This window comes from Carettochelys insculpta, chromosome 4, assembly GCF_033958435.1.
Source record: "Carettochelys insculpta isolate YL-2023 chromosome 4, ASM3395843v1, whole genome shotgun sequence".
In the NCBI taxonomy this organism is placed as follows: Eukaryota; Metazoa; Chordata; order Testudines; family Carettochelyidae; genus Carettochelys; species Carettochelys insculpta.
In genome coordinates this window covers 112,147,253-112,354,266 of record NC_134140.1, presented here as the reverse complement: position 1 = coordinate 112,354,266, position 207,014 = coordinate 112,147,253, and the positions used below count along the sequence as shown (strand labels likewise).

At 43.8% G+C, this 207,014-nt stretch overlaps 4 protein-coding genes across 5 annotated transcripts; all 4 read right to left on the bottom strand.

Moving 5' to 3' along the window:
- Positions 1-1,743: 1,743 nt before the first annotated feature.
- SLC9B2 (solute carrier family 9 member B2) lies at positions 1,744-34,412 on the bottom strand. Its single transcript, XM_074993497.1, has 12 exons — positions 34,221-34,412; positions 30,629-30,732; positions 29,619-29,799; positions 26,620-26,790; positions 22,882-23,024; positions 20,731-20,858; positions 19,510-19,685; positions 16,570-16,676; positions 15,297-15,446; positions 14,064-14,172; positions 12,683-12,819; positions 1,744-9,927 (listed from the first exon to the last, which is right to left on the bottom strand). Exons 2-12 carry the CDS (start codon positions 30,719-30,721, stop codon positions 9,676-9,678), a joined length of 1,647 nt encoding a protein of 548 aa, XP_074849598.1. The 5' UTR covers positions 30,722-30,732; positions 34,221-34,412; the 3' UTR covers positions 1,744-9,675.
- Positions 34,413-40,392: 5,980 nt separating this feature from the next.
- Positions 40,393-73,069, bottom strand: BDH2 (3-hydroxybutyrate dehydrogenase 2). The gene is made up of 10 exons (XM_074991990.1): positions 73,022-73,069; positions 68,712-68,791; positions 65,872-65,950; positions 56,938-57,034; positions 55,221-55,329; positions 50,948-51,008; positions 48,162-48,275; positions 45,232-45,290; positions 42,489-42,581; positions 40,393-41,334 (listed from the first exon to the last, which is right to left on the bottom strand). Exons 2-10 carry the CDS (start codon positions 68,781-68,783, stop codon positions 41,281-41,283), a joined length of 738 nt encoding a protein of 245 aa, XP_074848091.1. The 5' UTR covers positions 68,784-68,791; positions 73,022-73,069; the 3' UTR covers positions 40,393-41,280.
- A 4,734-nt stretch (positions 73,070-77,803) lies between these two features.
- CENPE (centromere protein E) lies at positions 77,804-170,360 on the bottom strand. The gene is made up of 46 exons (XM_074991989.1): positions 170,305-170,360; positions 168,081-168,175; positions 166,668-166,757; positions 166,468-166,586; positions 164,456-164,575; positions 162,874-162,955; positions 162,045-162,112; positions 161,878-161,946; positions 159,826-159,877; positions 158,747-158,834; positions 158,343-158,469; positions 157,120-157,239; positions 154,997-155,155; positions 154,045-154,189; positions 152,934-153,031; positions 152,610-152,666; positions 152,362-152,529; positions 150,979-151,053; positions 150,629-150,751; positions 150,081-150,215; positions 149,082-149,259; positions 148,338-148,492; positions 146,018-146,332; positions 144,761-145,072; positions 144,429-144,587; positions 143,767-143,979; positions 131,106-131,264; positions 129,075-129,296; positions 126,584-126,742; positions 121,542-121,763; positions 117,541-117,687; positions 117,075-117,296; positions 110,133-110,279; positions 109,641-109,862; positions 106,935-107,132; positions 106,697-106,843; positions 101,204-101,416; positions 99,700-99,909; positions 98,296-98,505; positions 96,518-96,739; positions 95,694-95,897; positions 95,251-95,363; positions 82,516-82,613; positions 80,722-80,884; positions 80,001-80,260; positions 77,804-78,155 (listed from the first exon to the last, which is right to left on the bottom strand). Exons 1-46 carry the CDS (start codon positions 170,358-170,360, stop codon positions 78,058-78,060), a joined length of 7,014 nt encoding a protein of 2,337 aa, XP_074848090.1. The 3' UTR covers positions 77,804-78,057.
- A 2,619-nt stretch (positions 170,361-172,979) lies between these two features.
- Positions 172,980-188,192, bottom strand: LOC142012146 (radial spoke head protein 6 homolog A-like). 2 transcript variants are annotated; one of them, XM_074991987.1, is made up of 7 exons: positions 187,539-188,192; positions 184,244-184,478; positions 181,729-182,487; positions 176,834-176,975; positions 174,445-174,562; positions 173,684-173,924; positions 172,980-173,555 (listed from the first exon to the last, which is right to left on the bottom strand). In XM_074991987.1, exons 1-6 carry the CDS (start codon positions 188,141-188,143, stop codon positions 173,690-173,692), a joined length of 2,094 nt encoding a protein of 697 aa, XP_074848088.1. In that variant the 5' UTR covers positions 188,144-188,192; the 3' UTR covers positions 172,980-173,555; positions 173,684-173,689. The 2 variants fall into 2 exon arrangements, with proteins under 2 accessions (XP_074848088.1, XP_074848089.1); XM_074991988.1 differs by lacking the exon at positions 174,445-174,562.
- Positions 188,193-207,014: the final 18,822 nt, after the last annotated feature.

Genomic DNA, 207,014 nt, shown 5'->3' with positions numbered 1-207,014 from the left:
TGTCTCCTGCCATCCATCTCCCGCCTTCGACAAATGGCTAGTCACCATACCTTACCCCTTGCTAATAGCCATCTATGGACCTAACGTCCAAATATTTATTGAGCTCTTTTTAAACTCTGTTAGAGTCCTGGCCTTCACAGCATCCTCTGGCAAGCAGTTCCACAGGTTGACTGTGCGCTGTGTGAAGAAAAACTTTATTTTATTAGTTTTGAACCTGCTACCCATTAATTTCCTTTGGTGTCCTCTAGTTCTTATATTATGGGAACAAGTAAATAACTTTTCTGTATTCACTTTCTCCACACCATTTGTGATTTTATATACCTCTATCATATTGCCCCTCAGTCTCCTCTTTTCTAGACTGAAAAGTCCCAGTCTCTCTAGCCTCTCCTCATACGGGACCTGTTCCAAACCCTTAATAATTTTAGTTGCCCTTTTCTGAACCTTTTCTAATGCCAGTATATCTTTTCTGAGGTGAGACCACATCTGCACGCAGTACTCAAGATGTGGGCGTACCATAGTTTTATACAGGGAAAGAAAGATATTCTTTGTCTTACTTTCTATCCCTTTTAAATTATTCCTAACATCCTATTTGCTTTACTGACTGCTGCTGCACACTGGGTGGATGTTTTCAGAGAACTATCCACTATAATTCCAAGATCCCTTTCCTGATCTGTTGTAGCTAAATTTGCCCCCATCATATTGTATGTATAATTGGGGGTTATTTTTCCCAGTGTGCATTACCTTACTTACCCACATTAAATTTCATTTGCCATTTTGCTGCCCAATCACTCAGTTTGCTGAGATCTTCCATCCAAGACATGATCCATTATCTACACTCAGGCCCTAAGGTACAAACATAAATGTTCCAATTCCACCAGAGGCAAACCTACAAGATCTTTACCAAGCATTCTTAAAACAATTACCCACCTGAGGAAGTAAAGAAACAGATTGACAGAGCCAGAGGAGTATCCAGAAATCACCTACTTCATAATAGGATGAACAAGGAAAATAATAGACCACTTATCTATCACCCCCAACTTAAACTCCTCCAGTGCATCATTGACAACCTAAAACTTGTACAGTAAACTCTTGATTTAACGGACTAATGGGGGGAAGGGGTGTCCGCTATTCCCGAAAGTTGGTTAAATCTGAGAGAGTTTATTGCCTACTCACCCCCACCAGGCTTCCCCACTCCTCTGCTCCCTCCCACCCAAAAAAACCCCACAGAGCTGCTGCTGCTGGAAGAGCTGCTGGACTCTGCTCTGTGGCTGGGACCTTGCCACACATGGCAGCTCCTCCAGACTGTAGCAGCAAAAGTTTCCACTTTTTTTTTTTGGCGGGGGGAGGAGCGGGGAAAGAGAGTGATTTTACAGACCCCAGAGGACTTCAGGAACAACAGGGGAGACACTAAATTGAGGTCTGTAAAATAGAAAGTTTACTGTATTGAAACACGAGCCCTCACTCTCACAGACTTTGGGTGACAGGCCTGTCCTCACCTACAGACAGCCACCCAACCTGAAGACAATACTCACCAGCAGCCACACACTATACCACAGAAACACTATCACAGGACCCTGTCCCTGCAACGAAACTCATTGCCAACTCTGTCCATATATCTATACAACTGACATCATAGGACTTAAACACATTAGCCATGCCATCAGGAACTTGCACATCCACTAATGTGATACATGCCATCATCTGACATGCACAATGGACAAACAGGACAATCTCTTCGCAAAAGGGTGAATGGACATAAATCCAACATCAGGAACTGGAATACACAGACACCTATGGGGGAATACTTTGACATTCAATAATGGATTTAAAAGTAGCCATTCTTCCACCAAAGAAAGATTGCACAAGATTACAGAGGGAGACATCTGGATTAGAATTCATTTGCAAACCTGACACATTCAACCTACAACAGAACAGAGGTCTCTTATGCATTAAAGGGGCAATTTCCCCACCTTTGATATTTGCAGGAATGGGACACAGCCTATGTAATTTGCTTCATCAGTTGGTCCCATTAAGTGACAGGTAACCCCTTATTTTTCCTCCTTCCCACCATTCCTGCTCTATAAATCCTGGATTCTATTTTTCTCCTTTGTTTTCATCTGAAGAAGTGGGTGTTACCCACGAAAGCTCATGACTCAATACCTTTGTTAGTCTCTAAGGCGCTACAGGACTGTTTGTTATTTGTAAGCAGGCTGAGGAAGTCTATAATGAAGGGCTCAACAGTAGCCTGCCACCCAATAAAAAGCATAAGAAGTGTAGTTCGTTGCAGCCAAATCTCTACAACGCCACTTTCTTCTTTCTTTTGAAGATCAGTAAATGCTTCTCTGGCAATTTACTTTTTTTACAAAAAGACAGTACTGGGGCTGAATGTAGCTGTTCAGATGGTCAGAAGTGACTCCCCCTAGAGATGGATAAAGTAAGAAAGTTCAGAGAGGTATCTCAAAAGGTGCAGGTGATAAATGCAATTTATCAGATAGCTGTACAGTCTGTCTCAGATATCATCTCTACATAGGTCATGTGTGCACACTAGAAATTTCAGTAGCAATTCAACAGTAGTATTAAGAAACAGTCCTTTAGTTTTAAGTGCAAATCTTAATTATTGAATTAACTCTCCAGATTTGGCACAGTAAGCCTTCTGAGTAAGGACAATTCTACATGCTACAGATCCTTTAAAGTGAAATACGGAACTTGATTTTTGTCTCTTCACTTCCATGAGCACAGGTGTGAGTTGCTGAAAACACAACCACATTTCCTACTTTCCTCACTAAATACATCTAACAAACATTATAAACAACTTCCAAATAAAGTTTTAAGACTACTGCAATTTAAGACAATTCAGGTCCACACAAAACATAGCCATCAATTAAAAATCCGCAACATAGATACTACCCTTTATTAAAAAGCACAGCACCAATTCATCATTCTAAACAGTTAGAAATCAACTATTTCTAATAATTTCATTTCAAATGTGGTCAGAGTTAAGGTCACATTTTGTGGAAAAGAGGAAAGTGTTAGGAGGCAGTATGGATAAGGTGAATTGAGAATGTTTGTAGGCTGCATGGGGTAAAGGAAAACTTGACTAGGTCTTCTGGCTTTTATTATGGTTGTATTTATGTTTGGTGCACTCTATCAGTTTTAATATAATGTTATTGACTTGTGTTTATCATACATGTAGACAGACTCACACTACAGCACTTCAGAAAAGCACAATCTTTCTTTGTCAGAATTCCCCTCCCACAGACTTTTAAACTTAGTGTTAACAATGTAAATGCCTAGACATAAAATTGATTAAAACCCTACTGATATTAAAGGAAGTCCAAAGTCCCTGGGTACATCAAGGGTATACAGTATAGATACTATAAAAATAATTTGGTATTTTTGTAAAAGCAGGCATCTGAACACCAGTTCAAATACAAGTCCTTCATACTCAATTAAAAAAAGAATATAAAATGTTCTCTGCCCAAAAGATGATTTCATACCCCGCCTTGCAGTGGGGAAGCAGTACCCTAAACTGTTAGCTCGCCTGCCACTCTAAGGCCCAGTCTACGCTTACCTGAATATTGACATCTGCTACTCAATTTTAGGTATGCCAATTGTGTACCAAAAAAAAAAAAAAAAAAACAATTTAGCAGCTGTCAATATTTGTCCCTGTCCTCACTGCAGAATGCCAAGAGAAGTGTTCCTGCTGTCCACATCCCTTAATCTTTGAGGCTTGCAAGGAGTTCCAGGGTCAACATTGACCCTAGAATACGCTGTTTTGTGCGTGTGTGAAACAGCGCCCCGGAAGATTGAACCTAAGCGGTTGCTCTCCTACGGTGAGTGTAGACCCAGCCTAAAGTTTCCACTGGAAAGAGGTCCATAGAACAGCACATCAGGCACTATTTTACTGCAGCAGGCAATGTCACACACTGATTGAGGGCCTAGGCTGGTGGCAGGTTCAATAACATGGGCAGATTTTGACCTTAATTAGAAAGGATTGGTGGTTGGAAACTTGCTTCCAAACTGAGAAAATCTGTATTGTCCCTCCTCACCTAACAGGTCATTTTGGAAATCTGATCTGAATTAGAGCTTGTACCAAACATGTCAGGAAAACTGATGCAACAATAAGTAGCCTAGTGCTAATGAGCAAAGTACAGGGAAAAAAACCCCACATCTGGACTGTTTGCTTCCCCTGGTGAGAGATTTCTGAAGAAGAATCAAAGCATACATCTCCATGTGTTACTGCACTTCCTATTCACATGGGTCTTTTTAGAAAGGTAGGTTTCAAATAACCCAATGCTAACAATACATACCTTACTAGTAAAAACTGGGGGGGAAGAGAGACACTGATTCTTTCGTTTCCCATATCCCCAGGTGCATATGGTATCTACCAGTTTCCACCATTCATGCTGGTATTGTGCTGATCTGTTTGGGCTCAAATGCCATGCAGATGGCTCTGGCTTCTCTCTATTGTTCCCCATAATGTTTCTCTAGGTCAGCCTCTTTTTTGAAAAAGTCTCATTTCCATATAAGTACTTGCTGTGGCGGTCATGTCAGTTGTATCCGAAAAGCACATCCTATATACATCCATAAGGGCTTTCTTATCTTATTTGATGCTTTAGTTTGTTCTGCTGTAGGCAGCATTTCTGATTTTGCAAGAAACTCTTTCCAAAGGGCTCTGAAGAGCTTCTTCAAGCTTTTCCTTTGATCTTATCAATTACTTGATGTTACAATTCCCATTGTAGATCTCCATGACTCTGTTGCATGAAAGGGACAGCGCAACAGGGTTCACTAACTGCAAGGATGTCTCCTCCTGGTTGTTCTTGGCATTAGCTCGTTTTAGTTCTGATACCCACTTCCATTTGCATCCTGCCATCTCTCTCTCCGACTCAGGATGTCCTATCTTTGTGGCTTAGCCCTCCAGACAGGTCACTCTGTGTTTCCCCTCATCATCTGGGTATCAAAGAGTCTCCATCCACAATAACTTTTTTTCCTTCTGACTATGCCACCTCCCAGTGGCTGGTAGAGAAACCCAGGTTCTCCTTCTATAACAGGTTTCATCTTAGGGATCACCTGATTAGCTGCTAAGGCCTGCAGTGTTCTACCTTCCTGCCATTTTCCTTTCTCCACATCCCTAATGGATAGACCCTCCAGGACCTGGATCCTGTGGGGATTCCTCTCCCTAGGTTTCGTTCCTTCTCTAACATCCAAAGCATGGCTGCAGACTCTCTCACTGTGGCCCCCTGCCCTGCCTGCTTATTCTCACCTGAGCTCCATCATCAATCTTGGGTTACTTAGGCCACCTACTTCCCTTCAGCTGTGGCCTTTCTGCTTAACTACCCCTGCCCCACAGCTTCATTAAGACTTTTTCAGCTAGTGTGGGGTGAACACTGCATAACAGAGACATGGTGCCAGTGTTTTGTGCAAGAGCCAATCATGCTAGTTTCCACATCTGTTTATCATAGCTCATAGGGCTGGAAGGGACCTCAAGAGGTCATCAATCCAGCCCCCTGCTTCAAGCAGGATCAACCCCAACTACGTCATCCCAGCCATGACTATATCTAGACAGGACTTCAAAACCTCTAGGGATGGAGATTCCACCACCTCACTAGGCAACACATTCCAGGGCTTCACCACCCGCCTGGTGAAGTAGTTTTTCCTAATATCCAACCTATTCCTTTTCCTCTGTAACTTCAGACCATTACTTTTTGTTCTGCCATCTGTCACCACTGAGAACAGTTTCTATCTTTAGAGCTCCCCTTCAGGAAGTTGAAGGTTGCTATCAAATCGCCCCTCAGTCTTCTCTTCTGCAAACTAAATAAGCCCAAATCCCTCAGCCCTCCCCCCATATGTCATGTGCTCCAGTCCCTTAATCATTTTTGCTGCCCTCCACTGAACCTGCTCCAGCACATCCACATCCTTCCTATACCTGGGGGGTCCCAAAACTGGATGCAATACTCCATATGTGGCCTCACCAGTGCTGTATAGAGGGGAACAACTTCTCTAGATCTGCTCAAAATGCTTGTCCTAATGCGCCCCATATGCCGTTGGCCTTTTTGGCTACAAGGGCACGCTGTTTCCTCATACCCAGCCTTTCACCCACCATAATCCCTAGGTCCCTTTCCACTGTACTGCTGCTGAGCCAATTGGTCCCCAGCCTATAACAATGCTCGGGTTCTTCCGTCCTAAGTGCAGGACTCTACACTTCTCCTTGTTGAACTGCATCAGATTTCTTTTAGCCCAATCCTCCAATGTATCCAGATAACACTGGATCTAATCTCTACCCTCCAATGTATCTGTCTCTCCCTCTAGCTTGGTGTCATCTGCAAACTTGCTGAGAGAGTGCAATCCATTAAAGTTGCTTGTTGCTTTTGATATTAGTTGCTCTACATTTAGCATGGTGTCACCATGGCTTTGCAGTGGACTGTCTAGATACGTAAAACATACCTCTGCTCGTGGTCATCATTCTAAAAACCTAGGCTACGCTTAGTTGAATACAGACACTGCATGCTCAGCCTCTGTGGAAATAAACAGCAGTGCAGATGGTGAAGCACTGTCTAGGCAAGTAAACTGCCTTATGTGCCTGAACCCCCACTGTCTGTAACCCACACAGGGTTGTAATATGGCCCAAAGCAATGCCTTCCCATTTACATTGCTATTTTTAGTACACATTGAAACTCTCTAATCCGGAACTCCCTCATTCGGCAACACCTGTAATCCAGCATGAGTTTAGTTAGCCAGATGACAATTTATCATAGGTGCAACCAAGTTCCCTACAGTCCCATAAAGCTTGTTTATAGTCACTAGCCCTGGATCTCAGTGTTCTGTGCTGTTACTTAGCTGAAGTTTACCTCTAAATGTCTTCAAGAGCGCAGGAAGCAGTGGAAGTGTGAGTAATGCTGTTGGACAACATCGACCTCCTGTGGTCCAGCAAATTTTCTAGTTTCAAAGGTGCCGGACTAGAGAGGTTCAACCTGTATTCTCATGTCCCACTGCCAGAGCTGCACTTTACTGCAGTGAAAGGCTCCAGCAGTGGGAGGTTGCCGGAGCCTTTCCCCACTGTGTGTAATTATGTGTTGTGCCTGTATCCCACATGCTACCATATGTGTAGACCCAGCTAGAGCTTACTTCTGGGACACTGATAGTCATATATGTCTTCCCCTTGCTGAACAAACCAGCTTACTTTGCCATCTGCCAAACCCTCTGTGTGTGTGTGTGTGTGTTTTTGTTTTTGCATTAAGCACTGTGTAGAACTAAGCAGGACAACATCAGCATGAACAAGATCATCCAACAGCTCTTCATTTCCCCATAAAACTCGCTTGTTTCCTTTTGCAATTACTTTCCTCATGAGATAGTCAAGGACCAATGCAAATAACAACAACGACAGAATGCACCTTTACCTAACTCAAAGTGCAGCTAACTGTAAACTGATTGCATATTCAGCATTGTTACACAGATCACATATTAGTCTAATTGTCTGCACGGACTATGCAATAAATCTCCAAAGACTCTCTGTGTACGCTGTCCAAAGCCTTCTGGAAATCCACCAGTGGTTCTCAACCTTTTCAGCAACACAGCACACTTCAATAAAACAAAAATTCCACGGCACAGCTGCTTTTTTCAACTGAATCAATTGCTCATAAAATGTTACATTTACTATGATTATGGTCGTTCTAGAGAAGTTTGCAACATAGCAATGCATACAACAAGCTAAACAGGAATGAGACAGGATGTTGAGTAATCAAGTAACCGCTGAAAATTTCAGCAGTTACATGATTACTTGCCGGGGGCAAATCCAGAGAGCATGCTCCCCTCCCGCCAACCCATTGGAACTGGGACGCAGCATTTAAACAGCGTCCCAGGTCAAACGGGCTTCTGTCCTCCCTTCCCCCCTGCCACAGCAGAAGGGGGACATGCACTCCCCTTTTGGGCTGGGAAGCAGCATTTCAACTGCCACTCAGCACAATCAGGCTCCTGTGGGACTGGCATTTCACATCACGGTGTCTCTGCGAAGAACCACCCCGAAGGGAAATGGACAAATCCTGCACCAGCTGGGACTCAGGTAGCCTTCCTGCTTGAGCCCCAGCTGGCCCAGGGGTTAAGCTCCCTTCCAGCAGTGGCTCTCTGCAGAGCTGTGGTGAGGGGACATTGACAAAATTTCACAGCACAGTAGCATGTCATGGCACACAGGTTGAGAACTACTGACTGATATAATTTATCACACGAGGTGCTTGCCATTTCACACTAAATACAACAATGTGGTCTCAAATATATCCACCCTTCGTTACAAGGTTCTTCAGAGTAGCCTTTTGTCCAGCAGGGTAGAGAATGGGCATCTTCTGTTCCATGGTGTCAGTAGTGCTCTGTGACATTGCAGTGTCAGGGCCACCCATCATCTGAAACGGTGATGATTGCTATTGTTTGTTATTAACCCCCCAAGGAGAAACCACTGCTTGAAGATGAATGGCTGCTCTTCATTTTTTCACTAAATCAGCAGTTATCAATCATCCAGGCAAATTATCCATATTTCATGGATCATATGAGAGTGGGGGGAGAGTTACAGGCATTAACCCTCAGCACCTTTTTAAACAAGAATTTATTTTATCCTGACAGAATTGTAGGAATTCACATGCCAAAAGTCTCCTCTGATAGCTGTATTGCTCAGCCTGCTTAGGGCATCCCTTGAGTAGGTCACCAGGGACCATCAGCTGGGTCACACTTCATGGACTGAGAAACAGAGGTCAGCAGAATTTGTGACAGCTGAGACCCAGCAGGATCCACAGGCAGAAAGGAGTGACTCATCCTGCCCAGCTCCTGCACTGCCTGCAAGCTCTAGGCATGGGAAGTGGTGCTCCTAGAGGTGGTACAGCTGCCTTCAGAGCCTCCTGATGCAGCAGTGGTCTAGAACTGAGTTGTGTATGTGGGGAAGGAGCAGAAAATGAAACATCCCTAGCAGCAGCCACCTCAACCAACCTCTCCTGATAGGCCCCGCCCCCGGCCAGCCTCACCTACCAGCTCCAAACAGCTTTCCAGCAAGCAGCTCCCCCAATCCCCATAGCACCTACTCGCCACCCAAATCCTCATGCAGTTTCCTGCTGTGACTGAATCTCACAATCCTCTGCAGCTCCAAAGACTACAAGAGATTTCAAGGTGGACCACCACAAGAAAACACAAGTTTGGGGATTCCAGATGGGACAAGGTTGACATCCACCACCAAAACTGCAGAATTGTTCCATACGCTGTGCACAAGCTATGTAGTGCATGGTCCTTTAAATGGTTCTGGGGATGGGGTTCTTACCTCCTATTTCCCAGCCTCTGATCTCAACACAAGAAAGTTATTCCTGATACTCGCTCTAAATCTTCTGTTCAAATTTCATCTCATTACTTCCAGTTATACACCCTGAGCTGCTGTTCTCCCATGGTGTTTACGCCCACACTCTTCAGTTAACCATAATCCTGTCCTATCACTCATTCTCTAGGCAGCCTGCCTGCGTGCATTTCTTTCTTTTCATCTCTCCTTTTAAGGCTTTAGCAACAGTTAACAATACTTTGCAAAACATGGGGGCTGCTGTTTTAATAGGACCAGTAACTGATTTTTACCTATTTTGTTTTCCTTCTGAACAATACAGACATTGCATTTACTAAGTAACTAGTAGCAGCAATTGTGACACCAAGCTCTTATTTTCTTTCCTCAGCAGGCCCAACGATCTCTGCTTCTCCTCCTCCTCCAACGCCTTCCTCCTCTTCATCACTGGTTCTCTGTGCCTTCTGCAGAAGCCTAGGCCCTGCCAGGCCAATAACCAGTGCTCCTATGGGAGCTGTGATCAGGATCGCCAAGAATGCCACTGTTAGCACATCCATTCCATACTTCTCCAGCTGTTCATTCTGCTGCCCTCTGGCTGTATCTAAGGCCAGGGACCCTATCGCTGCCTACAGAGAAAGAAGAGCGTTGTTAAAGAAAACAACGAAACAGAAAATTAACTACTTGCATTTAAAGATGTAAATGAAGGGCCCAGTCCTACAATTGGAGTTATGCATGGGTCATGTGTGTGTGCCCAATCCATCGTTGGCCTGCATATATTTTTGTGGCCAGGGGGATGTCTGCTTTTTACCCAAAATGGTTATCTCAAATACTTCCAGCACCATAAGAGTGTGGTGCCATATACAACGTTAAGGGTAAATTTGTCTAAGAATGGCCTTTGTTTTTTGTTCTACTATAAGCTGCCTTTTCAGCTGAGTTTGCTCTTGTTGTTAGTCTACCATGAGAAGCACCGCTGAGCTGTCATGTTACTCCATTATTAGGGAAGGCCTAAAGAAAGAGAGAAGCTTAAATTTGCAAAAAAGTCTAGTGACTTTTACCTTTTTTGATGCCCAATTCGACCCTTTCAAGGAGTTTGACTTGCACTTGAGCACCCAAAATCACTAGTCATTTTTGAGATTTTATGCCATGGGTCTTGGAGAAGGTCTTAAAAAGTGCAAAACTCACGCTTGTCCCATCTCAGGGGATTGCAGGGCCCAGAAGCCAGGGCCTTCCAAAGAGACAGCTTTGCCCTCAGCTCCTGGGGGACTGTCAGCCCCGGCCTCTCCCAACAATGGTGTTCCCCAGAAGCTGAATGCTTGGGCAACCACTCAGGAGAGAGTCAGGTACAGCCCAGCTGATTGGCAGAGCACTCACCATTGGCCACAGCCAGTAGCATGTTTCTATTGGTGGTATACACGGCACATACCTTAGTGCATGTAACACAACTTATTCTGCACATGGATGGGAAAAAAATTAGAGGGAACATTACCTGAGGATCACACCTACCAGTTTCAATGGTTTTAAACAAGTGTTGCCCCTGCACAGAGCACATGGAAAACACTTTTGCCCAAACTAATTAACCACAGTACGTAAGATAGGCCTGTTACAACTAAACTGAAAGTTAGGCTCCTGACGTATTTTCTAGTCCAAACTGACATTTGACACATACTATTTTTACAGTTATGCGCTTTTCAGCTTAAGGCCACTGCTGTAGAACAGTTTGTTTTACCACCCAGAGTGGGTTCTATAGATGGCCAAACTTCCCTCATGGTATCCAAACCTCTCTGGAAGGTGCAGGAAGGGGAGGTGCAGCCCCATTTGAGAATCTGCTTCCTGGCTGCCTAGAAAGTTGCAGTGAAGCCTGAGCTTGGGGCCACATACACCTGTAGCACAGCTTTTCAGCTGCTTAGATGTGGTCCCTACATCCTTTCACTTTTCAAGTGCAGATGAAGGGGAGTGAAGGATGGAAAAGCAGCACTCACAGGAATCTAGTCCTGAGGGCTCCAGTACCATGTGTTCTACGAGGAAACCAGCAATAGGGTGGCAGAAAGTCACAGAAAATACCTAGAGGCTAAAGGAGAAAGGCTCCAAACAAACCTATAGAACAAGCACTCACTTTACTTTGCCATCTCTCTCCATCTCCTAGATCAGAAGTTCGGAAACAAGTGGTGGTGGAGGGGCCAGGCCAAGATTTGGGTAAGTGGTCAAGGGGCGCACCACTCTTTGGAGTGGTCTGGGATCTGCCTTGATCTATTTGCGAGGCTCACAAACCAGCCAAAGGGAGCTGATAAATTGTGCTCAACTCCCACTGAGGCCGGAATCAATGGCATGAGGGGACAGGAGTGCCAGATGTGTGCAGCAGACAGGAACAGCCCTTCCAATTAATCAACATCCTTCTTGTACTCCGGGCACCTGAACTGGACACAGTATTCCAGCAGTGGTCACGCTAGTGTCAAATATGTTAAAATAACCTCTCTCCTACTACACAAGACCCCCTGCGGCTACTAGGGTTGTTTTTGTATTTTATAAAGACAGTGGCTTTAAGTAGTAAGAAGCCCTTGCTGCTGTGTCTAAATTGTGCAACATAGTCTTACTGAATGTTTCATACAGGTGTCTGCCCTGGAGGACCACATAACATTTTCCAAACGTAAACAGCAAATAACCTCTTATTTAGCCATTCCTTTGATAGGCTTAAAAGCACTAATGAGGTCAGCTTCTGTCTGAATTTGATCTTGCAGAACATCACAAGATGCAGACTGCAGGAACTGAGGCCCCCCAGTTGATTTCAATGGGAGTTAGAGAATCTTTCAGGAGGCATCTGCCCTTCTTAGGTCTGGCCCACGATCACTGTGATGCAGGTAAGCATTACACAGATGGGGAAAGTGCTGCACACAGGTTTCGTGATTTGCTCAAGGTCACAAAATAAGACTGCAGCAAAACCAGACTGTGTGTAGCCCCAGTTCTAATCACTCGCTCACGATGCTGCTCCAGAATGAAGCTGAGGAATACAAGTGGAGTTTCTAATCCAACCAGTAGCCTCTGGCCTATTGACTACAGAGAGATGTTCTGTCTCTAGTTCCTTTGGTCTGTGGCTAGCTTATGAAGGGATGCACAAGTAGAGCCTGAAACTTCGATTCCCTCCAGGACACTGGAGAGGAAAGTTTTACACTCCCCTTTCAATATGGAAAACCAGAATTGACTATTTCATAGTCCCCCCACAGATCAGTTAATGGCCCTACCCCATTCTCTCACTTACACCAGCTCAAGCCAGGAATAGTTCTACTGAGGTCGATGAATTTAGACTGCCGTCAAATAGGTGTGAGAGGAGATTCAGGCCTGGTTGACCTGTACCATTCTGTCATTTCTCCTGTTGCCATACTCTACCTGGACAGTGGCTTTGGGGATCCACGCTAAGGAGACAAATATCTTCTCCTTGAAGTTAAAGCCAGCAAAAGACACCATCAGGAATGTAGCAGTGATTCGTACGATTAAGGCAATACCCAGTGTAGCAATACAAAGTCCTACAGCAGAGACAAAATCAACTTTTTGAAACCATGGGCACATCTGAGGAAGACTGAGCTTGTAAAACCACAGATGAGCCACATTTTTACATCAATTGTATTTAAAAATTAGAAAGAAAACAAGGAACAGAGCAGTGTTCCTTATAATCTGAGCACTTGGGCAGCCACCCTGGAGGGATTCTGGTGCCGCCCAACTGATTAGCAGAGTGCTCACAGCCAGCATCATGCTTTTCTATTGGTGGTGCACTTTTGCACATGCTTTGGTGCGTATAACAAAATTTATTACACCCAAGGATGGAAAAAATAGAGGAACACTGGTACAGACTTGGAGGCATTTTATAAACTACAGTTTTAGTGAATCGGTAATAATGTGGGTGTCTTCAGGTGCCGAGGGAACACTTTAGCCAACAGGACCAATGCAGCAGATAATGAAAGATATTATCTTGACAGAGCCATTACTACTTAAAACCCTTACGACCATGCACTTGTGCAAATGATGTTTTTAGCACCCAGGGCCCAATCTGGCACTGCTTTCTTCAGCGAAACTCCCACAGAAGTTGAGCATTTGGCTTGGGTAAGGAGCATCCAATTGCCTCACATTGATCGAAGAACCCAGACTTTATCAGAGCTTGAAAAGATGCTCAAATTCTGCCTACAACCTACCGCCAGCAAACCCAACCTGCTCTACAAGTATAATACTCAGAAGAGAGTATTTGCTGCATTATGTTCAGGGCAGGTAAAACAAAGAAAACAAACTATGTCGTAAACCAGTTGTTCTCAAACTTCTGCAGTCCAGGGAGCCCCATTCTGATTTACCTTTTTCTGCAGAACCGCCCCCAAAAACCACTCCTCCTGCTAAGCCCTGGCTCTGCCCCTAATCCATCGCTTCCCACAAAGCTCCACCCCCACCCCATCATGTCCCACCTGGCTCCACTCTGTCTGCCCCCTCTTTGCTCCTCCCCTTCCCTCCCACCGTCTGGTGCATGCTGCTGGACAGCTGCTCTCTGGTGTGCAGGGGCACTGAAAAGGAGGGGGGAGAAACTGAGGGGTGGGGAGGAAGAGAAGGAGGAGTTGATCAGTAGGGTGGTGGATCCTTTGGAGTATCCTCATGGATCCTCAGGGGCCAACAGACCCCTCTTTTAGAAATGCTGCCTTAAACCTACCTATAAGTCACCACCAATTCTTTTTGCAGGCTAGCTAGCAAGAACTCTAGTCAAAATTATTGGTCTTTCAAATAGTCTTACCAACGGTTTCAGGCCTGAGAGAAGAAACAGATATTTCTGCTCCAATTAAACCAAAAAGAAAGGGTTGAAAGATGTCCCATGCGATCGCAACAATTTTTTCCACAGCCACCTACAAGGAAAGGGTGCAATCTGTAAAGTTTCACAAGCTGCACCTTCTAGCCTCAACATTTGATTTTGTCACAAAATAAAATGAGTGCCTGAACTATTGCTCTGTGTCCATTTCTGTGTGTGTACTATTGCAAAATTAATATTTTTAAAAGGAGAAAAGCAGTGATGCTATGGGGTTGCCAAAATGCAGACGTAGCCCATTATGATTTTAAGGCAAAATTATTTTCGTAAAGTACCAATGAACTATGCCTGCACAGGCATTCATACATTACAGTACAGTACATCCACAGCAATTACCTTCCTCTTACTAAACGGAGTGAGTGAAAGTGGGTTTGTACTGTTCAGCCCTTTGCCTTGTACTTTCTCATGCAAAGGAGGGTTTCATAGCTAGAGGGACAGGGAAAAGACTTCATACTGGAAAGTAATTTGATGTGTCACTCAAGACTGTACATATTGTGCCAACACCAGGCTATTGTGCCTCTGCAGGGAGAAAAAAAATAAAAAAAATCTAGTCCCCTTTTCTTTACGTGTTTACACTTCCAGAGACTTATTTCTTCAACACAGCAAAAGAAGATACTGTATCTCAGTGAGCTTTTCTCCGTGTGTATGTTTGCCTTGTATAACTGCATCTAAACCTACCTGTACAGACACAAAATTGTTTTCAAAGTATGTGTCCCTGAGATGGAGAAGGTAAACACCAACAGATGGGATCACTTTTAAGGCAGATTAGCATTTATGCCCAAGTCTTTGCCCAGTGTATCCACTGAAGGATTACAGAATTATAGCTGAAGGGCTCTACAGGTATTATCCATTGCTCTCCCATGCACATTGCAAAAGCAACTACACATTTATCTGGCACCAATCTGCAGAAATACTCTACAAACAAAACTCTTTTTAAATGACCCAGGTAAGTGGAAACACTCTAAGAACTATATCTACCATGCACTAATAAGTTGGATGTAGCTTCTCACACAGGAGGAAAGGCATTGTCTTATATCCAGGTGACCCTCTTCCTGTCTTAAGAGGTTGTGGTCAACAGTCTCCAGACACCCAAGATCATACTCTAACCCTGTGTGTTTGAAGTGACTCCAGCTGGTTACAAGGCATGCGTATCTAAACATTCACCTTTTCACTGGACCATCCCATGCCTGCGATGAAGGCCAAGACCAATGTGCAGAGTCCTCCTGATCCGGGGAAACCAAAGTGCAAGCTGCCAAAAACAGCAAATATGGACAGGCCCAACACAAAGTATGCTCTCTTCCATACAAGTGATGCCTAGAACCAGGAAAAAGAATTTAAAAAAAAATTTTAATTTTTTTTAAATAGGAGAAAAAGTTTACTTACATGTAAGAAAAAAATGGAATCATAGCTCTGAGGGTGTTTTATTTTCTTTTTGCTTCTATACCTATGGAATTTTAATGTTCACTAGTTCCATTGTTCTATCCACCAGAAATCTTTGTGACTTTTGCACCATAGGAATTCTAAACATGAAGTTCTATACAAACAATCTTACTTAATAGCAACCACTGAATTAGCAGCATTTAATCATCTGGTTGTTTCTGCGATGGGTTTGTCACATTGATAATCAAGACGCAAAGGATGAAATCCTAGCCCAAGTCAAGTCAATGGGACTTTTGCCAAATATCCCCAAAGATACTGAGTACCTTCCTTGCCCTACTGAAATCAACTTCAATGGCAGAAGGAAGTTACCCAACATTTTTGGGGCTATTTTGTACTCTCATATTTCTCTAATCCAAAGGCATTATGCAAACCGTAAATAAATTTCTGTTCACTTACTGTCAGCACCAACTACACACAGGCTTGATGCAAATTTACCATAGAGTAATCTTAATTTTTATTGATGGTAACAAATACATAATGCTATTGAATGTTAAAATATTATTACTTGCATAACAAGCCAGCTAAACCCAGGAAAGTCAGTACTGCTGTTGCCACCTTCCTCTTTGTTCAGAATTTCTCTCTCATTGCAGGCAACTCATGTAAATGGGAATATTAGCGTGCACACTGATGTTTCCATTACTGGCTGAAACTGGGCCAGATTTGGTCCTGCTGAGAGGCAGAACTCCCAGTGACTTCAACAGGAGTAGGACTAGGGGCTCTGGGTCTAAACTCCCAGCACACCAGGGGATTATGAAATTGCACATCATTAACATGACAATAATAAGTAATCCATTTTAACAAATAATACAATTTCATGGGATTCACAACAGTAGGTGCTAAACACATACCATGCTCTATGAAGTCAGATCTACGCTCACTCTGAGTTAGGAAATGGCTTCTCCAGTTCTGCTAGTAAGTTTCTACTCTTAGCAGGAGATCTGCGTTAACCTCAGGGGGTATCTTTTCAGAAAAGTGTTTTTCATTTTTCTTTCTTTACCTGATCGCTACTTGGAAAATATTGAATAAAAAGTCCCAGAAGCCCACCAGCTGCTATGCCAACTGCAACTTCTAGCACCCCTCGGAGGATATTGTAAAGGGTGGAACCTGTTTGTGAACAGTAAAAGACAAGTGCTTAGACACATATATTTTACACACAAACTCTCTCCTACTATCCACATCTTTTCTGCAAGAGAAAACACAGAAAGATGTGATCTAGACGTTGGCCAAGAAATAAGGGGATTGGCCTCATGTTTCTCAATGATACTATGAAAGCTTCTGGTCTTCTGCACAGATAGGGGCAAAGGAACAAGAATTCAAGCGCTCAGATCCTACGCATGGAGATGGACAAATGTTGTGGTGCAGCTCCCTCTGCAAGATGGCAGATATTCATCTGCATTACAAATGGTCAAGACTTTGGTCTTTTCTGTGGAAGCAAGATCAATCCCCAGGAGAGCGCAGAGCTGAGGAGAAGGAGATGCTCAGAAATCAGTGTGGGAATTGACAGTGCCCACAACAGTACTGATTTCCTTTCCAAGAAAGAGATGAACGTGCAGACAGAGTGGAAAGAGTCCTTGGCAGTGTGGTTTCAGAGTGAGAAGTGCTGACGGAGGAAGGTGCAGAGGAGGAACAAGACAGAGAAGCAAGGTTCTCCAACAGCTGCCCCATGACATATTCTGAGGCTGCAAACCCCTCTCCACTTGGGGATAGTATCTGGAGAGCTAAGTGCATACTGAGAAGACACAGCCATTTTCCTCTTGTGGGGTTTTTTTTGGGCAGGGAAGAATTTCACTTACATGGTACGGAAGCCACAAGCGTGTCCTAAGAGAGATCAGTTACTCTGTGAAATACAAAATTATTAAAATGTCTAACTAGCAAACACTGCCACCAGACTGGCCTTTTGTTGATTTCTACTTACAAGTATTGATACAGTATTTCTGAGGCCAGGTCTACACTACAAAAGGAAGTCAGGCTAACTTAGGTCGGCTTACAGCTACTGCAGCCTGCATGCCTGCACTTTGCTCCTTGTGTGGCTGGTGCACATCCTCACCAGGGCTTGGACCCACTGTACTTTGTCAGTGTGAGGCATTGTGGGACGGTTCCTGAAAACCAGCAGCAGTCCACAGTAAACAACACAGCAGCTACATGGCCACTATATCCACCTAGCTAACTCCACCTTGACTCTATGTCACCTTGTGGAGGTGGAGTTATTAAGTTGGCACAGCATGGCACATGCATTGGTGGGAATGAAATATAAGTAAGTGCTCCCACAGTTGGGTGATATAAGCTCCCTTGTCTTACCTAACTCTGTAGTGTAGATCAGTGTTTCTAAATTTTTTTAAATAAGGTACCCCCTTTTTTAAAAAAAAATAGATAAGTAACCCCAGTACCCACAATTTTAAGACACACACATTTTTTCTATAATTTTAACACATTTGTTTAAACAACTTAATTGTAACTATGTGGTTGGAAGAAATTGCCTATAGGCAATAAACTTGCCATCATTCTTATGATTGTGCAAAGCGGATAAATAAAAAATATTAGATGAACATAAAATAAATTCAATGTTTTTAATTCAGAAAAAAGATTGAGAAACACTCAGTTAATGTACTCCCAGAAGAGCTCTGAGTACCCCCCGGGGTACACACACCCCTGGCTGAGACCCACTGGTATAGAGCATAACTTAATATTGACCTATTTTCCCCTTCAGTTATCCCTCCTCAAACGAACAAACCCCTTTCCTTGTTTCCATTTACATAGGCTGCCATCTAGAGTTGCATTAAAAAATTAGTTCAGTTCAAGGCATCTAAACTGGGTTCATCAAAAGCCCTTAGTGCTAACTTAACTCCACTCTCACTGAAGGGAGAGGCCTCCTACTGACTTTGATGGGAGCAGAATGAGGCTAATGCTGAGTGCTCAGAAATTCCCACCCCTAATTCATAGAAAAAGACTTCAAGTTTGTGTTCTAACCTTCTGCCCACCCGCAACTCATTTCTAGCTCACTCAGTCTCTGTCTCCAGCAGCTGGGACTGGGTGGAAGATGGCCCATTGTCACCTCCCCAGCCAGGCTCCCTCAAGCAGCTGTTGCGCTGCATGGAGCAGTGGCCCCGAACAGCTCTCAAGAAAAGGGGTTGGTCCCACCTGCTCCGCTGCCTACTGGACCCAGCTGCCAGGGGGCAGGTGCAGAAGGAGGCTAGAACCCTTCTCCCTCCCTCCCTCCCTCCCCAGCAGGACAATCTGGGACAGAGGAGTGCTTGACCCTGCATGCTGCCCCTTTGCGTCACCTCATGGACATTCAGTGGCTGCAAATGATGGCAGGTGGTAGGAGATTTCACAGCATGTGCCACAAATTACTGCTAGACAACAATCAGAGCTAGTCACTTCCAACACTTCACCCTGAAACTCTTCCCCTAACACCCTCAAAGAATGGCTTGCAGGGCACAGAGCTGGCTATACTAGGTGACACATTTTCTAGTGTTTAAATCAACTAAGACTTTTTCCCACCAATAGTAGTTGTAGTTACTCACATGACTGTCTATCTTTATGTGGACAGCAAGAAGGGAGTGCGGGAAAATGCAGGTGGAATTGCTTGTCACTCCTATTTGTTCAGATTAATGAAAATTATGGAGACGGAGAGTTTTCATAACCTGCTGAAGGTCACCAGTGAGTCACTGGCAGTGTTTGGAAAAGTATGCAGGCCTCCTAGATTCCAGCACATACTAATATGCTTTGCTGCATATTTGATTAGCATCAGACCCTTACTGAACAGATAGGCAGCCTTTTGCACATGGATAATTTCCATTATAATTGTTATCTGGGTCCCCAGAATATAAACTGAGCCTCTACAATTTATCACTAACTGGTCAAAACAGACTGCAGATTCCTTAAAATGGGTTAGCATTTGCCCATGATATTACCGTACGTGGCTTAGTAAGTGTACCTGTGGAGAAGGCCATGCCCAAGCATGTGTTGAAGCCAGTGATGGCCAAGATGTCATCAATGCTGCCAGCAGCCATTAGCAAGGTTGGGACACCCTTTTCAACACCATACCTTCCTGTTTGTAGGATCAGCATAGAGGGGACCACAACGGCAGGAGAGACAGCACCTAGGACAAAACTAAACCAAACAACTTCTTTCAACCCTTCTTAAAAACAGGATACTCAACTAGAATATCTGCCTTCTCTCTCTCTCTCTCTCTCTCTCACACACACACACACACACACCCTTCACAGCACCCCGATTTCCAAGCCACATCTGTGTAAAACCTGCAGTCTACTCTTGTCACCTGCCCAGAGGAGAGACATTAAAACAAGGGGCTTAAGGGAATCATATGAAAAGCACCTTCACGCATGAAGGATATTCTAGCACAAGCAGAGGACATATCAGAAACAAAGACCCTGTCTACACCATGTATTAAAGTTGATTCTAGACACACAATTCTAGCTACGGCAATTGCATAGCTAGAATTGACTTATCTACAATCAACTTCCCTGGCCACCCTCACAGACAGAGGCTGACAGGAGAAACTCCTGTTGATGCCCTTACACCTTGAGACACTGGGAAGCACAGGGGTCCACGGTCAACCCCGACAGTTCAATTTTGTGTGTTCCTACCAGATGCATAAAATTGAACCCTGGACAATTGACCCTCACCAGGTCAATCTTCCCTGTAGTGACACTTGATTTTAGTGGAACAGCTGTACTATAGGGGGTTCTTTAAGGGGACTTTCTGAACTCCAGTATTTCTCTATCTTAACAGTATACAATAACATTTCTTTTTGCTCTTATAGGCCCCCTGCATTCCTGACAACGCCCCATGGAGTCGATCACCCTGTTGTTCTTTTGTTTGTTAGCTCATCACCCTCAGGGCCCCATTTTGCAGCCATCCTCCCCGCCAGGCTGGTGCAGTGGGATTAGATTCCCTTTCCTGCCTCTGAACATCAAAACCAGCTATACAGCCAGGCGCAGCATTTTGCCATGGCAAGACACACAAACAACTGGTACTGAACTCATGTCTCGTACCTTTCTGTGCACTAATGAAGCACTGAGCTAGCTGGGGCATACCTTAGTTCAAGGGTGGATTCCCTAGCAGGGAGACAGGCAGTCTGAGCTAGTCTTAGGCCATTCTGAATTTTTATGGAGGAGTAAGGAAAGGAAATTACCCTAATATAAATCCCCATTGCCACGGCAAATGTAGGAGTAAGTGGGCCAAAACAGCAGCTGCACATGTCTCAGAGAGGCAGGGCCCAAAGGAAAGCCTTAAACAGACAGCTTTTAGCTTCTTCAGCGCCTGGAATATAAACATTTTTACACATTAGTAACAGAACCCTTCCATGTCATAAAGAGAAACCTCGCTAAAGCTCTGCTCTGGTTTATTACTGAAGTCCCAGTGTCACACAGTACAGTCTGTTGTACAAAGCTAGAACTTAGGCAGGCCTGCCCATGGGAGAGGTGGGAGTAGGCCAGCTGCCCCAGGGCCCAGCACACCTGGCTGTTGATACTGCAGCAGCAGCAGTGGCAGGACACCCAGGACCCATTTGCTGAAGCGGGTTTTTGCCCATGAAAGCTCACTGTCTTTGGTTCTCTGTGCCTTAAATACTGAGCCTGTTCTGGCCTGGCTGTGGTCGGAAGAAGTGGGTCTGTCCCACGAAAGCTCACCTAGTAAACCATTTCGCTAGTCTTTAAAGTGCTACTTGACTGCGTTTTGTTTTGATAGTGTGTGTAGACCCGCACGGCTCCCTCTCTGTTACTATCCAATAAATCTGTTAGTCTATAAGGTGCCACAGGAGTTCTTGTTTTTGCAGGGCCTTAAGACTGCTGCGGGAGTGCTGCACAACACAGTGCGGGCAGGACTGGGCTGGGGGGAGTTGCATGGCACTCTCTGGGCAGGGCTGCCTAGCGTCAGCCATGCCCCTTCTGGTTGATGCCCCACCCACTTCTAGGGTGTGGAGCAGGGGCCTCCAGGCCTTGCCCAGGAGCCCAGCAAGGTTCTTAGCCTCACTGGACTTAGGGGATTTAGTGGATCGAGCATATTTTTTTTTTATCATCTAGGCTGAGCTCTGGATGCCTTTGGTCTGAAAATGACCACATCACGGAGGGAAAAGAACTCAAATACTGAACAGGACAGCCCAACCCTGTGTAAAGATGCACCTAAACACAACATTTAAAAGCCCTCTTGGAAGTCTTGATACAGACTAGGATGCTACAATAGAAAACAGACATTGTAAAGAGTAACAAAAGAAATGTTGCAAACAGATTTTCTGAGACTTACTAGGAGTATCCTCAAGCAAGTCTAATGTCATGTCATTTTGGATACTTCCTATCCAGCCTTAACCTTAACTAGGAACAGTCTCTGAGTTTTGGTAGGCTGAGCTAACGTGTGCTAGTTACACGCGGCCTACATTTGACCTCTGTACAAGTGTAGATACAGGGCAGCATCTTGTAGGTTGATTTCAGTAGGTCAAGTTGTAAACTAGGCACACACCCCCTTCTTTCTTCCTTCCCTTGTTAGCACTGGCGTTAACAAGTTATGTAGTGGTTGGGGGAGGGTTCATAGAAATATCATGGGATTTATTATTTACCAGGACTGATGTCAGCTGTCTTTTAATCTAGGGCAACCGGACTTTACGCTTTATATCCTCACATAAAGTGCATAGTGATTCGAAAAAAAATATTTCTTGTAGGGTTTCCTTTCACCAGAGAGTCTTATCCCAATAGAGATTCTTTTCTCTCAAGGGTCCTGGAGTCCTGCATTGTTTATTTTACCTCTTTCTCCCTTTGAATATCTCAGCAAGACAACAATTTATGGAAAAATGGACTAAACATATGGAACAGTTTGCACTGCATGGCAAATCAAGAAAAAGGGCATTAATGGTGATGTTCAGTGCACATAAAGAATTTTATTTATTTAGTGAAAAATCACAAAATGGACTGCATACCAATCCTATGCATCTGGCTAACTGAATATATATATTTAGAGCTCCATAAAATTGCAGATAGCTGCTTTATATCTGCGGGTATCCGCATCCGTGGAAGTCAACATGGCTATACACAGCCCATTTTTGCAGATGCACATGTGGATACAAATTTTGTATCTGTACAGGTCTCTAAAGACATTCTTAACCTTCACTGATAAGAACAATATCTTACTGCATTTTTAACCACTGCTAATAGAAACAAGGCTATATAATGCAAAACTTATGAGATTTAAACAGTATCAATATACTGATTGAAAGCAAATAGTTGATCAAATATTTTGATGAAATTAATGGGTTGTTTGGATGTTCCTGAACCAGAAACATTAACTACTGTACCTTTGGATCAAGGCCAAGCCCAGCTCGAACCAAGATAATGGAAAGGGCAATATTTCTCAGCACTGCAGACCAGTTTGTTTTTATCTGGACTATGTCACTGATGAATGGGGTATTTCGGATGAGAAAACCAGCAAGCAGCATCCCTAAAAGGAAAGAAGGTAAGTGTTTCTCAAATGAGTCATTATTTCTCGAATGAGTTATTATTGTATTCCAGTAGCTTCTAGAGGGAAGTGAGAATTTTTTGTGATTTTTTTTTTTCCAGTGAGAAAATCAGGATCTGCTGTGCTGGGACAGGAACATGTCTCTGAAGAGTTAATGGTGTACTCAACAGATGCTACTGGACAACCTCAGAGGTTACAACTGAACTATCAGAGGAAGTAAGCAAAGAAGAAACTGAGCAGGAAATTCTGAGGCCATATCTACACTAGACACTGAAGTTGATTGTAGATACTCAGTTCTAGCTACAGCAAGGAGGAGGTCAATGGAGGAAACTTGCAATATCGAAGAGTACAGGTTTTAACTGTCAACCCACATAGCATAATTTCACGTGTTGCTACTAGGTACGCAAAATCAAATCTCAGAAGAACGACCCTGACCAGGTCACTCTTTCACACAGTGAAGACATACCCTGAGGGTAAACATTTTTGGAAATGATGTGGTTTGATTGATATCAAACTGGTGGTGAATTCAGCACAACTGGTGAAATGTTGGCTGATATGTTCCATATTAAATGTAAATTTGTTATTCACCATTTTTTCATACCCCGACTAGCAAAAGCTTTACCGACAAAAGTGCTAGTGTGGACGTAGCATTAGGCCTCCGAGTGAAGTAGCCAAACGTAGGCCATGTCAACACTACCACCTATGTTGCAAAACTTACGGTGCTCAGGAGAGTGGAAAACACACATCCCAAATGAGGTAAGTTTTGCCAGCACAAGTGGCAGTGTACACAGCTTTCCTGACAAAACTGCAACTGCTGCTCATGGGGTGGTTAAATTATGTCAATGACAGAGCTGCATCAGTACAGTTGTGCTGCTCTAAGGTCCATAGTGTAGCCCTAACTCTTGGGAAGTACTCCAAAGCCAGTAGCTTCCATTGTTTACAACCTAAATGGGAGTGACTGGCTGAACTCCTTGGAAAGTCTGGCCTAATAGATACATAAAACATGCAAAACCACCAATTTTTAAAATTCTTCAGAATGCAACATTCACATGGGGGAATGACAGTTGTTTGCTCCCATCTGCTATCTGAGCCGCTAGGAAGAGTTGATCTTTGCAAATATTTGTTTTGCAGCCTCCAGTTAAGTGGTTTTGCTACTAGAACTGGTATGTGAAAGGTATTTTTCAGCACAGGCCTGCACAGCCCTATCTCAGGGCCTGAACCTGCAAACGTTTTATTTTGACACAGAGCTTAATATTTATCTTATGAAATCTAAAATCATAATACTTTTTTTTTTGGTTAATACTATGCTCATGCTGCTCATGGACTGCAGCCTTGGCTATGGCTTTTATTTGACCTGGAACATTTCTACCTGGTAAGTACTATTTGTTTTTCTCCCCACGCCCTCTAGGAGAAACAAAGGCAGCATTGTGATTAATCTGACAATTACAGTGACCGATGGGCTGGAATACTTCCCTACAAGCTTTCTGCATTGCTTCTGCCATGTTAGGATCACAACCTGTATAAATATGGGTTTCATTGCCCTTTCTGAAGGCCATCTTTCTGGTTATTCACTCCTTTAATCTATGCAGGGTAGCACACAGAGACCCTCTCCCCTCATGCCCTTCACAGCATATAGAGGCTCTGCAACAGAAGACTTAGTAGCTGATTTGCTGGTGATTGCTCAACAGAGCCTCTCTGTAAACTTGAAAAAGTGGAAAGCCATCTGCTTTGAACTGAATTCCTTCTAAAAGGGGTAAAAGAGGGCAGGGAAATGGACTTGATGACCTCTCAAGGTCCCTGCCAGTTCTAGTGTTCTATGTCTGAAATCAAGGCAAGGATGCCCATGAGCGAATACAAGTGTTTGTATTTTTATCAGCACTTTTCATACTCACGCAAGGAACATTTAATATGCCCTCCTCCCTCCTTGAGAGCTACACTTTTTACCAATTTTCCTCAAATTGTCATGAAGACGGTTTAAATCATTTCATCGGGTATGTGCTAGCCTTCTCATGATTCTGTCCTTCAGCATTACCCACCTGACAAGTAGGTTTGTGCCCAAGTCATAAATCGGAGTAAAAGAGTAATTTACAAAAGTAAAAAGAATCAATGTGTTCAGAAACAGTAGCTCAAACTAGCTTTAAAAAGATTTTAACTTTGTCTGATTTTCTTTCCCACGTGAATCTGTTCCTGCTTATGAAACCAGATTCAAGTCATTTTGAAGTGTTTGTTCATTATGTATTATATTATATAAACAAAAAAAGTCCTAGTAGCATAGAAAACCTTTTGATCAATCCAAAAAGGAACATTTTGAGAATTTTTCTTTGTAGAGAATTTTGAAAGGTTTGGGTTTTGTTACAATTCAAAATGAAGGCTAATTCTAAAGTCATTCGTTGACGTGTTGAGTCATAGGTGGGTTAATCTGGGCCCAGGTCAGCAAGCACTGTGACAAGCTTGCGCAAGGAAGATAAAAAGGGGAAGAAACAGATTGCTCGGGAAGGAGAGATTCTTAAGGCTCTAGAAACTTCCTCTCTAAGCACTTTCATTGTCTGAACGAGATACACACACAACAGCTCAATAGTAATAATCCTTGCATTACTATACGATGGCGTAGAGGTGTGGGTCTTGATTACACCGCCAGAGATCCAACATTCAAACCCCAGGGCAGTCACAGTGGCAGGAACAAATGTTATACGGGTTCATCCCCTTAAATCCAGAATTCTTGCGTCAGGCAACGTAAGTCATCTGGCATAGCCAAGGATGTTGCAGAACCAGAGAGTCCTGGGACTGGGGCAGGATGTGCATCGGTGGGGCAGGGGCTGGCAGCCTGGCCCAGGCCAGAGCTGGAGCCCTCACCGGCCCTGCTGCAGCACCAAAGTGGGTGGGCTAAAGCCACTGCTGGAATGTGGGGTGGTGCCTGAGCCCCTGCTGGCACCACTGTGGGAGGAGAAAAGGGAACTGGGGAACAGAAGCCAACAGGTCCCAGTGGCTGGAGAGCCAGCGGTGAGTGCCGGGGCCCCAGTGGCTGGGTAGCAGCGGCCCTGGGGAGCTAGGAAGCTGGCAGGAAGCCAGCCAGGGAACCGCAGGGCTGGGAAGCCATGGGTCGGGAGCCAGCCAGGGAACTGTGGGACCAGGAAGCTGCAGGCTGGGAAACCATGGGACCGGGAACCACCAGGGAAATGCAAAGAAAGGGGAGACACCTGGGATACTGCGAGGCTGGCAGGGGAGCCTTGAGGGCATTGACCCCCCCTCATCTGGGAAAATCCCTCATCTGGGACTGCTCAGGTCTCGAGGGTGCCACATAAGGGAGGTGCAGCCTATAGTATAAGCATATTAAACCTTATGCTTTAGGGCTCAAAGCCAATCTCTCTTAGAGGTCCGAATGAGACTTGTATGGGCACAGATTACCTCACACCTGCTAACTGTGGGGTTCTTATTCCTTCCTCTGAAGTATTTGCTAATGACTGCTGTCAGAAGCAGAACACTGGACTACACAGACTGAGCCTGTACGGAATTGCTATATGCCAAAGCAAACCTATGCAAGAATAAAAAGAGAAAGAATCGATCATATGCTACTTACCAAGAAGGGGAGGCAAAGGAGGCAGTGTGGGTAATTTAATGAGCCCAAAAACTTTACCTCCAATGACAGCAAAAAAGAAGAGAAACAAAATTCCAAATATGTTCCCTCCTGGAAGACACTCACTGCCTGTGATGGACCAGACCACAGCCCAGACAAGAATCACTGTTGCAACTGGAACAAGACAAAACATGTTTTTAATCATCCCTAAGGAATGGCTTAGTTCAATTGAGATTTACATTTGTAAATGCTTTTTACATCAGAGGGTGAAGCATTTCCTGCTTATTTTTAGAAATAAACCATTTACTTTTCATGTCAGTTTAGCGCCAACACTCTTTGATGTCCTTTGAGCCGGAATTCTGATTTTGCTGGTGTTACAATTCTATGGTAAATTACAACTGCGTATGCACGGAACTTAGGATTCTTCATTTACCTTCCAGGAACTTACTAGTGTTTATTACCACACAACAAAAAGTTTTTTGCACTGATTTTCATTTTTCCCGGGTAACTATCGGGTCTTATTTTGGTGGACAAAAGACAGGGGGAAGAGCATTCAGTAGATTAACTGTAGTTTGCTACAGAACGCAAAACACAACACCAGCTCTGAGTTTAAGAACGCAAGATATCTCTAATCCCCAAATGAAACTTTTCACTGGAATGAACAGTTTACCACTGTAGACTTTGAACTGTTCACCTATAAATATTTGCATTTAGTAATTGTGCCACACCATTTGCAATGCATACACCCAACTTCATCTTTTTCTTCCGTTTTTATTTAATAACTTTTGCATACTTTGTGCTCTGAAATGTATTATGATACAGATTTTCATTTCCTTATCATTTTAGGTGCTAAATCTTTAAAGTGTTATCTACTAACAGCTTGAAACGCGTACATGGTGGGCACGCAATTCATCAGTATGTTCAGATGCACACACCCACCCACTTCGGAGCTTGCGTGCATGCATGTTTGTTTATTGTATCTTCTAGATTAACACATAGCCTTATTTCAACATGCAGATTTGCATATATTCAGGCTAACTGAATCCATCACAATACATGCATCTAATGTATTTTCCTAATAAGTTATTTTATATACTTGAATGATACAAAAGTAGTATGAAAACAAAAAAGAAAGCCCTACACCCTGAATTGTAGCTTTTTTAAAATCCAGAAATCTTTTGATAAATGTTTTAAACTGAAAATGAAGGGTCTCAACTGTACTGCAAGGCACTGACTGAGCTTCTGTCCCTTATACAGACAAGCACTTAAGCACGTGCTTAAACTTAAGCAGTTGACAAGTATCAGAGAGGTAGCCGTGTCAGTCTGTAGCTTTGAGAACAACAAGAGGTCTTGTGGCACCTTTTAGACTAACAGATATTTTGGAGCATAAGCTTTCGTGGGCAAAGACCCGCAAAGACCACGAAAGCTTACGCTCCAAAATATCTGTTAGTCTATAAGGTGCCACAAGACTTCATGTTAAGCAGTTGAGTAATCCATTCACCATGCATTGTGACTTCTTCAGCTGCTTGAGGAAATCTCCCACTGTATATTCTGGCACAGTTTATTGCTGTTAAGGACTAGCTCAAGTTTCATTTTGAAAGAATAAAAAAATTGCAGCTGGGTGGTTGAAACTATGAAAATAATCCCTAGCTAACAGGCATACACTAAGAGACGCCACACAGGAGAACACACAGCAAAGCATCTCCCCGATACATCAGTCAAGCAGGGGAAAATGCAGGTAATGTATAACCTAAAGGTATCTTGTTCTAGGTTCATCATTCTGGTCCAGCAATCATCTAGGGAGAAACAGCAAGGATAGCCAAAAATCAAAAGATGGAGGAAGAAAATAAAATCCATCCCTGCTCTTTTGTGTCATCTCCTCACAACCATACAGGAGAGTTACTGCATTTTAAATTTGGAGTTTCTTCTGCCTGTCTCAAGACTCAGGCAGGTGGAGGAGGGAGGCAGTGTGACAACAAACACACTAACCTTTCAATCCAGATCAGAGGATGGATGGGTCTCACATAGATAAGAGTGCCTTCACCTGGGCAGCTGTGCATGCTTGGCCAGCCAGCAGTCTTTATTTTACTGGGATTTCCACAACAGGCTAGCCTTTTAACTGAATGCGTCAATCCCCCTTTGGGCCAGGATCTTAGGCTTGCAAACCCTTAGGTATGTGGCGCTGGACTGACTAAGAGAAGGTTCTTCTGCAAACTAGTGTATTCATGACCTGATTTCAAAACAAGTCGTTTATTTGGCCAGAAATGTAATTATTTATAATCTTCTTTACAGTCCACTTGCAGATGAAAACACTCACATGGGGGCTAGGTCTACAGTACAGAACTTCTTTCGAAAGAGTGTGTCCACACAAAGAAAAGTGGGTCAAAAGAGTGATCTGCTCTTTCACGAGAGAGCATCCATACAGCTCTCGCTCTTTTGAAAGAACAGGCCAGGGATCAAAAAAATCAGGCTCCACGAGGACTGTGCTGTTGAAAAAAAGGGCCTGCGGAGCATCTACATGTTTTCTTTGGAAAGGGGGCACTCTTCCTGAAGCGGGAAAGGAAGACTGAGTTCGAAAGGAGCACCACATTCTTTCAAATTACTTTAGAAAGAACACTTTTTGTGCATAGATGCTCTGTGAGATCTTTCAAAAGAGCCCCCTTCTTTAGAATTTTTTTTCAAAAGAACTTGCTAGTGTACACGCAGCCAGGCTGAAGGGCTCATGCTTTTGATCAAACCATTAATACGAAGATAAGCCAGCCAGTAAGAAAAAAGACACTGGGTAGGGGTGGGAAGACACTAGAAATTCAAGTGTTCTACACCAAAATTCTTCCATTAGTGCACCTAAAGATTTAACTGACTGGCAAAAAAGAACAGTCCCTTTGTGTTTCTTCACTGTTTACAGAAAAGCTGTCAGCTATCTTATTGAGGAAGCTGAACGTTGGTATGTCTACTCTTATGTCAAAGAATTAAACATTTTGCATCCTCTGTTCCTTACGTACCTTTTGTCACGGATCGGGCAAGGAGGCCTTGAGGAGGACAAGCACATATTTGCCTCAGTTTTCTCGTAGGCTTTGATTCTGTCAGTGGTTCCTGAAGTTGCCTTGCAGAGTTGTGCAACAAAGCAGTTTCTTCTGTTTGTGCATGTCCATCTGTACCTTTGCGGTCCACGACAGTTACCTCCTGGGTTAAAAACAGTTGACCTTTCTCAGAAGCAGCATTGTATACATTTGCCATAAGCCACTTGATGACTAAGTTCATTCTAGCATTGCTAACTGGAGCACAGTTTAAGAGAGTTGTTTGTGGACCAGCGGTCCTGCCATACACAACTGCACAAGCCACCTGCCAGTCCCATATATAGTCACATAATATCTCTGTGGCAACTACAGCCATTTGTTACATGGAAAAACAACAACAGAATCGTAGGTTGTATCTTCAAGCTGTATTTTAATGCATTTTAGCAGCTGGAAACAAGAAAGAGGCAGCAGCTGCTGCGCACTGAACTGCCTGGGATCCACAATATAAGAACAGCAGCAGTAATCTTAACTTGTGTGGGTCTTTGTAATATTTAAACTGAGTCACCTGAGACTTCAAACTAAAGTCAGGACCCCTGATATCAGGCAGCTAAATCCACAAAGGAAACAATTTATAAAATAGGTCATAAACGTAAGAAAGGCCCAAACTGAAGGGTACAAGAGCCTCTTGTAAAACTAATTTCTTCCGATACGTTAATGAATCCAGAGAAAGGAGAGCTGCCCAGGGTAACCCTGTACCATGAGAGGCCTGAACACAGACACAAATGAAATTATAGTGAAAGCCGTGTTATCCGGCACCCAGATAACTAGCATGCTCAGTTAACCGGCATCTGTTGGGGCCAGCAGCAGCATGGCTGGCTGCCTTGCTGGAGGTGGAAAGAGCATGGCTGGCAGCCCTAGCTCAAATAACTGGCACATTTGATTTTTCGGCAATCCCTGTTCCCCAGGGAGGCTGAACAATAAAGCTTGTACTGTACCTGAGTTCTGTGGCTCATGGGAACTGTGCCATTTCCCACTTCTACAGACAGCTCTGGCTCTTCTCCCTCCTCCACAAAATCCTCTTTCACCATGTTGACCAAACCTACAATAAAAAAACAACAGGGGTTTGGAAGAATAAGCAGAAGCAAACCGGACTTTGTACTTCATCTGTTTCAAGACCTTTCCCTCCTAATGATATTTCTTTCTTTCCTCTTTGGTATAAACTAAAATTATGTTAGACATGGTTGAGGTTGCCAAAACAAGAACTCAGAAGTGGAAAGAGTCAGAACTAGGTTTGTCTGGGCAATCTTAAGTCCTCCTCCTTGAGTGCAAGATTCCAATAACTACTTTTTTCCCCCTTCATAGAAGCAATAGGAGGAAGAGAAACAGACTTTCCTGTGTCCTAGCTGGTTTCTAGTTCTGCATGAATCATGAACATATGATATAGGAGGCTCAGAGAGTTAACACAAAGCAACAAAAAATGTTCATTAATGCAAATGTACAAATGGTGTTTTCCCACTGCTTAAAGATTGGCCTAATTTAGGTTGCATTTCAAGGTGGCAGTGAAAAGAGCTTTTCCTATCAAGTTCCTACTCCAAACCACATCAGACATTTTTTTTTCTAAAAAGTCCTTAAGTATGCAACAAATCCTTTTGAATTAAGATCTCAAATCTCTCTAGATCTCTTTTATACTGCCTATGTGTTATCTGAGCCTCTCAGTAAAATGGCCACCTAATTATGAACAAAGCAGCCTTAATTTTCAGCAGCACTCATTTTATTAAGCGTGTCATCATCTGCACCTCTCAAAAAGAGCCGCCAGTCAATAGGCTGACACAGTTAACTTTTGGGCAGGTGGAACATTCCATTAGAACGTTCTCTCCTTCAAGCAAACAATGAAAACAAGGTACGGAGTCTCTGATAAGTGTAATGAGAATTCTCCCAGTGGTTTCCATGAACATGGACTGTTCAAAACAATCTTGTCCGCTCCCTTAGTTTCTGCTGGTACCTTGATACTTTCCCCCACTGACCACCATTCAACCCAAAGAGAAGCAGGTTGGAAGGTGTATATATATGCATCATTGTTGGAATGCAGCAGGTACCACCACCCCACTTCACGTCCTTAATCACTTGTGAAGAATCCCTGTTCAGATAAGCAGCATGCTTTCCCTTCTCAGAGCCTGAAGACACTCGCCCCCAGGGTCATCCAATCCCCAGCCGTCCTACAGAAGGAGACGACCAACTCAGGGCAGCATAAAGTTGTGCTGGTTTGCACTGTGGTTTTGGTATATAAGGTGGGAACGTGATGGACCTCTTCTAATGAAATGAGAGACCTATCATAAAACTCTGGTTCCCTCTTATCTCCCTCTCCGTGGGACAAAATCTCTTTCTACTAAGCCCTTAAACACAGATGTAATAATTAAAAAGCCCAATCCTGATCCCACTGAAGTTAGTGAGAGGCATGTATGAGAGCAAAATCCGGCTTTAATACACATTTACCCTATTTTCACTTATCGAAACCAATGGGCGTTCCACACGTATTTGAAGATAAGGTATGAATCAAGTTGTTTGCTAACGCTCTTTTCTAGAACACTGAAACTGTACACATGCTCTGCTAACTGGTACTTTCTGCACTTCAGCCCTTTGGGTGCGAGTGGCAGTTTCGACAATCTATTAGATTATCTTGATTGAATTTCTGCCTCAGTAGAAGTGCCACCCAACTGAAACCTCAGGCTGGACTGGAGTGCAGACCTCAAAGCCAAGAGCTGGCGTTCATGATACAGGGTTAGGAATGAGTTTGTAACTTGCAGAATTATCCATCCACTCCTCATCTGTAACACTGACAGACCTGCAAAGGGCTGACACGGTGAACAAATGCAGATTGTTTAATTTCAACACAAACATACTGTTTTAAACTAGACAAAGAGGAAACCTACTTTAACCTATTTCATTTTTTCTACCTCTGTTATACTTTCGTCATGCCAGTTTACCTTCATCAGAATTTCCAGATCTGAAGAAGTGGGTCTGTCCCACAGAACCTCATCACCTAATAAATTATTTTGTTAGTCTTTCAAGTGCTACTTGACTGCTTTTGTTTTGTGAACATATGAAGTAACACAGCTACCCCGCTACTACTTTAAAGGTGGCAAAGACATGCCTGAAAAATATATGCACCTTTTATGTGTTCTCAAATAAAACCACCTTTTTCACTCCATCTCTGTTTTCTTTTTCCTTTTATTTTCATATTAACCCCATCAAGCCATCTTGCTTTAGTCTAGGATGCCAGCTTCCTCCAGCATCAACATTTGTGCCATGTAGATCTGGGATGTCGTGATCTTTTAATAAAGCCACCCTCAGCATAGTTGTTTCTGTTTTGACTCTTAGCTATACTAGCCTCACTGAAGTCAATAGCAAAACTTCCATTGACTTAATCTGCGCTAGGATTTAATCCTCTATCTTTAATGTTCAATTACACACTATGAAGTAACAGCATTTTTGGAAACAGGTGAACACCACCAGTTCTTCCCCTCTTCGATAATTTGCATCACATTTTTTCAGTGATGGAATTTATTAATATGGCTATTTTTCCCTAAATCCAGATGCTACTTAAATGTTTTGAATTCAAAGAAAAACAAGATGTCAACAGAATTGTGACTAAGGTCTCAACCGAGCAAGGTGGTTTCTACACAGTGTTCTGTAGAAGCTGTGCAGTTGGGTAGCCACTCAAGAGAGATTCAAATGCTGCCCAGCTGATTAGCAACACACCCATGCTTAGGTTTGTGTTTCTACTTGTAGTACATTTGCACGTGCCTGTGTGCACACAGAAAAGTTATTCCACACATGGATGGAAAAATAAATCATGCACATGGGTGGAAAAGATTAGAGGGAACACATGCATGAGATCTGACTCCAAAGCAGCTCTGTGCAGGTTGCTGTATCAGGTCATCAGTTAATACTGGACAAGACTAACTACTTGCCCTTAATGGAGGACCGCAAGATAGATTCCAACAGACAGGAGATCACTCCACATCCACTCGGGACTGCATTACAAGGTGCCATGCTGCCAGCAGGCTCAGGGGAGAGGCCAGGGACTAATGGCACAAGGAGACTCCAAACTGGAACTGGGGCAGGGTGGACAGAGGTCCTCAGCCCCCCAGCCTCTCTCCAGCAGCCAGTTAATGAAAACAAGCTGCCCCCTCCCACCCCCCAGCACAAAGGCTCGAAGCCAAAGGAGGCTTCTGCAATTCAGCCCCAGCCTCGCCAGAGCAGGCAGCAGCCATGCACACCCTCGGGGCCCGTCCCACAGCACCACCCCGGGGATCCCGTCCCCTGGCCGGACACCCCCCGCAGCGTGCGGCTCTGGTGCTCAGCGCACACCCCCAGCACCGCAGACGGCAATGGCAAAGCCTGGGGGTTGCCCCGGACCACCTGTGCCTGGACACCGGCCGCACAGAGCGGGGATCAGAGAGCGCAACGCCGCAACAGGCAGCCGATCCAGGCCGGGCACGATCCGCAGCAGCTGCGCACGGGATCTCAGCGGCCCCTGGCCGCCCGCCCGCGCTATTAGCGGCCGCGCCAGAAGCGGACACCTACCTGGGAAGGCGCAAACGCTCTGCCGGCCACTGATCCCAGGCCGGCCGCGGATGGGCCCCGGCCGCGGCTCCTCCTCTCGGTGCCGGGCGGGACGGGAGTGTCTCGCCCCCCCGGCCCCCTGCAGGACACGCCGGGAGGTGGGGGCGGGGGCGGGGAGACGAGCCGGAGCTGCAGCCCCGGCGCCGCTGCCCCTTCCCGCGGCGGGGCGGAGCCGGCCGGCTAACGGGCCAGGAAGAGGCGGAGACGCGGCCCCGCCGCTGCCTCCCCCGCGACACGCACGTGCTGGTTCCTCTCAGCCCGAGAACCACGCGGCCCCCGCCCTGAGCCCGCTGCAGTGGCGGCACACGCACCCCCTACCCCGCACGGCCAGCTCGTGGGAGGGGCGCGCGAATCCCGCCAGCCAGGGTGGGGAGGCGGGAGGATGAAAGGGCGGGGGCGGGGGCTGGGCGTTTCCCCCGGCCCCCGGAGCGCGGCGCCCAGAACCTGCTGTGCACAGGGAGGGGGTGGGGCGGCAGCCTGCGGGGCTTCTGAAGGGCCCCCGGCCGGCCAGCCAACCCACCCACTCTCTCCGGCTTACTGTCCATAATCAGCGAACGGCTAAAAGCCGCGGAGGCTGTGTCTACACTTGCATTCCTCCTTCAAAAGAGGTGCGCGAATGAGGGGAATCAAAAATGCAAATTAGGTGCAGATTTGCATGTCTGGCGCCTCATTTGCATATTATTTTGAAAGCAGAAAACCAGTGTAGACACAGGAGTCTTTCGAAGATGGGGTTTACTTTCAGAAGAGCAGCATCTACATGGGTTTTCCTCTTTTGAAAGAAACTATTTCAAAATAAGAATGCAAATCTGCACCTCGTTTTCATTTTTGATTTTCCTTGTTTGCATACCTCTTTCGAAAGAGGAATGCAAGTGTAGACAAAGCCACAATGAACAAGCTGTATTGAAATAGCAAAGGAGGTTTGTGATCTCAGAACGTTGGGTAACTCCCCCCAGCATCCTCCAGGGCGGGCTGGTGCAGGAGTGACAGCCAGGAGGATTGTGGTACAAACACATGTAAGCTGTGTCTACACGTGCACGCTACTTCGAAGTAGCGGCACTAACTTCGAAATAGCGCCCATCGCGGCTACACGCGTCTGGCGCTATTTCGAAGTTAACTTCGACGTTAGGCGGCGAGACGTCAAAGTCGCTAACCTCATGAGGGGATCGGAATAGCGCCCTACTTCGACGTTCAACGTCGAAGTAGGGACCGTGTAGACGATCCGCGTCCCGCAACATCGAAATTGTGGGGTCCTCCATGGCAGCCATCAGCTGGGGGGTTGAGAGACGCTGTCTCTCCAGCCCGTGCGGGGCTCTATGGTCACCGTGTGCAGCAGCCTTTAGCCCAGGGCTTCTGGCTGCTGCTACTGCAGCGGGGAATTCATGCTGCATGCACAGGGTCTGCAACTCGTTGTCGGCTCTGCGTATCTTGTGCTGTTTAGTGCAAGTGTGTCTGGGAGGGGCCCTTTAAGGGAGCGGCTGGCTGTTGAGTCAGCCCTGTGACCCTGTCTGCAGCTGTGCCTGGCACCCTTATTTCGATGTGTGCTACTGTGGCGTGTAGACGTTCCCTCGCTGCGCCTATTTCGATGTGGTGCTGCGCAACGTCGATGTTGAACATCGACGTTGCCAGCCCTGGAGGATGTGTAGACGTTATTCATCGAAATAGCCTATTTCGATGTCACCACATCGAAATAGGCTACTTCGATGTAGGCTTCACGTGTAGACGTAGCCATAAAGTGCAAGGAAGTAGAATATGTAAAAAGCTTGCCTTCATCGTGCAGTACACCTATCATATTGCAAATCGCATGCACGCTATTCTTGCACTAGGGGTTACAAAAAGTAGGGCCTGTTATTAACAACCTGCTTGTACTCCCAGGCGTCACAGCTCCTGACTGCTTCAGTTTTTTTATCAAACTGGAAAAAATGGCTCTTCTTACTATTTTGGTTGCTCACCCTTGCCTGGGAGTGTCTCAACATCACCCAGCCATGTAGGAGACAAAGAGCTGGATAGCCCAGAGGCACAGTTTAAAATAAATGTTACCATGGGGCTGTTAGTCACTTTCATGGAAAAACATCAAGGGTGAGGGAAGATGTGACCTTCCTTCTTTTGCTCAAAGTTTTCCATGTCTGCTTAACACAGAACATTTTGATTCTTCAGTTTTGGGCCTAAACGTCTTCGTTTCCTTTACTGTAAGGTCAACATTTTCCAAGGGGTTGGGGGTGGGGATTGCTACACTATTCCACATAAATACAAACATCGCTCAGGTTCAGGGGCTGATGAATTTGGAACAGGCCTGCTCTCCTGTGACTGAGACCCCTATTAGAATCTCTAGCTTTCTTAATACATTTCAAATTAGGCGCTGGAGAGCTAGAAGAGTCTTGCACAGCTACGTTAAGGCAATGCAGCGGGGCTCAGAAGAGATGGATTAGGTTCAATTTCACAGCAGAGCTTGGAGCTGGTGCCACTACCAGCTTCTGATGTAACCACTCACTCTACCTCAGTTCATCATTGCTCAAATAGGGAGAAGATTAGTTCTCTACCTCACAGGAGTGCTGCCACAATAAACTCAACTGTATTCAGCCACAACACCCCTGCATGGTTTAAGATCACCTTAGGGCAGGGACAGACCGTAATTTTTGATGAGGGGCCACTCCAGCAATTTGGAAAGTGGTCAGGGTTGCCACAATATCAATGGAGGTGGTGGGCAGTCTGTGATGGAGACCAGATGCTGAAAAGAGCAGCACGTATCTGGAATGCAGGAGGGGGTACAGGTGTTTGGACTGTGGCCTAGGTCAGGAGGGGTGTTGTGGCCCAGGGCAAGGGAGCAGGGTGCAAGTCTTTGGGTTGGGAACCTAGAGCAAGAGGGGGTAGTGGCTTGGGGCAAGGTGCAGAGTCTGGGAGGGGTACACGTGCAGGAGAAGGGGCAGAGGCCTTTATAGGGGGCCAAGAGCAACAGAAGAGAATTGGAAGGGGAGGGGCATCAGTGGCGGGGAGACTTACCTGTGTGACTCCAAGGTGGCAGTACAGCAAGATCCTGAACCAGGCTTCCTGCTTGCTGCAGCCCCAGATAGTGGAAAACTGCTTCCTGCTCCATGCCACTCTCTGCCCCAGCTGTCATGGGGGAGGGGTCAGCTTCATGCACTGCCCTCCCCAACCCCAGCAAGATCTCTCAGCTCCTACTTGACAGAAACCGGCTAGTGGGACCCTCCCCCAGCATCTGAAGCAGGAAGCTGCCCAAAGCAGTGGTTGGGCTGCTTTGTGCCTGAGGTGGTCTGTAAGCTGGATCCAGTGGTCTAAGGGTTAAGACCCAAAGCATAGCAGATTTGTGTCAAACAGAAATACCCCCACAAACTTCAAATTTTTATTCTCAAATTGGGCAACATAAGCTTCTGCAATTCTGAATTCAAACAAGAAGCTCTCACCTCTCTCACAAAATATGCCATGACAGCCATCACAGCCCCAGGACTTTGGCCTTGATGAGAAATTCATAAGAGATGAAAACACTATTTTGCCGTATTGAACTTGCAACAGTTGGGTTCAGATCAGTCTACTCTAATCCAGTCAATTTGATCTATGCTAAATTTCTGCCCTAATTTTACCGAGCGTTCCTTAAGAAGTCCCTTTGATTGGAATTTAGGGTGTTGACAGATCTCCCTCCATGTCACTAATCTGTACACTATATGCACACAAGTCAATGGGGTTGTTTTGTGTTAAATATTTGAACATTTGCAGAGGATCTACCATGATTATAGAAAGGAGAACTCCCCCCAGATTGCCTATAAGCATTGCCTATTTCCTCAGTTAGATCAAAGAGCACATTAGTACAGTATTTCCCTTTGGCAGCCATTCCTACTTTAATGCACGACTTCCAGATTTTTAAGTCTCTTCCCACAAAATTCCAAGTCAAAACACTGATATTTTTGAGACAGTGATCTTAACACACTGCCAATGACAGGATCCAAGTCTTAGTGACTTTAAGCACTCTAACCTTAATATTTCTCCCCTTAAAATTTAAGTAAATGCAGTGCTTGAAAGAGATGCCATTTCAACATCCTCAGTACTGAATTCCTCTGATTTTAATTGGACATGCACCTTGCTCAGTACCTTTAAAAAAATCAGCTCTCTTATTTTGGCGTAGAAGTAAAGATTAAAGGGAGATTTAGGCAATTCCCCTGCCTCTCTCTCTTTCTGAGGCACACACCCTCCCACACGTTTCCCACTATAGATCTGTGCATGACCATGCTTTCTAGAGAGTACTTCTCTTTAATAGGTATAGAGTAACTATTCCTTAAGAAGTTACATTTATAGACATCCCCCAGCATTCGACACTAATAGTGTGAAAACATGGTAGTTTTTGTTTATTTTTTTACAATAATTCAGACTATTTATATTGTAAACTCTTTAGGGCACAGAGTACCTTTTTGTTCTATGTTAGTACTGCAGTTAGCACAATAAGATCATGGCCGATAACTAGTGCTTCTATATGCTATTCCTATGCAAATCATAATGAGTAAATCAGCTAACAATGGAATGACTTGTTTTTGGAATGTGACTGAACTGGCGGCTTTTAAGCACATTTTACCATGCATTTCACTGGCTTTTCGAAGCCTAGGACAGGGGTCGGCAACCAAAAATAGCAATAAGTGTCATTTTTTTCCCATTCAGTAAAAAACTCAATAATTCAAAAGCCGCAATGCATGTGAATACGAGATGGTCCTTAATAGCAAACCATACTTTTTGTAGCCCCTATTTTAAAAGAACAGCACACGCAGTGATTTGTAAAGTGATACATGTTTACTGCAGAACGTTCACAAACCTTTCACATATTGTATATCCTCACACTTTACGTGCATTTGTACCACTGTCTTCCTGACTTTCACTCCAAAACCTTCTCTCCCTGGAGGATACGAGGGGGTAGTTATCCAGTGTTTTGAGATCACATATAATGTGCTATTTAGATATGAGTTGTTCATTGTTGGGCTTTTAGATGTTTGCTGTTTATCGAAAACAATCAGGAGATTTTGTGGGTTTTTTTTTAAAATACACTTTGCAATTCTGGTGTCCAGAGCCACAAAGAAGTCCTTACAGAGCTGCATGCGGCTCCAGAGCCACAGGCTGCAGATGCCTGGCCTAGGAAGTTTCATACCAGGAAGTTCAGGCAAAAGAAAACTTAATTTTGGTATGGTATAGCCATTCCTTACACTTAATATCCCCATGATCAGTGACAGGATCAATTAATCCAAATTTTAGTCCTTGTACGACCCACTCACTGGTTTCTCTAAATTGTACAGCAGGGGACAGGATACAGGGAAGGTATAGAATGTTGTACCATGGGTACTAACATGTGCAAGCCCTTTTTCTAGAAACTGAGCAGCCTGGTCAGTGACCAAACAGTTTTGCTCTCTGCCTCTCTCTCACTTTGGTTCCAATAACTGTACGTTTGATGTAAGTAGTGGAGAAAATGTTTTATTGATGGCAAAATCACGTCATGAGTCTGTGTACTAGCACACTGCAGGACCACTGTCTTAATACTACATTGGGTCCAGTCCTATAAGTTCTGCTAGATGTAAAGTTTGTCCCACAGTCTCTCAGATATTTGAAATACATTTACTTTTCCTCACCGCTGTCTAACAAACTATGAGCTGCTTTCAGGGTCATAGAACATGTTATTAATTGTTGTGAAGTGGGAAAGGGAATAGATTTAAATCTTTGCAAAGGAAGAGGTAGGGTCTAGCATTTCATTTGTGAGAATGAACATGCCATTGAAGAAACAGGTGCCCAATACCTTCAGAGACACTGATTGGCACTGGATGTAATTCGGAGGTTTAATTCTACCCATTGCCACTGACTCTGGTTTGGGCTGCTGTTGCACAGTTCAGGTCCAGTTTAGCAGACTCAGAAGCAGTCTGTTTCCATTTCCTCCATTGCGCAAGGGTACTAGGAAATCCAAAGAGTGTTTGGGCAGATGTCAAGAGCAAGTGAAATAATCTTGTTCCACCTTAAACATCCAATTGCAGATCTCCTTGTGGCTGAGCTTTCACAAAATACAAACAGGCTTTATTCCTAGCATTCCATTACTGGCTAAGCATGCAAAAGGAAATCAGACAACGTAACTCAGAAAAAGAAGTATTGCATGTTTGAGCAAATATACTGAATTTTATTTGAAGGTTAAGCATTTTAGTAATTAAAGTGGTTCAAATTACATTAATAAACAAATGTGATTATCTCTTCGTTCTTTGTCTTTCTCACTATGAATTTTCCCTGAAAATTTCAACAGAAAGTGTCGTAAGTCACAAGCTCCAGCCTCCTTCAATGATAAGCGCATTGCCCGTCATGTAGGCAGACTGAAATCATAAACAGATTAACTCATTTATTACTAATAAAACAGAGGTAAATGCTAACAATTACTGGAGCTAGTTTAACAAGTGTATTTCTTCTATCTACAAAAGTCCTTAATCTCCACAAATACCAGGGTGTATCTGAAAATTTCAAGGATTAATAACCTTAATACCTTCAGAGACACTGATCAGCATTGGATATAATTTGGACGTTTAATTCTACCCATTGCCACTGACTCTGGTTTGAGCTGCTCTTGCACAGTTCAGGTCCAGTTTAGCAGACTCAGAAGCAGTCTGTTTCCATTTCTTCCATTGCGCAAGGCTACTAGGAAATCCAAAGAGTGTTTGGGCAGATGTCAAGAGCAAGTGAAATAATCTTGTTCCACCTTAAACATCCAATTGCAGATCTTCATGTGGCTGAGCTTCCACAAAGTGCAAACGAATGCAATGGGCTTTATTCCTAGCATTCCGTTACTGGCTAAGCATGCAAAAGGAAATCAGGCAACGTAATTCAGAAGAGTAGTATTGCATGTTTGAGCAAATATACTGAATTCTATTTGAAGGTTAAGCATTTTAGTAATTAAAATGGTGCAAATTACATTAATAAACAAATGTGATAATCTCTTGGTTCTTTGTCTTTCTCACTTTGAATTTTCACTGACAACTTCAACAGAAAGTTTTGTAAGTCACAGGCTCCAGCCTCCATCAATGATAAGCTCATTGCCCGTCATGTAGGCAGACTGAAATCATAAACAGATTAACTCATTTATTACTAATAAAACAGAGGTAAATGCTAACAATTACTGAAGCTAATTTAACAAATACATTTCCTCTATCTACAAAAGCCCTTAATCTCCACAAATACCACAGTGGCTCTGAAAATTTCAAGGATTAATAACCTTAAAAACTAAAGCCTTTTAGCTAGGACTGTGGGCTGTTGCAAAGTGCCAAATCATTGTCACACGGCTTTAGCACTTCTGCTCTCACAGATGGTAGGCACAAATGTGTCATGGAGGGACCACACAAATGCTCCCAAGGTGGAGTTATGACATCTAACCTGCAGCCATATCTCTTGGCACTGTGAGATCATTATTTTCATAGTCTAATCAGGGTCTGGCCTGGTTAATAAGTTTCGGAGAGACCAACAGGAAAAAAAACCTCCTACCTTGCCTGCAGTGGCTGTCAGCCTGCTATCCTGAAGCTATAGCTGTTCTTAGCTCTGTCTATCCTTCATGAAAGAGCTGTCTCACCCAAATGTTTAGTTGTTGCATAATGTATTCAGGTTACCAAGCCACTGACCCCATCATACCAAAGTTGGTGTCACTTGTGGTAGAAGCAAAGTTATTTTGTGGGGGCAATGGGAAGGGCCAGATTGCTCAGAATGCATGCAGCATCCAGAATATGATCCACAGTAAATGACTTAACTCTTCACTGTCACTGCCTGGAAATAATTCACTACTCATCTTTTGGGTTAGGCCAGGTCCACACCAGACCTTAAAGTCGACTGTAGAAATAGAATTCCAGCTACTGCAATCATGCAGCTGGAATCGACTTATCTACAGTTGACTCACTTGGTCGACCTCACTGAGGGAGGTTGATGAGAGAGTTTCTCCCATTGACCTCCCTCATTCCTTGAGAGATTGAGGAGAATAGGGGTTGACTGTCAACCCCAAATAGTTTGATTTCGTGCATCCCCACTAGGTGCGTGAAATTGCATTGGGTCAATCTTCTGGGTACTGAAGACATACCCAGAAAGTATGTCAGACTTCTATTACTGCAGTAATCTGTCTCCAAGACAACATAAGCAACTGCAAAATACTCTCTCTTTACTGGGAAGCCACAAGATAGAACGGGAGTCTGTAGTTCACTCCAGATTTTGTTACACAGCACTTACTTCATCAGAAGCCAGATACACAAAGAGCTGGGCCACTTCTTCAGCAGTCGCCATCCTTCCCATCTTCTGTCTAGCCAGAAAGTCTTTCAATGCCTAGAGATACCACAACATTCCATGCATCACCAACACACACTGACTGAAATACATAGACATGATTACTCTGTGCAACACAGAAAGCTATGGTCAGATGGCCACAAGCTCATAACATTACTGCGCAAGTAGTACACTTAATGCCCAAAGAAAAACATTGGTGGGGTGGCTTAGCCTTCTTCACAGGGATTAAAAAAAAAACAAAACCAAAAATGTCTAGTCCAGCTGACTGAGGCTCACAGGGATTTGATTCTGGGGCTGAAGAAAGACCATTATTCACCTTTTGTTAACCGCTGTTCTTTGAGAGGTGTTGTTCATGTTCATTTACAGCAGGGTGTATATATGGGAGCCAGAAGATTTTTGTCTAGCAGCAGCCCATTGGGTCGGCTTAGGCACCCCCTGCAGTGTCGCCAAAATGGCACCCGATATATAGCCCTGCTGACCTACCTCCTCCTCCCCCTCTCTTCCCTTTTGCCGGCTATTCCAACAGAAGGGAAAGGAGGCAGGGTATTGGCATGGACATGAACACCACATCTTGAGCATCAATAGTTACTAAAGTTGAGTAACAGTCTTTTCTTCTTTGAGTGCTTGTTTTTGTGCAATCCAGTTAGGGTGACTCAAAATCCTACTTTAGGGTACCCTACCAACAGCTGCATCACTTCTGGCTTGTTGGGTAATTGTATCACAACTGCAAATATGTATATAGAGAACCATGTGGCCACTCTGAATATCTTGTGAATTGGGACGTAAGTGAGAAACACAGTGGATGAAGTGTACACTTGTGTAAAATGTGTTGTGATGTCTGGAGAGGGAAATTTAGCCAGGTTGTAACACTGATGACTATAGGAGACAATCCAGTGGCATATTGACCTTTATCTGCTACTGCTGAATCTGAGAGATTGGTAGGTCTGCCTCAGAATCCATCTCTGACACAGATGATCAAAGTGGTGTGGTACAGGATGGTGCTGAGCACAGAGACTCCGGAGACCTGTATGAGGAGGTCTCATGTGTCATCTGCATCAATGACCATGTTGAGGAGACTGCGACTGGCCTGGAAGAGGGACTGTCTAGCTCCTTGATGGCACCAAGGGTCTGGCCATATTCTGTTCAACCCTTGGCAGGTCTGGTGCCATAGTTTGGATCAACTCCTGCACCGCTTCAGATGTCTATGGTGTAGATGGGAATTGAATATCTCAGTCCTGATAGTCCAGTGACTGACTACAGGACAAACTTGACTGAACCACTTGTGGGGTAGGAGGTGATGTCCCAAGCAGTGCCAAGGCTGGTTGTTGAGATGGCGGGTGGTGCCTTTGGGCAGATGCCTGCTTCCTACAAGGGCTATGCGACCAGCTTCTGTCATGCTTCTGTTTTGTCTGTGGCACCAGCGATGTAAAGCTGTGTCTGGGCTCCTTATGTTTGGTGCCGTGACTGTGCCAGTCTTCATCCAGTGCTGCATTGTGGGCTAACAGTGCTGAGGTGGTGTTTGTTGATGAGGCTGTGCTGACCAGCCCCACATCAGACTACAGGTAGACAGCAGACTCCATAATGCGGATTCTGAATCTCTGATCTCAGTCTTTAAGAGTCTGTGGTCAAAAACTTTTTCAAATTCTGCACCTTTCTTTCTGATGACCTTCACTGAAGTACTTTAGACACACTGTGGGAGGGTCACTTTTTGGCATAAGCTTACCTGGCAAATTCTAAACCCTGGGGACCGAAACATGTCCTGGCATGGGGAAAGGGAAGAAAACTTTTTTTAAACACTACAAGAACTAGGCTAACTACTATTATAACTAATAACCATATACAGAACAGCTGGTGGGACCACTTGTAAGCAAGAGCCAATGTTCCAGCTGCCATCACCAAATGTTAAGAAAGAACGAAGTGGGGGGTAAGGGAGTCAGCAAAGCTATGTATCAAGCGCCACTCCTGGGGGCACCATTGCTGACCTGATGGGTAGCTGCTAGGGAAAAAGTCTTATGGCTCCTGTGCATGCACATGCATACACACCCTGATTGGAATGCACAAGTACTCAAAAAGATTCTGTTGTGTAGACTTTTGGCCTTGGAGCCTGAGCACTGGGATGCTGTGAGCTCATGTCACTTGATCTGGGCCAGCCATGGCCATATCGTGGGTCTTCTAGAGTTGTGCAGCACTTAGTGGTCTAAGTTCTGGAACTGCAAAACACCTCAGTACCCTAGAAGCAGAGGTTTAGTTTCTAACAAGTTCAACTCAGCCATTTCTCCTTTTGCAACAGACAGAATTCTGTGCTGAAGGCTTGCAAGCAAGAACCTAAGACTTCAGATGAGCGTTTGCTGCCAAAATTACTCTCTCCTTCATTGCTGTGTAGTTTACTGCACATAGTTTGTTGCTGCTCTATGCCCAAAAAATGTGTATTATACGGGTGGTATAGATATAAGAATGTAACATCTGGGAAGGTTTCAAAATAAAATGCACCATGGTTTTCTTTAGCATAGTGTCATGGAAGGACCTGCAAATGCTACTTTGGGCACCAGGTGACAAACAGCTGAAGTATAATCACTGCTATTACTCGCTTTGAATGCTAAGAGCTTGGCAGAAATACTGTTCAGTTCTCCCCAAATCCCTTAGCTTGGCTGTGTTCATGCACAAATATAAATTAAAGTAGTCTGCTTACCCGTTCTGGATATGGGCTGGTTTGGATTCTCTCCTGTAGAGATGGAGTGTCAACAGTTCCTAAACAAACGTTTAGAAGTCAAAACAAATGTACCACCCCACTAAACATGAACAGGCAGGACAAAGGACTTCCTTTGTTCACTGCCACGACTGCATGAGACTTCATAATAAGATTGGGATAAAATTTTTTAACAGGCTCTAAATGACTTAGGATTCTAAATTCCACGGACTCTGAATGAGAGACAAACTCTGAAGTGGTTGAGTCATTCCTGAAAATGGAATTTAGGAGCCTAAATCATGAAGGTGCTTTTGAAAACATTACCCGCAGTTAACAAAAACCTGAGCAACATCCCTTCCCCAATATGTTTACAGTCTAAGCATGTGAGCTGAAATAGTGAAATGTCAAAAGTGCCTCACTGTTTATAGGATAGTGAGAAACAATTTTTAAACTGATACACATCTATACAAAGGGTACTAGATGATTTATCCTCATGAATTATTTTCGTGGCAGCTCACCTTAAGCAGCTTGACTGTACCAATCTATACCAGGGACCAGGGTGATGCTGCTTTTTTCGATGCCACTGAACATTCACAAATTAGAATACAAATCAATAGATCAAAAAGAGATTGTGGCATTCTCTTTCGGCTTAGAGAGATACTATAGTCATACAGCGTGGCCTTCTAGTTACCTATGCAGATATCCATCCATTCCAGTGAAGTGACTAGGCACCTACAAGAGCTGGAAGATCACTTTGAGCTGAGGGGGTGGAGAGGTTACCACTAGCTTCAGTTTTGCTTTTAATTGCAAAGAGTTTTAGAAATGGTTCTTGATTTATGAAGTATTTTATTTTTCCCCAGTGTTGGTGTGAGTGTGGAGGAATAGCAGGAAGCAAGAGGGAAAAATAAATCAGTGATGAAGAAGTTAGGGAATACTTGAAAGCCTCTCTGAGGGCATCTTCTTCCTTTATATTCTAGTCATATGCTTTATCTCTAGTCAGACATGACACATGGCTTGCACGAGAAGTGGGACAGATGAAAATGCTTAGTTCTGCCAGATTACAAGAAATCACGGCCAAGTCCAACTAACCCCAAGGCTGAGCTACTGGTCTAGAGATGAGAAAATTGATACCAATGTCCTGTATCATCACTTCCCCTTCCAGTAGAGCACATTAGAGTATTGAATAAACCCTCATTTTCTTTCTCTGCCAAAAAATGTCCTTGGAAAACAGGAGGAATGAAATATGGATGTTCTCCTCTATCATGGTGAAATCCCCCTTAACAAGGCTGCAGCAATGTGTGGAAAAATGTACCCAAAGCCACTTCTAGGAAGGTGCATTAAATGCAGAAATGATTTTTGGCACACACAGATTCTCCACTCTATTTTTTTAAACCCCCTTGAGGGCAATAAAGACCACAGTTTATTCAGTTTTATCTTGCTTTGTCCTGCATCAGGGATTTAACTGTGAAAGGAGCCATGTGTTCAGGAGAAAGATACAGTGCCAAACAAAACTTAAAGTAGAAGTAAACAGATGACCGTCCCTATTGAGATCTTTTACTGTAGCAGGACAACCTTTCTCCCTTGGCATCAAGAAAGTAAGTCATTTTGCTGAGCTGCTCAGGTACATAATTTGATGTGGATTTGTTGCTTCATGGAAACCTCACACATGCAGAGAGGAAAATATTTCACAGGATGTCCAATACTTGGTTTGATCAGTTAAAGTTACTTTAAAGGGAAAGCAGTCCTCCAACACCGCTTCATTCCTCTTTTCTATTGTCCCTCTCCCACAAAATACTGCTCCCTTCCCATTATGCTGACAAGGAGGAAGGACGAAGCACTTTCTTCAATCTGTGTTGGTTTCTTCAGTTGGCTGTAGAAGCACTTATGACCAATGTAACATGCTCCTCCCACACCTGGGACTGAACATTCTGTTTCCCCCGGGTTTCTAGATTCTGTTTATTCATTGTTGAAAGGTAGTATGGCTGGGAGGTGAAGAATGATGCAGAATTCCTGGCTTGCAAGGAGTAGTGCAGGTTTTATGATTTCTTATCAAGAGTTTCACCCCCAGTCCTGCATGAACAAACCCAGAAATTGAACAGCAAACTCAAATAGAAACCACACATTGTGCCTCTTTTCAAGAAAAGTACCAGAGCGGTAGCTGTGTTAGTCTGTAGCTTCGAGAACAACAAGAAGTCTTGTGGCACCTTATAGACTAACAGATATTTTGGAGCATAAGCTTTCATGGGCAAAGACCCGCTTCATCAGATGCATGAGTGGAGGGGGTGGCGTCAGATGGATATTTAAAGAGTCTTTCAACAACTTCTTGTTGTTTTCAAGATGAGAAGACATTGAATTGATTGCTGCTGCCATATTAACTTCACTACCCTCTCACTAGGCACGTCAACCTCACCTCATTGGATTTTACATCACTCAGGTTCAGAGTAGTATCCAGTTTTGTCTCATGATAGCAAGACATCAGGAATGAGGTAACTATACTTTCAGCATTCTTAATCAGCTACTGTAAGTGCTGCTTGCTCCCTCATCTCCCAATCTACTTCTCTAGTTGCAACTTTCACGTCCAGATAACAACTGGTACTAATAACTGGTAACCCTATACCCTGAAGATACACTGGGTGTACATAGGTGTGCTTTTATAGGTCACAGAAACTGGAATGCTATTGGAAAAGCAATTCTTCAATTAACATTTCAGGAAATTCCAGAAGTCTTAAATGTGATTTCTCCCTTGACTGTTGGTACCTTCAGCAGCTGTTGGAGGGTGGTTGGGCTTTTTTCAAGTTTTATTATCTACGAACAACCTCATACGACATCTGGAGCATTAAATAGGCCAGGTGGTATGCTACTAAAATAACACGGAAGACAAAAATATGTTTTGCAGTGTCAGCTACAAGTAAATGCTGCAAGAATTTACTTACCAGGACATATGCAGTTGCATCTGATGCCTTTTTCAATGAAGTCAGCAGCTATGGACTTGGTTAGGCCAATAACTGCGGCCTTTGAAGTGCTATAAACACATCGGTTTACAGTTCCTGAGGGAAAAGAAGAAGAGGCTATTGTTGGGGTAGTATGAAAATAAAAATCACAAACCCATGCCATCTCTTGAGAAAATGGTCATGTTCCATATGGATCTGCTTTTGGGCCCTAGAGTGTTCTAGATGGCATCTCCTTGAACAGAGGATGAATGACAAAGCTGGCTACAGTTCTGACTGCTACACAATGGCACCTACTTGAGTGCAGTCCAAAAAGCAGGATACAGCAATATATGAACCAAAAGCATAGAATGAAAATATCTGAGGCAGTAGCTTAAGACCGGTATTTCAAAACTGCATAAAGATTCATAAAGGAAAGGGAGCTATCTGCCCTTCACACACAACACTCTTGTGGGGTAGCCCTTATGCAGTTGGTACTAAGGAAGCAGTGAAAAGCAAGGCAAATTATATGTGCGCCGTGGTACTATTAAAAGAGGCAATACATTTCATCAGTCAAGGTTACTCGGGCAACCACCTTCATCTTTCCCCTCCCTCATTGTGCATATGTATGATGATATGCTGTTTAATTACATGACCACATACTGCTTGTCTTGCCACAGCACCCCAATCTCATTCATGGCAGAGTGATCACTGGATGGGCAGCTCGTCAAAATTCCCTTTATCCTGCTCTTTCAGACCAGTGGCTCCCTGCCTTATGTACCGTGTACCATGCAAACCCACACTGAACACAGAAAGATTCATTTCCTCATGGGCTTTTCTAGGGTGCTGCCATTGCAGCAACTTAGCTCTTAACAGGGATTAATAAATATTTCTTTTCAGAAAACCCCAGTGAAGTGATATCATCGTTTCTCCTCTGTAAAACACAGGGTAAGGCATCGAGATTAAAACCAAACTGTCTAGCTCAGGGGTCAGCAACCTTTGTGAAGCAGAGTGCTGAAATCTGCCCTTTTGACCTCTATGTACTTTCTGGGTGCCAGTGATATTTTTTACAGTCACTAACAGTCCTACTTACAACAGCTTAATTAATTCAGATGCAGAGCTCTACCATTTAGGAGGTGGTTGATAGCATTAGCTGGTCTTTCATTAGTCCATCGGCAGGACAGCTTTGAGGAAGCTCCCAGCTGCATGAAAATCGGCTTGCGTGCTGCAGGATGCTGACCCCCAGTCTAAAGTGTCACTTACATTTTGGGTGCCCAACTGGAGATGTCTAGGGGGCTGGTTTTTCAGAGTACTTGGCATTTTATGTTCAAAGAAGAGCTACCGGTGACCTCCGTTGCAGCTCTCAGCACTTATGCCAGTCAGGTGTCAAGCTGGAATGAGCAACACCGAGTGACTCCCTGTGCCAGCACTGTAAAGGAATCTGTGGCACAGATGGGGTAGAATCCAGCTCTCCGGGGCGGCACTCAGCACCCTAAGCCATTCTTCTGCTTCCTGTGATCCTCACCCTCATTCACTTCAACCTTCCAACTTGTGAAACAAATGAGGCAGGGACACTGCACACAACAGCCTCCTTTGCTGCACAGCCCTGTTTTATTCCCAGAACACTGTCCATCCTGTACACCAAATGAGGTGCAAGTCCTGTGAGCAAAATTGCCTGTGATCATCTAATTACAATGCTTATGTAAAAAGGAGCCAAGAGAAGGTTCCACTTGTGCGTCCAGTCCCATCACTCTTAAAACAGGCACTTTCAAAACTGGATTGACATACAGTAAACCCTCGAGAGGTGTGATTTCAATTTGCACTGAACTCCCATTAACACAAGTTAAGTGCAAGTCGAAACTGCCCCGGCGGGCACACAGCTGCTTGCAGTGTGGTTGTTCCCAGCTGGGAGAAAAGGCGCTGCAAGCCTCTGTGCGATAGGCTCCCCAGCCGGGAGAAGCCAGTGGCCATGTGGCTGCCCACCCCCCTCCTCTCAGCTGTCCACTCCCCCAGCCAGGGAACTTCTGGGGATCTCACCAACCCTCCCCACCAATTTACGCAAAATTTGATCTATGCAGAGGCTGCCCAGGATACAACCTCTGCGTTAACTGAGGGATTACTGTATTATTCTACAGCAGAGTTTCCCAAATGATGTTCTGCAGAACCCCAGGGTTCCGTGAAAATATGGGTTCCATGAGAATATCCTTCTGTGGCTCCCTGCCCCACCACCGCTGAAACAGTAGAACTAAATTAAATTGGTTTAATTGGCAGGGCAGCAGGAGGGATCTGGCTATTAAACCAACTGAATTTAGTTCAGTTATTTCAGCGGCAGCAGGGCAGGGAGCTGCATAGAGCCCCTTACTTGCCCTGCTACCTAAGTGGCCAGACTCCTCCAGTGGGCGTGGCTCAGCTCACCCTCACCAACACAACACCTCCACACCAGCCTTCCTTCCGCTGGGTGCATGTGACTGCCTGGCGTAGGTCCCTAGTCAGTGCCACGGACGGGTTAGTCCAGGGGGCCAGTTTGGGGCTGAGATGGGTTTATCCTGCAGATGGGGCGATGGATTTGGGGCTGAGAGGATTTAAGCCTGGGGATGGGGGGCAGGTTTGGTGCCGAGAAGGGCAGGGCCCGAGAATGAGGTGCTGCAAAATTCTTTTGAGTTTAAAAGGGTTCCATGGCCAAATAAAATAGGGAAACACTGTTCTATGGGTTCAGAATGTCAACCCAGGACACAGCCTAGGAATATCACAGGCATGCATATGACAACACAATCCTCTAAGAAGTCTGCTACCTTTAATGCTGGATGCCACAGAAGACATGTTGATAATGTTTCCAGATTTTTGTGCCAGCATCTACAAAGAAAGACAAATACATGATGAAGTCATTCAAACCAAAGCTATTCTGCGATAGGGGACCTGTTCTTCCATCCCTTCCTCACATTAAGTCTTCTATTCCACACGTAATTTCAGAAAGCAACAGGACTACTTCTGGGTCAAACTACTATCCCAAAGGGCAGTGTGCTTCACAGCTTTCAGTTAGTAACAGAAGCAGATCAGTCTCCAGGGTGTTAAACTTTGAGATAGTTCATTTGCAACAATACCACCTACTTTTTGCTCTGTACGCATGTAGCTCCTATTTACAAGTAATGATTTAAGCCTCAGAACTCTCCTTTGAGCTAGGTTAGTATTTTAGAGATGGTGAAACAAATGAACAGTGATTGCAAAAGGCACACAAAATCAGTGCCAGGGCTACACACAGAGCCCACTTTCCCCAAAAGACAATTAATACTACCGCATCCTTTCCGTCCTGTGTTTCATCTCACTGGGGAAGTCTTGGTTATTACACTGCAGTGAACTCTCTGCCAGCCAGTGTTAGGAATGATGTACAGTTACTGACCCAGCTGTACCTTTTTCACAACTAAAATGGCTCAGGGCAATTAGTAGCCACAACATAGGGATCTGCACAGTGGTTATTTCTTCTGTGGAATAGCTTTGATAAAAGCTGTGATCTAATTGGACAAATTTAATTGGAGGAAGAGGGTGAATTGTCTCCTACACACACCTGGGACAATAAAAGCATCTACAATTGCAAGATTCACTAGGATAGGGGCCCACTCAAAGTTGATATAAAAGAATAAAACTAAAGTTAAATATATTTCATTACATCTAGGCTGTGTCTACACGTGCACGCTACTTCGAAGTAGCGGCACTAACTTCGAAATAGCACCCGTCGCGGCTACACGCGTCGGGCGCTATTTCGAAGTTAACTTCGACGTTAGGCGGCGAGACGTCGAAGTTGCTAACCTCATGAGGGGATCGGAATAGCGCCCCACTTCGACGTTCAACGTCGAAGTAGGGACCGTGTAGACAATCCGCGTCCCGCAACGTCGAAATTGTGGGGTCCTCCATGGCAGCCATCAGCTGGGGGGTTGAGAGACGCTGTCTCTCCAGCCCGTGCGGGGCTCTATGGTCACCGTGTGCAGCAGCCTTTAGCCCAGGGCTTCTGGCTGCTGCTGCTGCAGCGGGGGATTCATGCTGCATGCACAGGGTCTGCAACTCGTTGTCGGCTCTGTGGATCTTGTGCTGTTTAGTGCAAGTGTGTCTGGGAGGGGCCCTTTAAGGGAGCGGCTGGCTGTTGAGTCTGCCCTGTGACCCTGTCTGCAGCTGTGGCCTGGCACCCTTATTTCGATGTGTGCTACTGTGGCGTGTAGACGTTCCCTCGCTGCGCCTATTTCGATGTGGTGCTGCGCAACGTCGATGTTGAACATCGACGTTGCCAGCCCTGGAGGACGTGTAGATGTTATTCATCGAAATAGCCTATTTCGATGTCGCCACATCAAAATAGGCTACTTCGATGTAGGCTTCACGTGTAGACGTAGCCCTACTGAGGTTTTAAATCCGAGGAGGGATGGCCTGAGAGTAAAGCGCTGGACTGAGACTTGGGAGAACTGGGTCCAATTCCTGGCTCTGCCACAGACTTACTTCTCAAACGCTGAGGACTGTAAATTCTTTCTCCCACACTTTGGCTACGTCTACACGTGAAGCCTACATCGAAGTAGCTTATTTTGATGTAGCAACATCAAAATAGGCTATTTCGATGAATAACGTCTACACGTCCTCCAGGGCTGGCAATGTCGATGTTCAACTTCGATGTTGGGCAGCACCACATCGAAATAGGCGCTGCGAGGGAACGTCTACACGCCAAAGTAGCACACATCGAAATAAGGGTGCCAGGCACAGCTGCAGACAGGGTCACAGGGCGGACTCAACAGCAAGCCGCTCCCTTAAAGGGCCCCTCCCAGACACAGTTGCACTAAACAACACAAGATCCACAGAGCCGACAACTGGTTGCAGACCCTGTGCCTGCAGCATGCATCCCCAGCTGCAGCAGCAGCAGCCAGAAGCCCTGGGCTAAGGGCTGCTGCCCACGGTACAATAGAGCCCCGCAGGGGCTGGAGAGAGAGCGTCTCTCAACCCCTCAGCTGATGGCCGCCATGGCGGACCCCACTATTTCGAAGTTGCGGGACGCGCAATGACTACATGGTCCCTACTTCGATGTTGAACGTCGAAGTAGGGCGCTATCCCCATCTCCTGATGAGGATAGCGACTTCGACGTCTCGCCGCCTAACGTCGAAGTTAACTTCGAAATAGCGCCCGACGCGTGTAGCCGCGACGGGCGCTATTTCGAAGTTAGTGCCGCTACTTCGAAGTAGCGTGCACGTGTAGACACGGCTTTTGTCTGTTTAACCCATGAACTCACTGGGATAGGGACTATCACTTACTACTTGTGCTGTGAATGCAAACACAGACCCGATCATGCTTTGGGACTGTAAGGCTACTGTAATAGTCTTCAATAACAATGTGGTTCTACTTGAAACAAAATGCGCCTCTTCACTCTTTCCAATCCATGAAGGAGGAGGAGAAACAAGCTTTGGGAGGCATCCAGACTCTGCGCCAGATGATTTGAGGGCAGAGGGGAAGAGCAGCAGGGGATTCTGTTTCGGACCCACTCCCTCAACGAGGCTGAAACTACATCCAGGAGCTCCATCATCTTCTCTGAAGATTTATCACCCACCCAATTGCTAGGAAGGTGATTAACAGTTTTCTGTGACCCTTCTCTTCCGGTTTGCGTGGTGAGGAAGACGACGGCAGGAGAGCCTTAGAAACTGGTCACTGCTGGTTCTGTTCATCCATGGGTAAGCTATTTACCTCCTTACCATTAGGCCATTGCCCTGGGTAAATTTAATACAATTGCCTCCATTTGTAACATTTGGTTTAGTTCAGTAAGCAAATAAGTACAAGAAATCCACATGCACGCAGCAGGGCATGTGCTTCTCTGCCAAAACACACACACCCGTCAGACATGTTCCAGCATTCATCTGTCCACACCTTGTTCCTCAGCATATTCCGGCGGTGGGCATATTCATTGCCAAATACACCTTTAAGCCAACTATTGATTGTATAATCTTCTAATATCCCAGTCGCTGCCCTCTGACTCACTGCTGTCTTTATAACTCCCCTGTCAGGTGCCCAACATGGACATGGCTACCAAGCTCCTCAACCCTCCCATCGTCTATTCAATTCCCATACTGTGCCCCCCAAGAAAAAGAAGGGCTGGAGTCTAGTTATAGACACCACCTGGTGAGTGTTTTACTGAGCAGTATCAGTTATTTTGTCGGTATACTGGTGTGTGCAACCAGCTGGTGGGCAGGAGAGTGAAAGGAGGTAGCTAGACAAATGAAGCAGGAATTCTCAAGCACTATGAGTACAACTACAAAGTCAAGTATTATGCAGCAATTATTTTGGGGAAGGGAGCCCAACTTAAGATGCCTCAAGGGCACATAAGCACCTCCCTGCCTTCAACATTCATCCCACGTTGGATACTCCAAATCGATAGCAAGTTATGACTATGCAGGCCATTTTAATTAGCACAATTGTCGCTGGAAGTAAGCGTTTGTAGAAACCAGGAAATGAAATTGTATTTCTGTATCATAACCACCACAGCGCACATCCTGTTCTCCTTGGTGACACCCATTCTCAGGCTACTGTGGCCTTCCGGTTTGATCCTAGGAAATACCTCAGCCTGTGGCCCAGGAATCCAGCCCAGAATGTGGTTATTACATCAGCCATACAGCATTTTATCTAGAACCAAGAGTACCATGATAGTCTTGTACAACTCATTAATGAGAAATAAGTGATACCCATTAGTCATCAAGTTATGATATAATTGCGCAGGTGAGCGAATTCACTAATAGGATGAATGCTGACTTATGTAAGTAGTGTGTTGTTCAATACCAGTGGTGACAACTCTGTAAGGTAACTTCCTGTCATGCGTCTGGGGAAGAAATCACAATTACATCTGAATTTTTCCCAGTATTTTTATAGAGGTGTTGTAGCCTTATTGCCAGTGGGCACATTGTCAAGTATTGCTTTACCATGTGCTTTTACTGCAATGCATTTGAATGGTTCAAAATACTAACTAAAACTGTGTAAACTCTCCTTCCACCCCCCATGCACACACTGCAATGTCTTTTACACTAAGAAGCATGGTAGACAGAACTTGACCTTTGGAAGGAATGTCTTGATCATTAGATACATGCTGCGGACATTGAGGTTCATAGTGAAGTTCCAGTCTGTATCCTCACACTCCAGAATGGTTCCATGATGGACAAAACTGGATCAAGTGCACAAAAAGCAACCAATTATTTTGTGTGTCCTACACATACGTTATATTTTTAGTCCTGCTTTTCTGTAGTAACTATCCCACCAGGCAAGAAAGGTTGGACAAGACTCTTTTCAGAGGTTATAATGCAAAGTTCAGATTGCACTAACTTCCTGGAATTAGAAGATGTAGTTCAAGATAGTCACAATAAGCCACTATACGCCTTGATAAAAATTTGGTAATACACAGAATTAGTCATTAAAAAGGGTGTCCTTGAAATGATTCGTTAAAATTATTGATCCAAATTAACATTTGAAAAATTTCAGTGAGCACTAATACAGGCTGAACCTCTCTAATCTGGCACTCTCTTGTCCAGCAACATCTGTAGTCCACCATGATTTTAGTAGGTAGATGTCTGCTTATCATGGGTGTGGCCAAGTTCCCTATGGTCCTATACAGTTTGTTTACAGACAGCAGACCTGGCTCTCAGTGGTCTGTGCTGTTATAATTTACCCCAAATGTCTTCTAAGAGCCCAGTAAGCAGTTCAAGGGTTGGTGATGCTGCTAGACGATACTGAATTCCTGTGGTTCAGCAAATTCTCATGTTCAGCACCAGTCTGGTTCTGAGGGTGCAGGATTAGAGAGGTTCAACCCCCTGAAGATATTTTTATTTAGATGTATCCATTTCAAGTTAAAAAAACCCTTTATGTAAGCTCTACAGCACTAGAGAAAATAGAAGCTTTTTCATCTACATATTCGGAGGTGGGGATGAAAGGTTCTTGTAAGAAAGCCCTGGAACCTCAAGACCTCTGTCTGAAGAGCAGGAATAACACAGACAGAATTAGAGTAAACCCTTGATTTAATGGAGTAATGGTGGGGAGGGATTCCACTATTCCCAAAATCTGTTAAATACAAGGGTTTTCTGCCCAGCTACCCCTGCCAGTCTCCCCCAGCCCCAGCCCCCTGTACTTCCCCTAAAACAAAACCAAGAAAACCCCTCCTACTCACCAGAGTCACCACTGCTGGAAGAGCTATGGGGCCCCACTGGACATGGCTTAAGGCACCACATGCGGCTTGAAAGACTGCTGCTGGAGCCGCCATGCACTTCTCCCACCAAGGGTGGGGCATGTACATGAGTGCTAGTCTGCCCGTGTATGTATCCCACCCCTGGTGGGAGGAGTTTGTGGCAGCTATGGTGGAGGAGGTTGCAGCTTCTCCAGGCTGCAGCAGTGGTAAGTCTCTTACCTTTTTATTTTTTTGGGCGGGGGGGGGTCGTGATTTTATGGATCCCAGCGGACTTCAGGAACAACAAGATGATGTCAGTTGTTCCCAAAGTGTGCTACATCAGGGTCTGTAAAAATCAAGGGTTTACTGCACAAACTTCCCCCAAGAGTCTGCCACCCATGGTGAGAAGTTAATGCTATCTCCAGAGCCATTGAGTCAATGGCTTGTCTACTTAGCTTACCCTCCAAGAGGCCAGTTGTGATGGAAGATTTTTGTTATGCAGATAAAAGAAAAAAATATTTGAAAAAAGGACAGGATATACATACAATCAAATGAAGAACCTTTGGGGAATAAACATTGTAAGAAGCAGAGAAATTAAACAATTAAGCTATTTACCCAGCAATGTTACAGAGGACATCAACCTTTTCAATGTCATTGGCCAGCTTTTCTATTTGTTCCCTGCTGGTGACATCCAGCAGACGTGTTTGAATGCCTGAAAAAACAAAAATGGTTTTGCTTTCCTTCTGTTTGTTAAAAAGTAATTTTCAGATGTGCTGTGCACCTGCAGTTCCCGCTGATATCGGCTGGAGTTTGCAGACGCTGAGCAGTTCTGACTACGGGTATGTCTTCACTGCCCAGATGATTGAATCGCTCACAGTTGATCTTCTGGGGTTTGATTTTGTGCACCTAGTGGGGATGCATGAAATCGAACGGTCAGAGATCAACAGTCGAGCCCTGTACTCTTCCATCTCATGAGATGTATGGGAGGCTGACAGGAGAGTTTCTCCTGCTGACCTCCCTCAGTGAGGATGGCCAGATAAGTCTATTGTAGATATGCAATTCCAGCTACAGCAGTTGCATAGCTGGAATCAACTTATCTACAATTGAATTCAAGGTCTAGTGTAGACCTGGCCTATCAGACCATAACATGTACACCTCTTTGGTAACATAGCCTTATACCCCCACCACATAAAAGCTATTCTGTTTGGCTAAATTGTCCCAATACTGAACTGCTATAAAAAGAAATTACTCACCTTCATGCAGTAACGATGATTCTTTGAGATGTGTTCCTGTGGGTGCTCCATCTTAGGTGTCAGGCTTGCCCTGGTGCTGCAGCTCGGAGATCTTGATAGCTGTTTTCAGAGGGACCGAGCACGTGAGGGCCCTGATGCGCTGTTTTGCACTCTATCACATGCATGGTCCAGTCTCAGACAGTTCCTCAAAACAGATTTGAATCTGAAACAGAAAAGCACAGAGAAGAATCTGAAGTGGGGAGGAAGGGTGAGTGGTGGACCATCCACACGGACATATCTTGAAGAATCATTGTTACTGCATAAAGGTAACTAATTTTTCTTCTTCAAGTGTCCCTGTGGGTGCTGCACCTTTGGTGACTGAGAAGCAGTGCTCCCCGCAAACAAACAAGGAGGCGGGTACTGGATTCAAGTTTTGTCCAGGACAGACAGCACCACTGTGGACAACGAGGTATCCTCAGTCAGTAGACAGCATAGTGCCTGACAAATGTGTCGTAGGATGCCCAGGTCTCCGCCCTGCAGACGTTGTGAATGGGGACTCCTCTGAAGAACGCCGTCGACACTGCCATCGCTCTGGTCGAGTGTGCCTTTAGTTGGCATGGTAAAGACGTGCCCCCACAGAGAGTAGCAAGTCATGATGCAGGACATGTTAAGGTTAGAGAGTCCCAGTGAAGATATTGCTTTGCCTTTAGAGCAACAGGCTATAGACACCGTTAGCCTCTCAGTCCTCCGAAAGCACTCGGCAGTGTCAGATCAGCAATGAGCCAGGCCGTGAGGTGAAGAGTGTAAGGTTGTGGGTGCACAATTGCCCCTTGATTCTGAGTCAACAGATCTATGGGACAAGGCAGGAGCTGTGGCATACGCAACGACATCCTGCGCAGGACAGGGAACCAGTGCTGATGCGCCCATGCAGGTGCTATTAGTATGAGCTTGTCTCTGTCCCTGTTGACTCTCTCCAGCACTCTGGGAATTAGCACTGTTGGGGGAAATGCGTAGAATAGTAGGCCCCTCCAACTGATCATGAGTGTGTCGCCTAGGGAGTTCAGCCCCAGACCTGCTCTGGAGCAGTATCATTTGCATTGATGATTTAGATGGGTAGCAAATGAGTCTATGACCAGGAATCTCCATCGTTGGAACACAGGGAGAAGAATGTCGCGGCAGATCACCGATTTGTAATCGGGTGTGAAGCATCTGCCCAAGGCATCTGCTTCATATTGTTGGAGCCTGGCAAGTACGAAGCTGCCAGAGTTATGTCCTTGGCACTGTCAAACCACTGTCAAATAGGTGAATCGCCTCTGCACAGAGAGACTGAGAGCGCACTCCTCCTTGGTGATTGATGTAGTAAATCGTAGCTATGTTGTCTTTAAGTATCTTGACAGGCATGTTGTGAATGCATGGCAGAAAATGCCTGCAGGCTTTGCACACCGCTCTGAGCTCCAATAGATTTATGTGGAGAGACATCTCTGTGGTGGATCATTGACCTTGTATGGACTGGCCTTTGAGGTGGGCTCCCCATCCCAGTAAGGAAGTATCCATCGTTATGAATGTGGTTGGCTGTGGCTGATGAAGCGGGATGCCTGCCAGTAGACTGTTTGATATTGTCCACCACCGCAAGACCTGGAGGACATTGTTTGGCACCATGATCCATTTGTGAAGATCATGATTTGTGGGTCTGTATACAGTCGAGATCCAATGCTGGATGCATCAAAACCACAGGCCTGAGTTTTGAACCACATAAGTTGTGGCAGCCATGTGCCTCATGAGTTGCAAACAAGCTATAATCTGCACCTTCAGGCTCACAGAGACTGCGTGGATGATATCTTGAATGGCATGATAACGCTGGAGCGGAAGGTATGCACAAGCAGTGACGGAGTCTAGCCTCGCACTGATAAACTATGCTTTGAGTGGGCTCCAGGGTCAATTTCTGTTAGTTTATGATGAGGCCCAAAGACAGAAAGGTGGCCTTCGTAACCCATATCATAGTGTCAACTTCTGTCTGAGATGCCCCTTTTGCAAGACAATTGTCCAGGTACGGGAAGATAATGACGTCCAGCTGTTGAAGGTACGCCACAACCACTGCGAGGGTCTTGGAGAATACCTTGGGAGCTGTGGCAAGGCCGAAGGGCAGGACACGCTACTGGAAATCTTTCTCGCCCATTACGAACGGTAGAAATGATCTGTGAGTGGGATGGATAGTTATATGAAAGTAGGCATCTTGTAGGTCGAGAGCCGCAAACCAATCCCTGTGATCTAGTGCAGGAATTTTGGAGGTCAATGTCACCATTTTGAAGCATTGTTTTCGGAGGTAGCAGTTTAAATTTCAAAGGTCCAGAATGGGCCTCCAACCCCCAGATTTCTTTTGGGTGAGGAAGTACCGTGAATAGAAGCCTCTCCCTCTGAACTTGTCTGGAACTGGTTCCACTGCTCCGATGGCAAGTAGGTGATCCACCTCTTGTTGAAGCATAATCTCATGAGAGGGGTCCCTGAAGAGGGACTGGATAGGTGAGGTGGTGGGTGGGAAGGCTCCAAGGAGGGATGACATAACCTGAAGACACTATTTCCAACACCCATTTGTCTGTTGCTACTCTGGACTATTGATTGAGATATGGTCTCAAGTGGTGCTGCAACAACTTCAGGGAAGGAGGCATGGCCATCGTCTTGATGCAAATGTGGCTTTTGACAACACCATCAAACTTGCTGCCTTGTTTGTGGCTGTTGTTGGCCACGAGACTGGTTGTCCCTACTCCTCAGTGGTGTCTGAGGAGTCCTGGCCTGATCATATTGCCTCAGCTGGTACTGCCCCTGGAACGGCTAGGAGTACCTCCTTTGATATGGCCCAAATGGCCTGTGTCTAAATGGTGGTGTGTACGTACCCAGAGTTCTGAGTGTAGTACACGAGTCCTTGCTGGAGTGTAGCACCATATCCATAGACTCGGCGAAATGTTTTTGTTTGTCAAAGGGCATGTCCTCCACTTTACTCCGGAGCTCTTTGGGGACGCCTGAAGTTTGAAGCCAAGATTCCCTCCTCATAACAATAGCCGTGGCCATAGATCAAACTGCCATGTTGGCCATGTCAAGGGCAATCTGGATGCTTGCCCTGGAAGCAGCATAGCCTTCCTGGACGATAGCTTTCAGCAATGGCTTCTTAGAGTCAGGTAAGTACTCCATTATCAAAGCTAGCTTGGAGTAATTGTCAAAGCTGTGGTTTGACAGATGTGCCGCATAATTGGCCATACATAACAGAAGCATAGAGGAAGAATAAATCTTGTGGCCAAAGAGGTCAAGCTGCTTAGAGTCCTTATTGGTCGGGCTGTACTGAAGTGCTTTAACTCTTTGCTGAGAGGACTCTACCACCAGCGAGTTCGGCTGAGGGTGGGTGAATAAGTAGTCCATACCCGCAGAAGGGACACAGTATTTCTTATCTACTTTTTTGTTAGTAGCAGGAGCAGAGGCTAGTGTCTGCCATATGTTGTCAGCTGCTTCCACAATGGCCTATCCCTAGAGGATAGCAATTATTGAGGAAACAGGGGGCCTCAGGTTCTTTAACAGGCCTTGTTTCTTCTCTTGGATTTCTGCCAGTTTAACACCTTGCGTGCTGTCAGCCCTATGGAATAAGTCCTGAAACCCCCCGAGATCATCGGGGGGAGGTGTATTGCCAGGAATAACAACCTCTTCAGGCGAAGATGAGGACAGATCAGTTGGCGATGACGGCCTAGGAGGAGAGTCTTAGGAGAAAAGTGGGTCTCCTCTTCCCCAGACTGAGGTGGCTGAGATGGAGGGAGCGGCTCTGATGGTGGTGGAGATACCGGAGATGGGCTGGGAGACCAGGACGCCACAGAGTACCTTTTTGGTGACTGACTCCCGTCATTCCTGCTCATCTCACTCTTGAAGATGTGTCTCATAGTCCTGGGATCTAGTACAGCAAGGATGGTGATGATGCCTTGCTGGCAAATAGCATCTGTATGGGGAGCAGTACCAATAGCCATGTCTGTGTGAAGAGTAAGACTGAGTGCCTGGATGAGGGAGGTGGCGATATGGAGGTGCGGCTACTCTGGCACTTCTGTGATTCGACCTTGTACAAGGAAGGAGATCACAGCTTTAGAAATAGTGACAGCGACATGGATCTGCGATGAGGTAACACAGGATGCAGGAACAGTATGGAATCGAATACCATCCCTGGGACATCTGTGAGGTAACAAAAACAAGTGATGACAACAAGCAGCGCAGTAAAGGCCCAGGAGTGTGCCAGTGCTTTGTCTTAGACTTAGCCTTAATGTGCTTAGGGTCTGCGTCTGCATTTTTAGCTAGGTCCTTAGCAGATGGTGAGACAGTCAGTGCCAGGGCTGTTGGTGCCAAAGAATCACAGCTGGGTGCCAGGACATTTGGTGCCAATGGAGTTGGTGCTGTGGGAGTCAGTGCCGTTGGCATTGGTGCTGTGCAGGTCGATGTCTTGGTCGGTGCTGGGGCCTCTGGTGCTGAACTTTGTGGCATGGAAGCTGTTGGTGCCGCCTTTGAATGGTCGAGAACCGATCTAGCACTCATTTCCGTTTTGTGCACTGGTGCCATTGGTGGAACTGTTTTCTTGGTCTTGGCCTTTTTCAACACACCAGAGACCATTTCAGCAGCTATCTCAGCCTCACTTGTCATACCTCTAGGTAAATTAGACAATGATCAAGTCAAGGAGGCTCTAGGACACATGCAAGGGTGCTTCAGCAAAGAGTGCTCTGTGCTTATGCTGGCTCAGCACTCTCAAGTGAAGGAGGCTGGAGGGCCTGTCAAACAGGATCATGCACAGATGCATTTCCTTGTCTCTCCGGGCCTGTGCAGTAAGCTTTGAACTATGTGGGCACTTCTGTGGAACATCTGAGGCGGGCATTGCCCCGAGGAAAAAGAGTCGCACTTCTTAAAACTGGCTGTTCCGGGCACGATTATCACAGTTCTTTCAAATGTAGACTGAATTACTTTAGTAAAGATAAGGAGTCCCTTCGCTCCACAGGGATTGTCAATGAAGCTTAGCTGATAGTTGACTTAACAAGCAACTTGGAAAATCCAACTTTAAACTTCAAACTTTAACGTACATGAAATAGAGAGTTTTTACAGTTTAACAAACCCGAAGAGGGGAGATAGAAGAAGAACGGTTGAGCTGAGGAGAAGGTAGAAATTCTCTCTGCAGCCGCTGGCGGTTGAGAGGAACTGGCTGAGACCGGGCTGCACACGTGATAGAAAGAGTGTGAAACGGCACGTTGGAGCCCATGCGTGCATGGGCCAGCTGAAAAACAGCTATCAAGATCTCCGCTGAGGCACCAGGGCAAGCCTGATCCCTAAGATGGAGCACCCACAGGGACGCTCCAAGAAGAACAGCAGTAGCAGGGAGAGCTATTCAAGAGCCAAGAAGGGAGTTAGAAAAGACCAGTGATTTTATTGCAAGAGACAAACCACTGCACAAGCAGGGGCACTGGTGTCTTCTCCAAAGGGGAGTATGTTGGACTTAGCTCCAGTTTCAGAGAACCTCAGTCCACCAAAGCACTCATCACCCTACTGAACTGCAACCATTGCAAGACTCAACCAGCCCTTAATGGCTGCTGGCAGCAGCCACAGTTCATTTACCTAGCAATCATGACTATAAGTCTGTGCAGGACGTAAAGACTACAGATTATAGCACATGCAGCATTTTGTTTGGAACCAAGGGGATTACATACATCCTGGTACACCTAATTAACGATGAGTAAGTGACCTGTGTAAGTCAGTAGTCACCTTGTTACGTGAAGAGGGCGGTGTCATAACCATGCTAAAGGGGAATAGAGGAAGTACACATGTCTCATTGCCACAGCTCTCAAGGCATGTACACGGTGTGGTGGGAAGATTGGTTACTTTTAAAAAAAAACTTGCGTGAGGCAATTCCAGTGTCTGGGCAGAATTAACCTATTCTAGCCAGAGACCTGGACAAAAATGTTTATCTTGGGGAAAAAAAATATCAATCTGTCTTCAGAGCTGAAGGGGTTGTCTGAGGTCCCGTGATTTAAAAGTCTCTCTCACATGCATAGGAAAACACAGTTGATTTCAAAATGGAGATCGCTGGGACTACCAAACATTTTACAGTAAAGCCAGGCCTTATGGTAGAAAGCACAGAGTGCCACCTGCTGGCAGAAATGCCAACAGCACGAAGAAATTAAATCCCCAAAATTCACAGCTGATCACCGCACTGTTTCGGTGCCCTCATACAACTAGCTCCTCCCATTGCATCACAAAGATTAATTTTCTGGGCACAGTGCTGAAAATGTTATTTTGTGGTTTTATCACCTGCACCTATTTACACCAAGTTTATTACCTACTGTGATTCTAGCCTGGTTGGAAGGAAAAATGCTGTTGGAAGATAACAAATAATTCTCCACTGGAAAAACCTGCATGTCCTGAAGCTAACCTGACAAATGCATATACTTGTTGTAAAACACCTCTGGTAACTTCTCTAGAAAACGGGTTAGCAAGAAAGCTGACTTCTTGACAGGCAGGCGGACTAACCATATATTAAGTTCAAACTTTGACATATTTTAATTTCAGTCTTCAAAAGGAAAAGTTGGAATTTAACAAATTATGTGTCTGAAGTGCCTTTTCCAAGGTTTAGATGGTAGGGACTGCATAGAACTTTGATCCACTTCCTGGTGTTCCTGCCAGCACAAGCAGCCTGATGTGTCAGACACGAAGTAGTTCTATTCCATTTGAGAATTCAAGATATTCTCAGAGGTTGAACTGGAACTTCCCCAGAAAACTGCAAGTCACCCAGAGGCTGTTCACAGTGAGCCTGGTTAACAGATTATTATTAGGCCGTTTCAGCTAAGTTCCCTCTAATTTTTGGTCACCTATGGATGGAGTAAATTTTGTTATGTGCACCAAGGAACATGCAGATGGGCACCACTAGTAGAAACATGCTGCCAGCTGTGGGCACTTTGCTCATCAGCTGGACAGCACCTGACTCTCCCTTGGTAGCTGCCCAACTACTCAGCTTAGAGGGAACACTGTTTCTCAGTGCCAGGCCGTGTCTACACTAGCCAAAAAACTTTGAAATGGCCATGCAAATGGCCATTTCGAAGTTTATTAATGAAGCGCTGAAATACATATTCAGCGCTTCATTAGCATGCAAGCGGCCGCGGCACTTCGAAATTGACACGGCTCGCCACCACGCGGCTCATCCAGACAGGGCTCCTTTTCAAAAGGACCCTGGCTACTTCAAAGTCCCCTTATTCCTATGAGCAGATGGGAATAAGGAGACTTCGAAGTAGTCGGGGTCCTTTCGAAAAGGAGCCCCGTCTGGACGAGCCGCGTCAATTTCGAAGTGCCACAGCCGCCCGCATGCTAATGAGGCAGTGAATATGTATTTCAGCGCTTCATTAGTAAACTTCGAAATGGCCATTTGCATGGCCGTTTCGAAGCTTTTGGCTAGTGTAGACGTAGCCTCAGAGATGTGTGCAAGGGCTACTGATCACTTTCAGTTGGTACTTTCATTCTGTTTCACTGAGTTTACAAGATAGATTTCACTCACAGTTTCTATGTCAGATATAAAAATAAACTTCTGATTTCCCCGCCTTGTGTCTAACTGAGGTATAATGATAAGTGGTTGTGATCATCAGTAGTGGAGATATACACCTATAAGAGGGGGTGATTTAGTGACAGTATAATTGACATTTAAAAGGTACACCAGTTCATGCTAGCGAATAACTATGTTGCCAATAACGCATTAGTTGATCAAACTGACATGCAGAGAAGTGTGCTTGATTCTTACGTACCTAATGAAGTGAGTTCTATCACTCAGAGGGTAGAAAGCCATGCTTTTAGCACTAACATCCCAAAGCTCAAGTCCCAGGACTGAGACACAAGGTAGCTAGACTTGTCCAGGCCACTGGCTGACTGACTGATGAAATGGGTCTGTCCCATGAAAGCTCATTGCCGAATAAATCATTTTGTTAGTCTTTAAAGTGCTACATTTCTGCTGTTTTGTTTTGTTGACAAGTCAGTGAAATGGATGCTACTGTGAGAATTGGCAGCAGTTACAGGAAACAGATGTATGGGGTTACCTGTGTGCTTGGTATCTCCTTTCAGAAATGAAGATTACATGGAATGCTGCCACTCAAACACAAAGCCTCTGCATTCTGCTCAAGCAGAGAAAAGACCAGGTGCCAACACGAAGGAGTAATTATCATTACAGTTGCTACAGCCCTTTTCTGCATTTGCCTCTGATGAAATTTCTACAATGGACTTATAAAATACACAGGAGTTGAACTTAGGTTTGTTGTAAAGCCTTTACCTGCATATTCATCCAGTTCTTGCAGCTTGGACTTATTGATGTCTGTAGCAATGACCTTTGCCCCTTCTTTTGCAAAAGCCTTAATACAAACAAAAGGAACCATTAACATTTAGAGATTATAAGTTTTACTGGTAAAAAAGGCTGCCTTCTCTTCTGACTTCCTTCTTGGACTGAAACAGGAGCTGACTGAAGCCAGCGAGTCTCTTACCGTGTGTGTGTGTACACGTGTGCGCGCATATGCACGCACATAGAGAAATTATTTTATAATTGGAGATACACATCTCTTAGAACTGGAAGGGACCTCAGGAGGTCATCTAGTCCAGTCCCCTGTGTGCATCTTCACCTGGCTAAATATCCAAGCACCCTGCTGCTAGCTGAGCTTATACATGCAAGAAGGGAACAGAACTTATGATGCTTATGCCCTAACCCAGGAACCCAATTAAAGCAGTGGGTTCTGCTACGTGAACCAGCACAAGAGTGAGACTGGTACATTGTCTTTAGTAAGGACAGCACCTATACCAGCCAGTACGTCACTAATGTGTTGGGTCTGGTCCTCAGCTGGGGAAAAATCAATGGAATACAAAGGACTTCAGTGGAGCTATGCCAGCTTGCGATATGTCCCACAGTTTATAGAAAATGAGTATTTTTACATAGTGTATCACAGCCAAAGAACTGAAGAGTACACTACTTCAGGGAACAACTTTTCTTAACTGTGCCACTCACTACATCCAACAGAATCAGATAGCTATTCCTATCTGAGAGACAGCCCTTTTACAAGGGAACCCTGATAATCACCCATGTCTATTGAGAGAAAACTACTTGTTCTACTTCTGCTATACAGCACACTCCTCTGCTGATCACAGGTGGCTTGAAATCTTGACTCTGAAGCAAGAAGCTCTATCCCCAATAAGTGGCAGTTAGGTATTCTCAGAAATTGTATATCTACAACTGTGGCCATGTAGCACTTTAAAGACTAACAGAATAATTCATTAAGTGATGAGCCCTCGTGGGACAGACACACTTCAGATCATTGCCGTACCAGAACAGACTGGTGTGGCTATGATCTGAAGAACTGGTCTGTCCCACAAAAGCTCATCACCTAATAACTTATTCTGTTAGTCTTAAGTGCTACATGACTGCTTTTTAGTTTTTGATAGAATACAGGCTAGCATGGTTATCCCTCAGTCGCTATACAGCTGAGGTGTTATCTTCAGAAGGTCAGCCATACCACCTCCCTTCAGTAGCTTGTTGCACATTTACAAAGCAAATTAATTAGAAAAGGAATCTGCTTTGCAAATTAGCTGTTCCTAGTGAATGGGTATTTTAAGGCAAATTACAGGATTAGCAGTCCTCAGTACCAAAGGCATTAGTAACTAACTGCCTGGCAAAGCCTGTGAAAATTCTGACAACTAGATACCTTGCATTGTATGGCTCATGCTAGCTTTGCTAGTCCCTGTCTATAGTTCACCACACATGAAGCCATCTGGGGAGAGTAGATCAGAAAAAAAAAAAAAAAAAGACATTTCAGGTAAAAAATACCCATAAATTCATTCTGCTTTTCAGAATAGCTTGGGCATCTTGTTTTCTCAATTCTCCACTGAACTTTTATTAAACAAAAATGTTCAAGTTGTGGGAAAAAATTCAATTGCAACCAAACCAAACATTGAAATGTCAGCAAGACAAGGAACCAAGAGAAACAAACTCATTTTTTCCATTTAGAATTTACCAATTCTTTCCCCCACTCATCTTAAATGTTTTCAGAAAAAAAAGATTTAAAAAAAATCCAACGCCAAACTTCAAGGTAAAAGATCTGACAAAAGTTTTTGATGTTGCTTTTGTGAACAGCTAGGGATCTGCATATTCCCGTCATCTCTTGTAAATCAACATAGGACATTCGGAATCAATGGGTATTGAGTTACATGAATTAACAAGTATCAGAGAGGTAGCCGTGTTAGTCTGTATCTTTGAGAACAGCAAGAAGTCCTGTGGCACCTTATAGCCTAACAGATATTCTGGAGCGTAAGCTTTCATGGGCAAAGACCTGCTTCATCAGATGCATCTAGTTACTAATGTGTCTGATGAAGCAGATCTTTGCCCACAAAAGCTTATGCTCCCAAATATCTGTTAGGCTATAAGGTGCCACAGGACTTCTTGTTGTTCTCGATGAATTACCAAGGTGCATCCCATTCTGCCTGGTTCTGTTACCACAGGGAACCCTGAGAGACTACTAATTTGTCTGACCTCAAAACTGGTACAAGACTAAATCTTGGGACATCATCTTCACAAAACAAAGCAGCAGAGCTGTTTGATGAAAGTCACTGATGGCCTTCCAGATAAACAACAGCTAAAGAGAACAACAAAATGTCTTGTGGCACCTTATAGACTAACAGATATTTTGGAACATAAGCTTTTGTGGGCAAAGACCTGCTTCATCAGATGTTCTCAAAGCTACAGACTAACACGGCTACCTCTCTGATACTTGTCAACAGCTAAAGCTCTCTTCAAAGCCAGAAGCAACTCATGACTTGAAGCCAACACCAGTATGTCCCTGTACCCTGGCCGTGAAGATCTTCCGGTGAAGTTATTTATAAAGCAGCAGGGAATTTTGACAGCATGACTCTTGAATGAATTTTTCCAGAATGAAACTAAAGCTCTCATGGTGTAGCAGGAACATAATTTCATGTGCTTCACATGGAAAAGTTGAAGGAGTTTGCTCTCATTTCATTTCCAGTTGGATAATAATGCGTAGTTCAGTATGGGTATCATTGGGCTAAAGCAAAATAGCAAAGCTAGCAAGGAACTAGGAAGAAGAAAAAGAAGAATGGATCTTTCAGACTTACTAGAGCAGTTGCTCTTCCAATCCCTTGTGCTGCTGCCGACAGCAGTATTACCTTTCCATCAAGCCGACCCATGGTGCATTCTGCAAGGATTCAAATTTTGTGACATATCTCAAAAGAGAAATGAGTTAACATGAGCTTTAGGGAATTGAAAACAGGTGCATTCAGTAACTGAACAGGTGACTCAGAGCATCTGACACCGAACAGAACTGGAGAGTGGCTTGCTCTTCCATAGGCTAAGAAAGTTTTCAATATGTCTATTTCACAGACTGGGCTATAAAATGAGAAACTTAACAAGGGCTTGGCTTATTCCTGTAGGCTGATCTGAGTCTCCAGTGCCCTTTAGCAGAGCATGATGTCATCATCAAAGTGCACGATGGGCTACAACACCAAGCAGTTGACCACTACAACAAATACAGACACCATCACGTGGGATGTGCAGTCAGCCTGAGCTGTGGATGGTTTCTCAAGAGACCCAGGATCTGAGATCAGAGTTGAAAACTGAGGGAGACAATCATGCCAGGCCTTCTAATTCTCTCCGCCATTTCAGGAGTGTCCCTTCAAGTAAGGGAAGTTGTTATAATACATCACAGGCATTTTATCATTAGTTAATGCTCATCAGCTCGGCAGATTCTGGGTGAGATTTGCAGGCCCAGTGCCTCTCAGAATTTACTAGGCATTAGGTATTCAAATTCCCATGGTAGCCTTAGAAGTAGATATGAATGAGATCAAGTGAGTGTACACACCTGGACTTCAGATTAATTTGATACTATCCTGAAAGGCAGAGAAGTGACAGGTTTTAGGGAGTTGCAGGCAGGCTACTTCAATTGAAGTAAATGTATAACAGATTATTAACTTTGAGGAGAATCCAAAACCCAGAAAAGCCTGATTTCTACTCATCTCGCAGATAGCTCATTTGATGCTGCAGGCAGAAAAAGCTCTAGTGCCCTCTGCTGCTGCCTGTACGTATCACAGGCAAAGAATCTCCAGGTAGTTGAGTTAGTTTGATCTGAAGAGACAATGGAGGAGTCCTGCGGCATCTTTAGGGACTAACAGATGTATTAGGGCATAAGCTTTTGTGGGTAAAACCCACTTTAACAGTGGAGTAGATATTACAGAGGCAGAGCATGGGTGGCGGCGATCAGAAGCAAAGCCTCCCCCCCCAGGTTTTAGCGCTCAACCTCTCTTTCGTACTCTTACCGTTTCTGAAGAGACTGGTGACTCATTCCCTGCTCCCTCCCCTGCTGCTCCCAAAGGTGATCTGTTAACTTAAAAGTGAAAAGCCTTCCAGATCTTTTAGCACAAAACCGAACCTCTAAGAGTCACTAAACGGTAATTAACCATTTAACAGGCATGTGCCAACCTGAATTTACTGACAAAACACAGTTGTGCATTTCTATGCCTAGCGGACCTTAGTTTAAAAATTGCTTTAAAAAAAAAGTCAAATCTCTAAAAGACACCCTTGCATAGATACTTCGATGCACAATCTGAATATTCAGCTTTAGCTTTAAATGCTTGGATCCTCAGACAGTTTGTCAGCAGAAGAGGTGGGCTAGGGAGGTTGCTTCTCCAAGCAGCAGCTTCACCCATGTCCTTGTCCTTGGCTGCTGCCTCTGCTCCTTATGTACCTGGGCCCATTCCAGGAGTACTGGCAGCTTGATAACCCAGCAGCTGTCTCTCAAACTAGAGCAAGTAGCCCAGGCCAAAGGGGAACTTCCAGAGGCTGGGCCTGGCTAAGACACCATCTCTCCTTTTAACTGTACCGTGCACTTTCCACCTAGCCTGAGCCCCTCACACCAGCTTCTACATCTCCAGACACAGGATGCTCCAAGCTGGGATGGGGAGGAGCTGTACTGTACATCCCAGGGAAGCATTCCACAGCCAAGCTCTGGGACCAGCAGTCAGGAGCAGCTCAGAGCTATTGCCACTCAAGGCACTTAGCTCCCTGCCAGGGAGCAGATTCCTCCCCAGCTTCCCCACACAGAGCACAAGGGCCTACTGGCCAGCTCCTACGCTAGCTTCCCTGAGCACACTAGCTCCTACGCTTCTGCTTCCCTGAGCACACTCTCCCCATGATACTCCAGTATCTCCCCTTTCCTGCCTCTGGCTTTCAGCCCAATACCCTCCCCTGCCCCCTACTTCTAACCTCCAGTATCTCCCCTGCTCTCTCCCACATAACCTTAAGTCCCCTTGACACCCTCTCCCTCCACATAGCTTCCTGTGTTGCTAGTTTAGCTGTTCTATGGCTAGCTACAGCAACGTCACCAGGAAGTCAACAGCTTTGATTAAAAGTCACAGTGATGTATTGAGGCAAACCTTGAATAAATCTCAAGCAGATTGATAAGGCTGCTCAGTTGAGCAGCAAAATGCTGAACTGGCAACACTGTCAGGCTGACGTAATGGGGGAGCAGGGCAGAGATTCTTCCTCTGCCTCGTGGTATGTGTGACCAGCACCTCCATGAGTTCTGGACTTCTCTGTTTAGGACCTCAGCACTGTTGCGTGGTGTGGCTGGGCTTATAGCTCTGAGTATGTAATGCCTGGAACTCTAACACTGGTCTTACACTTAAGTACATCTTTTGATGTTCTTAAAAATACCTCTGCCTCATGCCTCATGTTTTTAAAGCAAATTTTAAACTAAGATCTTGTAATTAACATGTTCTGAGTAATAGTTACTCATTGAAACCATTAAAGTGGTAATGAAGCCATTAACCAGGCATTTGCCAACCTAAGAGCTATATTATCTGTTTCTGAATTTACTGACAAAAACAGTTGCGTGTTGTGGTTGTGGTAACCAGTACCACAATGCACAGCTGTTTGTGTCAGCAAATTCAGAAATGGACAACTCATATCTCAGGTTGGCAGATGCCTGGTTAATGGCTTCAATGCTCTGGTAATAGGTCTGGCAGGCTGGAAGGCTTTTTCACTTAACTTACTAGATGCCCTTAGCAGGAAGGCTCACCAGGTGCAGCTGTCAGCTGCAAGAGCCTGCAGACAGGGTCTGAATAAGGGCAGGAAAAGTGAGTCAATGGGCACAGAGACCCAGGTGAGACAGACCCTTCCTTCTTATATCCACTGCCCACGGCAGCAGTGTGAGGAGCTAGTGCCTCTGCCATGTGTTATGGGCCAGCCTTTCTCCTTCCAGAGCAGGGAGACGCAGTCTGGCTGCGGTTCTGTGTTCCAGCTCTTTGCAAGAAGTACCAGCATGCTGTTCTGGAGTATCCCAGCGCAATTCAAACGTGGCTTCTGGCTCCCTGCCAACTCCAACCAGGCCCCCACCGTGCTCAAAAAATACGGCTAATGCACAGGGCTGGACCAACATGGCAATGAAGCATGCAGCCTGAACAGTGTGGTGGTGACTCAGCAGACCATAGACTCCTTTGGAACTAAACTGACAGTAGAGTCTGACATTTTACTTTTGATTCAGGCCAGATTTTACAACCTGTCTCCAGGCCCAAAGGCTGAATGCGCTTCGATACCGCCTCACCTATTTCCAGCCCAGCGCATTGGGTTTGGGGGGGCCCAATGCTTCGGGGGTCCTGGGAGATGAGCAGCAGTGAATGACCTGGCCCCAGCCTACCCCACGTCGCCCCAGCCTGCCAGCATGGCTCCCAGCGTTGCTTGAGGAAGGAGTGGGGAAACCAGAAAGAGGTGGGGCGGGGACTAGGAGTAGAGGCAGAGCTGGGTGGTCTGGGGCTGGGGCGGGCTGGGGCAGGGTGGCCTGAGGCTGGATCACTCACTGCTACCAGTTCCAGACCCCCTGCTACCCTCCCAGGTTACCCTGGGCCCTGCATCACCTTGATGCGGGGGGAGGGTCCCCAAGGCCGTTGCCCTGGTCCGTCCTATGGACGGGATAGCTCTGAAAATGTAAGCCCATAACATGGGTGAAGCCAGGCCCACATTCCTGAATATAGGTGGATCAGAGGCACCATGGGCCCATACAACCACCGGGGACCAGAGAGGCACAACTGGTAGTCACCCGTCAGCTCTGATGAGCCACCCCCCCATTCCCTCAGAGCCACGGATGGTGCGGTGCACAGCACTGCCACAGCATTTCAAACAGGCCTAAAACTTCAGCCACTGGCGGTGGCAGCTGGAGCTCTGGGCCCCAGGGCAAATACTCCCTTTGCCCCCACCCTGTCAGTGGGCCCAGCCCGATGTCCCTCACTGCCCTTGTTCCAACCACTCGTGAAACAAGAATGTGTAAGTGTGTAAAGGTACAGGTCAGTTGCTCAGTCTATCACAACCTTCCTGACTCTCTTTCTCCAGATGAAACTAAACAGGATGAAAGATGAGATAGAATAAAGCCACCCACCTTAGGATCTTCTCAGCAGAAGTCCAGGACCAACCACCTGACTGCCCGTTGAACAGGTCAAAGTTCAGGTTTTCAAATTGAATGTTGGATGTTGTAGTTCAGCTGGTGAATGGCTTTTCAAGACAGTACTTTTCCCTGATGAAAAGTTGAGGTGCTGCCATCTAGTGAGGTTTGAGATATAAAAACAAGTGATTGACATTCAAGAGATTCTTGGAAGCATTACCTGACAAGTTACTCTAGAGCAGCGTTTAAGCTTTTTGAGACCACAAAACACTGAAAACCAAACAATAGTATTTTTATGCAATTTTTATGAAAATTTTCTTCAAAAAATTTGTCAGACCAAAACAAAAAACACACACAACAAAAAGATAGCCAAGAACACCACACCCCAAACAGCAACATACACAGCAAAACCAAAATGTAATTTAATCAGGTATCACAGCAACGAAGTAATAACACTGTATCTGTTTTTAATAACACAAAATAGATACCACCAGTGTATTCTCCCAAATGCTCCCAGCATACTTGAGTTGTTCACAGAACACCAGTGTTCCACAGAACATAGTTTAAGAAACACTACTCTAAACAAAAGAAAACAAAAAATCCCAGCAAACCAAACCCTCAAAGAGCATGTTTTCCCCCCAATCATTTGTGTTGACTGTATAGCCCTCATCAGAAACCCAAAGAGAAAAGAATACACAATACATATGTAACAGAGAGAGAGCTGTGCTAGTCTATATACTATCAAAACAAAAAAGCAGTCCAGTAGCACTTTAAAGACTAACGAAATAATTTGTTAGGTGATGAGTTTTCATAGGACAGACCCATTTTTTCAGATCATAACCATACCAGAACAGACTCAATATTTATAGCCTTGATTACTATTTTCGGTTCTCTGTGCCTTAAATATTGAGTCTGTTCTGCTATGGCTGTGGTCTGAAGAAGTGGGTCTGTCCCATGAAAGCTCGTCACCTAATAAATTATTTTGTTAGTCTTTAAAGTGTAACTGGACTCCTTTTTGTTTTAATACATATGTAATAACGCTTTGTCAGCAAAACAACAGAATCAGATAGAGAAGATGCCTCCTGGATTCCCAGAGAGCCAGCAAGACAGAGTGACAAGCCCTGCTGGGAGGGCAGGAAGCACAACAGTGGGTGTTCCAGAAGTTTGTGAAGGAACGGATCCAGCTACAGCAGTTAATCCAGAATGTGACAAGCCCTCCTGTGCAGAAGGAGATGTTGCACTGGTGTTAGTGTGGGACTCTGGGGAATACACTTTGGGGATGATCCTTGGCGGTTCTGACTGATTTTCAAAGGAATTGGGACTGGTATGGGCTTGATTAAAGGATTACGGGCCCAACGTGAGCTCAAGGTGTTTACATGTCATTGAGCAAGCAGCAGGCTAAGAACTACAGTGTGTTAAAGGCTGCTATATTGGACCATATAGGCATGGCCACTGAAAGATACTAGAAGTAGTTTAGGAGAAACTGGTGGAGGTATGGAATAAGGCTGAGTGTTTGAGCAGAGTGGAATGCATGGGTGAATGGACAGTTGAGGCTGAGAGATCAAAATAGGGAACCAGGCCTGGAAAATGTGATGTTAATGCAGTTGATGCAGTGTCCTAGGTACCACTAAGACCGTGGTGAAGAGAAACCAGCAGAGACAATGGAAACAGTGGTAAAATTGGCAGAGGGATATGTTAAAATGGATTTTCAAAGTCAGGTGGCTGACAAGTGGGAAAAGAGGGAAAGATAAGATCCTCAAGCGTCCGACCTAGGAATGAGGCAGAAAAGGAAGGCAACTTTGTCTAGCTGGGATACAACCTATCAGCGTGGGAGAAAGGCCACACAGCAAAGTGGCCCATATATGGAATGTGCACTAAGAGAATATGGCGTTGGACTGTGGCGACGTGAAGCACTTACCAAAGATGCGGGTTCCTGATTCAACAGTCAGTGCTTGTATGGGATGCAGAGCCTCTGGAGTTTGCAATAAGTCTTACTCCATAGCAGACTAGAAGGAGCTCTGCCATCCTTGGGAATCGTTATGCTGTTGGGTGAGCCCCCTTGCATGGGTGATCACACAGGCATTACCTAAGTTGAAACTAGTTTGCAACCTCCATAATGGCCTTTTCATGTAGCTTTGTATGCACTATTTTCTAGTTGTTTTTTTAAAGCAAATTGCAGGGGAGTGAACAAACAAACCACAAATTCCAGCACATGGCGTCACATTGAGATGCAGTTCATCAGCAGGATTGGAACCATTACACCCTTCCCATTGACCTAAGGGAGTGACTGATATAGGTAGTAAATGGTCAGTCTTTGTGTGGATCAGCACTAGGCATGGAGTGGAAGGGAAGGACAGAGAGAGGGTGAGAGAATGTGTGAGTATTTCAGAGCCATTTATGGAAGCAGCAGAACAGCAAGACTCTAGTCAAATGGGGATTTCATTTGACTCTGGAGGGGAGCATTTAATAGCCTGTACAGATTCTTTTGCACAAGTACACCTCTTTCCTCTCCTGACCCCTTGTCCCAGGCTTATTCTCACTTAGCCAGTGCCGGTCACCATTCCTCAGGCTTCTGATCCCATTTCCAAAATCTTTGTGCAATTCCCCCTCCCCTATTTCACTCCATTGTTTCCAATCTTCCTTCCCAGCTCCTAGTCCCTGGTGCCCTGGCCAGTCAATCCAAATCTCACCCCTAGACTCTGGCAGGGCCCGTCCCAGTTCCTCTTCCCACTTCCTCAGCCAAAGTGTTTCTTTTCTCCCTCCCCAACTTGAGGTCTTCCACTCACCCTGCACTAACTCCTTGATCTTTTGAGATCCTTGTCCAATCCCAGTTAGACTCCCCCTCCCCCAGTTTAATTCCCTGTCCAACTCCTGGAACATCTAATCCCAGTTCCCTTCCTCCTGCACCTGGCTTCTCATCAGAAGCTGTATCTCCTCCCTCCTATACATTATCCTTGGTCAACTTTCCCAATCATTCTCTACTCCAATCTCTTCCTCTCCAGGCTCATCACAATCTATTCACCCTGTCTAGGAAGGTTCCACTCTTGTCCCTTCTGCACTGCGTGACTTACTGCCAGAGCCCAGAAGGGGGAGCATTGAAAGTACAGGATTGAGACATTCCCTGCTCTCAGCTCAGGCAGGACCTCCAAAAACAAGGAGCGTCCTAGTCAGCCCCAGCCTACCACATACACAGTACATGAAATCTTTGGAGAACTGAGTTGTGCTGCTGTAGCAAGTCTCTAAGGAGCACATGCAAAATGACCGAATTTGGGCACATTCTCATATGGATGGGAAAATGGCACATCACTGGCACACAGCCCACCACTGCCAAATCTCAACTATTTGCTTTAGAGCATAGGGATCACAAGGTTTTTGGGTTTTTTTTGTCAGGAAAAACCCATGGGTTGATGGAAGTGCTTGACCAGCAGGGGGCTGCCAATTATCTTTCCACCTTAGATCTCAACCAGGATTATTGGCAGATTCCCCTGATAAATGAAGCATGGAAAAAACATGAAGGTCCCAGGCCAACAACATGAAGGAAAATGAAGGCCCCAGGCCAGTAAAGCACAGACCCTGGGAAAGTGTGTTTTTCCCCCATGATAAAGCAGCAAGTGCATCAGATTCCTTGGCCTCGCAATCTTGGACTGACGATTCATCCCAGCATTTGCTGCCATTTCAGTGTCCCTAACTGACCTGGTGAAGACCAATGCTAAAGAAGTCCTGTGTCAGTGGATGGCAAAAAGGCCTCCCAGGAACCGAATGGGAGGTTGAGCTTGGAATCCCTATGTACAGATCTGTTCTTCAGCCAGGAGTTCTTGTTTCAGAGAGGTGTCTCAGACTTGGGTCTCCATGTACTGTTGTCCCAGAGCACCAGAGGGGAGGAGCACCCTACCATATACCTCAACAGGAAACTGTTTCCATGGGAGACATCATACTCAGTTGACAAAAAGGAAGCCCACCCAGTGAAACAGTCTGTGGATGCTCCAAGCTATTATCTGTGGTGGAACTCCTTCAAACTGGTGAATGACCATGGCCTGTTACGGTGGCTGAACCCCATGAAACCCCAGACTTATGAAAGATACCTCTTGCTAAAGCCCTACAGTTTTGAAATCCTTTACTGGGCAAAGAAAGACAGTAAGACTACCTATTTCTTTTCTGGAGAGGTGACGGGGAATGGCAGAATTTACTAAATAGCACCCCACTGTAGATGGGAGGGTGCATGGCAAGGGTATATGAACTCCTTAACTTGCAGTAGATGAGATTTCCAATCACTCAGTTGTGACCAAGTAGGCAGGAACCCCCTGCCGCTTTCCACTCCCCTCCCCTCCCTCTACCCACAATTACAAAGGGTAACAAGAAATGGCAACCGTTAGCTTTGTTGCCTACCACAAATTACCAAGTCTAGTTTGACTGTCTGCATATAGCAATCTTTATTGAAAAAAGGTAAAAATTACTCTGACCAGCTTCAACTGTGCACTGCCAAAATGAAGCAGAAACATATTTTTTAAACGCAGCCTTGATTGTGAGATCATAAATAGAATGTTGTTACATAGTGGTAAACTGGTTTAAAGACGTTAAATGAGAACATCGTTCTCGTGTCCTAGAAAAGTCAAGATATAAAATGGAGTAACACTGAACACTAGAACAAAAAATAAAAAACAGCAGAAAAACTTGTCTCAACTTTTTTGTGGGAGGTTGTTTTAGGAGTCAGAGTAGAAAGTTTAATATTGAAAAGTTTCACAGTAGAGATTCTCTGATTTGCAAGCCATTCCAGTTTTCAGCTCCTCTTCAGCTGGCTGGCTTCTTTACCTTTGCTATCGCAAGAGGAGCTATGCAGAACTCTTATAGTGACGCTACCAGCAGGATTCAGGCAATGCTATCTTTTGCAGTCATTTTTATATTCCAAAACATTATTTGCTTAGTTCTTGCTCCAAGGAAGCATCTTCCTGCTGGCTAGAGTTAAGACATACTGGCTATTCCTGTAGCACATATCTTCCTTAATCCATTAGCAAGGACAGTGAACTGAGGACATTTCACTGGGTTGTGCAGTCAGGTGCTTTATCTTTTTCTGATGTTCCACACCAGCGCTTAAAGGAATCTTCCACACATGCTGTTCCTGCAGGTTGTATGTCTATATAAAAGAAGAGAAAGACTCACAACTTGCTCTGTTTACACATACTGGGGTACAAATGCTTTGTTTGGACTAGATGTTTAGAAGGGTTTCAAAAGACTGAGGTAGACCACCTGAGCCACCCGCTACATTTAAATCCTAACCTAGACCAGGCCCTTCTTTGAGCTCAGCAGTTGGCCTGGGACGTGGAATTCTGAAGGGAGCTCAGACACTGGGAGATTTGCTGGTAGAAGCGGCAGCAACAATTTAGGTGGCACTCACTGAAAAGCAGTGACAATGTCAAAACTTGCTCCAGTGAAGTATCAGTTTAACACACTGCTGGGGAGTACTGATGACTTTTCAGACAGCTAAGAGTGCTGGTAATGGTGCTGTTAGCGCTTAATACAGGCCACCAATACAGTAAACCCTCAATTTAACAGACTAATGGGGGGAGGGGCATCCATTAAAACAGAAAGTAAGCTAAATATGAGGGTTTACTGCCCACCCATCCACGCCAGGCTCGCCCAGCACCAGTCTCTCTCCCCTCCCCCTAAAAGCCAGGGATTACAGAGGCCACAACAGCTGGAGTTGCTTGAGGAGCTGCTAGACCCCACTGCCTAACTGGAGCTTTTCTGCTGCCTGTGGCTGGGACCCCACCACACGGCTGCAGCTGCCCTGCTGTGCGTGGTTGGAGCTGACACACCCTGCCACACAGCTGGTGGAGCTGCCCCCGGAGGTGCCGTGTGCTCCTCCCACCGGATGCGAGGCACACATGCAAGTGGCATCTGCCTGTTGTATGGGCCTCATCCCTGGCAGGAGGAGCATGTGGCAGCTCGAGGTGGCAGTGGTACGGGCTGCCATGGAGTGTTCAGTCACGACAGACCATGGCAGCTGGAAGTGACAACCTGTTAAGTCCCTTATTTTTTTGGGGGAAGGTGGGCTTTAGGATTTTACAGGCCCCAGTTAAGCAGGCTGCGGGAACACCTAGGGGGAGCGGGGGAGGGGAGGACCTGGCGGACATCCGTTGTTTCCAAAGGCCGATCAATTGGGGTCAGTAAAAATCGTGGGTTTACTGTAATGGCTTTTTTCCACAATAGGTGGCTAGGCAAAGAAAGCCACTATTGGCAGACCAGGGTGGCACAGACAGGCAGGAAAGAAGAGCAGAGCAAAGGAGGATAGGAGGAACGAGAAAGGTTTGGAGAGGGAGACATTGCCCAGGCTCCCCTCTTTGCAGCTGGAGGTGGACAGTACAGTGGCTTGGGTGCAAAACTTGCTCTTAAAGATAAAAGGTTAGTCCTTGGAGACAGAAATATGCTTAATACTGCCTCTGGAATCACAGGGTTAAATGAACTTGTGGCTCTCACTCCACTGTTCTTATCCAGTCCTTGAATTCCTTAGCGCTAGTAAGAAAAGAAGAAGGCCAGTTTATGAAAACTTTTGAGATGTTGGCACTTTTTGTTCTGAAACAGATTTGGTTTTTTTGTGGGGGAGGGGATAGGAGAACAACAAGGGAGCAACACACCAAACAAACAAGTGAGCTAATATCCCAATTGCTCTGAAGATCCAGATGGAAGTGCCTTAACCATTGAGTTATTGGTATTCTCAGTATGGGTAAGGGTGTCAAAGATCCACCTTGAACCTGAGAAGTCAGTCTAGCCAAAGGTTAACAAACTCAGGTGTTCAAGAAATGAACAATTTACAACAAATACCATTTAGCTCTGCAAGCGGCTCTTCCAGCAGCATGCACCTAGCCATATGAGTAAACTGGAGTAGTCCCGACATTAACCTCTCAGAGGTTTGGTTACCCAATCCTTTACTATTCCACTAAATAGATGTTCCTAACAAAAACAGTACTGCATCACGCACCTGGAAGTATGCCTAAGCTTGAGTTATCAAAGAAATTTGGACCAGTCAGAGGAGGTATATTTTGCGAATCCAGAGGCAAAATTTCTTCAGATATATGTTCCTTGGAAGGAGAAGGCATTTTCTCTTTAAGTGAATGAGGCGCTGCCTTCCTTGGAGATCTCTGTGACATCTCCTGAGAGGTTTCTCTAGAGGACTGTGCTTTCATTTTCAGTGCTCTCTCTTTCCATTTTATAAGTTCCTCTTTCAGCTGAAGCTCATTGCTTAAAAAGGAGAAAATGATGAGTGTAAACTGCTGCAAACCTATAGGTTTTCTAAATTTTAAATTAAGCCAAAACTTTGATAATTGTAAAAGGCAAGTCCTGCATCCAAAGAAGATGAGTACTATGAGGAAGCTGGACCAGAGAGTGCCAGTTTTCAGAGCTGTAACCTGCATTAAGAAAGGAAGCCATCTCCTTTCCTAATGCATAAGGAGAGACTGAATAGGTTACCTGTCACCACTGGTGGTGTCCCAATTCAACCACTGATGTGTGAAAGTCTTAAGTCCCAAGTCACAAAGAATACAGTTTATCAAAACAAAATGGATCTTTCAAATTTTCTCATTTCTAGGATTGCCCCCAAAATATGAACTCTTAACTGAGTTAGATTACACATCAAATAGTAGTATAGCAATATATGTAGTTAATATCAGAAATTTGACTGATGATCAGCTTTTTAAACTTACCTTGCTAGAAGGTCGTTTTGCTTCTTCAACTGCAGGATTTCCTTCTGTAATTTAGCTTGTTCAGATTTTAAAATGAGCACGTGTGTGCTTTGAACAATGCCACTGCCGCCACCATATGTCAGGGGCACATGGGATTCCTGAGGAACATCTTTTCCTGATATTACTGGAGATAATGTTATATGAATCTATATCAGAAACTATTTATTATATCTTGGGCAATAAAAAAATCAAATAGAGTTGACCTTTAGAAAGTAAATGGAAGTGCTCTATGACTAGAAAATTATAATAAAATTCCCTTTTGGGGGTAAGTGTTCCCAGTAATCAATACAGTTACAACAGCTTTAACCTTTCTATACAGGAATCACAGATTATCAGTAGCCTAGTATGAAACTCAAATGGTTTTCTAGTAAATCAGATGATCTAGTAAATTTAACTGACAAATCTAAAATACAATAATGTACTAGGTATGGTTAGATGAGATAACCGTAATTGGGGCCCTACCAAATTCATAATCTATTTTAATCAATTTCAAGACCATAAGATTTTAAAAATTGCAAGTTTCATGGTTTCATTGTAGGGATTCTAACCATGAAGGGAGTTGTCAGAGGGTTGCAAATTTATTGTGGGAGGGTTGCAATACTGCTACCATGTAGTTCTGTGTTCCCACTGGCAGCCGTGCTACTTTCAGACCCTAGTGGCAGGCAAGCAGGGACGACTGGCTGGAAGCCCAGCTCTCAAGGCAAAGCTGCTGTTTCCAGAGCTGGGCCCTCAATCGACAGCCGCCACTCGCCAGCCACCAAGCTTTGAAGGTAGTAGCACACATGTAAGGATAGTTCCCCTGCTACTTCTCTGCTGCTGCAACATCCATTGCTCAGTGGTTGCCTACCTCTGAAGGTATTGAAGAAATAAGGGTGGTAATACAACCCTGCAATGCCCCCACTTTCAGAAAAGCTGATCTCCCCTGTGAAATCTGTATTGTAAAAGATTAAAAAGCACACAAAAGACAAGATCTCTTGGTCAGTGATGTGTTTTTTATGGCCATGAATTTGGTAGGGCCCTAACCATAATACTCGGTGCATAGGTTTATTCATCAATACATCTCAAAGCACTTTAAAAGAAAAGAATTATTTCCCCTTTACAGGTGGGCAAGTTTAAGTCTGAGCAAATCAATTTCTCTCTTTAAAGTACTCCAGTGAACGGGACCAAAAACAGAAGCCAGGCCTTTCAAATTACAGCCCAGTGCTCTACCTACTAGACCACACTGCCTCACATCTTGACACAGCACACACTATAAAAAATCATCTCAAACAGTGTACCACTCTGTCCAGGAATGGTTAATCTAAGTGGTGGGACAATTATAGAAATAGCCATACATGTCCTTCAGATATGACGAGCAGAAATAAAGGGGTCTTCAATTTCACACCTCATCACTACTGCAGTCACATACAGAAGAAGTGGGTCTGACCCACAAAAGCTCATTACCTAAGAAATTTGTTAGTCATTAAGGCGCTACAGAATTGCTTGTTATTTGTGAAGCTACACACTACAGACTAACTGGGCTCCTCCGGAGCTAAATTACTGTGATTTCCACAGTTAACAATGGGGTGTGACAAGCTTTTAATCAACCAGATAGTTCGCTACTCCTCACCTCCCATCTGTCTCAAAGAAAGTCTTGTCCCTCCCTTTGCCCACTGTGAAACAAAAAGACCAACATTTTCCTGTCTATTGTCCTATGTATAACCCACAGCCACAATTCTGTTTTGTTTATGCAGATATTGCGTATTTTATATTTACTCGTAACATCCTGATCTTGTTGTGCTCTTCTGAGTTCTTCTTTTAATTTTCTTAACTGTTCCTCTTTGTGATCTGCAATAGCTTCTGTATTTGCAATTCTGTATAAGGAAAAAGAGGAAGCCACTATTTTCGCAGTTTTTCCAAGGTCTTTCTACAACATTTCACTTATTTGTCTGTTCTTAGCCAAAATGAGAAATTAAGTAGATTCAGATATACTGATAAATCAGCAAAACATCAGCTCAGGAAAAAAACTACCCACAGTGACCTGTTTCCTTAACTGGTGTTCTTTGAGGCTTGTTGCTCATGTCCATTCAATGGAAGCGAGTGTGCTTGTCACCACATGCATCAGTGCCAGAACCCTCAACAGTATCTATAGAGGAAAACTCTACCCCCACAGCAGGGGTCAGCAACCCCCCACAGCACGTGCACCAAGAGAGGCAGGCAAGCCATTTCTCATTGGTATATGTGGCGCAGCTGAGCCTCTGCTGGGAGTAGGTCCGTTTGGGACTCAAGCTGGGGAGGGGTGCTGGGGAATATGGGGCCCAGCTCAGCAGGTTCACAACTGATTACTGACCATGAGTGGGCCTGGCCAAGCCCCTGCCCAGAGGGGGAGGTGTACCCACTGGGCTCAAGGGGGCGGAGCACTAGGGGATATGGGGCCCAGCTTGGCAGCTGGTTATTGGCTGCGGGGTTGGGGCCTGACCAACCTCTTCCACTTGCTGCCTCAGCCCCGTGGCCCTCCTGCCCTTGGGGAAGTGGTCAGGGCCAGCCATGCTGGGAGGGAGGGCTCCCGGCTTAGTGGCTCTTAACTCTTGCCTTGCTGCGGCAGGCAGCTCATGGAAGGCCTCGTGGTCTAGGGCAAGGAGGGAGACAGAGAAGATGAGCTGCTCCTGGCCCAGGTGACAGTAGGAGCAGGGCACAAAATGCACATGTGACTCAAGTGGAAGTTATGTGAGGTCTGGGAAGCTTCTGTCCCACCACCTGGACTCCGCCCCTCGTGCTGCCCCAGGTGGCTCTTTAACCCTTGACTTGCCTTGCCGTGATGGGAAGCTCCAGGTAGGTGACAGCTCCTGGGGTGTGAAGGGAGACAGAGAAGATGTGCTGCTCCTGGCCTGGACCAAGCAGCAGTAGAAGCAGGGCATGAAGCCCATCCAGCCCTCTGCCTGCAGGGGATCGGGGCTCAGACTCCTGCTTCCCCCACAAAGGAAAGTGGGGAGCACCCTCTGCCCCCAGAGGGAGAATGGCAGCAGAGGGGAGAAAAGCAGCAGGTCCCTCAGAGGAAAAAGGGCAGGGCAGTGTGCCCCAAGCACAAGGGGAGGAGACCCAGCAGGTTGCCCAAGAGGTGATCGTATGCTGGCCAAACCCAGTCACTGAGAGGAGATGTGACAGGGGCAGCAACTTCTCCTGCCCCAGCATGTGCTGGTCCTACCTGCAGCAATCCTCAGGGTAACTAGTGTCCCTCACTACCAGGAAGGAGGAAAGGGCCTGGCTCTAACCAACATTGCTCTGGCCTTGTGAGAGAGGGCAACCTACATCCACCCAGAGACTTCTGCAGCACAGAAACATCTTGCCTTGTTTGTTATTCCCTTAAAGAGTAAGTTTCCCCAGTGTCCAAACAGTAAAGCTCTGCATCTTTATTAATGAAGCTGTTGAAAGTAGGGCTGTTGGTGACTTTAAAAGTATTGCCGGCACTCAGAATGTACACAGAGGTCAAAAGGTTAAATTTTGGCACTCTGCCTTGGAGAGGTTGCTGACTCCTGCCCTAGAGCATCATGCCCATGCTGTGCTATATAAGGCTCTGCCGATCCCTCTCCATCCTCAGTTCCTTCTTGTTGGAAACTTCAAGAGTGGGAAAGAAGGGCAGGATGCTGAATGGTCATGAGCAACACATCCCAAAGAGCATTTATGGAAACAGGTAACTTCTTTCTTCCTCAAGTGCCGGCTCACGTTTATTCAATATAGGTGACTATAAGCAGTACCCTTGGAGGCAGGTAGGAGTTTAAGGAAATGCAGATTGCTACACAGCTCTGCTGAACCCAGCCTCATGCCCAACCTGCTGTATGATGGCATAGTGGGTCATGCACATATAAACTGATAACCACATGGGAGCCTGGCAGATGTTCTGAATAGGGATGACAACCAGGAAGGCTGCCAAAGAAACTGGAATCCTAGTTGATTGTGCTCTCACTAGTGGTAGTGGCTGGGCTCCTGCTAACTCAGTACGTCCAAGTGCAAGTGGATATACAGTTAGAGATTCTCTGCGAGGACCCCGGGAGAAACTTTATCCTTTTGGCAGATGTGAAGAAGAGTGAGAATGACTTACAAAAGGAGTGTGTCTAAGGTAAAAAGCAAGAGCTGTCCTCACATCTAGGATGTGGAGGAGCCTTTTCTTACTGGTCTTATGTGGTTTCTGGCAGAAGACAAGGAGATAGCTGTATTGATTCAAGCTGAATGTGGAAACAATTTTTGGGAGAAAGGTGGGGTGAGGCCATAGCTACAACTTGCCCTGATGGAAAAACAGTATAAGATGGCTCCAATGTCATTTGTCAAACTCACCTAGCCCACATTAATGCTACAAAAGAAACTTATTTTCCATCACAAGAGTGAAAGGGAGCGTGAGAACCTGGGCTCAAATGGTGAGCCAGTAAGCCTGAAAAGGACTTTGTTAAGGTTGCATTGGGGAACAGGAGATCAAACCTGAGAAGGAGCCTCTTGAGGCTCTTTAAGAACTTGATGGTCATGACATGGAAGAACACCGACTGAACCTTGGATCAGTGGCTAGAAGGGTGAGATTTGCAACATGTATCTGGTTAAAGGCTTCTGAGGACTTGCTTAACTTTATTTCAGGAGAATCACTCCTCCAGCTTCATAAAGCGCAGCAATGCTAAGTCTGGGGTACAAATGACTACCATGATCCCAGGACAGTAGGCCTAGTTGAAATGGCAGGGGCCGTGGTCAGAACGCTGCCAGGCTCAGAGTGCTGAATCAGTATTGGCATGCCCACATCAGGGCAATGAGGATGACCTGAGCCTTGTCCAGCTTGACCTTTAGTGGGACCCTACTGAAGAGGGGAATTGGTGTGGGAGACAAAGAATAGCCCCCACCCCCAATGGTAGGAAGAAGGAATCAGAGGAATCCTTTGGGCTCAACACTCGCCTGGAGCAGGAACTATAGCACTTCCTCTTATGTCTTGTAGTGAACAGATCCACTTGAGGAGTGCCTCGCCTCTGGAAGAGAATGACAGTCACCTCTAGCTGGAGAGCCCACTCATCAGGATGAGAAGTATGCCTAGAAAAATCTTGATCTGGAAGTATGCATCCTTGAGATCAAGGGTGGCATACCAATGTCCTGGATCCAGAGAAGGGGAAGATGGAGGCCATGGGACCATGAAGAACCTGAACTTCACCAGGTAGTGATTTAGGTCTTGAAGGTCCAAGATGGGCCCAAGGTTGCCCCTGGCCTTGAGGATTAAAACAAAAAGCAGCAATAAAACCCTGGGTTCCTGTAACGAGGTGGAACCTCCTCTGTTGCAGCTATTTGCAGCAGCCCCTTGACTTCTTGCATGAGTAGATTTTGAGAGGGATTTCTGAAGACAGACAGGGTGGAGATTAGTTGCAGGGTATAGGTATAGGTCTGCTGCACTATGTTGAGGACCCACTGGTCTGTATTCATAGAATGCCAGGCAGGAAGGAAGGAGCATAAACAGTGGGTAAATAAGAAATAGGATAGATCTAAAAACCTGAGTGGTACATTGCCCTCAGGTACACCTTCAAAAACAGGTATTTGTCCACAGGCTTAGAACAGGCAGGGCCTGCTTGGGAAGGAGGCTGGGATTGTTTACCTGGACTCCTCTTATAGTCCTTGTATTGCTCTCTGCCACCTACTGGCAGGAATGGAAACCTTGGGGCTGAGGAGGACGAACTTTTTGAATGCAGATCCAGGGATGTATAAGTCTAAAATCTTTAGGTCTGCACAAGTCTTTCAGCCAATGGAGCTCTGAATTGGTCTGCTTGGTGAAGGATGCCTACTACTACTACTACTACTACTGGTAAAGGAGAGATCTTGAATTGAATACTGAGCCTCAATACTTCAAGAGCCACAATGCATGTGAATATGAGACAGTCCTTAATAAATAATGTCAGAGTTTTAAACTAATTTTAGGACAAAGTCTAACCCCATGATGCCAGAAGATATTTTTGCACAGAGGACTTCGCTCCGCATTTACTCCACGTTTTTAAAGACATTTGTAGAATTCGGCCTCTAAACATAAAATTGTGTCTATAACTATGCTTACTAGTCCTGTAATAATTGGCAGCAAATAGTGTTTCCCAAGCACTAGATGATTCAGTTAGCTAACAGAACTTATTTTCTTGGAGTTGGTTCAAATCACTAAGAGCTGTTCAGTGGCAGGGTTATGGCTGCATAATCATATGGCCATTTCTCCTAAGGAGACCAGGGACAGGCTTGCTGCCTACTTGAATTGTGTCAGGGAGATTTCAGTGATCACTGATCCATTGACTGGTGACACTGTCCTATAAAAGAACATAACAGAGTGCACTGCCTTAGATACTGACATTGATGCTCTGCATGCATATCCTGCCAGCATTCCCAAGGCGAGTGTCTCTGCTCTGCACCCTCCCCCAGTCAGGCAACAGCAGCAAACAATTGCTGCTTTGCAGAACCAGCACACAGTGTCCAGAGCGCGGAGTGGGGACAGTGTACTGCCACATGCCCAGATAGCCTAAAGCAGAATGGCAGAGATACTGCCAGGCCGGGTCACATGGAGGCATGAGTCAGCACACTGCTGCTGGGGACAGAGCATAACAGCAAAGGGGAGGGCATTCAGGAGCAGGAAAAGCAACCAGAGAAGTGGGGGCAGGGGAAGAGACACCTAAAGTTCTCTGTACTTATCTGGAGCAGGACCTCACTCACTGCAGCCCCTGCCCCATGCTTCACTTGAACCCAGATGGCACAGCAATAGATGCAGCTCTCACCCCCACCACAACTCCTGACCTGGCCAGATGAGAGACGGGGGGAGGAGGGAAAGTTGAGTGCTGGCCAGGCTGGAGATAGATGCTATTGTTTCAGCAGTGGCAGGGCAGGGTCATTAGTGTGTCTGGAGCTGCAGAGGGGTCAGTGTCAGGAGCTGCAAATGACTCCTTAAAGAGCTGCATGAGGCTTTGGAGCTGCAGCTGGCCAACTCCTGCCCTAAGAGGAGCAGCCAAGATGCCCTATGTATGGAGACAGCAGTTGCCATGATATGAGCCACAGGATCTGCCATGTCAGATGCTGCCTGGACTGCTGCTCTAGCTGATGTGGCATACTTGTTGGCAAGCATTCAGACCTCCTTTTTAAAAGTCTCAGGGAGGGTGTGTTCGAATTTGGTCATCACCTGACATTTATATCATAGCAGGTTACCAGGGATCTGTGATTTGCCACAAAGAATTGGAGGATAAAGAAAGAGTGTCACAGAGTCTTTATGATTTGGGGTGGTACTCAGTCAGTCCCCACACTTCTGGTGGTTCACCACTGGCACAACAAGGGAACTAGGGGCTGGATGAGCATATAAAGAAAGGTTACTCACCGTAGTAACGGTGGTTCTTCGAGATGTGTCCCCGTGGGTGCTCCACATTAGGTGTCGGGCTCGCCCGGCGCCGCAGATCGGATCTTCCAAGCAGTTTCTGCCGGACCGCGCATGCGCCGGTGTGCGCCGCTCCCCCGCGCGCTCCCGGCCATGTGCGCGATCCGGTCCCCGCCAGTTCCTTGACCAACCGCCTCGGATGCTCCTGCAAAACACTAAACAGAGATCCGGAGCGGGGAGGATGGGCGGGTAGTGGAGCACCCACGGGGACACATCTCGAAGAACCACCGTTACTACGGTGAGTAACCTTTCTTTCTTCTTCGAGTGTCCCCGTGGGTGCTCCACATTAGGTGACTACCCAGCAGTAACCCAAGATAGGAGGTGGGTAATCGGATTATGTGCAGCTTGTCCCCGAGAGGACCGCTGCCAAGAGACGGGTATCCTCTTGGAATACCCTGTGAAGGGCGTAATGTTTGGCGAAGGTGTCACAGGATGACCAGGTCGCCACTCTGCAAATGTCTTTTAGCGCAACGCCCTTGAAAAAAGACTGTTGATGCTGCCACCGCCCTAGTGGAATGAGCCCTGGGCGTGGCCAGTAAAGGAGTCTTTTTGAGTTTGTAGCACATTTTTATGCAAGATACGATGTGCTTAGAGATTCTCTGCGAAGAGAGACATTCTCCTTTTGATTTGGGAGCGATAGAGACTAGGAGCCTATCCGTTCTCCGGAAGGACTTGGTCCTGTCCATATAGAAAGCTAGCGCCTGCTCACGTCCAGGAGGTGTAGGCGCACCTCTTTGTTAGAGTTATGAGGCTTTGGATAAACAAGGGTAAACAATAGGTTCGTTAGTATGAAACTCAGAAAGAAACTTTAGGAACAAAGGCTGGATGCAGCCGTATGGTTACCGCCTCCTTGGAAAAACAGCGCAGGGCGGCGTTGCCATAACTGCCTCAAGCTCGCTCACCCTGAGAGCTGACGTGATTGCGAGAAGAAAGGTCGTCTTCATCATAAGGAGGCGGAGGGAAACCGTGGCCAAAGGCTCAAACGGTGGTCCCCTTTTCGCATTAAGCACCAGGTCCGAGTTCCACAGAGGTGGAAGCGGTTTCTGAGGGGGGTATAGGCTTACCAGCCCTTTGAAGAACCTGGTAACCATGGGATGGGCGAACACCGTGTGCCCTTCCTCTTCGTGTCTGAACACCAAAATGGCGGCCAGGTGGACCTGAAACGAGGATAGCGAGAGTCCTCCTCTCTTGAGGTCCAGTAAATACTCTAATATCACAGCCATAGGCACCGAAAGGGGGCTAGCTGTTTGGTAGAACACCATGCCGTAAAGCGAGTCCATTTCTGCTTGAAGGTCTTCCTGGTGGAAGTCCTCCTGCTACTTTCTAGGACTTGCTGCACTTCCTCCGTACATGTGCTCTCTAGGGAGCTGAGCCATGGATTAACCACGTTTGTAGTCGCAGGCTTTGGGGGTGCGGATGCACTATGGACCCCTGGGCTTGCGTGAGCAGATCCCGCGCCACCGGAGGGGACCTCAGTGGCCGGTCCGACATGCGCAGGAATAGGGGGAACCATTGCTGTCGATCCCACGTTGGGACTATCGGGATCATTCAGGTTCCTTCCCTCCTGGCTTTCTGCAACACTTTGTGGATGAGCACTGTGGGAGGGAAAGCGTAAAGCAGGGGGCCCCTCCATGAGATCGCGAAGGCATCCCTCAGGGACCCCCGTCCCAGTCCTGCCCTGGAGCAGAATTGTGGGCACTTCTTGTTGTGCTGAGTAGCAAACAGGGTCTATCTGGGGAAAAACCCCATGCGTGGAAAAATCGGTTGCAGCAGATCGGGACGGATCTGCCACTCGTGCGTGAGTGCGAAACGCCTGCTCAGCTGGTCTGCCTTCACATTGCGAGCGCCTGGTAAGTACGAGGCTTTCAAGGTTACATTGTTGGCGATGCAGCAGTTCCACAACCGGACTGCTTCTACACATAAGGCACGGGACCGAGCTCCTCCTTGCCGATTTATATAAAACATGGTGGAGGTATCGTCTGTACCGATCCCGACTACCTTGCCTTTCAGTTGGTCTCGAAAGTGTCTGCAGGCGTTGAACACTGCTTTGAGCTCCAGTATATTTGTGTGCAGTGACTGCTCCATAGAGGACCACAGCCCTTGCGTCACCTCTTCGCCCATGTGTGCTCCCCACCCTATGAGGGGGGCATCTGTAGTAAGAAAAACCAATACGTGTGGTTGGTGGAAGGGTACCCTTGTTAGCAGGTTCTCTGGGTTTACCCACCATTGCAGGGATTTGCGCACCTCCGTTGTGGGCGACGCCATCCTGTGAACAGTGTGTGCTGCCGGTTTGTATACGCTCGCCAGCCAATGCTGCATGCTGCGCATGTGTAACCTGGCGTTCTGTTGTACGAAACGTTGCTGCTGCCATGTGGCCCAGCGGCTGTAAGCACGTCAGAACCGGCACCATAGGGCTGAAGGTGAAGCCTTGCGCGAGGGAGCCGATGGCCCGAAAGCGAGTCTCTGGTAGATACGCCCTCGCTGTAATAGAATTTATGCGTGCCCCTACGAACTCTATGTCCTGTGTGGGGTCTGTCTTTGATTTTGTCAGATTGATAAGCAGGCCGAGCGAAGAGAACGTGCCTGCTGTGACACATATTATGCGTAGTACCTCCTCCTTTGAGGCCCCTTTGAGTAGGCAGTCATTCAGATACTGGAATATAAATACCCCCTGTCTGTGCAGGTAGGCTGACACCACTGCCAAGGTCTTGGTGAAGACTCTGGGGGCTGAGGAGAGCCCAAACGGTAGGACCTTGTAAGTCGAGGGCTGCGAACCAATCTCCATCGTCTAGTGCCGTAAGGATGGAGGCGTTTGTGATCATCCGAAAACGTTGCTTGCGCAGGTACCGGTGAGGCCTCGAAAATCTAAGATGGACCTCCCCGTGAGGAAGTACCTCGAGTAGAACCCTCTCCCTTGCAGTTGCTCCGGCACTCTTTCCACTGCCCCTACGAGCATGAGATGGTCTACCTCCTGCTTGAGCCTCGCTACATGGGAGGTCTCCTGGAGGTGGGGCCCCGGGTGGAGGTCATGGCGGTGGGAGCAACTGGGAGGGGATGGCGTACCCCGTGGCTATGATCTCCAGCACCCATGTGTCTGTGGTGATCCTTTGCCACTGGTTATAAAATGGTCGGATGATGGCCTTGAGCACTGGTTTCGTGCCCTCTGGAAGCGAGTCCATGAGGGAGGTCAACCTAATGTGGTTGTTGAAATTATGGTTCGCTAGATGCGCTGCGTAATTTGCCATTGGCAACAGTAGCGTGGAGGAGGAGTAGACCTTTCTGCCCAACAGCTCTAGCTTTTTGGCATGTTTGTTTATTCCCCCACGTTGCGACGACTCCGCCACCAAAGAATTTGGTTGTGGGTGGCTGAACAGGAACTCCATGCCCTTCGTGGGCACGAAGTATTTTTTTTTTTTTTTTTTTTTCGCTCTTTTGTGGACAGGCGGAATAGTCGCAGGAGTCTGCCATATCATAGTGGCAGGCTCCAAGATTGCGTCATCAGCGGTATTGCTATTTTGGAGGAGGCCGGAGGTCTCAGATTTTTGAGGAGCTTATGGTGTTGCTCTTGCACCTTTGCTGTCTGGAAGCCTTGCGTGAAGGCCACCCTCGTAAAACAGCTCTTGGAACTGTCTGAGATCGTCCGGAGGATGGACGCCCCCCGGGGCCGTAGCCTCATCCGGGGAGGAAAGCGAGGAACCGCTGGGGTACGTCTTTCTGGACCCTTCCGGTTCCTGCTGATGATGGTACACCCTCTCACTAGAGGTGTGCGAGGAAAAATCTCGGGGTTCCATAACCAGTCCCCCCTGAGATGCTTACGTCTCTGTCCCCGGTCACAATTGCCCTTGGGGGTACGAGATCGTTCGTAGGGATCTTTCCCTAGTAGATTGCCGATGGTGTCTATGCCCTGCGTGGTAGGGGCGACCACGGCAGTATAAGCACTGGTCTTGGGAAGGTGACCTAGACCACTCCCTTGGTGCATACCCTTTGCGTCTGGGGGAGGGAGACCGTCGAGACCCTGGAGAGAGCGATGGAGGTGGTCCCAGCCAGGGCGAGGCTGGTTGCAGAAATGGAGAAGGGGGCTCTGGGTAGGCCAAGGAGGGGGGGGACCCCTGCCTTCTAGTTGGAGTCTGCAACATAGCGGAGGGCTGTGAGAAAGCAACTACACAGCCCTGTGCGGAGAGGGGCTGCAATGCCTCCTCTTGTGTGCAGTCTTCCCCCTCCCTTGAGGAGGTAACTCCGCCCCTGACATACAGGGGATCCCGGCCACGTCCGCACCGAGCTCGGCACACTCGAAGTCGGTGCCGCATGTGCGGTGTCCTTCGGTGCCGGCAGACTGCGTGCCTGCGCGCTCTGCACCGCCGGTTTTCCAGGGGTCGGTGGTACCGGCGCTTGTTTAGCCGCCGCCCTGCCTGCGGTGCGGGGCGGCTGGCTGATTATCGAAGGGTGAGCCGCTTGCACGTGGCTCTGCGTGCCGCCGCCGATCAGCTGTTGCTGCGGCTGGGGGCTGCTCGCTCCTCCCGTCCCGCTCGTTGTTGCTGCCGGCAGGGATCGGGCTGGGGGGCATACAGGGCATTCCGGCGTCCGCACCGAGCTCGGCACGCTCAAGGGCGGTGCCGCACGTGCGGTGTCCTCCAGTGCCGGCAGGCTACGTGCCTGCGCGCTCTGCACCGCCGGTTCCCCAGGGGTCGGTGCCGCTGCCTGCGGTGCCGCTGGTACCAGCGCTTGTTTAGCCGCCGCCCTGCCTGCGGTGCGGGGCGGCTGGCTGATTATCGGAGGCTGAGCTGCTTCCACGTGGCTCTCCGTGCCGCCGCTGATCAGCTGTTGCTGCGGCTGGGGGCTGCTCGCTCCTCCCGTCCCGCTCGCTGTTGCTGCCGGCAGGGATTGGGCTGGGGAGCATACAGGGGATTCCGGCCCCGTCTGCACCGAGCTCGGCACGCTCGAGGGCGATGCCGCATGTGCGGTGTCCTCCGGTGCCGGCAGGCTGCGTGCCTGCGCGCTCTGCACCGCCGGTTCCCCGGGGGTCGGTGCCGCTGCCTGCGGTGCCGCCAGTACCGGCGTTTGCTTAGCCGCCGCCCTGCCTGCGGTGCGGGGCGGCTGGCTGAGTATTGGAGGCTGAGCCGCTTCCACGTGGCTCTCCGTGCCGCCGCCGATCAGCTGTTGCTGCGGCTGGGGGCTGCTTGCTCCTCCCGTCCCGCTCGCTGTTGCTGCCGGCAGGGATCGGGCTGGAGATACTTTCCTCCGTTTCTGCGCTGATGGGGTGAGGGAGGCAGCTTTCCTTTTAAGGGCCCCGGAGGGTCCCTCCTGCTGCGGCCGCTCCGGCACTTCTGGCTGGAGGGCCTTGTCAAGAAGCAGCATTTTTTTTTTAAAGCCTGAAGAGGACATTGTTGGTGAGTCTTTGTGTTTTTAAGTGGGTACTTAGCACCTTCTTTGTGCCGTTTTCCCCGTCCGATGGTCTGCCTTAGCCGGAGGGCTGATAGCCCTAGCTCCTGGCCTCCGGCGCTTGTTACTGGGACTGGCTGAGCTGTCCCTCTCCTAGCTTGTTCGTTGTTGTTTTTTTTTTTTTTTTTTTTTTTTTTACAAAATAACAAACGGCTAGCTTATAGTAGCCTAAGTGCCTGAAAAACTTTAAGAAAAAACAGATAAAGCCATTGAATACACTACTTGGCCTTAGCCTAGTTGGATTCCGTCTGCAGCCGACGGCGGTTAAGAGGAACTGGCGGGGACCGGATCGCGCACATGGCCGGGAGCGCGCGGGGGAGCGGCGCGCACCGGCGCATGCGCGGTCCGGCAGAAACTGCTTGGAAGATCCGATCTGCGGCGCCGGGCGAGCCCGACACCTAATGTGGAGCACCCACGGGGACACTCGAAGAAGAACTACTCATGTACATGGGTGAGGATGAAGTATTTGTACTTTGCTTTTTCAGAGACTTGGCAGGGAGGAGGGAATCTGCCAAAGACTTCTTGTCATTTTTGTGACTGTGTCACGGAGGGCACCCCTGCATGAGGTGGGTGGTGAGAAGTAGGGTCAATTACACCTTTCAATTGGAGGTGGAGCCTTTAGGTCAATAAGGCTGCCAAAGCAGGGTCTGACAACTCCCTGCTTGCCCATCTCTTTCAGTGGGCCTGGATATCTGCCTCTGCCTGCCTTCTTAGGCTTTTTAGCTAGAGCCAAGGATGGGGATGGTGACAGCTTCTGGACAGTACTGGCAGCGTACTGCACACCAAGGCGCTAGTGGGTGGCACAGAATCTGAGCACTGATCATGTGCCAAGGCAAGGGCTGACTCCATCCACAGAGCTTTTCAATGTCTGTCTCCTTTTTAGTTTGCGGCCTCAAGAATTTGGAAATCCAGCACTTGTCACTAATGTGTGCTTCACCTGAGCACAGTAAACAGTAGTTGTGAGGGTCATTAGTGGCAACAAACAACATACAGCCAGGGGACCAGGACATGCCCTGTCTTGAGGAAACATATCACGGAACTTACAAACTCTGAACTGCAAACAATCAACAGAATAGAGGGAATCTACCAATTACGGTAAGAGAGGCACAAAAGGAATAGCTGTAACAGTGCAGTTCCAAGCACCATCACTAGTGGCAAGAAGAAACTGAGGGTGGAGAGGTTCCAGTAGCGCCCTATATAGCATGGCATGTGCCTAGCACTCTGTGGACACTGGAGCCAGTCCCCTATGGATAGGGATGAGGGGAAAAATCTTCTGCCACTGGTGTATGTGGTGAGCACACACCTATTTTGAATGGACAAGAACTGGAACTCTTCACCAAGAAATCACGATGTATTTAAAAATTTACACAATCTCACCCAGGACAAAATTCTTTTGATCTATCCAGAAATTACAATATTCAGAATCTCTTCAAAACCATGTTTCAGCACCAAATATCTAATAAGGCTTATATTTTCAAGTACAGTTTCTACCTAATCCAGAGAGATCTGCAGCATCTAAACAGAATGTTTGAAACAACTTGTGGGTTGGTTGGTTTTGTTTTTTTTATACAACTTCCCAATAACAGATCTTATGCTTTTCAAAAGAGAATTGGCAAACAATAGGATGCATAGGACAGTAAAATAATTAAACTTACTTCTGTTCAAAAATGCTGGACAGTTTCATTCTTTCCATATCAGCTTTCACCAACTGAGTTTTGAGATTATCAATTTCTTCTTTATACAAAGTGGCACCTTTATCTAGTTTCGCCTGATACGTTGGGTGGAAGGAAAAAGGAGATCCAGTGAGAAGAGAGTTATTTGTTCAAATTAATTACGGATATTTAAATACCATTTTGCAAAGTCAGGACTCTGATTGTAATGGTTTCACTTGGGTTCCAAGCCTGGCTACTTGCTGCTTCACTGAGAAGGTCTGAAGACACAGGCTAAACCAAGCAGAAAATAATGCACTGCTCCAGTACCACAGAGTGCAACAGGCTGGTGTTCAAGAGCCTTAGAATTTCTTCCTATCCCCTAGTAGAAAACAGGGCTAACATTTTGCTTACGTAACTATGAAGTTCTGTAATGAAACACAACATACCTTGAGAGTCTGTTTCTCTGTTAACACATTTTTAAGACACTTTTCAGTCTCATTTAATTTAGCCTGAAGTTGGACAAGTTCACTTGCTTCAACTTTCTTTTTCATCTCTGTTTGTAAGATGGCTATTCTGTCTTCCTTCTCCTTGACGTTTTTTCCTGCTTCATTTACTGAAATTTCCAGCTTTTGGATTGTTGTTTTCATAATCTTAAGAAAAATATTAAGTTATCAGAAGAAATACAAGCAATTACAAAAACATTTGGCAGGCTTGTCAGCTGTATTAGAGGCCAAGGAAATAAAGATGTCTCATTCTGTTAGCTGGAAAATGTAAGGTGGCTTGTGCTGCCTGCCTGTAGCAACTACTGCAGCCTCTGGGGCTGTCAGTAGGATACTCTTCCAGATACTCCAGCATGCTCAGAACTGTAGAAAACAAATTAATCTGGCAAGTGATTATAAATTATCATCAGCTATTCAATTGCCCTACACTCTTAAGATCCTTGCATATGTACCAAAAAATCTACATTTCTTTGCTAAAGGCAATTACATAGTAATTTCTATTACAAAATTATGTATTGAGATAATCACTGATGCATATTTCTAGTTTCGTAGTTCAGTTCTGATCCAACAGGACCTTTCTCAGTTATTTGAAATAAAAGACATTTACCTTTTTAATAGTAGTTTTGAGTTCTATGCCAATCCCTAGTCTATCACAAAGAGACTGTCTGACCACATGTAAACTTTAAAGTAGCTTGTGAAATTGCTCAGCTTTTTCTATAGCTTGTTTTGCATTTCTGATTTAAACTGAATTAGCATATGACATTATTTACCTTTATATCTTGTTCTGCAGCTTTTAATTGGTTAAAAAGTCTGTAGTTTTCTTCTTCTAGTGCAAGATTAGCAACACCGCTAGGTGCCAGTTGTTCCTTAATTGTCTTCAGTTGTTTAAATAACTCCTCAGTTTTTCTTTTTCTTTGCTTTAGTTCTATTTCTGAATCCTTGCAATAGTTGGCAGTTATGGTATCCATCTCTGATGAAGTTTGAAGGAGCATCTACAAATAATTAAAAATAATGCCGTGCATGTAATTGTAAGACTACTAGTTTTTATAGTATTTTATTTGTGGCTGGTTTTAAAGATATATAAGAAATAAATCCAAGTAACTTGTCAGACTACATACATCCACTTGCAGGCAAATGGCGAAATAATTATGCAGAAACTGATTAAAAAAAGTTAAATGTATGCATTTAAAATATATTTATTTCCAATGTACAACATAGGAGACAGTCCTGAAGACCCTCCTGGAGGTACAGCTTGGACTTTTAGGTTCAGATGTCTGGCCTCAAGAACCACAAAAAGTTGGGATGCCGGGAAATATAACTGCTTCATAAGAGAATACAGAATTTCCTGCTCTTAAACTTTTACTCCCACTAGTATAGGTTGAGTGTTTAGGGAAAGGGAAGGTGTGGAAAAGAGGAAAAAGTAGAACAAAGTTCTACCAGATTATTATAATAGAGTCTTCAAGTGGTGTTGGAAAAACAAGATAATATCCTAGGAGAAGAGAGTTCGAAGAAACAGAAGTGATTGGATCAAGTCCTAAAGATGTGTAAGCAGACACATAATATGCACACTGAAGTCCATAGGTGACCTGACCTTTCCTTGGATTTCCAATGGGCTTTTGATCAGGTCCTTAAATGAAAGAAGATTTTGCATCCCACTTTGCTCTGGTCACATGACCTATAAACTTTACTTAACCATGAAAAATGCCTATAAATAGACTGCACATGATATGATCTACTATCATATTTAAAACTGACCTTTAATACACAGAGTTCATGTTTCTAAATGAAACTATAATTGTGTTAGTTTGGTTTTGCTGGAATAACTTTACATGCAACTTCATTTTCATTGGGCAGCCATATACATTGTTACACCAGACCAGAACTTATAGAACATTTTTTCATGCAGCATTAAAAACCACATTGTTCAAGTTTAAGAAAAAAAGTCATTAATAGTTTCAGATAGAAGTTGTCAGGGTCTGACAACAATTTGCATCAGGCTACAGAATTAATAGTAGAACTGTCACATGTCCGTTACATTTGGCCATCTGTGTAAACATCTCTGGTATAAGGATGTGTCTGGGTTTAGGGAGCACCATGTACTCTGAGCACTGGTGGTTAGACTTTCCCTTTTTCATGTGAAAGAGATGGTTTGCCTCTCTTTTCCCATCCCTATTACAGAGGAAAAGCACAGGAACAGTGAGAAGAAATTTCATAGGAGAGAGAACACGATCATTTTCTGAATGAAAACTCTTGAGCGCTCAGTCTGTCCTGGAGTGCAATATGGATCAAGAACTCAAGAACTTGCAGAGATATTGGAGAAAAAAACAAAGGGAAGAGACAAGAACACTGCAAAACTTCCAAGTAAAACTTCATTTTGCAGCTTAGTACAGTATGACGGTACTAACTGAAATTAGGTGGTTAGCTTAGACAACGTACAAATACTTGTGAACAAAAGAATACTCCCAGAAGAAAACTGGTGCTTTTATCGATTTCAGAGTTGTGTTGAAAGACAAATTGAATGATGTACTGTTACAGAAAGACCTTTCACCTTGACTTTAGGTGTCCAGAATTTAATCACTTGTAAAAGCTTCTCATTATCTTGCTTTATTGATTCTTTAAGTTTTTCTACATCACAATGATTTCCTGAACATGTTTCCAAAATTTGCATTGCTTCCTTTCTAGCACTCTCTTCCTGTTGTAGCTCAGACTCTATGCTGATAATCTCAGTTTCTACTGCTGACATGTCGCTGAGAATGAGCTGCATTTAAAAAAAAAAAAATGAAAACAAGTGATTTCCCAGTTTGCTTGCACAGCATTAGTTTTCAACAACTGAATGGCTCAAATAACTTTACAGTATTATACCAATTTACAAAGAAATTGTTAGTAATGACTGCATTTGCCTTCTTCCATATAAACATTATATAGTTTAATATATCTTAGCTTCAAGTTATTCCACATTTGAAGTATAGGTTCATAGTTTATTTTATATTCTACCACCTTTGACAACAACAATCAATCCTTAACAGTGGCAGAGTAGTGCAGTTCAAGGATATATATATTTTAAACTAACCAACACGAGAGATTTTTACAAATGGAGTTATAGGTGCTTTAAACAGCACCAACAGATGGCAGTGCCCAGGATGAATATCTTACAATCTAACAAGCTGAGCATGTCACTTTCTAAATAAATTTAACACTTAATTCTGATCAGATCAGATTCCTGCCAGAAAATTTAGATAAAACAATAAAATATATTAAAACTGAAGGCTAATGTTAATTATTTTCCTATATTTTACCAAAGCACATGTCCCCTGAAAAAACAAAGCAGCTCCCAACCGAAGTGGCACATCCGTGTTGTAATATTTCCCAACCAATAAAAGGTGTTTCAGAACCCATTTTTAAGTACCACTTTCAAATATATAAGCAACACAGACTTCTCTCGCATACCCCTAAAGGTGCACATACCACCAGTTGAGAAACATGGTTCTACTATAATCTGAGGTTTTGAAACAAGTGTCATTCATCCTTTCCACATTACTGTACCTCTTTCAGGAGTGAGATTTGTTTTGCATGATACCAAGTTACACCTCTCAAAAACTACTTACAAGATCATGCAAAAATATCACAGAAGACTATTAAAAACTTGCAGACTTTCTATCATCTTCTTATCACGTACATGAATCAGAACAGAAATATTGTACTTCTATTTCAGCGTAAGGCATATGAAGCAGTAGAAATAAGTAATTGTATGAACGAACTTTTAGATTGTATTGACTTTATTGATATTTTTATATGTTGCCTGTTGTAAAACTAGGCAAATATCTAAATGAGTGGATTTACCTCCTGGATGACCTTCATGCACCCAAGGGTAAACATACCCCCGTTGAGAAGCACTGCAATAAAACAGAAACATTGAAGCCTATTTCCGTCAAATCAATATACTGACTTCTACCTCAATGTGGAAGTCCAACTTCTTTTGCAATTCATGACTGTTGAACTCTTCAGAAGCCATTTCATCCTGTTTCAGACAAGTCCTTTTCAGACACTGAATCTGAGACAATAGCTCTTCCTGTTTTCTCTGCTCATCAAGCAGTTCCATTTCATGGTTGTTAATGGTAGTATAGTGTTCTGCCTTCTTCCCACAGACACGACTGAACAGAAACTATTGAATGTGAAAATGTATGCGTTAAGGATACCTTGTTTCTAGGTGAGATTCTAGACAACTGTATAGCTCTTCATGCATATGCAAAAAATGTAAAAGTGATGTATAGTAAGAGGCCTCGAAAAAAGTCTCAGCTCAATTATTTTCACTTTATGTTTGTAAAGAATATATTTTTCATTGAGCTACAAAAGCTCAGAGTTAAAGGAATTTGGATTTGACAGACTGATACACTCCGTAGCTTGCAGTCTAGCATCAGCTTTTGGATCCCGTGCCAAAAGTACCTTGATTTCAGGAGTTACTCTAGATTGACAACAATGTAATCAAGTGCAAATTTAATTTATTCACTGGGTAATGTAGTATGACCATAATTTGCCAGGTTTCAAGTTTATTTTTTAAAATGGCTGAAACTATTACGTACACCTAAAAGTGCCCCCAAAGTACATGAAGAAAGACTGTAACAGGAAAAAATGACCCATAATTATGAACAGTTAAAAAGTACTTAAACATGTGACTCTCAAAATGTAAATACTGATGTGAACTTAGAGAGCAGAACTCCGTGTAATTTCTTAGCTACATATTTGCAAGAAGCAACAGCTGTACATTCTTGAGCTCAGTCAAGTTTTGTTTTCTTTTAATGATTATCACCAGCAACAGAAAAAACTGCCTGGAAACACTACTATAAAGACTTAGAAGAAAATTAACATATTTAACTCCATTTACTGCACCTACTTACATGATCGAACCTGATCTACTCATATGGCAGACCTCTCTTTACCCATTTCTCTTCATTTTAAGTGACTGACTGCTTTAATTCTTAAATACTCAACTGCAATATGGGTGACTGTAGCAAGAATCTAGAAACTTTAAAGCTACCAATAAAGTTCTCAAATCAATACCTGTCATGAGACAAGGCTATACTCTCAAAGCAACCTGTACTTCGAGGAGATTTACACATAATGATCCACAATTCTATTTCTGGAAAACCTAGTTTTCTTTGACCATTTACCACTGTTCAAAGAAGTGTCAAAGGTATTCAAAATAGCAAACTATCAATATAGGTTAAGTGCCAATTCAAGGGTCCTTTCTTGGCCCCATTAGCTTATGCAGCAATTATAGATCAGTTTACATGCAAACATTACGTATGTGTTCTGCAATAGCTGTCAACAGCAGGACAGGCTTAGGAATGTTAGTGATTTCTTCACACTATAGTGCTCTATAAGCATTTGTGTTTGGATATAATGTAAAAGCAGAGCTATATGAAATTCTCCACACAGCCATTGTTTGAAATTTGTACCTTAAGTTTGTTCAACAAGCTCTGGAGATGACTGTTTATTTTCTCATTTTCAGTTTGAAGCCTTTTAACTTGTTTAGCCTGTTCGGGAGAAAGGTGTGTGAGCACCTCAGCTATTAGTGCTTTCTGAGTGCTGAGTTCACTTTTCAGTTTTAATGACACTGTAGTGAGACACTCGTATTTCTTCTCCATTGTTCGGAATTTTTCCAGAAGCTCCTGAGGTAAGAAGAAATAGAATCGGCCTCAATAAAGAATAAAGCGCAACTGAAAAATATTTTACAAAGTGATCAATGACTGAATGACTTTAACAGCCCATCAGTCCCCAGGTGTTCTCTAGAGAATTTGTTGGTTTTATAATGGTAAGAGAATAACTATGAAGTAAGATTCCAATCACTACTTATCAAAGAATGGAATGGGATGCAATTTGGATCAGAGAGTAAAAAGGCAGAGAGTTTGATAACTCCCCAAAAGATCCAGTGCCCCAGACTCAATTATGTTACTTTCAAATGAGCTGAAGTATTTTTCCAGTGATTTAAACTCAAAGATCTTTATGTCGACCCTTCTCACCCCCACACTAAACTAACAAATGTGTTCAGTGTATTTTTCAGGACATAAAGAACTTTTCAAGAAAACTCACTCTGGCTACGTCTACACGTGAAGCCTACATCAAAATAGCTTATTTCGATGTAGCAACATCGAAATAGGCTATTTCGATGAATAACGTCTACACGTCCTCCAGGGCTGGCAATGTCGATGTTCAACTTCAACGTTGCGCGGCACCACATCGAAATAGGCGCTGCGAGGGAACGTCTACACGCCAAAGTAGCACACATCGAAATAAGGGTGCCAGGCACAGCTGCAGACAGGGTCCCAGGGTGGACTCAACAGCAAGCCGCTCCCTTAAAGGGCCTGTCCCAGACACAGTTGCACTATACAACACAAGATCCACAGAGCCTACAACTGGTTGCAGACCCTGTGCCTGCAGCATGGATCCCCAGCTGCCGCAGCAGCAGCCAGAAGCCCTGGGCTAAGGGCTGCTGCCCACGGTGACCATAGAGCCCCGCAGGGGCTGGAGAGAGAGCATCTCTCAACCCCCACAGCTGATGGCCGCCATGGAGGACCCGGCAATTTCGACGTTGCGGGACGCGGATCGTCTACACGGTCCCTACTTCGACGTTGAACGTCGAAGTAGGGCGCTATTCCGATCCCCTCATGAGGTTAGTGACTTCGACGTCTCGCCGCCTAACGTCGAAGTTAGGGGCGCTACTTCGAAGTAGCGTGCACGTGTAGACACAGCTTCTAGGTGGTATTGTCCCCTTCCTTGTCTCCAATTACATTAAGTTACATTTAAAATAATCTTATTCCCCATCCTCCAGTGAGGATACAGGAATTGCCATGTCAGACCATTATCCTGTGTGTAACCTTGCTAGTGCCAGAGACTCCACAGTTACGTGCAAGAAACTCTAAATAGGCAGTTATGAAATAGCTTTCCCATAGGAAATTTTATTCCTAATAGCTATTAATTAGATGTTGGTTTATGCAATAAAACATGAAGTTTATTTCCCTTCAAAGCTTTAAAACGAAACAATATTTTAACACTGGCTGTTTGAACTATCAGAGGAACAGCCAAACCTTTGAGTACTAATGAACTCTGACCCAGTGACATCTTGTGGAAATGAATTGCACAGCCTAATTGCACAAAAAGTGTTAATAATGACTAAAAAAAGGAACTGTATATTTATGTTGATAAGATATCCAGTGCTCTAATTATAAGGATTAAAAATTACCAACATTCAAGGGGTACAAAAGTCTTCAGGCTATGGATGCTAGGAAGAAGCTTCTCCTATGGCGAGGCTATTCCCTAACTCCTTACTGCAAGGTTTCTTATCCTTTCCTCAAAGCACTGGTGATTGTCAGCCAGGATCCTGACCTAGCTGGACTACTGGTCTTACCCGTAAGACAATTTCTATTTTCCTCATCCAATATCAAATTCATTGTATTTGTTTAATTGAATGTTCCCTTGTTTTTGTATTATGAAAAAGATGAATAAAAGTTCCCAAGTTTACTGTTATTGTCTCTGGACTAACTCCTACCTAGACAAAGCTGCAGTCATTCATTCTCTCTTCATATGGAACTTTTCCCATTTCTCATTCTCTGCTTATTTAGGTTCATGTTTCTATTCTCTCTTTGAGAGATGGGGTGACCAAACTGAACAAAAAGAATTCCAATGAAAATTCATACCACTGATTTATACGTGTTCTAAAATTTTCATCATGCACCATTCTATTCCTAATGGAAACTGAAAATTATGTTAAATGTGGAGTAACAGCCAAAAGTGAAGATGTATTCCTGACTTGCCTACAATTTTGCCCAGATGTAAACTAACTAACATCTGAGGAAGAGCACCAAAAGTACATGCGTATTTCAAAATATTTCTCACAAAGTGCAACATCTTAGATGTATGCATTTAATTTTTTGAATTTTATCTGTCTGTGTTCTATCCATGTAGATAGCTAATGCTCGTCTGATGTCCAATGTTTCAGAGAAAACAGTTCTATGAAGTAATGGAGGGGAGCCATAAGAGTGGTCCTGCTGAAACTAAATCATCTGACAATTGGCCAGCAGGTGGGATAGTTGAGCTGCATTAAGAATGGCATTGGAAAGAACAGCAATCAGCAATGTGACATCTTCACTAGAATTCAACTATTTCAAGCAATCTCTTCCTTCCACATGTAGAGCAAATATTTTTCATGTACATTGATGGGTGTACAAAACGTGCACCACTAACAGAAACAAGCACTGCTAAGTCATCTGGGTAGCATCTGAATCACCCCTGAGCATCCACACAAGCACACATCTTACAGGGAACATTGGCTGCTACCAGTGTTCCCAAATGATCTTTGAGCTTTTAACCGCTTCATTTTAGGGCCCATATGCACCCCTCCCCACACCCCAATATTTTTATACAGCTGAAACCTTGCTAAAAAAGGACAATTTAAAATCTGTTAGTTCACAGTATCTTCTCAGATAGCTGTATTGGAGGACAAAATGGTATTAAACTTTCTGAAACTTCAGAATGTATTGCATGTACTCATTCCAACTAAGCACAAGTACCAATTTTTTTCCTTGGCTTAGTGTTATCTGTCAGCTCCACCATCCTCTGGTAAAGTGCCACTCACAGTATGGGCATAAAAAGCCCTGCTAGCCATTTCCCTTTCAATTTCTTATTGTTGACCACCTCCAATAAAAGGGGAAAAAACGGGTGTCTGGGAACAGACATGTGAGCACATCTTGAACCATAAGTTAGTAACTTTTTTTCTTCAGAGTCTTGCACATATCCATTCCAGTATAGCCGATACCCAAGTAATGGTACAGGAGGTGAGTTCAGAGTTCAAGGAGAAGCTGATTGCAAGACTGCACAGCCATAGCTGGCTGATCTCTAGCTTACTGGGCAACTGCCTGTGTTCTGCCCATGTAGAAAGCTAATGCTCAGCTGATGTCCAATGCTGGCCTCCTTTTGGTTGCTGCAAGGCTTTGGAAAGAAGCAAGGAAGGTGAATGGGTTGATCAAGATGGAAAGAGGGCTATACTTTGAACAAAAATTTAGGATATGGGCATGGCATAAATTTGTTTATGAAAATTTGTGCATGAGAGGGTTCACTGTAAAGGGCTCTAATTTTGCTTACCCATTGGGCAGAAGTGGTAGCAGTGCCTTTTTATTAAAAGAGCCAGTGCTCAGGCTCACCCCACTCCCATGGCTGGAGCTGCCGAGGTGCCAGTACTCAGTACCAGCAAATACCGGCACAAAAAAAAAAAAAGCACTAGGTGATAGCAACAGTAAGTGATCTTTTAATAGATAAGGAAACACAGGAGAATGTTGCCATTGGTTTAAATGGAGGTCTTGGTCATTACATAGGTGCTGGTCCCCACTGACCTGGTGTCAAATGTTTGGAGGTACCCCTGTAATTGGGGCTGTGGTCCCATAGGAAAGGCCTGGGAGGCAGCCCATGGGCAGCTGTAATGATGGGGTAAATAAGATCCCATTTCTAAATGCAAAGAGGATGAGAACAATTATGTGGAGACCAAGGCAGTGCTATTCCCTTAAGTGCCGTCAATCAACTTTGAGGTGAAGATCTTGATGAAGTGGCTAATAAGGATTTTTCTAGATGGCAGCTGGAGTACTGGGTGAAAACTTGGCAACAATTCTTTGTAATTCAGTGTCATCTGTGGTGCTGAATCCTGAACACATGCAGATGCCAGTCCCAGTACAGAAAGCAGGTCCCTGACTGCTGGGACTGTCTATGGAGTGAAAAGGTACTGTACACAAACATGAATGTGGTCTGCCTCAAGGAGCTGGCTCCTATGGTTGTCAGTGGGGCTTGCAGTGGCACAGGAGCTGAAAGCTCCTAATGTCATAGTTCAGAGGAGGAAAAATGGCCCAAAAACAGGTCTTGCTCTCTCCTGGTCGCTATCTACTTAGCTTTGGCACCAGATATTGGATATTCTTTTGGCATTTCCATTGCTTGTTCTTAGGCAAGAGAAAGGATAAGTGCAAAGATTTCCCAACTCATGGGAGGTATGCTCTGCCCCAATGCTGAGATGCACAGTTCAAAATTAAGAGCATAGCTCTGGGGAAGGTCAGGAAGTCATGCTCCCCATAAGCAGAACTTTCAGTCTTGCTTCTTGGTGATTTTTGGTGTTGGACACAAGGTCCCTGCAGATTTGGCAGCAGCCTTTCCTATGAGATTTCCCCCAGCAGTTGGTACAGCTTGCGCGCGAGTGACCAAAAGGCACAGACAGACATGTCACAGGAATCACAGTACTCGAAACCCAGTGACCAAGGCATGCCACAACACTGAGATGTAGATTACCCCATTGAGTGTGAGGGTATCCAAAGCTAACTAGAACTATTTACACTAACAAAATAGAAGAGTCGCTAGGAAAAAATTGCCTGAGCAATGGGGAGTTCCAGAAACCATCACAGACAGTAAAAAGAACTGACAGGAGCAGGTTGGCAAGGTGCTTTGAGTGTGTCGCACTAGCTTGTGCTGTTGGGGACCTCAGGAGGTACCACTAGGGGAAATTAGTTCAGCAACTGTGCTCAGGGCATATACACTGGAATGCACACGTGCAAGAAATCAAACTATACATAATGTTTAAGCCCTCAGTGTAGTCGCAGATTCCATAACCTTACCAAGTCTCTGACTTCAGCTGTCAGTAGCAGCAGCTGGGGCCATGTATCCTTTCCCCACAAACATGACAATATTATGCTCCCCATCCATGCCCCTTGATTATTTTTAGAAAAGTCATAGGCAGGTCATGGGCTCCTGTGAATTTTTGTTTATTGCCCAAGACCTGACTTTTACTAAAAATAAAAGGGACAAAATCTTTACCTTAATTTTGTCGTACACAGTGAGATACTGCTCTACAATTGTACCAGGGTTCTATAATGGTTCTATAGTTTTACAGAACAGTTACCCATATAACTGATACTTACCTTTACTTCCAAGGCTTTTGCTTTCATGCTCTCCGCTTGGCTCAGTTCTGCGCCATCTGGTTGGTTTGCCTGAACTACCACATCATTCAGATTCTTCTGTTTCAGTTCACGCAGAGCACATTCAAGTTTTGCATTTGTATCAGTGCACTGAAAATATACATGCAGAAGTATTGAGTACCATTTTAATTTTAAAGTAACATGACTTGTATTAGTATCTAATAGTACTTGGGATACAAACCACGTCAATTTTTGTTTGTAGTTCAGTCTTGAGCAGGTCTCTCTCAGACTTTATACACTCAATTATTTGTTGGAGTTCATTTTTCTCTTGATTAATTGATACTATCTGTTCTTGAAGTTGGAGATACTCTGTTTTTTCAGCCACTAACTGCTGTTTTTCATGCAAAACACTATTTAATGCATCTGTTAACTGGTGGACCTACAGAAACAGTTAAACAACATTACTATGAATTAATCCAATTCTGTATACTTGCAGTATTATGAGTATTACTCAATTATGGCAAATACTGCCTACAAACTTCCACACAACACTACTTTTCAAGTTGTTCCTTCCCAGGTAGCATTTAAAGATAAACAGAAACAAAAGACATTTCAGAATTCAACTTTCTCCTTTTCATGTTGATATAATTACTTTAGCCCCAATTCTTATCATCAAGTTTTTGCATTAGTATTCCCCCCCTTGGAGACCTACAAAATTTTGACTTAGGCCACCAGTGAAGGGGAGGCTAAAATATAAACAAAGCAACCAACTTTCAGTGTAGTGGATCTTCATTTACTGTGAACTCAGAACAAATAACGGAAAGAAATAAAAATGAGAAGGAGATGTTGGTGATATGTATTTTAATAGTTTGTTTTATTGGTTTGCCTTCACCAGCTGTTCCATTGAATGAAGCAATACAAATTTAAAACTATTATACGTACATATCTCATAGACCTGGAAGGGACCTTGAGAGGTCATTGAGCCCAGTCTACTGCCCTCTCAGCAGGACCAAGCACTATCCCCAAAGTATTTTTTTTAAATCCATTTACCCCAGACACTTAAATGACCCCCTCAAGGGCTGAGCTTACAACCCTAGGTTTACAGTGCCAATGCTCAAATCCCTGAGCTATGAGTACAACATCATCTGGAGAGACAGCATAAGTTGAGTAGCTTAAAATGTTCTAGGTGAAAACAGAAGTGAAGTGACAAAGAAATGTATGGACAGGCTATACTAGTGTGGCTTTAAGCATTCCTTGCTGTTTAGTACTTCCAGAATATTTTGTGATGCTATGATTGAAACAGAGCATGTATATCATTGCTACAGCCAGACACTCCTAGACAGTTGCAACAAATCTTGTATAAAGTATGTCATGCTAAGGTGTCAGTAGAAAAGTCAAGAACTTGCTAAATATCTTGTTTAAACTGGTACATCAATCGCTGTATTTGAATAAGTTATGCACATGATCTAACTGTGTGTGTTCCTGGGTTAACACATTCCAAAGTCATTTATATCATTTAGCCTGAACATTGCGAATGGACTGTTCAAATTTCATGCTTTTAATGGGAGACAGAAGAAACTTGCTCTGCTCAGCAGGCTCTTTCTGCACGTGGCCTCAGGCTCAAAGGGGCCAAGATCTGCCCCCAAATGTCATCAGGCTTTACAAGGACATTTGACATTCATGTGACCCTGGACTCTATCCCGTCCGTGCCTGTAACTTTTCACAGACTGGGCTATGAGCTTTATTTGAAAAAGACGACTTCCAAGAACATAGCACAGAGTATATAGAACAAAAAATCCCTGGAACGACTATTTTGCTTCCTTCCTGCTCTGATTCTGTTTACAATGGCTTTACAACTAAAAGGAGAACTTTGGACCGAAGACCTTCCAATCCTGCCACCGTGCCGAGGACAACCACTGCTCTCACCCCATGCCATGCCCCTAAATAATCCCTCAGGCCACCCTGGGCCTTGTGGGTCCTGTTCAAAGGCTAGTTGAGGCAGCAGCTTTCCCATCCCTCCCCTTCACCAAGCATGGTGTTTGGGATTGCAGCCCCAAACCATCCTATGGACAGGACAACTCTGACAGCCAGAAGGAAATATTGTGACAATTTGGTCTGACCTTTCTAGCACAGCCTAAAAATCAACTTCCAAAATAAGTGAAAGTATCTGTCAGGAAAATATCCAATCCTGATTTAAAAATTGGCAGTGATAGAGACAATCCACCATAACCCTTGCTAAATTGTTCCAATGGTAGAGAAATCTCAATGTAAAAAAAGTTATGCATTATTTCCAGTCTGAATTTGTCTACCTTCAGCTTCCAGCCAGATGAGATGCACCTTTCATTGCTAGGCTGACGGGGCCATTATTAATATTTTCCCCTACGTAGGTACTTCTAGACTAAACGATTCGCCCTTTTATTTCCTCTTTGTTAAGTAAATGGAAAAGTTAAAAACTCAAGGGTACCATCTATTGGTCATCTCATTTGGGGGCCCTGCAAAGAATAGTGAAATGATCTCTCTATAACAGAGATGGGAAACTTCTTCCTGGTCAGTAAACATTCTGCAGATGAAAGAGGGTGCACGAGCGCCTTATGCTACGTCTGCCACATATACCAAACTCAAAGAAAAGTGATTATAAAGCACATTTGATTTAAAATAAAAATTTAAAAATCTATATAGTGTTCTATTCTACAACTTACATGACTATCTGAAAATACAGTCTCGAAGTATTTCTGAAAGATTATTAATACATACATTTCAACACACTTTAATATATCAGTGTATAGCTTCCAACTGGTGTTTCAGGATAACTGATGCTATTTAAAAGCACAATTACTATTAACACAGGTATTAATGACAGATGCCTGTAGGTATATTAGGATGGCTACAAGAATCAAACACTACACATTTACAAATGTTTTTATGCTTTACTGAATGCTTATTGTACCTTTTCAATGCTTTCATGAAGGTCCATCTCAACTTTGTTCTTCTCTGCTTGAACAGTCTCCAGCATTTTCTGGAGTTGATCTCTTTCCTCTGTTAAAGAGGAAGTCTGTCCCTCCAGTTGCTGAACACGTTCATTTTTGGCCCCCGTCTTTTCTCTCAGTTCATTCAACAGTTGATTTCTTTCAACAGAGACTAAGTTTAACTCTTCACTCAACTTTTTTATCTATAAAAGCATAGAAGGAATACATACTATTTGTAAGAAAAAGTGTGTAAAAAACAAAGTTACAGTATCCCGCATATTTACCACTTCTATAAAAACTACAGGAAACACACTGAACAAATTCAAAATAAGCATTCAGTCACAACATCTAACAAGAGGTGGAGTGAAAAGCAGTTTCATCCATAGTAAAATTATACAAAGTAACTTATTGGTGTTCTTTTCCCAAAAAGGAAAGCTAGGCAGCTGTCCCTGCTTTCTTCCTATAATACTTGCCTTGTCTTTTAGTTGTTGTGTTTCTTCTGTTAATTTTTTTTCAGTCATCAATAACTCCTCTTCTCTTGCTATCAAGCTATTCTGGGTATCAACCTGCTTTTTCAGCTCCTTGTGCAGATTTTCTACTTCTGCCTGAATTTTCACAGACTGAAACACAAGAATTACATAATATGTAAGAGACTTCCATATATACTTTCAATATGGAATGACAAAGACAGCTACCTGTTCTGTAACTGGTGTTCTTAGAGATGTGTTGCTCATGCCCATTCCAAGTTGGGGCATGCACTGTCATACGCTCAGGTGTCGGAAGCTTTTTTGCCCTATCCAGTAGCAATAGGGTTGGAGCGGTGCCCCCTGCAGTGGTGCCAATTCAGCGACCAATATACGTATTGCCTGACCCTCTGCCCTGCTCAGTTCCTTCTTGCCAGCTACTCCAAAAGTGAAGGCGAGAAGGTTTTGGAATGGGCATGAGCAACACATGTCGAAGAACACCAGTTACCGAACACGCAACTGTTTTTCCTTCCTTGAGTGATTGCTCATGTGCATTCCAAGTTGGGTGAATACAAGCCAATCACCTAGAAGGCAGGGTCAGAGCCCAGGAATGACTGTAAGACAACCCCGGCAACTGCAGCGTCATCTCTGACATGCTGGGTTAGTGTGTAATGATGACTAGGTAGCCACCCTGCAGATATCCTGGATAGGAACATGTGCTAAATACACCACAGGAGACACACATGAGCTGGTAGAGAGCTCTGACTGGGGGGAGGGGGAACACTCGAGGGCTTGTAACACTCCTTAATGCAAGTCACTTGTCCAGGAGGAAATCCACTGGGAGGAGACCAGAAGGCCCTTCATCGTGTCAGCTACTGCCACAAACAGTTGCTGCGTCTTCCTAAAGAGTCTAGTCCTGTCCATATAGAAGGCCAGCGCCCTTCTAACATGCAAGGTATGTAAATACTGTTCCCCAGGAAAGGCATGAGGTTTCGGGTAGACATGGAAAGAGAAGACCACCTTTGGCAAGAATGCTGGATGAGGCCTCAGTCTAACCTTGTCCTTGTGGAATACTGCATAGAGCAGATTCACCACCAATGCCCGTAACTCAGACACCCTCCTGTTGGAAGTAACAGCCACTAAGAACTCTGTCTTGTAATTTAAAAACAGCAGGGAACAAGAGGCAAGGCGCTCAAAGGGGGCCCCCCCATGAGCTTAGCGACCAGCAAACTATGGGCACCTCTGCCCACATGGGACCTAAGTTGTGGCTTGACTCTAAGCCTTTAAAAAACCTTTTCACCACCAGGTCTGAGAACACTGATGGTAGCCCCTTGCCCAGGTGAAAAGCAGAAATGGCTGCCAAATGCACCTTGACAGAGAATAAGGACAGCCCTTCCTGAACTAAGTCCCACAGATAGTCTAATATTACTGGTATGGAAGCCTGCAAGGGAGAGGACCCTTTCTGGGCAATCCAAAAGAGAAAATCTTTTCTATTTAGCCACATATGAGGGTTTTCTACTGTTTAACAATACTTCCTTTATAGGATCCAAGCAGACCAGTTGCATGTCCCTCAGCCACGGAACTTCCATGCCGTGAGGTGTAGTGACTGAAGGCTGGGATGCTGCAGCCGTCTCTCTTGCTGCATCAACAGTTCTGGCTGAATCGGTAGTGGTATCGACTTGCAAACTGACATTTGCAGGAGGGTCGGGCACCAATACTGTCACACCCATGCTGATTTGACTGAATTTTGAGAAGGACCCCGTGGGCCAATGGAATTGGAGAAATGAGTACAGCATAAAGACTTCACTAAGGAATGCTGAAGGTGTCCGCCCAGGACCCAGGACAGATTTCACTAAGAGCAAAACGTCCAGCACTTCCTGTTGAGGTGTGAGGCAAACAAATCCACTTGGGGGTGACTCCCACTTTTGGAAAAGCGGTTGCAGCACACCTGGGTGTAGTGACCACTTGCGGTCCACAAAGGATCTGCTGAGCTGGTTCACCAGCAAATTGTGAACCCCCAATAGGTAATGGGCCCATTAAAGGATGTATTGCTGGACACAAAACTCACCGAGCATCATGGCCTTGTGACATGGGGGGGAGGAGAGTGCACGCCCCCGTCTGTTTATATAATACATTGCTGTTGTGTTGTCCTTGCTCACTGACAAGCAATGTCCCACTAGATTGTCTTGGAAGGTCTTGCAGACTAACCTGATGGCCCTGAGTTCCCTCACATTTATGGGGAGTCAAAGGTCCGCCCCGCTCCACAGAGCTTGGGTGTGGAGCTGACCCAAGTCCAAGGCAACCGTTACCAGGGAGAGAGAGGGTTGCGTGGTGCGTGCACGTGAGCTGCACAGAACTCCCACACAGACAACCTCTTTGTCTAGCCACCAATTCAGGGTCAACAAAGTCCGAGGTGGCACCATTACCTCTAAGTCTATGTTGTCTCTGTTTGAGCGCCAGCTGGTACCACTTAGTAAACTGTCAGCAACATGGCACGCAGTGCTGACTGTATGCCCCGCCCAGGATACCCCACACTCGTCACCTGGCACAGGACGTGGTTCAACCCTGGGCTGGACACCTAGTTTGTTGGCACCAAGGACCACAGGTACTTGTGGAGGTGCCGTAGGGGTTGCTGATGAGACCGACACTGACACCTTTGAGGTACATACCAGGTCTTGTGGCTGTTTCCATGGAGGGGCACCCAGTGATGCCGACGGTTCCAATCGTGGGACCTGAGGGGCCCCCAGCACCCTCAACGGCAATCCTGTGGCCTGCCTGGGAGATTCACGAAAGGCCCAGGGGGTCCAAAAGGGCCATGGCATGGCACCTTGTGTAGCTAGCGGCCACCTCATATCGTCCGAGAGATGACTACAGTGCCTGCGATGGCTGTGGTGGGATGTCAGTGTACTCCTGCTGCGTCCCAAACTTGAATTGTAGGGGTCTGACGCCAACTCCAATGCAGAGGACCACAGGGAAGCTAGAGGTACCAGTACCAATGTCTGCTGGGACAGGGTCCTCACTGATGCCAGTGCATAGGGCTCCTGAAACTCGCCCACAAGCTGTTGGGCCACAAATGGCTCTGATGGTTCCAGCATGGCCAATGCCAGCTGTGCTCCTGCTGTTGGCCTCAGAGCCGCTACTACCTGCACCGGACATCCTTCAACCTCACTGCTGCGGTGCCTATCTTTGACAGATGGGGAGGGTGCCAGCACTGTAATTTGTAGAAGTCTCTGTGCTGCTTGAAATGCCTCCAGTGATGACAGCAGAACCGGAGAGCACATGCTCCTGCTTCGTGCCGGTGTCAACACTTGCGCATCATGCACCTGAGCATAGCACGGTGGAGCCTGAGTCTTATGGTCCCTGAGCTTCGACGACAGGGACAAGTTCTTCTTGAGCCTCTTTCTTTCTTGGCACCAGAGATTGGCTCCCACTGCATCGAGAGGCAATTAGCACCTCCGCCTACTCACGGTGCTTCGGGTCCTTGGAAGGCGCCGAGGACTACAGCAGCGCCAGTGCACTCTGCATTGAGAAAGCTCTGCTGCCAGCTCTCACTGGGGACACCTGAGGCTGTAAGGCTACTTCCTTTAAGAGGAATTTAAGGTGTTGCACCCTGTCCTTTGAAGTCCTCAGCTTGAAAGCTTTGCAGATGGAGCAACGATCTCTCAAAATGTCCTTCACCCAAACTACTCAAGCAAGCAGAATGGGGGTCACTCTTGCGTGTACTTTTGCAATGTTTAGAACAAGTCTTAAAACCTGGAGAACAGGTATTCCCCGGAGCCAAGGTGCTGAGAGGGACAGAAAGCCCTGCCTCGGCTCTCACAGAGATTAACAAACAACTACCTAACACTAAAAAGCATTTACAGATACTTAACTACTTACACAATAAAATGAGGGTACTAGCTGACTAACGAAGAGAAGGTAGAGAGCTCCAACAATGGGCAGCTCGGCAAGAAGAATCTGAGTGGGGGGCAGGTCGGACAGTGCATATATAGGTCACCATATAGGTACCATTCCAGGGGGGTGCTGCTCTGACCCTACAGCTACTGGCTAGGGCAGAAAAGCTTCAGACAACTGGGCATGCTCCACCGCATACCCTAACTTGGAATGCACATAAGCAATCACTCAAAGGAGAAACAATTTTGCTCATTTTATGGGTTCTGAAAGAGAACAATCAAAACAGAATATTTAAGTGTTTGGAAATCATGAAAATTAATTTTATTCTCAGCTAACACCCTCCACAATAAATAACTCTAGGAATTCAAAATGGACATTGACTCATCTTGCAAATACAATCGTTGACAATTTTGCAAGGCATGTGAGGGCAGGCATAGTGACTGGAAAACTCTTCTGGTGCCAGACACCTCTAGATCTATCAGGAGGGCTGAAGAATAAAGCAAAGTAAAAAACTGGTGATGGGGAATCCATTAAGTCGAACACCTAAAGAAGCCTGTGACACTCTCCTGCCTGGTTTCCCAAACTGGGGGGGTACCCCCCTTGTGGAACATGAAGAGATTCTGGGGGTTGGTGTGAGGCAACCCAGCCCCCCCCCCCGGTTATTCCCCACAACCTTTGCTTCTGAATCTCAGCGCAGCCACTATGAAAAGTAGGCAGCCAGCGAAGACCCACATGCTAAGAAAAGTGAGTGTGAGCTTGGGGAGAGGGGCAAGGAGGAGGATGGAGTTAGATGGGGGGCTGGGGATCACTGGCTCAGGTAAGGGGGATGGGGATGTAATAAGAGCAGGGGGTTGGTGATGTCTGGCTTTGTGGGAGGGGAGGGGCTCGGGTGGGGGGTTTGCAGGGCTTGTGGGGCTCAGGCGGCCAACTGGCTTGCAGAATTCATGGGGCTTGAGTGGCTGGCACCAGCACTGCAGGGCTCAGGTGGCTTGGGCTGCTGGGTGGGTGGCTGGCCCCAGCAATATGAGGTTTGGGCAGCTCAGAGTGGCAGACGGGTGGCTGTCCTGGGCAGTGAGGGGCTTAGGCAGGCAGCTCGGACAGCTGGGGTGGGCAGTTGGTGGGTGGACTGGTGCCTGGCACCTCTGGTGCCTGGCCCAGGGCTCAGGCAACTGGCCAACTGGGGCTGCATCAGGCACCTGCAAGGGGCTAAGAAAAACTATTTGTGCCTACTTTTAATTTTAAATAAAATTTTTATATCAAGTTTTTGTGTTTATTTTAAAATTACAAATGATTCTTTTGTTAAAGTGGAGTTGGATGATGGTAAAGAAGAGGTGGCGGAGGGGGCTGGGGGGAGGATTTCTCAAAAAAATCTATAGGGGGAGCCTGATGCCGAAAAGTTTGGGAACCACTGCTCTACTGTGTGGATTATGGGACTGAACCAGAGGACTTCCAAGGCAACTGAGGCCTTGCTTTGAGAAAGCAGACCAGACCCAGACAAGAGGGGAAAAGGAGAAGACAAGTTGTCTATAAGACAGTAAACCCCCAATTATCCAACACTCAGTTTTATCTGACACCATCTGGGGCAGTGTGGGATAAAATGGAATGTTGAATAACTGGGGGTTGGATAATCTTCCCCATTCCCACACAGCCAAACAGCCCACCCGGGTCAGCCAACAGTCTAGCCCAGCGCTAGCAGTGGCTTCCCACTCAGGCCAGCTGGGGATCCGCATGCTGTGCCTGCAGAGGGGATGGTTGCCTGCCCAAGGCTGGCAGGTACTGCTCTGCCCAGGGAGATGGCCCGGGGCCAGCCAGAGCTCAGCATCCAGGGACCAGCTGGGGCTCTGCACCTCAGACCAGTGGTGGCTGCCCGCCAGGTTGGTGGGAGCCGGCTCCACAGCAATTGCTAGCTGGCCCATGGCAGCACACACCAGGGAGCCCATCACCCACCCTGCAGAAGGGGCCCAGGCAGTCCCCATATTATGCCCCCCAAAACATACACACTTCCCCCCAACTCCCAATTATCCAACATTTTAGGTTATCTGACCATCGGTCAGTCCCAATTATTGGTAAAAACCTTCCTTCTTTGCTAGACAGACACTATGGGGAGCCAGAACAGGAACAACCTCTCTGTATTTGTGACAGAGGCTCATTTAAGGGGAATATATAGTTTCCAATATTTTGCTATGCCTAACATAGAAGCTACGTGCTTGATGTAACGCTGATCACTACTGATATAGCTCCTTCTCAATAAACTTGCCTAGCAGACTTGGGTTAAATTCGCTGCTTTGAGTTTTTTTCCACTGACAGCAAACAGAACCTGCTCTGCTGGGAGCCATTAAAGATACAGGAGGGATGAGTGGGGAGGCACAGAGAGGGGGGCATAGAGAGGCCCCAAACCAACTGTCCAACAGTTGTCAGTATGTTAAGTTGTTTATACCTGCCCACAGAAAAACATTTGGATGCAAAATCTGGGATGCATCTGGCAAGCGAGCGCATGACCTCAAAAGAATGTTCTGGAGTCCCACCTTGATGACTCCACCTCACAGGATACACCATTAGGAATCCCATTTGCTGGAGACAATTGACTATGGAGGTCTACTACATGGAAATAACTGACATAATAAAGGAGTCAATCTTTCTGATCAAAAAACTTTATCACCATGATTAAAATTTCCAAAATCATGCCTGTATTCTCTCTGGGTGAGTTGCACAACCTGTTAGTCATGAATAACGAGAGAAGCTGCACAGATGCAGAAGTGTTAGCCAACAGTCTTAATATCACTAGACTTCACAGTCTATTTCTCACTATAATGGATTCTCCACAATTCTACCTACCTCAAAGCCTATCACACATTTACATTTCCACCAATCCTTTCACTTAGGCACTGAGTCCTAGATGAAGGTGAAAGGATCTTTAACTACTATGCTATTAAGAATATAATTGCTGTTAACAAAGTCATTGGCGCCAGATGGCTCTTGACTTCTCAGGAGGTCTGCAAGAATTAAATACTACACATTTACAAATCTTTTTACACTTTAACTGGACGTTTGCTCTACCTTCTCAATGCCTTCATGAAGATCCATCTCAAGTTTCTTCTTTTCTTCTTGAACAGTCTCCAGCATTTGCTGGAGTTGGTCTCTTTCCTCTATTAAAGAGGAAGTCTGTTTCTCCAGTTGCTGAACATGTTCATTTTTGCCCCTCATTTCTTCTCTCAGTTCATTCAACAGTTGATTCCTTTCAACAGAGATTAAGTTTAATTCTTCACTCAACTTTTTTATCTATAAAGCACAGAAGAAAAAGTTCGTAAAAAACCAAAGTTACAGTATTCCACATATTTACCACTCTTATAAAAACTACAGGAAACAGCACTGAACAAATTGAAACAAGCATTCAGTCACAACATCTAACAAGAGGTGGAGTGAACAGAAGTTACTTTCTGTAATTTTGCTACAGAAGAAACTTAGTGGATAAGTGTTCTTTTCCCAAAAAGGAAAGCTAGGAAACAGTCCTTGCTATACTTGCCTTTTCTTTCAGTTGTTGTGTTTCCTCTGTTAATTTTTCTTCAGTCATCAATAACTCCTTTTCTCTTGCTATCAAGTTATTCTGGGTATCAACCTGCTTTTTCAGATCCGTATGCAGATCTTCTACTTCTGCTTGAATTTTCATAGACTGAAACACAGGAATTAAATGATAACACTTAAAAGACTTTCATGTGTTCTATCAATATGAATGACAGACAATTTTGCTCATTTTATGGGTTCTGAAAGAAAACAGTCAAACATGATAATTGTTGGTGGCTTCTCTGTGTTCATTACAAAAACAGATAGTACCTCTTACACATGGAATTTGAAGGCAGTCCAGAATTATTGCTGGAAGCTCTTCACCTTGTAAGATGTACTTTTTACTTCTGCGCAAGGGACTTCTTTAGATCTATGTCAGAACAGATCGATGTCTTGATTTCTTAAACTCACCCTTGCAGTATGGTTTTTTAGCATGCGCTATGTTCCAGGGAACTTGATAGGAGGCAGGTGTAATAGTTCGAAATTGCTTATTAAGTTTACTAAACACTTGAATCTGTTTTTCTATTTGGCTTTTTAACCTTTTGAGTTTGTGCGCACTGAGTTAAGTGCTCTTTGGAAATTTTCTATGATGTTAGCATGGTGTATGGCGAAATGACACTGTAAATTAGAAGACACGAAGGGTCCCAACAAAGTGTGACGTATCAAAACAGTGGTTTACCATTGTGCTCAGCAAAAATATTGAATCTACTCTGCTGCAAAAGTTCTATTTTCTTCCTCATTTTTGCTTGCGTTTACATTTTCCTTCCATATTTAGGGAAGGCTGCATTAATTTTTTTTTAAAAAAAAAAATATCAGATTTCATCATCATCACCAGGTCAGAGACAGGGCTGTTGATGAGGGTAGTCTCTCTATATAGGGAACATATATAATGCATATACATGGCAAGCACACTCCTCTACATGCACACACTGCAGGCATGCAGACACTGGGGGCACACACTCCCACTAGTCATACACACTCCTGCACCCCTCACATGCACATTCTAACTATACACCAGCCCACACACACTGCGGACATGCTCCCTCAACCCAGAGGGGGAAACTCCCAGCCCTGTCACACACTTGCACCATGGACAGACACTCAGCTCTCAATCACATTAATTGCATTACCAGCTTACTCACACAAATATATACCCCACAAGCTCAGCTCACACTTACACACCCACCCACCCCTAGGCTCAGACAAGCCAATGGTTCCCTCTCTCCCAGCTCCCATCACCGCCTCCTCCCCGGCACACTCCATGTGGGCACATGAGGAAACAAACATCCTCAGCTACCCCCCAATGCACACTGCAGCCACATTCAGGACATCTCCACACACACAGTTCAGTGACGAAGGGGCCCAACAAGCACAGTGCAGCAAGTGTAAGGGGGGCCTAGCAAAGGTTAGGGACAGTGTTCCCTGTAACGCCTATTCTTGGGCAGATTGAAATTTCTTATGTGCATGACCTAAACAAACAAAAAACCCACAAACATTTATTTTAAAGAGCGCTCCAGTGCTGGGGGGTGGGGGGCAGAGGGAAGGCTGGACAGGATCAAGAAGTGGTCACAGTGTGTGAGCCAATGTGTGCAGGAGCCCAGCCTGTGTGATTATGTCATTTCTTGTTTCCACTTTTCCCAAATTCTTGCTGCTCCTGTAAGGAAGTGGGGATTTAGAGGGTGAATTTTTTTTAAGCTGTTTTGAGGGCCGCAGCGAGCAGATCTGCTGCAGCTCTGAGAGCCACATGTGGTGGATCAAAGTGCCGCTTGTTGGACACGGCTGGTCTAAAAGCATTTCTGGAGCTATGATAATCTATTCCACACAACAGCAACAGTGTGGTTCCGAAGTAGACAGAAAACTTTTTCTACACCCTGCCTGTAGGAGAGAACATCAGAGAGTGTAGCCATAGGCGTGTTTAATCCTTCATCTTGACACCAGATATTACTGAGATGCAGAGCCTAATGTGACTACCTAAACAAAACACTGCTAGGGCTGTTTCCCAACTTTTATGGTGCTTGGATGACAGACTCCAAATCAACCACCTCACATAACTAATGTAGATGAGATCACCAGAACTTGTTTGATTCCTGTAGCATATAGGAGGTGTTAGGCACTGTACAAATACCTTTGTTTCTATTTAAACTAGCAACAAAATCTGACTAGTTCAATGAACAAAGTTTCCTAATTGAGTTGCGAATATCACAATGCTGTGGTGAGCATTAATGGTAGGTGATACAGGCCCAGAGGAAGAGGACATCTTTGTTTCCAGAGAGCTCATCTTTTCTGCGGGTGCTAAGGATATTTGGCTATTAAGTCCAAACAAGTGTGTTGGGCCAGTGGAGGAACTCCTCTCTCTTTTCTGTACCCTTTATGTAATACGCCTCCAAAGACAGCAGATTCTTCTTTGCCTTAGAAATTATTTGTGTTTCCAGTAACAGGCTTTGAACTATGGTTACATCCTCTTTTGTATAGAAAATAAAATACTCATGCTTTGAGCTCAAACTACTCTCTTAACAGGACGTAAGCGCAAAGACATGCCTTAAAAGAAAGTTGTTCCATCACTGTCCCCTACATCACCTCCTCCTCTTATACTTGTCATTGAAGCAGTAGGTACTGGCCACTATCAAACCATATACTGGACTCTACTGGCCACTGACTGGACCTCATGTAGTCATGCCTATGTTTTTGTTCATAAAAATATCCGAGACTAATGAAAGTAATCTAAAAAGGATGCGTTATTGGGTTTAAAAGTTAGTCTTCCAGGCATGCTCCCCATTCTACAAGACTTGCTTGGATAGAAAGTTGGAAGGAATGGCAGTGACAGTTGGATTGGCTGTTGTTGGGATGATACAAAATTGGTGTGACCATACTGAACGAATAATGTGAATGTGTCTTGATATGGTTTAAACATGACCAAATAATAGAGGAATCTGGGAGCACGTCCTCTCCTAACAGAAGCGAACCAAAGTAAAGTTAGTAAGTCAAACTGGCAAGGATTACGGACTGGACTGCATGCTCAATCATTGTTCTCAGATTGGTTTTCTTAGGTCCCACCCCTCCTGCCCACTCGACAGGCTTTTAAAAAGTTAGAATCAAGCAAAGTAAAAAACTGGTGTGGATCTATTAAGTCGAGCACGTAAAGAAGCCAGTGATACTCCAGTATGTAGATTATGGGACTTAACTAGAGAACTTCCAAGGCAAATGAGGCCGTGCTTTGAGGACACAGACCAGACAAAAGGGGAACAGACAAGTAGGAGAAGAGGAGTTGTCTATATGTTGGTAAACACCTTCCTTCTTTGCTAGACAGACACCATGGGGAGCCAGAACAGGAACAGTCTCTGTATGTTTGTGACAGAGGCTCATTTAAGGGAATGCATAGTTTCTCATGTATTGCTATGTCTGACATAGAAGCTGTGTGCTTGATGTAACCCATATTACTACTGATACAGCTCCTTCTCAGTAAGCTTGCCTAGCAGACTTGGGTTAAATTCTCTGCTTTGAGTTTTTTCACAGACAGCAAAGAGTAACCTGCTCCGCTGGAAGCCGCTAAAGATCCAGGAAGGATGAGTGGAGAGGCACAGAGGCCCCAAACCAACTGTCCAACAGCTGTCAGTACGCTGTTTATACCTGCCCACAAAAAAAAGCATTTGGATGCAAAATGTGGGATGCATCTGGCAAGTGAGTGCATTGCCTCAAAAGGATGTTCTGGAGTGCCACCTTGCTGACTCCCACTCACAAGTCCCATTTGCTGGAGACATACATTTACATTTCCACCAATCCCTTCAGTTAGCCATTGAGTCTTAGATAAAGGTGAAAGCACCTCTAACTACTATATTCTTCAGAGCACAACTACAGTTAACAATGGTACCAGTGCCAGATGTCTCTAGACTTATCAGGTGGGTGGCAAGAATGAAATACTACACATTTACAAAAGTTTTTACACTTTCTCCACACTTGCTGTACCTTCTCAATGCTTTCATGAAGGTCCACCTCAAGTTTCTTCTTCTCTGCTCCAAGAGTCTCCAGCATTTGCTGGAGTTGGTCTCTTTCCTCTATTAAAGAAGAATTCTCTCTCTCCAGTTGCTGAACATGTTCATTTTCGCCCTCTGTTTTTTCTCTCAGTTCTTTCAACAATTGATTCCTTTCACCAGTGATCAAGTTTAATTCTTCACTCAACGTTTCTAGCTATTAAATACATAGAAGGAATAAATACTGTAATTTTGTTTGATTTACAAACTTTCATACAAATAGTATCCCCAAAGTTAGGGGAAAACAGCATGGTAAAAACAGACATAAGCATCAAAGTCCAAAAATAAAATTTTACCTCCATTTTCCTTTACACACAGATAGTGAGTTTCCACACCATATGACTTTTTGAAGTTCAACTTAAATTGATAGACCAACTAAAATATGCAAACAGTGAGCAAGAGATTTCTGTGACTTAATGTCTTTTTCCTATTCTGACAGACACACAAGTTCTGTGAAGTCATCTTTTATTGGAGTGACTTCTGTTGTTGAAAGAGACAAGCTTTTTAACTTCTACAGATGTAGTCTTCAGGTCCAGTCCAATAAAAGAGATTTCGACTTGACATGACCCACAGTCATCTTCTGTATTGACTATGCATAACTCAGTCATTTTGTATGCTAAGCCACCATAAACTGGAAACAAAAACTTAGTCAGGAAAATTTGGCCTTGGCAGATAAAACAAAATGACAGTTGCAGCATTACTAACAGGGAGAAATACAGTAAAATAAGTATATAGAGATAATCTCGAATTTCAGAATGTTTTGTGTCTGAGTCTTGGTAGAAGTTGCTTTTGAGCATAACTAAATTATGAGGCTTTGCTGTTTCTATGGAAATTATTTTAGCCCATTAGGGGTTATTGAGAAATTAGTTGGAAAGATCGGGGACGGGGGGGGACCCAACTACTCACCTTTGTAAGTGTTTTTCTTTGAGATGTGTTGTTCATACCTACTAAAGTTAGGTGTGCACTTGCTGTGTTCATGACCTTTGGAAAGTTGTACCCTAACTTCTACCCGTCAGGTTAGTGCTGGTGTAGAGCCTAATATATGACCCTCCTGACCTGACCGCCCCTCAGTTCCTTCTTGCCTGATACTCTGACACTGGGGAAGGAGGGTGAGTTTTGAATAGATATGAACACCAGATCTCGAAGAACAGTTACAAAGGTGGGTAACTGTTTTTTCTTCAAGTGTATGCTCATATCTATTCAAGTCAAATGATTCACAAACCATACCCAGGAGAAGAAGTTGGAGTCAACGTGTGGCTGACTCAAGTACAGCAGCCCTGAAGGCTGCATCCTGTCCAGACTGTTGCACAATAGCATAGCATGACACAAAAGTGCCTACAGGGGGCCATGCTGCAGCTTGACTGATTTCCTGAAGAGGAGCAGCAGCGAGGAAGGCAGTAGAAGAACCTTGAGTAGAATGAGGCATAATAGGTGGCTACTCAATTCGTACACAGGACGTGATCCAGGAAGATGCATGCCGCGACAAAACCAGGAGGACCTTTCATATGATCAGCAATTGCCACACACAGCTGAGAGGTCTTGCAGAAGGCTAGGTCCTGTCGATATAGAAGGCAAGTACCCACGTCACATCGAGAGAGTGCAAATGCTGTAGGGAGCATGAACTTTAGAACACAAAACAGGAAGAAAAACATCCTGGCCAGTATGAAAGCTGGGGGCCATATCAGGAAGGAAAGCTGGAGGAGGGCGGAGTTGACACTTGTGCTTATGGAATGACATGTACGTAGACTCAGACATGAAGGACTGGAGCTCAGACACCTTTCTGGTAGAGGTGATAGCCACCAAGAAGGTCACTATCTAGGAGAGGTAAAAGAAGGAACATGCGGCCAAGAGTTTGAAGGGGGTATGAACACCTGGAGTACCTGTCTAAGGTCCCAGGCCAGAACTGGCTGGTGGTTGAAGGTGGTCCATTGACAAATCACCCAACTACAGGGTTCACAAAAACAGAATGGTGCCCTCCCCTGGGTGAAAGGCCACGATAGCCACCAGGTGGACTGTGAGGGAAGAAGAGACAAGACCCTGCTGATTCAGAGAAACAAGGTAATCTGACACCTGTGGGGACAGAGGTGGAGGTTCTGCTGATACCAACAGGAGAAGCTTGTCCACTTAGCCAAGTATGACTGCCTTGTGGATGGCTTACTGCTGCTGAGAAGGACATACTGCACTTGTCCCAGGCATGACTGATGGATTATAACCACGAAGCTGCTCTGTTATGAGCTGGAGAGTGAAGGTCCAGGTTGCAGAGACGACTGTGGTCCTGCTTGATCAGGTCTCCAAGCAGAATGAGTGGAAGCACCAAGAGCACCATCAGTGCGGGATACCAATGTTGACAAGCCCAACCTAGGCCTATCAGGATAATATCCACCTGGTGACATGCATGGAGGGTGGGACAGTAAGGCAAGCGAGGCCATTATTGAGAGCAGGACCAGTATGCCAAGTGAGACTGGTGCTGAGAGCAGGACCAGCACAGAGATAGGGACTTGTGTGCCACAGGAGATAGACATTCAAATCAGGATCAGCGTGCTGAGTGAGATTGGCAAGGACAAACAGTGCTGAGGTGCATCTGCACATTGCAGAAAATTGGGCCAAGACCATTCACTACCAGGACTGGTACGTCATGTGGAAGAGTTTGAACTGGAGCAATGCTGGGAAAGGCATTTTCCTGAAGTGACACAATGCCGAGCTGGAAGCTTTGGGGACTGTCAGTACTGAGGAGTCTTCCTTTGGCACCAGACCCAGGGTTGAAGACCTCATACTGTGTACCAAAGCAGCCGAGGGAGCTTGTACCATGGAGGTTGAAGCACCAGTTTCCAGGGAGCTGACACAGACAAAAGGTCAGGCTTCTTACAAGTCCGAGGCTTAAAAGCCTTTCAAATTCATCACTTAGCCTGATGAGCTTCCCCCCAAACAATGATGGCAGGTATCAAGAAGGCCACTATTTGGCATAGGCTTCAAGCAGGAGCTTGAAGCCCTGGGAATTTTTTTATGCCTTGGTCTCCAGAGGGGCACAGGGAGAGAAGGGAGACCCTTCTCCACCCACTGACTGCCTAATACTAACTAGAATCTAGATAACTACTCAAAGAGCTAGGGAGTCATGACATAGCAACCCAATACTCAGCCACAGTTTCAACAGCCTACACTGGAAATAAGAAGGAACTAAGGGGCGGTCAAGTTTGCAGGATCGTATATAGGGTTCCCTGCTGGTGCCACTCCAGGGGACTCCACAGCTAACCCAATGGGTAGCAGCTAGTGTAAAACTCAGAGTTACGCACCAGGCATGTGCACACCTAAATTGAATAGCTTTGAGCAAGCAATTGAAGAATTAATCTACCGCTGATTATGCATTCCTATCCTGAGAATATGTTCCATCAAATCATAAAAATAAGCAGACCTTGAGATGATTTAATGAACTCTGGAAACTACAAAAGATGTATAAGTAGGCAGATCCTATGCACGTGAGCCTCTGTAATGTTATCTTATGTGACATGACTGGTTAGTATTTTTGCATAGCCACATTTTGAATAAAAAAATTGGTTAAGGTACAATTAAGAGAAACCTTCATTTTAACTATAAAAGACCCAGAAGACAACCCTGTTATAGAACTTCACTCTGGGAGACAGGTCAAGGACAAGCTACCAGAACTTTGATGGTCTGCATGACATCATATTGTGCAGAAGCTAGACTCACAGGCTATTTGATCCTGACTGGCAATCAGGCGAACACAACCTGCTTTATTGGGATTATTGAGCATAGGAATGCTTGGCATATATATTCTGTTGATTAAATGCTAATAAATTGAGATTAAAGGCATTACTGTGCTCTTTCACTGGGAAACAACCTACTAAGCTAGAGAACCACTGGACCTGGTGATGGGGCCCTACATTTTTCAGGTAACAACTTCAGCCGCCTTTTCTCTCCAATATCTTGGGACTGAAAAGGCTACAATACCACGCTCTGAAGGAATGACAGCTCAAAATTGCAAGGAAGGAGAAAATAGCGTTCATATTGAAAACTGTCTTGTAGCGAGCTAACCTCTTTTGGAGTGTTTCACTCCTGTTCATTGTCCCAAACAGCAGCTGGTCTCTGACAAGCTGATCATAAGATACCACATTTGCTGCAGGACAAACTCCAAGTAGGAAGCTGACAAGTAGGTTTACTTTGTTACAGACAGAAACTCCTTAGAGAAAAGTCAGTCGCTTTTTATTCATAGCACCATGACATTGTTGCCTTTAAAAAGAATGGGTGCTAAGCATTTTATAACTCTTGTTCACACGATCCTTTGGGGAAAAAAAAAAGAGTCCCCCTTTGAAGAAATAGATGCATCTTTTGTAAGCAAGACCATACACTAGCATGTTTGAGCCAACACATAACAAAACTGCAGTGCAGGAAATCTCAGTCTTATCTTTGAGCATGTAGTTATTACAGAAACTAACAGATGTCACAGGATAGAAGTTTTTAAACACCAGAAAGATGTTGAATTAAGGCCATTCTTTTGTCTGGGTTAACATGAAAACACTAATTTTTGCCCACTCCCTCTGGAGCTTCTGGTAAGCAGATTTTTATATATGACTAAGAAGCCTAAGAATGAAAGCTCTCATTTTTGTGCTTCTTAACCACGTTTCCACAGTTCACATCACCCAGGGATTGGCATCTCAATAATTTTCATGGACAGACCAAGAGCTAGCTCAGGATCTGGACATTCCTATTGGAGCAAGCAGGAAGAAGAGACAATTTATCAGGATGAAGCTAGTCATGAGGCAGATATTCAGGAGTTCTCTGCATCCAGCCAGCTTCCATTGCCCTGTAAAATATGCCTAGGAGTTTGAAACCTCTCCTATAAGACATTCTTACTACTAGCAAAGAAAAAAAGCGCTATTGTCCAGTATATTGCGTAAATTTTTTTTTATCCTGGAAAGGAAAGTTAGGTAGCAGGCCTGGGTATCTTGCTACAGTACTTGCCTTCTCTTTAAGTTTTTTGGTGTCTTCTGCTAGGTTCTCTTTTGCCTCCAGCAACTCCTTTTCTCTCTCTACTATCCAGTTATTCTCTGTAACAATCTGTTCTTTCTGGCATTTCAGCACCTCCCGTAGATTTTCCATTTCTGCCTGAATTTTCACAGACTGAAACACAAGAAATTCCATGGTAATACTTGAAGAGACTTCACTCTATTTTATCAAACTAGGACTATAAAAAGGTGTAAGCAAAACTGTTCAAGGGTAATAAAAGAACATACCAATTAACTATGCTCTTTGAAACCCATGAAAACTGAGTTTATTCTGTATCCATAGCTCCCACCATGTATTTCCCTTCAAGAATTTAAAAAAGGAATGGTGCCTCTTTCTGGAAATACAATCCTTGCCATCTTCAAAAGACAAACAAGCATATGGAGGTACAATTAAGACAGACCAGTAAATTTGGACATTAGGGGGTTGCCTTTCAGATGGTTTTCTGAACATAAATCAGAAGAGTACAAGCTCAGTGACCACAAGAATTTTTTCAAGCTCGTGTTCTAGAGCTGGGTAAAGAATAAAGGGCCTCAGAAAGAGAGCACTTCATGAAGTACACATACTTACAATTACTGTTCTGTTAAAGATCAGCATCTCAATGGAAAAGTAATTTGATTACTTAAGTCTGGGCACTTGCACTGGTAGTATATACGAAAGTACCTTGGACCTTTAAAGCTTGAAGCTATTAAGACCGATTGGGAGTTCCACTCTGCTATCCTACTGTGTTTCATCGGCCTGTAGACTAAGGCGAGCCCATGCTGAAGTGGCCTCATGTGGTCTGGCATGAGGGACCATAATGGTGGCTGCTGCCATGCAGTCTAGAAGTTGGAGGCACACTCTGGCAGGTAATTGGGTGCTGTGCAATGTTGTTGGAGAAGTTCGTGTATAGTAAGAAATCTGTGATGAGGCTGGGACTCAGCAGCAGAGGTGTGATCCACTTGTGCCCCTATGAACTCCAGCACCTTGGTTGGATGGATTTGGCATTTTGAAAGGTTTATCTGCAGACCTAAGGACTGAGAGAGATCCATGGTGGTATTGACTGCTGTGTGTGGGTTTTGCAGGGATTCCCCTCTTATCAGGCAGTCATCCCTTATCAGATGCACATTCTCTGCTTGTGCAGATGAACTGCCACTACTGCCAATACCTTGGAGAAAACCCTCAGTGCAGTGGAGAAGTTGAAGGGAAGTAACACGTACTAGAAGCGTTGACCACTCATCATAAAACTGAGGTATTTCCTGTGTGCGGGCTGAACGGGCCCATGGAAATTTGCATCCTGAAGGTAGAGAGTTACCAGCCAGTTGTGGTACTGCAGCTGTGAACCCTTTACATTGCCATGTGGCAGGACAGATGCAAACGCTGACATGGTCAAGCATGGGGCTTTGCTAGACTTGTTATTTTTGCCAGTGGCAGGGCACAGTGTTTGTGTCAGTAATGCTGTGACTTTAAGTTTTTGAGCCAATTGGGCTTAGGCTTGCCTAGCTGCTTGGGCACCGTTTGGATCTTACAGCCAGGCTTTGTGACCCTGAAGGTAAGGTAGGAGCTGGCAGCCCCAGCAAGCTCTTGTCTGGATCCCCACAGGGAACAGAGCCAGCTTGGTATCATGGGATCATCCTCTCTCGGGTGAGGGGAGATTCCACGTTAGCATCTGCATTCATTCTCTTAAGTAGTTTAGAATATACAGAAGTCGCAGCTGGAGCTGCTTTACCTGACATCACTGAATAATGTAGATGGAATACAGAGAAAACACAGAAGCAGTAAAGCACTGGGGTGAAATAACTGCTGTGCTGTGTGAACGCTGAGACAAAAAAACAGAACTCACTCAAGAACGCCGCGTGTGCTCAGCGAAACCCGCCCCCATCCCCACTTCAGGCAAATAAAAAGACTCTAGCCTGGTAAAGATAGGCAGATGAGAGCAGTGAAGTACATGCAGCAGCTGCAATAAGCCTGAAGTAAACAAGGGGGTGGGGAATGAGGGGACTGGTCTGAGGCAGGGAGGAGGAATGTGTTGCTAAATGGTTTCCTTCCTGGGTCTAATCTCTCCCCTAATCCAACTCAACCCAGACTGAATATACAGGAGCGCAAACCTATTGTTACTATTAAACATGTATTGTTCTACCCAGTTGTATCCAAAGTTAAATGTAGAATTTAAAAAAAAAAACAAAACAAAAAACAAAAAAACAGCATACAGCAACAGTATGCCCTTCTATAGTATTAGAGCAGATTATCAAGCAAAAAAAAAAACAAAACAAAAAAAAACCATATCTAAATGTTGGTGCTTAAATCAAATTTGCATTACCCTCTGAATGGAAAGCACAAACTCTGTTGTTAACTGGGGGAGTGATCTTGGTCTACAGCCACAGTTTCAGGAATTCAACAGAAGAACAATTTAAACCATTCTGAATACCTACAAGTAAATTTAAGCCCCCAAGAAAGGTTTGATACATACCCTCTCTTTGTTTTCCTCTATGTCCACCTTTAACTGATCTCTTTCTGCTCTAACACATTCTAAAATTTGCTTAAACTCATCCCTCTCATGAGTAATTGAAGAGACCTCCTGCAGATGACGATATAGATGTTCATTCATTGTTTGTTCAATACATTCTCTCTCTGCTAGTAGTTTGTCATGTTCAGAAGAGAGAAGAGTGAAGTTTTCAGATAACTGAATGACCTGAAAGGAAAACAAGAATTGAAATCCTCGCTCTCTCTCTCTCTCTCTCACACACACACACACAGAATTAAATAGATTTTTTTAGCCAAAATCTACTGATTCTGATATAAAAAAGTTCATGTTTTATACATATATCAGAGGAATGATCTACCAATAAGTTCAACAGATTGCTTCCAATAACGTTTTTAAGCCACATTAAAATGAGACGTTACCTTTATTATTAAACTTTGAGTAATTGGACAATAAAACAAAGCAAATGTTGCTATCAAAGTAACATCTGACAGACTTCATCACAGCCCAAGAGACGTTTCAATAAGATTTTACTGAGTAGTCTATAGGTGGAAAAATTAAGCCCAATTTTACAGCCACATGAAACTGGTTTATAGTTAGGATTAGAAGAATTTATTTTTTATTTTTATATTGACAGGTAAATGAATAAAAATGCTTGAAATAAACTTAAGTTTTCATAATTTCAGGAAATTGTGGAGTGTGTGTCACACAACAATGGGGCAGAACAGTTAGTTATTAATGACGGATGTTGAGATTCATAAAGCTAAATCTTTATTACCATAAAAAACTAGTTATCAACATCACATCCAAATATACAAAGTAAATATCCTTAAAGCAATAAGTTTTTAAGCAGCATTCTTCTGATTTTACTTAGCTATAAATTTTGATTACTGAAGTTTTTTGTTGGTTGATGCATATACAATGAAATATTCAACATTTCCTGACCAATATCTAATCCATGATGACAAGTACCAGCCATGTTAGTCTGTATCCACAAAAATGAGAAGTCCTGTGACACCTTATAGACTAAACAGATTTTTTTGGAGCGTAAGCTTTCGCAGGCATGCTTCTGATTAAGTAGGTCTTTGCCACGAAAGCTTATGCTCCAAAATAGTCTGTTAGTCCTTAAAGTGCTACAGGGCTTCTCGTTTTTATCTAATCCAGCTTGATGCTAGTGAATGTTTGATTTCACATTACAGGTTGAACCTCTCTCATATGGCACCCTTGGGACCTGACTGTAGCCAAACAAGAGAATTTGCCTGACCACAGGAGGTCAATATTGTCTAGCACTTTACCAACACTTCCACTGCTCACTGGGCTCTTGGAAGACATTTAGGGGCAATTTAGAGCTAAATAAGCACAAAATAGAGCCAGGACCGGTGGCTGTAAACAAATTTATGGGAGCATGGGAAACTTAGTCACATGCGATAAGTGGCCATCTGACAGAGTTCCAGATTTGAAAGGTTCAACCTCTACCATAATAGACGTGTGCATCGGAATTTCAAAAGCTCCTAGAAACTTAAAGATTATTTAGGATAGCTTTAGTATTTGAGACTCAAAAAGAACTTTTGAAGCAGTTTAAACAACGTTTAGTAGTATGTAGTCAAGTGATACAGAAAGATTTCAAAACATTTCCTTCAGACAGCAAAAAGGGTATTTAAATGTTATCATACATGTTCAGGGTGAAATCTGGGCTCTCACAGGAAGTTTATGGGAAATTTAACATGGACCTTTATAGAGCCACCACTTCACCTCAAAATTGTAAGTTATATTTACTTACTACTGTTTCTACTCAGTTTGCAGCTGCGAGATTAGTTATATTAGATTTTCACTGACCTTTACAGTTGTCAGAATATTTTGTTTTGTTGGACAGCACTGAATGTACCACGATGGGAAAAGGAATATTTTAGTGATGTTTCAAACTGAAATTAGGATTCAACAGATCATAAGTTTGCTACATACAAGTGTACAGAGAATTCAGGAGCCAGTGTTAAATTTTTTGTTTGATATGATACATACCTTCTGCTCCAGATCATTAATTGTTTTTCCTAGCGTCTCTTCAGTTTTGGAGAGCTGAGTTTCCTTCTCTGAAATATTTCCTTTCAGGTCCTCAGTAGTTTCCTGATGCTGCTTGAGAGAGCTATAAGCATTTCTCAGTTCTTTCTCCAGCTCCATATTCTTTAAGCAAAGGACAAGAAAAAAAATTTAGTGTTAAGTCAATGTTAAGCACCTCTTCAGAAAACTTGCTATACATGTATTCAAAAAAAGATACTTTAATTCTATTAACAGCTTTAAATTTGAACTCCATTTCTTACGACAGGATGAACCTCTCTCATCCAGCATCTCTAGTCTGGCAACATCCATGTTTCAACATGATTTTAGTTAGCTGAATGCCACTCATCATGGGTACGGCCAAGTTTTCTGTGGTACCATAAAGTTGTTTAGAGCCATCAGTTCTGGTTCTTGGTGTTCTGTACTGTTATTTACCTCTAATTTGTCCCTAAATATCTTTCAAGAGCTCAGTAAGTATTGGAAGTGTTGCTAGTACCGCTAGACAATATTGACTTCTTGTGGTTTGGCAAATTCTCTTGTTTAGCATATGTCAAGTCCTGAGGGTGCTGGACTAGAGAGGTTCAATCTGTTTGGTAATTGGTTCTTGGAAGTTTCTCTGAGCTGGTCCCTCTCACTTTGCAGAGTCCTCTGAAAACTCTTTTCTAGATTCATTGGTTTTCAGTGCCTCATAGCCTCTACTCTTACTTAAAGCCAAGCATTTGTTCCTGCTGAGTGTTCTTGCAGTTGTTAGAGTTGTTCAATTTTGCTTTCTTTTCAAACTAAAAATCCAAAAAACTTATTTGGAGAGGTCAAAGACTATATAATATTCGTTAAATAGTCCAATATCCTTTCATTTATGGCAGGGGTATGGCAGTGGTATGTCAGGACCCACTTTTCATCCCTGCAATTAGCAGCCATCTCTTCTCCTCACCTGTCTAATGTAATCCAAATCAATGGAAATTTCAGTTCATATTTAAAAAAAACCACCACGCAAAACACCTCCCACCCTTTAGGCAGGTGTAAAAAAAGCATGTAGAATGTAAAAACTTTATTAATTGGTATTTAAACGTGAATATGCATACATAAAAACAGTAACATATTTCAACATTTTTAATTAGATGGATGAGCCCAAGACCCAGCTGTGCCGCTCTTAGGAAAATTCATGCCACCCTAAGAAGCCCTCCCTAAGAGCACCCCTGATTTATGGCACTCAATGTGAGAAAGCCAGAGTCAACATTTTAAATCTCAAAGATACTAAGTCTTTAGTGAAACTTATTTTTCCTTGTGGAGTCAAGAAATTTCTTCACAGACCAGTAAGTTTTTTCCTATTACAACAACTGCTTCATAAAGAAAGAATCTAAAAATTATGTTTTAAAAAAAAAACACCCACAGGCTGACTTTTTGTGCATTTCTGGCAATACTGTATGCACACATACATTTCCCAAAAATGGAGAGGATATAGAAGGCATCTCATTCACATCCACTTATACTGTATTGTAGGGAAGATAGGAGAATGAGTGATAAGAATGGATTCTTTGCTATAAAACTGTTTAGTTTTCTGAAGACTAGAACGGGACAAAAAACCACCACCAGTCTAAGGCCCAGAACACAGTATGTCCCCTGCTAGCTCAACAGCAAAACACTCTCACTCTGCCTTCAGAGGTGTCATGATGAGACAATTCAAAGCAGGCTAATGAGGCACTAACGTGCCTATTCAGGCTCTCATTATCATAATGGCAGCCATGCGAATTTTAAAGTGCAGACTTCCAATTGTAGGTTGACAGTGAAGATGGGGGCAGCTTGAAAATAAGCTCCCCACTTTGACATTCCTTTACTCCCACAAAACTACATTGGAGTAAAGAAATGTCAACTTGGGGAGCTTATTTTGAAGCTGCCCCCACCTTGACCGTCAATCTACAATTTGAAGTCTGCAGTTTGAAATTGGTGTGGCTGCCATTATGCTAATGACATGCTGAATATGCACATTAGCACCTCATTAGCCTGCTTCAAATTGCCTTATTACAATAACACCTCCGATGGGAGTGAGTGTAGAAGCAGCCTTGCTCTCAGTTTCAGAGACCAAAACTCATGAAGCAATATGGACTTATAAGATAGGTCATGAATACGGAAAATGGAAGGTCAGTAAAGTGGAGGGAGATGAACTGGACAACATACACCTCCCGATTACTGCACTGAGCATCCACGTGTCTCACAATCCTTCCAACAACTTTCAAAGAGGGAGAAGGGAGATGTGGTTGATATACTGTCCTCAACTAAGAAACCAAAATTATTGCCTCAGTCAAAAACTGTTTGGTGAGAATTGCCTGTTGAAGAGAATGCTGAATAGTGACATCAAGGAAGTCTCTTGGCAGTGTCCTGTGACCACTACTGAGAAGAACTGAAATGATGCTGAGGTCCAACTAGATTCTGATTTGATGCTGGAGTGGAGATCCCCAACAGATGGAGTCACTTGGGAGCTTTCAAGGTTCACATGATGGTGCCATCTATTTCTGAGATAAAAACCTTCAAAGGACAAATCTTCAGTTGTATTTTTTAAAAACCCTAAAGCCAAGAACAGCACCTTTGGAGATGGCAGTAGCCACAGGAACATGAAGCCACGTCACCAGCATCAATGAGCAGTAGGAGCAGGGGTAGCCAACACGTGACCTGAGGGCCAGATGCCTTTTTGTCTGGCCTGCAAAGCCTTTTCGTATGGCAATGGAGCTGTTACTCAACTTGGGCAAAGTGTGCGTGGAGTGGTGTAGTCAGCCTGGGGCAGAGGTCATCAACCTGCAGCTTGGGAGCTGCATGTGGCTCTATAAAGGACCCACATGCAGCTGTTTCCTCTGATGTGGCTGAAATAATGGAACTAAATTGAATTGGGTTAACTCCTATGAAGAAAGAAAGAAATGGGGTTAACAGCCTATGAAGAAAGGCTGAAAGAATTGGGCTTGTTTAGTTTGGAAAAGAGAAGATTGAGGGGAGACATGATAGCGGTTTTCAGGTATCTAAAAGGGTGTCATAAGGAGGAGGGAGAAAACCTATTCTTTTTGGCCTCTGAGGATAGAGCAAGAGGCAATGACTTAAACTGCAGCAAGAGAGGTTCAGGTTGGACATTAGGAAAAAGTTCCTAACTGTCAGGGTGGTCAAACAGTGGAATAAATTGCCAAGGGAGGTTGTGGACTCTCCATCACTGGAGATATTTAAGAACAGGTTAGATAGATGTCTATCGGGATGGTTTAGACAGCACTTGGTCCTGCCATTGGGGCAGGGGGCTGGACTCGATGGCCTCTTGAGGTCCCTTCCAGTCCTAGTGTTCTATGATTAACTCCTGGCAAGGCAATGGGAGGGATCTGGCCATTAAACCAGTTCAATTTAGTTCCATTATTTCAGTGCAGCAGGGCAGGGAGCTGTCTGCACTGCAGGTGAGGGAAGTGAGCAGGAGAACTGGAGGGAGAGACGGCACAGTCTGCCCCTGCTGGAGCTGTGCAGCCGCCCTGAGAAGGGATAGGGGCAGGGATGGGGAAGCAGCAGCCGCAGAGGAGTAGAAGCAGTGCACAGAGCTCATCGTCTGAGGCAGGACAACCTTTGGGTTGAGGAGAAGGTTGGGGGGCGGGGGGAGGTTTAGGACTGAGAGGGACTAAGTTTGGAGATGGGGAGTTGGGGGTGGGAGTGTGTTTGGGGCTATTTTGTGTGCGAACCCTGGAACATATAAAAATTGCCATTTTTGCATCAGGGGCCGCGAAGTTGGCCACTCCTGCACTAGAGTGATGTTTGAAACGAGATTTTCTGCGGAAACCAGAGCCAGAAACTGTTCCCTACACTCATCATGTAATTTGTTTCAGCAAAATTTGTAAATTGGTAGAAATATACTTTTTATGTTTTTCCACAGCAGTGGGTGGTTAGCTACCCTCGTATGATTACAATTGTAATCTCAAAACCACCTTCCCCTTGAGAGTGGCTCTAAGATGAAATTGTTTAGAATGCTCATTAACAGCCATAACAATCAAGTCAGGAGCAAAGAAATCCAAGTACAGTTGCTTTGCTATAGGAGTTGGACGTTCTATCAACGTAACATTTTGAAGGCTGTGGAAACAAGTTCACAGTATGAGTTGATAGATTTGTGTTAGCAAGGCTCAAATTAAAAATAGCTTAATAGATGGCACTTTGCAGTTGTAGCAAGCATCCAACAAAACCAATTAACAATATGACTGGAATATCAGAGAGGTGATTGGAGGCACTGGCATCACAAGCATAAAAGAGAAGTTACTCACCTGTGTAGTAACGATGGTTCTTCGAGATGTGTCCCCGTGGGTGCTCCACATTAGGTGTCAGGCTCGCCCTGGCGCCGCAGATTGGAAATTTCCAGCAATCTTCGTCGGGTCGCGCATGCGCCGATGCACGTCAGTCCTTCGCACGCTTACGGTCACGTGCGCGATCCGGTCCCCGCCAGTTCCTGATCAACCGCTCCGGATGCCTCTGAAAAACATGAAACAAAGCTCCGAAGTGGGGAGGAACGGGTGGACAGTGGAGCACCCACGGGGACACATCTCGAAGAACCATCGTTACTACACAGGTGAGTAACTTTTCTTTCTTCTTCGAGTGGTCCCCGTGCGTGCTCCACATTAGGTGACTACCCAGCAGTGACCCCAAAAAAGGAGGTGGGTACCCAATTTATGTGCAGCTTGCCCTTGAAAGGACTGCTGTCGACAGGCGTGTATCCTCATCAAACACCCGGTGCATGGCATAGTGCTTGGCAAAGATGTTGTAGGATGACCATGTCGCCACTCTGCAGATGTCTCTCAGTGCGATTCCCTTGAAGAAGGCCGTTGACGCCGCCATCGCTCTAGTGGAGTGAGCCCTGGGCGGAACTGGCAGAGGAGTCTTGCGAAGCTCATAGCACAGTCTTATGCAGGATACGATGTGGTTTGAAATCCTCTGTGAAGATAGGCCTTCCCCTTTCGACCTGGGTGCGAGGGACACCAGGAGTCTGTCCGTTTTCCGGAAAGGCTTAGTCCTATATATGTAAAAGGCCAACGCCCTTCTCACATCTAATAAGTGCAGCCATGCCTCCTTGCTGGAGTTGTGAGGCTTAGGATAAAACGAGGGTAATACTATCGGTTCGTTAATGTGGAACTCTGAAGAGACCTTTGGAACGAAGGCTGGGTGTGATCGTACGACCACTGCTTCCTTTGAGAACACTGTGCAGGGAGGTGTGGCCATTATTGCTGCAAGCTCGCTCACTCGATGGGCTGACGTAATCACAAGAAGGAAGGTTGTCTTCACGGTAAGTAACCGGAGGGGGACCGTAGCCAATGGCTCAAAGGGCGGTCCCGACAGCGTGTGGAGGACCAAGTCCAAACTCCATGACGGCGGTAGCGGTTTCTGAGGGGGATACAGGTTTGCTAACCCCTTTAAGAACCGCGTGACAACAGGATGGGCGAATATGGTTGGCCCCCTCCTCTTTGTGTCGAAAAGCTGATATAGCTGCGAGATGAACCTTTAGCAAGGATAGAGAGAGCCCCTCTCGTTTGAGCTCCAGCAAGTAGTCTAGAATTGCAGTTATAGGGGCATCCAGAGGTGTTAGTTGCTTGGAAGAGCACCAGGAGGTAAATTGTGTCCACTTGTGCTCTTAAGTCCTTCTGGTGGAAATCCTCCGACTGTACTTCAGGACTTGCTTCACTCCCTCCGAACATGTGCTCTCTAAGGCGCTGAGCCATGGATTAACCATGCCTGTAGGCAGAGTCCCTGTGGATGTGGATGCATTATTGACCCCCGAGCCTGTGTGAAAAGGTCCGGTACTGCCGGTAGGGAAAATGGCTGGCGACATGCCATGAGCAGAAGCAGCGGGAACAATTGTTGTCGGTCTCAGGTTGGGACTATGAGTATCATGTGTGCTCTCTCCCTTTTGGCCTTCTCTAAAACCTTGTGTATGAGTGTTGTGGGAGGGAACGTATAGAGTAGAGGGCCCTTCCAGGGGATCATGAACATAAGAACATAAGAATGGCCATACTGGGTCAGACCAAAGGTCCATCCAGCCCAGCATCCCATCTGCCGACGGTGGCCAATGCCAGGTGCCCCAGAGAAGGAGAACAGAAGACAACGATCAAGTGATTTATCTCCTGCCATCCATCTCCTGCCCTTGTTCTGAAGGCTAGGGCACCATACTTTATCCCTGGCTAATAGCCATTTATGGACCTAACCTGCAAAAATTTATCAAGCTCTTTTTTAAACCCTAATAGAGTCCTGGCCTTCACAGCCTCCTCGGGCAAGGAGTTCCACAGGTTGACTGTGCGCTGTGTGAAGAAAAATTTCCTTTTATTAGTTTTGAGCCTACTACCCATCAATTTCATTTGGTGTCCCCTAGTTCTTGTATTATGGGAAAAGGTAAATAATTTTTCTATATTCACTTTCTCCACACCATTCATGATTTTATATACCTCTATCATATCGCCCCTCAATCGCCTCTTTTCCAAACTGAAAAGTCCCAGTCTCTCTAGCCTCTCCCCATATGGGACCCGTTCCAAGCCCCTAATCATCTTAGTCGCCCTTTTCTGAACCTTTTCTAATGCCAATATATCTTTTTTGAGGTGAGGAGACATCATCTGCACGCAGTACTCAAGATGTGGGCGTACCATAGTTTTATATAGGGGAAGTATGATATCTTTTGTCTTATTATCGATCCCTTTTTTAATAATTCCTAACATCCTATTTGCCTTACTAACTGCTGCTGCACACTGCTTGGATGTCTTCAGAGAACTATCCACTATAACTCCAAGATCCCTTTCCTGATCTGTCGTAGCTAAATTTGACCCCATCATGTAGTACGTGTAATTTGGTTTATTTTTTCCAACATGCATTACCTTACACTTACCCACATTAAATTTCATTTGCCATTTTGCTGCCCAATCACTCAGTTTGCTGAGATCTTTTTGTAGTTCTTCACAATCTGTTTTGGTTTTGACTGTCCTGAACAACTTGGTGTCATCTGCAAACTTTGCCACCTCACTGCTTACCTCATTTTCTAGATCATTGATGAAGGCGTCCCCCAAGGATCCCTGTCCTATGCCCGCTCTGGAGCAGTACTGGGGACATTTCTTGTTGTTGTGAGTGGCAAACAAATCGATTTGGGGAAACCCCCATTTGTGAAACACTCGTCGGAGCAGGTCAGAACGGATCTGCCACTCGTGCGTGAGCGCAAAGTGTGTGTTGAGTTGGTCTGCCTTTATGTTGTGGACACCCGGTAAGTATGAAGCTCTTAGGGTTATATTGTTGGCAATGCACCAGTTCCACAACTGGACAGCCTCCGCACAGAGTGCATGAGATCTGGCCCCTTCTTGTCGGTTTATATAAAACATGGTGGAGGTGTTGTTGGTATTCATCCCGACTACTTTTCCGCGCGGGTAATTTCAAAAACGCCTGCACGCATTGAACACTGCTCTGAGCTCTAGTATGTTTATATGCAGTGTCTTCTCCACGGGGGACCATAAACCTTGAGTGATTTCGTTGCCCATGTGTGCTCCCCATCCCATATGGGATGCATCTGTTGTGAGAAAAATGGTACTTTGCGGTTGGTGGAAAGGCACCCCGACTAGTAGGTTCTTGGGGTCTGCCCACCATGCGAGAGACCTTCGCACCTCCATTGTGGGTGATACCATCCTGTGAATGGTGTGGGCTATTGGTTTGTTCACGCTCACCAACCAATGCTGCAGGCCTTGCATGTGCAGTCTCGCGTTTTGTAGCACAAACGTGGTGGTCGCCATGTGTCCCAACAGCCGTAGACATGTTAGGATTGGGACAGTGGGGCTGTACGTTATTACTTGTACCAGGGATTTGATGGTGCGAAAACGGGCATCGGGCAGGTACACCCTTGATGTAGCAGAGTCTATTTGCGCCCCTATAAATTCTATATTTTGCGTGGGCTCGGTTTTTGACTTCGAGAGGTTGATGATGAGGCCCAGCAAGGCAAATGTGTTTGTGGTGATGTGTAGCATTCATAAGACCTCTGCTTTGGAAGTTCCTTTCAGCAGGCAGTCATCCAGGTATGGAAAAATGAAGACGCCTTGTCTGTGTAGATACGCTGATATGACTGCCAGGGTTTTGGTGAAAACTCTGGATGCCGAAGGGAGACCAAACGGAAGGACTCTGTACTGGAAATGTTCTCTGCCTACTGTGAATCAGAGGAAACGTCTGTGTGCCAGATGAATTGCTATATGAAAATACGCGTCCTGTAAGTCAAGGGCTGCAAACCAGTCTCCATCGTCCAGTGCCATGATTATGGAAGCAATTGTAGTCATTCTGAAATGCTGTTTGCGCAAATACCGATTGAGGGCCCGTAAATCCAGGATTGGTCTCCAACCTCCTGTCTTCTTCTCTGTCAGGAAGTACCGGGAGTAGAAGCCTTTCCCCTGGAATCGTTCTGGTACTCTCTCCACCACCCCTATGAACAAGAGGTGGTCCACTTCCTGTTTTAACTTTGTGTGGTGAGAGGGATCCTTGAAAAAGGGCCTGGTGGGAGGGTTCGGTGGTGGCAATGATTGAAAAGGGATTGTGTACCCCGTGGCTATAATCTCCAACACCCATCTGTCTGTGGTGATGCTTTGCCATTGAGAGTAGAACGGCTTGAGATGATGGTGAAACATATGTTGAGACTGGCACTGAGAGATGGTCTTGGTGTTGCAGTCCCTGACGTACCTGTCAAACCTGCTGTCTTATGGTTTGTCCGGAGGGGGCGCGGCCCTGCTGGGGCCGATGTCTAGGGGCCCTGTACTGCTGTGGCTGTTGTTGGCGCCCCGGTCATACCCCGGTTGATACTGAGTACGCTGTGGTTGATAAATGTAACGCTGTTGCTGAGGGTAAAACTTTTTTCTCCTGTACGGCAGGGTGTATATATCCAGGGTCCTAAGTGTAGCTCTCGAGTCTTTACTGGAGTGTAGGACCGAGTCAGTTGAGTCCGCAAATAACTTCTGCCTATCAAAAGGAAGAGCTGTGATTTTTACTTGCAGATCCTTGGGAATTCCGGATGTCTGGAGCCACAATTCCCTGCACATTACCACCGCAGTGGCTGTGGAACAAGCCACTGTGTCCGCTACGTCTAAGGCAATCTGAACTCCTGCTCGTGAAGGTACATAGCCTTCCTGGACGATTGCTTTGAGGACTGGCTTTTTATCCTCTGGAAGGAAATCCATGAGTGAGGCGAGTCTAGAATAATTGTCGAAATTGTGGTTTGACAAGTGAGCGGCGTAATTCGCCATTCATAGCAGTAAGGTAGATGATGAGTAAACCTTTCTGCCAAGTAGGTCTAATTTCTTTGTGTCCTTGTCTGATCCCCCGGACTTATATTGGGACGTTTTGGCTCTGTGTTGTGAGGTTTCAACCACTAGTGAATTCGGCTGTGGGTGACTGAACAGAAATTCCATGCCCTTGGCAGGGACAAAATACTTCTTATCCGCCCTCTTGTTTGTAGGAGGGATGGAGGCTGGAGTCTGCCATATGTTAGTGGCTGACTCCATAATCGCTTCATCCAATGGGATGGCTATCTTAGATGAAGCTGGAGGTCTGAGATTTTTGAGGAGCTTATGGTGTTTCTCCTGCACCTCCGCCACTTGAATGTCTTGTGAGTGAGCCACTCTTCTGAACAACTCTTGAAACTGCTTTAGGTCATCTGGGGGAGAGACATCTCCAGGAACAACTGCTTCATCCAGGGAGAACGAGGAGGCATCACTATGATACATTTCCTCTAAGTCCTCAGGTTCCTGACTCTGGTCACACGTTTGTACTTTCAAGGATTCCAGATGGGGTTCCAGATCCTTTGATGTGGTGTTCCCCCAGGGGGAGACTGTATGCTGTGATGTCGATGAGGTGTTGACGGGGATCTACCCCGAGACTCAGATCTCCTGTGCCGATGTCCCGTATGGTAAGGACAGCCATAACAACAAGGGCAAGGGCCTGGTGATGGGGACCTGGACCATGACCTGAAAGTGTAGACGTGATGTGTAGAAGGATGTGACCGTCGAGATGACACTGACATAGGCGGGGATCCCCTGTGATAGTATTCATAGGGATCCCTGCTGGAAGTTGGTGAAAAATGTCCAAGTCCGGGGGATGGCAGCTGAAGGAATGGAGATGGAAGCCTGCAGCAGGCTGTTGGAGTTGCTGCCCGCTGAATCTCTGGGGGAGAGCGAGGTGATCATGGCAGCGCAATGATCTCCAGGGAAGGGCTGCAGTGCCAAGTCTTAGTCTTTGCTTTCGTCCGTTCGGGCGCCGCAGGTGTTCTTATCGGCGCCGGGGGGCTCGGCACCGTAGTCGGTGCCGTGCTCGGTGCCACTGCCCTCGGTGCTGCTCGGGTAGTCTCCTCTGGTACCGTTGGGCCCCGTGCCGGGTGCTCTCGCTCCGGTGCCATCGGTGCCGCAGGGTTCGGTGCCGCAGAAGCCAGTGCTGACATTTTCGGTGCCGCCTCCTTAACAACTGGAGGCCCTTGCGCAGGCACATGTGCCGCGGCCTTCCCACCATGAGAGGCCAGCAGGCCCGGGACCCGTGTTCCGCTCGTCCTGCTCACAGAGGTAACTGGCAGGGATCAAGCTGGTGAAAGCTTTTTCTTCTTCTGCACAGAGGAGGTCACAGAAGCCGCCTTCCTCTTGTGCGAGCCCGAAGAGCCCTCCTTATGGGGCTTCTCCGATGTCCCAGGCTGGAGGGCCTTGTCGAACAGGAACATTTTTAGCCTCATTTCCCTGTCTTTTGCGCTCTAGCTGTAAGCTTAGAGCAAATGAGGGCATTTCTGGGGGACATGGGCTTCCCCGAGGCACCGAATACATTTACTATGTCCATCTGAGGTGGGCATGGCCTCCCGGCATGATTCACATGTCTTAAAAACCGGCGAGGACATTGTTTAAGCTTTAAAGTCTTTAAGTGCTAACAGGGCACTTATCAGTTAATCAATCCGGCAACAGATAACAGTTAACAGGTAACTTTCGAGGTCTTCACATAGCAGACCCACCGGAGGTGGCCGCCTCCATCCTTTTTCTAGCTCTCTTTCCCTTTTAAAACCATATACACTCTAACCTAAACTACTATAACAACTAATCAACAAGCTATAACTATTAACAGTAAGTAAAACAGAGTTTATCTGTCTCGGGCGTTGGAGCCGGAGTGGATTCTGTCTGCAGCCATTGGCGGTTGAGAAGGAACTGGCGGGGACTGGATCGCGCACGTGACCATAAGCGCGCGAAGGATGGACGCGCATCGATGCATGCGCGACCCGACGAAGAGTGCTGGAAATTTCCAATCTGCGGCGCCGGGGCGAGCCCGACACCTAATGTGAAGCTCCCACGGGGACCACTCGAAGAAGAAGGACTGGACTTCTCCTCCAAATGATGTTTATGGCACTACCAGTGTTGCCAGTGCCAAATGCATTGAAGCTGCCATTGTAGGTGCAGCAGCGCAGAGTCCATTAAGGGAAGGCATAGGAGATCCACAGCATTCAGGAAGGCCTGTGGAGTCTGAGGCACTGATACAAATAGGTGTTCAGTTGACAGTGTCAGATGTGGTAATACAGTCTCTCAATCGGAGATGCTGAAGAGGAACCTCATTAGGTGGAGACACTAGCCTTAAACAGCCCCCAAATGAGACAGACAGACTGAATGGCGTTGCCTCAGAAAAATCTGAGGAGTGCCTACACTTATGAGAAGGCCTTAACACTGCATCATAAGCCTTATTAGAAGGCTTCTTATGAGATGAAGTCTGGGATTTTGAGCACCTGTCAGAATTGGAAGGAAGGTTGGAAAACTGAGGGGGTTGCTGACAAGGACTTAAAGCAGCAGTCCTTTCAAGATATGTGCTTTGAATCCAGAAGAACTGCAAATCACACACTTAAAATTTAGTCTTCTCATGATTAGAGACCAGTTCAGAAGAGGGATGAATTGCTCACATCATAAGAGGAAATTTAAGGTGGAAATCCCTTTTATTTTGAAGTTCTAGGAGGGAAGAATATACTACAAATAACAAAGGCCCATCTCCCTCAGATGCCCCTCACCCAGAAAATTAAGCAACTTCTGTGCTTATCTATGACATGGGCCACACACCTGGGCATGCTACTGAAAGACTGCAGACTTTTTCCCCATACCAAATGCATCAGACTACCTAAACTAAATCTGCTAATATGTTAATGAACTACCTACATACAAAGAACAAAATTGAAAGTTACTGAAATAAAGCAAATAGTTGCCAGGAGCCCAACTTTCACCGTTAACAATGAAGAAACAGAGGGAGGTAGAAGACGTCCCCTTTTCGCTCTTGCCTCATCACATGAGCAGAGCAGAAGCACATTGCCTAGTGGAACTGCGGGCAAGAATGCTAACTTGATAGAAGCACATTGCCTAGTGGAAGCACATAGAAGCACACTGCCTAGTGGAACTGCTGGCAAGAATGCTAACTTGATAGGATTGGGCACTTATACACCTACACTGGAATGTATGTGTGTAAAATCACTTCAAGAAACAGTGAACTCCTTTACAAGAGGAAAAACGTTCTGTTGGATGCTGTTATTGCTATGCAATTAAGACATGAATTAAATAACAAATGTTAACTATTTTCCAAGTGTAGCTATTAGGAAATCAGACTACTCAATTACCGGTGAAGTGCACTCCTCATACTGTTTCTTTTCCAGTTGCAGACATGCCAGGTTTTCCTGTAACATATTCTTCTCTTGAGTAAGAGACAAGACTTGATCCTGTAGCAAAGCAAGTTGATCACTTTCCTCCTGGCGCTTAATATTAACTTTTTCTTCAAGGAGTTGGTCTCTTTGTAAAGTGATCTGTTTTAGCTCTTCAGTCAGCTGCAACATCTACAAAGACAGGATAGCCAAGAAGACAACATTCACCCAAAGGCTTATGGAAAAAATTAAACCTTAAATTGCTGTGCTATTTAGTGTCACAGCAAGAATCTAATTCCAACAAAATGATAGAAAGACCTGGACTACCCTTCTTTTACATTTACCTTCCACGGACTTACCCTAGAGTTCATTTAGCTAACAGATGTCCTACTACAATGCTGTCTGAAGCCTTGATAATTTGAAGACTATTGGAACAGCCAGAGGAGCAAATGGTAGAGATACTGCTCCTAGAGGGAGTTCACTTCCTGATCTAAAATTATTGACTAGAATGTTTCCAGAACAATAGATAAGCTGAGACTGTGCAAGATAGGCATTGGGGGTGAGGGGGTCTATTGCCACACATCTAAAATATTTTAAGCCAAAATACAAATCAGCGTTATTTTCCAATTTTGACATCTTACCTTCAGCTCCAGCTCACCAACAGTTTCTCTTTGAGTATCTTGAGCATTTAGAATCTCAGATCTTTTCTCTGAAATATCTTTCTCCAACTCCTCAACAGTCTTCTGGTACTGCCTGAGAGAGCTTTGTGCATTTCTCAGTTCTTCCTGTGTCAGGATGTTCTTCAGTACAGAAGGGAAATTATACACATCAAAACAAACTCATGTCACATCAATAACTATTCTATTGCAAGAGATATTACAGGTTCCTTTTCTACAACACTATTTCTAGACATCTTTATAGCATTCCCCACTGCCACACAATTATGCAGTCTGATTAAACACCAGCCTCTCACCATTGAAACTGTCTCTTGGATATCCTCCTTGAGTTGGTCTGTCTCACTTTGAAGAATTTCTTGCTTTTGCTTCAGCTCATCTCTTTCCTGGATTAGGATTTTGATCTCTTCTTGACTTGCATGGAGTTTCTGAGCAATTGCCAGTTTCTCCATTCTCTCTGCCTCCATTCTAGATTCACTAGTTTCTGATTTCTCTTTCAAATGCTCCATTTCACTCAACCTCTGCTGAGCCTGACTGAGCTCTTCTTGCAGATCAAGAAGTTGTTTTTGCTCAGCAATCTTATCTTGCAATTCTTGATTCTTGCTGGAGAGCTTTAGTTTGCAAGGAACACCAAGCATATTAAAGGTTATAATGGAGAGAGTCACATACTGTATTCAGACACATGCCTTTAGGCATTTGCCTTTTAATAGAAAGCATAATTTTCATTAAGTGACAATTGTATCCTTTCTACCCCAGTTCCTGGATGACATTCTTGCCCAATCTGAATAAAAAATGTATTCCTATTTATGATATGGATCAGTTTCAGTGTCAGAAGATTTAGAGTATGCACTATGATCTTTTCATCAGCCTATTTAGAAAGTCTGGTTTATCAGCTCTATTAGCTAATCCTGCTTGGATCAAACATTGGCAAAAAAAAACAAAACAAAACCTGTAAGAAAAAGTGAGGGGTTCAGTAAAGTAGTCAGCTATAGCAGTAAAGCTTTACCAAGCTTGTTTTCAGCCTTTCATACTGTACATAAGTACAAATGTGAGGGATAGGAAAGAAAGTTTTATCCTATTCCTCAGAGAACTAGGGCACTTGTTTGGGGCAGGAGAAAGGTATTCTAGCCTAACGATCCATTTAGAAAAAACAAAAACATCTGTCTAATGTCTTTAGAAGAAATTAAAATTCTTCTTGGGCAAACAAAAGAAAAAAAATCTACATATTTCAAACCAAGCCAAAAAATTGTTTGTGACTCACAATATACTACATGACAGGTCTTCAGCTACTAAGGGAAAATAAAAAAGTTAAAAAACACACCTTCCAGATTAACACCTGTTTTATCCAACTTAAGCCATCAGAAATAGCCACAACATTTGCAGATAAGGTGCCGTAAAAGACTTTTGTGAAACACCCAATTATTACATAATCTTATGTCAGATTTTGGAAGGCATTACAGGTATATCTATGCAACTTCATTTTAAGAGTTACTCAAGGAGCTCTTTGAGTCAGAGTTGTTCTGTGACTATTCCATACAAAGGTGAAAGGCACTAACCTCTTGACTCACATTGTCCACAATTGTTTTAAGCTTTTGAGCTTCATCAGATAGGTGTTCTACTTGGTGTTTCATTTGCTCACTTTCTTCAGATGCTGCCAACAATTTCTGCTCAAGTTCTTCATGGTGGTGTTTGAGTTGTACGCAATCCCGATCAGCTTTTTCATACTTCATTTGGGTACATGCTAGGTCTTCTTTCAATTTTTTGACTTCTTCAGTCATGCTTTGAAGTCTAACATCCTTATCAGCCACTTCAGAGAGTAGCATCTCTTTTTCTGATGTTAATGAAGACAGCTTCTCTGATCTGTCCAACAACTGCCAAGGGAACCACAATATTAGTGCAGTTGCTACAATAACTAGAACCCCACATGCAAGGGCAAGAAATGAAAACATACTGATGAAAGCTGGATCAGTAAGTGGTTATGAAACTATGTTTTGCTCAAGCAACAGCCAAGATTAACTAACTAAAGTATACAAGAATGGAGCCTAAAACCTACTTCTTTCAGCTGTTCTTTGAAACCTTATACATTTCTTGGGCTGCCCTCATATTCTTCCCCCCCCCACCCACAATATCTTTAAGATATGTCTCTCTCAAAAACATAGGCTGATAATCTTAAGGAGTCTCCTTTAAATATTCTGTTAAAGAGGTACTTATGTAATGGATTTTAAGGGCACAGTAGCCTACTGCTATTCTGTAATTTGGAAGGCTGGTAATCAAAGTGCTATTAAACTTTGAAGCTTTTTAGGAGAGGGCGTTTGTGATCAAGATTCTACAGAGGACTTCCCTAATATATATTTTTAAGTATGTTATTTTAGCATGTAACTTTAGCTCAGTATTTGAATACAAAGAAGTTAATAGAAAAGCCACATCAAAATAAATTCCTTAAGCTATACTGAAATGAAGCTTAGCCCAATGAAACGTGCTCAGGACTTTGCTTTAACTTCAAAAATTAAACAATTAATTTGTATCTAAGACAGTGGAATCCTGTTCAAGGCTATGAAAGGCATGTATTAAATCTTGGATACTAAGCCAAAACTCCATATCCCATCTCAACCTTGACTTGGAGTGGTTACCTCTAAATCAGATTAGGCAGTGCAGTGGTTTTTACAGACTACTACTAATCACTAAACGTGTGTTAGAACTTGAAAAAAAACTGGATGACTTCACACTTAAGTATACACGTACACACCGAACCTCTAGTCCAGACACATTTGCCTAGTAGGACCACAGATGTTGATGGATCAGGGAGCCCAGTGGCAGAGTTGGGCCAGTGGCAAAGCCTGGCAGCTATGGCTGGCAGCCCAAGGACAGGGAGCTTGGCTGCAGAGTACGGTGGCCAAGAGGGGAGACCAGCCAGGTCTGACGATGGACCCTGGGAGCCCAGAGCCCATCAGCAGAAGGGCTAGAATTGACCTTCCCTAGTCTGGAAAACTCACTCATTTGGGAGCAGGGAGGTCCAACCTCTATAAATATTAAATAAAAATTGAAAAAACCTACAAGTTATTTGACTGATTCACTTATGTTGTATTCAAGATTTGGACTATTTTTGACATCATGGGCTGGATATCCAGTAACCTTCCAATATACCAAGCATCTAAGCTTCAGTGCAAAATAATAAGGAATAAATCTTTACAAAGTTCAGCTTTCATTTAAGAGCCTCCTTAGAAAGTTCCATGTATACACATCACCAGTACATACTGTAGGGCAGTCAGTGCATCCTTAATATTTGCACTTCACTTCGTATGGATGCACAGATGACCTGTTACTATTTAAATATGTTAAGAGAAACATACTTGGGAAGGCGGAAGGGAAAGTAACTGTACAGAAAGTGTTACACAGTTCATGGTTTCCACAAGATGAGTTAATTGCACACTGTACCTTGCAGACCTCAAATTCCACCCTACAAACTTGTAGGCTCCTTTCTAGCCCTTTCCATTTCAGGACCTCCCTGAAACTCCCTCCTGCCCCACCCCGCCCCACTCATCTCCTCCCCTCCAAGGATTTTGTTGCCCACCACCCTTGTCCCCATATCCAGGGTTCCCCCATCCCCACATGCCAGGAGGTCTCTACACATATTTCCACTTCTCTGCTCTCCTCAAGATGAACCTTATAATGCCCCTTGCTTTTGCCACCACCAGAGAATCTGAATGTCTTATTTGTCCCCCAGACCTGGGTACTCCATGTAATGGACTACATGTATGCTCCAACTGTCCCATCCCATTTTTCTGTCTGGGGGATTATACACAGGCAGATACCGTTGAGCTGGTGTAAGGTTTTGTTCACCTCAGCATATTAAAGCAAGTGGTTTTGAATTTTTACCTGTTTCTGTAGCATCTCAACTTTAGTGGGTAGAGATTTTAATTCTGTTGATGCATCTACTTCCCTTCGTAAAGCCGTGTTCTCTTCTAACACTTTATCCAATTCAGTTTTTAAATCAGTTATTTTTCTTTCTAATTCCACCAGTGACAATGAATCTAAAAATTTGGAAAGATTTAGATTAATAAAAATTTCCAAAGAAGGCAGTGGGGAAAAGGGAGATGAAAGAGCTCCACTTTGATTTTTTAATAGGCAGAAGATGCACACATTGGTTGAGAGAATATTACTATCTTATAAACTGATTTACTTTTTGGATTCATTAAAATGAGTTGTTGACAATGAAGGAGGAGATCAGGCTTTCAATCAATTTTCTAAATTACTAGTTGTTTGTTCAGTCTCAGGATTTTAAGACAATTTTTCCCAAAGATAAACACTAACCTCACTGTTTATTGCAGTAACACCCACAAAAACCCCACCTCCTATCACATGAAGTGTGTGGGGAATAAAGCTTAACATAGGAATGTTTTAATCAGAAGAACATCCTAAACCAGTGAACAATGAATCTGCTAAATGCTTGAATGAAATAATACCCAAAAGGTCTTACTCAATTCCTTCCCCTCCTCTCTCTCTCAGTGCCCTCCTCTCCTTCAACTACTAATGTACACTTCTGTAGGTAACTGTGTTAATATATTAGGAAGTGAAGAGATTTACTAAGTCATTCATTCTATACATTTTTAACAACAATACCTTTTGGAACTTTACCCTCTAACAGCAAGGTTAGCTTTGTGTTTTCTTGAAAGGCAGACTGTAGCTCTCTCTGTAAGTCAGCTTGCATTTTTTTGTAGCTCACTTTTCCTGCTTCTAATTGACCTTGATACAATTGAACATCCTTTTCCATTTGCTTGTAACCATTTAGGAACTCATTCTGTACAAAAAGAGTAAGATAGTACTTCTGTGGCTAGGACAATGACAAACTAAACTAAGCATTTAATAGTAAGCAAAGTTCTTTTTGTCATTGCTGTCGACCATGCTATTATCTTCCTGATCTCTCAGGAATTCTCCCAGTATTATCTTTAACACCTGTCCACGTATCTAGCTGGTCATTAATGTTTTGTTACTTCTTTGTAAAAACTTACATAACAGATCCTTCTTTATGTACTAATTAATGCTTGCCTTTCCTCAAGATTACTTCAATCTCCTCTTCATCTTGATATCTGTGTTGTCACCTCAACATTGTCAAGTAGCCCACCCAGCAAACTGATCTGTCAGGCCCGTACCACATCACTCCCCTTTAAAGTTACTCCATTTGTTTATCCTGTTCCTTTATAGGACCTTGTTCTTATCCTCATTTTCAAATCTCACAACTTGAAACTTCACCTTCTTATATTCTGCACCACCCTTTTATGCCAACAACAGTCTCATTGCCCCCATTGTTTCCGATTCCTGTTCTTTGGCTTTCTTTCATGCTCCTCCCGAGTATGCACCACCCAACCAACTACAGTGAGCCAAGCCTCTACCTTCTTCAGACAAAGTCTTCCTTCAGTCCTATTACCTAAGAGCCCAATGATGACAGAAACCAAGTACAAGTGAGATTACGTAGTAACTTCCTCTCCTCCTCCCCCCGCCACAGCCTTGTATTTCCAGGTATGTTCCTCAACTAGTCTTTCTGGTGCAACGAGAGCTTCTATAATAGCTTCTTATACAGCAAGAAGCATACCACTTATGCTGCAATAAGCAGTTACTTGCCATTTTCTCTTTTAGCTCTAGATTTTCACTCCTCAGAAATGCAGATTCTTTCTTGGCATCCAGGGCTACAGTTTCAGCATCTAAGAGAGACTTATTCATTTGTTGAATTTCATCAAGCAGTTTATCAGAGTTTCCCTGTAAGAATGAGACACACATTAAACCCAACCAACCAGAAGCTATGATAAAGCAACTATGGTCTTGTTAGTTATTTGGTGAACGGGACCCCTGTTCTACTGGGTTTTAAAAGCCCTAGAGAGCTTGAATTTTAAGTGCCACAGTAGGAGGGGATTTTTCCTGCAATAAAAAACATAGTATTGTTTCTAGTAATCTTCCTCAGATACATTTATTGATTATATGAAGTATGAACTGTATTTGCCCTGTAATAATTCAGATCTGTTGATGAGCAAAATGTAGTCAGCAGACTAACCAGCTCTTCTATAATTTTTGTTCAAGCTTCTCTCTTTTCTCCCATCTGGAAGGAATTCAGACTCTTCTAATCTAACCAAATTAGCTCATAAAAATAAAATCAGAGGAGAACTCAAGTTTACCACTGAAAGGGACACATCTTTCTTCCCCATTTCTGCCTTCTGTAGTTCCTCCACATATTTCTGCAAATCCTTTACTTGATTCTCTTTTTCTTTAAGCTGTTCCAATTTTGATTTTAATTCAGTCTGAAGAAAGAAAAGCAGCATAAGCAGGTGGACAATTTAAGTGCCCAATTTGGCTTCAAAGGTAACTTCACTGACAAAAAAAGTCAAACGCATGGAGGTAGAACTAATTAGAGTCCAATTACTTAAAAACTTAATTTTTTTAGTAGATAAAGATCTGATGTGTACAAAATTACATCATTCTATGAGGCCACCAATTTGTTACATGCAAAACCATCAGCCAAGCTCACCTCCAGATCTTCATTGTACACTTCAGCATTTTTAACTATATTCTTTAAGCTGGTAATTTCATGCAATAGTTGTATCTGTGGAGCAATTGAAGCAAAATTGCAGAGGATGTTAGAAAGCACTAATCCATTAATTTTAGTTGCCATCACCATGAAAACAAGCAAGATCTGCATTAAATGGTCCCTGAGGTTTGGCAAAATAACGTTTATTAATTAACTAACAATATGCTGTAATTACATGTTTTAAGGGAGAAAGAAAAAGTTGCATGAAGTCACAGACCTTTACTTCAAGCTTCCCAACAGTTTAACAAGGATTTTAGCATAACTAAACCAGCCATAGCCCAAACATAAGATGCTGTGTGATTCAAAATAAGCAACTGATGCAGGAAAAACTTCACACACTGAACTTCAATCTTTAAATTACTTAATGTTAGTTGCTATTGAGCGTGACTTCCCAACATTCCGAGCAAAGGTTTAGATATGGAGACTGTTTTCTCAAAAACCCCATAATTACAGCATTGGTTCAAAGTTTGTATTTAGAAAGAACTAAATCAGCATCTTTTAAAGAAAAATGAAGTTTTTAAGTCACAGCAACACAGATAATGTGTTTAGAAATGCAATAAAGCAAGATCTTCTGTTCAATATGTTTGAATTAAATATTTGACTTTATCAGATCAATGTTTAGAAAACTCCATTTACAACAGCATTCTTAACAAAATCCCAAAAATGATGGATAGTGCAGATTAGTAATCCTGTGGACAGTACCAAACCTACAGGTAATTTGACAGCAATTCATTTAACAAGAGCAAAACTGAATACTGAGGTCAGAAAACTAAAGCAAGAAACTTTCCATGACCAAATTCTGCAATCCCTCAACTTACCTGCACATACAGTAAACTCTTTCATATTCAGCATTCTATCATCTGGAACTCTCAGATAACTGGTATTGTAACCATATGTAAATTTTAATTATGTTTTCCATGAGTACAGTATGGGGAAATTAAATGTATGCAGAGTACTTTATTTACCAACAACAGTAATATTGTACACTGTAAACTTAAACTATATTTGCTGTATTTATTTGTATTTGTTTGTTTCTTAATATCTAATCTTGTTTTTCTTTAGTGTTATGCATTGCTAAGTATACCTCTCTCTTACCCAGAATTATTGAATATCCAGCAGACCGCCCCCCACCCGGGCCATCGGATACAAAAGAGCTTACTGTATTTGATAATTTTGTATTCATGATCCTTGGTAGTCAATGATTTTCTTAAAACCTCTCTGTCATTTGGAATAAGGTCTTATATTACACACTTCTGCAAACACACTTTACCTCCTTTTTAAGAGAAGTCTTCCCTGGCTGTAATTTTGATTTCAATATCTTACCTCATGGTCTTTTTGGGTTTGTTTTTCCAGTGCCTCAAATTCATCTATTTCTATCTTTTCCTTCAGTTTTTCCTTCAGTTCACTTATCTCCAACTTCAGCTGTTCATTTTCTAAAACTAAGTTGTCAACATTAGCTTGTAGGACATTCACCTCATTTACAGCAATATCCTAAAAAAGGGAAGAGCTGTTGTAAAAGGGTTTAATTGCATTTTAAGCTAATTTATTTTGGACACTTACAGCTGACCTACCTTTTCTAGTGCTAGTGTTTCACAAAGTTGGACAGAATCTGCGAAGTCTTTTTGGCTCTAGAAAAATAAATGCTTTCTGTTAGTCACCTTATCACATCCAGTGACTCGGGTATAAAGAAGTACAAAATAGTACTATATGAGTAGCCAGAGTTGAAGTAAATAAACTAAGCCCTCAAACAGTTAGGAGACAGATATAGGAAACAGAGTTGACCTTGTGCAAGAGGTCGACGTGGCCAGGACAGATGTCACGCTGACAAATTATTAAAAAACCAAATTGCCTCACTTGTGCAGGATCTGTATGATATTATCAATCCTGAAAATTACCCAGTTCATATTAGCTCCAGAGTTCCATTCGCTTTCTGAGACTGCATCAGAGATCCGCGGACATGGATAATCATATTCAGAATACTCTGAAAACATAGCTAGAAAAAAAAGAGAGAGATAATTGCATCTAAAACAAAACAAAAAGACCAACAGCAATTTGTCCATGATGGTGAAATTTGTTTCCTCAGAAAAAGAATTCCATCAATTTTATAACCAATTACTAGGTAGGCGCATCTGCAGACATTGCCAACTAGTCAGAAAATTTTGCTAATATGGGAATCTTCTATACAGGACTTGAAGTAGTCTTCAACAACCAATATTCTGCAAGTTAACCAATACTAACTCAGGAGAGGAAGATCCAGATTGATAGATTCTCTGTTACAAAGTGACAAGAATTGTAGGTAAGAAGAAAAAATATTGCCTGAAGAGAAAACTCCAGGGAGAAAATAATATAATTTAAAATGGTATGCAGATGCTATAAGTGGTTTTGAGGGGAGTAGGAAAGCAAAAAAGAGAGTAAGTTCCAGTGGACAACTCTGTCTACATATTTTTGTGTAATCCTGACCCACTTCTACCAGAACCTCTGACCTTATGAGACTTGTGGTCCTGATGTTTTTTTTTACAACGGATTTGCCTATTTCTGCTGAAAGGTTTAGACTAAAAATAAAAGTAAAAATAAACCACCCCCCCCAACAATTTTAATAGGGATAGGGAGCTAATTTTAAAATGAACCATTTTGTGGTGCATTTTCTTGAGAAGACACTATGGGTCTAGGCTCTTACCTTTTGTCTGAAATAGGTAACTGAAATATGAAACCAGACTAACAAGAATTTCCTTACAACTAACTATGTTAAAAGGTAAAGTAACCAAAAAGATTATTTGCCCCATTGGAGCACTTGGAACATTAATTTGCCTATTTGAGTTTTTACCAGGAAATCTAAAATGGAGTCTAATTTCCTTCTACTTATGTGCAGTATCTCTATTTTAACTCATTTGCATTGTATCACCCAGCACAATTGCTACATTTACAAATTTTTTTACTACAAGCTACATTTATACTGGGGGGGATCTCTCCTTATCTCTAGCATCTTCTCCCCTAACATGTACTCACAATCCTCCATTTCTGGAAACTTCTCTGTCAATGTTTTCATTTTTTTGGCATCATTTGCCTTCAGCGTTTCAAAATTTGCAAAATAGCCGATATCTTCTTGATTTATTTTCCCAGGTGCCCAAGTAACTCTTCTTTTTCTTTTGGCCTTAAAGAGGGGAAGTACACCAATGACATGATAGAACAAGAGTCAAGTGAAGTATTAATATCAAAAGGTAACTTTTCTTCATTTTATCTCATTGTTCTCCTAACCATGCAAGCAGATAACTACAAGGGGTGATTTTGTTTGTACAGGTAGAACCTGTCTGATCCAGCAACATCATGGCAAAATAGCTAGGAGTGCAGTGAGGGTCAGTGGGTATGATCAGGAGCACCGCAGCCAGCCCTTCTGGGAGAGCCTAGGGGCCAGCAGCAGGGGGCTAGAAGTGACCTCCCCAGTCTAGCAAACTGTCTTATTTGGGACCAGTCAGGTCCTGAGGGCATCAGATCAGGGAGGTCTGATCTGTATTGCAGTTCCTCAAAATTGAATTCAGCTGAACAGTATTGTTTTCTACAATACCGCGGATTTAAGATTTCCACCAGATATATAAGAACTGTACAGACAATGGACTGAACTTCACAGCAACCTCGTTACGTTAAACATTATCCTAGTTTTACAGGCAAGGAAACTAAGGAAGAGATCATGCAAATCACCTAGATTCAGATAAACTCTCCTATGCTTTACTCACTAGGTCATCTTGCTCAACTTAATATACCTAGCTCACCACAAGACCTGCTAAATATCCTGTTGTATTAAAGTGTGAACTAAAAGTCTAAAGATTAGCCATTTTATAAGGTTTACAGAAAGGACCACTTTTCATTAAATTTCTCAGATCTCAGGAAAAATGCACAAAACACCTTCTCCCATTATAGTTCAAGGTATCCTGTGTGACCTTCAACATTTACTTAGTCTTACTTTAAGATCTTTCTGTGATGCAAATGAGGAGGCGGTGACAAGCATTTCTGTTAGATTTCGTATCCTATTTTCTTGTATTTTCTGAAGAGAGTTTTTTTCTTCTAACAACTGGGCTAATTGGTCTTTCTCCATCGCATGGAGATGAGTCTTTGAAGAAACCTATCATAAAAAAAAAAGTCAGCTTGTTTCCTTCAAGTAACAACTTTTATAGAGACAAGTAACATTAGCAAATATATAGTAGTTTTAAATTAACTTGGAACAGCTTCCATGTATAGTGTTTAATGCTTTGATTTACATTTTGGATCTCAGAGTAACTAAATGATTCTTTAAGTTTACAAGACAGCCATGCGAAAAAAGATTCTTTATTTTAAAAAAGGAAATAGAATACTACGCTCTCTCTCAACCTCTCAAGAGAGTATTCAGGATCAGAGTGCAAACTTCCAATTTATGGCCGTGTCTACACTAGCCCCAAACTTCGAAATGGCCACGCAAATGGCCATTTCGAAGTTTATTAATGAAGCGCTGAAATGCATATTCAGCGCTTCATCAGCATGTGGGTGGCTGCGGCACTTCGAAATTGATGCGCCTCTCCGCTGCGCAGCTCATCCCGACGGGGCTCCTTTTCGAAAGGACCCCGCCTACTTCGAAGTCCCCTTATTCCCATGAACTGATGGGAATAAGGGGACTTCGAAGTAGGCGGGGTCCTTTCGAAAAGGAGCCCTGTTGGGACAAGCCGCGCGGCAGCGAGGCGCGTCAATTTCCAAGTGCCGCGTCTGCCCGCATGCAAATGAAGCACTGAATAATGCATTTCAGCGCTTCATTAGTAAACTTCGAAATGGCCATTTGCGTGGCCATTTCGAAGTTTGGGGCTAGTGTAGACGTAGCCTATGTGGCTTTCCAGAGCACAAGATTGGAACAAAGCCTCCTCTCATAAGATCTGAAGCTTTAAGGCTGACACTATCAACCTGAAATGTAGTCATTCTGAACAGTTTCAGGTGCTACAGATATCTGAACTTAGTTCTCATGTCATATGTGTACAGAACAGAATGGGAATTAACTGATTGGCTGCAAGGCAGAAAAACTATGATTATGTATACACACTAGAGTGTTTTGTCAACAAAACCCAAAGAGTTTGTCAACATTCCCAAGGTGTTCTGCCAACAGTAAATCGACAGAATGCAGCACGTGTTGACAACATTCTGCCACTCCCCCATGAGGCAGAATACCTCTGTCGACAGAAAGCCGGTCTGGACATTCCAAGGGGCTCTCTGTCAACAGACAGGGCTTCCAGGACACTGGGCAGCTCTGTCTGCTGTGCTTCTGGTTGCTTGTTCTGTCAAGAGTGGCCAGGCAGTCTGGCCACTCTCTGTCAACAGAGCCAATCACTCTTTTGATCTGCTTGGCAGTCTGCTCGCGATCTGTTGACAGAATGTTTTGTCGGAAGATACCTAAGAATAAAGCCAGTTGAAAGTTTCTTGTAGCTCAATTTGTCAAAGGAATATCTATTCTGTCTTCTCATTACAGGAAATGCATCAGTGATAGGAAGTGGTAGATAGATAATGGGGTTAGATTAGTGCATGTATCCTGTATGAGAAATCACATTATTTAGAAGTTTTCCAGTGTACATATCACACACAATCAGGAGACATGGAGCCAAGTGGGTAAAAAATGGAGGGGAAAGAACGTCTGAAAGTTTCCAGTCCTCAGTTAAAAAAGCCATAGGATTAGCGTATTAGAAGAGTAGGTTAAGAAATTTTAGACAGGTTAGTCATTTGTCAAATGCAAAGGAAAAAAATCCTTTGAAGAATTGTGGTGGCAACACTAAACAGACAGGGCACACCTCCATCTGTAAACCCATGGGATCTAGTTGAGTTAGGTGCACTGAATCTTGTAAAGTTTCACATATACAGCTATGGAAATGATGACATACATATCACCACCATGAGCTGTATGTTTCCCCACATTAACCTCACAAACTTCAGCTTGTTGTATGAAAAGTGAGTATGGCCCCAAGTATTTTAAAAGCAAAAAGGTGTTTATCTACAAGTTTGGTTGTCTTTATTTTGCATTTTTTTGGTCAGTCTATTTTAAAATGCTAGAACTAGCTTAATATGTTGACATACTTCTTCCAGCTGCTTTTTTAAGTCCACTATTTCCTTGCGATATCGTTTCAGCAGGGCATCATCATCCAGGACTTCGTTGACTTTTGGAGTATTCCTCATTCTTTTTGCTGTATTTGCAAACTGGAAGAATGAATATACCATATAAGACAGTGCAACTTTCCATGAGCAGAAGTTACAGTATAAGTCATTAAGTTGCTGTACTTTTCTTTCAGAGTGAAGAGTTAACAGAATAGGATTCACTAGAAGGTAAAAAATGAATATTTACTATTTCTTCAGCCATACAGTTAAGGTAGCAGGTCAAAATTACACTTTATTATTCTCACTTATTTGTAATTAATACTCTACCAAATTACAGTTCATTTTGGTAAATTTAAAAGTCATAGGATTATAAATTTTGTAAATTATATGATTTGAACTATTAAAATCTGATATTCTATGGTGTTGCAGTTGTCAAGAAAAAAGTTGTGGGGGGATTGCAGTGCTGCTCCTTCACTTCTGCATGGTTACTGGTGGCAGCAGTGCCTTTGCCACAGCTTGCAGGTGTACAGCAGTAAAAGGTGGCAATACTATAACAATGGTCATAGGACACCAACAATTTGAAGTATTCAGCCTTTCCACTCCCACTCCCATTTTTAAAATAGGCGACTAGATTTCAGGTTTTGGACCTGCTCTTCTGTCTTCAGTAAGTTTGTGGCTTTAGGTCACACAAACTTTCCAGGACCTGGACCTGTTGCCATGTGATAGGTTCACAGAAACAGAGGAGGAAAAAAAAATATTGTAAAGGCAATCTTAAACTGATCATTTTCTAACTCGAGTGTTTGGCTTTGCAATCTTAATAATGTTTTGAATCATAAATTTATGTGCACTATGTGTGGTTATACACAAAAAATTAAGACTGCAGCCCGGTAACAATGTTCTCTCAAAAAAAGAGAAATTTGTGAGGGAAAAAAAAAAAAGACTATATATCATACAGATGGTGGAAACAAGTAGAAATGAAAAATCTGCCTGTTGGAAGAAGCAAAGTCTATACCAAAGGTGCCTGGGGTAATGTGTCAAAGTATAAAGCAGTACACATCAATGGCTCCTAAGTTCACTAGGGGCCTCAAGAAAGATAAAGTAATCAATTTTATTACAAGTTTCTCAGCTGCCACACTTTCTTTCTGATCTAGCTAGCTACAACATATTAAAATGAAGGGAAAAAAAATAAATGGAATAAATTTTACCTGAAGCGTGCTAAGAGTTTCATCAAACGAAACTGGAGTAATTGTGCAAATGATAACTGTCTTAGCATTTCCGCCCAAGGAGTTCTGAAGAATTCGTGTCAACTTGCTATCTCGATAATTTATGAAACTATTGTGGAGGGAAGGAGAAAAAACATCAAACAAAACATGAAACAAATATTAGTGCTCTTGTCCTGGTGAACCTGATATTAATTGAAAAAGGTAACAGATTGACCTAGGAACATCTAGTAGGATGTGGCAGTTCTCTTCATGTTATATAGTCTGATGATAGGAAATAAGAAGTCTATATTAAGAATGTAAATAGATTTCAAGGCTTGCTAGCTAGTCAACTGTGTAGAGAGTCACAAAACTACTTATTTCCAGAAGCCATGCTACAAAATGCTTACCCAGATGGATCATCACAGAGTTTCTTGATTACTTGACCCAAGATGAACAGACTCCTGTTTATGTTACATCCTTCTTTAAGTCGGAGACCTATAGATTACATAGAAACATTGCTTTTTCTTACGAAAGTTCAATTTTATCCTATACAATAGTTAGGGGCACTTTTCAGACAATGTTAAGTGGTCTTAGGTACATAGGTACCTAACGAACCAAGCTAGTTGTCTATTTAGTTCAGTAGTCTGTCTGAAAGCAGTGAATACAAAATCATTTAGAAGCTTGAGGGAAAAAAAAACCAAACACAAAAACCAAACAACCAACAACAACTTAGTCACAAGTAGCCAACTAATCAATCCATCCTGGTTTCTGAGTAAACAAATAAGGAATGACCCTGTGTTTGGCTCATGCTCTTAGGGTTTGTATTTATGTTAAAATTTGAATCTGACCTAAACAAACTATTAACATTCTGTTTACGCATAATCTTAGTGAGCTTTTGGGCTCGTTAATTGTTATCGCCACAACCTATGTAGGATTTTTGTACAAATAAAAGTATTTAATTTCAAGTTTGCCTTCAATTTCTTTGAATAGCCCCTTGGTCTTATACTGTCAGAGGCTCTATTGTTTACCTTTATATTGTAAACCTTTACCAGCTCTCTCTAAACTAAACAATCCCAATATATTTACTCCTCAGCCCTTAATATAAAAGAGCTCCTCAATGCCTCCAAAAATTTGTGATGGACCTCTGAATATTCCTGTTTCCATTATAGTCAACTGGCCAGCTAGGACTGAAACCAATATTCCAGAAAAATTATAGCACTGTAACAATATAAAGATTAAGAAAGGCGTAAAGAAAGATGTTAGTTTAACTGCAACTACATGATAAGCAGAGTTTTTCACTGAACTCTCCACAACACCTTGGCTTCTTTTTCGTGAGGGATTCTACTGAAATTTAGAATGCAGGACATTATAGACAGATAACTTCTTCTATGTTATATTACCTTACAATTGTTGTTAGTCAGCATTTAAATGTTAGGGAGATAGACACTATAGGAAACTATTACAGATTCAAGTAGAAGTTACCTACCTTCTGATCCTGTTTGGCTAGCTCGTTCACTGCCTGCCAAATCCACTAAATTCTGCAAATTCATTAAAGATCTTCATGAGGCACAGTTCTCAGATAAATGTTTTAAATGCCTTCAAAACTCAATCTGTGCTAAGAATTTCAGTCCACATTTGGTTAAGCTGTCAATGGCTTTGACATTTCTAAAATACTATAGCAACTATAAAATGAGACTAATATTTTAGTAAGTTAGGTTGCATGCGGAAAATGGATATAAAATAATCAAATGTAGATTCTATTACCATTTTGCAAACACTATTAGTAAACTTGCAAACCAAGTTTACCTTTTAAAATATGTACATTTCAATATACATTGAACACAAGTTTGCGTCACAAGCTGCCATCTCCTTCTCTTCAGCATGGCTGAGCCTACGCTTGCTCCCAACTCTGAAGGCGGTATAGTAATCAGGGCCACAGGAGATTACTAATGAAGCACTGCAGTGAATACGCAGCACTTCATTAGGCTAATTCTCGCCCCCGGCAGCAACTTCAAAGCTTCAGCCTTCGAAGTGCTGGCATGCGTGTAGCCGTGGGCACTTTGAAGTCCCTTTACTCCACAAACTTTGGAGCGAAAATTAGCCTAATGAAGTGCTGTATATTCACTGCAGCACTTCATTAGTAATCTCCTGTGACCCTGATTACCATGACCCCTTTAAAGCTGGGGGCAAGTGTAGCCATGGCCCAGGAGTAATAGAAGTGCATAAATCTGCCAGGTCCTCAGTTTCCATTAATGCATAAGCATGACCTACAGTCTCCTCTGAATTGAGCCCACACCAAGTTTGTTTATCTCCTCACACCCAATCTAAGAGACCATTGGAAGAAGTCAGGTACCAAAATATCAATATCTGCTCATAATCCCTTATACCAGTGTGCGGTGCAACTGGTAGCTAGCAGATAATGATCTTACAGTATCATTTAATGATGGCTTCTGGCTTTGGTGAGGGCTAGCAACCAGCTATCACCTTTAGAGGCTTCTACTTTCAGAAGAGTGCTTGAAAAGCGAGGATATAGTACACCTAATTTCACAAAAGAGACCAACCCAACTACAAATGGTCATCAAGTATCAAAGTTTGTGGACAGACCCGTCCTTTTAAATAAAAAGGCTGTCACATGAAGATAACCCACTGAAGATCAGGCTAATCTGGTCAAGATGCAGGTAGTCAAAGAAGTTCGGTACTGGAGAAATTAAAGATGACTAGCAACTACCACCCAGGTAACCAGTTCACCCAACTGCGGAGGACAGGCAGTAGTCTGTTCCCATGAGGGAATAAGGGGACTTCGAAGAAGGTGGCGTCCTTTCGAAAAGGAGCCCCGTCTGGACGCGCCGCGCGGTGGCAAGGCTCGTCAATTTCGAAGCGCCGCTGCCACCCGCATGCTAATGAAGCGCTGAATATGCATTTCAGCGCTTCATTAGTAAACTTCGAAATGGCCATTAGCATGGCCATTTCGAAGTTTGGGGCACGTGTAGACACAGCCATGATGTTAGAGATGTTTAAATTGAGAATTAGACTGTATGCAATTCTTGAGTCCCAAATGCAAACTGATTTCTCAAACACTGCATTCCCTTCTTTGGATCCCTGCCATATAAGTAATATCAGTCCACGAAACAAAGGGAAAAAAAGGAATCACAGTCATTAGCTCTTGAATCTGTCAGCAAGAGTGGCTGCAAATCACCATTATATTTCTGTGGTCGTATGGCCAACTGGCTCCTGAAGGTTGCTCTATCTTCCACTGACAGAGGTTCTTATGAAGAATTATGGCAACTGTGGTTTTCATCCAGATGTCATCTCTTCCCCAACATCATACTCCTTTGTGTCCCAGCAGCCAAAAGGAGTTATGCAAGAGTTCTAAGACCCTTTGTGGATCTCCCTCCCTATTGGGAAATCCCAAGCTGTAAATCAACTACCTTCAGAGAAATTTTGCATCACAGCCTCTGCTTGCACAAATCTAATAGACATTTCATGTATTTTAAGCTTGCACATTAATGCCTAACAACCTTTTCCAAATACAACTTACCAGATGAGATACCATTACTGCTCCATCACAGTTTGTGTTGGTAGGGTCATTTTCCCTACTTTCTATAATCTGCAAGAAGAAAGTCCAAGATTATTGCATTTATTTTCGGTTAATATATTTAAAAAAAAAATCAAAAAAAAAAAAACAAAAAAAACACAACACTATACCATTCTGAAAATGGTGTGAGAACGACTGCTGTGTTCATTCATTTTTGTTTCTCCATAATGTCGGTTTCCTGTCAAAATAAAGTAATAGGTTTTAACCAAAAACCTACATGCTCCAGACAATATTAAGATTGTTAACAAAAGCAGTCTGATAAATTGAAAGTAATGACTGAAAACTACAACCTCAGAAAGTTAAAATACAGTAAACCCTCAAAATACACAGGCTGCTAGGCAAGCTAAGAGCCTTCCCCCTGCATTCCTCCAGAGTACTCACTGCAGGCTGCTAGGCAAGCTAAAAACCTTCTCCCTGCCTTCCCCCAGTGGCATAGCTGTAAGGCTGACAGCTGCGCCGCTGGAGGAAGACAGGGAGAAGAAGCCAGAAAGCTGATCATCCCTGGTGGGCTGGTCAGTTTCCCAGTCCTGCAAGTGGAGGGGAGCTGGGAACCAAGCAGCAGCCTCACTCCCAGCTACCCTATACTGGTGGAAGCAGGAAACTGACCAGCCATGAGCCAGTCAGTTTCCTGGGTACCCTGCGTAGTAGAGAGAGGGGAACCAGGCTGCCTCCTTGTTTCTAGCTCCCCACCGCTCTGGGAGCTAAGAAACTGAGCAGCCCACCAGCGCTAGTCAGTTTCCTGGTTCCTGCAAGCCCAGGGGAGCCGGTAACCCAGCTGCATACTGGTTCCCTCTCCCCCACGACTTGCACATAAATTTGAGTTGCACAGAGGTTGCAAGAATGCAACCCCCATGTAACTTCAGGGTATACTGTACTAGATTTAGAAGAGTGGTTATGTGTTTTAAAATTGTATCAATAATGAGAGGCTAATCATCCTACTTTCTCCTTTTCTGAGCCATTCCATGACTTGCTCTGGCTTAACAACCACCTCTTCGATAAGATCTTCCACGTAGATGTTTCTCTGCAGGAGAAACAGAATTAAAAAGACAAATTTCATCCAACTTTAAAAGAAGTGAGAAACAGATGTGTATATTATAGAAGTGACTGGTTCAGCTGAGTTTGTTAATGAAAAACATACAGCAGTATGGAGGAAGAGAATTTTATCTTCCAAGCATAACAGAGAATAAAGCCAAAACACTGCCATTGCAAATTTTTATGCTCATATATTTTGACTATAACCAGGAGACAAATGTCAAACAGCTCAGATCCAAAAATATGATGCATTTTAAAATGCACATGATCTGGCGGTGGAAGGTCCTTTAGGTTTCATATCTTTCAAGGGAACTTGTAATTTCAGAGGTCTGAGAAATAAGTTTTAAGGCACTATTAATGGAGAAGCTACATTTTGTGCTCCACTCAGATTAGCGGAGCCCACTCATCCCAACAGCTTTGCTAAAGCATTTTATTTAACAAACAGTTTTCATTAACAAGGAAAACAAGCAAACTTATAGCACAGCAAAGCTGTAGAGTGCAACAGGATGTCTACATTAATGCTACTACTCTTCACACTGTATTGGCCACAATTCTAATTTAATAGATATGCAATGTATGTGTGAAAGTGGTGGAAGGTGCATTGCTTTTGAATATTTTATGATGGTTAAGTGTGCAACTCTTACAAAATTGTGTCATTTCTTTTTTGTGCTGACTGAAGATGCATTATTGCAACCTTGACTATAAAAAAAAAATCTGGAGTTAGTCAGGTTTTGTAGATTTTATTTAGTCCCATAAACTAAATATGTAATCTTTGTGGAGGATGTTTCTTGCAGCCTATTCTACAGCTCTTTGCGTGCTCTTGGAATAAACATGCTGCAGATAAAACAATCAAGGAAACATCCTTTGCAGTGGTATACCAAATATCAGATGATCAATTTGGGTAAGGACTACTTCATAATGCATGTCTTTTAAAAGCAGGTCTCTTTACCTCTGGATCAGCATAAAGCTCGAAGCCAGAATGAAGATTAACTTCTCAAGTATCTAATTAAAAAGGCACCAAAATTATTTAAAGGATTCTGAATCTAGAGACCCATATGTATCTGTTGCTGCAGTTGGAAGGAACGGATGCAGCAGACACCACATCTCCCTTAAAGACTCATCTTCAAAATGTTCAGGAAGGCTGATGGATGGAATAGAACTAGGTTGTAACCACTCCAACAGGCACTATTAGGTTTCGCTATCTTAGTTGTACTGGCCAGGGCAACACAAATTACAATATCCACAGGAATCATCCCCAAACATCTTTGTCAGGGCACCTAAATCCAACTCTGCAGCTACTTTCTAGTCTAATCTAGCCTCATCAAGACTACTTAACTACACAATTCAGCAACTAGTCCGTCATAGACTCCATTTAGCTCCACATTTCACAGTTTGGATCCAGACTCAAAGATAGTTTGTTCTATCAATTTGTAGCAAAGTTTAACAGTAAGACCAAATAAAGTGTCTTACATCACCTTGATTTACTTACATTAACATCTTCTCGAATTCCTAAAGGTTTGTTTTTCCGGCTGTCGCATAGTAAGTCTGTTATGGTTTCATTGTATATTTCCATGTAGGAAACTCTCAACAGAAACTCCCTACCTGGAATCTACAGATTAAAAAAAGACAAACATCAGATCAGAAGTTGGAGGGGATAAGTGTGCTTTTATGAAAGGATGCTTAGCTCTTTCCCTTTGTCTTGGGCTACATCACTTCATGGATTGTTTCACTGACCTTTTCTTTCCTCTTTGCAAATGTACACACCATTTCCCTTCTGGTACACTGTCCCATAATTACTTCCAAGGAAAAGCGTTAGTTAACAGTGCATAAGTTTCTCCCTCCTTAAAGTAATGCATATTTCAAAGCCGCCCCTCCTCCTCTTTTTTTTTTAAATAACTGGTTCTTTATTTTGTCTATCATCTGCAGGATAGGAATAACGACACTTTATAAAGTACTTTGGGGTGTACTCATGAAAAGGGCTGTTTCAGAACTGGGTGTTAGTTCTCCCCTCTTCACAGGTTTCCCAGCTGCTAGACTAACCTCTCTTGAAGCCTAATTCCTTGTTAAGTGGCTCTCCTCTCCACATCTACTTCTCTGTTGTTTGGGTCCTCTTCTTCCCCCATTTGCTTGGATGCACTTTACTGCTGCTTCCTTCCCTTTTCTCTCCAACAATCCCAGATATTTATCTTCAGTTGATGACCAACAGCTTAAGTTCTACTGGTGCATCTGATACCCATGACCAGTTTTCTCTTTCCAATTTGCAGGCCCCGAGGCTCTTTGCAATGAGTGAGGAAATAGGATGCTATACCATGTAATCTGCTAGCTCTTCAGACCAGAAGCTGGCACCATGTTTTGTGATCCAGTGTTTTAATTTGTATCCTCCCCAGACTTCCTACAAGAGGGGTGCTCTTATGCTGTCAAATTCATAAACTAAACCAGTGCTTATTAATGCCTTCTCCCACCATCCATAAATGGTACTAGGAATCTCTTCCATTACACTGAGGCCCAAACATAGCTTGTTATTCCCCAGCCCCACTGACTTCAAAGGGAGTCCATTCAGGTGCAGCTGTCTGAATGAAGCAAACAGTACTGTTGCTTGACTACAAAGGAAGCTGCCAGTGTTACACATTTGGAATCAGAGATAATCATTACCATTTCCTCATTAGCCTATGAGCGTGAAGTACACACACTATATCCTTGAGTGGTGTATAAGGGTTTATTTTTAGCCTGCTCTTTCCAGTGCACACCTGCCCCAATGCATGTAACTGCTGCTGCCCTGTCAGGAAGTCAATCCCTAAACTTTTGCTATTTAGCCATTGCCCGGCCTGTGTTCTGCAGGTCAGACCAAATGACACTGTAATGGCCCCTTCTGGCATTCAGGTGTCTGAGTCTCTGAACCTCTTATGCAAATTCAAGTTTGTGATTCTCTTGAGCATTTCTTTCACTGTTGGTTTTCAAACTTTCAGAAAAAAAATCTTTAAAGAGGTGAGAGTTTAGTGTATACTAATTCAATGCACATGAGACCAAGTCTTAGTAACAGCCATATATTGAACCTGATATTTTATTTAGGGGGCATCTACACTAGGAACTAACTTCAAAGTTAGGCACTATATAGAAGTAGCCAGTAGAGAGTCTACACATGTTTTTCCCTTAATTCGAAGTTAACTTCAAAGTAGGGAGCCCAACTTCGAAGTTCTTACTCCATTCCCAGGAATGGAGTAGTGCCCTACTTCGAAGTAAGCAACTTTGAAGTTATTTTTGTAGTGTAGACACAGCCTTTAGGTTTTCAGTCAAGGTTTAATGGGAAACACATTGAAGTAGCAAGCTGGTTTGGGGATTGGCTAGTGGTAGCCTTGGAGAGGCCTTTCCCAAATTTCGTAAACTACAGAATACGAACTACAGCAAAGAACTATTACATGTGGTAGCATATGTTGCTTGTTTCCATTTCCAAGTCCCTTCCATTATATTTCTGTATGACAAACATTTGGCTGTATTACTTACTTTACAGATAATATTGAAGACATCCTCAATTGCTTTAGGTATAATGCCCATAGATTTGTCACTCCCCATCATTGTGTAAGTTTTTCCTGAGGCAGTCTGCCCATAGGCAAAAATAGTGCCTATAAAGAGTAACAAATGTTAACTGACCACTCCCCAATGCAAACTACAAATAAGAGTATAAAAACAGGTAAGAAACTTACCATTATACCCTTGGACAGCAGATTTAATAATTGGAACAGCTACACCTTCATATACTTGTTGGGTACTGTCATTTGAATGAAAAACGCAATCTTGAAAAAGAAAAGAAATTGAGCTGCACAATGAGTTGAGAAAAATTAACTTAATTTTGGCATCTTTTAATCCACTAGAATTAAGACTTTGATGTCCTAAACCCAACTTTTTTCAGAATACCAAGATATTGTATGCACTATATAGTGGATTTGTTTAGGCAAACTTAAAACAAAATAAATAGAATATAACAATGTAGTAGTAGTAATAGATAAAAGTATGGGAATCTCTGATATTATTAAATGCAGATGAAGAGATGTTACAAAAACAGTTAAATAGTATAACATGATGATAACCCTAGTAATCGACCATGAGCTGAAGCAACAAAGTCATTTAAGTCAGGCTTGGAAATCTGACCCAGTTCTTGGTTATGCCATACTTCACTGGGCAAATCTTAGGGCACAGCTATGTCCTCTTCCTGAATGGTATTAGCTAAACACATAAAAACGCTCGTCAGCACAGGTGCATCTACACCCATGTTTTTGCAGGAACACCCTGGTCAATTTGATGATGTGATTCTCCACCACAACCCACCCCTACAGCAGATCCAGATGCGCCAGAAAGTTTACAGAGCAGGGTTTCCCAAACTTTATATAGTTGGGACCCAGTTTTTTTACAATACCCTTTTTTGAGGCCCAAAAATATAAATGCACATAAAAAAAATCAAAAATGAATACATTTTCACTGTTTATTATTTATTCACAATAATATATATGGAGATACACATCTCATAGAACAGGAAGGGCCCTTGGGAGGTCATTAAGTCCAGTCCCCTACCCTCTTGGGAGGGCCAAGAGCCATCTGTTTGTTTGTTTTTTTGGCCCCAGATCCTTAAATGGCCCCCTCAAGGATTGAACTCACAACGCTGCATTTAGCAAGCCAATGCTCAAACCACTTGGCTATATTTTCTAAGAACCTATATTTTTCCACCCCCCAAGGACCAGTACTGGGCTGCAGACCACATTTTGGGAAATGGTGCTCTAGAGCATAGAATGTGCATTACTCTAGCCCAGGCCACAGATCTTAAACATGGCCATTTTACTTCCTAAACAAAAGCCATTATTCCCCCCCAGGGCCTAGAGCAAAGAACCACTAAAAAAGTCACATCACAATGAACAGTAACCATAGCACGTAAGTGTCATTGGCCAGAAATCTCTCTCAATTTGCGATCATCAAGCAATTTTGAGAAACATGCTATACTGCAGCCTGTCCTGCTAATCACAGAGTTCTTGAGGATGTAATTAAATTAATGACTGTGAGGTGCTCAGATACTGTAGTGATAGGGACAACATAAGCACCTAGATAGAGGTTTCTTAAGGTCTTACCATAATTAAAAGTTCTTGTACCATCCACTTGTGAAACTGTACAATTTTCACTTTTCCAGTGAAGCTGAACTTTACCATCAGATGCTTCCCTTTCTCTATAAGGAAAGATATTTTATTTATTTTAGAGATCAAAACAAATAAACTTTCACTTTATTTTATACTTTTTATTCCTTCTTAAAGCAGTAATTCCCTTAGTGCTAAGTTAGTAATATTCAGCCTAACTGAATAGCTTTTCATTAAGGTTGAGTCTACGGTGCCCCTCCCTTTCGGAAAAGGCATGCAAACGCAGCTGATCAAAATGCAAATGAGGTGCAGATTTACATCTCATGCCTCATTTGCATGTTCCCAAGCAATTGCATTTCCAGAAGGGCTGTTTTTTGGGGAAATACAGCTGTGTAGATGGTGTTCCTTCGGGGGGAAAAAAACCCATTTTTAAAAGATCCCTTCTTCCTATTTTATTTCAGGAAGAAGGGATCTTTTGAAAGCAAGTTTCTTCCTCCTCCACCACACACACAAAGGGATGCTGTGCCTAGGGTTAAACTGAGGCATCTACCTCATGTTATTACAGAACAGTAGGAAAAAACACACAACCTTACCAGGGGAATAAAATCCTCACACACACACCACTTCATTTAACCAATTAAATGGGATTTTGTATGCCTACTACATAATCCAGCCAATCAAGAATGTGGAACTTGTGTGTTCAACTCAACCTCCATCTATGACCCTGTTTTCCACCACAAAAAAACTTATACCATGAATAAGAGGCTGCAATTTACACACATCTCAACAAATGAAATAGAAAGACCAAATTCAGAGGTGAGGCAAAGTTGAAGTTTATCCAGTATCTACTAGTCCCAAAAATCAGACCTATGTGTCTAGTTCTAAACATCTGTAACTTAAGGAACAAGACAGCCATGTGCCACAATTAAACATGTCAACTTCCTGTTTCATACCTTTGCTAGAAGTTTTATTTTTACCTACCATACTTTGGGTCTCCTCTTTCTTTATTCCACTTTCTGCCTTTTAGTTCTTCCCCTTGATTTGCCATTAATGCCTCTTTCCTCATTATTTCCTCTTCCTACAGTTGCTGACATCCCTTCCCAGCTTTCTGGCACATTGCTTTCTTTGCCAGTTTACCTAGGTTTTTTCCCCCCTCCCACTACACCTTCAAGCATCACATTTGGTCCTCAAATCTTGTTTTCCAGAGCTGGGCAGTGGGGGGCGGGGGGTGTGGGATGGGGCAGGAGGGGGATTCAGCCTTGGATTCAAGCTAGAAGGGTGCCTCAAGTTTTAGAAACTTGTTAATTTTGTGGCATTCGGTAAGTTTCACAACTTGTTACACACTTCCCTATCAGGGCAAAAGGTGACACTCTTGCTCAACTTGGAACTATAAATTTAAGCAAATAAGAGATTTGGTAAAAAAGACAATTTATTGGTTAACAGAGATATTTTGTCATATTACAGAGCTAAAATGTTCACAAATAGCCATAAAACATATAAATTCTGATGGTGATGAACATGTATGCTCAGATCAGCTGATTATATGAACAAACCACTACTAGTGGCTGATGCCAGATTAAATGACAGGTAGAGAATAGTGACATTCTGTCAGAGAGAGAGAGCCGTGTTAGTCTGTAACTTTGAGAACAAGAAGTCATGTGGCACCTTATAGACTAACAGATATTTTGGAGCATGAGCTTTTGTGGGCAAAGACCCACTTCGTTAGATGCAATTGATGAAGCAGGTCTTTGCCCACAAAAGCTCATGCTCCAAAAGATCTGTTAGTCTATAAGGTGCCACAGGACTTCTTGTCGTTCTCGAAGTTACATTCTAGTGTTCTTTATTATGGCTACAAACCTCAACATTGCTCCGGACCTCTGAAAGCCTGGTCTCGGCTTAGCACTTCCTGCCTCACCACACAAGAGGCCCGGATCTGCTCGCACCCCTTTTCAGAGGGGGTGCGGGGTGAGCGGGGCACCCCGTGGACGAGCCAGAGCCTCTCCCTCCCAGTCAGCTGGGGCCATGCCCGGGGAGAGGCCAGCGCCGCAGGCGAGCTGCTGGAACAGGCCTGGCTCCTAGCAGCCCCGCTGGCAAGTCTTCACCCCGCCTAGCTGCGCAGCGCCCCGCACCGGGCCCAGCCACGGCGGGTGAACGGAGGTAGGGACAGGGCGGGCCGAGGGCAGCGACACAGGAAGGGGTCGCCGCTGCCTCCCGCAATCACCTGGAGATGAGCGGCCGCATCCGCACGCAAACCGTCACTGCTCCCTCCTCAGCCATGGCCCCGTCACGTTCTCAGAGCAACTAGAACAAACCCCTGTCTCCTGCGCCGCGTCCCCAACCGCCGCCAACGTTTGAATTCCTCTCAGGCTATTCGTCATTGGTCCTTCCCCGAAGCACGCGACCGGAATCCGGACTGTACCATTGTGAACGGCCCTCACGGGGAGGAGCGTGCAGAAACTTCGCTGTAGTAGACTGACCCTTCCTGGGGTTCAACGGGCCGGAACGTTCCAAGGGAATGCGGTTAAACAGCCAGGCAGCGGCCCGGCTTGGGAAACTCCCGCTGTTCGCATGCAAAGCCGCCTCTGCCTCGCCCAGCCGGGGCATATGGCATCCTGGGATTTGTAGTCCGTCCCACAACGCAGGGTTCTGCTTGCTGATGTGTTTGGAGATATACCTACCTACCTCAGAGGGACATTCAGAGGTCCTGAAGTCCAGTCCCCTGTGCTCCCAGCAGGATCTATCACTATCCCTGGCAGACTTTTTCTTAAAAATATATTTTCCCCACATGCCTAAATGGCCCCCCTCAAGGATGGAACTCAACAACCCTTGGTTTAGCAGGCCAATTTGTTTTACAATATTTCTCTGCACAAAGTCCCATTGCATCTTATAGACTAACAGATATTTTGGAGCATAAGCTTTTGTGGGCAAAGACCTGCTTCATCAATTGCATCTAACGAAGTGGGTCTTTGCCCACAAAAGCTCATGCTCCAAAATATCTGTTAGTCTATAAGGTGCCACAGGACTTGTTGAAGATACAGACTAACTTGGCTACCTCTCTGATATTTCTCTGCATCTCACTCTTGGCTTGTTTAGTACAATAACTGTCTTTGCCTAGACTTTAGTGTAACACACACCAGCAGCATCTCCATGCGCACCTCGCAGCATAACCTAAAAGGTTACAGAGGATCCCATTTATATTGCAGTGAGATTTGCCATTGATTGCACTCAGAGTAGAACTGAGCCCTGAAGTCTATTGCAGTAAGTGTGTGATAGACAGTAAGCCTTTAGTAATTTACTGCCAAGTTATTGTGATGTCGCAGGTTTTGTATTTGATCCCACAAGCCATTCAGGCCAACAGAGCTCTGGTATTTTTACCGCCTCCAGTATTAGAGGATACAGGCATACAAACACACAAGTACTGTTGCATTGAATGGTAGATTACAGGCCCTAATGCTGGGTAGGTCGGTAAGTATATCCTTTCAATAGGATATAAATATTACAGATGTAGATGATCAGCTAATGAACAGCAGGGTCTAATTTTCATAGTATGGGTGCAGCTCTAGAAAACTGCTTCTTTTGAATATAGTCACTTTTGAAAATTCAACTTGACAGTGTTCCATTAACAGAGGAATAAGCTGCAAAAAATACCAGTGTAAAAAAGGCCTTTTGCTGTAGTCATAAGGTCTTTAGCCATATTGTAAGGCCTAAAGCCTACAGCCGTTGTAGGATTGTAGGAAACAATCAGAAGCCAATCGATTTTCCAACCAATAGCAGTTACCACCATAGAAATATGCCCTTTTTGCCCACCTGGCATAATTTGCCATGGGTAGCAAATTGTGTCAACCTGGATCCCCATCTAGCACACTTTGTTAACCACCCACCTGTTACCAGTCCTCAGCTGCCTTTTGCATCCTCTGGTCCAGTAACCCACCCTCCGTTTTTTACCTTCCAGACCCTCTTCTGCCACTACCCACAGCTGCTTGACCCCCACCCCCATCCCCACCCAGGCCAGTAAATTTCTGCCTCTTGCTCGGACCCTGACTACCACCATCCTGCAATTTGCCTCTTTTCCCATTTTTAACTCCTCTAAAAAAGCAGACAGCAAAGTCAATTCAAAGGCTCCAGCCCTGCTGCAGTCCTCACTAGCCCCCAGTGCAAAGAATCCCACACCTGCACCTCCAGACTGGTTTGCTTTGATCTGGACTCTCAAACTTTCCCCCTGCCCCCAAACCAGCCTGGGGCGGGGAGGCAAGGCCAGGCTCTGTGAAGCATGGAGAGAGCAGCACTCTGATGAGAACTCAGGCCAGAAAGGACAAAGCCCAGAGTTTGTCTGGGTGTGTCAGGACACTGATTAGAGCAAACAGGGCTGGCTCTTTCTTGGTCTTCTCTAAACCGTTTAGTATCGGAGGGGTGGCCGTGTTAGTCTGGATCCCTAACAGCAATGAAGGGTCCTGTGGCACCTTATAGACTAACAGAGAAGTTTTGAGCATGAGCTTTCGTGAGCACAGACTCACTTCATCAGATGCTGGTCATACTGGTCAGCATCTGATGAAGTGAGGCTGTGCTCACGCAAGCTCATGCTCAAAACTTTTCTGTTAGTCTATAAGGTGCCACAGGACCCTTCGTTGCTCTGAACTGTTTGTGCTCCTGTGGACACAGTGGTGTCCCTGTCCCCCTCCCTAAGCAACAGGCAGACTAAAAAGTCAGACACCAGGGGAAGTCTGCCCGGCCTCCACTCACATGAAAGAGGAGGGAGAAGGGGGAGGCTCAGGCTAGACAGACTTTATTAATATTATTGTTCCTGTGCTCTTCTTCTTCTATAAGGAGGTTCAGAAGATGGCAACAAAAATGAGTAGACATATGGAATGGTTTTCATACAAGGAGAGATTAATACAACTGGAACTTTTTATTTTGGAAAAGAAATGACAAAGGGGAAATATGATAGAGGTCTATAAAATCATGACTGATGGGGAGAAATGGAAATATTATTTGTTCTTTCTCATAAAACAAAAACTAGGAATCACCAATGAAATTACTAGGCAGCAGGCTTAAACCAAGTAAAAGGAAGTATTTTTTTCACACAATGCACAGTCAACCTGTGGTACTCCTTACCAGAGAAAGCTGCAAAGGCAAGACTATAACAGGATTCTAGAGAGAACTAAATAAGTTCATGGAGGATAGATTGATTCATCAATGGCTAGTACCCAGGATAGACAAGGATGGTGTCCCTAGCCAGTGTTTCCAGAAGCAGGAAATGGGCAACAGTGGATCACGTGATGATTACCTGTTCTCCTCATTCTCTTTGGGGAACGTGGCATTCTCCACTGTTGAAAGACAGGCTACTTGGCTAGATGGACCTTTGATTTGCCCACTATGGTTGTTCTTATGCCCCAGAGTCCATGCTGGCAGCCTTAATCTCATTGCTTAAGATATTTTTCTAACATCAACATATTTATTTAAAATAAGAAGAATCTACAAGAGCAGAAAAAACAAAGGCATTTATTTATTTTATGATTGGTTCAGTTATACTAAATTATATGTACTAAATTATATATTAAAATTATTATTTAGAAAATATTTTATACAAATTTGATTCTTACAGTATTTTAATCATCCTCATCTTCATCCTCTTCTTCCTCCAACTCATCCATTTCCTCAGCTGCAGCCAAAGCTTCTTCCTGTGCAGCCTTGACAGCCAGTTCCTCTTCCACAGTAGGGTCATTAATTTCAGTGATTTCTGGCCCACTAGGGTACTCTGTCTGCACCGGTGGGGGCAGTGAAGGTGAGTAGTTATCTGGACTGTACTTGTGACCCCAGCCCAGATAGATATTATCAAATCTCCTGAGGAACAACAGAAAGAGATCACATAACTTCCTGGCAAAAAAAGTACTGAAGTCTTTGCTTGTTCTTAGGCTTTCCCACTTTACTGAACAAAAAACAAATTCGGACATATGTTCTATAGTTCATGTATTCAATAATGGCATCTGCACTTCATTAATACAAACAATGATCAATGTGTCAGTGGCTTTGCACTGGTTTGCAAAAATCAGGGTGGTAAGAATTGATCATTATGTTCTGTTAATCTTGATTGCCACTACAATTCCAGTGAAAATGGTATTCTTTGCTTCTTGCCCTAAATTACTGTTTACTATTGCTGTGCACTATTAAATGGCCTCAATGACCAAACACCAAGGAGGCTACATTTTAGTAGGAGGTGAAATCAGTGGATTAATAATCATCAAAACATTTCACCTGAATGAATTAAATGGATTTCAGTGATTGGACAGGTTAAGATGGAGTAGTAATGAATACTCTGAGATACCAAGGTAAACCAGTTGCTGTATAAATAATAGCTACCTACTTGCCAACAGCAAATGTGTATGCGCCGGGCCACAGATTGGACTGAAGGACTGCAATGGCATATTGAGGAACCAGATTTGTGGATAACTGAGATGTCCAGGGAGGGATGTTCTGAATTTCTGCCAAAAAACCCCAAATCAAAAAACTTATATGAATGACCTGACTCATAAACATCTATAAAATGTTAGGAAGATAGGTACAGGGCAAGATTTCATCTTTATGCAGATGGTCTCAAGACCTACGCAACTGATGTCTCCTAAAAAGGGATTTTAAAATTGGTGTTTTGGGAGTAAGGGAACTTTGAAGTAGTGCGGGTACTTCAAAGTGCCCATGGTTAGATTGCTTGCCAGCGCTTTGAAGTTAGCAACTTCTAAGTTCGCACAGCAAGAGTTATGCTAATGAGGTGCTGCACATGCAGTGCAGCACCTCATTGCTATTCACTGACCGGGCTTGTTTACATGCCCCGTTTGAAGGAGGGGGCAAGTGTAGATGAGCCCAAAGTGTAAGATCGTGCATTTATGGTCTAATAATAAGGATTTCTGCTATATGCTTGGAGCTCAAGGGAGGAGAGATATCTGGGTGTGTGGGACACTCACTGGCCAACTATGTGTTAAGATGGCTGTGAGAAACACATATGTGATCCCAGGATACAGTAGGCAAAATATTTCCAGTAGAGGTAGGAAAGTACTAATGGCATGGTGCAAACCAATGGTAAGAACTCATTTGCAAAATTGTTTACAGTTCTGATGGTCCACGTTCAAGAAAGCAGAATTTAAACTGGAGCAGGTACAAAGAAGAGCTACTAGAATGATCAGGGGACTGGCAGGCCTAATTTTGTCAGACTGGAAGATCTTGGCTTTTTTAGTTTAGAAAAAACAAAGGCTTAGAGGAGATAGGCAGAAAAGGAAGTACAGCCACTCAGATTTACAGGCAAGAAGCTGGACCACACATACATGCAGCTGCCAAACTAACAATCACTGAGGCAGGCACGCACAGCATCAGACAATACAGAAAACAAGGACTGCTATAAAAGAGAAAGTACAGAAGAAGAAGAAGAGGTGGGGGGCTTGTGAAAGCAGAAGGGCTGCCTCCACAAACGTAGCCAGAAGACTAAAGCAGACTGCTAGACTCAGTAAGAGCTGAGGGTCCAAGAACTGCCCTGTGTGAGGGCAGACTAAGGTGGTCCAGTCAGGAGTAGCAAAGACCCTTGAAAAGAGCATAACAGGTGGTGATAAGGGTCAAAAGGGATGCTTCCCACCCCGTGTAATTTGGGAGGGGCTTTTAGCTCCCTTCTCTGGAGTATCTGGGAGGGTCATGTCTGGAAATGTGGCACTGGGTGTAGTGGTACTGAGCATTCCCTCTTTCAGGTGCTGGGTTGAATGCCTCTTGCTCACATGCTCAGGGTCCAGCTGACTGCCATATGTGTGTATGCGGGGTACGGAACAAACTTCTACCAGGTCAAATTGACTATGACCTTGGGAGTTTTTTGGCAGCATGTGGGTCACTTGCCAGGATTATCTGGGTATACTTCACTTAATTGTTCTCTGCCACTGTGGTGGCTTTGAACACTTTGGTCCCTCCTAGTCTCTGCCTGTTGAACACAATAGTCTAGTCTTCTTTAGGTTTTATCATATGTTGGTCTCACTTCAGATGTGGGTTTAGTGTCTGAATTTTGGTGGGGGATTGGTGGCCCATGATATAAAGGAGGTCAGACTAGTGACCCCTTCTGGCCTTTAGCTCTCTGACTCTAGGGCTACGTCTACACTTACCCCGTACTTTGAAGGCGGCATGGTAATCAGGCTGATGGGAGATTACTAATGAAGTGCTGCAATGAATATGCAGCACTTCATTAGGTTAATTCTTCCCCATGGCAACTTCAAAATGCCAAACTTTGAAGTGCCAGCATGCCATGAAGTAAATTTTGGGGAATAAAGAAACTTTGAAGTAGCACAGGCACTTCAAAGTGCCCATGGCTACACAGCACGCTGGCACTTCGAAATTGGACACTTCGAAGTTGCCTCAGGGAAGAATGAGCCTAATGAAGAGCTGCATATTCACTGAAGCACTTCATTAGTAATCTCCCATCAGCCTGATTACCATGCCCCCTTTGAAGTATGGGGCAAGTGTCGACATAGCCTAGTGGAGTTGTTAACTCTGAAACTGAAAGGGCACAATTTAAATATCAATATTGTTAACTATTTCTCCATTGGTCACGCTAGCAGAAACATACAGCTAATTTGATTATCTCACAATCCCAAGCTACCTCTATGCTACCTTAGGGGCCCAAAACTCTAGAAGCTTATCAGGCAGCTGCTAAAAACGCCACACAAATATTCACTATTAAATAAATAAATAAATAAATGATTCAAGGAAGTCTGAGTGGCCTGTACCTGCATCTTCAGAAAGTGGAGTCAGAAGAGGGGGTCCCACTTCTGGCTGTGGTTCATCTGGCTCTTCTGCTTTTTCCTCTTCCTCACCTTCTTCTTCTTCTTCCTCTGACTTTTGAGATGGGTTAATCCAGGAACAGCGGCCCTATGATCAATGTACCAATTACACTTGGCAGAGGTCTCCAAGCATCCATTGTTGAATTTACTGTATAAGAATTCATTCCCTTATACCTCAGTTGTCTGATTTCAATCTCCTTTAAGAGTTTTCAATTTTTTTAAAAAGTGCACTTTGTGTTTTTGAAAGATTCTGGATTCAAACCAAAAGACTAAAACCCTGTATACCTTAATAGCTAGACTGAGTATGTGGGCAGAGCCTAGCAAGTGCTTTACCACTTCGGAGCTTCTTTAGGAACCACTCTGCCTCAAAAACATACCTCTAGGCACAATTTATTCCCTGCTTCCCTCTTCTTTCAGTAAAGGGGTAATAATTTTCTGCTGGTCTATGCCAATAGCAAATTATAACACCCTCTTGCCCAGCTGTGCTGTATTACCCACCTCTTTTTGCATAAAGGCAGGAAGTAAGCATGCACATAGTACCCACTTACTCCTTCCTTTCTAGACCTAAGGCTCAGGTAGCCTGTGCAAGCATGTAACAAGAAGTCTCCATCCTTTCCTGTGCAGGCCTGTAGTCCAAATTATAATGCAGCCATCATCGAGCACAGAAAGTATAGACAACAATGATGTCTGTATCCCCATACTGTTTTGCCAGTGATCAGGAGGCACCACTTTTTACGCACGAGAAGACAGTTCAGTCTTGGGTCCATTAAATCCTAGGCCTTGTTGCTAATACTACCAACTGTGAATACAAGTGGCAGAATTGATTAATAAAATGTACCTCAATTAATCAAGAATTCAAGGAGGGTAATGTAGTTAAAGACAATCAATGCCAGTTAATGAAAAATAGGTCTTGTCAAACTAACCTGATGTGTTTTTTTGAAGAGATTTCAAATTTGGTTCATAATGGTAATAGTGTTGATGTAAGACATTTCTGCAAGGAATTTGTCTTGGTATATCACGTGACATTTTGACTAAAATAATTTATGAAACAAAATGGATATGGCACTCATTAAATGGATTAAATTTTGGCTTACTGAAAGGTCTCAAAATGTAACTGTCATCAGGAAATCACCACCAAGCAGAATCCTGTTGGATTTAACACTACGGGCTTGTCTAAACTAGCTCCCTACTTCGAAGGAAGTATGGTAAGTAATGCGTCGGGAGATTAATGAAGTGTTGTGCTGCGTACGCAGCACTTCATTAAGCTAATACTCTCCCACGACAACTCTGAAATGTTAAACTTTGAAATGCTGGCTTGCATGTAGCTGTGGTTCACCCGCCGGTATTTTGAAGTTCCTGGGCAACTTTGAAGTCCCTTTACTCATCAAAATTTTGAGAAGACTTTGAAGTTGCCCAGGCACTTCGAAGTGCTGGCGGGTTAGTCATGGCTACACATGAGCCGGCACTTCAAAGTTTAACACTTCGGAGTTGCTGTGGGGGAGAATTAGCTTAATGAAGTGCTGCATATGTAGCGCAGCACTTTGTTAATAATCTCCCAGTGCCTTAATTACCATGCTCCCTTTGAAGTAGGGAGCTAGTGTAGAGAAGCCCTACATTGTTTAACGTTTTTTCACTGACTTAGAAGAAAATATAAAATCATCATAGCTGAAGCTTGCAGGTAATGTAAAAATTGGGGTAATGGAAAATAGTGAAGAGGACAAGTCACTGAGAAAAGCAATCCAGATTGCTTGGTGATCTGGAAGCAGGCAGACAACATAAATTTTAATATTAGTTAATGTAAATATATACATTTAGGAAAAAAGAATATATATTTTCCCAGGATGAAAGAAACTATCCTTGGCAGCAGTGACTCTAAAATGATTTTTGAGTCATGGTGAATAATCAGATAAACAAAAACTCCCAGTGTGACACTGGCACCAAAAAGGCTAATGCAAACCCTGGATGCATAAACAGAGGAATCTCAAGCAGATGTAGAGAGGTTATTTTATCTCTGTATCTAATACTTATGTGACTGCTGCTGAAATACTGTGTCTAGTTCTGGTGTTCACAGTTCAAGAATGGTGTTGATGAACTGGAGAGGGTTCAAAATAGAACTATAAGAATGATTAAGGATTAGAAAGTATGTTTTATAGTGGTAAACTAAAGGAGCTCACTACAGCTGAACAAAGACAAAGTTAAGGGTTGACTTGATCCGTCTATGGCTATGGTTACACTTGCAAGTTTTGCTGGCAAAACTACAGTTTTGTCAACAAAAATCATGGAGCGTGCACATACAAAATGCATTTTGTCAACAGCATCTGGACAAAACACAGCACTTTTGTTGGCAGCATTCTGCCTCAAAGGCTATGTCTACACTAGCCCAAAACTTTGAAATGGCCATGCAAATGCCATTTCAAAGTTTACTAATGATGCACTGAAATACATATTCAGCTCCTCATTAGAATGCCGGCAACCACAGCACTTCAAAATTGCCGCCGCTTGCTGCCACGCGGCTCGTCCAGACAGGGCTCATTTTCGAAAGGACCCTGGCAACTTCGAACTCCTGTCAGCAGATAGGAATAAGAGGAGTTCGAAGTTGGTGGGGTCCTTTCGAAAAGGAGCCCTGTCTGGATGAGCCGTGCAGTGGTGAGCCGTGTCAATTTCGAAGTGCTGTAGCTGCCGGCATTCTAATCAGGCGCTGAATATGTATTTCATTGCTTCAATAGTAAACTTCAAAATGGCCATTTGCATGGCTATTTCGAAGTTTTGGGCTAGTGCAGACACAGCCAAAGCTTTGAAGCAGAATGCTGCTGTGGACAGATTCTGTCAATAAAAATGCTGTGTGGCTGCTCTAGGGGTGGAGGCGGGGAGGGCTTCTCTTGACAGACAGGGCATCCACAACAATGGGCAGCTCTGTCTGCTGTGCTTTGGGGTGCCTGTTTTATCAAGAGAGCAGCTGGGCAGTCTGGCCGCTTTGTCAACAGAGCTGAGTGCTCTCCTGATTGGCGTTTGTGTGTGGTTGCACTCTGTCAACAGAAGGTTTGTCAGGAAATACCTCCCAACAGTGACTTCTGTTGACAAAATGCTGTACTGTAACCATAGCCTGTAAGTACTGCATGTGCAACAAATATCTGATAACTGGTTCTTCAATATAGCAAAGGTATCATACAATGGAGTGGCTCAAAATTGAAGCTTGACTACTTCAGACTGGCAATAATGTGTAAATTGTTATCAGTGAAGAAAAAAATTGGAAAAATTTACAAAAAGTCAGGGTGGATTCTGTATTATGGATGATTTTTTTAAAACCAAGATTGAATGGTTTTCTAAGAACATGTTCCAAGAATTATTTTGGGGAGTTCTATTATCTGTGTTATAGCTGGTGTCTGATGAGATGAACAGAACAGTCCCATCTAGGCTTAAAATGCATGAATCTGTCCAGCATCTTGTATAGGTTACTTGTCATGTCTGTCCAACAGAAACAACTCGAAATCTTAAATATTTATTAATTTTATATTTAGAGCCATCATTGTTTTGCCAAGAAATGAAAAATAAAATATTCCCTAATATTCAAAGTGTGACTATGTTGTGCTGCTAGGGGGCAGTCAATCACCCAGAAAAGAAAGTTAATAAATACTTTTCCCAAACTTGTGTCGACATAATTAATGCGATCATTTAACAAGGGAATAAGCACCACTTCACATGCAGCTTTTCCTTCAGAAGAAAAATAGGGACCAAAGGAGCAGAGTTAAGTATTATTTTCAAAGCTTCTATAATGGTATCACTTAATGTATACCAGTGTTTCTCAACCTTTTTTTTCTTTTTTTTTTTTTTTAATAAAGTGTCCCTTTAAAAAATTATAAGTATCCCCAGACTTCTCTCACCTACCCCTAAGGGTACATGTACCACCGGTTGAGAAACATGGTCCTAAGGTGATCTGAGGTTTTGAAATATGTGCCATTCAACCTTTCCAGACTATTGTACCCTTTTCAGGAGTCAGATTTGTTTTGCATAACACCACATAATACCTTACTTAAAAATTGCTTACTTAGAAAAAACATGTAAAGATATCACAGAAGGCTACTCTGAAAACATGCTGGCTTTCTACCATCTTATTATCAAATAAATGAATTGGAATAGAAGTATTGTACTTACATTTCTGTATAAGGCATATGAAGCAGTAGAAACAACTCACTGTCTGAATGAACGTTTAGGTTGTACTGACTTAACTAGTGTTTTTTATGAAGCCTGTTGTAAAATTAGGCAAATAATCTAGATGTGCTGAGGTAACCCCTGGAAGACCTCGGTGTACTCTTAAGGGTGCACGTACTCCTGGTTGAGAAACACTGATCTATACAACAAAAATTCAACTTGAGAAAATTTTGGACAGTGTGCTCTTTATGTTCTGAACAGCCTACACTGGTATTAGCACTCTAGCTAGTAAACCATACCCAATCATAGTTAACTCATGAAAAAAACTGTCTCTGGCCTTTGGAGAAAAAGAAATGAAAAAACACAAAGCACCAGAAAGGATCAAAGCCCATCAATGCTTACTTCCAATAATTACGGGAAATTGATTACTGAGGGATACCCTTCCATATCTGCAAGAGTTATTCCTGCTTATCTTATCCAGAGGAAGGCACAACCCCTGCTAAAGAAGCAAACCAAACCAAACAAAAAACCCTAGAAAGTTGCTCCCAATATGCAGTAGGAGACAATTCTAGATCAGCCCAATAGTGAACAGTTCGCTTTCTACAGATGAAGATTTTCATTTACATTTTGAGACATCATTGGTCACCCTGTAATTGCTAGCCAAGATCAGTACTAATTACATAGAGCATTACCTGCATTAGAATATTCTGTACATGGTGCACCCAGTTGGAAAGGGAATCCACAAGTTCCGTAACACTAATGCTCTCAAAGTCAGGATTTTCTTCATATGTGTCTCTTCCTGCTCCTCCCTCCTCCTCTTCATCTCCTTCCTCCTCTCCGAACTGGTAGAACCCCAGTGGGCTGATCTGTGTTCCTGCAGAGATACGGGCGATCTGTGCCCGCAGGTAATTAGCCTCATTCCCTGGGAAAGGTGGGTAGCTCACAACAGGAGCATCCAGCCTTCCAGTGAAGAACTTCTTCATTTTCCTGGCAGCCACAATTTGTGCTGGTGTCACTGGAGGTAACTTCACCCAGGGTTTGCCTGGTTCATTACAGACAAAATAGATAAACTTATTGGTACCAGTCCGGTTTTCTTCCTTTGGGACCACTGGTGGAGGCTTATAGGTGGACTTTGGTGGCTCATCATCTTCTCTCTCCTCATCTTCTTCATCATCTTTGCCCTCACCCCCCTCTTTTCCCCCCTCTTCAATCACTTCTTCCTCTTCTGTCTCTTCCTCTTCTTCCCCCTCCCGGTACTCTACTTCAGCCACGATATAATTCATCTCCAGGCCCAAGATCTTCCCCCAGAAGCGGCACGTCTGGATAGGTTGTGTGCTGACAAGCTGCTTTAGGGCAAGCAATATATGGTAATTTTCATCCATGCTCAAGCCAACTCCAGCCTGCTCAAAATAGAAGGCTGTCTCCATCACATTGGGTAGAGGGGTATCTGTCTGGGAAAGAAATTGCTGGAGTGAAAGCTGAGTTATAAATAAAATATGTATTTTAAAGGTTAAGTATATTATTCACCAAAATAATCCTCAGCATTTTTAGATTACCTTTCATCCTTTCAAAGTGCTTTATAAACATAAATTATTTAAGCCTCCCAACATCTGCATGAGGAAGATAATAATATACCATTTTACAGAAGGAGAAATTTAGGCAGAAAGCTTAAACAATATGCAGCTTTTAGGAAGAAAAGTTTGGAGAAAGTCCAAAATTCCAAACTCCCAATGTTCTCTTAACTACAGTGTTTCCTCTATTTTTTTCATTCATGAGCAGAATAAATTTTGTTATCTGCACCAATGTACGTGTAGATCTGTATCACAAATAAAAACACATGCTGCCAGCTGTGCGCGCTCTGCTAATCAGCTTGGTGTCAGCTGAATCCCTCCTGGGGGGCCACCCAAATGCTCAGCTTACAGGGAACACTGCTTCACCACTTCAAAACATTCAGGATCAGACTAGTAACAGAGAGGAAGCCGTGCTAGTCTATACACTATCAAAACAAAAAGCAGTCAAGTAGCACTTTAGAGACTAGCAAAATAGTTTATTAGGTGAGCTTTGGAGGGACAGACCCACTTCTTCAGACCATATCCAGAGCAGAACAGACTCAATATTTAAGACACAGAGAACCAAAAACAGTAAGCAAGGAGGACAAATCAATCTAATTCTTGATCTTCCCCCCACCCCTCCACTCTCTGATTTGCTCACCTTGATTATCTTTTTCTGATTTGTCCTCCTTGCTTACTGTTTTTGGTTCTCTGTGTCTTAAATATTGAGTCTGTTCTGGTCTGGATATCGTCTGAAGAAGTGGGTCTGTCCCACGAAAGCTCACCTAATAAACTATTTTGCTAGTCTTTAAAGTGCTACTTGACTGCTTTTTGTTTTGATAGGATCAGACTAGTTACAGATAAGACAGCATGAGTGATCTATAAAAGGGACCTGAGTGCTGACACTGATACACTAGTTCGTCAGTGCCACTAACTGCTTGGGAGCCCACTAATGGCCAGGGACTGTGGGGCTGCATTTTCTCATGGGCAAGATTGGTGCAATTTGGATGAACAGAATATTTTGTTTACATACTCAACTAATTCGGTAGGATTTCAAAAGCCTTAAATAACCAGAGAAATTCACATAAAGACAGCAATCCCTCCCAGAAATTAGCTTAAAACTATTTGGGAACTCAATGTTCAGCATATCGGAAATAAGGGTAACAAAAAGAATCTTATTGCTTTAATATGAAAAATACCATTTCAGTTTTACACTGCATTTCTTTAGGCCAATCATCATCATAACATTTTTTTAACTGGGACATAGAGCAAACCACAACTGGAGTAAAAGGGAGTTTGTTTTTTTTAAACTGTTTGTCCTGTAGCATTTGCTGAACACAATGCCCTCAACCCTGTTCCCGATGCATCACCATATGAATTTCTTTTTTTATTTCAGAAAGAAAACCAAAACCAAAATAATCTGGATTAGTCAGTCTAGATCTTACAAAAAAAAGAAAATATTCTAAGTCTTTTTCATAACTTATTACTAGAGGGGTAAGAGGTAGAACCCCATTGAAGATATCATTTAAGACTGCAAAGGGCAAAACAGTGAAGATTAGAATATACTGTAGGGAAAAATTCTAACTTGCCAGGGGATGGGCAAGATAACCTCATGCCTTTTCCATCTTTAATCTCTGTTTCTATGATAGTCACTTACTAGTTCCTCTTCTGGTTCTTGATCTCCTCCTTCTCCTGTCCCTTTGAGGAAGAGAGCTTTATATTTCTCTGCTAGCTCAAATGTTGGAAGCATTTCATGCTCATCACGGAGTGTGTCCATTTTTTTCTGGAACTGAGCCCATTTCACATCCTTACTGATATTCTCAATTATATCTACTGCATTTATAGGGCGTTCATCCAAGATCTTGGTCAGCATGCGAGCAAGATGATCATATCTGTCAAATCATAAGAGAATGAAAGCTCCAAAAAAGATGCTTAAAACCCTACTGTATCAAATTCTCAGCAGGATTGACATCTTATGTCAAGGATAAATGCATATGTCCTGAGATAACTCCTGAGCACCAGAGCTGCCATCAATAGGGTAATTAGTTCTGACACTGAAAATCTCAATTGAGTGTTATGGAAATTATGCCTATGACACATACCTGGTAATACACATATGGAATAGCATGTTTATAGTAACAATAATACATGTCTAATAACAGATTCATCTTCCACTTGTAGCTTTTCCTGCTATTTTCCATCAATATGCAGATGATACCCAAATTTATTTCACTGTGACACCAGAACTAGGTATGGCAGTAAATGATCTAAACCTGTGTCCAGAGGTGGTGAAGGACTGGATGGAGTCTTAGAAGCTGAAGTTGAATCCACATTAGATGGAGGCCCTTTGGAGACCATGTGTTCAAGAACGTGACATGGTATCTGTTTTAGACAGGGTTACTCTTCCCCTGAAAGAACAGTTACACAGCTTGGGAGTCCTCCTGGACTCTTTCTAACATTTGAAAATCAAATTTCTTCAGTGGCTAGGAGTGCTTCTGGGTAGCTTCATCTGATCTGCCAGCTGCAACCCTTCCTGATCAAGCATGACTTGGAGACAGTGATCCACGGTCTTGTCACATCTTGACTGCATTATTGTAATGCACTTTATATTGGATTGCCTTTAAAGAGTCTTTGGAAACTTCAGCTGGTCCAGAATGCATCTGCCCAAGTTTTAATTAACACTGGTTATGCAGAGCACATTATGCCAGTGCTCTGGCAGCTGCACCAGCTTTCAGTATGTTTCTGAGCACAATTTAACAGGAACCTGCCTGGAGGTTGAGGTCAGCTGGGGAGGCTCTGCTCAGTGTTTCACCACTTTGGGAGATAAGATTAACATCAATGTGGAGCAGGGCCTTTTCAGCTTTTCCTCCCAGGCCATGGAATTCTCTTCTCCGGATATTTGCATGGCACCAATGTTAGCATTGTTTCTGTGGGAGGCTAAAGCCACTCTTTCTGCTCATGCTTTTGTTGATGTTTGAGTTTGTGTGTATGTGTTCCTTCTTTTGAGATGTTTTTAGTAGATTTTATGTCCTTTGGGGATTTTGTATTTTTAAATCTTTTTTTTTATATGTTTATATTTTCTAAAAATTTGGTAAGATGCCTCGAATATATTAAATAGAGAGGAGGAGTAAAAATATTTTAAATAAATAAAATAAAATAATTTGCCCGCTCACAGTTTGAGGCTGGATTTAAAACTCTTAGTTAGGACTATCTCCTTTTAATGCCTCCAAATTCACAGACTCATAGAACTGGAAGGAACCTCGAGAGGTCATTACATTCTGTTCCCTGCACTCATAGGAGGACTATACACCATCTGCACCATCCCTGACAGTTGTTTGGCTAACATGCTCTTAAATATCTCCAATGATGGAGATTCCACAGCATCCCTAGGCAAACTGTTCCAGGGCTTAATCACTTTGACATTTAGGAGGGATTTCCTAATGTCCAACCTAAATTTCCCTTGCTGATGTTTGACCCTATTGCTTCTTGTCCTATCATCAGAGGTTAAAGAGAATAATTTGTATCTTTCCTCCTTGTAATAACCTTTTCAGTACTTGAAAGCTGTTTTCATTTCAACCCTTAGTCTTCTCCTTTCCAGACTAAGCAAACACAGTTATTTCAATCTTCCTTCACAGCTCATAATTTCTAGACCTCTAATCATTTTGGTTGCTCTTCTCTGGACCTTTTCCAATTTGTTCACATTTTTCCTGAAATATGGCACCCAGAGCCGGACACAATATTTCAGATGAGGCCGAATCAGCACAGAGTAGAGCAGAAGAACTACTTCTTGGGTGTCTCTACACAAGCCCCCTCCTATAGGAAGGGACATGTTAATGAGGGAGTTTGGAAGATGCTAATGAGGCACTACCATGAATATACAGCACCTCATTAGCATAATGGTGGCCGCAGTGATTTGAAAGTGCTGCTTTCAAATGGTGAGCTGCCCATGTAGCCAGGGGCCTTTTGAAACTACCCCCAGGACTTTAAAAGCCCCTTCTTCCCAAAACAAATGGGAAGAAGGGGCTTTCAAAGTCCTGGGGGTGGTTTCGAAAGGCCCCTGGCTACACAAGTGGCGCGCCATTTGAAAACAGCACTTTCAAATCACCGTGTCCACCTTTATACTCATGAGGCACTGCCTATTCATAACAGCGCCTCATTAGCATCTTCGGAACTCCGTCATTAACATGCCCCTTCCAAAAGGAGGGGGCTCATGTAGACACACCCCTCATGTCTTGCTTACAACACTCCTGTTAATGCATCCCAGTATGAGGTGTTTTGTTTGTTTGTTTTTTGCAACAGTGTCAAACCCTTGACTCACATTTAGTTTGTGGTTCACTATGATGCTCAGATGCCTTTCTGCAGTACTCCTTGCTAAATAGTAATTTCCTATTTTGTATGTGTGCAACAGACTGTCCTCCCTAACTGGAGTACTTTGCATTTGTCCTTATTGAATTTCATCCTGTTTACCTCAGACTGTTTCTCCAGTTTGTCCAGATCATTTTGAATTATAATCCTGTCCTCCAAACTACTGGCAACCTCTCCCAGCTTGGTATCATCTGCAAATGTACTAAGTGTACTCTCTATGCCAATATCTAAATCGTCAATAAAGATATTGAACAGAACTGTGAATGACTGTTAACTACTCTCTGGGAATGATTATTCAACCACTTACGCACCTACCTTATAATAACCTCATTTAACTTATATTTTCCTAGTTTATTAATGAGAAGGTCATGCAAGGCTGTATCAAATTCCTTTTAGTAGGTCTCATCCTCAATGCAGCTGAGAACCTACAAGGACCACAAAATGATTAATTCTTCTGTGCTTGATTCCCACAGGTTTCCCCTTCTCTTCTATAAACTTACTACTTTGTTCTCTCCACTCACATTATCTTCCCCTCCACTCACATACCTCCTTTCCCTGCTAAATTATTCCCCTCTTTTCACACTCACAAGTTCAGGCCAGACTTTGTGCTGCTCTTCATTAGATAGGCCTTTGCATTTTGGATTGCAAGTGCTCTAGGTTCAGGATCAGGCATTTCATCCTCATATGGGCTGTATCCTGGCTGATACAGGCCATAGCCTGGTTCGTGTGGTTGGTAAGGGCCATGTCCAGGCACAAAAGGCTGATAGGGACCAGGCATAGGTTCTTGTTGGTGATAAAGGCTTTCTCTTGAATCCTGCGGCACATAGGGATCTTGTCCCGCTGCACGTGCCTGATAGATGCTTCTTCTGGACTCCAGTGGCTGATAGGGCCCCGGTCCCATTTGACGCCCTTCATAGGCAGACTGTCCTGGTGGGTGGGGCTGATAGGGAGCGTGACCCGGTGCGGTCTCCTGGCCTGCTTGGTGAGGCTGATAAGGACTTTCATAAAGAGACGCTTCTGTATGGGAGGAATCGAAGTGGCCCTGGCCGCGTTGGTCGGGCCCCTGGGCAGGTGAGGATCCCGGGCTGGGCTCGCTGGGCTGGCAGGGGCGCTGACCTAGTTCCTCGGAGCTTTGCCCTGAGGGAGGGGACGCCTGAGCCTCGGGTGGGGGCTCTCCGGAGGGATCCGCCATGGCCCTGGTGCCGGTTGACGCGGCCGGTCCCCCAGCGCCAGCGCCCCGAGCCCCGCCGCCACCTGCGCTCCTGGCTCAGCCACAGTTCCCGCGAGGCGTTGTCAAGGTAAACGCGACTCAGTTGCTAGGCTGGTGTGATTGGGTGCACGCGTGCCACGTGACCCTCCCAAGGCGAGAGGCGAGGAGGGTGTTTCAGGGGGCGTGGCCGAGCGCGGGCGCTTGCCGGGTGCGGGCGCTTGCCCTAGAGCGCAGTGACGCGGAGAGGAATCGCAGCGCTCGCTCAAGATCCGGTGGCCGCGTGTACCCTGCGCTTCACCCTGCCGGGCCCGCTACCCTGGAAGGGGCTTGGGTGCATTTTGTTTTTCACGTCGCGCCGAGTATCTCCTGGAACACAGGTCTTGGTAACATCAGGCAAATCCCGGGGGATTACCTATGAAGTGTTTACAGCCCAATAGCAGCGAGGGGTCCTGTGGCACCTTATAAACTAACATAAAAGTTTTGAGCATGAGCTTTCGTGAGCACAGACTCACTTCTTCAGATGTCTGTGCTCACGAAAGCTCATGCTCAAAACTTTTCTGTTAGTCTATAAGGTGCCACAGAACCCTTCGTTGCTGTTACAGATCCAGACTAACACCGCTAGCCCTCCGATACAGCCCAATAATGCGTGTAGAGGGACACGCACATGCAAACTAATCTGGTTTTGGGGAGCTGCGGCCAAGCAACATTTTCATCACTCCAGTTCTCTGCTCTAGTGTGGTACTCCTTCCACTTGATCCCTGGCATGTATCCCAGCAAAGCATTTCCTGAAGTATGGGTTATGTCCTTGAGGATTCCCAAGGACTTGCCTCAGGCCAGGAAAGGGTCTCTCCATTTGTCCTCAGAGCCGCAGATTTAATTTTTTTTTAAATGGCGTAGGCTACAGGACAAAATTTTACTTACACTGAGTTTTAAATTGATTTAAACTGCCTGTTGAGGTACTTTATTAAATTTGGATGGGGTTTATTTACATTTATTTTAAATTGATTCCTACATGGATCTTTAGATTAAGGTAGAAACAAGATTTGTTTAAAACAAAATAAGAGTGCCCAAAGGAGATCTGCACCAGCTTAAGTAAACTTATTTGAAAGCACACCTTAATTTAAACTAGTACAACATTCTTATGTAAAAAGCCCTGAATCTCTAGCAGAGATTTGAACAATACCATTCATTTTTATAATGCTACTGAAGATACAGTTACCAATATGACACATGTGAACACTGTTAACTATTTCACTGCTCATCAATGTGTAGACAAAGGACAGGAAGAATCATATTTTGAAGCTCTACACCAGCATTTCCTAAAGGAGAGATAAGAAGTGAGCTTCAGCCAAACTCTCCCACACTGTTAGAGGGATGTACCAGAAATGCATTACAAACTTTTGCTGGCATGGCTGTGTCAGTCAGGGGTGGGAAAGAGGGCTGATGCCTGCCTGACCTAGCTGTGCTGGCACAAGCCCATAGTATAGATGCAGTTATAGCAGTAAAATTTTCTAGGTATAGCTTATTTTGCTCATGGAAATGGAAGTGAAATAAGTTCTACAAGCAGAATCTAAGTTTTTCCAGTATAACTGTGAGGGAGAGTGAGGAGCATTTTGCCAATATACTATATATGAAGAGGGCTCCTTTCCTTTTCCCATTCATTGCCCACTACTATTTCCATAACAAACTGAGGTATAAATTCTCACCAGGCATAATACCACCAGGCATAATAAATACAGATATTATCTGCTGTATAAAAGGGAGTCTTATTTGGGAGGTCCATGTAAGTTCTGGCAGAGTAGAGCTCTCCATTTAAGCACCTTATATGCCAACCCATTTTAAAATGTGATTGCTCATTTAAAAAAAATCCCTTGGAAATTTGTAAAACCAAAAAGATCTACCCAGAATTGTATTTTTTTCAGTTGAGTCCAGCTAGTATCCAAAAAGGAGTATGACAGTTCACTTTTTAAAAGCACATAGGTTTTGAAAAAAGTCCAAGTGTTGACAATGTTTGGAAGTGAATAGTTAAGGGATCCAGCTAGTGTACCAATATCAAGTAATCTTCCATCACTCCTTACTCCATCCATCCCAAGTCAATACAGCCCAAAAACATCTGCAAGCAATGAGACCCTGATCTGGGATGGAGGCTCTGGGTACTACTGGAATTAAAATGATGATAATAAATAATGTTTTCTGCATAGTAGGTGAGTCACTGGTAGTGAAGTACACCAGTGCGGGGGAGGAGCTGGGTCTGGAGGAGAGGAGTGGGGTTTGAGTTAAAGTGATGGGGAAGTTGGGGGTGCCTGGCTCTGGAGGAGGGGAGGGGATTGGGTTAAAGCAGGGGGCCTGGGAGTGCTTATAATTTTTTTTTAAAAGGTTGAAGAACACTGGTGTGGAAGGTTGATGCAAACATTGCTCCTTCTTGTGACGATGTTATCTTTTTCCTAATTTGCTCTCCAACCCAGCATTGAAAGAAACTGAACATTTCTAACTTGAACACATCAGTACAATTTGATGTTATTTTTAAGGACTGTCTCATATTCATGTGCATTGCGGCTCTTGAAGTATTGATTTTATAACTGAATTTGGGAAAATGGCTCTCTGCGCAATTTCCCTGAGTTAGCCAGATGAGCACTTATCATGGGTGTGATCAAATTTGCTCTGGTCCCATAAAGTTTGTTTACAGCAAACTCCTCCTCCAGACACCAGAGCCAGGCACCCCCAGCACCCCCCCACTTTAACCTAATCCCCCGCTCCCCTCCTCCACCCCAACCCCTTCCTGCCCCCACTGTAATTCAAACCAGTGACTCATCAGAGCTTGGGCAAACATGCCCTTGGAATTCTCTTGTGTCCCAGGGTTGGCAACCTGCCAGAAGAATGGGTATCTCCCCTGAGGCAGCTCTGTGGCCAGTCCTTCCCCAGGGGTTATTGTCGGGGGTACTCAGAGAGAGCCACAGACAAGTCAGTGGCAGCAGCATCTGGAGCCACAAATGACTCATTAAAGAGCCACATGCAGCTCTGGAACTGCACATTGCTGACCCCTGACTATGGTTGAAAGCTGGGGTATTTATTATGTGGGCATATTAGTCTACAATAATATCTGCCACTTATTTTCACATATTTTTCATTTTTGGATGTGTGAAGGTGTTAATATATTGGATTGTAAGAACACTATGTGCTCCATAACTAACTGGAAATTCTATCTCTGTTTAACTGCTCAAGAAACAGAGCTATCACTTACTTGTTTGGTTTTCTGAGATCTTCAGACATTGTATATTGCCTTTCAATCATGGACCGTAATTCAGATGATCATTTTAAGACATTTTGTGTCTTGAACACTTATGTGTCTTGAACACTTACAAATATATTTTAGCTCTGTGCCGAAGACATCGCAAAACTGTATCATCAAATGCTTGATTTTGATTTAATAAGGAATGTGTGACATTAATTTTCCCTCTTTGTTTCAGCAGATACAGCAGAAAAAGCAGATTCAATCATCCATCACTGGTGATTTGTCATTCTGTTGCCATCAGATGGCAACTGAGCATGTTCTTTTTGGAGGAGGAAAAGATTTTTTTTTTTTTTGAGCATCAACTCTCTGTAAAAACCTGATCTGATCCTGAATTAAAAACTGACTTACATCATACCAGAATTGGGGTATACCAATGCAAGTGACATGTGTATGAGAGTCCAGCATGCTGTTATATTATGCCTTAGTGTCAGCAACTGCATTTTAACTTTAGACTTCCCTTGCAGAGGAGAAAAAGGCTCATGGTGTTATAACAGAGAGGGAGAGCCTATTTAGTTCTGCAAATCTGGTATTAAGAATAATTTTTATTAGGGATATTAATAAGTGCTAGCTGCTTCTGAAGACCTCAAGTGTGTGTTGTGTGATACAGTGCTAACTGCACTGCTTACTGAAATATTTTCTTCTGTACCAAATAAGTCATTATAATGCAAAAATGAGCTAGTTCCTCATTGTGCAGGATTCCTGTATTCCGAGTCAGTCATTTACGATAATGGTCTACAGGGTCTAGACAAGATATACAAAATTCTTTTTAGCCTAATGGATTGGTGATCAACTCAGTGACTTGCAAACAGCCTTGTTTGTCCTGCAAGACCAAGCGGTGTTTGGTGCTAGAAAGACATGATCATACCACCTGGTACTGAAATCTGTTTTGAACATCTGATGAAGAGGGTCTTTGCCCATGAAAGCTTATGCTCCAAAATATGTTTGTCTATAAAGGTGCCACAGGACTTCTTGTTCTATTTTGAACCTGGTAGTTTTCTATGGAAGGGGAGATGTAAAATAAAGAATTCCGATCCTGAGAGCAGTCTATTTGAACAGTGGGAAGCAACCCTCTTATGTCTTTGTCTGGCCTTGGAAACTGCCTGGCACACCCTAAAAGGATACAAAAAACTTTAAAGAAGACTGGTGACCTAAGTCTGAGTAAGAGAGTTTGTTTCTGACTTGAAGTTGATACCTGATGTAAGCACAGTAGGTTAGGGTAAGATTTTGCATGTAGCAAGTTTATTAGTGAATTAGAACTAGCTATGCATTTTTTATTTATTTTAAATTAGTGACTTACTTTGATCTGTGTTCACTTGCAACCACTTAAATCCTACTTTCTTGTCCTTAATAAAAACACTTATTTACTATCAAGCCAAGTATAATTAATTGTTACCTTGGGGGAGCCACCACTATCCACATTTCTCTTTCATTGATAAAGGGAGCTTACCAGATGAAGTTTCACTATGTAAAACTTTTACACAGAGAAAGATGGATTTATTTGGGGTTTTCATTTCTTTCTGGTGTTGGTTTTATGGTGCTGAGCTCTAGGGAGCACAGAGCTGAAGTGGTTCAGTTTCTGCATTGCTCTGCAGGAGGGACAGTAACCCCAACTCTGTGCCCTGTCTGGGGGAGACCAGAGGATCTGGCCCAACAGAGCAGGGCGTTGGGAAGCCCCAGAGAGCAAAAAAGTGGGTGTCAGTAGTATAATTAGCACAGCAGGGAACAATCCAAGGGGTGGGTTGTTTCTGCAAAGGTCTGGTTCAAGTTATATGTACAAAAATGTGTTACCATACTATGGCTGACATTTTGGTCACACAAAACGAAGGGCATTACATTCATTATTCCCATAGCAACCAGAACTTGGTCATTAAGTATATAGCATTTGTCTTACTCCAGGTAGGGATATGCTTTCTGTCTTTATGTGCACAATGCATTTAACTTATAATTGCTGTGGACAGCATGACTTAGAGTTTTCTAATGCTTGCATGTATGAAATACTATAACTTTTTTTATACTGTCAAGTTCTCTCTATATAATTTCCATGTCTTTTGTTGCTGGTGGTGTTTTGCTGTTGTTAAGGAGAACATGAAATGAAACAGAGAAGGATTACTGACATTTGATTCTGCAATTGTACATAATTCAAAAGAGCACACATGCAATTCAAATTTCATATAGTCTGGCAATGTCAAATAGCATCATAAAAGTATCCATCCATCCATTATTTTTAGTGGCATCAAAAAGTGTATCGTCTGCTAGTTCTTCCACTGCATCACAGTCTTTTCAAATATTGCTTGCTCTGCAGGGAGCAGTGCCTTCTGGATTGTACATATGGAGAGTGTGCAAAATTTGAGTGAATGTGGGCGCTAATGACTGTATAGCCAAATAAATTATGTTAAGGAAATGCTCCGGACAAAGAGGCTCAGGGATTATCTGGGGATTACTGTCTGGAGGTGTTTTGTGTGAAACAGACTAACTGTGCATAGCTTTGCCCAACTGTACCAGTTTAACTTCGTGTTTCATTGGGTGATACTCTAGATATGCTTATCAGTGCCACAAATACATAGACAGCATTGCATTGTCATACATAATTTATTTAGATTACATGGCATCTGTATTGCAGACTCATCCTCATTAAACACTCCCTATATCTGAGCCAAAAGTAGTGTTAGAGAACCAGGGCATGAAGTCTCCTCTCCCTGGACTGGGTGGTGTTATCCTATACTCTCTTATTATATGTGCTTTGTCATTCAGTATATCTAAAATTAGAGATGATTAATGTAAAAATGTTTTTGCTCTTGGATGTTTGCTTCTGTTCTCTGCAAATAATTACATGAATACATGTTTTAAAATTATTGTTATGAAGGGGAGGGAAACAATTGAGCATCCAAAATTAAAGAATGAGAAAGATTAAATCCTTTGTGAGTAGTTCTGCTACTGATTGCACAGATTCTTTATAGCAGAACTTACTCAGTTCTCTCTAAACCACTATATATATATATATCACAGCCCTTCCCTGGGCCACTTCCTCAGACAACTCCTCACCCCACATACCTCCTCCAGGTTGTGGCAGTGGTAGCAGCCGCAGCTGCAGCCTGTTTCCCCTCCTGGTTTGGCTCTTGCTGTGGATTCAGCCTGCTTGGCCTTACTCCAACTCCCAGGCCTCCTGGGCAGGGGCTTTAGCCCCTTGTGGCTGAGCACTCCTCTCCTTCTTTTGGTCACTCTAGAAAACTCGCTTTGCTTTGCTTTGCTTTGCTTTGCTCCTTACCTTTTCTTTTCTCTCCTCTCCTCCAGCTCTTTTTTTTTTTTTTTTCTTCTTCTTCTTCTTCTTCTTCTTTCCCTCCCCCTACCCACTGGGCAAGGGGTCTTTTAAAAGCAGGCTTAAGTGGGACCAGCTGGCCCCAATTGACCCAGGGTGTCTCCCTCCCCAGCTGCTCACACCCTGCTTGTTTTCCTGCCCTGCTTTTCCCTCCCGTTCTTACCCCCTCCCAGTTTTACCTTGTCACAATTACGTTAAACTCGTGAACCCCAAGTGGGGCATAGGTCATCCACAAGGCTCCTCCACCTGGTTCTATCTTGGGCAATGGCTTCAATCTGGCCCCATGAATATCCCAGTTCTTGTGCTTCTGTGACTGTAGATCTCCATGTTATTCAGGGTATTCCTCGGCTGCATTTCCCCTGATAATTCCATTTTAGGGCATGTTGAACAATGCTGGATGGGATTTCCTCAAAGTATGTCCCAACCATCCCCATTTTCTCCTTTTTATTTGGATCCCCACTGGTTCTTGGCCTGTTCGTGTCCACAGATGCTCATTCGTGACTTTGTCTTGCCATCTTATTTGTAATATGTACCTCAGGCATCTATTCAAAAACGTCTGCAGTTTGTGTGTTGAGGACTTTGTGGTGTGCCATGATCCACAGGCACACAGCAGGACAGACTTTACATTTGGATTGAAGATTCTCAGCTTTGTTTCAACAGAGATGTTGTGTGATCTCCATACTGGCCACAGAGTTTGGAATGCTGGTGTGGCTTTGCCAATCCTGGATTTGATGTCTAGGTCAGTACCACCATCTTTATTCACAATCCTACCGAGATAAGTAAATTGTTCGACGTCTTCGAGGGTCTCTCCCCGTAAAGTGATATTGTCTTGTTTAGTGTGGTTGACCTTCATAGTTCTAGTTTTACATCTACTGATTTTCAGGCTTGCCTTTGAGGCAGCGCTATCCAGTGCTGCAACTTTGCTGTCCATATGCTGATGCCGATGTGCCTGGAGAGCAATGTCATCAGCAAAATCGATATCCTTTAATTGATGAGAAGGTCCACTGAATACCTCTCTGGTGTCCGCTTGTTGTTTTTAGCATAATCCAATCCATAACTATAAGGAAAAGGAATGGTGAGAGTAGACATCCCTGACTCACACATGTTTGGACAGTGAAAGATTCCATCAGAGTGCCATTATGTCACAATACATATATATTTATATATATTTATCATCTCAGTGTCAGCAAATTCAACTATTTGAAATTATTGTAATTTTCACTCAATTTTTGTTATCCCTCAAGATATATTTATTGTTTGAGGACTTATCTTTGTGGGCAAAATGGGCCTTATTCAGCACTCCCATGCACATTGCATAGTCAGCTACACCTGTGTAACATGGGGATGTGATGTTACCATTTGAGAGGGTAGCATTTTTACATACTCTTTTTAGTGTGGTAAGCATCTGTGTAAGGAGTGAAGAATCAAACACACCATACTTATGATTTAAAATTACGAGACGAGATCCTAATGTGCAGGCACAAAATGCTATCTGACAAGTGTTTATAATCTGTTATTCCAAAATAAATTCCTTCAAACATGTAGATTGTATTTATTCTCACTGAGGACTATTGATTAGGACGGGGTCTACACTTGCCTCCCAACTTTGAAGGGGGCATTGTAATCAGGGTGATGGGAGATTACTAAGGAATTTTGAGGAGTAATGGCATTTCAAAGTAGTACGGGCACTTCAAAGTGCCCGTAACTACACGCATGCCAGCACTTTGAAGTTTGAAAAACTTTGAAGTTGCCAAGGAGAAGAATTAGCCGAATGAAGTGCTGCATATTCACCGCAGCACTTCATTAGTAGTCTCCCATCACCCTGATTACATGTCCCCTATGAAGTTGGGGGCAAGTGTAGACAAGACCTAGGAGTTTTGGTCTTAATTCATCATTGTACATAACATGCCAATTTTAAGCAAACTGAATAGTCTCTTTCACTTATTTGGGACCACTAACATGTTTAAGTTGCGTCCGTGATGAATCCAGGCCTTTATGCATGGAGGTCTTGAAAGATTAGGTCCAAAATCATGTCAAGTATGAATTTTTATTTGAAGTACCCTTTTTGCATTATGGCACTTGTCAGCAGGGTTGACAGCCACCACAGGCCTGGGGCAAGGTGGAAGGGGAGCTGGCTCTGGGCCCAGGAAGGCCAAGAGTGGAAGGGGCAGAGCCTAGGGTAATTAGTCATTAGCACCACCTAGACTGCAGCGCTGGGGGCCCCTCTCCCTCTGACAGAATTTCTCAGAGCGGCGTAGCAGTGCTGCCCAAGCACTTCAAAGGCACCCGGATCTCCAACTGCTGCCACTGGCAAGGTAGCGTTGGGGCGACCAGAGCTCTGAGCTGCTTTGAAATGCCAGGCCTGGGGACAACTGCCTCCTTTGCCCTCCTCTCCCGCCATCGGTGGGCCTGACTTTTGTATAAGAATCCATTGTAGTCAATGTGAGTCTGTTGACTTTAGTGGGTTTTGGATGAAGCACAAAGAATTTTGAGACATTTCTGATCTGGTGAAAAGTATTGTTTGTTATGCATGGATGTCTCCAACATGGATAAAATTTCTTTTTTGCTTTCCATCCAGAAGTACCTTCATGCCAACAATATACATGAGAAACGTCAGCTCAAACATTACATTTTCCCAGAATTAAGAAGTATTAGGTACAGGAATTAAGAATTAAACTAGCATTCAATGATTTTTTGTACAGAAACACAAGATACTGATGAGGACATATGTCCTTAATTCCTTAATTGTAAAAGACATTGTCAAAATAATTCTGAGATCAAAATGGCAAATACAGGCACAGGTACAATTTCTATTTTGTTACAATATAAAGGAGAAGATGTCATTATTGTGTTATAATAATTGCCTTTTTACTGTGAGAATTTGAAGTGCCTTTGAGTGCAGTACATTCATGTTCTGTCTGGAATCATCTACAGAATTTGTAATTTAATTGCACTATGTTTACGAGGTAATCACTGAAGGACTTAATGGGAACAGCAGCCATTTAATGTATCTCATGGTGTGACTGAGAAACAAACAGATGAGAAATCAAGCTTTAGCTCTATTAGATTATGAAGCATTTGGGGGTTCAATATTTTTGTGTTAGGAAGATTTTCAAAGGGAATAGGGAGGCATCCAACAACTGAAATTTAAAAAAAGAACCATGGAAACGTGAACAATTTGCTAAGGGTCTGCACAAAAAAAAAAAAAAGAAAAAAAATAGGAGAAGTATGTAGGGACAAAACTGGAAAGGCTAAGGCACAAAATACATTATACCTACCAAGGGATATGAAAACCAATAAGAGACTCTATAAGTATCTTAGGAACAAGAGAAAGATGAAGGACAGTGTAGGTCCCCTACTTAGCAGGGAAGGAGAGCTAATAACCGATGCCTCAAGAACCTGAGCTGTTAAATGCTTATTTTTGCTTCAAACTTCCTTATAAAGATTGATATTGACAATTTCAGTGTGATAATTAAACACAGTCAATACTGTGTGGGAAGAAATGCAAGCCAAAACAGGAAAATAACATGTTAAATAGTATTTAGATAAATTAGATGTATTCATGACTGCAGGACCTAATGAAATAAATCCTAGGGTACTTAAGAAGGCACCTGAAGCAATCTTGGGACTATTAGTGAATATCTTTAGGACCTCACCTGTCTGCCAGGAGATCTCAGAATCCAGGAAAGGGGCAAACATGTTACCTATATTGAAAAAGGGAATTATAAAATCAAGTAGCCTGATACCTGGAAAGACACTGGAACAAATTCATAAACAATTTGTAAGCAACTATACGGTAATAGGACAAGGCATACACACAGCCAGACCAGAGCTGCTCAATCCACTGCTAAAAGTCATCCCTGCAAACACTATATTGATGTAGCCTTCAGGCATGCTGCAGCACGTGTCCCTGGGCAGAGCCTATGTTAGTGGAGACTAGCTCCCCAGTAAGCAACTTCCTTGTGGAAAAGCACACTCACATTTCTTCAGTCTACACCAAGATTCCCCAACTTGTCTAATTTTTTTTGTAAATACCTAGCCATACCTTCATTTTATCTGAGTTCTGTGCTTCTATAGTCCCATCTTTATCAACAGTTTTTTATACTTTCCATCAAAGCAAAAAAACATGCTATCAATCAAGAAGATGCTTTAAAGGTGTCCCTGCCCCACTCGCTACTCCCATTTCTGCACCAGGAATAGAAACAATGTAATGAAAAATTGGACCCTCCATCTTTTAAATGACTGAATGGGATGGTAGAGGTAGAGGTGCTAGTGATATTGTTCTGATAGTACCATTGATTCTTCCACAACAGTACATAAAATCTATGTTATATGTAACTAACTGCCATCTATTCAGTGCTACCTCTATTAAATTTTCAGTGCTGGTTAGCCCGGGACAGGACTTGTTTTTTGCTTCAGAAAAAGGTGAGTAGGTAGAAAATCCTGGAATGTTGGTGGGAGCTTTCCTTCTTGAGAGTCAGTGCACTAATGAAGATAATTAGCTGGAGCCAACACTCAACTGGAACACAAAATTATTGCTGGGAGCAAAGAAAGAGGGGGAAATGCCAAGATGCCTTAATATTTAATATCTTTGAGACTTATCTTTGAAGAATCTCAGTGCAAAGAGTTTATCAATTGATCAAATATTGCATTATGCCTCCGTAAGTTAACATAGCCTTCTCATGTTGGGAAGTCCTTATCGGATGTCAATGAAGTTAATGAGGCATCAATAGTGCATCCTTAATTTATGGCAGTTGAGGATCTAGCCAGAAGTTTCAGTTCTTATTAGTCAGAATGAAACAATCTCATACATGGATGTAATTACATAAAGTGAAAAGTAATAGAGAATCTGGCCTTTTGCCATAAAATCCATTGGCACCAGAATGAGATGTTTATAGATTCAGACTGAACTACATTAATAGGAAAAGAAGTCAGCAAGCTAAGCATGCCCAACTATATACCGTTAACAGAACTCCACAACTCTGCAACTAACAATAGATTCTATAAAATATCAGGAATTATGCTATTGTTATGATGCTATTAATATGTATGAAATCATTCAATTTAGGATTGCTGTGTGGTGCTGCAATGGCTGTTGCTTAGGAAGGACTAGAAAAATGTTAGAATAATGATTTAACTCACTCATGTCTTTGGTATTTAAAAGGTTTCCATGGCTGTGGAATCTCCAGCTAATTATCTGGTTTATTGTAGATTCAGGAGATCAACCTTATTTTGTCCTCCTCACCTCCCAGGGATAGCATCTTGTTAATAGTCCTCTTTCTACAGTGATGTTAACATCTATTTTATGTTAAGTTTCCTGGAACTTTACATTATCACCCACTAACCTTGCAAATGTCTGTCCATTGGACAGACAGGGTGAAATTCAGAGGGCAGGCGTGAAACTTAAGTGGGATAGAGAAATAAATTCATTCCTGTAGAGCAATTCCTATTGCTTTGTTCATGTAATCAGATTTTAACCCTGTCAGTATAGTTAGTGAGTTTGTGGTCTGAGCACTGATCTTAAACAGGCAAAGACAGTAATGAATCTGCCACTTCCCATTGCTGCTATCTGTTTTCCGGCATTACACACAATGAAAATGGAAAAAAGCTATGTATGGCAGAAAATTTCCCATGCTTCATAGAGATACTGGGAAAGTCATTGTTAAAACTTCTGCAGCATTGTGGACTAATCCGTAAAATATATAAGTCTTTTAAAATAGAGTTCATTATTCAGCAAAATAACAAGAGAGTCATGAGATATTAATCAGAACATCTGAATTATGTGACATAATATGCAAGGGTCAGTATATGTCTGCCTTAGGCAAATTCATAAATCACTCCTGCATTGGTCTCAGGGTTGCATGCTGTAGGGAAGTGTTTCTTTACCTTTTTGAGGTCATGGAACATCAAACAAATTTTTTTAATGTGGAACACCTATGAAAATTCTTTAAAAAAGTAGTTCTCAGACCCCCCCCCCCCCAAAAAGAAGACCCCAAACAGGAACATATATTGCAAAACCAAAATGAAGTAATTTACAGGAATCAGATATCATAACAATAAAGAAGTAACACTGTATCTGATTTTTAATAACAGAAAATATATACCATCAGTGTATTTTTACAAATGCTCGTGGCACACTTGTGAGTTGTTGTTTACAGAACACTTCACATTCTTCCCTTTGTACACAACCTGGCACCTCACCATCTTCTCCCAGAAGGACCCCCAACTGTATGTCCTAACGTAACCCTAAGCACACCCCCAGGATCACCTTAATCTACACCGGGACCATACTGCACCTCTGTGGCTTCCTTTGCAAAACTGTCTTTGAACAGCTGTCTCCATCCTTCTCACTGCCCTCACCTCTACATATCTGGTAAATGAACCATCACTGGCAGGGTACTACAGAGATAGCTGGGCCCAGGGAAGCCACTAAGTTCAGCACCTGGTCCCAGTTCTGGCGACAGAGAAGGCCCCAGCTCCAGTGACACAAGACTGTTTCTGCCTTCTTGTTGACCAGAATAAGGTTGTGGTGTGGAAAACAGCAGGGTTCAGAGCGGGGCCTGTGAAAATGTAGGGCACTGAGATCTACACCTCCAAGAGACACATATGAGCAGTGTCCATCAAGACGGGGTTTATGAGGGTAATTCTGCTCAGAGTGAGAAGCTAGACATCCAGAGCTCAGTGCTGAATTGTATTGCTGACATACTTGAACCTAGAACCCTGCAAAATTGCAGCTATCTGCTCTATATCTATGGAGACTGTTTGTGGAAAGGACTGGATGAGATACAAATTTTGTGTGCGCGCAGGGCTTGACTTATGCTAATGGTCCCCTGTAACCTGGAGATGTGCATTAGGGGCAATCCATGCCACTGTGGTCATTGCACTCACTGCTTGGCTCTGCCAGAGACCAGCGTCCAACCCAGTGGCTCCTTCATCCTCATTGTCAATGTATAGAGACTGGCTACCATCAAAGTCTGCACCCTCTCACATTCCCTCAGCCCCTGGGAAGCCTCCCACTTTCTACACTCTTCCTTTTTAACCTCCCTTGATTTTCTCTTTTCTCCTTTCTCTTCTGTCTCCACTGTCTTCCATCATCCCCTCTTCTCCTGGCCTCTCTTCTCTACTCTCCCCTTTCCTCCTCCTATTCCTTTTTGTTCTCCTAATCCCTCATCTCCTCCCTGGCATCTCCTGTAATTTCTTGTGTCCTAGTCATTTTTCCTTCTGATTGCTGTCATCCCTCTAGGTTCTTCCATTTTACGTTGTTATTTTTCTCTGCTTCATTTTCCCCTATAGTTCATGCTGAACCCCATCTTTTTTCTGTTTAAATCCTTTGCTTAACTTGTGGCTTGCTCCCCATCATATAGTGCTACTTATCCCATGTTTTGTACCTATACATTCAGTCCTTTTGCTCTCAATGTGATCAGATTATGGCCCAACTCCCAAACTGCTTCCTGACACATTCCCTTCCCTGGATGGGAGCTGCCCTATCCTTCGCCCTCTTTTTCCTCAGAAGAACACTCTACCCCCAAACATCCACATTCCTATTCCCTCTGCTTAGACTCCCTCCCCAATAAACTGGACTGTTGACATCCTTGGACCACTCTGTCTCTGTGGAGACCAGCAAGTCCAGCCACCATCACATGACTATCTCACTGCCCCAAAGCCACCTCCTTTCCTTGCTACTAGCCCCTCACAGAGGGATGATTGTGGAAGATGTGAGTTGCCTCAGCTGCAGCAGTTCTTCCTAAAATGGCCCCAGAACACAGCAGAGTGCCCAGAATATGCAGAGAAAGTCACCGCCAGCTTTGGGCTCTACAGCCACTTTACCAGCAAAAATGGGGGAGAAGAGGGTATTGAGCAGCAGTAGGGTTACAGGTTTTAACTCCTCTTTCACTGATCATTCCATTCCTCACAGCATTAGCCTGTGATAGCTTTGCCCACTATGTTTTACAGCAATTTTAAAACATACACACCATTAACATTGTTCTGTTTCTGACTCCTTCTGAGCTTTCTTTCCATTATTTTTACCATTATTTTACCTTTATGAGAGGTATTTTATAATTACTCTTAAAAGCCTCATTTAACTGTTTTATCTGGGCCTTATTTTAACATTTTATTTCTGAGCAAAAGATCTATGCCATCTTAGCCAGCTGCAGCATCTGAGCTCTCAGTAATCTTTTACCTTTTTTAACTTGAGAGCCCTGTGGCTTTTACTCAGACTATGTAACCATTTGGCATTTTAATGCGGAGCTTTTTGTAACCTTGCATTGTCTGAATTCTTGTTTATATTGTTGTTTATATTATGTTTATTGTCACGATCCTGGTTTCTTGACTTTTATGTACTTCTAAGGTTTCCAAGGTTCTCTCTGTCACTGACTAAATGACAGCAAATACACAGCTTCAGTGCTCTTCTGTTTAAGTTGAGTGGTTCTTGATGGAGGTAAGGACTCATGGATAGAAGGCATATCCTTTGACCTCCCCGAGGAGGTTATGCACAACAGTGGTTAGACACCATCCTGGTGGTAGGCTTGGTCATGGTGGGTTTTGAGTGGGGAAGAATGACTTGAGCAAGGAATGCCTTACACAAAGGTGACGGGTGGGATAGTATGGAATGTAAACTCACCTAAACAGAAGTTAGGCATCCACCTGCCCTGGAGGATATGTCTTCTGTCTTTACTAGCAGCCAGCCGTGTGGAAAGTCCTCAAACATCTCTTGCTGTCTGGATTAAAACAATATATACATATTGTGGCTCAACTCCAGGTATTTTGTTCCACGATGTCCATAAAATATAATCTGGCATTTCACATGGTCAATCTTTCTATTCATCATCTAATTTTGGCATTGACTTATGTGGACATAGCAGTCATGCTGTGGTCTCCTAATGGTCACACAGTTCCATTGACCACATTCAGGACATACGGGAAGGATCCTATATGGTGGAATTCAACCTTTTGCCACCCCTCTGGGTTGGTGGGTTGATGGGGAAGTTGCGGTAGTTATACACATGAATGATTATGATCTCCAGGATTGGATGAGGAGTCTGGAGGCTGATTGATGCCAGTAGTCTGAGTGGTGATCTGCTGGAAAGAGCCAGAAGCCAGTATGATCAGGGCAAATCTGTCTTGTGTGGTGATGGTTAGTGTCTGGCTCCTGTGTGTGGTAGTAGGGAGATCATAAGAACACAATGCAGAATGTCATACAGTGTGGGAGTGTGTTGGGTCCAGACTGTAGTGCTGGATACAGACTCACTGCAAGATAGCTATAAAACTGCAGCCGGGGAGATATGTTTCAGGGTTGGCCAGTGACAGCAGCTAGCTTCAGCCTGCAGCTGAGGGCCTTACTGTTGCCCTGAGCCATGGATGCCTCCCTCTTCTGTCTTGCGACCATTTTCCTCCTCCTGCTGCTACTGCCACAGCATGAGGGTGCTGTTATTAGTCATACTGGACTTTGCATAGCCCCCTGCCTTGTGTGCCTGCCCAGGAGGTGCATACCCCACTTCCTTTCCAGTGAAAAGTTTCTGCTACCTATCCCGGCCCTTCCTTTACCTCCCCAGAATGTCCTCATTAGCCTTTCCCACCCCGTGACTCATGAGAGTGTTCTGTATGTGGAGTGCTGCACTAACCTGTTCTCACATTCTGCACTGTGTGGCATGGGCTGCTGTTGGCAGGAAAAAAGGAGTGCTCTCCTGGTTTGTTCTGAGGCTTAGACAGGTGTCTAAGTACCTAGAATGGAGGCAGCAGTGTGCACGCCCCAGGGTTTGAAACTTAGGCACTGTGGAGACTTTGTACAGAAGAAATGTAAGTTTAAAAAGAACTTCCCCTTTGACCATCTCATTTCCTTATTCGGTAATTTGAAGCAAGCCCTTCTATTCTAGAAATACAATTCTGGTGAATTCTTGGTTTGTAATTCTTCATCCAGTGCTGTTTTTTTTCCAGTTCTGTTTCTAAATACGGTCCAAGAGTGAACCAACTTTAAATTTGTAACTGACATTTAAGAAACCAGATGTGGTTTTCGTAGTGCTGTGTCATCACAAATGACCTTGCTCTTCTGTAACCTCTCTTTCACTGGGAGAAAGGTCAGACAAATGATGACTTGAAACATACGCTTCCATTTCAAATATATTGCACTGCTCACAGATATCAAGAAATGCTTCTTATGTGACATCAGAACACACAAGGACAGAATTAGCCATAGGCTATTTTTGTGCCTTTAATGACATCTGCAAATTTGTATTTGGTAGTCTAAAGGTTATATTTCTTGATGTGACCTTGAACTGTAAACCATATTTAAACTAACTTTGTTTCAAGATAAACATCTGAAACTCCATTTCCTAATAATTCCTGAAAAAAATATCTTTTCAGCATTATAGCCTCATGTAACTCCAGTCAGATAAAAAAACAATTTCTGTCCAGGTTTATGGCTTAATAAAAATAAATCCCAAAAACTTTTCTGTTTGAACACTGAACATTGAGTTCTAATATTAACATTAATTTTTTCCTGCTAATTAAAACAGAATTGGAACTGACATTGCTATCTTGCTTGTGTTACAGAACTAGTACCACTTTGGGTAACAGGATCACTACTTGAGAGACCCACATTGAATCCAAACCCATTATTTAGATATGATTGGCACACTTTAATATGGGGAGAAAAACATCACCCCATAGGAAATTCATAATGCTGCTGTTGTTCAAATGTAGGCAATCATCTTTTTAATTAAAAGGCCAGATTCTCAGCTGGTATAAAGCAGCATAGGAACATGAAAAATCAAAGCAGTTCTACAAATTTATGTCGAGAAACCAGTTCATTATCTTAAACCTCATGCTGCTCACTCAGAGCTGTGAGACATCCTGTTCTCTTCATCTTCCTCACTCCTCTTTGCCTTTTCTTGTGATTTCAAAGCGGGGAAACAAGAACATTCTGAGATGAGCAGAAAAAGTTCAAAAAACGTCAACAGCTGTTGAGCCATTTGGTAACCTGACAGAGTCTGATTAACACTTTAGGGAAGTCAAGCCATTTTTGCTGTTTTTTGCAATTTTGAAGAGCCGTGGCTGGTGGCATGCTAATGAGGTGCTGAATGTGCATTTCAGTGCCTCATTAGTAATCTTCGAAATGGCCATTTACATGGCTATTTCGAAGATTTGGGCTAGTGTAGACACGGCCTTTATGTCTCTTGCTAGTTTTGTGCCTTGGCCTTTTTAATTTTTCACATACATACTTGTGTTACTTGTTTATGTTAATCCCTTGTAATTTGACCTAGTTTCTATATTTTTACAACTTTTTTGATTTTTAGATCATTCCCCTGGTTAATCCAGAATAGTCCTTTTCCATACTTCTTATCTTTCCTACAAAATAGGATAGTTTGCACTTGTGTCCTTGTAACAATTCATGACTCACCGGCATGGTGTTTCACACTGGTCACTTCAGGAATTAGCTCAGCCCAGCACTGGAGTGTCCTCTTCTGGCTGGTGTCTTGTCCATACTTACCTTTTGTCCAGCCTCCACCACTTTGTATCAGGACCTGTGTCCCTCCCGAATCTAAGAGCCCTCTCCTCAGAGTACTGTCCCATGGCAGGGCCCCCACACTATGGGATCCTTGACCTCAAGGAACTCCCAACCCTCTATACCCACCTTACCTTGGTGATCTTATGCCACTTGTCATCTAGCTCCTGCCTTAGGGAACACCTACAGTTTGATATGGCCATTCATCATAGGCAACGGGGTATGAACCTGCTGCCTTCACCTACCCTAGCTACCTAGTACCCTTTGGGTCCCTGTTGCTGGGCTTCAGCATGGGATTACTCAGGCAGGAGCCTCCCTGATTCAACCTGCTTTTCTTCAGAACTGCTCTGCCTGTGGTTCCTCAAAAGTGAATAGCTAGCACCCTTTCCCTCCAGAGATGAAGAGAGAGTGCATTTCTCCTCTCCAGGAGCCCTTCTTATAAGAACTTAACTGGGCCCTGATTGGCTGTCACTAGCCTCAGTCTGATTGGCTACCAGGACATTCCTCTCCCAAGGCTGTTTTTAACCCTTTTTATCCTGGAGAAGGGTGACCACCCTGCTAAAGCCCTTAATAATGTCTCTGAAAAATAGCCATCTGTATTCAATTGTTTTTCCTCTTAGATTTGCTTTCCATGGGATCTTACCTACCAACGTTCAGTAGTTGCTGAACCTGCCTTCCTGAAATCCACTGTGTTTATTTTGCTGTTCTCTATCCTACCATTCCTTAAAATTAGAAACTCATC

Excerpts from the sequence above, each read along its gene's own strand:
- CENPE (XM_074991989.1), bottom strand. The coding sequence starts at position 170,360 with ATGGCTGAGGAGGGAGCAGTGACGGTTTGCGTGCGGATGCGGCCGCTC. Across the intron at positions 158,835-159,825 it reads TAGCCAAACAGGATCAGAAG|GTCTCCGACTTAAAGAAGGA; the intron begins GTAGGTAACTTC and ends TGTAATCTATAG. Across the intron at positions 117,688-121,541 it reads TTCATGAAAGCATTGAGAAG|TCTATGAAAATTCAAGCAGA; the intron begins GTACAGCAAGTG and ends CCTGTGTTTCAG.
- BDH2 (XM_074991990.1), bottom strand. The coding sequence starts at position 68,783 with ATGGGTCGGCTTGATGGAAAGGTAATACTGCTGTCGGCAGCAGCACAA. Across the intron at positions 48,276-50,947 it reads TGTGGCATCCAGCATTAAAG|GAACTGTAAACCGATGTGTT; the intron begins GTAGCAGACTTC and ends CTTTTCCCTCAG. Across the intron at positions 42,582-45,231 it reads CCAGCCCATATCCAGAACGG|GCATTGAAAGACTTTCTGGC; the intron begins GTAAGCAGACTA and ends TGGTATCTCTAG.
- SLC9B2 (XM_074993497.1), bottom strand. The coding sequence starts at position 30,721 with ATGGTGAAAGAGGATTTTGTGGAGGAGGGAGAAGAGCCAGAGCTGTCT. Across the intron at positions 20,859-22,881 it reads GGCTTGGCCTTGATCCAAAG|GCGCTGAAGAAGCTAAAAGC; the intron begins GTACAGTAGTTA and ends TTTATATTCCAG. Across the intron at positions 12,820-14,063 it reads TCTCAGGCCTGAAACCGTTG|GACTTTGTATTGCTACACTG; the intron begins GTAAGACTATTT and ends TCTCTGCTGTAG.
- LOC142012146 (XM_074991987.1), bottom strand. The coding sequence starts at position 188,143 with ATGGCGGATCCCTCCGGAGAGCCCCCACCCGAGGCTCAGGCGTCCCCT. Across the intron at positions 182,488-184,243 it reads AAGAACCAGAAGAGGAACTA|ACAGATACCCCTCTACCCAA; the intron begins GTAAGTGACTAT and ends TTTCTTTCCCAG. Across the intron at positions 174,563-176,833 it reads TCCACTTTCTGAAGATGCAG|AAATTCAGAACATCCCTCCC; the intron begins GTACAGGCCACT and ends GTTTTTTGGCAG.